We start from the raw sequence: 288,358 nt of genomic DNA, 5'->3' as shown, positions 1-288,358 counted from the left end.
TGAAGCACTGTAACTCCAAATCATATAGCTCCAGACCCGGTATCTAGACACTGCCGCTTAGCAGCCAGTGACCTTGGGCAAGTGCTTTGCCTTTCAGTGCCTCCGTTTCTTCATCTGAATGATGGGGGTGATAAAAATAGAACCTGCTTCAGAAGGTTGCTAGGAAGACTCATGCACAGTGGCATATTGAATACACTCCATGTATGCCCATTATTATTCTTTATAATGAATTTAATTATATAAATATGCATGTGATTACAATGGCACGTTTAGTTAGTTAAGTAGAGGAACCAAAGTGGTCCTCAAAGGTGAAGCAGCATGTGTGACCCTGGCTTCCATGGAAACCTTAAAAACAAAATGGGAGCAATTCCCAGGTCCCCAGATTCTGGAATGTGAGGATTGTGAAGAGGAGAACATGAGCTTTCTACTGCAGTTTCCTTAGGTGTCATGGCTGCTTCACTCCAAGGCAAGGCTGTGGAATGGAAGAGGGAATGAAGGAGGATTACTAGGAAGCACTTGAGCTAATACTGGCCAAGCACTTCTCCAGTGCCAAGTATGGGGCTGAGAGCCACACACATACAAGCTCATCCAATCTCCATGATTCCACAGTGAGGCAGGTATTATTAGGTTGGTGCATTTGCACACTGGAAAGGCAGTAGAGTCATGCCTTTCCAACAGTCCCCTAAAGTCTTAGCTCATTTCAGCATGAGCTAATTATTTTTTTCACCAACCTAATAATGTGATTTTTACATTGAAGTTTTTGCATTAAAAAAAAAAAGGCAAAAACCGCAATTACTTTTTTTTTTTTTTTTTTTTTTTTTTTTTTTTTTTTTTGAGACGGAGTCTCGCTCTGCCGCCCAGACTGGAGTGCAGTGGCCGGATCTCAGCTCACTGCAAGCTCCGCCTCCCGGGTTCACGCCATTCTCCTGCCTCAGCCTCCCAAGTAGCTGGGACTACAGGCGCCTGCCACCTCGCCCGGCTAGTTTTTTGTATTTTTTTAGTAGAGACGGGGTTTCACCGTGTTAGCCAGGATGGTCTCGATCTCCTGACCTCGTGATCCGCCCGTCTCGGCCTCCCAAAGTGCTGGGATTACAGGCTTGAGCCACCGCGCCCGGCCCGCAATTACTTTTGCACCAATTCATATTATCATTCCCATTTTCCAGGTGAGAAAATTGAGAGTTAGAGACATTCTGTGACTTGCTCAAGGTCATGTAGTCAGTAAGTGAAAGAACTGGGATTTTGATCCAAGCAGCTGTCACTACTACACTGCAGTGTCTTCTGATAACACACAGATATTTCCCTTCTCTGGGCCTCTGGGTTTTTTTCTACAAAATGGGGTTTGCACTAAAGGCCTTTGTAGCACTCACACATTCTATGGCTATAAATATTTTTAAGATGTCGTTCAGCCAGAATCACCATTTTCCAGCCAAGGGAAAGAGGAAATGGGCTGACATATGTTCCCTGTGCCTTTTTGCAATTTTGTTTCTTGTGCTAATTACAAGTGGAACTGAATGGAGGATGATTCTGTAGCCAGCGAAACACATGTGTCCCACAGGATGTCACATTGATGTCACACACCCACACTCAGCTTTATGAACAGGTGTGAAAGGCGAGAGTCTTGTCAGGAGGACTCACACTGGTATTCAGCACCTTGAGTCAGCAGGTGGACTCGGTTCTGTTGCTTTTGGTATCACACCTCCTGTCCCAGCAAAAGGGTTATGGCAGAGCAGGGGTGGCCTCGTCAGGCTGTGGTTCAAAGTACTAGCTTTGGAATCCACTGGCCTGAGGTCAGTTCTCTGTCCATTTGCTGACCAACTACACGACCTCAGACAAATCACTTCACCTGTCACAGCCTCAGCTTCACCACCTACAAAATGACAGTAGTGGTGCTTACTACACAGGTATGTGGAGGGCTGGATGTGATAATGCAGGTACATCAGTTAGCACAGGGCCTGACCCCAGGTCACCCTAAGTGAAAAGCAGCTCTCATTTTCAATGGCTGATGCAAGAGCATTTCAGCACAGGAAGGCATCAAGCCTATCACAGCCCCAAAACATCAAGAGCATAGGCTTAAAGATCAGTTGGAGATTAGAACCTACCCTCTCTTCACATAAAAAAAATGTCCAGGCCAGGCATGGTGGCTCATGCCTGTAATCCCAGCTCTTTGGGAGGCTGAGGCGGGCCGATCTCTTGAGCTCAGGAGTTCGAGGCCAGCCTAGGCAACATAGTGAAACCCCTTCTCTACAAAAAAATACAAAAAAATTAGCCAAACATAGTAGCACCCACCTGTAGTCCCTGCTACTCAGGAGGCTGAGGTGGGAGAATCACCTGAGCTGGTAGTGAGCCATGATTGTGCCACTGCACTCCAGCCTGGGCAACAGAGCGAGACTCTGTCAAAAATAAATAGTAATAAAAAAGTTCAGATGCTGAGGCTGGGGTGGAACAAAAGTGCTGATCCTAATGAACATAATACTCCCAACCATCAAAAGTGAATAACTTAGGCAAACATTTCTGGGTATTCATGAAATGAACTCAACAGAGTGCTGCTGAAAATTCTGGAGGAAAGACAGTTTATCAGAGTGCCTGCAAGTCTGCCAAAAGCCTTCTCCAACATCTTGACTCTCAACCGCACATCCTTAGTTGAAAACACACCATTTAAAAAGTCATCTGAAAGGGTCTGGCCAGGAAAGGAAAGTCACTTTCCATGGATCAGCAAAAAAGAATCTACTCCTGACAGCCAAAGCCTCCCCACTACTCCTCTCACCAATGAACAAAAACACAACCTTGATCTCTAAACCAAAATAAACTGCTTCCATTGTGTGGCTTTCACAAATGATTGAGCAAGATCAGCACCTGAAACCCCTTCAGGTATTGTATTAGTCTGTTCTCATGCTGCTAATAAAGATAAAGTCATGCCGGAGACTGGGTAATTTATAAAGGAAAGAGGTTTAATTGACTCACAGTTCAGCATGGCTGGGGAGGCCTAAGGAAACTTACAATCATGGTGGAAGGGGAAGCAAACATGTCCTTCTACACATGGCAGCAGGAAGGAGAAGAATGACAGCCCAGCAAAGGGGGAAAAGCCCCTTATGAAACCATCATATCTCCTGAGAACTCATTCACTATCACAAGAACAGCAGCATGGGAGTAACTGCCCCCATGATTCAATTACCTCCCACCAGGTCCCTCCCATGACATGTGGAGATTATGGGAACTACAATTCAAGATGAGATTTGGTGGGGACACAGCCAAACCATATCAGGTACGCCCTCGCAAGGGACTGACTCCAAGGCCACGTTTAACACTGCAAATTAAACTCCTTAGGCTGCATCTTGGGAAAAGAATGAACCAATATTAAAGAAGGATCTTTCCATCACTGAAACCTTCTCTGAAATAGCCAGTGGCAAAAAAAAAAAAAAAAAAAAAAAAAAAGAAGAATAGTGCTCAACAAATGCATAGAAATGTGCATCATGGAAAGAAATCAGTTGCATTGATACACATATGAAGGAAAAAGGGAGAAAGAACTCAGGAATTCAAACAAGAAAATAAGACAGTGTATTAATAATATTCATTGCAGCATAACAAATTAACCCAAAGTTTAGCAGCTTAAAACAACAAATATTTATTATCTCACACAATTTCTATGGGTCCAGAATTGTGGAGCACCTTAGCTGAGTAGTTCTAGCTCATTCTCTCATGAAGTTGCAGTGAAGATGTTGGCCAAGGATGCCTTTATCTGAAGGCTTGACTGGAACTGGTGGGTCTGCTTCCGGAAGGCTCATGCACATGTTGTTTGTTGTTTTCAGGAGGCCTCAGTTCCTCCTCAATGAGCTACTTGAGTGTCTTCACAACATAGCAACTACTTGCCCCAGAGAAAAAGGTCAAAGAGAGAGCAAGGTGGAGCCACGACATCTTTTCTGACTTAGCCTCTAGAGTAACTTGCTGTGATTTCTACAATATTCTACTGTTTGCACAGATCAGCCCCATTCAATGTTGTCACTGACACAAGAGATGCATATCAGGAGGCAAGGGTCATTGGGACCATCTGCTGGCTATCACAGAGAGCCAAATAGAAAAGAGGTTAGCTTACAAATAGATTTTAACTACTAAATTATGGCATAATTGTAAATGGCAATTCAGCCAGGGAAAGTAATGATTTCTTAGGCTAGTAACATCAGTCAAAGAGCACACATGGTACTTCTAAGAGGGGAAAGGTAACATAAATGATATGCTAGGTGTTAGAATGCAGATTTTATTTCTTACACTACCTTTGTACCTCCTGAAAGGACACATCAGGTGGAATAAGTGGGGACAGTTCCATGTGCTGCTAATTAGATTACTACAACTGGAATGAAGACTGTTGAGTTAAGGAAAACATGAGGTTGGCGAGCTTTGACTTCTTGCCAAGGCCAAGGCAGCCTTGGCTCAGTTTGGGGCATTTCCTATCCAAGGGTGGATCCTGAGAACTGCAGGTGTGGAGTTACCACAGAGCTCAGAGAATCCCTAACTGGAAAGGATAAAAATGCAATTCAGCAGGGACACTAATTGCAATAAGGTCCAGAAATTGCAATAGAGAACTTGGGGGTTTATTCAGAGCTCCTCTCCCGCCACCCCACAAAGATTCTTAACTATAGTCCTTGCTTCTTCCACGTCACAAGATTGCCAAACAATATACACTCTGTATTTCCAAGACTTTCTGCTTGCCTCCTGTCTTAAGCCATTTCAGAAATCTGCAAATATCTTGAGAGGGAAATGGACCTTGTGTGGGATCAGTTCACTGCCTCTCCCTTCTACCTGGGACCTTGGCGCCTCAACCTCCACATTGTGTCTTTCTAGCCCTGCGGGACAGTCAAAAATTCTGCCTCTTATTAGTAGCCCTTCTGTCCAGACCCTTTGCCTCAGTTCTCACCCCATACCCATAATGGGCAAATGCCTCGACGGGGAAAGTGGCTATAGAATGTCAGCTAACCTCTGTGATTCCCCCTTCTCTAGGATTTTGGCCCCTCAAGTCTTGGCTGCCTCTGAAGTTCTCTCATGCCTTTAAACAGATTTTTTTTTTCATATATCTTTACAGGTTTTCTAGTTGTTCTTGGGAGATAAGTAGTCTAATTTGAGCTACTTCATTACCCACAGGAGTATACTTTTACATTTCCAGATATATGAAGTTTTTTATTTCCCATTTTGTTAGTAATTTCTAACTTCATAACATTATGTTGTCAGAGATTTCCTTGCAATCTGTTAAGACTTGCTTATGGCCTAGTACAAGATTTTTTTTTAACGTAAATACCCAATGTGTGCTTGAAAAGAATGCATATTCTCTCATTGCTAAATGCAGAAGTCTGTATATACCCATTAGGCCAAGCTTTTTAAAATGTCTTTTTTCAAATCACTTAATTTACATAAGTTATTGCACACATAAAAGTTTGAATAGCTCATCTTTCAGTCTGGTATAAGAGAAAGGATCCAGCGGTCAGAAAACAGTAAGAATTTTTGGTCTAATAATGAATCACTAACAATTGCTTCCATTCCTAAATTAAAGTGTTGCCTTAGGGGAATTTAATGAACAAGGTTGGCAGCCAATTTAAATTTTAAAAAACACTTTTCAAATATATCTTGACACATCCAGCAACATTTTTAATTATTAGAAACCTCCATTTCTGTCTCCACTGGATATTCATAGAACACTTCTAAACCATCTAATTGATTTTGTTTTAAATGTTGAGTCCAAAATGTAGAGTTTCAATTACTTTCATGAAGCTTTAACTGCTCCTCTAGGCATGGTAATATAGTGAGCCCCACATTGCTATATTGAAACCATTCTGCTTACTAAAGTCAGAACTGTAACAACAACTTTAAATACAAAAATTGTCTATGACATTACATTGTCACAACTCACCATGTTTTATCTTCTGCTGTTACTATACAGCTGATCCATTAAGCAATGACAGAGCCTTACCTAGGCTGTGCTTGAGAATGGCCTGCACATATAAGAATGTATTCACTTGCACAGTTTTAGGCAAGTATATGAGTGCTAGCCTAAATTGTTTGAAATATTACTGGAACACCCCACTTGCATAAGTCAATGAGACTTCCACCAGAATTTTAAGTACATGCAGAGCTCTAGTCCAAAGTTGACATAAACCATGCAACATACCACAAAGTACCAACTGGTGGTGGTTTCCATTTGCTACATTTTGGTATATAATACCTTTGAATCTGTGTTGTTTATATAGTCTTTTTAATCAATTTTATTGAGGTTTAATTAAAATGCAATAAAATATACCCATTTCAAGAATATATTTTGATTAGTGTTCTAAATAATTAAAAATTAGGCCAGGTACGGTGGCTCATGCCTATAATCCCAACACTTTGGAAGACCAAGGTGGCTTGCTTGAGCCCAGGAGTTTGAGACCAGCCTAGGCAAAATGGTGAGATCTTGTCCCTACAAACAATTTAAAACTTAGCTAGACATAGTGGTGTGTACCTGCAGTTTCAGCTACTTGGAGGTTGAGGTGGGAGGATCACTTGAGCCTGGCAGGTGGAGGCTGCAGTGAACTGTGATGGCACCACTGCACCCCAGCCTGGGTGACAGAGCAAGACTGAGTCTCAAAAAAAATATATTTTAAAAATGATGGTTTAGATTATAATCTTCAGCACTTCCATTGAATCTAATCTTTTTCATCTTAAAAATATCCTCCTTGAGACTGGCATGACTAGGTGTTTTGAAATATTACAAATCTATAATTACACAGTTTGGTACTGGAGCATTGTATTCGTTTGCTAGCGCTCCCCTACTAGAGTACCACAAACTGGGAGAAATGTATTGTCTCACAGCCCTGGAGGCTGGAATTATGAAAGCAAGGTGTTGGTAGGGTCATGTACCCTGTGACGCCTTTAGGAAAAGGATCCTTCTTTGCCCCTTCCTAGCTTTTGGTGGTTGGGCAGCAATCTTTGGTGTCCCCAGGTTTATACAGGAATCACCCCAGTCCTCGGCTTCATATGACTGCCTTCCCTCTGTGCATGTCTGTCTCTGTGTCCAAATTTCCCCTTTTTATAAGGGCGCCAGCCATATTGGATTAGAGCCCACCCAATGACCTAATTTTAATGTGATTACCTCTAGAAAGACCCTATTTTCGAATAAGGTCAGTTCCTGCAGTATTGGGGGTCAAGACTTTAACATATGTCTTTTGGGAGACATATTTCAACCCATAACAACCACGAACGGCAGATGGGATAAAATCTTACCAGAAATTGACCCAAATACACACAAAAAAATAGAATCTTACGAATGTGGCATTTCAAACCAGTTAAGAAACAATTGATTACTTAATACACGATGTTTGAACAATCAGCTAGCCATCTGTTGTGTCGGCAATGGACTCTTGTACCAAGACTTGATGCCTTGCACCTTGTATGCTTTCCAGGTCCTGATTCTTGCCCCTAGGGCGGCCTCGCTGTCCTTAGGTTCTACGAATACTCCTGTGTCCTTCCAGATAAATTTACTTTTTTAAAAGGACTGGATTGAGTTGGGTTTTGTAGCTAGCAACTATTTTAAAGGCTGAGGCTTCTAACTGGACATTCTTTCTCCTAGTGAGAAGTGTATATGTTCTTCATAAAAAAGCTTTCCTCACCGTCAGCCTGCCTCCTTCCCAATTCCATCTGGTTTCTCACCTCTACCTGGAAGTAGGCTATTTGAAGTAAATTGGTTACTTCTGCATCTTCCATCATTCTGGGCCTCCCAGGAGAAGTGATCATTCAAAGCAGAAGCTGTCCTTTGAGGGCCACTAGGAAGTCTGTGAAGCCAGCTAAGATCGCTGCTATTTTAAAAGCCAGACATCAAAGTATTTGGATGGAATCCAGAGTTTCCTGCCTCACTGCAACCTCCTTCCAGAAGAGAATCAAAATGTGGGGAAGAGGGAAAACTGCTCTAATTGAACCCCTAATTCCCAAAACTGCTATTGGACTCCTTGCTACAGAAAGGGGACTCCTTGGAAGTGAGCTTATGAAAATATTTTTCTGAAAACCGATGAGACCAAGGGCAGTGCTAAAACCAGACAAAGTGTACATCAGGCCAGAGGCTCTAGTTCTCTTCCAGGCTTCCTCTCACATTGCTCAGTTTTGCTTTTCAAAGAGTAACAGTAGTTCCCATCTTTTATGCATCTTGCACATATACAAAAAGACTCCCATAATTACGTTATGTAATTCTTGCACCAGCCCCATAACTTAGTTCTATTATTATTCTTATTTTCCAGATAAGGAAACTGAGTCTCAAGGAGTTTAGCTAAGTTGCCCAATGCCACACATTTAGGAAGTGACATAGATCAGATTTGAACAGCAGGCTTGGCTGATTCTAGAGTCTGTGCTCTTGCTCTCTACTCTGTAAGCCCCAAACCAAAATGTCTACAGACACCGGGGCTCACAGGCATGAGTGGCGCAGACCTGGGTAAGCGGTAGGGAGTGGCAGGAGGTAGAAAGGGGTAGGAGAACGGCGAGCTGGAGAGCTTGGGCCCCATCTGCAGAAGGCAGCCTCTTTGCAGCAACAACCAGGCTGCCCTGTGGGAATGTGAGCCCAGCGTGGCCAGATTTTTTCATAGGAGAACCTTGAAATCTGGATTTTATATAAAATCCTCCAACTTTTAGGTGTTGACTACTGATTCTATTTAAATATATATTTTTATATTATATATTTATATAATTTATCTTTACCTATTATATAAACATATATAATATGTTTTATATATATATAAAATAAATATATACTGCAAGAAAAAAAAAAAAAATAGGCATCCACAGCCCACCATTAGATAGGAACTCTTACTTCCCACTCCCCATGCTTCCCATGGTAGGAACTTTAGCTAGACTACCCCCACTTCTCATCTTTTGCCTCTGATTGGTGAGCTTTGAAAAAAGAACTGGCCATGCTCAGTTTATCTCCTTCCTCCTGGAGAGGCAGCCTGCCCATGGAGGGTGCATGGTCTATGCTTCCCTGGAAGGGAAAGTCTGTCTATTTAGGGATGAGGCACCCACAAACCCACTTCCTTGCAAACAGAAAACCATGTTCTCCAAACTGCCTGGCGCATTACTTTTCTGTGGCTGCTGTAACAAAGTACCACAAAATGGGTGGCTTAAAACAACAGAAGTTCATTCTCCCACAGTTCTGGAGCCTAAAAGTCCAAAATTGAGGTGCCAGCAGGCTCATGCTCCCTCTGAAGGTGCTGGGGAAGATCCTTCTTCACCTCCTCCAGCTTCCGGTGACTGGCAATCCTTGACATCCCTAAGCTTGCAGCTGCATCACTCCAGTCTCTGCCTCTGTCTCAACAAGGTGTTCTCTCTGTGTGTCTCTGTGTCTGTCTTCTCTTCTTATAAAAACACTAGTCATTGCATTAGGGCCCACCCCAATCCAGAATGACCTCGTCTTAACTGATTACATCTGCAAAGACCCTATTTCCAAATAAGGTCACATTCTGAGGTTCCAGCAGACATGATTTGGGGGCTATTCAAACCCATAGAATTGTTTTCACTTTCCCTTCTTAAGATGTGCCATTTTAATCTCCACCTGTCTGATTGCCATATCTGTCTCTACACTGGTCCTAACTGGGAGAGTAAGAAAGGACCTTTGTTTCTTTATCTCCAAAAACCCCAGCAGCCACATTCGACATGAATGCCCCCAGTCTGCAGCCTCTCAACTGCACCATAATTAGCTCATTTCTCTCATCTCTCCTTTTTTCTCTTCTTCCCTCTCATTTCCTCTTCTCTCTCTTTCTTTGTATGATTAAGCACAGCTTTGCCAGTTAGATCTCTGCTGCATGCTGCCTTGCTATAGCGGAAAGGCTTTGAAGTTGTACAGACCTGGGTTCAAGACCCACTCCACCACCTACCAGTCCTTATGACCTGACTCTTTGTAGATGTTCAGTAAAGGTGTGGGCTGAACCTGCCAGTGGATGAGAGGCCTTGAGGCAAGTACATTGCTCTCCTGTATCTCAGTTTCCTCTTTTGAAACATGGCAGTGTTAATAAACATCAAAGGATATCTCTGTGCTTAATGAAAAAGACTGTGAAATAAATGGTTCTGTATGAGTGGGATCAGGGAGACAGGAGTGTCATATGGTGAAATTTTGCGGATGTTCAGAGAATTCACAGCAGCTCAGCATAGTAAACAGAGCAGCTCTAGAGGCCTTCCAAGCTGAGCTCCAATATCGGGAGCTACTCCTGCCTGTAGCATCTCAGCAGAGCCTGGCTTCCTTCCCTCTCCCTCTCCCTCTCTCCTCTGTCCCACCACTTTTTCATTGCCTAATTGCCCATCCCACAACCCCCACTCCCACACACAGGCCATAGCCTCATGGATTTCCAGCTCTAAAGATCTAAGTGCTTGATACAGTGCTTATCTCCTCCAAATTTCATGTTGAAGTGTAATGTCCAATGTTTGAGGTGGGGGCTGGTGGCAGGTCTTTGGGTTATGGCGGCAGATACCTCGTGAATGGCTTGGTGCCATCTCCTGGCAATAGTGAGTGAGCAAGCTCTGGCGAGATCTGGTACTTTAAAAGTGTGTGGCACCTGCCTACCCTCTCTCTTGCTTCTGCTCTCATCATGTGACCTGCTCCCACCTTGTCTTCCGCCATGGTTGTAAGCTTTCTGAGGTCACGCCAGAAGCAGGTACTGGAGCCATCCTGGTAGAGCCTGCAGAACCATCGGCCTATTAAACCTCTTTTCTTTATAAATTACCTAGTCTCAGCTACTTCTTTAGAGCAACACAAAGAACAGCCTAATACGGTGCTATTGTGCTAAGTACTTGATACACTCCTGAGAAACAATTTGACTCTTCACCAAAGCCTTTGAAGCTGGAACAGGTGTGTGTTGCTGTCACATAAAATTCCAGATTGTTTGTTATTGTTATTGTTTTTAGAGACAAGGTCAACTCTGTTGCCCAGGCTGGAGTGCAATAGCTAGATCATAGCTCACTGCAGCCTGGAACTCCCAGGCTTAAGCAATCCTCCCACCTCAGCCTCCTGAATAGCTGGGACCACAGGTGCACACCACAATGCCCAGCTAAGTTTTACATTTTTGTAGAGACAGGGTCTCACTATATTGCCACAAGGCTGGTCTCGAACTCTTGGGCCCACTTGATCCTTCTGCCTCAGTCTCCCAAAGTGCTGGGATTACAGGTGTGAGCCACTGCACTTGGCCTCTACGTTGTTTTAAAAAGGGATTTGTCTGGCTGGGCACCAGGGCTTGCACCTGTAATCCCAGCACTTTGAGAGGCCAAGGCAGAAGGATGACTTGAGCCCAGGAGTTTGAGACCAGCCTGGGCAACAGGGTGAGACCCTGTCTGCACAAAAGTTTAAAAATTAGCTGGGCATGGTGGTGCATGCCTGTGGTCCCAGCAACTCGGGAGGCTGAGGCGGGAGGATTGCTTGAGACTGGAAGTTCGAGGCTCCAGTGATCATGCCACTGCACTCCAGCTGGGCAACAGAATGAGACCCTGTCTCTAAATAAATAAACAAAAGTGATTCTTCTTCACTGAGGCATGAACAAGAAAAAATGGAAATAATAGCAACCAGCACCAGGGCCTGAAGGAAGAGCAAAAAAGAATGGGCAGGAGACCCACTGGGGAGTTCCTGCAGAGGGGTAGCACGTTGCTTCTGGGGCTCCATGAGAGTCCACGTGTGTCTCTGTGATGATTCCATCTTGGCTTCTGCGGGGCCAGGGAAGGCCTCCCGGAAAAGGTGGCAGCTGAGCCTGAGGATGCCTCCACCGTAGCGGGGTCAGCTGAGCATCCCAGGCAAAGAGAGAGGATTGTTTAAAGGCTTGGTGACAAGAAATTGCATGGCCTCCAAGTCACTCACAATGACTGAAGCATTGTGGAGGGAAAGGCCAAGTGGTTAGAAGTGGGATTTGGAAAGGGCAGTGGACGTGTGTCATGTTGCGACCATCCCTCTTATACTGGAGAAAGTACCGCGTTATGAGTCCCTCCCTCCTCCCCAGGGGAGGGGGTCAGAACTCCACCTGGCAGCCACCCTTGCAGCTGGAGTCAGCCATGTGACATAGACTCCATCAATTAGATGCATGTATTCCAAGCACACAAAGTGAGGATGGGGTGCTGGAAGGAGTGGGGTATTGGTGCAGATGGCACAGCCTCGGGTGTGCAATTCCAGAATCATGAGTAGGAAAAGCAGGGTCTGTGCTGAGCGCAGCAGCAGCAGCAGCAACAACAACAATGGGGTCTTCACTGGGGCACCCCTGCAGGATGGGTTGGGTCTTGCTTCTGGCTGCAATAGCCTCAGAGCCTGACACTCTCTGCCTTCCTTCTCCCTCACCCCCGAGATTCTTGTACTTTCTAATATCCTTTCATACATGCATTTTCTGCGAAAATTAGTTAAAGTGGATTCTGCTATTTCAACAAGAGCCCTGTTACAGTCATCAGTATCAGGAATGGTCTGAAGCAGCCAAACACTCAAGGAAACGAAAATCAAGGATGAATTTTCTGGCATGCTTGGATCTGAAGTCAAGAGAATACAGCTAAAAATAGAGAACCAGGCTCTGACAGTGCATGTTCTTAGGTGCGTAAATCCAACCTCTGCACTATCACTGTGCTCTCTGGAAACAAAATGTCCCTGGAAGGTAAAGCTTTGGGGAACCCCATAGCCATCATTCTCAACAGTGTGAAGAGCATGCAGAATTCAAGGAGCATGGGCGGTAGTGGTCAGAGGACGATGGTCTCCACTTCTTCATGCCTCTCCAAAAGGAGTATGCATCCTTGTCACAAAGGGATCACGCATGCCTCCTGAGCCTGCAGCTTCCCAGTAATTCCCAGTAGGGTAAACGACTTCATCACCTTTATCCCATTAATGGTCTGACTCAAACAAAACATTTAAAAACAGAAGGTGGGCCGGGCACAGTGGCTCACGCCTATAATCCCAGCACTTTAGGAAGCTGCAGCAGGCAGATCACGAGGTCAGGAGTTCAAGACCAGCCTGACTAACATGGTGAAACCCCGCCTCTACTAAAAATACAAAAGAATTAGCTGGGCTTGATGGTGCGCACCTGTAATCCCAGTTGCTCAGGAGGCTGAGGCAGGAGAATCGCTTGAACCCTGGAGGCAGAGGTTGCAGTGAACCAAGATGGCACCACTGCACCCCAGCCTGGGCAACAGAGAGAGACTCTGTCTCAAAAAAAGAAAAAAAAACAAACAAAAGACAGAAGGTGTAGACAACCTTTTGAGGAGTTTTGCTGTAAAGGGAAACAGAGCACAGAGCCCTGCCTGGAGGGGTCATTCTCATGGCCCTGGTCTTGAGAATCACCAAGAAAGATGTAACTTCACCTGGAGGAAGACGGTGGTGACGCTAACTCTTCTTCCCGGCTGCTGACATTCCTTCCATATGGAAGGAGCTCCACCCTTTTTCCATCCCTCTCATTCATTTTTTTGCTGGGGAAGAAGAAAGATCTCTGGTTGGAAATTTTGGCAGCAGTTAGTGGTGTGCTGGTAAATGTTCACCAGTTGGTTCTCTGGGGCCAAAGCTTTAATTTGCAGCATTTGATAACTTCTGTAGTATAAAGATACCCATTTCTGTAGTGTAAAGATACCATCCGCAGCGCTGATGCCCAGCTACCAGAAAGGACTCACCGAACCTGGAGCTGAGAAGAGATATGCACAAGCCGGTGCTAGCCAACTCTGCTGAGAGCAGGCACCGCACCAGGGTAGCCCAGCCCCTTTTCCTCCCTTTCTCCTTGGGAGCTGACTGCCTGCAGAAAATACACATTCTCCTCTCCACGCCCTAACACCACACACACACACTGAGGGTCTTCCGGGGATCGTCCTGTGTGTGCAGAGGCCCAGGGTGGCCCCACCCTGCTGGTGGCTGGGCATTTCTAACTCTGGGGCTCGGTAGTAGGAAATCTGCTTACCCACAGAAAAAAAAAAAAAGGCACAATCTCCAAAAATCAGCTTTATCAGCAACAAAGGTGATTATCTTGCTCTTCCATTTGCCTTACTCTTTTGTCCTATTTCTCAACTTGTTCAGAACTTGGCAAGGAAGAGTAATATTTTCTTGGGCCTCTTCACATTCCAACAGAAGGAAGAGAAAGGAAGGTATTCCTATAGGTGCAAGGGCATTAAAATCACTTTGTCTCCAAATTAAATTCTCTAGCAATAAACAGGCATACACGGAAAATCCCAAACCATTGCCTAGAAGGTTAACCTTGTTATTGTATAATAATCTCTATAGTTTTAATTTCTCTGTGGCTTTAAAGATTAAATGAGATGCTATATACGAAGGATCTAACACAGGCCTGGCCTAAATAGTAAGTGCTCTATAAATGTTTGCTGAATTTTCCTCTAAATCTTGCATGATGAATTTTCCTCTAAGTCAACATCTTGCACTGTTCTTTTTCAAGTTGTGGAGGAGAAATTAAGCAACTTGTTTTCTTTTTTTCAAGTTGACATTTCATGTTGTAGCCTTCACTGAATGAGTTACCATTCCTTGGGCCTTTGGGCATTGCTCTCAAAACCAACAAATAACTCAATTAAGCTACACGTGGTGACTCACGCCTATAATCCCAGCACTTTGGGAGGCTGAGACAGGAGGATCACTTGAGCCCAGGACTTTGAGACCAGCCTGGGCAACATGGTGAGAACTTGTCTCTACAAAAGAATAAAAATAGCCAGGTGTGGTTGCATGTGCCTGTAGTCCCAGCTACTTGGGAGCCTGAGACAGGAGGATTACTTGAACCCAGCAGTTGAATACTGCAGTGAGCTATGATCATGCCACTGCATTCCAGCCTGGGTGACAGAGTGAGTCCATGTCAGAAAGAAAGAAAAAGAAAAAAGGAAAGAAAAGAAGAGAAGAGAAGAGAAGAAGGAAGGAAGGAAGGAAGGAAGGAAGGAAGGAAGGAAGGAAGGAAGGAAGGAAGGAAGGAAGGAGGGAGGGAGGGAGGGAGGGAGGGAGAGAGGGAGGGAAGGGGAGAAAGAAGAAGAGAGAGAAAAAGAGAAAGAAAGAAGAAAGAAAGAAAGAAAAGAGAAAGAAAGAAAGGAAAGAGAAGGAAGGAAGGAAAGAGAGAAAGAAAGAAGAGAAAGTGAGAAGGAAGGAAGGAAGGGGAAGGAAAGGAAAGGAAAAGAAGGAAAGGAAGACAGAGAGAAAGAAAGAGAGAGGGAGGGAGGAAGGAAAGAAGGAAGGAAGGAAGGAAAGAAGAGAAAGTGAGAAGGAAGGAAGGGGAAGGAAAGGAAAGGAAAGGCACACAGAGAGAAAGAAAGAAAAAGAAAGAAAGAGAGAGAGAGGGAGGAAGGAAAGAAGGAAAGGAAGGAAGGAAGAGAGAGAGAGAGAGGGAGGGAGGAAGGAAGGAAGGAAGGGAGAGAGGAATGAAAGAAGGAAGGAAGGGAGGGAGAGAAAGAGAGAGAGGGAGGGAGGGAGGAAGGAAGGAAAGAAGGAAGGAAGGAAGGGAGGGAGGGAAAGAGAGAGAGAGGGAGGGAGGGAGGGATGGAGGAAGGAAGGAAGGAAAGAAGGAAGGAAGGGAGGGAGGGAGGGAGGGAAAGAGAGAGACAGGGAGGGAGGGAGGAAGGAAGGAAGGAAGGAAGGAAGGAAGGAAGGAAGGAAGGAAGGAAGGAAGGAAGGAAGGAGGGAAGGAAGTCAATCTGGGGCTTCTAATGTCATCAGTAAGTTAAATGGGCATGGATGAGATTCCATTCTATGCTCAGCAGAAAGGTGAATGGCAATGAATTACATGACAACCTCCACTGTGCCCTGTGTGCACCTCCACAGCATCAGTGTTAGAGAGAACTGGTACTTTTAGGTGAAGGACACGTGGGGGCAGCTGCCTGTTTTCCGTGAAGCAGCCTGTGCTGTCACTGCATTACTCATCTTCAAATTAGAATCAGCGCCAAGCTCGACTTCCCATGGAGCACCCCATGACCTGGCCATTCCTTGGAAGGTTATCTCATATTTCCTCGGCTTTCTATGCACTGGTTTCTAGGGCTCTATTTGTTTAAAAAAAAAAATCAATTCCCAAAATGTACTCCCTCTCACCCCCAGTAATTTCCATTCATATTGGACTTGATTATTCAAATTTAATTTGTTAGAAGTTCAATATTTAATTTTGCATGATTAGCCTTTTAATCAAGTTGTGAGAGTTCAAAAATATTCACACCATTGCATTTCTTTTTTTGTTGTTTTTTTTTTGTTTTTTGGGGGGGTTTTTTTGTTTTTTGTTTTGCTTTTTGGGGGTTTGTTTGTTTGTTTGAGAGAGGGTCTCCCTCTGTCACCCAGGCTGCAGTGCAATGGTTCAATCTTGGCTCATTAAGCCTCGACCTCCCAGACTCAGGTGATCCTTCCACTTCAGCCTCCCTGGTAGCTGGGACTACAGGTGCATACCACCACACCTGGCTAATTTTTCGCCATGTTGCCCAGGCTGGTCTTAAATTCCCTGGGCAACCCACCTGCCTCAGTTTCCCAGAGTGTTGAGATTACAGGCGTGAGCCACCACACCCAGCCTATTCCATTTCTTAACACAATACCTATATTTTATTTTTTTAAATGCAATGTTGTCCTACTCCTTTCAGGCTGCTGTAACACAGTATCATAGACTGGGTGGTTTATAAATAACAAAACAACTTATTTCTCACAGTCCTGGAGCCTGGTTCAAGATCAAGGCACTGGCAGATTCAATGTCTGGTGAGGGCCCCCTTCCGGGTTCACAGAGGACAATTTCTTGCTGTGTCCTCACTTGGTAGAAGGGATGATCAAGTTCCCTCAGGCCTCTTTCCTAAGGGACTGAATCCCTACGACCTAATTAATTCCCAAAGGCCCACCTCTGAATACCATCGAGTTGGTAGTTAGGATTTCAACACATGAATTGGGGTTGCAGGGAGCATACAAGCATTCAGACCATAGCAAATGTAAAGAATTTGTCTACAAGAAAATCCACACATTGGTCATGTTCTCATCTTCATCTGCGTCCCTGATTCTTTCATTTCTTTTGGCATCAGAAGCAGCATGATGGACTCTGTAAGGAAGCACTGAGCAAGAGGCCAGCACTTCAAACGGTGCAAGACACTTAGGGGCTCAGGCCATAGATGCACGAGGAAATGAGCAACTTAACAAGCTACATGGATAGCTGTGAGTGCCAGCCCAGTTCCTCCATCCCCACTGCTCATGCTCAGACCTGGGAAAATGTGGGGAAAATATATGGGGACCCCCTTTACTTCTAGACAGCTGCATCCTGATATACTTAATCTGCCCATTCACTCTTCCTTCCCTCTCCCAGAATCTCCCCAGTACACTCAAGAGTGAAATGGGCTGACCTTCTATTAGCCTCTGGAGAAATGAAGACTTATATCCTGACTTAAGAAGTGTCTAGAAAACTCTGAATATATAAGCATAGCTCATTGTTTGATATAGTGTATATTTTGTCATGTGAGTGATTGATGCGTGTTGAAAATGAGAGTAGCTCAAGTGTAAACAAGGATCCACATGGCCCATGGCAATGTCGTCATCACAGAACCAATCCTATAACACTAACACTGACGATGATGTCAGGGGACACGCGCTATGCGCCAGGCCCTCTCTAACCATCCTCCCTGTATTAATTCATGTGATTCTCACACTTCTCCAAGAAGTAGGAATGATTTTTCTCCAGTTCTTGATTCCCTTATTTGTAAAATGGAAAGAATGTTTGTTTCCATTTTATTTATTCATTTATTTATTTATTTTCTGAGACAGGGTCTCACTCTGTCCAGCAGGCTGGAGTGCAGTGGCACGATCACAGCTCACTGCAGCCTCGACCTCCTTGGACGCCCATCTCAGCCTCCCAAGTAGCTGGGACTACAGGCGTGCGCCGCCATGCCCGGCTAATGTTTTTGTATTTTTGGAAATGGGGTTTCACCATGTTGCTCAGGCTATTTGTTCCCATTTTATAGGACATTTTAAATCTTATGTAATAGGATTTTTGTAGAAATTTAATGAGTTAATACATGCCATGTAGTATTCGTTTTTAATATTTTATTATTGATACTGTCTCCATTTTACAGGTTAAGAAACCAAGACGCAGAGAAGTTAAGTAAATTGCCCAAGTTACACAGCTAGTAAGTGGGAAAGCCAGAACATAAACTTCCTGCTATTATGAAGGCACTGCTGAATCCTGCAATCCATGAATATCTGTATCAAGGAAATGAGAGATGGATTACTCCTGCCAATGATAAAGGGGGAAAAACCAAGCTGCTATTAGAAGATGAGTCCACCAGGGGGAAGTAGATGCATGCATTATTTAGGCATGACGCTAGCCTGGGGAATTTATTTTTAAGATGTTAAAAGTTTAATCACCAATTTTACGCCAATGGTGAAGGAAGAAATTGATTCAAATTATTTTCCTATTACCTGAAAGTGTAGAGGATTAAAAATGACCACACACGTAAAATTGACAGGTAAACTGTCAAGTAAATGAAAGGGCTTCCCCCCAACACTCCGGAGATAAATGGTGGTTGTTCACTCCCACGAGCCTGACCCTGTGCTAGTGCTGGGGATCAGGAAGACGGGTGTGAAGTTCACTGAACAGCGAGAGGCAAAGACCCACCACACCACTCCCCCACTCTCCACTCACCCTGATTTTGTGTTAAAAGGTGAACGAGATGGTCTGGACCAAAGAGGGTGCAGCCCAGTGCTGGCAACAGACAGCAAAAGAAGTCAGTGGGCTCAGCGCACATGTGAAGCAAATGAATGAAACTGAATTTGGAAAACAGAGTGACAAGTGTTATCGTGGGGTGGATATGCCACAAAGTATAGGAGCGCAGGAGAGAGAGGGAGCGGTCCTGCCTAGAGATGACATCAGAAACCAGCTTTTACAGATGCGGAACAGCTGGCCGAGCAGATGGAGGGAAGTGGAAAATAGTCCAGAAGAAATACTCTGGACAATGGTTTCGGAACATGGAAGGTCCTCGTGCCTTTGGAGAATAATAAGAAAAAGGACTGACTGTGGAATGAGTCAGAAAGGAGAGATTAGCCCTCCCTGTTCACGCCACCCACCCTGCCCCCAAGTAAGAATACAGTCAAGACAGGCAGTAGAATAATCATTTTCTTTAGGGGAAGGGGGCTTATATACTTCTGATTACAAAAGTCTCATTTTAAACATTTTGGAAAAATACATAAGGAATTTGCATTTCATCACGAACAGAAAGCCAGTATTTCCTGTCTCTCTTATACACTATTTGTGTGTATATATGTACACGTGTATACATATATACACACATTCATATATATCTGGGATAATTCTACACAAAATTTCATATCTTTGCTTTCTGAAATAGACAATGCACATTTTCCCATTAAATGACATATCCTTCAAAAGTATAATTTTGATGACTCTCTTGTATAGCTGATTCATGATTTTAAGCAGTCCTTTATTATTGGACACTATATGGCTTCCAACTCCCCTTTACTATAAGCAATTTTGGTGAACATTCCTTTTGTAAGTCTCTACATCTCATTATTTATTTATATATACATATATATACTTTTTTAGAGACAGGGTCACCCAGGCCGGAGTGCAGTGATGCGAGCATGGATCACTGCAGCCTTGACCTCGTGGGCTCAAGCAATCCTCCCACCTCAGCCTCCTGAGTAGCTGGAACTACAGATGAGAGCCACTACACCAGGCTACTTTTTGTATTTTTTTGTAGAGACCAGGTATTCCCGTGTTGCCCAGGCTGGTCTCAAATTCCTGGGCTCAAGTGATCCACCCGCCTCGGCCTCTCAAAGTGCTGGGATTACAGGCATGAGCCAACTCACCTGGCCTTAAATGTTCTTGATCAAATTGCCAAACTGCTCTCTACAAAGGTTTTAGTAATTGAACCTTCCAAGCAAAGATGAGAGTGACCATTTGGCCACATTCATGCCAAGGCTGAGAATTATCACATTTAATATCTTGTCACTCAAAAAAATAATTAGGCATTTACTAGGTGGCAGGCTCTGGGCTGGGTGCTGAGATACAGCAGTGAGCAAGACACATAAGGAATTCCTGCTTTCTGGAGCTTCCACTCTTGTGCAGGAGGCTGTCAGTTAAAATAAGGGAAATCAGTAAAGTATGCAGCATGTTCATTGTAAGTGCTAATGAGAAAAATAAATCCATCAATGACAACTGGAAGTCCTGGGTGAAAGGGACATGAATTTTAGATAGGGTGGGCAGAGAAGGGCTTACTGGGGAGATATTTGAGTTAAGTCCTAAATAGGGAGATGGCGTGCAAATATCTGGAGGACAAGATTGCAGACATGAAGGATCAGCAAGCAAGAAGGTGTGAGATGAGAGCCTGGTTGACAAGTTCAAGGTAAAGCAAAATCAGTGTGGCCGGAGAAAGGGAGAGAGAAGAGTAATGTGCATAGGTGAGGTCAAAGGAGTAACCAAAATCAGAAGGGGAGGAGGAGATAGATGTGTTGTGGAGGACCTTGTGGACTTCAACTTTCCCTGAAGAGAAGGGGAGCACTGGAGGGTTTGACCTGGGATTAACAAGATCCCTCTGGCTGCTGTGTCCAGAACAGTCTGTGGTGGGCTGAGGAACGAAGGAGGCTAGTGCCGTCATCTAGGATGGAGATGATGGTGGCAATGGAATAGATGTGATGGGGATGGTGAGAAGAGATTGAAATCTAGAGATGTGAAGGTGGCACATGCAACTACAGGATTTGCTGATTCAGGGATGGGGGAGCGCTAAGAAAGAGTCAGGGTGAGTCCCAGCTTTTTGCCCTGAGCAGCTGGGAGAATGATGTTGCTATTTATTAAGCTGGAGAAGTCTGCAAAGGAACGAAACAGAACAGGGGTGGAGAGTGGAGATCAAGACCTCAGATATGGGCTTATTAAATATGAGATATGGTTTAAGACATCCTAGTAGAGACACCAATGTGGGCAGCAGGCCACCCAGGTGCCGAGGCAAGAGACTGAAGCCCCAAGCTGTTCCAGTATAATAAAGAAAATACTTAAAATAAGAATAGTTATATTAGACATAGAATATAGACATGATTATGTATGAATATTATCAGTCATTAGTTTGTAGCATTACTCTTTATTCCAATATTATAATAATCTCTGCTCTACAATTGTAACCTAGGAAAAATCAGGCCATACAGAGATAGGAGCTGAAGGGACACGATGAGAAGTGACCAGAAGACAAGAGTGTGGGCCCCCTGTCATGCCCGGACAGGGCCACTAGAGGCTCCTTGGTCTAGCGGTAGCGCCAGTGCCTGGGAAGGCACCCGTTACTTAGCAGACCCGGAAAGGGAGTCTGCTCCACCACCTCTTGTGGAAGGCCTGACATCAGTCAAGCCTGCACGCAGCCATCCGGAGGCCTAAACATCTCCCTGTGATGCTATGCTTCAGCAGTCACGCTCCTGGTCCACTTTCATGTTCTGCCCTGTACACCTGGCTCTGCCTTCTAGATAGCAGTAGCAGGATTAGTGAAAGTATTAGTCTTTGATCTCTCCGAGAAATGCACAGAAGAAATAACGACGTAAGCTGTCCCCTCTCTCTCTCCGCCTTGGCTACCAAATAGGAAAGGGCCCCATGTCCAGTGGTCACGTGACTCGCGTGACCTTACCTATCACTGGAGATGACTCACACTCCCTACCCTGTCCCCTTGCCTTGTATACAATAAATAACAGCGCAGACAGGCATTTGAGGCCACTACTGGCCTCCACATCCTGGTGGTAGTAGCCCCCAGGCCCAGCTGTCTTTTCTTCTCTGTCTTGTGTCTTTATTTCTACGATCTCTCATCTCCGCACACGAAGAGAAAAACCCCCAGGCCCAGTAGGGCTGGTCCCTACACACCAAGTAGACTGTGGGATAGAGGACTGAAGCTTAGGGAGAGGTCAAGGCTGAGGGCACACAGGAATTAACAGCACATAGAATGGACAGAAAAGAGAATCTGTCCGAAGATGAAGGCTGTGGGCACACCTATGTTCAGAGGTTTGGATGCCAGAAGGAATCAGCGAAGGATACTGACGAGCAGAGAGGCAAGAAAACAATCAGGAGAATGCAGTGACCCAGAAGCCAAGTGGAGAAGTCTCAGGGAGGCTGGAGGGATCAGGATTAACATGAAGACTAAGAATTGACCATTAGATTAGCAACAAGGAGGCCACTGGTTCCCATGAGAACCAGTCTTAGTGGAGTGAGAGGAGCAAAGACCTGACTGGAGTAGGTTCAAGAGAGAAAGTGGAGACAGTGGATTATAGACTAATCTTATTAGGAGCTCCGACGCCAAGGGAAGGAGAGAAAGGGGCACTTGGTCGAGAGAGGGTCATTTTTTTAGGACGGGAGAAATAAAATAATGTTTGTATGATGATGGAAATAATCCTGTAGAGGGGGAAGAACTGATTTGAGAATTGCTGGAGAATTGTTGGGGCAAAGTGCTTGGCTGAGTGCAAGAGGATGGGATGCAATACATACGTATAGGGGTGTTCACACCATGTCCCGAGTAATGACGGGAAAGGGAGAGAAGTGGTACCCATCGTGGGGGAAGCTCAATTGTTTCTACATTGTTTTGTTTTGCTGTTAGTGAGATAGGAAGCAAGGGTGAAAGCTGAGAGCAAGGATGAGAGGACGTGTTGGAGTTCTGAGGAAAAGCTAGAAGATATGAAATAGTCATCTAAGGAAAGAAAGAACGAATGGGCTCAGGAAATAGAGGGTGGTGCCCTGGCAGCCTTATGGACCCGCTGGAAGTCCCTGTCCGTATGGTTGTCTATGCAGCCGTATCACCAGGGCACATGCATGCAGGGCTTCAAACAAGATTACAGTCAAGCAAGTCATTACAAGAAAAAGAGAGGGGGCAAGGGAGGGATGACACTGAGCGACCTTGGTGTTTAAGCTGAGGAAGGAGGAACAGGAAAAGCTAGCAGTGAAAACAGCAATAAGTGGCTCCCGAGGCCAAAAGATGTCTGGAGTGAGAGACGGAAAGAGAGGAGATCGCGGCCGGAGTGTGGGATCTTAGAAACTGCCCTTGAGAGAAGCTGTAGTTATAGTTAACAAAGCTGGGTGTCAGGATGGGAGCAGATGTCAGGGGCTGGGTGCAGAACAAGTTCACTGGAGAAGAGAAAGGTCAAAGAGCTGGGAGGCCAGGGCACTGCATGGTTCCTGCACGTGGGTGTGGAAATCATCAAGGAATCATGTCGGTCACAGTGACCAAGAACAGAAGTCCTCATGGACCAGCAGCCCCTGCGGTCCAGCTGACAGCCACAGGACGGTGGTGGGCAGCTTCATTTGATGGCTGAAAACTGTCTCTCGTTTTTTATTCCCAATCATTTGACTTTAATGAGGCTCAATTCCCTCCTATGACTCATGGCCATTTATATTCCTTTTACAAACTGTCTTTTTGGTTCCTTTGTTAGTAATTCTCTTAGGCCCTTCATCTAAGAGCTCTTTACAAAGCACATTACCTCTTTGTCTGTGACAAACGTTCCCTTGTTTCCCAGCCATTTGCCTTTCATATGTTTCCAGACTTTATACATATACAAATATATAAAGTCTGGAAACTTTATATATATACATGTATACGTATACATATATAACATATGTATATATGTATACCTATATGTGTGTGTATATATGTATACACATACGCACACACACACAGATATTCTCATTTTTTTCCATCATCAGGTCTAGCAATATTTTACTTTATAAATTCAGCCACACGTGCCACTCACATAAATCTATTTCCCAATCTCAGGTCAGATAGAACCATTCACCAATATTTTCTTCAGTTTTACGGTTTTATCATTTATGTTATGTTCAAATCCACTCAATTATATTTATAGGATCGTAGGTGATATGTGGCATTTCTCCATGTAACTAACTATTTCCAGCACCATTTAAAAAATAACTTTCTTTACATTCCAATATATGACATCATCATATGCAAAATTTATACTTAGAGTCTATGTATGTGTTTCCTCTTCTGTTCCATCCATTTATCTATTCCTGTCCCAGTCCTCCTGTGGCTATTGTGGGTATATCAAAGCTCTGATATCCAGTAAGGCATGTTCTGCTTGTCACCTCCACCCTCAACTGACATATTTTATGACTGTTACTGCACTAAAGCTCTTATATAGACAGACAATAATTTGCTCCTAAAGGATACAACCTCTTTATATCACTCCCTCACAACAAATACCACCTTTAGGGAGGGAATTAGGAAGCTCAAGTTACAGATTTCATTCTTTGCTCCAAACAGAACCTACATCAGTTATAAAAATATACCTAAGCCAACAATTGTAACAGACCTAAATGGGAGAGGGTTTCTGTTAATAGGCTATCTGCCTAATACAAAATTAATATCCCCAGACTGTCTTCTCTGCCCCATTGGCTCCATTTCTATGGGAACCTGTGTTTGTGTATGATTATTCTACCCATTTGCTAAATACCTCATTCAGCTCTCTTTGCGTGTGCTTTCGAGGAAACCAGACTCTCCTGGTTTACTCTTTCTGCCTCTCTTTTTCTGGCTACTTCAGCACTGACACTTCTTCATCTTCCAGACTCTAAACACTGAGTGGCCAGGACTAGCCCTTCAAACTCTACTCTATCTACTCACTCTGCTGGAGGTCCCAGCAGCCCTATGGCTGCAAATATTCTTTACCTAATTGATAGCCAAATACACACCCACGCATGCACACCAAAAAAACGCATACCTCAGCTCTGACTTCTCTTCTGATATCTTGCCTTCCTAATCTATGCTTCCCCTTTGAAGTCAAAGATGCATCTCAAACTTAACATGTCCAGATCACCTGATTACCCCCCATACCTATTCCTCCCACAGTCTTCACCATCTCAGCAAATAGCAACCCTGTTCTCCTAGCGGTTCAGCCAAAATCTTTGGATTACTTCTTAATTCTTCTTCCACTCTTGCACCCCATAGCTAACACATCAACAAATTCTATCCACTCGATCTTCAAAATCTATCCAGAATCTGACCACTTCCAATACTGTCACCCTGTTCCAAAGTCTTGTCCTCCTTCCTATTCTAACAGCATCCTAAGTGATCCCCCTGCTCCCATTCTCACCTGACACCTGACACAGCAGCCAGGAACTTGGTTTGAGCTTAGATCACATGACTCCTCTGCTCCAAACCATTCAAGGGCTGATTTCCCAAGGTGAAAGTCACCCAGGAAATACACATGATGGTCTACAAGAGATCAGATCTTCCTCCAAATCCCCCTCCCAGCAGCCCTTTGACCTCTCCTATTACTCTCCCATTTGCAATCTTTGCCCAGCCACACTGAATTCTTGGCTCTTTTGCAAATAAGCCAGACACACTCTTGTACAAGACATTTTAACATGTCCTTCTTGGAACATCTTCTGCTGGATAGCTGCAGGGGTGGCTACTTCTCCTTCAGGTCTTTGCCTTCACAGGTCATCTTTCCAGTGAGTAATTCCCTGAGAGTTCGGTGTAAGATGAAAATTGCAACGCCCGCCTTCCCAACTGGCCATTTCCTCTTCTCTGGTATAATTCTAACAATTACATATACATTATTTATTCACTTAATGTGCCTCCCCTCTGTAGAACACAACCCCAGGATGACAGGAACTTTTTTCTGATTTGTTCACTGCTGCATCTCAAATCCCTAAAACAATGCCAGGCATATAACAGATACTCAGGGAAAATTGTTGGTGAAAGAATCAATGAATAAATGAATTCTGCTAACCATCTTAGAATTAGAATTCATTTTATCCCATTGACTGAAAATTTCTGCAGTACGGAAAAGCCAAATAACTTTCCAAAGGCCCTAAAAATAATTCCAAAGACACTGCTGCTCTTAAGAGAGATGACACTGTAGATGCCCAAAAGGTCTGTGTCTAGGGAGAAAGTCACAAATTATTTCACTTTTACACAAATACAAGGCCTTTTCTTCATGGTGGGTCCCTGAGGCTTAAATATAAAAATAAAAAAGAATATACAAAGCCCCTGCCTTCTAAGGAGTCTGCAGTATTTTAATATTAAATATTATATAATTGAGTGCTACATTATCTAAGTGTTAGAGACTCCACTAATGGAGAAACAAATTTGTCTTTTTTTTTTTTTTTTTTTTTTGAGATGGAGTCTCACTCTGTCACCCAGGCTGGAGTGCAATGGCACAGTCTCAGCTTACTGCAACCCCCGCCTCCCGAGTTCAAGTGATTCTCCTGCCTCAGCCTCCCGAGTAGCTGGGACTACAGGCACATGCCACCACACCTGGCTAATTTTTGTATTTTTAGTAGAGACAGAGTTTCGCCATGTTAGCCAGGCTGGTCTCGAACTCCTGACCTCATGATATGCCCGCCTCAGCCTCCCAAAGTGCTGGGATTATAGCCATGAGCCATCGCACCCAGCCAGAAATTTGTCTTAATGGAATACTTCTGTGAAAAAAGACATAGGAAGCCAAGCATAATGGAGTACACCTGTGATCCCAGCTACTTGGGAAGCCGAGGTGGATGGATTGCTTGAAGTCAGGAGTTTGAGACCAGCCTGGCCAACATGGTGAAACCCCGTCTCTACTAAAAATAAAAATAAAAAAATTAGCTGGGCATAGTGGTGAACACCTGTAATCCTAGCTACTTGGGAAGCTGAGGTGGGAGGATTGCTTGAACCAGGGAGGTGGAGGTTGCAGTGAGCCGAGATCACGCCACTGCACTTCAGCCTGGGCAACAGAATAAGACTCTGTCTCAAAAAAAAAAAAAAAAAAAAAAGACACGGGAGAAATATGTGAAGCAACAGGATAACCCCAACATTGTCACAAACCTAAACTAAGCTGCTGGTGATTATACCTGGTGCTGGGATAGGCATGGCCCTGCCCTAATGGAATGTTCCTGACACATTCATTGCCTGGCTACATCTACCGGCCATGATGTACCTGAAAACTCCAAGTAGTTTGTATAATATTATAGATCAAATGGGAAAGCTTCACCTTCATAAAACACAGAAAGTACTGCAAGTACTTATCATGGCTACTACAGAGACAGACCCACAAACCAGGCACCGGAGGGGAAACTAAGACCAGTCAGGACGGCCCTTAAGCACCTGAGCTCCATGACAGCTTCATTCCCCAGTGGCTTCCCACAGGCTTCAGTTCAAAGGTAACCCTCCAGGCTCCACGCGAGCTCACCTTGCCTGCCTCTCCCATCCCATTACCATCACCTCCCACCCAGCCAGGCTCAACTCCTAGCAGTTCCCAGGTTATGCAAGGGCGTTCCAGGGGTGTCTGCACCTGCAGCTCTCAGCCTGAAGCTGCTTTCTTCCTTGACCTATGCTGGCAAACTCACACCCTCCCTATGGCTCTGCACCAGGGACTGCCCTCTGGGAAGTCTTCCTTCGTCCACCATTCTGACTTAGGTGTCCTGCTCTGTGGTCCCAAAGTAATCTACACCAGCCCCAGCCACTGCTCTAGATGTTCCTTACAGGCTACCCAAGGTATCCACCACTCATCTGAAGAGCCTTGAGTGCATGGATTGGGTCTTTCAGCTGTACCCCAGTAACCATTGCCCATCAGGCGCACAGCAAGAACTCAACGGGTGACGGTTGGGAAACAACTGAAAATCAGAATTAGGTACTGGGACATAACCTATGAAAAGCACCTCATCCTTCTGTACTGCTTGACTTGATCAGTTGCATTAAGAATATGTAAATAAGTAAATAAAATGCAAACTATCTTCCTGGGAATGAGTTCCTTACTTAACTTTTCCACACCAGAAATTCTTCCCACTCTTGGGCATGGATACAGTACAGATACACTAGCTCCCATTTGCAAGACTACACCTGTTTTCTCTCCCTCTTCAAACTCTTAACAATTCAAAAAACCAGAAAGGCAACTCCCCATTGTATTAACTTAGTGCCTTCTAGCATGTTGCCTCTCTCCCCGGAGCCTAGTCCAGATCACTTACCAACAGGCCAGCATTCTTCAATAGCACCCCAGAAGTCAGCCGCGCTTGTCAAAACCAGAGTTTTCCACATTCCAGAGTTCCAAGCAGTTTCTCCGAAACTAAATTACAGCTGTCTTCTTTAACTGAGTCTAGCAATGAGTGCCTTGCAGTTTAGAAGGTTTAAGAAAACCTTTTTTATTCAATCTTATTAATCAGAAAATCCAGAATCTTCATTGTATTTTTCAATAATAATCTTGCAAAGAAACCATATGCTGTTTGAAAAGGCGTTAACTCTAAATTTCAGGCATTTTTAAGGCTTTATCCATCTCACTTTTCTTCTGAAATGTTTTAATGTTATTTATTCTTCTCTGAGTTATTCACTCAAGTTTCTTGCAGTACTTAATAAAAATTATAGTCATTAGCTTTAAGATATAGGTTAAGTGGGTGGCAAGTGAGAATCACAAGGTTCTAAATTTAAAGAATGTCTAGTTGAAGGAAAATGCCAAGACTTATCACAATATGGAAATTACTATTCAGTTATGATGAAATGTGATGAAGTTTTAGGAATGTGTTTTAAACAAACTTTTGAATTGGATTTTTATTTTAGAGGCCTGCTTGTTACTAAAAATCAACCAAAGGTGGAACAGGTGGAGGTCGCGGGGGAGGATGGGGCATGTCAGAACCAACCTGAAAAAGCTCCCAGAGGCCAAAGCTGGAACAATTTGAGCAACAAAATAGCAAGAGTATTGGATTATAACCTAAAGGAGAAAATAAATATCCAAAAGCCCATACTGATGCAAATGAATTACTGAATAAGTAAGTAAAGGGGGGGGAAAGGGACAAATGTTCCTTAGAGAATAATTCCAAATAACACAGGTAGAGGAACGAGGGAAATAGAAAGTCACATTTTTATGCCACATAACAGATGCTGCTGACAAGACCCAAGGATGAACCTGAAAATTAGTGGCCAAAACTCTAAGGAGAAACAGGGTATTTGCAGGGTCTCAAACTATCTTCTCCAAATGACTTATTAATTACCACAGTGCCTTTAAAAGAGTCCAAAAATTCCTTGATACTCTTTTCTCCAGGCGGTGAAGCTTAATTCCCCTGTCCTTGAGTGTGGTCTCAACTTAGTGGTTCACTTATCACTTATAAGGAACAGGGGATGAAAACGGAAAACTAGAGGCCAGGTGTGGTGGCTCACGCCTGTAATCCCAGCACTTTGGGAGGCCAAGGCAGGAGGACTGCTTGAGGCCAGGAGTTCAAGAATAGCCTGGGTAACAGAGAGAAACCCCACCTCTACAAAAAAAAAAAAAAAAAAAAATTTAATTAGCTGGGCATGGTGGCATGCACCTCTAGTCCCAGCTACTCAGAAGGCTGAGGTCAGAGGATTGCCTGAGTCAAGGAGTTTGAGGCTGTAGTGAGCTGTGATCGTGCCACTGCACTCCAGCCTGGGCAACACAGCAAGCCCATCTCCAAAATTAAAAAAAAAAAAAAGAAAGAAAAAAACTTGAAACTTTATCAAAGAGAAAGCTGCCAGATGTCACCTAGTCAAGTGACGAAGGCTAATAACAGCAGTAATAAGTCATGTTGAGATCATGAGATATAATGATATGATCCAATGAGGGGGCCACTTTACCTCTGTGGTCCTCTTCCCAACAATCTTTGTTCCAGAGACAGGGTCTTGTTCTGTGGCCCAGGATGGAGTGCAGTGGTGCAATCATAGCTCACTGTAGCCTCAAACTCCTGGGCTCATGCAATCCTCCCACCTCAGCCTCCAGAGTAGCTGGGACTGTAGGTGTGTGCCACCACACCTGGCTAATACCTCTTCCTAAAAATCTACAACCCCAGTCCAATCATAAGAGAACAGACAAATTCAAATTAAATGCACTACAAAATATCTAATCAGCAGGCTAAAAAAGTGGCAAGGTCAGGAAAAACAAGGAAAGATGAAGAAAGTACCAGGAAGGGGAGACTAAGGAGACAAATGGAGAATAAGGAGACAGGATGATCAAGTGCAACAGAATGCAATGGAATCTTGGATTTGATCCTGAAACAAATGAAAAGGACATTAGTAGAAAAACTGATGGAATCCAATTAAAGGCTGTAGTTTACCATGTTGTACCTATGTTTAATTTCTTCTGACAAAGGTACTGTGGTCATGTAAGATTAGCATTAGAAGTAGCTGGGTTAAGCGCATACAGGAACTCTTCGTATAATCTTTACGTGCTTCTATGAATCTAAGATTATTTCAAAATTAAAAGTTTTTTAAAAGTCAATATGGCCAGGTGCAGTGATCACACCTATAATCCCGGCACTCTGGGAGGCCGAGGCAGGTGAATCACCTGAGGTCAGGAGTTCAAGACCAGCCTGGCCAACATGGTGAAACCCTGTGCCTACTAAAAATACAAAAAATTAGCCGGGCGTGGTGGTGCACACCTGTAGTCCCAGCTACTTGGGAGGCTAAGGCAGGAGAATCGCTTGAACCCAGGAGGCAGAGGTTGCAGACAGCCGAGATCACACCAAGGCACTCCAGCCTGGGCAACAGAGCAAGCCTCCATCTAAAAAAAAAAAAAAAAAAAAAAAGTCAATCTATCTGTTATCCCTAATATGTCAAACTGCTGATATTCCACCTAAATACCATTATGGACTTACAAACATGAGACAGGAATGTGTGTATCAGGACAATTTCTTACTAATTCTTAGCTTTGATATTTTTTATCAATTTGATGTCCCTGTGGTTGTCATATAGACCAAATATATAAGATAATGTCTTTCTTCCTGTGAAAAACTTGGTTTTTCATAGTAATCTGTTTATACATTATTATCCTTATATATTTATATAATGTATCTCTACATCACAATGCCATGTATGACTTCTAAGTGTTCTTTGAAAAATAATTAAGTAATGTAAGTGAAGAGGGATAAAAATGTTTTAATTGTTGAAATACATTGGGAAATTGAGTAATTTACATTGTAGTACTACGTAGATACACAAATCATTATCAAATTAATTTCCAGATATCCCACTAACCGTCCATCACCAAGTCCTTCAAAACAGCTAGAGAACTAATAATGAAGAGACACCGTGACATAGAATGAGCAACGCAATGGCTATGAAGTATTTGTAGTTGCACATGCCTTTCATGAAAGAAAATAAAAATGTAATCAAAATGTGCATATGGCATGCAAATTTGAGTTTATTTTTAAATATTGCAATGAAATACACATTGTTCCTAAAAAGGAAATTCTGACATTTAAATGAAATTTGAAAACCAAATAGTAAAAAACAGAAAGAGATAGTTGTAAGAATCCATTTACCAATTTTACAGCTAAAAATTAAAGTGAAGTAGAAATAGCGAAAGATAACAGACAAATATATTATTTTAGGTCATTCATTTATAGTGCCTTATCATCTTAAGTTATAAATAGAATAAGGATTTTGTTATATAAAAACTATCAAAAAGTATCAGTGAAAAGACATGACCTCCATGAAATGTGTTGAGTGGCCACGGTGGAAATGTCAAAATGCAGCAGCCCTGGCTAGGCAACAGCAGCCTCCATGACAGTTTGTTAACCTGTCTTTCGTAGGGGGCCACAGAAAGTTCCATAAAGTGTACTGTTTAACCAATTCCCTTCTATTACCACAACAATATGTACCCAGGGTTTTATGTATACACTTAAGATTTGGGGGAATGCAAGAGGGAAGGGTGACTGCTTAGAATTTCCTTGGAAATGTCTGTGCACATTACAATGTCCCACGGAGCCAAATTCCTTCCAAATTGATGAGCATGCTAAGGAGACAACAGAAGAGGAGAAAAGAGTGAGCAAACGGGTACAACTTAGGTTAAAAAATATATTAGCCTTAAGCCTACAAGTTATTTACTGACTTTCTTTTAAGTAAAGCACCTATTTAATATCCACCCAATATTAATTTAAGACTTATGTGGCCAGTGTAGAGCTAAGCACTGATGATAATTATATAAAGAAGCAAAGCTGGGTAGGAAAAGAGACTTACAAACTTACAATTAAAATACATCTTGATAAGCAATGCCCAAACCTAGCTGCATTATATTAACATCATCTGAATTAAAAATAGAGACTGTTCGGCCACAATTCCATCCCTTCCCTACTTGGTCCGAACCTCCTGGGAGAGCCTAGCCCTCCACATTACACGGCGCTCCCCGATGGGATTCTGATGCAGCCAGGCCACCCACTGTCACCTGAGAAGCATCACTTAAGCCCCTCTGTGCTGGAAGTACTCTGCACATCTAAGTGGGTATAACTTTCACCCTAGGGTCATCTGCACAAGAAACTACACATGTGCATCCTGACATAAGTAACGTTTTTTTTCTTTTCTTTTTTTTTTTTTGAGACGGAGTCTCGCTCTGTCGCCCAGGCTGGAGTCACCCAAGCTCCGCCTCCTGGGTTTACGCCATTCTCCTGCCTCAGCCTCCCAAGTAGCTGGGACTACAGACGCCCGCCACCTGGCCCAGCTAGTTTTTTGTATTTTTTAGTAGAGATGGGGTTTCACCGTGTTAGCCAGGATGGTCTCGATCTCCTGACCTCGTGATCTGCCCGTCTCGGCCTCCCAAAGTGCTGGGATTACAGGCTTGAGCCACCGTGCCCGGTCATAAGTAACTTTAAGAGATTCTGAAATCATTCCTCAATTTGTTTCAAAATCAACCAAACCAAATCAACTTTGATCACTGAGTGCATTTAGTTCAGAGAGAGTCCACATGTTAGGTAAAAAACAAACAAACAACAACAACAACAAAAGTGTCTCCAATTCTCTCCATGAAACATCTCTTTTCTGAAGTCTTCTCATCGGGGTTTCTGCCCAACAACTAAGGCCTAGAAAGCCATGAGTTCAGGCATGTCACAGATAAGGACCACAATGGATGCTTAGCATCTAAGGAAAATGGGCAGCTTATCAACTTAGAAAACTTTTCAGATAATACAAAGGAGGCTACAGAAAGACCAGGATCAAACTAATTGTTTAGAGACAGAGTTAAACACCACATTTCCTCACTCATAAGTGGGAGTTGAACAATGAGAACACACAGGGAGGGGAACATCACACACCTGGGCCTGTTGGGGGTGGGGGACAAGGGGAGGGACAGCATTAGGACAAACACCTAATGCATGCAGGGCTTGAAACCTAGATGACAGGTTGATAGGTACAGCAAACCACCACAGTACATGTATACCTATGTAACAAGCCTGCACGTTCAGCACATGTATCCCAGAACTTGAAGTAAAATAAAAATAAAAAATAAGTAAATAAATAAAATGTAAGGGTAATAGAAAAAAAAAAAGGAAGAGTTAAAGAACGGGGAAAATTGAGATAAGAGAGGGGTGGCAATAAAATACTATATATTTACAGCCATGAACAGGAAGAAATGTTTTAGCTAGCTGCCTAAAGTGATATGAGCTTGCTCACCAGGATTATTGCTGAAGTGTTACCAGCGAACTTCAGATCCACCCACGAGGGTGAGCAATCATCGTGTCTAACACTCCCATGAGAAAACTGTGGTTGAGACAAGCTGAGGGAAGTTAAGGGACTCATCTTAGGTCTGTGTTGGTAGCAGAGCTGCCCAGTCTCCTCATAGCTATCTAGGCAGCACCTCTTTCCTCTCTATTCCCTTGCTTTTTGAAACACATTCTGTTTCCAGGAGGGTAAACAGCAGTATATTCTTGGTTTCGACTTACCTTTTCTATTTGATACAAATAATAAAAGTACTTCTGCACAGGAGAAAATTAGCAGGGAACTCAGAAATCTATATGGAGGGCTAGAACTATGTTAAAAATACTAGAAATAGAAACTCTCCAGTGACTTCCCAAAAAGAAACCGAACACCCTGTGTTCATGGGTACGAGGGGATAAACCTCCATAATGTTGCCTTGATGAGAAAATCTTCAAAGATGTAGCTACCCAAAGATTGTTCTAAGTTCTTGTCAGGAAGAAACGGGTTACAGTTTCTATGTCTCCTTTCTCTAGCAGGAAAGCTTGTTTGTCTCCACCTGTGAAATTAGTCTGTAATCCCACCTCATCCCAAATAGCAAATCTAGTACTGGCCCTGGGCGAGAAGTTGGTTCAGTATCAAATCAGTCTTGCTTTTGGTCTGCCAATGGTTAGACTTTGGTTATTAAAAAAATTCATAGTATGGTGGTGATGACAATGATGATAGCAGACGCTACCATTTATTTCATATTTAATCCGATCAACAACTCTTCAGTTTAAGTATTGGCTCCATTTTTCAGATAAAAAAACTGAGGTCATAAAGGGGAAGGAACTTGCCCAGTTAGTCAATGAGAGCCTGAATTCAAAACCAAGGCTGCCTGACTTCCAGAAGAGAATGGGCTATCTCAGGAGATAGGACATTCCTAATCACTGGAGGCTTCAAAAGAGGTTGCGTGTCATTCAGCAAGAGTGAAATACAGTGGGGAGCCCAGCATGGAATGTGTTGTTGGACCCTTGTTGGACCCAGTGAACGAAGATTCTTTGTCTGTATGGAAATGCTGCTCCACGTCTTTTAGAGACTGGTATGCAGGGCAGTTAATAAATGAAAGCTATTTTTCTCTTGTCCTTATTCTTGTTTGTCTTATTATAATTCCAACTCCTAGCTCTTCGTCGTCTCCATACTGAATGTGTTTTGTAAAACCAATCTGTTAACTTATACTCTGATTCTTACTATTCCTTCCTGCATAATTACATCTCTGTTCAGTTAGATTAGAATCAGTATTAAGTGTTTGGGACTTAATTGATCGATTGCCCATCTCTACTGGAGTTTTGGTACTGACACATCTCCTCTCTGTGTATTAACCACTGGCTAATACCACTTAAAATCGATTCTAATCTAATTCCCAGTTCTAGCCTCTCTGGTCTCTCCCTGCCATTTCTCAAGTCCTAGGCCCTCAAAGATTTTTGCAGTGAAGAAGGGTGAGATCTGAACGTTTTAGGTAGACACTTAGCTTGCTCTTACTAAATAAATTAAGTTTCATTTTTAACAAAATGAAATGGAAAAAAAGTAGATGAAAGAAAATTGATCTGATTATTCACCTCTTTGCAATAAAACACACTCAATTCTATAGGATGAAACCCCTTCTTTAAATTGTGAGGTTCAGTTCAGGATTTCTTAGAAAGATAGAGCAAATAATATCTACAGTCCATTCATCAACAAGTCTAAATATATAGAATTATTTAGAAAAATACACACTACCTCTTGATTCTTGAGTCATGATGTTATTTTCTTCTAATCTTAAAGAGAAAATTAAGAAAAGTTGAATGTTCAGATTATAAATAACATATTCTAATTTTCTATAGAACTGTAAACAGTAATGACATATAAGTATTTGCTATTCTAAATCACAAAGTATGGGAAGAACAATGAGGAACAAATATAGTATGTTAAAAATAATGTAATATAGCCTTGAGTATAAAGCGAACATATTAATAGTCATTTAAAACTATATATCAGACAATACCTTGTACAGTGGTTTTGTAAATCAGCGTTGTTTACCATAAGCCTCACTTAAAAACTGCCTTGAGCAAGAAGCTATCTATCAATCAAAAGGTGCCTATCAAAAGGACTTCATTGGCCCCATAATTGCTATCTATTAAAACTCAGAAAATGGAGCCTCATTTCATTTAATTATGCAATAGGCAATTACTTTTCCTTTAAACAGCAGATTGCTTATCAGTCAGTCATCTTATATTACAGAAATTTACCTTTCTGTTCTATGAAAATGCCATAAACTTACATAAATATTAGCTTTCATTTTCACACTGATCATCACTAAAATTAACAAGAAATTAAAAATATGGAGCATAACCACAAATAAAAGCTAAATTATGCTCTGGAATTCTTCTTACCATGTGGGTAGCCATTTCAACCAATGACTGCAATGAACAGACAGTACTTATACATGGTTCACTATGGCCAATACATAGATTGAGTCAAGCAAGCCGAAATACAAATTTCATGCTTTTTCATAAAACACAAAAATAAATAAGAACGGAAAATCAGTAGCACATGATTTCACTTACTTTTCCGAACTGTCTTTGTTTGACTGGACACCATATTGACAGCTTCAGATGGTAGGCCAACATATACTCCTCCATAGTTTCTTGATAAAAAAGAAATCAAACCAATTTAAATGGTACTCTCTATTTACAGTAAGCAACAGAAGCATGGAGTACTCCAAACAATTACATAATTATTAAAATAGCTCATGGTTTTTCAAAAGTAGAATCTAGAATATTATGGCCCTTGGGAATATAATTGGTTTCCTAGGTTAAAAAGAAGCTATTTTAAAAAAAAAAAGAAAGATGTATTGCGTTAGAATTTTTAGATATTTTACTTGTAATGAGAAAGAAGAAAATAATTTGGGATGTTACAATTTAGTATAGTATTAAATATTATACAGTGACATGTTACAGTTAACATTTATCAAGAATTCAGAGTGGTCAACGTGGTATGACAATAGGCATTATGGATACACAAAGATATCTTACTAATAGGGAGATACAAAATGAGGGCAGAGAGAGCAAGAGAGAAATGAGGGTGGAGTGCAGTTAATCAGAGAAGTAGCAGGACAGGGAAGGCTGAGAGAATGAAGGGAAGCCGTCCAGTTAGGGAGAAGAGCACACCCAAACGTCGTAGGATGAAAATTAGCACATGCCACATGCATAGAACAAAAACCAAGTTTGCTTGGAAGGAGGAAAGATGATGAATCCTGGGCAAGTTCTTTTTCAGACCATATGCCCCTACCTGTATTCTCTGTGCCAATAGTTTTCCTGGAGGAATCTGTGTTATTGGGAATGTACTACAGTGTGTTAAATCCATGAGGTATGGCCAAAACCATTCAAACTAAAGCCAGCTGCAACACCAAACATACCTCCTCTTGTCATCTTCTGTTATGGATTCTTCTGTTCTAAAAGGTCAGAAACATTTGCTATGAGACAGTTGGTTACATAGTCGGGGACTTCATTTTTGGTTGTGAGAAAAAGGGACTACTGAGTTAAAGTCAATTTTATTTCAAGTGTTTCCATCAGACTTAAGCAGAGGAGCAAAACTATCCATCAAGTGTTTCTGTGACAATATTCTGCCTTCACCTCAATCGTTCATACATTAAAACTTGGTAATTTCCTACAAACCAAAATGTGTGAATACAGCAAATGCCAAAATGCACAACTGCCAAATGAAATGGAAAACTGAGGGCAGCTGAAATTGGAAAGAAGCCTGAGTTATCGTCGTGTGTGTACCACCTACTCCCTGTGTGACAGACACAGGCTGTGGGCGAGCTGCCAGCCTGTGTCTCATTTGTAAAATAAGCTGGTTGACCAGAGGACCCCTCAGGTCTCTTCCAGACCTAATACATGATTTTAGATCTCTTCTGACACTTCAGTGGCACAACTATAGGCACTGAAAGATTTCTTCAGTGCAAAAAGAGTTAATGCCTATTTGATTTATTTTTATCTAAAAACATGAGCCATTTCATACATGATATACTGCAAAGACAGGGAAAATGTTTAAAAGGACACATTTAGAGGGGATCACTACTTTAAAATGCACAGATTCTCTCCTTGCATTAAGATGAATGCAGGCCAGGTGTGGTGGCTCATGCCTGTAATCCCAGCACTTCGGGAGGCTGATACGGGTGGATCACTTGAGGTCAGGAGTTCGAGACCAGCTTGGCCAACATGGTGAAACCCCATCACTACTAAAAATACAAAAATTAGCCACGCATGGTGATGTCTGTAGTCCCAGCTACTCAGGAGGCTGAGGCACAGGAATCTTTGAACCTGGGAGGCGGAGGTTGCAGTGAGCAGAGATCACGCCATTACACTCCAGCTTGGGTAACAGAGGGATACCTGGTCTCAAAAAAAAAAAAAAAAAGAAAAAAGAAAAAAAAAAAGGAGTCCATATTCTACCAGAATTCCTTGGCATATTTCTAAGAGAATCAGGACACTTTCCTTGAAGCACTAGTTGGCACACATAAGTTGCTTTTCTGAAAGAAAAAAAATTCAACAAGACTCCAATGTATCTGGCTGAATTCAAATTGTAATGTTAAGGGGCTTCAGTTGAGAAAAAAGCAGACTGCAAACATCTAAACGTCATTGACTCTTCTGATTCAGAGACTGTCTTAACTCTGATTTTACCCACTTAAAAGTTGTGATATTTCAAATGTGACTATACATGTGCATGAGATTTTTGCTTTATTGGAACAACAAGTCCAAGTCTATAAAGAAGGAAAGTGCAGATTTAACAATTATCTGGTGAACGCTGGCCGTGAACAGCTAATACTGCAAGAGAGTACAAAATCCATCTTGAGACCGAATTCACCCAAACTGAGCATATAACCTAAATGCACCAGATGGTTATCAGCTTCATTCACCTCTTGTTCATGCTGGATCGTTTTTTAATTCGAAAGTGTCAAAGTTGTACTAATGGTGTTATGCTTATTGATGTGGTATAACAAAGTGTTGTTCACTACTTTTAATTAAAATGGATTTATAATCCTTTAGTATAGATAATGGAGAAATGATGAGGACAAACTTGTTCAAGATAAGTTCTGATAAGAACTGTTAACTTTGCTCCTGAGTGATTAACTTTCTCATGAGATCACATGAACCTGTGTGTAACTGGTCGTTTATGCCACACATTTCCTGCCACAACTATTCTTTTCACATCCATTTACAAATTTGTTTATTTTAATTCTTTCCCCTTTTGCTTAACTGTGCTTAAGGATATATTCAAGGTTTTAAAATATATTTTCACTTTCCCAAATGTAGGAAAATAGTCATTTACTTTCTCCTGTGAAATTATTCAATATCTTAAAACTCAATCTGTGTTCTCCGTTATAAAATTAATCAACAACCTTACACGTATAACTGGCAGGAAAGGATAATGTAGTTGCCATATTTATTTGAGAATAAATTAAGCTTCAGATATAGTGCCAAATCTTAAAAAATACCACCTATAAAGCCTTATAAGATATCCACTCTTTTTTTATTTTTATTTTTTTGAGATGGAGTCTTGCTCTGTCGCCAGGCTGGGAGTGCAGTGGTGCAATCTTGGCTCACTGCAACCTCTGACTCCCTGGTTCAAGCGATTTTCCTCCCTCAGCCTCCCAAGTAGCTGGAATTCCAGGCACGTGCCACCACACCCAGCTAATTTTTGTATTTTTAGTAGAGACAGGGTTTCACCATGTTGGCCAGGCTGGTCTTGACTCCTGACCTCGTGATCTGTGCAACTTGGCCTCCCAAAGTGCTGGGAATACCAGCATGAGCCACCGCGCCCGGCCAGACGTCTACTCTTTTAAACCTTCCACTGAGTTGTAAAGCCTGCCTTTGCATACACACTTCCATGTATAAGACTGTCACTTCATCCATTCCTTCCACAAACAGTTATTCTACAACACTAGGACTAGAGACCAGGACTCCATGGGTACAATGATGTCATTCATGAGTCCCTCCTGTGTGTCAGGCACAGTGCAGGGCACTGCACGTGCATCCATGCTATTCCTCACAACAGCTCTGAGAGCCTGGGCCTGAGGAACCAGGTACAGAAAGCCATGTAATTCATAAACATACAAGACTAACAAGTATGACCAACATCCATACCCCATCCACCTGGCACCAAAGCCATGCTCCATATTCTGATTCACCACTCTCCTTCTCAGGTAGAAAGACGGAAAAGTCAAAAACACTTCCTGTGAAAGACGAACATAGTGGCTTCTCCTAAAGTGGGCAATTCACCTCCATACTGCTTTTGCAAAAGCTTTGACCATCACTCCATCTCTCAACCTGATTGTGTAACTATACTTGGCACTTTGCTAATTCTATTATATTAGTTCATTTAATCCTCATACAATCTTGCAAGGCCAGTACTGCTCACATTTTAAAAATGAAAAACTGAGTAGCATGATCGAAGTTACGAAGCTAAGTCATAGAGCCAGAATTCAAACCCAGATTTGTGTGATCCTAATTCCTGCTTCATGCACTGTGGGCCCATGCTAATTTGCATTAGAGAAACATGCACCTTCCTGTAGCTGGAGCTCTCCAATTTGTATCATCCCACTCAAGAAAAGTCGGAAATGAGATGGTAGAAGACTCCTAGCCTGTTTCATCAGCATGAGAAACAACCTCTGACAGCTGCCAGGGACCATCAATCTTTGCAGATCTTGTCAAATTGCCACATAAGTCATTTTTATGCAGGTACAAAGGTTGTCCTGACGAGCAGTTACATTAGAATCTATTCAACTGGACAACCAGGTCCAGACTAAGGTTAAATCAGAAAGTGGTGGTTGGTCTAAACCAACTCTTCTTGTGGAAGGATAGGTCCAAGCCATTGTGTTGAGCTGCCTGGAGAGAGACCAAATGCTGTCCAGCCAGTGTTCAAGGGGACATGGGCATCCTACCTGCTGGGGTGGCGTGGTCCTGCCCCAACTGCACAAGCTTTAGCGTAAGGGAAAAAATGGGTCAATACACAGCAACAAAGACGCCGGGTAAAAGGAAAGCCCGGACATGTTAAGCCAAACTCCTGACAGGCCAATGCAATTGCCTCAGGTTATTAGGCTTTTAGGCTCCATAGTCCAAAAAGTCTAAAAAGCACACCTTCTGGTGTGGGGGACTCATTTCAATAAAGGTCATTTCTTGGTAAGAGAAGTGGACATTATCCTCTGGCCATTCAAAATTGGGATGCTAAATTTATTTTATCACTCAACACTTTTACAAGAAACTTAAAGTCTTTGGGATTTGAATCCTTGTTCTCAAGTTCTCAAGTTTTGAATAATGCCCTGGCTATCCAAACATAGGGGGTGCCCCATATGGAAACCATTTTAAGAAATCAACATACCTTTTTCCCCCCGACAAAACTCCTTATTTTGAAAGATTTTACCTGCCTTAATAATTTCAGCCTGGGCAACATGGCAAGACCTCGTCTCTACTAAGAACACAGAAAATAAAATAAAATTAGCCAGGTGTGGTGGTATGCGCCTGTGGTCCCAGCTATAGGAGGTGGCGGTGGAAGGATCACAAGAGCCTCCCTCTTGTGAGTGAAAAAGGTACATTGATTTCTTAAAATGATCTACAGGGCAGGTGCAGTGGCTCACACCTTTAATCCCAGCACTTTGGGAGGCTGAGGCGGGCGGATCACCTGAGGTCAGGAGTTCGAGACCAGCTTGGCCAACATGGTGAAACCCCGTCTCTACCAAAAATACAAAAATTAATTGGGCATGGTGACGTGTGCCTGTAATTTTAGCTACTCGGGAGGCTGAGACAGGAGAATCACTTGAACCTGGGAGCCAGAGGTTGCAGTGAGCCTAGATTGCGCCATTGCACTCCAGGCTGGGCGATAGAGAGAGACTCAGTCTCAAAATAAATAAATAAATAAATAAAGATCTATCTAAGATGAGGCAGCCCAGATATTCACCTGAGCATGGGAGACAGTGGTTGCAGTGAGCTGAGATCATGCTACTGCACTCCAGCCCGGGTGAAAGAACAAGGCCCCATCTCAAAAAATAGTAATTATAATAATTCACTTGTCAATATTTTCTTAGACACTTAAGTGCCAAAAGGAGCTTCTGATGGGCATGGGATAACTGAGGTGCCCACAGGTAGCTTATGTCATTCAAATCAAAGGCAAATACATTTTACATTTACAGGTACACATCACTGTAGGCACACGTAGATTTCTGTTAGGTTTCAGAAGTTATAAAAATAGTGTCTGCTCCTTCCTCAGCTCTGAGGATCCAGAATGTCTTGCTGGAAATGGTCACACTCAGGCCAGAACATCCACAGCCACGTAAGCTCCTGGATGAGCCGCTCCGTTCTTCACCAAGGATGCGATTATTTTCTTTTCTGGTCACTAAGTTGACCAGAAACTCCAGTTGTAGGGCAGTAACCACTGCATGGTCTACAGCTGTGATTGCTGATGGACTACAAAATTTGTCCCCCAAACCAGAGAAAGAAACGGGGAGGGAGAGCAGAACACAAAGCCACACCCTCCCCAGCCTTGTGAAAACAGCAGCCACGGATAGGGCCCAGAAGGTCCTCAGAAGGAGGCAGCAAGGCCCTAGTCTCTGCAGTCAGTCCTAATGCAGATCAGTAAGAGCAAGGAATGAGATGACTTCACCCTCTAGAATCTTCCCTCAGAGAGCAGGGCCTGGAGATTGAATTATTCTGTGCTGGAGGAGATAAGCAAAGTGAAGACGAGGCCAGTCCACGGTGGCTGAAACTAGAAAAGAGGTCAAGCTGTGCTGCTGCACTCGATCACACTCTTTGGGAGTTAATTGGTCCAAATATCTCTACAAACTCAGTTTAAACATAATCTTTCTCCCTCAGAAAAGGAGCAAGTGGACAAACAGCAACCAGGATAAATCGCTCATGGTATGATCGTAATTTTTTTTTTTCCTGGAGAAGGAGTCTAGCTCTGTTGCCCCAACAGGAGTGCAGTGGCGCGATCTTAGCTCACGGCAACCTCTGCCTCCCAGGTTCAAGTGATTCTCCTACCTCAGCCTCCCAAGTACCTGGGACTATTGGCACACACCACCACGCCCGACTGATTTTTGTATTTTTAGTAGAGATGGGGTCTCACCATGTTGGCCAGGCTGGTCTTGAACTCCTCACCCCAAGAGATCCACCCGCCTTGGCCTCCCAAAGTGCTGAGATTACAGGTGTGAGCCACTGCACCCAGTCAGTAGTAATCCACTTCTAAATAATAGCCTCCTGGGGTGGACGGCATAATTCAGGAAGCAATGCCCAGATACCCACAAGCCAATGCACTAAACACTGGAAAATGAGAGAGAGGCAACTTGGGGACAACAAGAGTACCCCTTAATCTGGTCAACTTAGTGACCAGAAATGGGGAAGAAACCTTGAAAATAAGGCTTATACCAAGAGAACCAAAATGCAGAATTAGAGGAGATAAGGGATCAGGTGCCATAAACCAAATCACCTAAAAACAAAAAGTAAAAGGTGAATTCTACCAGTTTCCCTCCCACTTCTTATGGCCTGGCCCCAAGAATTGAGGCTTCTCAGGACTTCTCCAATTTCACAACCATGGAGTCAAACGTTGGTGCCAATGCAGGGGAAGAGAAACTAGCCCAAAGTACCAAGGGATCAAGGGTAATCTGGAAACAAGCACATGACACATCAAGACAAATACTGCTCTTGCTAGGGGACCTGTGCTAGACATTAAGTCCATTAGAGAAGTGAAAGGGGAAGGAAGACCCAAGGGAAGGGACTGGAACCAAGGGCTGGGGTTTGGTCGAAACAACATCTGCTTTACATCTGTGCCCAGAGCCAATCTTAGAAGGAAGACTGACTTCTGGAGTCCAAAGAGTGCTGGAGGAAGCCAGTACTAAAGGATTTACATTAATTTACTGAGCAGTGATTCCATGTTCTAGTTACACACGAGCCACTACTCTGAAGAATAAACTTGTATAGTAAGCTCGTTTTTCCAGGGTAAGCATGACTGAAAACCTATTGGTAAATTGCTTTCTCTGGTATCAAGACAATGTTGTTTCTCATCATCTGTATCATTTGAAAAATTTGTGGAAAGCAATGCAACATTTGAAAAAACATAAGAGTGAAATATTTTTTAATCATAACCTCAAATACCATCTTATCAGGAAAACCCTGTATTTATTTATTTTTTATTATTGTTTTGTTCTTTTCTGAGACAGGGTCTTGCTCTGTAGCCTAGGCTGGATAGCAGTGGCACAATCACAGCTCACTGCAGCCTCAACCTCTCAGGCTCAAGCAATGCTCCCACCTCAGCCTCCCTAGTAGCTGGGACCACGGGCGCACACCCCGCACCTGGCTAACGTATATTTTCTTGTACTATGTTGCCTACACTGGTCTCGAATTCCTCAGCTCAAGTGATTCTCCCACCTTAGCCTCCTGAGTGGCCGGGACTACAAGCACGCGCCACCACGCCTAGCTATAAGACCTTTTAAACCATGAGAACGTTCCCTAAGAACCACAGAACCATGTATTCACCAATTTGGACCAGGTTTAATAAATTCACTGAGCCCAGCACAGTGGCTTACATCTGTAATCTCAGCACTTCAGGCAGCCGAGGCAGACAGATATCTTGAGCCCAGGAGTTCAAGATCAGCTGGGGCAAAAAAGGGAGACCCTGTCTCTTCAAAAAATACAAAATAAAGTAGCCAGGCATGCTGGCTTGCACCTGTAGTCCCAGCTACTCAGGAGGCTGAAATGGGAAGACTGCCTGAGCCCGGGAGGTCGAAGTTACAGTGAGTCATGATCGCACCACTGCACTCCAGCCTGGGCAACAGAGCAAGTCTCTCTCTCTTTCTCTCTCTCTCTCTCTCTTTCTCCCCTTTTCTCTCTCTCTCTCTCCCCTTTTCTCTCTCTCTCTCTCTCTCTTTCTCCCCTTTTCTCTCTCTCTCTCTCTCTCTCTTTCTCCCCTTTTCTCTCTCTCTCTCTCCCCTTTTCTCTCTCTCTCACACACACACACAGAAAATACATTGGGCATTCAATTAAAATCAGGTCTTTTGTTAGCAAAAAATGTAGCTTCTTTTATCAAAGAACAGGTGATCAAGGAGAAAGAATGAGTCGAGGATCAAGCCACCCGTTGAGTATCATAATCATCTCCTAGCCTAAGGTCACACACTTACAGGGCTCTGATTCAGACTTTCACCCACAGCGTTAATAAAATTGTTTGCAGAAACAAGTGTTATTCAAGGTGGACCCCGTAACTCATATTCTCCCCACTTTCAATGTCTTTTGGGATTGTTGAAAAGATAAATCCTCAGTTGATGGTTTAAATACGACTCACTCTTGTAGAGTAAGATACTGTTTAGTCATATGTACCTTAGCAAAGTTGGCTTGACACTTGGCATGCAAGAAAAAGAAAGAAGAAAAGAAATAAAAGCAACTGACCAAAGGCAAGCACTGCAACTCAGATTACAGATGGATAGCTTTGGGTTTCCTCTGTCTGACAGTTTCTATTAATTCCACTTCTAGCTCACTTACTGTGAACTTGCTAAAACCAGGCCGGTGCTCTTCTTACCCTTCTCAGGGTGAATAGCAGTGCTGATCCAGATTCTCTGGGTAGTTATGCACCCTTCTGTTTTACACTAAGGTCACAGACTTTTTCTGAACGAACCAGACACTGAATGTCTCTCTAATGATAAATAAGCTCCACCTTCCTGCAGGCCGGGGTTCTGGAAGGTGGGCTGCCTCCAAAACGACCGTGTCTCTGTGGCTGCTCTTTGGGGTGGGTGGGCTTTCACCTACCTGGCCTTTTTTTTTAATTAATGTATTTTTTGCAAGCCTATTTAAACCAAATATGTGTATGGAACACCCAAACCTTACAATCATTTTACATTACTATGATTTATCTTATCAATAACTATCACTTTCATTAAGGGAAACCTTATCCAAAGTTAATATATAAAATAGGAATCTCTATCTTTTTCTTAGTAATATGTGGCAGTCAAAATTTTTCATCATTATATTTACGTAGTTTCTGGGTTGTATAAAACAGCTATCCTAAGTGACCTAAAGATTTTAACAGTGAAATAATGGACCCATGTCATGATCAAGGACAAATACAGATGACAAATATTAGGTAGCAGCCAGCCACTCGAAACAGCATCTCCCAAGTCATCCTTGCTACAACTTGCCTGAAAATTCAGAAAGTTCTTACTTCCCTTAGGCTTCTGGAATTAACAAAGTCATGTGGCAAAGAAATGATTTATTTTTTACTTACTCATCAAGAAAAATGTTCTAAATATGTAGCTATTCTTATTAGAGCTGATCTAAAAAGCAAAAAGCAAAAAATAAAAGGCCTGTAGTCTTTTCTTTTTCCATATTTGCAGTGTCACTAAACAGGCTAAACTCATTTTGATTCGTAAACAGTAAAAATTGAATATGGAAACCCTGGAGACCATGGTTTTCCCAATCTGTTTCCAGTTACCATTCATGATAACCTTCTGGAAGAGGTTTATTAATTGATTGTGTTTACTTCCATCTACACTACAATTCTCCAGATAAAATAAAATTATTTAATTTTCTTTATAACATGTTTTTCATGCTGGTTCCTGCCCCTTGGGGTGGTTTCAATCCATTCTAGCAAACCCTTAATTACACAATGAATTCTGTTTTACCATTGGCTGTTTTGGCCTGTGTTTAATATCATTCATTTCTTCCCAATTTTAAAACTTCTTTGGACAGTTTTCTTTTGATCTCTCTCCCTGGATGAGCCCACTGGCCAATATTAGTCCCTTTCTTTCTTCCAGCGTGTATGGCTGGAGAACATGAGTAACATTCACTTCAAAGGAATGCTTTCAACTTCTCTTTGTCCAGAAGCAAGGGATCAAGAGCTGGACTGCAAATTCCCTGTCCTCTCCGGCTCTCCTCCTCGTTATTCTCTTACTAAGGGGCACACAGTGTTAGGAATTATTTCAGAATTGGTTGTAAAAGCATCATTTGCTATAAGGCAAGGGTGCACGCTTCATCTCCTTACATTAAGAAATTTTGCTTTTCCTTGCTGGCACCACTTTTCTCAAAACCTCAAGAATATGCATCTTGTTCTCACCTATCCCAGCTTCACCTAACAGGAGATGGAGCCAGCATGCTCCTCATCTCCCCACACAGCTCTTACAGGTGGGACCACTTCATTTTCACCCAGAACCTCTCCTCTCTGGAGCCTAAACCCTGCCACAACTGTCCCCAGTGCACCAAAGATTTTGACCCTGACCCAAAGATTTTCCTTCTGAGCACCATTATCTAGGTCAATTTTAAAATCCATGAAAACAGCCAGGCACAGTGGCTCACACGTGTAATCCCAGCACTTTGGGAGGCCGAGGTGGGCGGATCACAAGGTCAGGAGTTCGGGACCAGCCTGGCCAATATGGCAAAATCCTGTCTCTACTAAAAATACAAAAATTAGCCAGGCATGGTGGCACACGCCTGTAGTCCCAGCTACTTGGGAGGCTGAGGCAGGAGACTCACTTGAACCCAGGAGGCGGAGGTTGCAGTGAGCTGAGATAGTGCCACTGTACTCCAGCTTGGGCGACAGAGCAAGACTCTGCCTAAAAAAAAAAAAATTCATGAAAATCACCCATCCAACCTCTCACCTCACATTTTGCTGACTTCCTCTATCCCAACAGCTTCTGTGCTGCTCTGCTAACATACTCCCATGGCTGCTCCATGGAGCTTAGTTCTTCGAACTATTTTACCACATTTTAGAGTAGAAAATCCCACTCCCTAGGGAGAAAAAAAAAATCTTCCTTTCGACAGTCCCGTCATTCCCAAGAAGCCTGCTTTCTTATTGCATCATCAGTTCCAGTTCATCCATCCCTCCCCATCCTCCCCATTCATCAGCCCCTTGTGCTTCCCTTTTCCTCTCTCCCTAGCATGCGTCTTGCAGTCAAATATTTCTGCAGCACTTGCTGTTCACCACCTATTCCTCTCCATCCCTGGATGAATCTGTCCATCTGCTTTCTCTCTTCCTGCTCCTATTTCACAGAGTCCTACCTGGGGAAAATCTCATCATGGCTACCAATGGGAATATATGATTTCTAACCACAGCAAGGCCCTCAATATGCTGGGTCTTCTGCCATCAAGTATTTATGTCACAAGCCCTGCCAAATTTTTTCAACAACACTTTAAACTAATAATTCTAGCTGTCATTCACCAGGGGCAACAAGCATGATGCCAAGTATTTTCCTAGGATATTAAATATGCTGTATTTGTAATCTGTCCCTCGAGCAGTTACTTCAGCCCTCTGTGCTCCCCATCTCCTCACCTGTAAAATGAAACATCATTATTCTGTCCATCAGATGATCATGGGTATGGAAGGAGATAACGTACAGAAAATGCTGGAAATCAGTGTATGGTGCACAGTCCTCAGTAAAGATTAGCTACTACTGTAAGAATGATGATGATGAAGATGATTACCCTGCACAATTATTACATTATCCCAATTTCACAGATAATTATACTAAGGACACGATGTAACACACCTAGTAAATGGTGAAGGGAATTTTAAATACAGGTCTCTCTGCTTCCAAAATGCGGGCTTTTCCAATGCTACTTCAACTCCATCCTCTTCACCCTCAGAAGACAGCCTCCCCTCCTAGTACATGGATGAGAAAAGATCCCATCAGACACCCTCAGGTCTGTATCTATGAGGGGCAGAGAGGGCCCAGCTGACATGGGTGCATTAGACATGGGAAATTTATAAAGGATCCCAAGAAACTCAACATAAGAGACTCATCATTTCTTTTTTCCAAACGCAAAAACAAAAACAAATTGCCAATGGGTTTTATGTTATTTCATTCCAAAATATTTTTCTTTATATTTGCTACCTTCCATAAAAATAAAATAGCTTTGCCAAGGAAAGAATCTCAATAAAATTCACTGTACATGTTTTAAGTGAAAGAAGTATTTGAATTACATTGTTTACATTGAGTGGCTATAGTTTTTTATTTTCAACAGCAAATATTATATTTGAGTCAACTTATTTAATACTGTTTCTTATTTGAAACATAGTCATAATATTCTTATAAATATTGCTTAAACTTTAAATCAAGACTTTTTTAAGAACACGAAAATTGATCTACAAAGAAAAAATGTTTTCAATTAAATTCCAATTGTTTCTGCTGGCCCACTTACAATTTCTCCCCTTTTTTTGGTAACGGCATCCCAATTTTTCTGTAGGGAATTACCCCCGCTCTTTGGCCATCCGGTTAGGTGGGGGCTAATGATACTGATTGGCTCCAATGGTGAGCACATGACCGCAGCCTGGCCAATGAGAACCCCACATTCTCCTGGCCCACTGACTGATTCAGAGATAGAAACACGACCCCAACGGGCCAGGAAAGCCCAGCCCTAGGACTTTTCATCAAACTACAAGGAAAAAGAAGTTGTTTTTTCCACAGGAATTACTAAGCTGATAAGATATAAACTGGTCCTGTTTGTCACCACTTGAGGAAAGCTGCCTAAGAATGAAGACGAAAGCAGAGAAGAGAGTTTCTTCCTGTCGTTTGATCACCTGGATCCAGCTGTGACTACAGCCAAGTCCCTGGAGCTTTTCCACACCACATGCCAATAAATTCCTTTGTGTTTGTTTGTTTAGGCCAGTTTAAACTGGGCTTCTGCCATTTCCTACCAAAAATATCCCAACGCAGCCTATTGGTGCCAAATAGCTGAGAATCTGCCACACTAAAATAAGAACATGGTTGATGTTCGCAGGTTTGTGAAAGCAGCCGAATGTCATTACCTTGAATTCACTTCTTTTTTTGTTTTGTTCAGTGTGTTACTGCACTGTGATTTAATTTGAAAGAGACAGAAAGAGAGGAAAAGAAAGGCTTGTTTTCTGATACACATGTAGGCTTTTCTTATGATGATTAAGTTTCTAGACATTGTCAACCATGCTTTCAAGTTCTGAAGGTGAACCTAGCTAGGTTTTGAGTTCTCTAGCCTGTTGTAGGACCTATGTACATCGTTATTCTCTCCACCACCAGAGAAAAACCCACTCCCCAAACTACCATCAGTTTTTTCTTACTCTCCTGGTTCCTGCCTTTTAGCCTACAGCAATATCCATGCCTCCTCCATGCCAAAAAATAATTTTTAAAAAAAGACAAAAGGAAAAACAAACTTCAATACACAAAATCAACCACACTCACAATTGGGCAGAAACAAATAACCAAAAAACACTTGAAGAAAAGTGTAAAATGTTCATAATGATTGTCTCTGGTATTCTAACTGAATTTTTCTCTTAAAAAATACTTTCCTGTACTTTCCAAATTTCCTTGGTATTCTTTTTATAACACAGTATATTTTGAAAATTTGCCTCCTCTTAAAGCCACCAACATCCCTCCATTCCTTACTGTCAAGCAGCATAAAACCAAAGACCCACATCACTCCCTCCACTTCCTCGCACCTGGTTCACTTCCACTTCGACTTGGTTATCATTCACACTGCTCAACTGAAACTACAGTCCCCAGGGTGACCAATGTGGCCATCATGCCACACGCAATGACTTCCCTTCCTCCTTCAGCCCCCATGACCTCTTTGGACTATCAGCCATCTCTTCCCTTGGCTCAAGTTTGACTGCAGCATTATCCTCAGATATGGTAGTTTTTTTTTTTCCTTTCCTTCCCCATTAAGTCATTAAACAAATCTTATCAATTGCATTTTCTAATGCACCTTGTTTGCATCATCTCTTCTTTCCCTCTGCCATCTGACCCTCTTGTAGCCTCACTTCCATTATTCCTCTGTGCCTGCACCCTCCCTCATCCTATGTGTCACACTGCTTTGGGTGTTACTGCCCTAAAACTCAAACATAATCATTTAATTCCTCCACCTTAAAATCTCTATCAGCTCTTGAATGCATAAAAAAAACCAAGCACAATTATTGGCCTTGCACCCAAGGCCCTTCACAAGTCAGGCCTGCCCATCAACCTCATCTTTCACTTCTGCCCAGACTGTACCACAGGCTCCAGGGGATACCACCTGGTTGGCTGTTCTCAGACCTACTGTTTTCTTGCACTCCCATGCCTTTTCTCATGCTTGTCCTCTGCCCTGGGTTGCCATTTTTCCCCTTTTCTGCATGACTCTTGTTCATCCTTCAATTCCAAGACTAGCATTAAATTCTGAATATTGGAATAATTAGCACTTACCACACTGTATTTTGGTCCCTAGTAGACAGTGACCTACTTCAGGACAGATACATCATTTTATTTGTTATTATATACTGACTTCTCACCTATGGAAAGCAGCAAATAAATAAGAAAAAGGAGTAGTAGTAAAAATTGCAGACCTTTCCTAGAGAATTGATTTTTTTTTAATATATAGTATTTCTGGCTTCCAAAAATAACTACCATTTTCCCACAAAGACTTTTCTGTGGTCTGCATAATATTGTGTTTCCCCTTTTCAAAGTTCTTTACTCTCAATACTTATTCTATTACTTTGGCCAGTTCTTCTGGTTTGGGATCAGTCTGTTTAGATTTTTAAAAAATTTAATGTGCATAACAAAAAAATTAAGTCATCTTAATTTCTTAGCTTGTCATTCATTCATGGCATCACCTAATACTATAGTCAAGATTTATAAATCTATAGCTTCCAGTTAAAAAATTGAACATGTTTGAATATATCTTTTGTGTAAGGAAAAATAATATTATAATGTTCTTTAACTTTTTCCAGTTAAATTGACTGCATTTGTTTTTAAAAGGTCATTTATTTAATAAATTATTTTATTTTAAAGTTATAGGACATAGAATGAGGTACAGTCATAGAAAACCTAAATCTGAAGAATTTAGGATCTTAAATAGTGAAATAGTTAAGTAGTTACATGGCATCTCACATCCTGGAACAGTTAATTCTGTTGACAAAATCATCACTAAATTTTATTAGAAAAAGAAAGATGTCATGAAATCACTCCGTCCTTGAAGAGCAATGATGGAACTGATTCAACAACTATTTATTCAACACAAACTATGATCAAAGCATGACATGAATAACTCTAGAGCACAATAAAATAAGGCATTTCCCCACTCTCAATCCCCAAGGGAGAAAAGACAAGAATGTGAAGAACTACGATATAAACGCAACACAATGCCTCACAAGAAAGGTCCAAAATGCTGTGAAGGTTCTGAGGAGAAAGACATGCTATGCAGCTGAGAGAGCCAGGAAATACTTCTCACGAAGGATAACACACAATCCCTGCAGAACAGATGGCATTTCTATAAACAGAAAGGGAAAGGGCCATTCCAGGCAGTGGGCACGGTAAAACAAAACACAATGACAGGAGCAAGAAGCATGAGGTCGCAGGAGCCCCTGAGAACAGTGGCCTGGAGCAGCTCTGCACAGCCCTCCTGGCCCTGGGCTCTGCTCGCTCCCCACTGCAGGATCTCCTCCCACACCATGCGAGCCAGTCAGTTTGAGGCTAAAACATAAATGCTCTTCCTATTCCTAATAAATCCTGGGTTCAGTCCAGAGGACGATGGGAATAATTGAAAGGTTTTGAGCAGAGGTCCTACACAAGTGCAGGGCAGTGCTTGAGGAAAATTAATGTGGCCACACATATAGAAACTAAAGGGAGAGACTGAAGGAGAGACCGAAATATTGCAATAATAGGAATACGGTCAGGGTGCAGAACTCGCTGTTGCTAAATGTTTGGGTAATAAACTCCAACACGGCAACCAGGAGCTAGAAGCCATCGACTACTGCTTCCTTTGTATCTAAAGTCCTAATTTTAAAAATGCATATTCAAATATTTAATTCCCAGAAAGCTTTACAATCCCATTCTCATCTTCTCTAAATTCTTTGTAGTAAGAAATAAAGTCTGACTCTTTTTTTTTCTTTTTTCTGAGACAGAGTCTGGCTCTGTCACCCAGCCTGGAGTACAGTGGTGTGATCTCGGCTGATTGCAACCTCCACCTTCCCAGTTCAAGCAATTCTCCTGCCTCAGCCTCCCAAGTAGCTGGGATTACAGGGGCCCGCCACCCCGCCTGGCTAATTTTTTGTATTTTTAGTAGAGATAGTAGAGACAGGGTTTCACCATGTTGGCCAGGCTGGTCTTGAACTCCTGACCTCAAGTGATCCACCCACCTTGGCCTCCCAAAGTGCTCAGATTACAGGTGTGCACCACTGCACCTGGCCCTATCTTTGATATTTGACCATGGACAGCTTTTGAGCCCCACCACTCACCTTTTGCCCCACATCGATGTAAGCCAATAAGAAAGTGGGGGCAATTCTTCCCTGTGCCAGCAGGAAGATCAAACCTCTGCCCATTCATAAGTAGCCTCAGCCCAGCCCATTCTCCAACCAAAATAAAAACCAGACCCATTTGGATGGCTGCCCTGCTCTCCCCAGAAAGCCTCATGTGAATAATACACCTTTCTGTACCCTCCTGAGATGTGGTGAATCAGTCTTGACATCCAACCCAGTTTTGGGTGGAACCGTTGATCCCACCCTTCACTGGGTAACCAGAAATCGTCTTAAAGAGTGAACTGCTGCAGTGTCCTTGCTATAGCTAGATTAGAGACAGGAGGATGCAGAGAGAGGGGGCATGGAAATCCCGAATGCTCCTGACCTCCCGATCTCTCCACAGGGAGATGCCCATTATTAAATGTACGGTGCTCTAAAGATAGCTCAATGGTGACTATGTTGAACGGCCCTATATATTCATTTGAATATCTAGTTATCAACTTTAAAAAAATTCAATGTGTACTTGGTAACTGTTTGGCCCCAGTCTTTCCTCCCCAGCTAACTCTAAAACACTGCATAGTCATAGGAGCTACATGCTTGTTTCTCCTATAATCACTTGCTTTTAACTAAAAAAAAAAAAAAAAAAAAAAAAAAAAAAAAAAAAAAAAAAAAAACTCTACACAAGTTGGGATGGAAACACAATTCAACATTTCCCCTTCTTAAGATCCTGAGTTAAAGTGCCCGGCTATGAAAAGCATAAAGAATGTTCTCCAAATAGCACTTTAGTTACAACCAAATGATCATCCTGACATGTGCGTTATATACAAAGTATTTCCATGTCTTTTCAGCCATACTCACAAAGATCTAAATGTCATAATCATGAAAAACAGCAACTTCCTCAGAAAGACAGCTTATAAAATCATTAATATTCAATACTTACACATCTTTGGCTGCTCCTGCAGGGCCTAGAGAAAAAAGAAGATAGGTTTGTATTGGTGTGATAGTATTGCTACAAAAATGTTGTCTAGCCGGGCGCGGTGGCTCACGCCTGTAATCCCAGCACTTTGGGAGGCCGAGGCGGGCGGATCACAAGGTCAGGAGATCGAGACCACGGTGAAACCCCGTCTCTACTAAAAATACAAAAAATTAGCCGGGCGCGGTTGTGGGCGCCTGTAGTCCCAGCTACTCGGGAGGCTGAGGCAGGAGAATGGCGTGAACCCGGGAGGCGGAGCTTGCAGTGAGCCGAGATCGCGCCACTGCACTCCAGCCTGGGCGACAGAGCGAGACTCCGTCTCAAAAAAAAAAAAAAAAAAAAAATGTTGTCTAATACCTAACCAAAATACAGTAATATTCCTGAAGAGACAAGAAAATGGATTTAAAAATTTTTTCAAAAAGAGAGAAAGGAGGGCAGAAAATCATAAAATTCAAATCTTTTTTTTTTTTTTTTCCCAGACACAGTCTCACTTTGTTGCCCAGGCTGGAGTACAGTGATGTAATCTCGGCTCACTGCAACCTCTGCCTCCTGGGCTCAAGTGATCCTCGCACCTCAGCCTCCTGGGTAGCTCGGAATACAGGTGCATACCACCATGCCTGATTAATTTTTGTATTTTTTCTTGAGATGGGGTTTCACCATGTTGCCCAGGATGCTCTTCAACTCCTGGGCTCAAGCAATCCTCCCATCTTGATTGCCCAAAGTGCTAGGATTACAGGCATGAGCCACTGCACCCGGCCTCAAATTCCAATCTTAAATCTCAAATTTAGTTTAAGTTTCAAATCTTAGCTTTGGAATCTATTCCATCCATCTTTAAGAATTCCTGCAAATTACATGGTGCCAGTTCTCAAAAAGATTTTACAGATCATGTTAACCCAGCTTCCCATTTTATGAATTTCAAAACTGGCAGACTTCGAGAAACATTTTTTTTTCTAAGCCACACACCTTCTACGTTGATGTCTGCATGGCATGGTTAAGTCAAACTGCACCAATGCAAGCAATGAGCTAAATGAATTAGGAAGCCTCAAAGACACGAGCTTAGTTCCAAAAAGAGTCACATGTGTCTCTTAAGTCTGCTCCCATTGGCTTCCCACCTGTGATGGTTAATACTGAGTGTCTACTTGATTGAACTGAAGAATGCAAAGTATTGTTCCTGGGTGTGTCTGTGAGGATGTTGCCAAAAAAGATTAACATTTGAGTTAGTGGACTAGGAGAGGCAGACCCACTGTTAATCTGGGTGGGCACCATCTAATCAGCTGCCAGCACAGCTAGAATAAAGCAGGCAGGAGAAAGTGCAAAGAGCAGACTTGCTGAGTCTTAGAGCCTTCATCTGTTTCCCATACTGGCTGCCTCCTGCCCTCGAACATCGGACTCCCATGTCCTCCAGCTTTTGGACTCTTGGACTTAGACCAGTAGTTTGCCAGGGGCTCATGGGCCTTCAGCTATAGACTGAAGACTGCACTGGTGGCTTCCCTACTTTTGAGGTTCTGGGACTTGGACTGGCTTCCTTGCTCCTCAGCTTGCAGACGGCCTATTGTGGAACTTCACCTAATGATCATGCGAGTCAATACTCCTTAATAAACTCTCCTGCGTATATATATATCTATCTGTCCTATTAGTTCTGTCCCTCTGGAGAACCCTAATACACCACCCATGTGAAAAAGACAGCCCATCTCTTCCGGTGCCCATCCCCATTACTTCTCACAGATTCTCTGCCCACATTTACTCCTCTCAATATCTTTATCCGGGAGGCACAGTACTGGGTTCCAACTCTTACAAGATATACGGTATTTAACATCCTTTAACCTCTTAAGTCAAATGATAACCCTTATGTCAAATAACCCTTATGTCAAATGAGGGTAAGAGAGTATCTTTCTCAAAGGTTATTGTGAAGATTTAAAAAGACAATGTGTAAAAAGACAATGTAAACACTTAACACAAAGCTGGCACATAAAAATAGCACACTAAGTTATTAGACGTCACACTTAATATTTCAATTTTGATATATATTAAATAGAAATTAAAATAATTCCTGCACAGTCACAGAGGTATAAGAATAAAGGAAGATGCGCTACAAAGTAAGTAAATAAGTCTGTGGGGGAATTATTGCCAAATCGCAAAAATAATCCAACAGTGATATTCATTTTGCATCTGTAATACTGCAAATTAAAAGCTGATCCTAAAGATAATTGAGGCTATGTCTCAAACAAATTCTTTCAAGGCTTTGACTAAACCTAAACTTTGCAATAAATTCAGTTCCTTTCTTCAGGGAAAAACATTTCTGTGGCACCATTACTGTTAAAATTATATAAACTGCTTTAGAATCAGAGATTATTAAACCAAAAAATCCTAAACTTAAAAAAAAAGTCTTAACATAGGAAAAACTGCCAACATAGTGTTTTTGATAGAAAAAAAAATAAACAAAAGATTAGTGCCACCATAAACCCATGAAAATGAATGTTTTATTTCAGAGTCAAGCATGAGAATCTATAAGAAAATCTATGTAAATCAAAAAATATTGAGATAGGTCTCAATCAATTCAGTTTATTTTGCCAAGGTTTAGGAAAGCCTGTGACACAGCCTCAGAAGGTCTGGAGAACATGTGTTGAAGGTGCTCAGGCTACAGCTTGGTTTCATATGTTGTGGGGAGACACAAGACGCCAATCGATATCTAGACCATGTACACTGGTTTGGTCCAGGACAACTCAAAGGTGGTGGGGGCATGGGGGGAGGGTTGTTTCCGGGTCACAAGTGGATTCCAAGATTTCCTGGCTGGCAACTGGTTGCAAGAGTTTATTTAAAGATCTGGAATCAATTGATTCCTGGAATTGTCTGAATTTAGAGATTGTGGAGATCAAGGTTTTATTTTGCAATGAAGCTCCTTTAAATGTTTCTTATCAGACTTTAAAAGGTGCCAGGCTGGCACCATATGAAGCTCCTTTAAATGTTTCTTATCAGACTTTAAAAGGTGGCAGGCCAGCACCTTGGGTCATGCCTGTAATTCCAGCACTTTGGGAGGCTGAGGTAGGCAGATCACCTGAGGTCAGGAGTTCAAGACCAGCCTGGCCAACATGGTGAAACCCTGTCTCTACTAAAAAGAAAATACAAAAATTACCTAGGCATGGTGGTGGGCACCTATAATCCCAGCTACTTGGGAGGCTGAGGCAGGAGAATTGCTTGAACCCGGAAGGCAAAGGTTGCATTGAGTTGAGATTGCACCACTGCACTCCAGCCTGGGCAACAGAGCAAGTCTCTGTCTCAAAACAAAAACAAAACAAAACCAAAAAACCAAAAAACAAAAAAAAACTGCCAGACACTAATTCTCTCCTAGATCAGGAAAAAGACCTGGAAAGGAAAGAGAATTTCTCTACAGAATATAGATTTTCCTCTCAAGTGACAACTTTGCTTAGCCATTTCAAAATACGTCAAAGAAATATATTTTGGGATAAAATACTTTGATTTCTTTTTTTTTTTTCTTTTGTTTTTGGAGTCTCATGCTGTCACCCAGGCTGGAGTGTAGTGGTGCCATCTCGGCTCACTGCAACCTCCGCCTCTTGGGTTCAAGCTATTTTCTTGCCTCGGCCTCACGAGTAGCTGGGATTACAAGAGTGCACCACCACACCTGGCTTATCTTTGTATTTTTTAATAGAGACAGGGTTTCACCATGTTGCCCGGGCTGGTCTCAAACTCCTGAGCACAGGCAGTTCAATTGCCTCAGCTTCCCAAAGTGTTAGGATTACAGGCATGAGCCACCACACCCGGCCTGACTTCTTTTAGAGCCTGCTGTCATGTTGGTATCTTATTACCACAAAGAGTCTGCTTTGTCAATCTTATTAAGGTCTGTTTTAATGTTAAATGCTGATCGGTTGTGCCTGAATTTCAAAGGGAAGAGGGTATAATGAGGCATGTCCAATCCCCACTTCCATCAAGGCCTGAACTGGTTTTTCAGGTTAACTTAGGAATGACCTTGGCCAAGAGGAGGGGTCCATTTAATCAGTTGGGGGAGCTTAGAATTTTCAGTTTACATCTAAAAAGAAAATATTATCTTTTTAGCTTTTCTTTTTTATTTTTGTGGAAAAGGATAAAGAATGTGTTTGGGTTTTGCTGTAGTCAGGGGAACGGAGAGCCAGAGGTGAGCCTTTGATTCTGCAAGTCTTACAGAGGAAGAAAACAATGATCATAATGTGGACCATGAGGCCTCGATTTTTTTTTTTTTTTTTTTGAGACAGAGTCTTACTCTGTTGCCCAGGCTGGAGGGCAGTGGCACAATCTCGGCTCACCACAACCTCTGCTTCCTGGGTTCAAGCTATTCTCCTGCCTCAGCCTCCTGAGTAGCTGGGATTACAGGCACCTGTTACAACACCCAGCTAATTTTTTTTGTATTTTTAGTAGAGACAGGGTTTCTCCATGTTGGCTATGCTGGTCTTGAACTCCTGACCTCAAGTGATCCACCCGCCTTGGCCTCCCCAAGTGTTGGGATTACAGACATGAGCCACCACACCCGGCTGAGTCCTCAACATCTAAAGATGAGGGACGATCCAGTACAATCCACAGGAAGAAGAGAGTGGCCAAGGCTGCCCTGCTACATCTCAGGAATGGCAGCAGGGGGATGGGGTAAGAACAGCATGGAATCGGAAGGCAGATGACAGGAGTCGGGTCCCTGCTCCAATGTCTGTCTGACAGTCACTAAATCACTTTGTTTCAGCATCTAGTAAATGAGGACCTACTGGGTCAACAAATGCAGCTAGGAAGGCAAAGCACAGTAATGTGTGTGAAATGAGAAATGAGTTTACAAATGGCCACATGTTGTACATTCAGTGCTTATTTTAATCAGCATCAAGAACTCTCCATCCACTTCACCTTGATTACACCAAGCTATGGGCACCATCAAGGCCCTCTTCCCTGCTGGGCTCACCATTTAACATCCCAGCAGACCCAAGAGAGATGCGTGGTGTCACCATTTAAAACAAAGTCAACAGACCATTCCCTCTGTTCTAAAACAGCCCTCATTTGAAAGGGCATCATCAACAGAATAACTGCAATGGTAGGGGTGGGGCAAAGAAGTCAGAAACACTACATGAAGAGTGTGCGTGCGTGTGTGTGTGTGTGTGTGTGTATGATTGTAAAATGTGCTCCATTTTTTAATAGGGGAGAAAATGTGCATCTTAGAAGCAAGGTAACATGGTGGTTATTCAGAAGCCTGTAACCAGGGTAATGAGAATATGACTCCCTAACACACAACTTCCCAAAAGAAAAAAAAAAAAAAAAGGTTGCAAATGTTGGAAACCCTGAACAAAACTATCAGAGTACCTCAGTATGTAAAATGCAAAGCATAAGTTTATTTGTCCTGCAAAAGTATAAAATCATAGAATGATCAGAAATAAAATTACCCTCACTGCAACCTTTTAATCATACTTCACTTATATATTTATTGTAATTAACCAAATGGCAAACCCTAATCGAAGTAATTATGCAAAAAGTGCTTTGATCAAAATTAGATAGTGGCAAGATCCCATTTGCTTTAAACTGTATCTGTGGTTCGTGTGCTTTATCATTTATTAAACAAATATGTATAATGTTACATCTATTTTTTTCCAGACCACAAGGATACAGCATTCATCCTAATACCACTTCACGTCCTGCCAAACTGTCTCCTTACTGTTTAAACATAACCTTGGTGGGTTAATACAATGGGCCTAGGCCTCAGGAGAAGTAGAAATGAAAAAAAAAGGTAACAGTGTTTCTTGTGGGGAAAAAAACACACCAAAAAATAGAGAGAGACTATTATAATTTGGGGAGAGGGGGTCAAAAGATTTAATGACTATTTCCCAAAACTGTAGAAATGATAATCATAATTTTAAATATCTTCCTAAAAATGGAGAGGGGAAAGGTTTGTTCTCAGGAAAGTATTACATGCAGTTTCAGTAACAAAAAGTGATTGTAAATACAATGTAAGGAAGGACATTTCCATCACTGTTGGTTGTTTACAGTATCACTTCTCACCTTGGCTGTGTTTAGCTTTTACTTTCTACACTTTTGAAGATTTTAACATTTTATTCATGAGTCTCAATGACAGAAGTCTCAATTAATTAAAAATGCATAGCAAACCCAATCCATTCAAACATTCAAAAAACTTAATCTAGTATTGTGGTTTCATCATAAGATATTTGGTCTTTGTCCCTGGTTCCTGGCACAGAGCTCCTAAAACCCCTGGAATTTCCTGAATGATGAGTGACAGAAGCCTCTCTGTGAGGCTTCTAATGAGATGACTCTTGGCCAAGCCCTATATGGCTTCAGGATGGGGGCTGTTTGCTAGAAAGACCAAGCCTTGATTAGAAGCTTGGAACATTGAGCTCCACCCTGCCACCTGCAGAGAGAGAAGAGAGGCTGGAAATTGAGTTAATTACCAGTGGCCAAGGATTTAACCAGTCATGCTTGCGTCTTGGTCCTTTTTTGTGTTGCTGTTACAGAATACCACAGACCAGATAATTTATAAAGAAAATAAAATTTATTTATTATAGTCTATAGGCTGGGAAGTCCAAGATTGAGGGGCCCACATCTGGTGAGGACCTTTATGCTGCTTCATCCCACTTAGGAAGGCAGAAGGGCAAGACAGCAAGAGAGCAAGAAGGGCCAAACTTGCTTTTATAACAACCCACTCTCTCAGTAACCAACCTACTCTCTCAAACACCAACCCACTCTCAATAACCAACCCACTCCATTCGTCCCCCAGTTTACTGATGATTAAACACATTAATCCATTCATGAGAGCAGAGCCCTCAAGCCCTAATCACTTATTAGGCCCTATCTCCCAACACTACTGCATTGGGGATTAAATTTCCAGCACATGCTGGGGAACACATTCAAACCACAGCTCCTATGAAAACCTCAAAATAACTGGATGTATTAGTCTGTTCTCACGCTGCTAATAAAGACATACCCTAGACTGGGTAATTTATAAAGGAAACAGGTTTAATTGACTCACAGTTCCACATGGCTGCGGAGGCCTCACAGTCATGGTGGAAGACAAAGGAGGAGCAATGTCACATCTTACATGGCAGCAGGCAAGAGAGCTTGTGCAGGGCAACTCCCATTTATAAAACCATCAGATCTCATGAGACTTATTCACTACCATGAGAACAGAATGTGGGAACCACCCCCATGATTCAGTTATCTCCATCTGGCCCAGCCCTTGACATGTGGGGATTATTACAATTCAAGGTGAGATTTGGGTGGAGACACAGCCAAACCATATTACTGGATTCAGTGAGCTTCCAGGTTAGTGAAGATATCTATGCACCAGGACTGTGGCATAGCCCAACTCCACTGGGGTCAGAGGCTTCTGCACTTGGGATACTTCCAGACTTCCCCAAGTACCTCTTCCACTGGCTGTTCATTCAGACCCTTTATGATCAAACAGTAAACATGGGGAAAGTATCCTCCTGAGTCCTGTAAGCTATTCTAGCAAATCATTGAGCCTGAGATGATTTGTGAAGACAACCAGATCTATAGCCAAGTTGACAGAAGTGTGGCAACCTGGAAGCCCAATATTTGCAACTAGTGTCTGAAGGGAGGGCAGTCTTGTGGGACCGACCCATTAAACCTGTGGAGGCTGACGCTAACTCCAGGTAGTGTTAGAACTGAATTGAATTGCAGGACACTTGGTGTCGAAGAATTAGGTGTCAGGAAGGGAAAAAAAAAACTTCTCAGATATTCTTTACGTTTCATATAAAAATTGTATTTGTCCTAGTAGTGGCTAAGGTTCTGAACAGTCTTGAAGGGCTTTATGAATCACACCGAGATTGCATCATGCTGTATTTATTTCAGCAAAGAATTATTCATACTCCAGGTATAGAGTTTAATGCATTTTATTATATTCTAATTTTGTCTCATTCCTGAACTACTGAAGAAAAATACTGTCTTGGTTTCCCATGACTACTGTAACAAATTACCACAAACTGGGTGATTTAAACAACAGAAATCTATTCACTCATAGATCTGGAAGCCAGAAGTACAAAATCAAGGTGTCAGCAGATCCACACTCCTTCCAGAGGCCTTAGGGAAGCATCCATTCCATGCCTCTCCTGGCTTCTGGTGCAGCAAGCATTCCTTGCCATTCTTTGGCTTGTGGCCCCATCACTGTCTGCTCCACCTCCATTTTCACATCACCTTCCCTTCTATGTCTGTCTTCTCCTCGTGTCTCTCATAAACACCCTTCTCATTGGATTTAGAGCCTACTCAGATAATCTAGTATAATTTCCTCATCTCAAAATCCATTATTTATTACCTTTGCAAAGATCCTTTATCCAAGTAAGGTTGCATTCACTCACCGCAGAGATGAGAGCATGGACATTGAAGGGGTGGCCTGCCCCTCCACACCTGTGGGTGTTTCTTATTAGGTGGAACGAGGGACTTGAGAAAAGAAATGAGACACAGAGACAAAGTATAGAGAAAGAAAAAGTGGGCCCAGGGGACCGGCGCTCAGCATAGAGAGGACCCATGCCAGCACCGGTCTCTGAGTTCCCTTAGTATTTATTGATAATTATCTTTACCATCTAAGAAAAAAGGAAGTAGCGGGATAATAGGATCATCGTTATAGGATCATCGTTGGGAGAAGGTCAGCAGTAAGACATATGAATAAAGATCTCTGTGACATAAGTTTAAGGAAAAGTGCTGTGCCTTGATATGCATATGCAAACATCTCCATAAACCTTTTTGGTGCATAAAGAGCAGCATTGTGCTAGCAAGTCCCACCTTTCGCCCTAAGGCGGTTTTCTCCTTTCTCAGTAAACAGAACATACAATCGGGTTTTATACCGAGATGTTCCATTGCCCAGCGACAAGCAGGAGACAGATGCTTTTCTCTATCTCAACTGCCAAGAGGCCTTCTTTCCTCTTGTACTAGTCCTCCTCAGCACAGACCCTTCACGGGTGTCAGGCTGGGGGACGATCAGGTCTTTCCCTTCCCTCGAGGCCATATTTCAGACCATCACATGGGGAGAAACCTTGGACAATACCTGGCTTTCCTAGGCAGAGGTCCCTACGACCTTTGGCAGTGTATGTGCCCCTGGGTACTTGAGATTAAGAGAATGGTTATGACTTTTAACCAGCAAGCTGCCTTCAGGCACTTGTTTAACAAAGCACACTCTGCACAGCCCAAAATCCTTTAAACTTTGAGTCACCACAGCACATGTCTCTTGCAAGGACAAGGTTGGGGGTAGGGTCACAGATTAACAGCATCTCAAATACAGAACAAAATGGAGTCTCTTATGTCTACTTCTTTCTATACAGACACAGTAACAGTCTGATCTCTCTTTCTTTTCCCCACAGACATATCTTTTTGGGGGCTACCATTCAACCCACTACACTTTATCTTTGTCCTTCCCTGCCTCCAAAAAATATTATCTTTTAAAATACACAGCAAAATTAATATCTGGAGGGAAACTAAATTTAATATATATATATATCATGCACAACACAAACAGAATTTTATTCCTCGTCCACAAGCCAGCTACAAGATACTGCATCAAGTACATTTTTTTTTTTTTTTTTTTTTTTTTTTTTTGAGACGGAGTCTTGCTCTGCTGCCCAAGCTGGATTGCAGTGGCTCAATCTCGGCTCACTGCAACCTCCGCCTCCCAGGTTCAAGCGATTCTCCTGCCTCAGCCTCCCAAGTAGCTATGACTACAGGCGCATGCCACCACACCCAGCTAATTTTTCATATTTTTAGTAGAGACGGGGTTTCACCATGTTAGCCAAGATGGTCTCGATCTCCTGACCTCATGATCCACCCACCTCTGCCTCCCAAAGTGCTGGGATTACAGGCGTGAGCCACCACGCCCAGCCTGCATTGAGTAATTTTAAGTAGATGGATACAATATCTTGGTTCCTACAGACAGATGGTCCTTCGAAAGCTAATCAGCCTGTCATGTACATTAAAAACTGTGAGTCATACTGTCCAGCCCTTCAGTATTATACAGATTTAAACATCTATTGATGTGAGAGTCTCCTCCCACATGCCAAACTCTATTATGAAGAACATACTTCTATCTTTTAAAAGAAAGAAGGGCCGGGCATGGTGGCTTACACCTGTAATCCTAGCACTTTGGGAGGCCGAGGCGGGCAGATCACGAGGTCAGAAGATCGAGACCATCCTGGCTAACACAGTGGAACTCCGTCTCTACTAAAAATACAAAAACTTAGCCAGGCGAGGTGGTGGGTGCCTGTAGTTCCAGCTACTCGGGAGGCTGAGGCAGGAGAATGGCATGAACCCGGGAGGTGGAGCTTGCAGTGAGCCGAGATCTCACCACTGCGCCCACCTAGCCTGGGCAACAGAGCGAGACTCCATCTCAGGAAAAAAAAAAAAGAAAAGGTCATATACATTTTAGTCTATTAACACCTTTTATGATCACTACACTATATACTCTATAGACTTTATAAAATATACTAGAAATATTCACAAGTACGTGAATTGCTAAGTTACATATTAAGTTATATTCTTCAAACCAAGTGGTGATAATTCACACACACACACTCAAAATTATGTATGTGAAGAATTTATAAAAAAAAAAAAATACTGAAGATTTAAAAAGCACTCTTCTTTCAGCATAAATGATCAGAAACATAAATGCCTATGGCTCTTATGGGAAATAATAATAACATGCAGGAATGTTTTACTCCTTATTTGTTTTAGAAAAGAAACAGTCCCCCTGAGAACTATATAAATATAACTGCAGAAAAATAAACAAAATTCTCTTTAATTTTGACAGCTTGCTATGGCTCTTCTGACCCATAATAGTTATAAAACTATGTCATAGTCTTGGTTTGGCCAAAAGAAATGGAACAACTTCTCACTACTTCATCCAAAGCAATGCTTGTTTTTCAGAGTACAATACAAAAAATACAGATTCATAAGTGATTTCTTCAAATAATGGAGGAAAGAAATTCAGGTCAATGTGTCCTAGAAATACAAAATTATGTCAATGAAAATGGAAGCTCTTATAGAAAATCTCGTTTTTATAGGTCGCCCTTGTTGAGTAGTGCTAGAGTTTGGTTTATTTGTCCTCTCCAAATCTCATGGGGGTGGGGTCTAATGGGAGGTGTCTGGGCCATAGCAGCAGATCCTTCATGAATGGCTGGTGGTAAAGAGTGAGCTCTAACTGTATTCGTTTCCATGAGAGCTGGCTGGTCGTTAGCAAGAGCCTGGCACCTCCCTCTCTTCTCTCTACTGCTTCCACTCTTGCCATGTGATCTCTGCACACTATGGCTCCCTTTTACGTTCTGCTATGAATGATAGCAGCCTGAAGCCCTCAGCAGAAGCAGACGCTGGTGCCATGCTTCTTGTACAGGCTGCAGAACCATGAGTCAAATATACCTCTTTTCTTTATCAATTACCCTGTCTCAGGTATTCCTTTATAGCAACACAAAAATGAACTAAGACAAGTAGCTCTACTTGAGGCAAGTAAAAACCAAAAAATGGCCGGGTGCAGTGACCCACACCTGTAATCCCAGCACTCTGGGAGGCCAAGGCGGGTGGATCACCTGAGGTCAGGAATTTGTGACCAGTTTGGCCAACATAATGAAATCCCATCTCCACTAAAAATACAAAACTAGCCGGGTGTGGTGGTGCGTGCCTGTAATCCCAGCCACTCAGGAGGCCGAGGAAGGAAAATCTCTCGAACCTGGGAGGTGGAGGTTGCATTGAGCTGAGATCACACCACTGCACTCCATCCTGGGTGACATAGCAAGACTCTGTCTCAAAAATAAATAAACAAACCAAAAATAAATGCAGCCATATAAAAAGTACAGGCATAAGTTAGTGCACTGACATTTAGCTGATATACTAAAATTTAAGTCATGTCTATATGGAGCTGTAAAGGCTCATGGTAAACTGCCTTTGCTGAATTATAAATAATGAGAGAAATTTAATATAACTGATTCTATTTTGCTTTGCTTTTAAATAGGTTTTTTTCCTGTTCTGACATGGAAGCCAAGATAACTACAAGAGGAATTTAGTTTATAGTTACACTTTGAAGCAAGGAAAACTGACCCCCACCCCCCACGCCCCCATCCTTGTTCAAAGATCAAAGCTGCATTCATATGGCAAGGTTAAAATTATGGTAGGGGCTTAAGCTTTACTAAAAAATAGGCATAAACAATGACCCCGCTATTGTTTAGCACGCTTTCCTATAAGTTGCCTACTGCCCTAGAGTCATGTAACCAGGGGTTACAAGATTTCCAACTTCCCCAAATACTCCTATAGATAACATCAGTATCGTGAAACCTAAAGACCTGGTCTTTCAGATATTTTTCAGGTTTCACATTTTAGTAGATCAAGAGATGCCACCTGGTTCTGAGAACCAGCCTTTTCCTGGGAACTGACTTTACTGCCCAAAGATGTTGTAGATGCCCCTATAACCTCATCCCTAGCCAACCAGTTATTCCAATTCCCCAGTAACCCCCTGCCTATCAAAGTCCCCTTAAGAAACCCTAGCCTCCGAATTCTCAGGGAGACAGGTTTGAGAAATTTCTCACTGTTCTCCTCACTTGGTCAGCCCTGCAATTATTAAACTCTTTCTTTGCCACAAAAACTGCTGCTCTCATTGTTTATTTGTTTGTTTTTTGTTTGCTTGTTTCTTTTTTTTCTCTTGAGAAGGGATCTTGCTCTGTCACCCAAGCTGCTCACTGCAGCCTTGCTTGCAACCCTCCTGGGTTCAAGCATTTGTCCCACTTCAGCCTCCCAAGTAGCTGGGATTACAGGCGCGCGCCACCACACCTGGCTAATTTTTGTATTTATAGTAGAGATGGGGTTTCGCCATGTTGGCCAGGCTGATCTCAAACTCCTGACCTCAGGTGATCCGCCTGCCTCAGCCTCCCAAAGTGCTGGGATTACAGGTGTGAGCCACCACGCCCAGCCCTCATTGGTTTTGTTTGGGGCAGTGGGCAAAAAGAAGCTACTGGCTGTGACAATGGCAGAAACGAATGACTCACTTTGGATGCCTTTATGAACCATTCACATGGTTGTACCATCAATTCTGGGGAGACAGAGCAAGCGAATGATGCACAGAGCTTCTTGGTTCTGTCTCACCAGTGACGACTACCTGAGCAGAGGGGTCTCCAAACCCCTCTTTATTCATCATCACTTCAAACATGCTACAGTCAAGTATGCTGACCACCTGTCCCTTACTATCTTACTTGTAGAGTGAGTAGCAGCCTCCTTCCAGTTACCGAAGCTCTAACAGTTTAGTTTTTACTTCTCCCTCTTCCTTCATCCCACATCTGCAGGCTCTCTTTTTTTTTTTTTTTTTTTGAGACGGAGTCTCGCTCTGTCGCCCAGGCTGGAGTGCAGTGGCCGGGTCTCAGCTCACTGCAAGCTCCGCCTCCCGGGTTCCCGCCATTCTCCTGCCTCAGCCTCCGGAGTAGCTGGGACTACAGGCGCCGCCACCTCGCCCGGCTAGTTTTTTGTATTTTTAGTAGAGACGGGGTTTCACCGTGTTAGCCAGGATGGTCTCGATCTCCTGACCTTGTGATCCGCCCGTCTCGGCCTCCCAAAGTGCTGGGATTACAGGCTTGAGCCACCGCGCCCGGCCTATCTGCAGGCTCTCTTTAGCTCAACTGTCTTCCCCGTCTCTGTGACCTCAACGCTTCTGCCCCTCCAGGGCCCACAGTCATGATCCAGGCCCTCAGCACTTCTCTGAGCACAGACAGCAGCTGTGAATGATGCCACTTCTGTATGTACACGCCTTCAGTGGCTCACGCCTTCCTTCTACACCAGCTGTGTACTGGCACTTACACAGTACCAGTGTGAGTACTTACGATATACGAGTCACTGGTCTAAACACTTTACACACATTAACTCACTCAATCTACAGTAGGCTCTCTTATTACACCCCCATTTTATGGTCAAGGAACCTAAGGAACAGACAGCCTCGGCAAGTTGCCCAAGGTCATACAAATGATGAATGGCAAATGTAGTATTTGTACTTGGCCTTTTTGCCTGCAGAGCCCACTCTCAACTCTGTGGCCTCAGTGCCTCTCTGTCTTCCTCGTCCCGTATCCTAACCATTCCTTCTTCCCAATACCCTGCAACCAATGTGAACGACTACATCCAATCAGGCTTGACTTCTTATTACCCTGAAATGCGCCAAGCCCATTTCTGTCTCTAGGACTTCCTACAGCACTAAAAATGACGTGCCTTCCATTTTCTGCTATCCAAATCTTACCTATTCTTCAAAGCCAAATAAAGTTCCACTTCCTCCACGCAGGTTTCCCTGACTTCCTGAGGTTTTATTTTCTTCCCTCAATTGCTACATCAGTACAGTATGCCCACACCAACTCAGGACTTCATTTTGTATCTTTTTTGTTTCTCAAATATGGTCATTCATTCAACAAATGTATTTTAAGAAGGAAGAAATCCATTAAAAATGTAGACACTGGTCTAGAGGCTGAGGATACAGCTGTAAACAAAATGTATAGGCTTTCATGAGGCCTCCATTTGGGGGAGGGGAAAGGAGACAAGAAATAAACATAGTATCAGCTCTCCAGCAAAAAAAAGTGTTTCACACAGAGAAAACAAGAGTGAGTTCAGCATGTTTAAATAGAAAGAAGGATGGTACACAGTTGTGGGGAAAGGGGAGTAGTGCAAGATAAAAATGTTTGATGATATCAACAAAATTTTGTATTATTTTTATATTATTTCCCCCACAAATCTTGAACTAAAGGTAAACACAGTTGTATCATTTCAATACTACCAAACCATTTACAGATGTTAATTAAGGCTGGACCAATACAGCTACCTCAAAAGAATGCAATTATCTAGCTAATTGAGGACAAGGACATAACTAATCTAAATAATTGGACCCAAAAGGATTGTATTAACTCCCTGGGGTACACTGACAAAATAGGGTAAATAATTATCAAGCTCCTTCCCCTCTGACTATTGTTACATAAACAGCAGGAAAACTATTATGGAAACATTCTCACAATAAATTGCCTGCAAAGTTAAGATCAGTTGCCAGTTACATATCTCTGGCAGAAAAAACTCAACTAACCAATTTAACCAAATATCATGAGCTGAATATGTCTGAGATAACTCCCACTGCAAATAATATCTACAGCTTTTAGCCTGCATTAAAATAGGCTACTGTAGATATGGGGAACTATCAAACTTTTAAGGGATTTTCTGGTTTACATAAGAAGGAATTTCTGATTTATATTACAAAGACTTGCTTCATAGTCTGTATGTATGTGACCATATAAAAGGGAATGACTGACCTGCTGTGCATCATTAACTCAGAATGCAAGGTTGGTCATTTCTCTGCCTAGTCAGGAGATATGCTCGGGGGAAAAACAAGCAAGTAGAGAATCTGACTGCAGAGAAAGAGCGAGAGTGAGCGAGAGTGCAAAAGCTCCCTGCCTTATAACAAATGTGACTTTAAAATGAACTATTAAATCCAGATGTTTCTCTATAATTTGGGGTCTAGACTCCAGACTATGCAGAAAAAAACTGCTGCATTCTTTATGTAGTTGTACGTTGGGAAAAATCAAATTCCTACCTTGAGAGAGTGATCAAATCAAAATGTGAAAGTAGAGAGCTTTTGTGTACTCAAAATGCCTCTCACAATTCCATCTAGGTCGACAGCTCAACTCCTCTAGGAGGACTTCTCTGATTAAACTGTGTCATTCAACATCTCCTGAAAACTTGGAGGTCCAGATTATATTCTATTATCCACTGCTTTGCAGTGATTCTCAATTGCTTAATCTTCCTACCTAGACTACCAATTTCTCAAGAGCAACAAAGTTTGACTTCATTCTACAAACATCCACTGCTGACCACCCCAGCGTTGCCCTAGAAGTTCCCAGCAGAGGAGGTCCCACGTACGGGTGGACGATGTGTAAGCTTACAGTTATTAATAGAAACGTACTCTAGGGGCAAGTCTACCCAGAATTATCAAGGGGCCAATTCATCTCACTTCTCCTTATGGCCACTTGACCCTTTTACTCCATACCAGTTTCTCCACGCATCAGGCATACGGAACCCACTTTACTCAAGTACGTTACTGCATATCGATCTGTCATGTTAACCAAGTCCCTCAGACAAAAGCCAAGAGAGGCAGCTGTCCTGCTAGCTCAGGGAAAGGGGAAACAATTATCTGGTTTACCTGAATAACTCAAGAAGTAAAACAGGGCTTAGAATGGAGATTTCAGATTTAGGGGTATTTATAATAATATATTAATGCATGAAAAAAGATGTGCCATGTTCTCATAGAAAAATATTCAAGGAAAACCACTTTGCCTTCAAAATGGTGATAATAATAATATTATTACATAGTAATAATTACAGTTTACAGAGTGCTTTCACATTATTTTTGAGTTTCACATAACACTTATGAAACAAGATACACCCAATTATTCCCATTATATAAACAAAGAAACCAAAGTTTAAAAAAAGTAACCTGAAACACCCACAATAATGCAATCAGCCCAGCACCAAACCTAAGCTTAAGCTCACTGTCCAGACTCTTAAGTTCAGCACTCTTTCCACAATCTCTTTGGACATTTTTTTTTTCTGAAAAGTTGAAGTATGGCTACTGAATTCTAAGACTCCTAGGACATATCAGAAGTTGTGCACTGTAAATAGCTAGAAGAGAAGGACAACATCTCTTTAACATGTTTCGTATTGCTAAGGTTCAGGCCTCCAAGTGTGCAGCTTGGTCAACAGTGTAATTGACACGGATGCCCAAGCTCAGGACTGGAAGAGATTTTTAGTACCTTTGCATGGTGGTTTATTTTTCTTTACATCTCTCATCCTGATATATTTCCTCTCTGAACCTAAACTCCTACCACCAACTGACAACATTTCAAAATAACAATGACCAAATCCCAAAGTCGGCTAGGTGGACTCACAGGCAAGGAAATGTTTGGGAATGGCTTCTCCAAGACAATAGCAGATCCATCAAAGAGGTGATGCAATAACTCCCTGCTCATCATGTTGTCTCCTGCATGATTTGAGTCTGCATTCACTATCCTTCTCTCCTCTGAACAAAAAGTAATTTTTGGCCAAGAGCACGCTGGAGGAGAGAATAGCATGCTCTCACATGCACTGTCCCTCACAAACAAAAGTGAGACTGCTCCTCAAACTACTCTTTCAGTAGTTTTTTTTTTTTTCAATATGACTTCCCTTTAGGTGATAAGGGATGTGCTCCCAGGGGGAAACAAAAGTCAATCAAATATTCACAAAGAGAATCGTATTTCCCCAAGAAATCGTATTTTCCCCCCCAAATTTGATTTTCACATTAACATTTTAGAGCTAGCTCATCATACCTTACTATCTTTCTATTATTATTATTATTATTTTAGATGGAGCAGAGTTTCACTCTTGTTGCCCAGGCTGGAGTGCAATGGTGTGATCTGGGATCACTGCAACCTCCACCTCCCAGGTTCAAGCAATTCTCGTGCCTCAGCCTCCCAAGTAGCTGGGATTACAGGCAGGCGCCACCACACCCGGCTAATTTTGTATTTTTAGTAGAGACTGGGTTTCACCATGTTGGTCAGGCTGGTCTCGAATTCCTGACCTCAGGTGATCCACCCACCCTGGCCTCCCAAAGTGCTGGGATTACAGGCATGAGTCACTGTGCCTGGTCCATCATTCTGATTTTCATTTGGCAATGGTAGCCCCTCTCCATCCCTAAAACTGACAAGCAGTTCATTAATAAATCAAAATGTACATGCATGAAACTAGCCTCGTTTTAAGGGAAATCTGTTACAAATCCTTCCTACAATTTTTTTTAATGTGGATAATTTTTCTTAACCTTTTTTAAAGTAGGCTGTACATGCAGTGGATGGCATAGGGCCACAGTACCTAGTGGACTGAGACACAATTTGAGTGCAGGGTGTAGCCTTGACACTGTTTCATACACGCAGAGCTTTCTGGCCACAGGCAGGTTTGAAGCCAGTCTGCCCTCATTAGCATAAGGCGCTAAGCTAACCTTCCCCACTGTTACATGTATCTAAAAAATTCGCTCTCCTGTGGCTCTCTGCATTATCACCAGGACAGGATTTAATTCAAGATGGTAACGGTTAACTCTAAGTCATAAACTTTTCAACAAATCGCTACCTGGGTTCATTCATATCTCTAGGACTAGAATTGCACATATGGTTAGCCCTTTCTCTTGAAGCGGAATATTCCCGGTGTGTGGCAACAACGGCAGCCAAGGAGGAAACACAAACTTGGCCAAGTACTGAGCAGATTGCCACATCCGATTTCATTATGTGAAAGTCAAAATAAACTGTAAAATAAATAAATAAGTCTTGAGTCTAAAACTACATTTTTTACCGGCGTCTGGGTTAAGGGATGCGACAGGCCCAAGGTTACAAAGCCATTGCCAGGGCCTCCACAGCCGCCTAGGAAATACTGCAGCCTCCGACTGCTGTTTGCATTTGCTGGTTAGGCTAGGATGTGGCATCAGATTTATTTCAATTGGAGGAGATAGGAGCTCTTTATCCAAAAGGACACTGAAATAGGTCAGCAGCTATTACTCAAAACAGATCCAGGCTACCTTAAATCCGGAGACAAAAGCAGGGTGAAATAGAAGGGTGAGTTTTGGAAAAAGTCACTTGACACAAAGCCTCGCTGGCCCGGGGAAGCTAGAAGACCTTGCCTGCCAATCAACAAAATGAAGTGGTATAAAAAGAAGTTTCGATTTGTGTGTGTGTTTGTCTGTGAGTTTTTAATGAAAAGTATCTTTAATCTGTTAATAATAAAGCTCTGTCTCACATATGTAAAACATCCTTACTGCTGCAGCTTCTCAGAGGAATCCTAAGAGCAGCCCAGCCGGTCTTAGGCATCGCGGCAGACACGGATGCGTTTTTGCAGCTCTGTTTCCAGTTCTCCCTAACCCCACTCCCACTCCCCGCTTTCTGCCCCACCACCACTGCCCGAAAAGTCCTGTCTTGCTCTGCTGCACTTTTCCAGGTGCAGCGCCTGGGTTCCGAGGAGCTGGGGAGAGGCCTGGAGGAGCAAGTGTGGGAAGTGGGGGAGCGGCCGGGGGCCACGTCCGGGAATCCTCTCCCCCAGGAGGGCGCCGAGCCCCACCGGCTGCAGGGGAGCCCCGGCGGCTGCAAAGGAGCCCCCGACAGTCCTCCCCGCGCTCCCTCGGCAGAGATGCCCCGCAGGCTCGTCTGCTCTAGGCGCGACCGCCCCCGCGTGGGGGACTTGCCACGCTTTCGGTCTTTCCAGAAACGGGAGGTCTGCTCCTGTCCCGAAAATGGGGACGGGAACAGGGGGGCTGCGCGCCCCCCACCCAAGATCCCTGCACCCTTCCTTCCCGCCGCCTCTCCAGCCCGCCCCCGCCGGCCCCCGCTCCCGCCGTGCTCACCTCTGCCCGCGCCCGCGCTTGTGGCGGTGGAGTTCCCGCAGCCCATCGCGCAGCCGGCCGGGGAAGCCGCGCTCCCGGGCTTGCGGCCGCGGGTCTTGGGGGCGGAGACCCAGACGAAAGGCGGCGCGCCCCGAGCGGGAGGCTGACGGGGCAGGGAACCGAGTGGAGGCCGCCCCCTCCCACAGCCGAGGGACGCGGCCCGTGGCGCGGCGGGCTGCGGGCTGCAGGGCGGAAACCACCCGGCACCCCTCGCCCCCGCCCCGCCCCGCCAGGGGACCCGCCGGACCCACCCATCGCCCCGGCAACCTCGCACTGGCCAATCCCCAGCCTCCTGCTCGTTTCGCGGTCGGACATTGGTCGTCGTTACGAGGGGCGGGAGTTTAAAGTGGGTTCTGGGGCGAGGGCGCGGTAAGGGGCGTGGCCGGTGCGGCGGGGCGGGAGTGCCCACCTGCCCACCCTCAGCATCCTTCTTGCCTTGTTTTTGCTTTTCTTTCCTCACTTCCCCTCCCTGCCCCAGGATGTGGGGAGGAGAGGAAGTAGCAGGGGGCATCTGTTTTCCTCACAGTGGACGCCCAATAAATGCTATTGACTGAATGATGTTCAGGTCTGAAGCCAAAACCGAAATCCCCAGCTGCTTTAACAGAAGGCCAACGCAGCTCTGTTCCCCATACGCACCGCCTGGCAAAAGACGTAAGTTCTTTACCACATTGGTCATATTGACCTATTCCTCTTTAAAACAAATGTCTGCAACGATTTCGATAACTTGGATTCAGGACCTCCTCTCTGATAAATGAGAGAACTGTGGATGGGCACGGTGCTGTACGTTTCAACCTAGTAGTTGGGCCAGCGTTATTGGAGTCAGACTATCTGAATTACAGTCTTCGTTCTGCCCCGTGATAGCTGTGTGACCTCAGGAAAGTAACTTAACCCACTGGGTACATCCATTGTTTCACCTATAAAATGACAATAACTCAGGTACATACAAAGTACCTAACAAAGTTCCCTATCTTCAGTAAATATCAAATATTATCATTATTATTATTATTAACTCTAATAGAAGTGAATACAAATTCCTTAAAGGGAAAGATTATCTGATTTTTCATAGCGTCCTCCAGGCTCGTAATACAGACTCACTAAATGTTTTGTGAGGTGACTTCAAGCCAGGAATTAAAGCTCCATTTTAAATTCACTTAATATTTGTAAGGAGCCTAGCCTGTGCCAAGTCCTTTGTTAAGTTCCAGGGTTACAAACATGTGGGAGACAGTCTAACCAGGCAGATAGATTATAACAAATTAATTACGATATAGCAGGAATGTTAACAGAGGAATACAGCTGCCACAGAGTCCCAGAGGATGCTGAGATGCTGGTTAAAAGACTTGCCTAAGGCCAGGCACGGTGGCTTACACCTGTAAACCCAGCACTTTGGGAGGCCGAGGCAGGCAGATCATGAGGTCAGGAGTTCGAGACCAGCCTAACATGGTGAAACCCTGTCTCTACTAAAAATACAAAGATTAGCCAGGTGTGGTGGCACATGCCTGTAATCCCAGCTAATCAAGAGATTGAGGCAGGAGAGTCACTTGAACCTGGGAGGTGGAGGTTGCAGTGGGCCGAGATGGCGCCACTGCACTCCAGCCTGGGTGATAGAGCGAGACTCTGTCTCAAAAAAACAAGCAAACAAACAAACAAACAAACAGGCTTTCCTAAAACCATACTGTTGTGTTTACATAAAAATCTGAACCAGAATCAAGGACTTGGCAGATTTTTGAACATGACCTTTGAGGCAATGGTGGGTTCTATCATTCAGGATGCAAAATATACAGCATTCTCCATTTGAAAATTAACTATGTTAGCCATGTGCTGAGAGGTTAATTAATTCTTGGATAAATAAAGGCATTTTTAGTTGCCTTCTAGAAGTACTGCTTCTCTACCTTGGCCTGTGCTGTCTTGGTTCAGTGTCTATCCAATACAAATCCAGAATTGGGGAAAGGGGACTATCAAGTAGCCAAAAGATATACTCCTGCTTATTTCTGTGTTGACACTAGACTCCAGCCTTAGGACACTTGTAAGAGACAGAGAACGGACCTTGACACCTAGAAACTGGCCTAGAAGCTGTGATACTCAATAGCTGGACCTTTGCATTCTCCTGTTAAACACAGCTGTATAGAACACCAATATCGCACAAGGCCACTCTATGAATTATGAAATGAGACCAAAAACCAAGGCCATTCAGTAATCATGTCTAAGTGCTGACAAAAACAAGGTCATTGTGCAAACCCCCAAAACACCAAACATCTCCCCATCCTGCCTGATATGATTGTCTGCTGCTGCTTTACCAGTTATGGTTTTAGCCCTGTTCTAGTCTTCCTGCCTAGAGATGAGGTTCATTAAGAATCTCTAATCATAGAATTATCCCTGCTTTCTGACAATATCCAATGTAGAAAACAAACAAACAAAAAAAAGTCCTGCTTCCTTAAATCCCAACCAAAATTACCTATTATGAACCTAAATCCTATAAATTCTTTTCTAACACTCACTTACTGAGATACCTCATGGTTCCTCGTGGTGTGCATTCTGCGTTACAATGTTACAGATTATGTGATCTATCGATTATTTCAACAAGCACTATTGAGTATCACCTTAAGAGCTCCAGCCATGAGAAATTACCTGTTGGGTACCATGTACACTGTTTGGGTGACGGTTACACTAAAAGCCCAGACTTCACCACAACCCAATATACCTGTGTAGCAAAAATGCACTTGTACCCCCAATCTATTTATAAGTGCCAGCCACTCTTCTAAATGTTTGAGAGACAGCAGTGAACAAGACAGAGAGGAAAAATCAAGTGGGAGGAGATACATCAAAACAAATACAATGAGATAATTTTAGATACAAGTGCAACAGGAAAAAAATAAGTCACTGGAATAGGAGACTGGGGTAGAGGGAGAGGTGCTATTCTAGATACAAGGTTGGTGCAAATGTAATCACAATTTTTGCAATTACTTTTAATGGCAAAAACTGCAATTACTTTTGCACTAACCTAATAGGATGGTCACAGAAGGCCCTCTGAAGAAAGGATATTTTCGTGGAGGTCTGGTTGATGTAAAGAAATCAGATATTGGCCAGGCGCAGTGGCTCACACGTGTAATCCCAGCACTTTGGGAGGCCAAGAATGGCGGACTACAAGGTCAGGAGATCGAGACCATCCTGTCTAACATGGTGAAACCCTGTCTCTACTAAAAATACAAAAAAATTGCCAGGCGTGGTGGCAGGCGCCTGTAGTCCCAGCTACTGCAGAGGCTGAGGCAGGAGAATGGCATGAACCCTGAAGGCGGAGCTTGCAGTGAGCCGAGATTGCGCCACTGCACTCCAGCCTGGGTGAAGAGTGAGACTCTGTCTCAAAAAAAAAAAAAAAGAAAGAAAGAAAGAAAAAAAAGAAATCAGACATGAGAAGATCCAAGGAAAGAGGATTCCAGGCAAAGAGAATGACAAGAACAGGAGCCCTGAGACAGGAATGTGCTGGGTGTGTCTCATAAACAGGAGGAGAAAATAATAAAGCCAGAATTTAAAGGCCGATCTGTGGAGTAGAGATGGGGAGGGTGTGGATTTCAGAGAGGGAGGTCAGAACATACACCTTGGAAAGGAGTTAAAATTTTATTCAAAGGGCAAGCAAGGTCATTTGGTGAGACAGAGTATGAAAAGTTCCTAGTAAAATGTCAGGCATATAGTAAGTACACAATAAATGTTAGTCCTCTTCCTAATGTGGAATGAAATAGCAAGTCTATGCCCCCTTTTTCCTTTTTAGGAATTTTAGTTTATAGACAACAGTTAATTGCATGTCAATGTTTTTAAAAACAACTAGTCAAAAGAAAATCATTAATACATGCCTCATTTCCTGAGTGGTCAATTTTAGCTTCTTTCCCTGTGTCAGTTAGATCACACCACTTAGCTGTTGTTTTCATTCTTCCAACCAGAACTGATCTGGCGTGAAGGAGAGAGAAGAGGTGTATGAGTAATATTCTTCTGACAAGAAAAAGAAAGCAAGAGGTAGGAGAATATAAACCTGAGTAAGTCCAAGTTTTCATGATTTTTCTTCCTATAAAGGGCTCCCTACAGAAAGTTTGGCAGCCTAGATTTTCTTTTTGCTTTTCTCTTTTTCCTTGTTGACATGCTGCAGGATGGCTGCCTCAGCACCCAGTAGCAAGTTCATACATAACCATACCCACCAACAGAAAAGAGAAAAAAGGCTCTTCCCCACACTGTGTCACTTTAAAAAAAAAAACAAAAACGGAGTTTCACTCTTGCTACCCAGGCAGGCTGGAGTGCAGTGGCGGGATCTTGGCTTACTGCAACCTCTGCCTCCCGGTTTCAAGTGATTCTCCTGCCTCAGCCTCTCCAGTAGCTGGGATTACAGGTACGTGCCACGCCCGGCTAATGTTGTATTTTTAGTAGAGATGGGGTTTCACCATGTTGGCCAGGGTGGTCTTGAACTCCTGACCTCAGGTGATCCACTCGCCTCGGCCTCCCAAAGTGCTGGGATTACAGGCGTCAGCCATTGCGCCCGGCCTATGTCACTTTTAAATCCAGGTGGCACCCAGAACACTTCCTCTCCCATTGCATTAACCAAGATTTCATTGGCCTTTTCTTGATCCAATTACTGGAAATTGGTTTATAATTGGCTCTAGTAAGTTACAGTTTACCCCTGAGTCATGATAGAAGTACAGGATAGACACCTGAAAAAATTGGGGCTCTGCTGGTAAGAAAAGGAGGGTAACGAATAACTGTTTAATCATTAGTTGTGTATCCAAAGTTGTCAGAATCAAAATGGAATCACTTTATTAAAACCCTGACAAATAGAGGCTGGGAAGGCCATGAAGGAAATGTTCCCATGTACATATGGCTGATTACAAAAACAGCTAGAAAATAATGCAAAACTCACAATCTTTTTTTTTTTTTTTTCTGAGATAGAGTTTCATTCTTCTCGCCCAGGCTGGAGTACAATGGCGCGATCTCACCTCACTGCAACCTCTGCCTCCTGGGTTCAAGAGATTCTCCTGCCTCAGCCTCCCGAGTAGCTGGGATCACAGGCGTGTGCCACCATGCCCAGCTAATTTTTGTATTTTTAGCAGAGACGGGGTTTCGCCATGTTATTCAGGCTGGTCTCCAACTCCTGACCTCAGGTGATCTGCCCGCCTTAGCCTCCCAAAGTGCTGGGATTACAGGCGTGAGCCACTGCACCTGACCAAAACTCACAATCTTGCACAAAGGGTACTGCAGCCTTATACAAAAAAATATATATATATCTTTTTGCAAGGACATTTGCCCAGCAACTGCCTGTCGAACCTGACTGACATAACCCTTGTTATTGATCCTTGTAGCCAAGGATAATTATCTCAAAATAGTTATGTAATCCTCCTTGTTTATTCTTTAAAAACCATTACCTTCTTTTACTTCCCTGAATACACCCACCATATTCCATTGCAATGCTTACTCCCAAATAAATATTATTTTCTTTTAGAGAACCTCTCTTCCCGTTATTTAGGGTTTTTCGGTAGTGATAAAAATTACAAATGTGCCCGAATATCCAGTTCTCCTTTGGGTTAGACTGTCCTAACCCTTTGAAGATGGGCATGGACATGTGGCTAGTTTTGACCAGTGAAATGTGATTAAAGGTGAACCATGACTTCGAGATTCTGGACTGCTGGGAGTTAGGAGGTAGGAATGCAAGTGGTTTATTGGGGGCGATGCCTGAAAGATACAGGGAGTGTGGGGCGGAAGGGAATCAGGAGTAGGCAGGAAAAGCCTTCAGACTGCACTGCACATCTGACACCCTTCAGAGGGAAATCCAAAGATAGGTAAATTAGAAGGAGTGAGCAGAAAGAAGCTTAGACTGTGGTCCAGCTCTGAGAAAGTCTTGGCCAAGGCCAGTGGGAATCTCAAAGGCAGATTGCTTGGAGGGGAGTCCCCTGTTGGGCAGACATTACCAGGCCCTAGTAATTCCACCAGGCTTTGAGCTGCCCAGAGCTCAGCTTCAACACAGCAGCAGATTCCAAAGGTGCCAACAGCTGGAGGCTGTCAGCCAACTTCACTCCTCACAGCACAGCATCTTCAAGGGTGGTAGACAAGAAGTACTTGATTACAAGAGTAATAAAGATTCTCCAGGCCAGAGGCCGTGGCTCATGCCTATAATCCCAGCACTCTGGGAGACTGACGCTGGCAGACCACTTGAAGACAGGAGTTCGAAACCAGCCTGACCAACATGGTAAAACCCCATTTCTACTAAAAATACAAAAATTAGCCAGGCATGGTGGACATGCCTGTAGTCCCAGCTACTTGGGAGGCTGAGGCAGGAGAATCGTTTGAACCTGGGAGGTGTAGGTTGCAGTGAGCCGAGATCATGCCACTGCAGTCTAGCCTGAGCTACAGAGTAAGACTCTATACCCACACCCCAAAAAAAGATTCTACAGTAAGTAGATTCTAGATTCTCCAGCTGCAATGACCCCAGAAGCACATGTGGAGATGCTGGCTCCTCCATCAGACTGCACCCCTAAGTCACTGCATGGCGTGGGGCGGAGGACCTCACCCACACCCACACTGAACCTGCAACATGAATGAGAAAGAAACATTTGTGATCTGTAAGCCACCTGAGATGTTAGGGTTGTGTTATCAGTAACATACCATATTTTAGCATAGCACAGTATAGTACAGCATAGCACAGCATAGCATAGCATAGCATAGCACAGTATAGCATAGCACAGTATAGCATAGCATAGCATAGCATAGCATAGCATAGCATAGTATAGCATAGCATAGCACAGTATAGTATAGCATAGCACAGCATAGTATAGCATACTACAGTATAGCATAGCATAGCACAGTATAGCATAGCATAGCATAGCATAGCATAGCATAGCATACCATAGCACAGCACAGTTGCAGCAACTGTGTCTGCTACAGTATACGTTTCCAAATATATGGGCCTACAACTGATAATAGTGTTTTCTTGTGGCAATTGTACTCCCTTTCGTATCTGTAGATGTGCCCCTTTTGCCTTCCCATAGTGTTTATTTGCACTTTTTCCTTCTTGATTAGTCTTGCTATAGAGTTGTTCATTTTACTGGAGTTTTCAGAGTCCACTTTTTTTTTTTTTTTTTTACCATTTCCCTCTTTTTTCCTGTTTTGTTTTCAATTTCATTTATTTCCAGTCCTTCCTTTTTTTATTTTCTTCTTTCTGATTTCTTTGGGCTTACCCTGATATTATTTTTTACAGCTCCTTGAGTTAAATACCAAATTCATTTAAGCCTTTTTTTTCTTTGGAATATTGCTTAAATTGCATCCAGATAGTTTGGATACTTATTATTTTCATTGTCCTTCAGTTTTAAATTCCTTATAATTTTCATTGCCTATTAACCCATGAATTATCTAGAACTTTTAAATTTCCAAGTAAATTTATTTTTTAAATGTATTAATAGTTTTACTCTTGATTTTTAAGTTGTCTTGGAAAGAGTTATCATTATGAAAGGGATTCTTTGAAATGCATTGGGACTTCCATTGTCATTCTCCTTATGTTTAATATTTGAAGATGTTTCAAAACACTTTCTTATAGCATATGCTATTTATTCAGTCTATAAGTAACATATTTTTACAGACAGCATTGAATATATATATTTGTATCTGTCTGATTAGACTGTTAGTATCTTGATGATAGAGATAGTGTCCTGCAATTTCCTTACTGCACTAAATAGCACATAAAAGTTCTGTGTGTGAGGGTAAATGTGGAAAGGAAGACAAAGAGAGAAAAGGAGGGAGAAACAAAGGAAGAGAGAGAGAATCGTTGTAAAATACTTTTTTTTTGGTTTGTTTTACCCCAACTGCCATTATTAATCCTGGGGCTGGATTTCAAGACAATTCACATAATCTTTGTGAAAATAATAATAATGAAAATATTTTGAGTACTCACCATGGATCAGGTGCAATGCTAACTACTTTGCATGAATTATCTCATTTAATCCTCATGAAAACCCAAAGGGTAGGTTCTATCATTATAGTCACTTTACAGATAGAGAAGCGGAACCATGGGTTCATTCAGCTTCCTTTTCCTCTTCTGGTCAAGTGAAACTATGTCTTGTTGAGACCTAAATGTCCACTGTCACCCTTATGTCAGATATTTTTCTCATCATTCTGAAGACAGTAGAAAATGTCATTCTTCACTAGAGGCAGAAAATTCTTCCACATTTGTATGAATGAATGCTACATTCACCATTTAATATCATATTGTGGCTTGTTAGCGACATTGTAGGAGTATCTTACACACCATCTTAATACTTAGGAAGCACTATTTGTAAGGCAATGTGCTGGGTGCTACAGAATTTTTAAAGAAGAGTTAGATCGGATGAATGGCTTCAAGGAATCTCTAATCCAGTAAGGGAAAAATGACATGTATGACACAAGCAACCATAAAACAGTCAGTCTGTGATGAATGCATTAAGATGGTATTTTAGCTACTGTTACAATATTGCTAACAATCCATCCCAATATTCGGTAACTTACAACAACAAGCATTTATTCTCATGTTCACAGATCTGCAGGTGGATCAACTGGGGGTCAATTCATCTGGGCTGGGCTCAGCTGGGTGGCTCTGCTTTGGACTGAGGTTGGCTGGGCTTGGATCCTAGCTCTGAGTGGTTTGTTCTGGGGCTGAAGACACAGTGGCTACGCAGGGCATGTTCTTCTCGCCCTTGCATGATCTTGCATGTTCAGAATGCAAGATCCAAGCCAAACTGCGACAACATATTTAAGGCTCTTATTACACCTGCTAATGTTTCATTGACCAAAGCAAGTCACTTGGCCAAGCCTAACATCACCGGTTTAGGGAATTGTACTTTGTCCACAGTGGAAGAGGGAAAGGAGTAAATATTGGTTGAACAATAATTCGAATTATCACAGAGGAATACAAAGTGCTTTAAGTGCTTTAGGACAGAGATTAGCAAACTATGGCCTACAGGGAAATTTGACCCACCATTTGTTTTTGAAAACAATGTTTTATTGGAAACCAGCCACATCTGCTCGTTTACATACTATCTATTTCTGCTTCTATATTACAGCAGCAGAGTTGAGTAGCTACAACAGTTCCTATATGACCAACAAAACCAAAAATATTCACTATCTGGCCCTTTACAGAAAAGTTTGCTGATCCTGCTTAAGGAAATACAAGAAGGAAACAGTCTGACAACACAGAGGTTCCATATCCATACCCGTGCACATGCACCCTAAGGACAGCCTACCCCCTGCTACTCTCCAGACCCTCTTCCAACACATTTAGCAGGGGAAATAGACATACAAACATTTATTTTCCTGCTGACATGAACTATGTCATCCTATCTTAAAAGGCAAAAATGACTCTAGCTAGTTTGGGGTTTTAATAACATAAGTGTCCTCCATTATGTATCAGTCAGGATACTTGGGATGCAAACAACAGAAACTGACTCTGTCTGATGTAACCAGGAAAGGGAGTAACTGTAAGGCTGTTGGGTGGTCCACAGACTTGATAGGAAGGTTCGGGAACCAGACCTGGGATGCCATCAAGAAGCCAGGGAGGTTGGGCAAAAGGAACACACAGCTAGCATGCACTGTGCCTGTCCCCCAGTGCCACACTACTGCCACTGCCTCTACCCCACACTGCTGCTGTCACAAACCCAGCCACACCTTCACCTAACCATGCGCCTCTCTCTCGAGGTTCAAAGTCCCAGAAGGAAAGGTCCGAGGTCAAATGCTGTATGGGGTCAGACAGAGTTGCTGTCCTCTCTTTAGTTGAGAGAGGGATGGAGGAACTCTGCCTTCCATTGTGACCTAAACACTAACCCCAACCAATTTTTCCAGTAGTTGCAAGAAACTTCATTTTCTGAATAGTTTTAAAAGGTAGTTATCCAGTCCAATGTGTATAATATTTGATTTAAGAACATTGAATCCAGTGCTTTTACTTGCAAGTGAGGAAAACAGAGGCCCAAAGAGGTCTGGCTCACAGTTCTTTTATGAGTTCTTAGAGCAAGAACTTAAACTCATGGCTTATTGTTTCTTGTCCAGCTCTCTGGATAGTTCTGGCCCTTTCATCCTGAAAGAGAGAACAGAGCAATGTCACTCCCTGCCTATCCTCCTCCCTTGCAGATAGTATTCTTCCTTTGGAGGAATGAGAGGTTGAGGTTTGTGGGTGGATCTCTGGGCCTCAAGTAACCACCAGACTTGAGAGGCAGCTCTGGGCCTGGAAACCTAGAGAGCTGGCTGAGGGGTCCAGAGGAGCTGGCTGGGGAGGCAGGTACTTAGCAGGCAGCACCCACCGTAGGTAAGAACCAAGGACAATCATGGTTTTCTCCTGGCTCCTGGCTCCTGGCTGGAAGCACATCTCCCTGGAGCCGAAGCCTGTCCTCAGTGGCTGCCGTGTTCCCCACCGGCCCCCACACTGATCGTTGGCTTCCAGGGCATTGAGACCTCTCTGGTTCCCTAGTTCCCTCCCTTTCTCCCTCAGGTCAGCCGACAGCTTCTAAAAGAAACTTTACTAGGGAACTGGAAGACAATGGCACCCACAGTGCTAAGCCTTCAGCATAGAGCCTTCTAATTTACACGGCTACCAGCTGACTAGACCAGATTACCAGGTACCAAAGAATGCCGGTTCCCAGGCAGTGGCCGGTTTGCTCCTGCTCCTCCTCTGAAAGCCTCTCTGCTTGGCAGGAGTAGCTCAAACAGGAAGCCCAGCTCCTTCTGCAGCGCTGATCCAGCAGAGGGGCATGCCCAGGAGACTTATTCCATGTCCCCTTCCTGCCTGTGAACCCACTGACTCTTTGGATGAAATGTGGTGTAGGCAAAGCAGAAATGGGTTGGCTTATGTAACTGAAAAGTACAGAAGCAAGGATGCCTTCAGTTGTGCTTGGACAAGATATGAAAGCCATCGGGACTTGGTTTGGCTCCATTTCTAGGCTCAGCCTCACTCTCAGGTCCCACGTGGCACCTCCTGGTAGCATCAGGCTCTCCACCTTGCGGTGGTAAGACAGCCACAGCAGCTCCTCATGTGATCTTAAGTTCAAGGCCAACAGGAAAGACCATGCATCAGTTCCTGTCGTCCCTGCTAAATACCTGACAGGACTTCTGATTGAGCCTGATTTCCTTACATGCCTATCCCTGAACCAGTCACTGAGGACGAGAGGATGTGGCAATATGGCCAGGCTTGCTCCATCAGCCTTCCACCCAGACTTCCTGGACTAAGAGTGAGGCAGGGAAGAGCAGTATCCAAGCAAGCACCCTTTCCCTTTCCATGCCTTGCACTAAAGAGCAGCTTTCAGAAAGTAAACTGACCACATCACCACCCCTCCTTTTCCTTGGACTCTTCAATAGCTTCCCATTGCTCTTATGATAAAAATACAAGTCTTTCACTGAGCCTACAAACCCCTGCTTGGTCTGACTTCTGTCTGCCTCTCCTACTTCTACTTCTTTCAGCTCCTGCACTCCTTTCATCACCTTCTTTCAGCTCCTTGGACTGCTGGTCCCTCCCCACCACTGGGCCTTTGCAGAAGCTGTTCCCTCTACCTAGAACACCCTTCCCTCTCCTCTTTGCCTAATTAATTTCTGCTTAGCCTTCAGGCTTTACTCAAGTGTTGCTTCTTCACTGAGCCTTGTCTCAACCTCCCTGATGAGGTTAAATTTCCCTGTTAGAGAACCTGTTGATCCTCAAAGCAGTTGTCACAGTTGTACTTTCATGTTTGTATATGATTCTGAGATGTGCTTCTCTCTCTCCCTCTAGACTATCCCTCATTAGGGCAGAGATCAGGCCTGCTTTTGCTTCATTGTTGTTTGTCAACCTCAAATAATCAAAAGGGTCAGAATCTAGTTTCTTTGTTGGCCTTTTTATTTTTAGAGACAGGTTCTCACTCTGTCACCCAGGCTGGAGTGCAACGGCACAATCGTAACTCACTGCAGCCTCAAACTCCTGGGATCCTCCCGTGTCAGCCTCCCAAGTAGCTAAGACTGCAGGTGTATTCCTCCATGCCTGGGTAATTTTTTTTGGTTTTTTGGTGTTTTGGTTTTTTTTTTTTTTTTCCTTTTTTGTAGAGACGGAGGGCTCATTATGTTGTCCAGGTTGGTCTCGAATTCCTGGCCTCAAGTGATCCTCCCACCTCAGCCTCCTAAAGTGCTGGGACTGCAGGTATGAGCCACCATGCCCAGCCAGAAGCAAGTTTGAAGAGAGTTGAATTGAAGTGCAAAAGTTGAAGATGGCCACTTGGGAAGCACAGATTCCAAAGAATGGAAGTCAATGTTCTGAAGTGTAGAAGTTTGGGACTGTTTACATAGACAAGGTTTAGGGAAGCTTAGCAGAATTCCAACATTTTTCTATATAAGGCCGAATGCAGAATTGCAATGGTCTGATTAGTCAAGGTGGTCTTTTCCTTTCAGGAAAGGTACATTTAACATTCCACACTGAAGATGTAACAGTCATGGACTCTTTTGTACCATCTGGTCTGAGTTAGGTACAAGAGAAAAATGTAGGGACTTAATCTGCAACAAAGGTCAGTGATTAGAAGGGAAGGAGTTCTGGTCTCTGGTCTCTTCTAATCATTTACAGAACAAGAACAATGCAGAAGAGAATTTATCTATAATGTAAGAAGCGTAAGTTGCAAACATGCTACATGACTCAGTTTCCAGGGTTTAACTTCCCCCTTGGCAAAATACATTTAAAGGGTCCTGAAATTTTCTTTTCTTTTGTAATTACAGCACCTTCATTGTCCAAGTGTATTGGCAAATCATGGAGATCCGTCAAACCTTTATACTAGGATCTCAAAAATGTGGCTAACACAGCCAGAATGTCAATATCACGTCTAAGTTTAGTTGCTAATTGACCTGTCGAATGGCCTTGTTGCCATGACTAACTAAACAATACACATGAATGGTTAAGATTAAATTGCTTGGAAAAGAGGAAGGGAACTGGAAGGTGAAAAGGAGACATTTAATCATTATCTAAAGCAAAAGGAATTTGGACTCCTGCACCTGGAACCTGGACTCAAAAGGGATTTCTAAAGGAAGTGATTTTCAAATCCAGGCTCCTTTAGTAGAGAATAATGTTCCAGGATTCAGAGAGATAATGAGGACATCATTTTCTGATTTTAAATGCTACAACAGATTTTTAAAAAAAAGATTAATTAAACTACTACAGCGTTTTGTAGCTTGAAGATATTGTGGTGTGATTTCAGATAATGTCTCAGGCTGGAAATGTCCTAGATTGAGGCTGCATTCTGAATCACCATTTCTTGCAGACTCAATCCACCCACCTTGAGCTTCTCCACCTTCACCAACCGGCTGCTGCTAACCCCACCATGAATCAGACTTCTCCCTGTGTTTAATTCAGCAGAAATTTCATTTTCTAAATGCCTTAGTGATGACCCTGGTAAACACTCACATCATGTTTAAGATAGAACAGGGCAGGAAATTGAAGGCTTATGACTTTGGAGCCAGACAGACATGGAGTCAACTCCCTGCCCTGCCATTTATAGCTAAATAATCTAAAACCTCCTAACCTCTTTAAGCCCAGGGGATGGACATAGTCTATACAGCAGACAGAACACAGACTCTGCAGCTATAATGCCTGGGTCCAAATCCTAACTTCACTTAAGCCCAGGGGATGGAGAGTCTATACAGCAGACAGAACGCAGACTCCAGCCATGGTGCCTGGGTCCAAATCCTAACTTCACCACCACTTACAAGCAAGTTACTTTATCACTGTGTATCTGTTTCTGTCTTGTCTTTTCTTTTCTCTTTTCTTCTTTCTTTTTCTTTTTCTTTTCTTTTGTCTCTTTCTTTTTTTCTTCCTTCCTTCCCTCATTCCTTCCTTTCTCTTTCTTTCTCTTTCCCTTCCTCTCCTTCCTCCCTTCTTTCCTTCCTTCTTCCTTCCTTCCTCTCTTTCTTCTTCCTTCCTTTCTCTCTTTCTTCTTCCTTCCTTCCTCTCTTTCTTCTTCCTTCCTTTCTCTTTCCTTCCTTCTTTCTTTTCTTTTCTTTTCTTTTCCTCACAGGGTCTTCCTGTGTTGCCCAGGCTGCAGTGTGCTCAGCTCACTGGGCTCAAGCCATCCTCCCACCTCAGTTCTGAGGAGCAGAGACTACAGGCATGAACCACCACACCTAGCTAATTTTTGTGTTTTTAATGTAGATGGAGGTCTCACTATATTGCCCAGGCTGGTCTCAAACTCCTAGGCTCAAGTGATCCTCCCACTTCAACCTCCCAAAATGCCAGGATTACAGATGAAAGCCACTGCTCCCAGCCTCTCAGTTTCTTTATTTGTAAAAAAGGAAAATAATAATATGATCATCCCTCAGTATTTGCAAGGAATTGGTTGCAGGAACCACCCCTAGGCCTTCCCCATGTACCTAAATCCACACATACTCAAGTCCCACAGTCTGCCCTGCAGAATCTGCTTGTATGAGTTTTGCATCCCTTGAATACTGTATTTTCCGTTGGGGCTGGGTCGAAAACAATCCGCATATCAGAGGACCTGAGCAGTTCAAGCCTGTGTTGTTCAGGATCATAAAAGGGTTGATATGAGAATTAAATGGGTTAATATAAGCCAATCACTTCAGTGTCAAGCACGTTAGGCACCAGGCGACAGTTTTAGTATAGTAGTAGTCCTGTTATTGTCATTATCATCTAAGTTTTGTATGGGAATTAAATGAGATCATAAAGCACCTCACAAACAGTTAGGATTCAATCAATGGTAGTAATTATATATGCACAACTTCAGAAGACATGAAAGCAGAGGATGCTTATTCTCATTTATTTAACAATAAATATTTTTAGTGAGTCATTATAAAATGCTGGATTCTGTGCCAGCTGCCAGCCATAGGGAGATGCAGACAGGAGCCCAATCCTCAACAAACCCTCAGGCTGGCAGGGAAACAAATGTGCCCTAAGATGTTTCAGGCTCTGTGATCCAGGTTTATGTTGGATTCAATGGAGGCCCATGGGATGGGTAGGTGGCCAGGCCATGAGGATCATGGAGGGCTCCCTAAAGGAAGTGACGCTTGAGCTGAATCTTTAGATATGAGTAGTGCTAGTCAGATGGAGACAACAAGGAAGGCATTCAGGAGAGGAAGCAGCCATACCCCACGCTGATGCCAAGTGGTCTTTCTGCCTTAACAAGTCTGATCACATCATTCTACTTTATGTCCGATCTCGGCTTCCCAAGAAGATAAATGTGAGGCTTTCCAGCAGACGTTCAAAGCCTTGTCCCAACTCAACCCTAACCTCTGGCCTTGTCCCCACCTGACCCATCTCCGGCCACTCCTCATCATGAGTACTGTGTTCTAAGCTCACCACATGGGCTCCCACCACCATAGCTTTGCTCACGCAGGTGTTCCCGCCAAGCATGCTTTCCTCCCCAGCACCTTTATACTTTGCCTTCAAGGCCCATCAAGTGCTGCCTTTTAAACAAGGCTTCTATATGCCTAAGAATAATTAATTCTTCTTCCCTCCATACCTTAGGCACATTTCTTACCAGATATCATTATATCTTGTTTAGATCCCCCTGTACCCCACCAACTAAAATATAAACTCCACAAGATCAGGGTTTTACTTGACTTTGCATTCCCAGAGCTCAACCAAACACGTGGTAAGCATGGGTAACCTCCCATCGACTTGAGCTATTATTTCTCTGATGGATGCTGAGCAAATGTTCATTGAGTCAGGAAGTCAGTAGAACTTGTTTGAGGAAGGAGTCAATAAACCAGATCAGAAATTGTTCAAAGCAATTTTGTGCAGCATTTCCTGACTTCCACTCTCCTTAGTTTCCTGAATACAGGCTTTCAAAATGTACAGCCAATAAGAAAAAAGTAATTGGAACAAATTACTTTGTTCCAATTGGAGTCCCACATCCCCTTGAAACACATAGTCCTGGTATATGGGCTTCTCTTGCCATCCAGTGAGCACTCGTTGGCCATTAGAGATTGTGACCTAGATTTCCCTGCACAATAAATCAGAAGCAATTTCTACCTATTGGCACGGAATGAAATTCTTATTCTCCATAGCATAGCTCCCCACAGTGAATGGTGCTAAGAGCTTCTTCAGTGTCACTGGGAATGAACCACACCTACTAGGAGGCCTGTGACAGCAAAAGTAGGATAAGGCCAAGCAATAGCTCTACATTACAAAGCCCCAGGGGCACCATTCAGATTTTATTTTACATACATGCCACCCTGGGAGCATGTGGAGTACAATGAAAATGTACCCCTTGAACTTATGCAACACAGAAACACTGGTCTGGTGAAACTGGTTCAGTAGTTCTCAGCTTTTAAGAAGCATCAGAATTAGATGAGTTTCTTAATAAAAGTGCATTCCTAGGCCTCAGCCTCAGAGAGTCACATTTAGTAACTTTGATATGGGCCTACAAATCTGCATCTTAAATTAGGACACCCACAGGTGATACACATGCAAGTCTCCTTGGGATCATTTGCTGATCAACACTGACCTATCAAGTACATTGTTATAGGAATACTATGATATTGGAACCAGCCCCCAATAATTCAGCATAGGTTCTTTTCTATTCTCCCTAAGTGTCGGCCAATCTGAGAAATAAAGGGAAAGAATACAAAAAGGAGAAATTTTAAAGCTGGGTGTCTGGGGGAGACATCACATGGCAGCAGGTTCCGTGATGCCCCTCCAGCCGCAAACCCAGCAAGTTTTTATTAGTGATTTTCAAAGGGGAGGGAGTGTACGAATAGAGTGTGGGTCACAGAGATCACATGCTTCACAAGGCAATAAAATATCACAAGGCAAATGGGGGCAGAGTGAGATCACAGGACTGGGCCAAAATTAAAATTGCTAATGAAGTTTCGGGCACACATTGTCATTGATAACATCTTATCAGGAGACAGGGTTTGAGAGCAGACAACCAGTCTGACTACAATTTACTAGGCAGGAATTTCCTTGTCCTAATAGGCCTGGGAGTGCTGTGGGAGACTGGGGCTTATTTCATCCCTTATCTGCAACCATATAAGACAGACATTCCTACAGCAGCCATTTTAGAGACCTCCCCCTAGGAACACATTCTCTTTCTCAGGGCTGTTTCAGAAGAGAAATATGGCTCTGTTCCACCTGGCTCTCAGGCAGTCAGACCTGATGGTTATCTCCCTTGTTCCCTGAACATCGCTGTCATCCTGTTCTTTTTTCAACGTGCCCAGATTTCATATTGTTTAAACACACATGCTTTACAAACAATTTGTGCAGGTAACGCAATCATTACAGGGTCCTGAGGCTACATACATCCTCAGCTTATGAAGATGATGGGATTAAGAGGTTAAAGACAGACATAGGAAATCACAAGAGTATTGATTGGGGAAGTGATAAATGTCCATAAAGTCTTCATAACTTATGTTCAGAGATTGCAGTAAAGACAGGCGTAAGAAATTATAAAAGTATTAATTTGGGGAACTAATACATATCCATGAAATCTTCACAATTTATGTTCTTCTTCCAGTCCCTCCATTCGGGGTCCCTTCACAATTTATGGCTTCAGCCAATCCCTCCATTCGGGGTTCCTGACTTCCTGCAACATCTCTCCCTTTCTTTTTATATAAATGTGCCATGGAGATGAAGGCTTGTTCATTCTCTTGATTTTGACGCAGGATTCTTTGACTGGTCCAGCACACTAAAGACAAGCCAATTAGACAGAGAAACATAATTCCAAAATTTACTACAGTGGAGCCCCCAATAGACTTAATCCAAGTCATGGGGTTTAGTCCAGAAAGATTTTCTGCCACCTGATCTAACGCCTCAGCTCCAGGCACAATGGATAAATGAGCTTGAGAGGCTTCAAGAACTTGTTTCTTTAATTTAGTTACATCCAATGATAAATTATCTTCCCTACCTAGAAGGTGTCCTTTGACCATTTCCCATGAATGATCAGTTTCATTATAGGAATACGGCAGAAATCAGAGGTATTCCAGTCGCACTGCATTTGCATGCAATGTTCGAGACTCATTATCCAATCCCCAAGCCAAATAACAGACTGTCTTAAATCATTAATTTGATTAGCCAATTTTTGATCAATGCCTTGTTGAGAATTACACATTTGAGTGGAACTGGCTTGCCAATCACTACCAAAATGAGCCGTTTGAATAGATTGGTGTAACGCCATTCCAGCAGTGATGACCAGTGCAGTGACTGTAATTAGGCCCATGATCACAGCGATTAAAGTGAAAACAAATCTCTTAGATCTTTTTAGAATTCACTGTAACATTTCATTAATTAAATGTATTGAGGGGGAGGATTCCCAACGTCTGGGCAAAGTTACTGGAATCTGGATTCCTTCTCAAGCTTGAACCAACATTACACTTTTCCTGGAGTCAAAATGGGAGTTAATACAAGTGTATAAATGACAGTTAATGCATTAAACAGTTTGATTGTTCATCCAAATTTTGATATTTCCCACTAGCAGCATGTAAGGAGACTTAACACAACTCTGTATGGGAACAGTCAGGTTGGAGGTAAGCAAAGCAGAACGTCTGTGTTTACGTTGATACTGAGGGAGAGTGATGGTATCGGGGACAACAGACAGAATAGTTTCCCCTTCCCATACTCGCAGTCCAGACATGGCAATAGCCAATTTCCAAAGTTCTGGGTGTTCTGGGCTCAGAATGGGGAATATCATATGAGGTCTCAGGAGAGTAATGCCTTTATCTTCCCATTTTAAGGGAAAGAATAAGCTGAACCTCCTATGCAAAGTAGAATGATGATTCTCATTCTCCCGATAAGAAATAAAATAAGTAGCCTCAGGCATTCCCATCTGCCAGAGGAGCAATTGTTTTTTAAATAGCCCTTTGGTGCCCAGTCTATTACTAAAACATATGAGACATTTTTTAATATTACTACATGTGAGTTAACACAGTCTTCCCAAATTAAAGTTTTAGATGGGCCCTCAAAATTTTTAGGGCATGGTTTTCCTGCAGGGTTATATTGAAAATATGGGGTATTTTCAATTATTCCCATTACTCCCCCTTTCATTTGATTTAAAGGAAAAAGGGAGAGGCCAGCAGAGACTAAATGTCCCAGTTCCTCTGTAGTTGATCTCTCCGGAAGATAAGCAGTCTATACTTGAATTTGTAGATGGATACAACCAGGTGCACGTCCAAGGCACAGAGAGGGGTATTTATAACCCATGGTAACATTTAATGCAGTGCCTTCTTCTCCTGGTTGAGCGGGGCAACGGTCATCTGCAGCTCCAGGCATCCACACACTGTCATTAGTGCAGATTTCCACAGGAGCGTCCATCCAGGTGAGAGGTTGAATAAGTGGAGGAAAAGGCACATAAGCCCAGTAAGAATAATTTTGTATAGCAGGTAAATCAGTGTGAGAGGAAACTGGTGAGACAGAAAGTATAAGGAGGAGAATCATTAAATAAAACCTAGTGTAAGCGAGATTCAGTGCTGAAGGAGGAAGAGAAGAACAGAGGGATGTTATTTTCAGGCTAATAGAAATGGTGAGATTTTTAGGTTTGTAAGGAGAAAAAGAAAGGTAATCAGGAGAAGTGGGATTAGTTAGATGGGTCTCCATTGCCATCAGGGAGGACTGAATCAGACCCATTGTGATTTGGTGTGCCAGCTTCTAAGGAGTTGGCACAGATCTCACCACGTCTGAGGACGGTCTCTGACACGGACGTCTTTTCCCTGTGGTTTTTGTTGTCAATATTCATCCGAAGCTTGAGTCTCCTGGTGGGTACCCAGACAGGGGATTGATGATCTCCTGGTGAAACACAAGCATATCCTCTTCCCCACATTATAATTGTGCCAGGTTCCCCGGTATTGGTTTGGGAGTTTTTCCATAACACTAGTTTGCCTTCGTTTAGGGAGAATTTTTTGCCTGTATAATGGTGTTCAGCTGCAGTTAGATTATTATCTTTAGGAACATTTAAAAAATTTAAAGTAAACAATGTCAAATGTAATTGGGAGTGGGGTGTAGTTAAATTACGTTTTTGTTGTTCAGACTGTTTGGACAATTGGGTTTTAAAAGTGAGATTGGCCTGTTCCACCACAGCCTGTCCCTGAGGATTGTAAGGGATTCCAGTAATATGGGAAATTCCCCACTGTTGCATAAATAAATCAAAAGCTTACTAACATATCCAGGGGCATTGACTGTCTTTATTTGACATGGAAGCCACGTAACTGCAAAGCAACAATACAGATGTTTTTTAACATGGCCGTGCCTTCCCCTGTTTGGCAAGTAGTCCAGATAAAACCTGAGAAGGTATCTACAGGGACATGCACATATGACAGTCTGCCAAACGAGCTAACATGGGTCACATCCATTTGCCATAAAGCATTAGGAGTTAGGCCTCTGGGATTAACGCCAGGTTCTTGATTTGGAAGTAGAAAAACTTGGCACTGAGGGCAGCGGTGGATAATAAGCTTAGCCTGTTTCCAGGTAAGAGCAAATTTACCTTTTAATCCAGCAGCATTGACATGAGTGAGATTATGGAACTCCTGAGCTTCTTGGGTTGCAAAAGAGACCAAACAGTCGACTTCATGGTTACTGGCAGACATGGGTCCTGGTAAAGTGGTATGAGATCTAATATGTGTAATATAGAAAGGGTGTCCACGTTGGCGAACTGCCTGTTGTAACCTTGAAAATAAAGAAGCCAATTCAGAATTATCAATATGTTTAATAGTAGCAGTTTCTTTATTTTTAGTGGCATGTACAACATAAGCAGAATCAGAGACAATATTTAAAGGTTTGGGGAAATCCTGTAAGTCAGTAATCACAGCAATTAACTCTGCCTTTTAAGCAGAGGTGTAAGAGGTAGAAATAAGCTTGTCTGTAGGATCTACATAACCAGCATTGCTATTACTGGAGCCATCAGTGAACACGGTAACAGCCTCAGGAATGGGCTGATCTTTGGTTAATCGAGGGACCACCCAAGACGTCATTTTTATAAAATCAAACAATTTGTTCTTTGGATAATGATTGTCAATAACACCAGTGAAATCAGCCAAGTGAATTTGCCACAGTACGGAATGTTGAAAGGCGGCTTGAACTTCGAGCCGATTTAAAGGAACTACAATTAAATTCAGATCAAATCCAGAAATTTGAAGTATTCTACACCGAGCCTGTCCAGTTAGAGTAGCCATTTGATCTAGATAAACAGACAAAGTTTTTGACACAGGATGAGGAAAAAAACACCACTCCACTAAATCATTATGTTGAACTATTAGTCCAGTAGGGGAGTGTAATGAAGCGAAAACCAGAAGCTGAAAAGACTGAGATGGCTGTACTCTAGACAACTGGGCGGTCTGGATTGATTCTTTCCGCTACGAATTCCAGTTCTAGCGAAGCCTCAGGGGTCAAAGTCCTGGGACTGCGGAGATTGGAATCTCCCCGCAGTGTAGAAAACAAGTTAGACAGCGCATAGGTCGGAATGCCTAAAGTAGGTCTTAAATAATCAATGTTACCCAAAAGTTTTTGGAAGTCATTTAACGTTTTTAAAGAATCTCATCTAATTTGAACTTTTTGAGGTTGAATATATTGTTTATCGACCACCATTCCTAAATATTGAACAGGAGTGGTCTGTTGAATTTTATCCTGAGCGATGTGTAATCCAGCCTCTGTGACACGGCGGCTCATACTTTGATAACAGTCAATTAATTATTTATCAGTGGGGGCAGCAATTAAAATGTCATCAATATAATGAAGAATAGAAGCCTGGGGAAATTGGGCTCGAACTGGTGAAAGCACTTGTCCAACATAAAGCTGGCAGATGGTAGGGCTACTTAGCATTCCCCGAGGAAGTCCTTTCCATTGATAATGAGCTGCAGGCCCCTGATTATTGACAGATGGTACAGTAAAAGCAAATTTTTCACAATGCGATTTATGTAAAGCAATATGAAAAAAAATCTTTAAGATCAATAACTATGAGAGACCAGTTTTTAGGTATTAAAGCAGGGGCAGGCATGCCGGGTTGGATGGCCCCCATAGGTTTAATTACATGGTTAATGGCACTTAAATTGGTTACCATCCGCCACTTGCCTGATTTCTTTTTTACTAGAAACACAGGAGAATTCCAGGGGGGAAAGAGAAGGTTCCACATTTCCAAGATGTAACTGTTCAGAAACCAAGTGAGTTAAAGCCTCCAGTTTTTCCTTAGCAGCCACTGGTCAATCCACACAAATGTGTCAGATTTCCATTGTAAAGGTATACGATCAGGAGGCGTGGCAGCGGCCACCATTAGAAAGGATAACCTAAACTAGCCCTGTCTTCTTTTACAATAATTGGGAGGGGTTTAGTAATCCCTTCATGTTTTGGACCGAGACCGAGTCCAGGAACAAACCCCATGTTTTCCATTATATGCTGACTAGGAGCACCATGACAGTTATGTGGAATATTAATTTCAGCCCCCCATTGTGCCAATAAATCTCTATCCCAAAGATTAATGGGAATTGGCGTGATATAGGGCTGAATTGTACCCTTTTGACCATCAGGGCCAGTGCAAGGCAAGATAAATGTGCTCTCATAAACTTCCTCGGCTTTTCCAACACCTACTAGTCCCATATTAGCGGGATGTTTAAGCCAGGAGGAAGACCATAAACTAGAGGAAATAACAGAAACATCAGTGACCTTGTTTAACAATAGTAAAAGAAACAGGAGCTTGGCCTGGGGCACGTAATTTATCCGAAGCTCTGATACACACCTTTTTTATTTGTTCCGTGGTAAAAGCATCAAAGCCTAATTGGGTGTAAATATCAGGGAAACTATTGGAGCCTGTGAGCTGAGCCTGAGTAACTAGAATGCCATTAGTCCGATTTAGCTGAGCCTGCAAACAGGCCTCCTCTGCCCACCAGGTACGGAATTGTAAATGCTGAGATGGGGTTAGAACAGCTTTTGCCAAAAGGTCCCAGTCTAAAGGAAGAAAAATGACCTCCATATGAAAAGTTTGCAATACCATTTTAACATAAGGAGAAGTAGGACCATACTGAGTATAAGCATCCTTAAATTCTTTTAAAAAGGTAAGATTAAGAGGTACATAACGATGCATTTGTACCCCTTGGAAGTTAGGAGGGTCTAGCGTGACCAGATAAGCCCACGCATCTAATCCACTTGTTTCTTTGTTTTGGCATAATAAGCATTGCATTGAAGTTTCAAGAGAAGGTATTTGAGACGGAGTTGGCATAGAAGTGACAGAAAAAGCCTGTGTAGATAAGGGAAACTGAGAGTGAGGGGGTCAGACCGGAATGAGAGTATGTAAAAAGGGCATTGGGGGAGCAGAAGGAGAAGAACTATACTGATGATTACTGGCATCCATGTGTGAAGAAGGGTACAGAGAAGCAGGCTGAGTGGATGGCAAAGTGACCGGTTGAGGAACCAAAACAACAGGAGGGTGAGGGGCTGTAGTGGATGGGGGAGGGCCTGCAGAATTACAGGTAAATTGTAGTTACATGCTTCACAGTGTAATAAAATATCACAAGGCAAATGGAGGCAGGGCGAGATCACAGGACCGAGCGAAATTAAAATTGCTAATGAGGTTTTGGGCACCCATTGTCATTGATAACATCTTACCAGGAGACAGGGTTTGAGAGCAGACAATTGGTCTGACTAAAATTTACTAGGCAGGAATTTCCTCATCCTAATAGGCCTAGGAGCACTACAGGAGACCGGGGTTTATTTCATCCCTTATCTGCAACCGTATAAGACAGACATTCCTACAGTGGCCATTTTAGAGACCTCCCCCTAGGAACACATTCTCTTTCTCAGGGCTGTTTCTTGCTGAGAAAAAGAATTCAGCAATATTTCTCCTATTTGCTTTTGTAAGAAGAGCAATATGGCTCTGTTCCGCCTGGCTCTCAGGCAGTCAGACCTAATAGTTATCTCCCTTGTTCCCTGAACATTGCTGTCATCCTGTTCTTTTTTCAAGGTGCCCAGATTTCATATTGTTTAAACACACATGCTTTATGAACAATTTGTGCAGGTAATGCAATCATCACAGGGTCCTGAGGCTACATACATCCTCAGCTTATGAAGATGATGGGATTAAGAGATTAAAGTAAAGACAGGCATAGGAAATCACAAGGGTATTGACTGGGGAAGTGATAAATGTCCATGAAATCATCACAATTTATATTCAGAGATTACAGTAAAGACAGGCATAAGAAATTATAAAAGTATTAATTTGGGGAACTAATAAATGTCCATGAAACCTTCACAATTTATGTTCTTCTGCCATGGCTTCAGCCAGTCCCTCCGTTCGGGGTCCCTGACTTCCCACAACACCATGATAGGGTCTAATATTTTCTCCTTCCACACCCTCCCCAGTCTAACTTTAAATTGCTATGCATTTTAAACCAGCAAACTTTTCTTTTGTTTCATTTGCTACGTGGTATTAGTCCGTTTTCACGCTGCTAATAAACACATGCCCAAGACTGGGTAATTTACAGAAGAAACAGTTTTAATGGACTCACAGTTCCACGTGGCTGGGGAGGCCTCAAATCATAGCAGAAGGCGAAAGGCACATCTTACATGGTGACAGACAAGAGAAGAGAGCTTGTGCAGGTAAACTACCCTATAGAAAACCATCCGACCTTGTGAGACTTATTCACTGTTATGAGAATAGCATGGGAGGCCGGGCGCGGTGGCTCAAGCCTGTAATCCCAGCACTTTGGGAGGCCGAGACGGGCGGATCGCGAGGTCAGGAGATTGAGACCATCCTGGCTAACACGGTGAAACCCCGTCTCTACTGAAAAATATGAAAAACTAGCCGGGTGAGGTGGCGGGCGCCTGTAGTCCCAGCTACTCAGGAGGCTGAGGCAGGAGAATGGCGTGAACCCGGGAGGTGGAGCTTGCAGTGAGCTGAGATCCAGTCACTGCACTCCAGCCTGGGCGACAGAGCGAGACTCCGTCTCAAAAAAAAAAAAAAAAAAGAGAATAGCATGGGAAAGACCCACCACCATGATTAAATTATCTCCCAACGGGTCCTTCTCACAACACGTGGGAATTATGGGAGCTGCAATTAAAGATGAAATTTGGGTGGGGACACAGCAAAACCATATCACCACATCACCAGGCTTGGGCTGCTAGGATAGCCACATAATATGGCCATGCTGATAAAAAACTGAGATGGGCATTACCAACCCCATACCACATGTGAAAGCACCCATATATAATTTTTCTGCAAGTAGGTAACCCTCTACCTGCAACTCCACCCTCTGCTACCAAAATACCAACACTTTTACCACTTTCCTCTCCTGCAGGGAGCATCAGCGTTTCTCTCTTCTCTGGCTTTAGGGCTGTGAATATCTCCCATCATTACAGAAACAAATTCTGTCAGGTTCCCCTCCCCACTGCTCTTTCTGGCTGTCCTCACTTCCCCAGGGTATGGGTCACCTCTGGTCTCTCCACAGTCTTTCTAGGTGTATGCATCACGAGCGTTTGTTGAGCTTCTCCTGAGACCACCAGTCTCCGGACTCACCACCTCAAAGGTGGGGAGAGACAAGCACAATGTCTCCTGTTTGCAATAGTGTTGGGTATTGCTGCTCGATGAAATAATTGATATACTACGTGATGACAGTGGCCTGATCTGGTTTTTGCCTGCCCAGCATTTCTTCCCCTTTTCTCTTGTCACACGCACCCAACTTTTTTGCAGGGGTAACTGTCCATCTCCTATTCAATGTGGTTCTGCTGGGACTTTGAGCCGTGATAGCTCATCAAACAGAAGGAGTGGTTGAAGGGTATGCGGTCATCCAAACTAGGCCAATCCAACTCTCCCCCAAGAACCTGCACCTTGAACAGAGGGACACAAGGCTGGAAAGTGGTTGGAGCTGTCATCCTGATGACAGTGCCCAAAAGAGCCTGTTCATGGCATTTCCAGAGCTTTCCTGCTTGCTTCTTTCCAGAGGCATCCTTTGATTTTGTAAAGCTATGCAGTTTTCTTTCAATATATGCCATTTTCCTTAAGTTAACCTGAGTTGGTTTTTAACTCAGGTCTTTGGTATTTTACCTTGAACTTGGGTTCCAATGAATTGCCCTAACTATTTTTTAAGTTAAATAGTTCAACTCATTTCTTTGGTCTTTTAACCAAAGAAATGTAACTGATACAGTGACTAACAAACATATTAATTAATTTATGCTTCTTTAGAAACCAACCTAGAAGTACAAGCTAAACTATGCAGTTTTCCCAAAGTTATCATAATTATAATATGCATTCTCATGCAGTTTGACTTCTTAAAGTGATAGTTTCCAAAATGGGATAGTCCTATGGCTGATAAAAATCAAACTGAAATCTCTAAGGGTGTTCTTTCAAAGTACTCAGCTTCTATTCCAGTTGTTCCTGTATGTAGATGACAAAAAAGGATTGTGCTTAAAAGATCTTTTGAGTTTTGTTCAAATTTTTTTTATTTTAGAAAATATAATGCAGTTTTTAAAAAGCTTAATCTTCATGCCTTGGGAACATATCATTTCTGCTACTTGTCACATGCTGGGGAGATGTTCAGCTTGGAGGGGCAGGTGCCTCTCTAAGCTAAGGAATTTAAAAGATCCAATATTCTCATACCCCCTCCCCCATACTATTCATAATCCTTCCTAAGGGAGAAAATGGACTCTAGCTTATATTGCTTTAATTAGTGTTCTTGGCAAGTCTTAGTTTGACTGGCCAAGATTCATCCTGTAGAAAAACACGTTTCACTGCTGGTAGATGACAACCGCCTGGTGCAGGAGAGCCCAGAGAAGCTCCTTGGCAGGCTTATTGACTTGTAATTGTTTCCTAGAAAACTATTCAAAACCCCCACCAACGGCTTTAAATAGCTCTTTTCAAAAATGAAGTCTTTATACCTTCACAGAAAAAAAAATAGTTAAGGCAATTCACCGGAACCCAAGTTCAAGGTAAAGATTATTTTGGTAGAAAAACAGTTTCTGCTTAAAAAAAAGATTATTCAATTTTAACTACTTTGCCGTTATTTATCTATTTATCTATGAACATCAGGCATTATTCTGGGCTCTGCATGCAGACCTATGAGTGCCATGTTTACACTGCCTCACTCTGACATGCTCTCAATAGAACGCTGCGTTATTCTTATGATAAATTCCATCTATTATCTTCCATACTTGCCACCAGTTGCCAAGGAAACTTTTCTTCCTTGTGTGTACAGTAGAATTTTGTTGTGTCTTTAAAGGAACCTCTTTGGGAGCAATTGTGTCTTACATTTCTTGTTCTTATTAGGCAACAGGAAAGAAAACATAGTTTCTAATCTTCAGTGAGGAAAAGATTCAGCCAGACATGGAAATGGTTTATCTTAAAACATGTTTTGTCACATGAGCTAAGACAGTGGTTTTGAAATACTAGTTCATAGATTGACTTACATTCAAAATCATGGGGAAGCTTCTTCAAAAGCATAAATCTCTAGGTCTGGCCTAATCCACTAAATCAGAATCACTTGAATGAAAAACATGTGCCCACTTCAAAGAATAAAGTAGAGCTAGGTGTGCTACAGTAAAAAGTATCCAAGATACCATGATTTGGAAAAGCAAGTTATAGAACAGTAAATATGGGATAATCATATTTGTAGGAAAAAAAACAAATGAAAATGCATATTTGTAGAAAAAACAAATGAAATGTTGGTTGTATTGTACCAACATTTTTGGAAGGCAAGACACAATAATATATTAACAGTGGGGTTATTCTAGTAAGTGCAAAGTGGAGGAGAGGTCATTTATCTTCCACTTTTCACTCTTTGTACCATTTGAATTATTTTAACCAAAAGCATGTACTACTTTTATAATTGAAATTAATTAATCAACAGCAAAAAATATGTTACAAACTTCCCAAAGAATTCTGATAATCAGCCAGTTTCAGGGACCATTGCACCAGCCAAATGAGATAAAAGTCCATTAGTTTAATTTCTCAATTAAATGAATTGAGTTTCCTCTCAAGATACAAGTTCTTCCAATTACCCTGTAACTGCCACTCCTCAAGCAATGTTGACGCCTGCTAGCACTTGTCTACACAGCAAGTAATAAAGGAGAGAAGAAATGATGAAGGGAAAAAACTCATTTGAAATTTGGAGGTGAAACGTTCCAGGCTGGGAAGTGGGGGAACCCCTAAAACCTTCTTTACAGGGACAGCAGACAGGAAACCTAAATTCCTACCCACCGTCAAATACTTGCAATATGTAAAGTGCTTCGTCTTACTTCCTTAATGAAAAGACCCATAAATCAAGCTAAAATTTTACTCATTTAGTTCCTTCCTGGAAAGTTTAAATTTTGCTTGTCCAGTGGCCAAGATATTGAGTGTTATTATTTCAAACTGCAATCATCTATGTTTCAATGTAGGTCTTAATGAAATAGGATGACTCAACACCAACTGAAATATTCTTTAGTATTCCTCAGTGATAAAATTCCACTGCCACTAGACAAAGAAACTAGAATTTTCTGCTCTTTAGGTTATGGTTTTGAAACACCAGCTTTTACACTCTTGCTCTCCTTCATGTAGGACTCAGCCCAACACCCTGTTAGAGATGAAGGCAAGTTTACAAGCATGTAGAGAAACCTCAGGACAGAAATTCCTACGGGTAGGAATTTAGGAAGATACAAATGATTCTCAGCTCAGGCTCTTCATCAGAACAACATGCAGTGCCAATTCAATATTCAGATTCCTAATGGCCATATTTAATACGTTGGTGACTGGGCTCAAGAATCTAAATTTTAGCCAGTGCTCTAAGTGATTTCGGTGCTGCCTTTAGAGGAACCATTGGAGTGGAAATAGTTCTGAACTGAGAGTTAAAATACTTAGCTAGTAGGCTGAGACCTGGTGCTGTCTGGGTTATTCTGGGTAAGTCACATCACCTCACTATGCCTTAGTCTTCTTCCTGTTGAATGAAGGTTTAGATTATGATAATAATGTATTACAATAATCTCTAAGGTCTCTTCAACCTCTAAACTTTTATGGTGCTATAAATTAACAAGGGGTCAATCAAGTCTTTATGGAACCTCTCCATGTTGCTTCCTAATTCTGCCATTGTTTCCACAACCACTCAATGCAAGAACATTCTTTATGGGCTCTTCTGGAAAGCAAGGAATAGGTCCTTTTCATTAGATGTCTCTAAGTGTTATTTTCAAGGCCAGACCAGGCTAGACCACAGCATTGCTCTGAAGCACTTAATCATTTCAATAATTACTAATTCAGTAATTTCCAGTGGGTCTCCCAGCCATGGAATTTCTCTGTGTGAGTGTTTCTCTCCTGACCTGGACAGGTCACTTGGGTAAATTCCACTTGGGTAATTGGTTATCACCTTCCCCAACCGGGTGACTCTAATCATCTAGTCATGTTTTGACAGATGCTGGTTGCTGACTCAACACTTATCCCCACCCCTCCTCTTTGTCCCTATTAAGAGAAGCTCAATTTCTTTTCAAGGAAGCTGAAAATATCCAGTTTCCCAGGTTTTGTAGCTAGGGGTGGTCATGTCACACGGTTCTGTCCAGTGAAATATACGTAGAAGTCCCCAGAGAAGCTACCCCTTCTTGAATAAAAAGTCACATCCTTTTACTCCTTTGTTCTTTGTTCTCCCTGCCCACACACACACTTTCTTTTTGTGTGTGTGAACTTGGATGTGAGACCTGGAGGTGTAGCAAGCATATTGAAACCCCAAGGTAAGATGTATGAGGATGGAAGCCTATATGCTCAGGATAAGAAAATGGAAAGACAGACAATGCTGGGACTCTGGTGGTATTATTGAGCCATAATACCAGCCCTGGACTGCCTACCCCTACACATGAGACAAATAAACTTCTGTGTTTAAGCTGTCAAATGGGTTTTCTTGTTATGTGGCATCTGATGAAATGCACACCTCCTTAGTTGGCCAATGTAACTCCCTTACCCTCACGTAACTGCCATGCTTGCTGGCCATCAGCTTTTCTGAAACATTTCCTTTTCTTCTTTCTGCTCTTGTTCCCAATGACTCATTACATCTTTATATTTTTAACTTTGGGGACATCTCCCTACTCCCAAGAAGTTTGTCTTGCCTTTTCCTGTAATTAATATTTTCGAAATGTAAATATTCCTAAATACGAGAATCCTCCATATAGATTGATTTATTATAAAACAAGTTACAATATAATCTGCACAAATTGAAAAGGTTTACAGACAGCTTTGAAATTGTCAAGCTTCTAGCAGCCGTTAATTCATCCATTTATTCATTTATTAATCAAATACTTGTTGCACATGTATAATCTGCTTTCACCAAGTGATGCTCTAAGGACTGAAGGATGTTCAAAGGGAATAAGGTCCACCTTCTCCCCTGGAGTTGGTATATAAGAGATATACAAGCCTGAAACTGTTATGTAATAATGCAAAGACAGCAGATGATCAAGTGGTAAAAGAGAAGATTTTGCAAAAATAAATTATCATTCAGAGAGGATGGAAATTACACTGGTTGGAATAGTTTTCTAGACAATTTCTTTTTCTAAATAAGACATTTACTTCAGCAAATCAATCTCTTCGGACAAACTTTTTCAAGGGCAAATAGTAAGTCTATTTTGGAATAAAGAGGGTTATTTATAAAAAGAGAGAGAGAGTCAGAAACTCTTTGTAGAAGAAAGCAAATGTTTTCCTGTCCAGCCTTCAGTTCCAAATGTCTCTTTATTTTCCCTCAAAGACACATTAAACCCTAAGTAAATATGAAGCTGGATTCCAAACCTTTCCTGCCAACTAGAACTCCAAAGTGGTGATGCAATGATTTTCTTATTGTATCCTGTTTTTGTATGTACTGTGTACTCTTACCAACAAGGCTGCAATCACATGGAATGCAAGGACTGGCGCTTAGTCAGCTAAGTCCCCACAGTGCTAAGCACAATGCCTGAAATCTGGAGAGGAAGAAAACCTTTGAATTAAATCATAGAGATAATGTATGTGAAAACACATTAAAGGTAAATAAATTTCTGTGGAAATAAAACTGTGTAATTGTTGCCTGACAAATATGGCAATAGAACCCAATACAATTTTTCACACTTTTCAGTTTCATTTCATCATTTTATTTATGTTTTTTAAGAGACAGGGCCTCTCTCTGTCTCCCAGGCTGGGGTGCAGTGGTGCAATCATGGCTGCCTGCAGCCTCCAGCTCCTGGGCTTAAGTGATTCTCTCACCTCAGCCTCTCAAGTAGCTGGGACTACAAGTATGTGACACTGACACACAATTGTACATGTCTATGGGGTACAGTGTGATGCTTTAATACATGTGTATCAAATCCAGGTTGTTAGCATATCCATCACCTCAAATGCTTGTCATTTTTGTGGTGAGAACATTCAATATTCTCTCTTCTAGCTGTTTTGAAATATGCAATACATTATCGTTAACTGTAGTCACCCTACTATGCAATAGAACACCAGAACTTATCCTCCTATCTAATTGTAATTGTGTTCTTGTTGATCAACCTCTCCCCAGCCCCCTCCTCCCTACCCTCTGCGTCCTCTGGTGACCACTACTGTATTCTCTACTTCCATGAGATCAACATTTTTAGCTTTCACATATGGGTGACATTATGTGCTTGGTTTGTTTCACTTAAGATAATGTCCTCCAGGTTCATCTATTTGTCATAAATGACAGAAATTCATTCTTTTCTGTGGCTGAGTAGCATTCCATTGTGTATGTATATGGTATTTTTAAAAATCCAATCATCCACTGATGGACACTTCGGTTGATGCCAAATCTTGGCTATTGTGAATAGCGCTGCAGTAAACATGGGAGTGCAGACATGTCCTCAGTACACTGAGTTCCTTTCTTTTGGATATATACCCAGCTAAATCATAGATCGATCTATTTTTAGTTTTTTGAGGAACTTCCATCCTGTTTTCCATAGTGGCTGTCCTACTTCACATTCCCTCCAACAGTGTGCTGGCATTCCCCTTTCTCGGCATCATTGACAGCACCTGTTGGTTTTCATCTTTTTAATAATAGCCATTCTAACTGGAGTGATGTGGTATCTCATTGTGGTTTTGATCTGCAATTCCTTGATGATTAGAGATGTTGAGCATTTGTTTCATATACTCGTTGGCCATTTGTATTCTTTTGCCCAGTTTTTAATCAGGATAGTAAAAAAGAAAAAAGTAATCTAAATTTTTTCACACTTTTTGTTTCACTGTACACTCATGTATTCCCTTCAACATGTCACACAGAAAACCTAGATGCTATAGTTTCAGAATAACAGAAATGTGAACCAATTAGAAACGTAACAAAGAATGCTACTTTGCAAAAGGTCGCTTTCTCTGAGTACCAGAAAGTTTACTGTCTTTGTTAAAAGGCCAGATACGGTGGCTTATGCCTCTAAACCCAGCACTACAGGAGGCCAAGGTGGGAGGATCACTTGAACCCAGGAGTTTGAAACCATCCTGGGCAACATAGTGAGACCTTGTTTCTACAAAATATAAACAAAATTAGTTGGGCATGGTAGCATGTGCCTGTAGTCCCAGCTACTTGGGAAGCTGAGGTGGAAGATCACCTGATCCCAGGAGGTCAAGGCTGCAGTGAGCTGAGATCATGCCACTGCACTTCAACCTGGACAACTGAGTGAGATCCTGTGTCTAAATAAATACATTAATTAATTAAACAAATGAATATATATTTTCAAAAACCTGTTTGCTTTATCAAATGAATGGCATCATTTATCAGCCATACTTCTCCTATTATTTGGTTTGTTCCTGAAAAATAAGTTAAAATGTCAATTTCAGGATTGTAATTGACAGCTACTCTGTCACAAATACTAATAATAATCATCATGAAAAGCAGAAAGGAAAGGATGTAATACAGCTTTGTTTAAGGTATCCCCTGAACTTCCCAGAATAATCCTAATGTCAAATATTCTGCACCACTGTCTCTGTACATATCCTTGAACTGGTCAAACCAAGCATCTCTGTAACAGGCATCTATTGTTTTTTCTACTTAGCATCTCCTGCTTTGCAAGAACTGCTCCTACCCCGACTCCAGTCAGATGGTTTTGTTGGTGGCTCTAAATTAGAATATCAAGGGTAGGCACACGACCCTTAAAAACAGATGTGAATACTATGTTCTCTTGGTTAATTGGTCCCTTTATTATAATGAATTTACCTGTGGCACTTCTTTGGCCCTGGTAATATTCCTTGCTCACAAAGCTACTTGATGCATTATTCATAACAATAAACTTACACAAAGTTTTTCACATCAGGGTTTATATGAATTAGTGATTTCAGGATTTTGATGAAAATAATGCCAAGGAACAAATTTTAGATTCTTTTTCATATCCGAAAACTGTGGTCACTATGAAAAGGCATTTTCATGAAAAATCTCCATAGGTACTTTCACTGGCTCTCATTTTCCTTCACTGAGAAGTATAAGGTTTAAAAATTTTGGAGGATTATGAATTCTCAGCGGCTTACACTATATAGGCTTTAACTACTTTAAAGGCTTTTATCTGGATCTAGGCTACACTCCAATGGTGAATTGATTTCTGCCTCTTGAAACTTTAAAGAACCTCTTTACCTTTAAAAAAAAAAATCGTGTTTAAAAAAAAAATTGTGTTAAAATACACATAACATAAAATTATCATCTTAACCATTTTTAAGTGTACAGTTTAGTAGTGGTTTTTTTCATTTTGTTGTTGTTGTTTTTGAGAAAAGGGTCTGGCTCTGTTGCCCAGGCCAGACTACAGTGGCACGATCATAACGTACTGCAGCCTTGAACTCCTGGTCTCAAGTGTTCTTCTTGCCTCAGCCTCCTGGGACTGCACCTCACCTGGCTAATTTTTTTTTTTTTTTTTTTTGGAGAGATGGGACCTCACTATGTGGCACAGCCTGGTCTCCAACTCCCTGCCTCAAGTGGTTCTCCCACTTTGGCCTCCCAAAGCACTGGGATTACAGGCATGAGCCACACAGTGCCCAGCCTCAGTTGAGTAGTGCTAAGTATATTCATATTGCAACCAATCTTCAGAACTTTTTCATCTTGCACAAACTCTATACTCATTAAACAACTCCTCATTTCCCCCTCCCTGCATCCTCTGGCAACCACCATTCTACTTTCTGTCTCTATGAATTTGAGTTTCCTTTACCTTTTAAACTATATTACACTTCATCAATATCAAAGTATTTTTTGCATAAAATTCAGATAATTTGGAAATGTACAAAGTAGAACATTAAATCCTTCCTATTCCCAATCCCACAATCCAGAAATAGTGACTATTAAGGTTTATGGACATTCCACCATGCTTTTTTCCTACGCGTCTATTTGAGAAAAAGGGGAGGGATTGAATCATATCCTCTTCCCGTGGAGTCACCTGATCACCATGCCTGTAAATTTCATGGTTGTCCTGCTGTTATTCACTCACTGTGGTTCCATGCTCGTTTTGTACTGTTCACAGACCATAATTCATGGACTCCACCACCCATCACTCCCACCATGGGTAATTGGTAATTAATGGGTAATTAACACACTCTCCATGCAGGGACCAGGAAGCACAGGTAAACGTGGAGTTTCATGGAGTTTCAGTTTAGGACCCCATTATTTACTTCCATTTTCAATATCAACTCAGAAAAAGCAGCAGGCTTTACTAAGGGAGAGCATAAAATACTTCAAATAGCTGATAATAAATAAAATAGTTTATAATAAGCCATCTACTAAATAGTACTTTTCCCACCAACCAAAGGAAAAGCTCTTCACGTAAACTTTCCCCAGGGGCTCCCCCATGGATTCATCCTGGTCCTATTCTTGTTCCCTTGGCCTTGAGTTTGCCATTATTTCTAAGATACCTCCTTTTTCTAGGCTCTGTCAAGAAACTGTCACCCCATCTTTCTGGAAATCACACCCTCTACTGGCAAGGTTGTTTTCACCCAAGTTCTCTCACCTGCCTCAGCACTGCCTAAGTTATTCAGTTCAAAATAACACTCCAGGGACTCCCATAGAATGGTTCCCCAGGACTTCCCAATCCAGGTTTCCCCAACCCTGTGAGTTAAAAATATATTTCAACATACTTCCAAGTCTCCAGTTGGATCAGACACTCATAACACCACATGGTTATCCTCCATGCCTTGTTAACATCTGCATCATTTCAGGACTAAGTAATATAGCACTAGCTGCCATGACAAACCCCCAAATCTCAGTAGCTTGTTGTATGAAGCTTAATGAGGATGCTCTTGGTTGGTGGCAAATCTTCCACGTGGTCATTCAAGAGCCAGATCCCTTTCATCTGAGGCCCTGCCATGCCCTGGATCCTCAAAATTTTCCACAGGTGACCCTGTGAAATTCCCTACTTCAGTTAACAGACACAGGCAAAAGATGTGCATGCAGGAGTTCTGATGGGCCAGATCGGGAAGGGGAGTGCATCTCTTTTGTCCATGTTCCATTGGCCAGAACTCAGTCACAAGACCCCCAATCACCTGCAAGGGAGGGCAAGAAATTTAGTATAGCTACATCTCAGCATGTAAGGGAAATGGATTTTGTGAATATATAGCAATCTCTGCTACAACCTCCATAGTCTCAGTTTGAAGTACTCCACCCTCTCTTTGATGACCACCTCCTGTTTCTAACTCATTTCCTCAAGTACCTGTGTACAGCAATGCTTTATCTTCCCAGTAACTCCAGTGCATAGAGCCCATCATCCTTTCACTCTCTATTCCCCCACGTCCCATGTCATCACTTATATTTTTACGTGGTTTGGAGGCTCAGTTCCATTATTATTATCACCCTCTCTTGTGCACCGTTGACTTTCTTGTTTCTCTCTCCCTCTGTCTTAGTCTATTGGTTGTTTAAAATCATCTCAATGATGCTTGAGCCATGTAACTCTCTGCACATATACCAAGAGCACTAGTTTCAAACATTCTACCTCAATATCTAGTTCAAGTTATTGTGCTCCGCTTGTTGGTGTCGTAGCCTAATATGCCTATATGGATATATGATTTTTTTCCCCAATTCTCAGATATGCCAACTCTTAACTCTATGAACTTTTGGCTTGTAGTGTTTGCTTGCATCTCTAAAGCTAACATAACTCTGAGTCCTTATCATCCACTGTTCCCGAAATCTCCTTAACGAAAAGTTATTGCCTTGATCAACCCTACCTGCTCCTGTATCTACCTCTCTAGCTGCTACCTAAGGGAGATCTCTACCTAAGTCATGATCACAATCCAAACTGACAGTGGAATTTGGATAAGAAAAATAGACAGAGTGTTTCAAATAAAAGGAATAAAATGAGAAAAGACACAATGGTAAGGCTATGGATAACAGACTGGGGAGGCACTGCCTTGGGGACAAGCTATACAGAAACTATAGGAGTAGGTGCTTGCAAACAATTACAAGTTTCTGAGAAACATTAAAACATACTTATAAAGCTACAATAATTTTAAAATAGTGGGGTTTTCTTTACAGGTATTGATGTGTGAGGTGGGCATATTAATGAAATGCAATAGAAAGTCCATAAATTGACTTAAAACTGTATAAGAATTGAGTATGTGATGAAGGTGACATTTTAAGTCGATAAGAAGAAGATAGATTAATTATTAAGTCTGGGACAACTAGGTAGCCATCTCCAAAACAATAAAGTTGAAGTCATACCTCATACCTTACCCCAGATGAATTAAGGATTTAAGTGTAAAAAAAACTTTGCAGGTATTAGATACAAAGTTAGGAGAATAGTTTTATAAATGTTGAGTATGAAAGTCATTATAAGTATGAAAAAATTCCCAGAAGTCAAGAAACGATTATTACATTCCATTTTCCAAAAGACAGGCAACAAATTAGTGGAAAATGTTTGAAACTCTAGACTGAAGGTTAATTTTCCTAAAATCCTAAGATTTCCTCAAACCAATAAGAATAACCTCAAAAGCCAATAGAAGAACAGGCAAAAAGAATAGCCTATTGCAAAAAAAGAAAATACAAGTTGCCCTTAAACATATGACAGTATGCTCAACTTTATTCATAAGAAGAAAAATATGTAAAAATTACATCCACACTGAGATACCCTGTTTTCTCTGTCAGGTTAGTAAACTATGTTAGTGAGGGTTTGAGGAAATAAGAATTCTCTCACACAGAGACAGAGAAAATGTAAATTGATAAATCTTTCTGGAGGCTAATTTGGCTATATTAAAATTATATATCCACATAGCCTTTGATCCAGCCATCTTCTAAGGATTTTTCCTACAGATATGTGCAAAATAACTTATGTAGATAATTATTCATCATGGAATTATGGGTAATTGCAAAAGATTGGGAACAACTAAAAATCCCACCAACAGAAATCTGGTTAAATTGATTTTTCATACAGTAGTACCCTACGTAGACTTTTAAAAGACTGAAGAAGAGCTCTGTGTATTGATATGAGATGATTTCCAAGTTATGTTGTTAAAATTAGAAAAGCAGTAGGCAGCACAAGAGGTACAACATGCTATTATTTGGGGGGAAAATAGGATGGGTAGAAATAAGTGTATAGAATATGGTTTATATTTGAATTGGTAGCATACCAATATCATTTTTATTGACTATATGCCTATTGACTTTATGCTATGCTGATGCAAGATTACCATTTCTGTAACTTCTTGTGATGTTACAAAAAATTTTGAAATATTTGCTATAAACTACTTCAAACTATAAAGTTATCTTTAAGGAGGAATTGATATACCTATGCAGATGTATATGTATTTGCATGTGAATGCATAAACTACCTGGAGGGGGCAACCCATGACCAACTGAAAACATGGATTGTCTTTGGGAAGGGGAACTGGCTGGCTGGGGAGGTAACGGAGGATGTTTCTTTGTATACCTTTGTGTTCTTTGTAAATTTTAAATCAGGTTTAAAACCACAGCTTTTCAAATAAGGTTTTGAGCAGTGACAGAATATGATGAAAACGAAGGAAGAGAAGCAGAAGTCATAAATGAACATTTGGTTTCAACCCTGTGTTTCTCAGAATGTAATCACCAGCAGTAAGAATAAGTTTCTCCCTAAACCTCAGAAAGGAAGTACCCACCTTCTCCAGTGTTTTCTTTGTTCTTCCTCTGAAAATGATTTCCTGAAATGAGCATTTTTATAACAATGAGGTAAAAAGGAGTATCTAGCCAAGAATAAATGTTAAAGAAATTCACAATCATCAGCAAGATCTAAAACTAAATGTTCCTCCTTTCCAGGGATACTGATAATTTTTAAATGTTCTTTTTACAGTTTGTCACATTATTGCAGGAAAAGCATTATGATTCTTTTGAAATTGTTTTCCAGCTTTTAAAATATAAGATACTCATATTCATCTCTTTGATGAATATAACTTAAGTGTTTCAAAACAAGAAATCCATAGCAGTTAGAAGCAGGGAACTCTTGTAAAATTGGCAGAGTAATCTCAGGAATTGGAGGAGGGGTGGTCTTTATATATTTTTCAAATTAAAAATTATTAAAGAGGTTATTTTGTTCTTTTTGCTGGTGGAACTTAAAAAAGCCAACTTTTATTTTATGCCTTAACTATGTTTAATAACTTATTTAGAGTAAGTAATTCTGGAATAATTCCCAGTACTGAGTCTATAAATTGAGGCTAATTCATCTGAACAACTGAAAGCAGCATATGCTGATTGCTGATTTTTAAAGAAAATTGCTTGTGTTAGAGAGTATTCCTTAATAATTAAGAAGCGATTTCTCAATCTCAGAAGTAGTACAGCAGAGGGGATTTAAGAGCTCATGTTTGCCTTTTGCTGTTTTACATTTTTTAAATGCACCCGAATTAAAACCCATGTGTAAATTATTGGGCTCTTACATGTTTTTTTGGTGAAATTGATCTTTGTTAATTAATGACCATGTGCCTTAGCCCAGCAAGAAGGAAGGATGCCATCATTTCACAGAAATTCCAAAGAGCCCTGGGTAGATGTGGAGCTGAAGGCACCCATCCCTCTGAACTCCCCAGCCTCCCAGTATCCTGAACCAACAACCCAACAACCCAGCTTCTGTGACTGGCACCTCCAATCCACCCAGTTGCACAGACCAAAACTGTGGGAGAGATTTTTGGTCTCTCTCTCTGCTTCACCCTCCACATCCAATCAACCACAAAGTTCTTCTCAGCAAAGTTCCTATATAGACATGTCCATATTTGATATCCTCACTTCCCTACTTCCCCTTCTGTATTCAATTTAGTCCAGTTGGGTTATTATCTCTACCACTTCTCCATTATCAAGGTCACTATCAAGATGTAGATACTCTACATCTAGCCAAAGCCTAGTTCCTTTTTCATTTACCTTTTAGTCAACCTCTCAGCAACAGTTGACCATGCTGTCATTCTTGAAAGTCTTTTCTGAGCCTTTGTAAGATCACCCACCTGGACTTTCTCTTAACTCAGTGGCCACTCTTTCTCAGCCTTTTATTTTGTTCTTCCTTTCTGTCAGGCTTCTATCTTTTAGGTAGCTCAAATTTCTATCTTTGGCCCTGTCTCTTCTCTACATTCTCTCCCTTGACTTCAAATACCATCTCTAAATTTATGATACTCAATTCCCAAACCCCCAATTCCAGAATCATATATCAACTTGGAAGTCCAGTAGGCATCCCAGTTTTGCAGAACCAAAACAAAGCTATCTACTTTTCTACTCCTCTCTCTCCCCTACCAGTCAGCCCCCTTACCTGCTTCCTCACTAAACCTTCCTCTTTTTGGTAAATTGCACTGTCATATTCTCAATTGCTCAGGTACAAAACTTAGAGCTTATTCTGATTTTTCCCTCACCCTAAAATCTTGCATTGAGTCCAGCCATGTATGTTGCTGACTCTACCTCCAAAATATAACCACAACCCTACATCTCATCACCCAAGTTGAAACCATGATGTCCGGCCTCATTTTTGCAGCAACCTCCCAATGAGTCCCCCTGCCTCCACTCTTACCCTTACACAGTCCATTCTCCACACAGTAGCCAGAGCAGAGATTAGACTCCTTAACTTCTCCTTCTGGGTACTGCCAATGGTTTAGCATTAACCTGACAGTGGCATCCCATTGTGGTTTTGATTTGCATTTTCCTAAGGATTAGTGATGAATCTCTCTTTATGTGCTTATTGGCTATCTGTGCGTCTTCCTTGCAGAAATGTCTATTCAAGTCCTCCAATTAAGTAAATTAATTACAGTCCATTAAAGTAATTAAGGTCCATTTTTTAATTGAGTTGTTTGTTTGTGTTGTTGAGATGTAGGAGCTCTTTATATATTCTGGACTTTGACACCTCACCAGATACATGATTTGTGATTATTTTCTCCCACTCAATGGGCTGCCTTTTTCACTCTGTGATAATATCGTTTGCTGTTGTACAAGTTTTCTATTTTGATGAAAAACAATTTCTTTCTTATTTTGTTACCTGTGCTTTTGATGTAATATGCAAAAAATCATTACCCAATCCATGTCATGAGGTTTTTTGCCTATGTTTTCTCCTAGGAGTTTATTAGTTTGGGGTCCTACATTTAGGTCTTTAATTCATTTTGAGTTGATTTTTGTGTGTGATCTTAGATAAGGATTCAACTTCATTCTTTTGCACATGGATATCTGGTTTTCCCAGCACCATTTTTTGAAATCTGCTCTTTCCTCCATTGAATTATCTTAGGACCCTTGTCAAAAATTATTTGGTCATACACACAAGAAATTATTTCTAGACTTCCTATTCTATTTCACTGTCTTTATGTCAGTAACCTAGTATTGATTATTGTTGCCTTGTAGTAAGTTTTAAAATCAGGAAGTGGGAGCCCTCCATATTTGTTCTTTTTCAAGATTGTTTTGTCTGTTTGGGGTCCCTTCACATTCCATATGAATTTTAGGATGGGCTTTTCTATTTCTGCCGAAAGTATCACTGAAATTTTTATAGAAGCTGCAATGAATCTGTAGATTGCTTTTGATGGTACTGCCATCTTAACAATAATCAAGTCCTTTCATCCATGAACATGAATGACTTTCTATTTAGCCAAGCCTTCTTTAGTTTTTTTTGTTTGTTTGTTTTTTGTTTTTTTCCCCAGCAGTGTTTGGTACTTATGTACAAGTCTTTCTCCTCATTGGTTACGTTTATTCTTAAGTATTGTATTATTTTTTATGCTATTAGAAAGACAATTGTTTTCTTAATTTCACTGTTGGTATAAAGAAATTCAATTGATTTTTTTGTGCATTTACTTTGTATCCTGAAACTATGCTGAATTCATTTATTAGTTCAACAGTTTGGATTTCTTAAATGAAATCTTTAGGGTTTTCTAGATATAGGATTATGTCCTCTGTGAATGGGGTAATTTTACTTCCTTTCTAGTTGGTACTGTTTTTATCCTCACTTTATAAATTATAAACTGAGTATATCAGATAAGAATGCATTCAGGCTGTAAATAACAAAATTTACTGGGGCTTGACAAATGAATTGTTTATTTTTCTCACTGAATAAGGAGTCCAAAGTCCAGAGCTGATGCAGAACCTGCACTATACAATTAAACTACTGGACTCTAAAATGAACAGCAACAACAAACAACTACCAGGCTCCTTCTGTTTTCCCTCCCTGCCTTCTTAGCATGTTGACTTCCCTTTCAAAGCCACAAAGTGGTTGCTGCCCCTCCAGGATCATGTCTGCATCTAGGCAGAAGAACAAGGAAGGATTTTCTCCTCCTAAGGATCTGCCTTATATTTGGTATAGATTATGTTCCCAACTTAACTCAGCTGACTTGCCTTTCCATCTCTCTGGTCATAGCTGGGTTGCAAGCCCACCTTTAGACTAATCCCTGACCAAAAGCAGTAAGATTTCTATGAGTATTTTTAACCAATCATGATTCATATTCTGGGACTGGGATAGGGTATAGGAATACCAGAGGTCAAGGGACATCACACTAATATCTGAACAGATCTATGTTCTGTTAGCACCAAAGAGGGAAGAAATGGCTTTTGGCAGGTGATATCAGTGGAGCTGAGGCACAGAGAGGTCAAGTGATAGAGCCAAAATTCAAATTCAGATGGTTTAAAGCCTGCTCTCCTAACCAGCTCAATAGAGGAACAGAAGGTTCTGTGCTCAATAAGCCAAACTGAGTTAATGATTGAGTAGCACTTGTTATCTTAGGACACTAACGAGACTGGGGATACCAAAAGGCAGAGATATCAGAATCCCGTGGAGGCCTTCTTTTAAACTATGGCCTCTCCCCAGAAAGTTTGCCGTGATCCCCAAGTATATGTGTGGTTCACGGCCTACCCTCGTTGGAATCAATGTGGTCTGAGTCACTGTTAACAATGGCTTTGTTGAATTTGGCAGGAGGGAGGGGACTAAGAACCACTCTGATAAGAAATATTCAACCTACAAAGAATTCAGTTTTATGTCTTTTAACTGGTTTTGGGCGATTTGCTTTTTTCATTTTGTATTCTGATACTATTTCTTTAAAAAAAATTCTGGGCCGGGCACGGTGGCTCAAGCCTGTAATCCCAGCACTTTGGGAGGCCGAGGCGGGTGGATCACGAGGTCAGGAGATCGAGACTATCCTGGCTAACATGGTGAAACCCCGTCTCTACTAAAAATACAAAAAACTAGCCGGGCGTGGTGGCGGGCGCCTGTAGTCTCAGCTACTTGGGAGGCTGAGGCGGGAGAATGGCGTGAACCCGGGAGGCAGAGCTTGCAGTGAGCCGAGATCACGCCACTGCACTCTAGCCTGGGAGACACAGCGAGACTCCGTCTCAAAAAAAAAAAAAAAAAAAAAATTCTGAGTCTTTGTTAAATCAAGTGGAAAAGGAATTTGTCTCTACTGAGTCTCAATACTTACGAAGATGTTTTGAAGAAGCAAATATCTAAATATTAATCATTTTAAGTCCTTTTCTGGAGCAAGACAAATAACTAGTGTGCATGCGTGTGTGTGTGTGTGTGTGTGTGTGTGTGTGTAATTGTTTCTGCATTTAGGATTGCTGAATTGAGATTTAGTTCATGCAGTTCAATTCAACAAACATTTACTAAGTGCCACACTCTATACTGGTTACAAAAATGAGTAGTTTTGCAAAAAAGTTCAGGAAAATCTGTAAGTCCTTAAATTTGTTTGCAAAATTCCAGGATATTTGCTTAAATGATACATCTATCAGTAAAGAGGGTCTTCTTAACCTTCATCAGATTCTTAAGTGTGTCTGTGACACACAAAAGGTTGACCCACTGATCAGAATGGTCAGTCCCCATAGGTGGGATGTGGCCACAGTAGACCTTAGGCAGCAACGAGATGCATTACAAAGTGGGTGGCATTACTTTGCTTCCAGGAGAAACTTCCCCAGGGATGAAGGAAATTTCTAGTCACTGGACATAGAAAAGAACATAGTTCATCCCCCAGAGAGAAAAGGCTAGTGTGAGTTCAGCCACACGAGTCATGACTTACCTCTGCCAGTCAGACCAAACACGCAGGGTGGGTGAGGGTGGAAGGCTAGAGTTGGATAGTTCCAGTGGTGTCGAGGGAGTCACTCAGGCTTAACAAGTGTTCATTTGGGGAAACAACAGAAATTCTGTTCTCTACTTGCTGTGCAAATGGGAGCATTTTATGTGTTATCAGGCTTGGTGAGCACTGACTTAGGAGCTGAGGCCATGGTTTGGAAATCTTAGGTAGAGCACACCCTTGGATTGCTCTACCTATTTCCAACCCATGGATTTTTAGTGGTGGTTGGCTCGTAGTATGGGGATATGCACAGAAAAATCTAATAACTTAATTATGGATAAGGGTTGCTGTAATTTAGTTATTTGATTTTTCTATGCATCTCGCCATACTACATACTACATACTCCAAGGATTAAGAGTAAGGAAGAGACCAGCTGAGCATGCAGAGAAGTTTGGTGTAGAAGGGATAGGAGTTGATGAACTTAGCTTTGTGAGTGAAGTGAGACTTCCTGCACGCCCTGACCATGCAGGTTTATATAGCCATTTAATCACCAGAAGCAGCAGTGAAGACGGCTGTCAGCAGAGTACAATGGATAAGGCAGCACAGTGTGTTGATTACCCGCATGAACTCTGGCGCTGGATAGCATGGGTTCAAATTCTGACTCTGCCCCCTAGTGGCTGTTTAACATTAGGTAAGTTATTTAACAACTGTGCCCCGGTTTCCTTATTTGTAAAATGAGAGTGTAATGGGTACAGTCATGCATCACCTAACGATGGATATTCATTCTAATAAATGCACCACTGGGTAGTTTTATCATTGTGTGAACATAATAGAGTTCACTTACACAAACCTAGATGGTATAGTCTCCTACACACCTAGGCTGTATGGTAGAGCCTGTTGCTCCTAGACTACAAATCTGTACAGCATGTGACTGTACTGAATACTGTAGGCAATTGTAACACAGTGGTAAGTATTAGGTTGGTGCGAAAGTAATTGCGGTTTTTGCCATCGAAAGTGATGGCCAAAACCGCAATTACTTTTGCACCAACCTAATATCTGTGTATCTAAACATATCTAAACATAGAAAAGGTATAGTAAAAATACGATATCATAATATTATGAGACCACTGTCATACTTGCAGTTAGTTGTTGACAAAAACAATGTTATGCAGTACATAACTGAATTTAGCCCATAGGATGTGGGCTAAATAGGTTGTGATGATTAAACGGATTAATCTTCAAAAAGAGCCGGGAACGGTGTCTGACACAGGGTAAGCATTCTAAATCAAAATCATGATTAAGGCAGGGTTGAGAACTACCAGAAAGTCAAGGAGGTGAGGGGATTTAGGTAGATTTAGTGAATTCATTGATGCACCATATGAGCCAAGGTGGAAAAGGAAGAAGATAAAATGAAGCCAGAAGGGGTGACAGGCTTAGAAGATAAGGAGGAGTCAAGAAGGAGAAAGAAAGGGGAAGAATGATTTTAATGGACATAAGATCATGAAAAAGGTAGACTAATAAGACGCCTTTACTTTTTTTTTATTTTTTAATTTTTGTGGGTACATACTAGGCGCATGATATGATGCTCTGATACAAGAAGAAGTTCACAATTTTGACTTCCAGATGTGGCCCATTTGGAGAAATGGCAAAATGTGATCAGGCAAGTGGAGGCAGCCACATGGATAGGAGGGGAATGTTACTGGAGCAGAGAGCCGGGGTCAAGAACCTGGGAGGACAGCAGTGTTAGGTGACTGATCTAAGGAATGTTGAAGTCCCAGAGACAGTACAAGCAGGGGAACAAGCCAAGTGCCAAGGCCCTGTAGTCCAGCTTGCTTTCCCACACATGCATGCCCTCTGCCCTTTCCTTATCTCTAAGGCAGCTCAGGCTCAAACAGGTGGTAGTTTAATAGTATATGGACTTTGGGGTCAGTACTGTTAGTCCTGACAGCCTGCTGTTTACTCACTGCTAACATTAAGTTCTTCAGGACTCTATTTTATCACTTGTAAAATGGGACTCAATATCTGCCTAACAGAGTTTTCAGAATTAAATGAAATAATGTGTGTGAAGCACTTGGTGCATGCGCAGTCAGTGCTGAGAAAGCAGCCTTGAACATCCTGGCACTGGGCAGATGCTCACAGCCAGGTCGTGTTCTACTGGATAGAAACAATATTACAGGACCTCAGTGTCAGCCAAGGCCACTCTGAGATCATGATAAAGTGAGACAAAACATGGTCACTGTGCAGCCCATAAAATATTAAACATTCCCCTCTCTAGGCTGAAATGAGTGACTGCTACTTCTTTGCCAATTATAGTTTTTTCCCTGCTCCAGTCTGTCCTACCTAGAGAGAATATTTTTTGAGATGCCCAGTTGAAGGACTGCCCCCCACTTTGTAACAATACCCATTCTAGAGTGGGCCCCTGCTTCATTAGACTCACCCCTAAATTACGCAAGCATGCCCCAATCCTGTAATAAGTTCCTTCTGACAACCTCACACTGAGAAGTTCCATGGTTTTCTAAGGTATGAGTTCTCCCTCAATGAAGTGAGCAGGGAACCCAGCTTATTCAAGCACAGGTGTTTCCTGTTGGTCTTGGCTGAAGAACATCAAAATGCTCAGTTAGACATAATTATTATCTTGGGAGTTCATTTCTCTTCCTCTTCTGATGTTGAAACATGTTTACAAAACATGAACATTGAATTTCCCATTGGTGTTAAATTGGAAAATCCAGGCCGGGCGTGGTGGCTCACGCCTGTAATCCCGGCACTTTGGGAGGCTGAGGTGGACAGATCACAAGGTCAGGAGATGGAGACCATCCTGGCTAACATGGTGAAACCCCGCCTCTACTAAAAAATAAATAAATAAATAAATAGGAAAATCCAAAATTAGCCTATATTAAACTAATGACATTATGAGTTGGCTTCATGAAAAACAGAATAATCTTGGTAGTATTTTTTTTTCTTCTTTAGAGACAGAGTCTAGCTCTATCTCCCAAGCTGGAGTGCAATGGCATGATCATGGCCCACTGCAGCCTTGAACTCCTGGGCTCGAGTGGTCCTCCTGCCTCAAACTCCTGAATAGCTAGGATCACAGGTGCATGCCACCATACCCAGGGTTTTTTGTTTTTGTTTTTATTTTTTGTTTTGTAGAGATGAGGTCTCATTATGTTGTCCAGGCTGGTCTCAGACTCCTGACCTCAAGCAATCCTCCTGCCTCAGCCTCCCAAAGTGCTGTGATTACAGGTGTGAACCACTGCACCCAGCCCTTGGTGGTATGTTTAATCTCCTCTGGGATCACTGAGTGCTGGCTAAAAAGGAATATCAAGGTGTTACAGAATACCTTTTCCTTTATCTAGAATTTTCTGCAGAGTAAGTACAGTGTTGTTATTTGTCTCATAATCACTTGGCCCTTGTTAGCTCAGCATGTCCCAGATTTGATATGATACAAAGTTTTAGTCTTGTTTTTATAAACACTCACTCCTGATCCAAGTACAATGAAAGTCACATAGGGCTGTAGGGACATGTTGGTCCCTAGGAGTAGGAAGAGAGGCAGTGACTATGTGGTGTTATGAGGGGGCATCTGGAGCAACTATTTATGAACTGCTACCAGGCCCCCTTTTCCCTCTCATCATATCCACTAGAAGATTGTTAAGGGTTCTTTTTTATTCTAAAATTCCAGTAGCCTAATACTGTATTTTAAGACCCTTGCTCTAACAGGCTTCCATTCTATTTTTCTTTGCCCTACAACATGGAATAAATTCAGCAAATCTTTTCTGAGCACCTACTATACATGAGGGACAGTACTGGGCACTATGGAGACTATAATGATGAGTAAGACATGTCCTCGCCCTGAAAGAGCTGGAGAGTAGACAGATTAGGGTGACATCAGGATACAAATGAACAGGTTCATGCAGGATGTGGAAATGAGTTTGGGAGGGAGGTGCCTGGGTAGAGGGAACTTGAGGGAGGGAAGTTGCCATTTAAGGATTGCCAGCTGCTTCTCTATTTGGAAACAGTAAATCATCTTGCTGCAAATACTCTCTATTCTAGAAAGACTTATGTAGGTGGGTCCTCTTAGTGGTGTAAATAAAAGGAAAGGTGGCAGCTATTGTCCTGGGGAAGGGTGTAACAGAATTCTGTTCTGACAAAGGCTGCCCTTTGGAGGATCAGGAGTATGCAAAGCCGTTAAAGAATAATGCTTTAAATATATCACGTATATTTAAATATATCATGACCCTCATACAAATGTAAGACGCACATTTGTCAAAATTTTGTTTAACTGACTAATTAATGAGGGAACCAGTAAGATGTTGCGATCAGTTCAAAGGCAAATTCAAAGTACCACACTTATATAGGTCAACCATGAATGCTAAAATGAATTTACAAATAGATGCAAAACTGGCTTCTTTTATAAAGAAGGGGAATCAATTGTCCTTACACAGATTTTACATTTACATTCCTATCAGTTGTCTACAAATCAGAGTTATAAAATTGTTCAAAGGTAATGAAAGTCGCAGAGGTCCCATAGAATCAGATAATCCAGAAAGGTATGCTAGATAAAGATAAAGACAGTCAGTCATCTTTCGGTTCATTTTAAAGTCTTAAACAATTTTTCCTTGCAAATCTCTTTGGGACACTGATATTGTCCTAATAGAATTCTACTGAGAGAGAAAGGCATTAAGAGCCCCAAAAGGAAGTCTCCATGAGGGAAGAGGTGAGCCAGGCTCCGCACTAGCATCCAGAGGGCTGGTCCTGGCATGTGGCCAAAGCTGTCCCTCTACTCCTAAGCCTGGTAGCATGGTGGACATGCTGCAGGGACCATGACAGAGTATCTGAGTGCAAGCCCAGGACTTGGAATGTTGGAGACCAAACAAGAGGCCTGTGCACTTACCTTGGCTGGCAAGGGCATCACTACGGCAGTGGAAAAGAACCCAGTGACTGTACCACATGGATTTTCAGTGGTGGTGCCAGTAGTAGCTGAAAATTGAATCCCTAAAAGACCAGTTAGATCTTCTAGTTCTTCAGCTTTATGGGGTATTTGGAAATGGTCCCCTGGAGTTTGAACTTTCAGGGGAAGCAGAATTCTGAGAAACCTCATGTTTTAAAAAGCAGGTAGGGAATTGAGTTTGGCAATTTCTTATACAAGAGTTTTAAGAGAGTGGTGGTTATAGAAGCCAGACTGTAAATGGTTGAAGAATGAGTGGGAGGTTAAAAAATGATGGCAATGAGTGAAAGTAATAATAATGATACAGCGAATTCCATTTTCTATCTGTTTAAAACAATTAGAACTGGTTATTGTTTAGTTAATTGAAAAAATAGCTAGAGCATGGAATCGTAAGAAAATCTCATAAATAATTTTAGGCATATTTAGATTTAAAACACATAATTGTATGTACAGCCATCAGTCAATTGATATTCTACAGACAAAGCCTTTTGAGTATAAGTCTGTGATTAGAGTTCTGTGTTACGTTTCTTGAACAAACCACACTAATGAATTATTTTGTGTGAAGACTCTCCCTAGAGCTTTATAATTTTCCTCAATCATTTATAAAGTTTTGCCAATATCTAATTTTGTAGCAATTCTTTTTAGCAATTCACTTTTATCAAGTCTTTTGAAAACATTCACAAAGCATTCGAAAGAAGTTTCACAAAAAGCACTTTTGCAGTTACAGGTCATTGGTTTAGTATTATGTGATTATAACAACAAGCACAGCACAAATAAACAGGTTTTGAGCCAATTGCAATTCAAAGGGCGGGAACCGACATGTCCAGATACTTAGCATGCCATGGGCATGTCAAAAGTGGCTGTATATTTTAAGAGGGAATGGAGAATGGGGTTGAATTAGATGGATGGGTTAGGTAGAAGGTAGTTAAGAGAGCTTCTGTGCATCCGAAAACATTGATTGTATCCTTAATTGGTCTAACCATTCAAGTGTTGCTTTAGCCTAATCTCAATTCATCTTTTCAGCAACCAATGAAGTGAACACTATTATTATCTTCATTTTAGAAATGAGATGATGAAAGCAGAAAAAGGCTAAATCATTCATCCAGAGACACACCAAGCTAATAAGTACAAGTAACAGAATTTAAACACAAAGCTAGTGTCTTTAACAGCTTCTGCACAAAATTCTCTTTTGGGAATTTTGAGGGTGAACAGGAGCAGGTATGAAAGGGGATAGCCTCAGGAGTGTACTTTATACCAACCGTTTTGTCTCTTGGGAATAGCACTCTGATTTGCTTTGGGATAACACCCCTCTCTTGCTCTGGGGTCTACATTAAATAGAATTCATCACCCACCCAAGCTCCAGGAGAAAACACATGACCCAGAAATGGCCAATGAGAGCACTTTATTCCCCTAACCACGGTGACTGCCTGAGAGGTGAGCACATGGTTCAATTCTGGCCAATGAGGGCCAGGCCTAGGATTCTTCCTAGTAACCTTGGGAAAGAAAAGTCCTTTTGTATCCCTATTCTCCTACCCATCTCACCTCCCAGGATCACTAGCTAGGGACTATGAAATCCTGTCTGAACATAAAGCTAACAAAGGAAAGCAGGGACTAGAGGTGGAAAGAAGACCAGTAACATACCAGTTTTTCAGCTTCTGGTTCCAACCAGCTCCAGTTCCAGTCTGGAACTCTACCAGACCAGTTCCTCATAATGTACCAAACTGAGTTTAAAATCCAGTTTCTATTCTTAAGGTGCAGGTAGCTGAAGTCAGGTCTCATGTATATGTCAAACTCATAGCAAACAAACAAAAAAAATTTAATGTATTTTCTGGCCCAGCGCAGTGGCTCACGCCTGTAGTTCCGACACTTTGGAAAGCTGAGGCAGGTGGATCACTTGAGTCCAGGAGTTCGAGACCAGCCTGGGCAACATTAGCAAGACCCTGTCTTTACAAAAAATACAAAAATTATCAGGGCGTGGTGGTATGCACTTGTAGTACCAGCTGCTTGGGAGGCTGAGGCAGGAGGATCACTTGAGCCCAGGAAGTCGAGGCTGCAGTGAGCTGAGATCACACTGCTGACTTACTAGAACTGAATCAAAAGAAAAGCCCCACCTCTCCACACTCAAGTAACAAAAGGATCAGAGGCTACTCTCTTTACACTGCATGGTAGATGAAAAATGAAAAGTACCTCCAATTGGTCCCTTCCCACAACCAATCAGACTACCCAATTCTTCATGTGTAACTTTGTAATTTCACTTCAACCTCTGATTGGTCACCTCCCGTGACCAATCAGTTTGGTCATGGGCCACTCTTTCATTTACATAGGGTGTAACCAAGTAACCAATGGGAAACCTGTAGAGAATATTTAAACCCCAGAAAATTCTGTGACCAGCCTCTTCAGCCGCTTGCTGGAGCAGGCTCCCACTCCATGGAATGTACTTTTGTTTTAGTAAATCTGTGCTTCCATTGCTTCATTCTTTCATTGTGCTTTGTTTGTGTGTTTTGTCCAGTTCTTTGTTCCAAACACCAAGAACCTGGACAACTCGTAGTCAAGACCCTCCACCGATAACAACTGCACTCCCCCCAGGCAACAGATTGAGACCTTGTCAGGAAAAAATATATATATATATTTTTCTACTGCAATGTGCTGTGTCTATTTGTCTATACTTACCTCCCTTTTTTTATTAGACTTCTCATTGTTCCTCTTTTACTCCTCTGACCCACTACGAATGGCTAATTAAAATGTTTTTCCCAGTCTAGAAATAGACTTCCTGTCTAAGACTACAGAAAGACATGCATGTAGAAAAGCACAAGCATTTTAGCCGTGAACCCCTTTTCAGAATGAAATCTTACCTAGAATTCTAAGATACTAAATTGTGGTTTTTCAGGTTGAAGTTGGTGCAGAGGACCTGAGAAGCACAAACCAACTCCAGCTGTGGCAACTCTGTTTGTTATCTGACAAACTCTCAGATGTATAGTATAGGATGGTGGCTCTTGACAAAGCACAGAATAGAATTTTGACAAGCCTAATGATTTTTGAAAACTGTTTGTCAAATCTTGTCATATACTGTGAGGATCCATCAAAATGACAATCTGCACGCCCTACCAACATGACTAATTCCTTAAAACAATCAGAAAACTCATTACTTTGAAAGAAAGAGGAAAATGTAGAAAGATATGTTTAGCATCCTCTCTCTTTTAACAATTATGTGGCTTATAAAACAGACAATAAATATTGAACCAGTATTGCGATTTAATTAGGGCAATAGTTTCAAAATGACTCTATCAGAAACTAGAGAAGGGAATATCTTTGGAGAGCCTGAGCCTGTGTTTCAACCACTGCAGCAGCAGAGCAACTAAGAAAAGAATAATAAACAGCTGTGATATTTAAGGGTGGACACTTTTAAGCAGTAAAAAAACAAAAAGTATCATTATTACCATCATCATCATCATCATCAAATCTAACACTTTGAGCAAGGAGCCTGTGTTGGGCACTGTGCTAAATATGCTGTGTGCACCCCCTCATTTTATCCTGACAGCCCTCTGAGGGCGATACTGATATTATCTCTGAGAGATTAAGTGGCTTGCTCCGAGTCACATAGCTGATAAGTGGCAAAGCTGGGGCCAGACCTCAAGTCAATCTGTCTCCAAAGTTCTTTAATACAACTGAAGCTTATAAGTATCAGAATGTGTGGAGCCCAGATATCCCAAGCACAGATCCATAGCCAGGGGTTCCAGTACTCCCTGGAATTTGGTCTCCCCCTTCCCACTTCACTCACTGAAAAAGGATGACTACAGATGTGAACTTTCACAAGTCTGGGATTCATGACACCTTATGTGGAATTGATTAGTTCAAAGACCTCGAGCAGGGAGTCTCTCCTTTATCTTCTCAGTAGGTCTGTGAGTTAAGGAGAGGAAGGTTTTATTATTGCTGACGTCCATCCTAAATAAGAAAAAACAGGCACAGAAGATGGTGAAACTTTTCAGGGTCACACAGGGAATCCTTATGACAGCAAGTCTTTCTGTAATAAACTATTGGCTTGCATGCTAGAAAGGACTTGTGGCCCCAGAAGCAAAGCCTAGACCCTGGCCTTCCTCCTTCTCACCTTCCTGCTAAAGTCCGGGGCCTGAATGGGACCTTAAAAACAGGATCAAAATAGCTAATATTTATTAAGTTTTACTCTGTGCTTTATGTACGTTACATCATTCATACCTCTCTGAAACCTTCTGCAGTAGGAACTATATCCTCCAGGTAAGAAGAAAGGAAAATAGAGATTCAGCATGATTAAGAAACTTGCTCAGGATGACACAGCTAGTTGGAAACAGAGCTGGAATTTGAATTTGGCCAGTCTTGCTTCTAATTTATACTCTTAATCTGGCACAAATCAGCCATGTCCAATGTAGAAGAGGATTATATTTTAATTTGTTTGTTTACTTAGAATTGGAACATGTTTTCTCTTAGAAACAATTTTTAAGTGGTAGGACTCCCAGATCAGCCCACAGAGGCCTATTTATGCCTTGATGTTGTTCAAATTCACCTATTTGCAGAAAAAATAGCAGGAACAAGATGTTTCAATGATGATAATGAAAGTAAATACGAAAGCAAATACAATGAATAAGGAACATTTAAAAAGTCTTAAATATCTATGTTGGGAAAATCAAAATCACTAGAAGAGGTAAATGAAAATTTTGGGAAAGCTTCTGAACATTTCTCCCAACCAATTTCAAGTACTTTAGAGGTGATTACTACTGGCCATTTGTTATGAATTTCCTATTTTCTGATCCAGATGCAATAGCATTAGTCATACACTCATCAAAAATACAAAGGCTGTTGTCTTTCAGTTTTGCACCCAAAAAGAGAGGTGTGTGATATAAAGAAAATGCATGAACTTTGAAACCCAGCAGACAGGGATTAAAAACCAAAATTCTGACAAATAGAGAAGTAATTAGAAAATCTCAGTCCCACTTGAGCAGGTCTTAAGTGAGTCTGTAAGTGGAAAGCTGTAAGGTTTGGGTTGTCTGGTCATTCCTCTGAACAGAATAGGGCATAAGACCTCAGGTATCATATGTAGAGATAGTTTGAAGAATTGGGGTGACTAAGTCAAAAGGCTAAAATTATGAAAGATTAAAATGTATCATGAGAAACAAAACATTGAAATGTGTTAGGAGAAATTGCATGTACAAAAATCAACTCTGGTTCCAGGCTTGAAAGAAATCGTTCTACGAACAAAGTAGGTATACTAATGAATGCCCAGAGGAGACCCACTGAACTGGTAGCTTTTCAAGATATCCCTCGCTGCAATCAGGCCATAGGAGTGTAGGATAAGAAGAGACTGTAAAAAGTGAACCAGTACATTTCTTGGTTCTGGCTCAAACTGCCCTTACTTCAAACCAGAAACCAAACCTTGGTCCTTTACTTAAAAATACCCAGATGATATTGCAAAACCTTTCTCAAGAACAACTGTTAGAAAGTGACGTTCTTTTGAAAACTCAATAACCATCAACTTTGGTTAAATATTTTGCCTTCTCTTAGTTTATACTCTTGCCAATTGGACCTTTGGTAATGTTGACGGAAAGATTGATTGACTTTAAAATCCAAATCAAATTCTGAATCCTAACATTTTAGGGCCAACCAAATGCAGCTATTATCCATCCTTTTTTCATGCCAAAAAGTGTTTTTAATACAAGGTTTTTCTCAGTATCTCAATAATATCTCAGTAAAAAAAAAAAAAGAAAAACCTGTAAAATGTCAATATCTTTTGTATTAAAGGTCACTTTTTAAAAAAAAAAAAAAGTATTATTTTTCCATTTGAAAAATAAGCACACTGGTCAATCAACAGTTTATATCTGGTCCTTTTAGAGATTTTGCAATACAATGAAGATATTCTTTTGACAACATTTTTCTTTCCATGAAACAATTATTGTTCAGGGGCAGATTTCATTGTTTTAGCAGTGGAGTGAGCCACAGCCACATCTGAGAAGAGAACTTGAAGGTCCTTCAGGCATCTGAGATAAACAGTTCCCTTGGAAACCTACAGCACCTTCTGTTTCCTCATCTCCATTGCTAGGAGAGGAGAGTCACTCTCCCACTAGTGGAAAAGCTTGACTTGGGTCTTGCTTATAGGACCAAATCATAGCCTAAGAGCAGAGAGAGCCAGGAAGCCATCTGACAGCTATAGAAGTTCTCTCTTGTATTACTTTCTCGAAAGTTTCTTAAAGCCCTGGGAGTGCCAATCTATATCCTGTTGATATTGTGTATGCTCAATAACGGGGTGATGATCTGACATAAAAATCGGTCTTTTCCAGTGTGGTCGGTAATATGTGGCCCTCTTAGGTCTAAGTCAGCCTTGTTAAAGCTACATTCAATGAAAGCAGTCTCTTGTCTCACTACTCCAAGAACTATGTGTGTTGTGTCCTTGTGTGTACACACAAACACAGAAACACACACACAGACTTACACACATATATATAAATTGAAACTATGTGCCAGGGTTTACTTGACACACATTTTTTAGTTGATGTTCAGCCACCTCATAAGCTGGTGTTAATTCTTAAGCTTTAATACCGAGTCTTAAGAAAAGTTACAAATTTGCTGAAGATCTTACAGCTGGTAATGGTAGGGCTGGGATAGGAACCAGATACACCTAGATGATTGCAATGGTTAATGTAGCAACTGTTACCAGTGTCCTGCTTACAGCCTTCACCAACTAAGCTCCAGCTGACACAGCTCCCAGTGTGGGCCTTGAGGGCCTGGAGGCTCTTTTTGGAACCATGGGAAGCTAGTCTAACTGACATATGCTTGTGCAGAGAAGCACCAGGAAATGACCACAGCCTCTCTCCACTCCAATAGCCCTCTAAATCTATCTCTCCTAGCCACTTGCTACTTAGGAAGAATTATTCTGAGATATGTTTTTAATGCCATTTTTCAGAACATCCCTGTAAAATTACATTTCAATTGCCCACAGCAGTGGTTGGTTTAATAATGGAGCCTCGGCTAGGCACGGTGGCTCATGCCTGTAATCCCAGCACTTTGGAAGGCCGAAGCGGGTGGATCACCTGAGGTCAGGAGTTCAAGACCAGCCTGACCAACATGGTGAAACCCCGTCTCTACTAAAAAATACAAAAATTAGCTGGGCATGGTGGCAGGCGCCTGTAATCCCAGCTACTCATGAGGCTAAGGCAGGAGAATCGCTTGAACGTGGGAGGCAGAGGTTGCAGTGAGCTGAGATTGCACCATTGCACTCCAGGCTGGGGCGACAGAGCAAGACTCCATCTCAAAAATAATAATAATAATAATAATAATAATAAAATTTTTTTAAAAAATGGAGTCTTTACTAGCTTCCTTTCCTGTGTCACATCCCCCTTTCCTACCAGTATTCCCTGCACTTCCCAAATAAACGACTTATACTCAAATTTTTGTCTCAGGGTCTGGTTTGGGAAGAACGAAAACTGAGACAGTCACACAACCCAGTTGAGATATATAGATCCATAACTGTGGCTTTCCAAAGACTTCCTTTTGGGGTTTTACAAAGACCACAAAATGAAGAGTGCAATTGAACACAATAGAGAGGAGAACTATATACATTTTATTATTTAGTTAATACAATTCTGTCATAAACCACCACTTGGTGGGGTCTGACTATCATTTTCCCATTCCCTCCTCACAAAGGAAGTGCAACCCTAAGAAAAGAACCCTAAGGAAAGGATTGGTCAAGATAAGTCTTTTTCTTCTGATCTTTGGGCTGGAATGATTTGTTCTGCTGACGTTCTGTGTCTACCACTCTGATATGCTGGGACGGGACTTCCTGCATGGGGCTACTTATTCCAGATCTCTGCTCCATGGATTTTTCAAGCTTTAATCTATAGGGTTTTTTAAATAGAATTGATTTTTTAGAGTAGCTTTCGCTTCACAGCAAAATTGAATAGATAGTACAAAGAGCTCCCATATAGTCTCTGCCCCCCACAACACAGCCTCCCACACTGTCAACACCCCCACACGGGAGTGGCTGCATTTGTTACAATGGACGAGCCTACATTGTCATCTCATTATTGCCTAAAGTCCATAGTTGACACTCTTGGTGTTGTACATTCTGTGAGTATTGGCAAATGTATAACGACATGTACCTACCATTAGAGTATCTTACAGGACAGTTTGGATTCCCTAAAATTTCTCAGGGTTCTGCTCTTCATTCCTCCCTCCTCGCAACCCTTGGCAACCACTGGTACTTTCACTCTCTTCACAGTTCTGCCGTTTCTAGATGTCACATAGGTGGAACCATACAGTATGTAGCCTTTTTCACATGGGCTTTTTCACTTTATAATATTTTTTGAAGTTTCCTCCATATCTATTCATGGCTGGATGGTTCATTTCTTTCAAGCACTGAATTATAGTTCATTGTCTAAATGTACCCTAGTTTATCCGTTTGCCTACTGAAAGACACCTCAGTTGCTTCCAAGTTTTGTCAATTATTATTAAAGCTGCTATTAACATCCATGTGCAGGTTTTTGTGTGGATATAAGTTTTTAATTCATTTGGGTCAATACCAAGGAGCACAATTGCTGGATCATATGGTAAGAGTATACATAGTTTTGTAAGAAACAGCCAAACTGTCTTCAAAAGTGGCTGTACCATTTTGCATTCCCACCAGCAATGGATGAGAGTTCCTGTTGTTCTACATCCTTCCCACCATTTTGTGTTGTGCGCATTTTGGATTTTGGCCATTCTGATAGGTGTGTAGTGGTATCTTCTTGTTGTTCATATTTCGGCACCATTTTTTACATCACTTACATTGCTGAGGAAGGCTAGCCCTACAAAGTGTCAACGATGTACTACGTATCCCAGAGGGGGTTATCCAACATCTCTTTCTGTTTGCTTGAGGACACAGCTCTGGCAGTTCCCTTGTGGAGGGGAAGGGATCCAATTCTATTACTTTTGGGAAACAGTGTCACTTCCTGGTGGGACTCATGAAAAGTCCTTCTCTGGGAGCTGGTTCCGTAACACTTCCAGGTAACGTCACTGGCTACTGCCTGGGACCACAGGAGTTACTGTTCAGGGCTTTCTTACCCATTTCATTTTCAGTCCCTTTCTTGCTAAGCACACCATGAAGGCCAGTGGTTTTCAATCTCATTTGTCTTGGTCATTTGACAAATAATCAAGTTTTCTAATGATTTACACTTTATTCTTAAGTTTAAAAAGATGCAAGATTATCTTTATAATAACTTCATCTTTCACCTGTTTTCCAAAATGCTTTCTTTAGTAAGAGGGAAAGGGAGGGAGTAAAGCCAAATGGGAGGAACCTAGAAATTCCATAGCACATGGGTGTGTCATGGGGAGAATTCTGAGAACCTCTGAGGCAGGCTCTTGTCTTACTGGGCAATGCTCAACATTTGGAAAAGCTGATGATGAGGTAGGGGCAAGAGGTGGACATGAATGCAGAGGCTTAAAGTTTTACAAACAATGACCTAATAGCAATGATTTTTTTTTTTTTTTTTTTTTTTTTTTTTTTTTTTTTGAGACAGAGTCTCACTCTCTCCCCCAGGCTGAAGTGCAGTGGTGCAATCATGGCTCACCACAACTTCTATCTCCTAGTCTCAAGTCATCCTCCCACCTCAGCCTCCTGAGTAACTGGAACTACAAGCACACACCACCACACCCAGCTAATTTTTTGTATTTTGTGTACAGACAGGGTTTCATCATGTTGCCCAGGCTGATCTCCAACTCCTGGGCTCAAGCGATCCTCCCACCTCCGTCTCCCAAAGTGCTGGAATTACAGGCCTGAGCCACCATGCCCACCTGCTAGCCACTATTCTAAGAGCTTTGTATGTATGATTGCATTTAGTACTCAAAACAATAACAAGTACTTTTACTATCACCTCCATTTTGCAGACAGTTTAAAGAACTTACCCGTAGCTCCAATGGCACAATCAGTTAATATATGGTGCTCTTAGGAACTTACCAGACATCACAGAGCTATGGACTGAATCTAGCCAGACTGATCCAGGTTCTGTGTTCCTCAATGTGCTACATCACCTTGATGCTGAGACTCATCTGAGACTTTCTTAATGGAATTTCCTCACCCCACGCCGCCTCCTCTGTTAATAGCATGATATTATTGGGTTGGCGCAAAAGTAATTGAGACTTTTGCCATAAAAGCAATGTATCCATTCGCCTACTGAAAGACATCTTGGTTGCTTCCAAGTTTTGTTAATTATAATTAAAGCTGCTATTAACATCCATGCACAGGTTTTTGTGTGGACATAAGTTTTTAATTCATTTGGGTCAATACCAAGGAGCACAATTACTGGATCATATGCTAAAAGTACGTGTATTTTTGTAAGAAACAGCCAAACTGTCTTCCAAAGTGGCTGTACCATTTTGCATTCCCACCAGCAATGAATGAGAGTTCCTGTTGCTCTACATCCTTGCCAGCATTTGGTGTTGTCAGCAAACCTGCTCTCCCCTCCATTCTATTAGGTTGGTACAATTACTTTTGCAATTACTTTTGCACCAACCTAATAGGATGGAGAGGAGAGCAAGTTTCCCAATGACTGTCCTCACTCACCCATGTATTTATTCATTCATTTAACTGACAACTTCCGATTAAGCTCCAACTGTGTACTGGGTACTCTGCTCAACCTTGAGAATACAGCAAGGAATGGGACAAAGTCCCTCCTACTCTCATGAGAAGTATATCCTTCAAGTTGAAAACCAACAATAAACATATACATAAATGTGGGAACTGTGATGGTGACAAGTGGCGGGAATAGAAGAAACATACACAATAGAGAGTGTCTGAGAAGTACTTTAGATTCAGTGGGCTGAGACCTGAGTCACAAGAAAGACTTCATGAGAAGATCTAGGTTGAGAGAACCCCGAACAGAAAGAAAGGGAGCCTACTGCATGTGTTTGGAAACAGACAATAGGGTGGCATTGTTGGAGTGAAATAAGGAGGCCTGGAGCCCGACCAGGTACATCCCTGCAGGCCATGGAGAGGACCTTGGATTCTACAGCATGTATAATGGGAACATGGGAGGGTTTGAGCATGGGAGTTAGATTATCCACATACACCATATTTTTTAAGGTTTTCATTCCTTACAGGTGCAGTGGCTCATACTTGTAATCCCAGCACTTTGGGAGGCCACGGCAGGAGGATTACTTGAGGCCAGGAGTTTGAGACCAGCCTGGGCAACATAGTGAGATCCTGCCTCTACAAAAAGATTTAGAAATTAGCCAAGTGTGGTGTGCGTGCCTGTAGTCCCAGCTACTCAGGCGGCTGAGGTAGGAGGAGTGCTTGAGCCCAGCAGTTCGAGGCTGCAGTGAGCTATGACCATGCCACTACTCTCCAGCCTGGGTAACATAGCAAGACTTAGTCTTGCAAAAAGACAAAAAAAGTTTTCATTCCCTGGTTTCACCTGTAGCAGGAGTTGTCAACTGGTTGACAGAGACCTTTCTGCCTGTGTTAGTGTTTAGTGTCTTATTCAGTTGATCTTCAAATGGGTAGCTGCCACCATATTCCTTTTCCTACTGATTCCTGGGATTCCCAGCTAGGCAGAATCTGAGTGGCCCAACTCTCAATCTGTACACTGCTCTTAGGGCCCCAGAGAGCCGCAAATAGACTGCAAAGCTGTCAGCCAGCCCCTAGGTTGTGCCCAAATTCTGTCTGGCCTGTGTGTATATCAGCATGTGGAGAGGTTGCTCCGCATCCACCAGATACCCAAAGAGATCCCTAAGCCACAGAAACATTAAATCCACTGCTCATCTGCATGAGAAAAATGTGACACGGGAGAACCCCTGACAAACAACTCTACTAGAAAATACCTGGGATCATATTGAGTCCATATAAAATGCTTACAACAATCACATAGATTTTGGAGATGAATGTTAAGTGTCTGACAAATATTTGTTAAATGAATAAATGAGAAATTATCCAGTTCCCCATCCCCTGCACATTTCACGGTTGAGAAAACTGAAGCCCAGGCGGGTTCCATATTTCACCCAAAGCGACATATTTAGAATGTGGCAATGCTGAGTCTCAAACCAAGATCTTTCAACTTTGACAACTGAACTCTCCACTTCAGTACACATCATATTAAAGAACATATTAAGGAATATTTGCCACAAACATAAATATCTTCCTGGGATATTAGAATGCAATAATGATAATAGCTAATATATCCCTAGCACTCACAATGGGCTAGCCAACCATTGCATCCTCTCAATAACCTCATGAGGTAGGCACTATCATTATCCTCAATTTACAGCAAGGCCCCTGAGGCACAGAGTGGGTAAGTCAGTTATCCAACATCACACAGAGTGGCAGTGGCACTAGTCAAACCCAGGATCTGCATGCTCAAGGCCACACAGCCCCTCAGACTGAGTTTGTCACCTTGCAACTTCTTATACTGGAAACCTGGGCACAGCTCGGGTACAGGAAGACCCTGGCCAGGAGGTTGATGGGTTCTTAGCAGTCAAAAACAGAAGTTCCTAGGATGTGAAAATCCAAAACACTGAGAAAACCCTACCTGACTTGTGAAATGAAAACCCTTTCCTCAAAAATGTAAAAGCAGAGGGAATTAACAGTAAAAGGATAGAGAAAAAGCATTAAGCCCGCTAGAATACAAAATCAGTGGGCAACAAGACATTTTACAAAGTGAAGGTGGCAGTTATCTATGTCTGTGAGACTTTTATGGCATTTTCTTGACAGTCACATAATGAAATTATTTCAAAATGGGCCCTTCAAGTTTATTAGCATTAAAAAAAAAAACCCAGCATTTTATTTTGCCCTTATTTTTCCTGCTGAGTGTAGCATATTTTGTATACGGACCTTGTATTTTTCTTTTGGATGTACTCCACGTTTCTCTGAGGCTCCCAAAGCAACCCCTGGAAGGTATGTGTCATAGACTCAGCTGTACTACAGATGGCTGGATAGGTTTTCTCTTCTTCCCTGGATTCTGATGAACTAGAGTTACTTTGTTTTCTTTTAGGAAGCAATGCCTTCAGAATATGTTGAGTCCAGTTTTGACGTATTATGGCTTCCACATTTATAAATTTAGTTTTGTAACAGCACTGTCCCAGTTGTTTACATTGTTATCCAAAGGCATGAAGAAAGACATCAAGACTTGGCACAGTCAACTGTAAGTTTTTTCAGGTTGTACATGTGAACTTTTATGTACATTGGAGCAAAACAGAAAACAAAGTGTAATTTGGAACCTTATATGTATGCAGTGTAGGAAATAACTATATGTCCATATGCAAAAGAGGTTTAGTAACTGAGGGAACCAAACATTCATAGGAACGAGAAAATCTGAGCTCCTTCTGTAATAATGCCCCATGACTTTGCTAGGCTACATAACTTCATAGTTTCATTTCCCCATTTGTAATAATAAACTAGGTGAGATTGCTTTTATTGTCATTATTAGAGCTGTTTTTCAGGATCTCTGGTTACTCTCCTAATGAGATTTTTAGAGATATTTTAGCAGAAATTTCATATCATGCATACATCAGTGAATTCCACAGTACAATATGTTTAACCTGTTTCTAAAAATGGGGCCCTCTGCTCATTAACCTTATGCTAGATTTGTTCTTCAGCAGGAAAAGTATCCAATATTTCAGAGGAAAAACTTGGACTACAGCAATAAATGGCCTAGCCATGTCTTACTATTGAAATTAAAAAATAACCATTGTGTTCCATTCTTTCTTTCTGGTTCCTTGGTTGCACATAGGTGGGAGGAGGCAAAGGACTTTCCCTCTCCATTTTTTCCTAATTCTTTGCTTGAATTCACATATTTGAGCCAAGAATTTCTTGCCTATAGCTGGGAATGCACCCAGCAGTTGATTTTTGGCTTGTATCTGCTTATTTCTAAGAAAGTCCTCTTTATTCACCAAGGTCCCAAACAAAAGCTGTTCTCTGTGAGGCCTTCCAAGACCGTCCACTGTGACCCTCCAGAAACTCAATCATCCCTTCCTCCATATCCAGTAATACTTTGAAACTACCACTGGTACAGCACAGAAACCTTTATACCACTTTTATTTAGGGAAGAATTGTTCCTTATTTATCTTTGCATTCCCAATGCCCAGATTTATTGCATATGTATCAGTGTCAGGCATAATGCTGAGTCCTGTTATGATCGACTGAAAAGAATACAGTGAGGTTTTAGGGACCTCACTTCAATCCCTTGAATGTAATGAATATAATAAGGAGAAGTGGATGAGTTTGTGCGGCAGAGACTGATTTCAATATTCATTTTCCCTTTCCTCCATTGTAATAGAACTCCTGATTTCTGGCTGGGCACAGAGCAATGCCAAGATAAAGACTGAATTTCCCAACCTCCTTTGCAGCTAAGTATGGCCATGTGACTCAGTTCAGTCCAATGGGATATAAGTGAAAGTATCATATGGCAGCTTCTGAAATCTTCCATAAAAGAGCTAGCAAATACCATTTACTATTTCTTCCTTGCCCCTTTCTACATTCTGCCTTCAGTGTAGATTCAATGGCTGGAGCTGAGCAGCCTTCTTGGGCCATGATGTAACCTATGGAGGCTATATGCTGGAGTTTCAGGATAGAGGGAGCCTAGATCCCTGAGGATCTCATGAAGAAAAGCTACCACATTAGCCCTAGATTGACAATTCTGGACTTTTATGTGAGAAAGAAAATCTGTGTGTTTAAGCCATGGTTATTCAGGGAGTAGGGAACGGGGCTGTGCTACTAACAGTTGAACCTAATCTTGATACTGGATTGGGTTTTTCTGCTTCTTAGACGAAGTGTTTTGTAACAACCTCAAACAAACAAACAAACAAAAAACCTTCCCTCAAAGGTTTAGATGAGGCAACTGGAATCCTTCAGCTAGAAAATAAAATTTATTAATATCACCGATTGCCCTCCCCCAATCTTGGGCAAAAATTAGTAGCTTTTGTTATTGTATTCTTATTGTATGCCAGAAATGACAGTATGCTTCCCATGTATGATTTTATTTAATCCTTGTAAAAACCATATGAGGTAGGGACTTGTATCATCTTCACAGTAGAGATGCTAAGTAAACAGCTGTGAGTGATCAAAACAGGCCCAAATACAGGGCTGACTTCCCTCCTAGCGCGTGCATTAATCACTACTGGACCCTCGCTGCAGGGAGGGGCTAAGGAAAGACCCTTCCTCTGTCCACCAGGGAGCTTTACTTGCAAATTCAGTGAGCAACAATGCGGCAAACGCCAGATCATCAGGGAATGGAATTCTGCTATCAACAAGACGACCACTGTGTACACCCGCGGGAGAAGAACTGGTCTAGAAACTTGTCTGCTGACCTCTCTATAGAGAGTCAGAGGCTAGAGAAACTCACCTCTCATGAGGAAGTCAAGGAAGGGCGACGGGTGAGGAGAGAATATGGGATTTGGATCAAGTGGAGCCTTGCAGCACAGGCAGAGGTGGGGAGGTCTGCCCACAGCCTAAAATGACCTCAGCCATAGAACCAAAGTCATACATAATGACATAGGCACACAGAAACCATAGAGCCAGCTTCACATTTGAAGACTGGAGAGTGAAACACCAAAAATTCATATTTAATATGAAAAGCATTCAGGAAAAAAAGATTTATACATTTTGCTACTCTGACCTCAATGACAACCCCCAATTATAATGAAAAAGTAATTCACTCCCTTTTTGTCATCTATGGTATAAACACTCATTCATTCTGGAAATATGTATTGAGAGACCACTCCGTGCTTGGGCTGTACCAAGCAGGGACCGGGGCACACAAGGGAAGGATGTCCTCCAGCACAGTGCAGTCAGGTGCAGGTGGAAACACCTGCCTATAAAGAGATCCTTACAGTGCAAGGGGCCACGTGCCATATGGAAGTATGTAAGGGCTGGGTGAAGCTTGAATGAGAAGCATTCCACCTTGGGGTCAGAGAAGGTCTCCAAGGAAGATGATTAAATAGGGTATTGAGGGATGACTTTGACATCCCTCAAAACAAAAATTAAAAAAAGGGACTCATGTTGGTTAATATAGAGGAAACCCCCTCTCCCTCATAGACAGCCTTCCGTGGCTCCAGGGATAGCACTATTCATGTTAGAGAATCACAATTCATGCTCATAAAAATGGCCTTAACACACCAAGAATAGAATGTTACATTCTGTCTACTCTGTTTAATAAGGCTAAGAAGAACAAACGCACTTTTCTCCCAAGATTTTCTGATCCTCCTCAAAAGTATTTTTTAAATAACAAACTGACAATTCAATTATGTGGGGAAAAAAACATTGTGTTCCTAAAAATGCTACATCAAAGGAAACTTCCCACAAGAATACTCCTTCTCCATATATTTCCGTTGCTCCCATTTTTTAAAAAGAATTAAATATTTTTAATAATTACAGGTACATAATAGGTATATGTATTCATGACGTACATGTGATGTTCTGATTCAGGCATACAATGTGTAATAATCACATCAGGGTAATTGGGGTATCAAAGACTTTTCTTCAATGATATAGATTCACATTTTCAGGGCGGTTCAATGTGGTGGGCAAAGCACAGGCATCAGAGTCAGCTAGATCTAAGCCCAAATCCCAATACCACCTTCAAACCTGCTATATAAATCTCTGTTTCCTAATACACACAATAAGAATAATGATACATGCTTTGTGTGGTTGTCAACCTCAATTATATAAGCACCTAACACAACATCTAACATACATTAGGCCTCTATGTATGGCAGGTATCACAGTCTATGATGGTTGTTGCTGTTCTTGTTATTCTATCCCAAGCATTCCAAAATGTTGTAACAGATAGGCAAAGCTGCTACAGAACAATTTTCCAGCAGAGATGGACAATCCTATCTGCCTCATTTGAATCTTCAGTGACCTTCTGGGTGAGCAGAGTGACTCAGAGAGCTATGACTAAGAGCCGAGTCCTCCACAGTGTGTCAAAATCGTGATTTAACTTTATTCAGGAATGAGAATTCCATGAAAACTTATTTGTGGGTTGGGAATGATTTCAAGTGGTCATTGGATCCAACAACCCACTCTCACTTCCAGTATGTCAGAGCTCATTGGAGTCATTTAAATTAATGAAGTGCAGTGAGCGGCTGAGGCCGTAGACATGGCCAATCTAGCCTCTAACGTGCCCTGGAGGGACCCAAACTATTCAACAAAGGTATCTTCAGGGAGTCCAAGCTATTCCACAGTGCCTAGGACTTAACAGAGGCTTGCCGAAAGTAATTATGACCCTCATGAAACTTCTTCACCTAAAACACATCTACAACTTGCTTTTCTAAATCCTCAATGGTTTCTGAAGTGTGTTTGCTCAAAGTTTCTTCTTTTAGAAAGAAGAAACTTTCCAAAATATTTCTTCTTTTAGACATGATTAAGCCTGAAAGATTTCATCCTAGCTAGAAGAACATTAGTGAAAAATAAGCTATGTATGAGTAAGCGTACTTCTATAAAGGAGGTCTTCGTGACATTCTTCTGTACTGGAGAACACTTTGAAATTACATGAAGGGAGAAGGTTGGTGGACTGAGGGATGGGGAGAAAAAAGGGGGAGGATGGAAAATAGACCTATGTCATCAAGAATCTAAGCATCAAACAACGAATCTGTTCTCTCTGGTTACCCGGAGTTGAGCACTGTAACCAACTGCACTCCAAATGAGCCACGTGCAGTTTTGATGACCAGATACGGTATGTTTTGCAAATAAATAAACCTCAAATTTGTTAGAGAAGCTATTAACTGAGGGGGAGAGATGGAAAACAGTTGATATACTTTGGGTCTGTATCCCCACCCAAATCTCATCTTGAATTGTATTCCCCACGTGTCAAGGGAAGGAGGTGATCGAATTATGGGGACGGTTTCCCCGATGCTATTCTCATGACGGTGAGTGAGTTCTCACAAGATCTGACAGTTTCATAAGTGTCTGGTATTTCCCCCTGTTGCATTTCTCTCTTCTACCGCCATGTCGGGAAGGTCTTTGCTTCCTCTTTGCTTTCCACCATGATTGTAGGTTTCCTGAGGCCTCCTCAGCCATGTGGAACTGTGAGTCAGTTAAATCTCTTTTCTTTATAAATTACCCAGTCTCGGGCAGTTCTTTATAGCAGTGTGAGAACATACTAGTGCAACAGTATTCAACCTGTAGTGGCTTTCTCAAGTCTAAGGGGGGGGACCTCTGTGAGAATTTAGTGAGAAGTCTTGAGCCCTGGCCCAGGAGCTGGGGCAGCTCTTGCAGCAGCTAAGGGACTAATTTCATGTTCATTCTATGTTTTTTTTTTTTTTTTTTTTTTGAGACGGAGTCTCGCTGTGTCACCCAGGCTGGAGTGCAGTGGTGCAATCTGCACCAGGTTCACGCCATTCTCCTGCCTCAGCCTCCGAGTAGCTGGGACTACAGGCGCCCGCCACCACGCCCGGCTAGTTTTTTGTATTTTTAGTAGAGATGGGGTTTCACCATGTTAGCCAGGATGGTGTTCATTCTATGTTGATCTCTGCAGTGGTTGGAGAAAAAAAAAAAAGATAACTCTGGCAAGACCGAGCATCCATCTTTCGGTATCTGAGAATGGAGCAAAGAAAGAGAATCCTGAGCAGAAGGTGGAAGCAGATAAAGTCTTAAAATATGCATGACTTGATCCGGTTACTCGTGGGAGGCACAGTGAGAAGGAGAGGAAGTGAAATGACATTTACTGAGAGGCAACTAGAATGTAAGGTCGTGGAAGGAAGGTATTCTGCCTACCTTGTTCACCAATGTGTTCCCAGCTCTTAGCATAGATCCTGACATGCAGTAGACACTCAATAAATGCTTGCTAAAGGAAGGAAGGACTGACATGGCACAGGTCTCATTCCATAGTGGGCATTCAATTTTTTTTTTTTTTTTTTTTTGAGACCAAGTCTCACTCTATTGCCCAGACTGGAGTACAGTGGCACAATCATGGCTTACTGCAGCCTTGACCTCCCATGCTCAAGTGACCCTCCCACCTCAGCCTTTCAAGTAGCTGGGACTACTGGCATGTGCCACCACATCCAACTAATTTTTAAATATTTTGTAGAGACAGGTCTCCCTGTGTTGCCCAGGCTGGTCTAGAATTACTGGCCTCAAGCAATCCTCCCATTTTGGTCTCCCAAAGTGCTTGGATTACAGGTGTGAACCACCATGCCTGGCCTCAGTGAATATTTTTAAAAGACTCATTTAATTAATGAGTACCTACCATATGCCAGGCATTGCTTTATTGCTCCTTCCATTTACAAATATTTTATTGAGTGAACTCCTATCATTTGCTAGATACTATTGGACACTGTATTCAAAAAAGAAAAGAAACAGTTCCTGCCCTCAATGAGCTTATACTCTTGGGAAGAGACACACAAAAAATTACAATGAAATATCTAATGACCACAGGCTGCATCAAAGTGCAGGGAAACATAGAAGAGCATCCAGTCTTTCTGGGAGAGCTGGGGCAGTCTACAGAGGGGCAGCCTTCAAACAACTGAGACTTAGGATGAGCAGGGGCTTCCAGGCATTCCAGGCAATGAGAATGGTGACAGAGAACTGCAAATAGATCATATTTGCAGAAGCAGAGATTTCTGTGGGGCAAAGAAGGTAGGAGAAAGGAAAGAAATGAGGCTTAGGCCTAATCACAAAAAGCTTAGTCTTTTGTTTGTAGCTGTGTGATACAGAAAATAGGAAACAGGACCAACTTCGTGGGCATGTGGCCTGTGCACTTTACTGCACTAGGCCCCTGCACTCCGAAGGGCTCCATGGTTGGTTTAATGCTCTGCTGTCGACAGTCTTGAAATTCTTAATAATTTTATCTTAGAACTTGTGTTTCATTCGCTAGTCCTGGAGCATGAGCGGAGGAGATGTGTGCACTATGTATGTTCACTTTTTCTCGCCAATTCCTTTAAATATGTTCATGATGCCCCGTGGGCACAGAATTCCACTGCAGCTACTGTGTGTGGGAGTTTGGCAAGACTCAATGCAAGTACAAGGTACTTGTACAAGGTACTCATCAAGAAGTGAAATAGTGTAAAACAGGGGGTTAGTTTGTGCAGCATTTCCTCTGTCGTGGTAAGAATGAAATACAATGGGCTGAAAATACAAATTGCATAACTTCAGTGATTCCACATATGCATTAAATGCTCTTATATTTTCAGCAAAACTGGCATTGCACAATATAAAGATGAACAGTAAAGGTTATATTAATAATTTATAATTCAAATTTTTCTTTACTTAGAACACTAATAAATAAAAACACCATGACAAGTTGAGACAGAAACTATGAAAAAGCAAAAATCTTTCTATTTCAATCTAGCTAACGACACTTTTCCCTTGCGTTCTGAACATTTTACTCTGGGCCCCACAAACTATATAGCTGGCCTTCATGAGGCACCACTAAAAAATGTTGGGCAGGGAAGAGACAGGACCATCATTTTGGAAAAATAACTGTCACCAGAGTGTGGAAGTTACAGCAGGGGGAGAGAGATACGACCAGGAGCAAGAGGACCAGTCCTTGTGAGCAGCACAAGCTGGTGAGGTCTGTGCTGGAGCAGGGTCAGAGAGGTTGATGAACTGGACAGATGTGTGACGAATTAGTGGGCAGAGCCCTAGGCCTTGAGAATTTATGGCAAGTGGGCGATAAGCAAGAGGAAAGAATACAGCTTGGCTCCCAGATTTCTGGCTTCAGCCACTGGGTGATGCTTTTCACTGAGATATAGACTAGGAGGAAGGGAGTCGGGTATGTGAGGGAGGAAGGATGGGTTGACTGGGACTGGGACATGTGGTAGACATGTGTAGACATGGGGTAGACATGAGTCATGTTTGGGTGTGTGCAGTACCTCTCCCCATCCCCCTTCTTCTGGTAACAGACCCTGCCTCCTCTGGCCTCAGGGGTATGGCCCTGACCTAGGCCGGGCCCAGCAATGTACCTGGTGGTATGCACACACATATACACACACGGTCACAGCTAGGGGTCCAAGAAGTTGGCAGATAGGTGTCTGAAGTCAGGGTAATCAGAGTTCTTCTCTAGGATTTTTGAAGCCAAAGCTAGGAGATGTCCCTTTCCTCTCTCGGACCAGAAGGGAGCCTGCAGCTGCCAGCTGATACGGTTCTAACGACCCTAAGACTCAGGTTTTAAAGAATAAAGACAGCATGGAGAGATGTGTTTGCATGAGTGGTGAAGAGAGAGTCCAAGGGCTTTGCTTCTTAGTTCCAGGAAGTTTCTGCCATCACATCCGCCCTTCCTGGTTACACAATCCAAAAAATCCAGCTCCCCCTCACAACCCAACCACTACCATCACCACCACCACCACTAGCAGCTCCCACTCTTCCCGTTTTTTATGTTTTCCTTAAGCTAGTTGGAGTTAGGATCTGTCATTTGGAACTGGAAAAAATCCTGATTAATACAGACACATAGATAGGTGCCTACGGAAGCAGGATATACTGAGCATTATCATGCTCATATCATAGAGAAGTGAACTGAGGTTCAGATAGCTTAAATACATTTACTTTACTTGCACAAAGTCTCACGGCTAGCAAACTGCAATGCCAGGGCTTGAACACAGGGCTAACTCCAAAGCTGACGATCCTTCTATGATGTTACACTTTCCTCTTAATCTGTTCATTATTCTTAGTACTCTTTTCTATAAACCCAGGGTTTCAAATTTAGGAATATTCATGCTGCTACTCCCTTGAGCTTCTTGCTCAATGACCAGAAGTGATGAGGGCCAGACCAGGATTTCTCTGGAGTGTTTCCCAGGCTCTGACTAGTCCCACATTGAAAGTCATGGATAGCAAAGGACCAAGTTGCTAATTTTGCAGAAGTTTAAAGTCAGCGACCTTGTGGCTCGGACATTATTCTCCTAAACTTTATCTTGTTTTATGAGTTCGAATGGAAAGTCAAGGCTTAATCCCTACCAAGAGTCACAGGAGTGGTAACAAACTGAGCCAAAGGCTTCAGAACTTGAGAACATCTCTCTGTACCCTTTGCTTGAACTTGTTTCTCTGTGTATCATTGTGTTCTCTTCTTTTTTTTTTTTTTCCTTTCTATTTCATTTTTTCCCTTCTATTCCATTAACTCAAACCTATTCTAAAGATAATCTTTTCTGACTAACTCATTCTAGGGAACTGTGACAGAGACCATTGTCCCCAAAATGATATTTCCTCCTTTTTTATCCTCAACAATAGAATCCACTTTTAAAACTTTTATTTTTGAGACACAGTCTCGCTCTGTTGTCCAGGCACAATTATGGCTCACTGCAGCCTTGACCTCCTGGGCTCCTGAGGTCGGGAGTTCAAGACCAGCCTGGCCAAGATGCTGAAACCCCATCTCTACGAAAAATACAAAAACTAGCTGGGCATGGTGGGGGGCGCCTGTAATCCCAGCTATTTGGGAGGCTGAGGGAGGAGAATTGCTTGAACCCAGGCAGCAGAGGTTGCAGTGAGCTGAGATCACATGACTGCACTCCAGTCTGGGTGACAAAGCAAGACTCCATCTCAAAAAAAAAAAAAAGAAAGAAAGGAAAGAAAAGAAAGAAAAGCATTTGTTGTGAGTCAGACACTACGTAGGCACCTGGGAGGTAAAAGGATAGGAATCCTAGACTTAGGTATTCTGAAGCTTCCTACTGAGCAGACTTCCTTCTTCTCTTTGGGTGCAGTGGGCAGAGCCCTGGCATTTAGAATTTGGGCCCTGTCACATCATTTGTTTGAGCCTCGGTTGTAATATTTATAAAATGGGGATACTGATACTTATGCCTCACCTTCCTGTGCCCCAAGATGGCTATTATATGCCATCTCCTCTCTCCTCAAACCTTCAATACCATCTGACCATTATTGCATTGGCTGATGGCCTTGCTTCTTATTTCACTGAGAAAAATAAACGCAATCAGAACAGAACGTCTTCATTCCTCCCATTTAATCTACCAACCTACTGTTCTTGTATCACTATGAACGTACTGTCCTTGCTTGTTTCTATCTAAGGTCATCCCTATCCCTTGTGATTTGTTTTTTGCATTTTTTTTAAAAAACAGTCTCACTCTGTCACCCAAGCTGGAGTGCAGTGGTGCAATCTTGGCTCACTGCAACCTCTGCCTCCTGGGTTCAAGCGATTCTCATGCCTCATCCTCCTGAGTAGCTGGGACTACAGGTGCTCACCCGCATGCTCGGCTAATTCTTGTATTTTCAGGACAGACAGGGTTTCACCATGGTGGTCTTGAACTCCTGGCCTCCAGAGATCGACCTGCCTCAGCCTCCCGAACCTATCAGTTGTGATTTGGATTCTACTCCTTTTTGTCTAGTCAAGGACTTTGTTCTTGCAATTGTCACCTCTCTCTCATATCTTTAGTTTTCCCCCTACTCTACTGGATCATTCTCATCAGCATATAAGTGATCTAAGAAATCCAATCTCTTTCAGACTTTTATGTTTTCTTTAAGCCAATTGGAGTTAGGTTTCTGTGATTTGCCACTTAAAAAGTCTTGACTAATGCAGGACATAGAGACAGGTGTCTATGGAAACAACTTGTGATTAGTAATGCCATTCTCATAGCATAGGGAAGTAAACTGAGGCTCCTCAAAGAGGAGCAAACCTCAGGGCCCTCTCACTTGTTCTTTCCTTCCGGCTGGGCTTCCCTGATTCAATTCTCAGCTCAACAGTTGCCCACCTCAAAGAATCCTTTCCGCTTCCCATGATCCTCTATTCTTTTACTAAATGTTATCGTATGCTTACCAACTTGTATTTCTTATTATTTCCTCTATTAGAATATAAACTCCATTAGGGCAAGGGCTTCTTTTTGCTTCAGACTATATCCTCAGCTTCTAGAGAAGAGTCTAACACACAGTTGGTGCTACCCAGCGAATGATTAATGGCAAAAGCAGCATTGTGCTATCAAATGAAATGAGATTTATGAAAACTTTTTTAAACTCTGGAGTATCAATCATGTAAAAGTTATAATAACATATTATATTTTAATAAGTATTTATCAAGCAACTGCTTTTGTGCTAAGTAATGTACTAGGCACTCTAATTACAGAAATAAATAAGACCAAGTTCCCGCTCATTCTAACTGAAAGGTTGGAGGTAGAAATAAATAGAGGTAAGTGTGATTCTAGAATTATCTCGGCAAGTGCTACTGAAGCACACTCAAGGAAAGGAAAATGTATTCTGCTTGCAGGGACAGGAGTAAATGAAGACTTCATCAAAAAAGTCACATTAAACTGGGATTTGATGATTGTGGTTGGGTTTGTCAGACAAGAGGCAGGAGAAAGGGCTTGACTGGCAGAGGAAAGAATATCAATGTGTGTGCCCTACCATGCAGTTTGCTAAGCATCTTCCCAAAACGATGCCTTCTTCACTCCTACCTTTCTTACTCCTGAAGCCCTAGGCCTTCTCTGACCTGGCCATCCTGGGTCCTTTTTTTGTGTCTCACTGTGTCCTTTTCCCCACTGGCCGTTAATGGGTCACAGGTTACAGCTCCATAGAATTCATCCTCTCTCTCTCCAGACGTCACGACAACTCCAGACTGTCTATCTTTGTACTTCCTGTCACCAACTTCACAGCTGACCAGGGATTTCAGAGACAGTGGGGTGGCTTTCTAAAATCCACCTGCATAATAGTTTAATAGGAACAGATATACTCTTTAATGAAACATTTTTAAATGTTCATGTTGACATAAAAATTTCTCTTCTGTAGTTTCTCACAGATTATCAAAGAAGAGGATATTTGCCTTCAGAATTTAAATGAGAATCAAACAAGTGGCAGACAGTGCTTAACACTAAGCAGCCTATATTTAATATATGAATGAATGATTGGATGAATTAACAAATGAGATAAATTAAAACCATTTAGGCATGTGTTGTCTTTCCAGATCCAGTTTTGTAACTTAGTTGTTTTGAATTTGGGATACATTTTCCCATAGAAACAATGTTGTAAATAGTTCTTAAGTTCCAAGAAATCCCACTAAGGATGTTTAGCCCATAATGTAGCAATAAAATGCAGAAAAGTAATGGGATAGCTTAAACAATTTTTGAATGTTGAATACTAGTATTTGAAGAAAAGTAACTTTAATTAGAAGATGAGGCAGTACATGAAAAATGCTGTGATTCCCAAGGGGCTGTCTGAGCCCTTTCAAGGGTTCTGAGGGCACTAACTTCTTGTAGTGTATATTTTCAAATTAAAATAATACTATCCTTGTACTGTTCTCACAATCAGGATGAAGGAAGAGCATGAGTCTGGCCTTGAGGAAGACGATTTCAGTGAGAAGAGAGTCTGGGACACTGGCTGAGGTAAAATGAACTGAATGGCACTTAGTATAAAATAGAGGAAAGGGAAGAAATATGGTGTGAGCATGATTCCACCTATAGGGAAGACAGAGTGTGGTGGAGGCAAGAAAGAATAGGGAAGAAAGAAATCTGTGGAGGAAAAGATGGTAGATGGAGGCCACAAAATGGTTCAGGTCAGGTTGACGCTGGTCAGACCAAGGGAATAACGGTGTTGGAGTTTTCAAGTGATCAGGCAGCATGCTACTATACTAGACTGTCAGAGGTGTCAGCAATGCAGATTGGGTTGTGATATACCTAAGGGGTCTCTGCAGAATGTAGAATTTGTATATTACCATATCCCCTCTGTTGATTTGGTGATATACATACTGCCTGATTTCTTTTTTTTTTTTTTTTGAGACGGAGTCTTGCTCTGTTGCCCAGGCTGGAGGGCAGTGGTGCCATCTTGGCTCACTGCAACCTCTGCCACCCGGGTTCAAATGATTCTCCTGCCTCAGCCTCCTGAGTAGCTGAGATTACAGGCGCCCACCACCACGTCCGGCTATTTTTTGTATTTTTAGTAGAGACGGGGTTTCAGCATCTTGGCCAGACTGGTCTTGAACTCCTGACCTCCTGATCCACCCATCTCGGCCTCCCAAAGTGCTGGGATTACAGGCATGAGCCACCGCGCCCGGCCAGTCTTATTGACTTCTAAAGAAGGAACTTCAGAAACCCTTGCCTTCCGTATAAAAAGATGTCAAGTTCCATTTGCCAGTCTTCCTCCATCCCTTTCCCTTCCTTCTCCCTCTAGCGTTTACTAACTGACCCTGGGCAGATCACTTATTTCTCTGGGTCCCATTTTCTCATCTCTAAATGACAACACTGAAAACTAGATTATCTAGCCCTTCCAATTCTAAACATTTGATTATTAAATTCTCCAAAATGACAAAACATAAACCAGGAGGACGAGACCTAATCATACCCACATCAAATAGCTGCGGTTTCCATAGTGGTTTTTTCTGATTATCACAGACGAGACAGTTATCCAGCTTTTCTCCTCTTTTCTTGTTCCCACAGGAGAGGTGACCTCTTTGCTCTCAGAGCTGTTTCAGAGGCGTCGAAATTTATCTAGAAAAAGTGGTGTGGGAAGTGTGGGTTTTTCCTTCCATTAAAAGAAAAAAATCTGTTCGCTCCTTTAACTCAAAAGGCTTTCTGGGTAGCCACAAGGAGATAAAACCTTATCTTTCTACCCTCGAGTTCCTCTTTTGGACTTCATATGCACTGACTTGAAGGGCCTTCTGCACAGAGCACAAACACCCGAAGGGTTCCCTCTGCGGCATGAGTGACATCCAGAGCCCGCAGCTCCCCGCCAGCCGCCGAGCGCAGGCGGAAGCGCGAGAGCACATTTCCGGTGTCCCGACCCGAGCTCACCACACTTCCGCTTTCCCGGCCGTGCGCTCGCCACACTTCCTGTTGATCCGGCTCGGCTTGGGGCTGGGCCGGGAGGAGGGCCCGGAGGAGGGCCGGCCGGCAGGCGGCGGCGGCCACTGGCCAGGCGTGGACGCGCGGGGCCGCCGCGGGCAAGGAGTGTCCGCCGCGTCGCCCGAGCCCAGAGCCCGGGAGCACTCTCGGCCGCCGCATCTCCTGCCCTCTGTCCTTCCAACCCAGCCCTCGGCTGAGCCGCGCCGCACCATGCCCGCCGTGGACAAGCTCCTGCTAGAGGAGGCATTGCAGGACAGCCCCCAGGTACCTCCCGCCGCTCCGGTGCCCCTCGCCCGAAGGGGTAGGGCCGAGGAGGCCCCTCCAGCCCCGGGGTGGAGGCCGCGCCCCCGGCCGGGCCCTTTCGCGGCGCCTCCCCCCGGGTTCTCTCGGGTTAAGGAGGGGGGCGGGCCGGGCCCTGAGTCCTGAGCCGGGGCAGAGCTGGGGAACCGGGAGAGCGCCCCGCGGCCGGAGTCCTGATGTCGTGACCCGCCTCCAAACTCAGCTGCAACTGAGGCTGCGAGATCTAAACTTTGACTCCATTTAGTAACTGAGTGCCTCAGGAAAACCACCTTATTGTGCCTTAGTTTTGTCGTCTGTAAAATAGGAATAATAATTGTGCCTGCTTCATAGGGTTAAGAGAAGTCAATGAGAAATACCTGTAAAGTTGTCAGCAGACAATGTCCGGTACAGATAATGAGTCAGTCCTATTACTGCTACTCCTAATGATGTGATGAGACCTGTGCCAGCCAGAATGAGAGGCAGAGTTCCTGGATCTCTTTCCCGGCGGTACCAGGCCTCCTCTTGGCACCGTTTTCCCATTAGTGACGAGAAAAATACAATACCTGCCCCATTTGTCGCACAAGGGAACTTCATTAGCACACTCGAGATGAGAGTCAAGTCCTTTGAGCTCTGCCGATGAAAACTGGTGTGTAAATATAGCAAATGAGTGCAGAATGACATTAGTTCATAATTCAGCACACCTTTCCCCAGAGGTCTTTTGTTCTCCTTTAACATTTCCCCAGCTTCAGATCTACACTCCTGGTTCAGCATCCCGGGTTTATTTAAGTAAGTGCCTTTATTTCCTAGTGTCTCAACTCTTGAAAACTTAGAATGAGATTAACCTGTTTTCGTTTCACGCTTTCCACTCTCTTTTGGGGTTCCTTCCCTTTTTCTTCTGAGTGAATAATACCTCCCAGGATGATCCTTGTATGGATTTACCTACATCAACAGTTCAGAATAAGTCCAAAAGACTGTATGCATAGGTGTCTTTGTTCATTTCTTGTGATCCTCCTAGTATAGATAAGTAAGGAACTGGAAGCAAGCTGTGATTTATTTTTGTTTTTGGTAAGTTTGCATCCATTGGACTGACTTTTTCAAGGCCCCCTTTTTTATATAGCTGTAGTCTCCTGGCATTTTTATCAGACTAAAGCCCTTGATAGAAGGCATTTCGTCCATGCTCATACCTGTTGTGTGGAATCTGAAGATAGCAATGTGAGATCTTAAATGATCACTTTGAACAAGGATCTCTGTTTGCTTTGCACTTGTGGGAACTGAGATGCCCAGAAATATCCTGCTGTTCTAACCTACATGGTGATGCCTAAGCCAGGTTACAGAGGTTATACTGATTCTTGATGTTGTCCTCACAAACAGATCACATTCTTAATTTCCAGCTCTTACATGAAAGAATATACACCATTTCTGAGTGGCTTAAAGGATTTTCCCAGCTGTGAGGAAGTAGACAGGACTGTAGAGCAAGTCAGAAGACCTGGGTTCTAATTCTGGCTCTCACGCTCACTTAGGATATGATGTGGGTGAGTCTCTTCATCTCCGCCCTGTGGCTAGCTCAGTTTCCTAATCTGCAGAACATCTACAGAATGAGAGACGGGGGGCGGGGGGGAGCAGGTGATCTTCAAGGTACTTTAGAGTTAACATTGTGTCATATCTACATGGTGTGTAACTTTGAACTGGTATGTGGCAGAGGAGGGTTAGAGACATTATCATTCTTATTTAATATGTTCCTTTTAATATAGGAAGTTTATTTGTCATTGCTTTTGAGACTTGGCTGTCACCCTTGGGAGGGCTCTTGATGATGCTGTTGTACAGAATGGAAACTGACTTTAAGAAGGTATTTAATGATCATCAGAGCATATTTATGTACTATTCTCTTGTATGTGACCTGTGCCTAACGTAGCTTTACTCCCAAGGTGACTCATAGACTTGGAACTGGAAGGAATCTAATCCATTCCCTTCATTTTATGTGCAAAGCATAAAAACAATAGCAAATGCCGGTCTCAAGGATTTTATGTGCCAGGTACTCTTCTAAATGCTTTACATATATTAACTCACTTAATCCTCCCAATAGTGTTGAAGTATGTTCTCTATTTAAATAACTAAGAAGCAGAGAAGTAATTTACTTACAATTATACACCATGAAGTGACAAAGCCAGGACTGGAACCCAGGCAACTTGCCTGTACTGGGGATATGGTTCAAGTTAGCCCAGCTATCTAGCACCGGACTTTTCTGTCATTAGTGACCTAAAATGTTTCACTAAAAGGAAAAGACCTAATAAACCATCTATTGTGTGTTTCTTCTAGTTTTATGAAGAGTAATTTTGAGAGTTGCTTCAGTAATGTGATTGCACAGGATTAATTAAATGAACACCAAAGCTTCTGTAATTGAACTGAATGACCCAGGAAGAGCTGAATAGCAGTTAACTGACCTTAGACACATCTATTCATGGACTCCTTTTTAGTTTGCAGTGCTGCACGATGCATTGTAAAACTAGTCTGTGTGCATACACATGCATTATTTCTGCTTACCTCTCATATATGGGAAGCAGAACGTTTTAGGGATTAAGATATCTGTCTCCATTGCTGTGTAGAAGCCTCTGCTCCTTGCCTGGCACTACTGGCTGTTGGGAATGTGATGACAAATAAGAGTGCCTACCCTTGACTGGTTCACAGTTTGTTCCAGAGACAGATAATGAGGCAACAGTTCCAGTACAGTGTGAATCCTGCTGCGATAGGAACACAAATGCAGCTTTGAGCTCCTGCAGCTTATTCTTCAGGGGCTTATTCTCTTGTCCTGTAAGTAGTACACTTTTGAGATAAGGTGAAGACAACAGCACTGTTGCTTGCTCGCTTTGTGTTCTGTTTCTTTTGCGATTGGCATAACTGAAACAAAGAAATGAAAGATGTAATTCTGAGGTTATGCAGTTGAGTGGCCCAGCTGGGAACGGCACTCTCCAACCAAATCAGGCCTTTCTTTCCTCAAACAATATATCTCAAAATGTAACTTGGTGGTTTTGTATGTCTTCATTGTGGAAATGTTTTGTGCTGTTCCTCTTTTTGTTTATAACCTATTTTTCCTTTCAATAGACTTGGTTCTTTTTTTTTTTTTTTTTTTTTTTGAGACAGGGTCTTGCTCTGTTGCCCAGACTGGGGTGCAGTGGCATGATGGTGGCTCACTGCACCCTTAGCCTCCTGGGCTCAAGCGATCCTCCCACCTCAGCCTCCTGAGTAGCAAGGACTACAGGCATGCATCACCACACAAGGCTAATTTTAAATTTTTTTGTAGAGAAAGAGTCTTGCTATGTTGCCCAGGGTGGTCTTGAACTCCTGGGCTCAACCGATCTTCTGTCTTGGCCTCCCAAAGTCTTGGTTCTTTTCACTAGGACATTCTCTTCCTCCACCAAATTATGGAGATAAGAACTTTGTTTATAACCTTAAAATGTTCTTAGTAGTTAGTGGTGTTAAAATTGGGCCATTACACAATTACACACTATTCTTGAGAATGTCTAGGAGTGTTTTATTAAGTAATACCCGGTTTCTTTAAGGTAAAGGAGTGATAGGTAGCTGAGGCTGTATGCATAGGGTGCTTGGTTTTGTTTCTCTGGCCGAGTATACCCTTAAGAGTGTCGGGCAATAGAAAATGGATGGAATTCAACTCCTGAATCTGCTGTTACCTTTGGCAAGTTACTCAGTCTCTCTGAGGTTATGTTTGGAGGTATGTGAAATAAAAATAAAAATAGCTATTTAGTTGAGTTGTTAGGAAGAATAAACAACATTTGTAAAGTGTCTCCATGCTGGCATGCCATAGTAACCCCATAAGTGATTGCTGTTGTTATCTTTATAAGTGAGATATACCAGTGTCTTTCTGACCATACTGTGGGATTTTGAGCTACTAGTGTGCCTTTGCTTTATTCTTGGTCTCATTCCTTCTTTATGTCTCAGAATATGCCTGTTGTTCCAGACCAAAGTTTGAGCAGACATAGTGTAGTAAATGTGGATAGCCAGTGTCCAAGGTAGCTGGTTCTATTTATTATGTATAGAGGTGATCACTACCAAGTTAAATTAGAAAGGGAAGACCAGAGTTTTCCTGTCAGTTCTAATGGGCATCACAGTCGCATGTCCACGGTATAAGGACAAAGGACACTTGTGATGTACTCAGGTATTGTGGGCGGGGGCGTGGTAGTAGCATCCAGCTCCAGTCTGCCGCTGTCCTGCCTCGCGTCAGGGCTGTAGGCTGTGGACCAAAGAGTGCACTCGCTATGAGAGCCATCCTGCTGGTGACCTCAGTGCTGCTGACCTGGGTTTACATCCCAGCCCTGCCACATTCCTACAGTGGGAGGTTGAACACATTTCTTAACCTTGATGAGCCTCAGTTTCATCATCTGTAACATGAAGTTAATGGAACCATGGAATCTACCTCGCAGAGTTGCTAAAAGAATTAAATGAAGTCACAGATGTTTAGTGCCTAGCACAGCGTCTGGCACACAGGTGGTATAGAGTAAGTGGTAATTTTAGTTTTCTTTCTCCCTTCTTTGTGGAGGACATTCATGCAAGCCCTCTCTTTCCCTTTTTACCTCTTTTCTTCCAGTTTGTTTTTATCCCTAAGAGTATTAAAAGCAATAAACAGGATTTGGCTAAATGGGCATCAGTAGTATTTTTGAAAAAACTAGCCACAATCCAGTTATATCCCTTCTCATTCTCCTAAATCAGTGTCTCTAACCTACTGGTTGACATCCATTAGTAGATTATGAAATCCAGTGGGTCACAACCACAATTTTTGTTTACAAAAAGCAACAATCTGTATGCATATTATTGATAAATATTGTTTGAGAAAACCTTTGTTCGGGTCCTGATATATTTCGTACTGTGGTTATGAACTTTTACAAGTTCAAAGAGCTCTTCTAACAGATTATACACTGTACGAATTCTGTGTTGTTTTCCTTTCACTGAGAGCTTTTTTAAACATGATGATACAGTTTCCTTATTCATTATTGCACTGTAGCTCTTCTGTGGATAAGCATTGGTACTGAAGATAGTGCATTAGTCCTGGTGTTTTTAGCCTGGAAGACCTGGGCAAAGCGGGATAAGCATGCATTGCTACGAAGTGCATCCGAGTTTTGGAGCAGAGTCGGGGTAGATCATGTATGGTGGGAGGTAATGATCCCAATGCATAGATTCTTATTCTAGTTTTTTGAGGATGCTTTGGGGTCAGTTACTGTTCTCTTACCTGAAATAAGAAAAAGAAAAGGAGGAATTGCAGTTTATTTGCAGGGAGATAATGAGCCTTAGTGAGTTGTATTTGGTGAAGTGCTTTGATATCACCTCAAAGGCATTCCTGAAACTTTACTCTCCATTCTCTGCCTAATGGGTTATATTTTAAAGTTGTGATCCAATTATTGCTAACATAGTATTTTAAATTCCCACTGTGCTGGGCACATTAACGAAAATCCCTTGAGTAGATCTGCCTCTGCACACCTTGATTCTTGTTTGTTCACCATCCAGTATATAAATATTTCTCTAGTGCTTTTTGTGTCCTAAACACTGTGGATGAAAATGTTAGAAATACCTTTCAGCTTATGACTTTGCTCTGCTGCTTTCAGAGCACTGAGGAGTTTGTCTTCCTAAAAACGGTAAACTAGCATTCTTATTAAGTTGCTATTAGAGTTTTATGGCCAGTGCTGCTATTGGTGGGCCCAGGGGATGTGAAATTTCCTGGCCATGAGTTTGAAAATGGTAAAATCTAATTAAAAACAAGCAGGCCAGGCGTGGTGACTCACACCTGTAATCCCAGCATTTTGGGAGGCCATGGTGGGTGGATCACCTGAGATCAGGAGTTTGAGACCAGCCTGGCCAACATGGTGAAACCCTATCTCTACTAAAAATACAAAAAATTAGCCAGGTGTGGTGGTGGGCGCCTATAATCCCAGCTACTCAGGAGGCTGAGGCAGGAGAATCTCTTGAGCCTGGAAAGCAGAGGTTGCAGTGAGCCGAGATTGCACCATCGCACTCCAACCTGGGCAACAAGAGCTAAACTCCATCTAAAAAAAAAAAGAGAGAGAGAAAGAAGGAAAGAAAGAAAGAAAAAAAAAACCCAAGGAAATCGTAGTACCATAAGAGGAAAGAATGACATACTCCTACACTCCTGCAAGACATCCAGGATTACAGAAGACCAGACTGCCGGTTCCCGCTGGGATGATCACACTATAGCTGTGCTAGGGGACCACATCCCAGGTACACGAATAGGCCTGACCTGTGTTTGTCTTATGGACTTGAGAGGAGAGGCTGCCCTTTTGAACACCTTTTTTTATTGGATAGACTTTACTGGTGCTTAGGTAGGGGCTAAAGTCAGAATAGATAATAGCCCTTCAGTCATAATCTTTTAAAAACTGGCTTTTCTGGCTCCAATTCTGAAATTGCCCTGACACTGTAGTCTAAAGGATTAGAAAGCTAGTTCTAAACCAGAGCTCCAGGAATCACATGATACTGGTATGATCAATAGAAGAAGCCAGGGAACCAACAGGTACCTTTCTTTCCTCCCATTCTGGTTTCCGCACGTCTGGGTGTGTGGATCTTCCTCCTCTGTAACTTTTCCACTTAGAAATGAAACTGACCTTTTTTCTTCTTTTCTCCCAGACTCGCTCTTTACTGAGCGTGTTTGAAGAAGATGCTGGCACCCTCACAGACTACACCAACCAGCTGCTGCAGGCGATGCAGCGCGTCTATGGAGCCCAGGTATGCCGCCACCCCTCCCCTGAATACCGCAGAGTGAGCATCCTCTCCCCTCATCCTGAACTTCCCTCACAGGCTGAGAAATTGGAATCCGAAGAGTATCATTTAAGACTTTGAAACAAAATCAGAATTGTTTTCTCACTGCTTTTCACCTCAAAAAACTAAGGACAGTCTGTTCTCATTGCTTAAGAAAGAGTGATTTTTCTGTAATTAGAACCGTTAGAGACGGATCACATACATGCTTCTAATTTTTTTTTTAAATTCAACCCAATGGGAAACATTTGAGTCTCCTCTTCCTACTTGTGAATAAGTGGGTCCAGTATTTTGAGACATACTCTTTGTCTTTTTCATAAATGGGCAGTCTTAGATGACAGTGTGGGAGGGCAGAGATGTTCTTTCAACTGCTTCCTCTGAAAAGACTTGAGTCACAGTTCTGAAACTCGGGTGGCTTCTTTGTTTTCTGGAACAAATATCTCTGGCTTGCAAAACCATTCAAAAGAAATTGCTGAGTAGCAAAAGTGAATCTTTTTAACGTCAAGAAGTGCCCATGTATGTTGCTTTCTGAGACAAGATTTATGAGTTACTTAAAAATAAAATGCTTTATGTTACAAAACATTGAACACATCACAATATTATGGTGACGGATCATTTTCATTATTGATTCCTTGCTGTCTTAAATCTTATGTGTTGATGTTTTTCTCATTAATAATCTCTTAAGGAATGTAGGTTGGGCATCCCAAATTTGAAAATCCAAAATCCGAAATGCTGCAAAATCTGTAACACACAAACGAAACGCTCATTGGAGCATTTTGGAGTTTTGGATTTGGGATGCTCGACTGATACAGCAAATACTTCAAAATCTGAAAAAATCCTAAATCCTTCTGGTCCCAAGCATTTCAGATGCAGGATACTTCACCTATACCACATTCAGCAGTATATAGCTCTTACTAATCATATATAGTCATTTCTTGTTTATTACATAGCTCCACCACTCGTATTACTGCTCATTGTTTATTTATTTATTTATTTATTTTTTTTTTTTGAGACAGAGTCTCGCTCTGCCGCCCAGGCTGGAGTGCAGTGGCCGGATCTCAGCTCACTGCAAGCTCCGCCTCTGGGGTTTACGCCATTCTCCTGCCTCAGCCTCCCATGTAGCTGGGACTACAGGCGCCCACCACCGCGCCCGGTTAGTTTTTTGTATTTTTTAGTAGAGACGGGGTTTCACCGTGTTAGCCAGGATGGTCTCGATCTCCTGACGTTGTGATCCGCCCGTCTCGGCCTCCCAAAGTGCTGGGATTACAGGCTTGAGCCACCGCGCCTGGCCTGCTCATTGTTTTATTAGTCATTTCCCATCATATGGGAATAAGACTCAGTCCTTGCCATCGGGGAGCTGATAGTTGGTTTGGGAGGCAGACAAAGCAATCGTCAGAGAGCCTTAGAAGGGCCAGGAGAGGAGGGCCACCTAACCTAGTGGGGTTGTGCTGGGCACCCAACAGGAGGATGATTGTGAGGGTTGAGATTTCGTGAATACTCAATAGCATCCAGGAAGTTCTAGGGGGCTTTTATGTTGATTACTTTATTTACATTCCCCTAACAACTCTGAGGTGGGTATTGTTGTTACTATGCCTATGGTATTGGTCGGGAGACTTAAGGATGCTAATAGTGAGAAACTTGTCCAGGTGCACCCATTTAATTCATGGCAGAGCAAATCAGCTGGAGCCAAGCTGAGACTCTTCACTCCTAAGCATAGGGGAGGTGGCAGTAGACGTGGAAAGAAGCAGCTGTACTTGAGAGGTATTTAGGAGGCGGCTTGGTGATTGGGCGTGAAGGGGCCAGGTGGTAAAGGATGAATCAAGAATGATGTTCAGGTATTCATCTGGAACGGCAGGGTGAATAGATGGGAGAAGACAGGAAGAGGAGCAGGGTGCGTGTGAGTGTGTGTGCGTGCCTATGGGTGCATAACTGTTACGGGGATGCCCAACAGTAATTCTCTGTGGAAACACTGATTTTGAGGAGTCCATGGGACATCATAGTGGGTAAAGAGATCTTGTTGAAAGTTCGGATCCAGAGTACAGGGCTGGAGATATAGACAGGCAAACTATGCAGTAATGTATAAGTGTAACTTATTAATTAGAACTAGATTTGGGCTGGCCTGTAATCCCAGCACTTGGGAGGCCAAGATAGGAGGATTGCTTGAGGCCAGGAGTTCGAGACCAGCCTAGTTGATATAGTGAGGCCCTGTCTCTACACAAAATTTTTGTAAATATTAAAAAAAGAACTAGTTTCTTTTTTTTAATTTTTAATTTTCAGAGACAGGGTCTTACTCCATCACCTAGGATGGAGTACAGTGGCATGGTTATAGCTCACTGTAGCCTCCAACTCCTGGGCTCAAGTAATCCTCCTGCCTCAGCCTCCTAAGTAGCTAGGACTGCAGGTGCACACCACCACACCCAGCTAATTTTTTTTCTTTTTAATTTTTGGTAGAGATAGGGTCTTACTATGTTGTCCAGGCTGGTCTCAAACTCCTGGCCTTGAGTGATCTGCCTTAGCCTTCTGAGTAGCTAGAACTAGTTTTAATGACCAAAAGAATTATGTGCTCATCTATGATTTTATGTTTTGTTAAGACAGTCAGAATTTAGAGGTATGAAAACTGTCAATTTTTAATTTGTTTTTGTATTTTTCCCTAAATATTCTAAATTTAAGAAAACAGGAATGTTCTTACTGGGCTTATACCTGAAATTGCTTGCTATTCAGCAATTGTGTTTCGTCACTAAGTGATTTGTCTCTTATTTAAGGCTTAAAAGCCCCAAGACATAAGAGACTTTGTTCCTGCCACTCGGAGGAGTCTCTGTTCTGCCTTTCGGTGTCTGTCAGAATCATTTACTCGGGAATATCCAAACACTGTCTCATGCATTTTTTTCTTTTGAGGCAGAAAACGACATTTTGCCAGCATTGAGTGGGTCTTTCATTACTAGAGGCTGTAACCCAGCTTTTAATGTGCAGCATATGATCATCACGTGGGTCCTCCTACTGGCCAGAAACCCTTCCTCCTGCCTCAGCGTTTCCTGCAGCAGTGGCTGGTGAAAATGTCTGGTTAGTGCTACCAGATTCAAAGACAGAGTCAAGCAGTGATCGGCTGTGTTCGGATTGGCTGGGCCAGGGGCACTTAGTTTTTCAGGTTTATTTGAAAGCTTAGGGGTTTTGTTTTGTTTTTAATTGAAGAAAGAAATCTTTTCTGATTCCTTTTTTGATCTATTTTCATATATATATTTTAAGATAGTGTATTTCTCAGAGTTTTCATTCAAGTTTTTTCGCCTAAAGTTATGTTTTCTTGGTTTCATTGCACGTTATTCCATAAATATTTTACACCTAGGCATGTTGAATTTGATTGATACTGTTTTATTATTTCGTCTTTAAAAAGAGACTCTCCATAAGATACAGTTTTTCATTATATTTCCAAAGCAGGCGTATGCTGCTGATAAATGATAAGTGTTCATAAAACATATTTTAATCAGACTACACAGTAAATTTCTGGATGCTGATTTTGCGAATGCCCTTCAGAGACCTTAGTTTTAGAAAGAGGAAGAACAAGAAAATCTAGAGGAAAACGTCTATGAGCAGTTTTGCTGATTGTGGCTAGTTTGGGGAAATTTTAAATTTTGTTTGGCTTAACCTCTAGAATGAAACTATAGGCTCTAAGCTGTTTTGGGCATCTTGTAGTAGTCCCTGGAGTCACGTCTGGTAATAGTCCATTGTGGGTTCTTTGAATGAAAGAAGCAGTATACCTTTCCAGTGCATTAACAGAGGAGAGCCTGGTTACTTAGAACACTCTGTTTTTCAAACTATTGGCTAAATAAGTTAACAACTTCGGTTATATCTAAATAGATACATATGCATATATATTCAGTTAATTCTGCTCAAATTTTGCATTCAACACATTGGAATTTATTTTCATTCTTTATCTCAGCCTGTAGAGAGGTTTAAAGAGGTTTACAATTTTCTAATCTTTTAAAATGGATTTGTTAGGGGCTTACCGTGAAATTTATTTAGGTCATCTTGCTTCTCCTCTCAGCTGTTGTACTGAGAAAGTGGGGGCAGGGGTAATCGTGTTCCTGGCCCGCAGGACAGGAAGGCTGTCCCCAGCAGTATTCATGAAACCTGGCAACCCTCGTAACCTGGCGTTCTCTTCCACCAGATGACAAACCTATGTAGTTGCTAACCTCAGCCTGTATGAGATTTTTTATTTTGTTTTTGCTTTTTTTTAAAGTAAATTTGGGATAGAATTTTTTTGAAATGAGAACCGTGATTAAGATTCTCACGTTCCTTCAGCAAAGCAGGTTTGATTTAACACAGCTACATGTCTGCAGTTGTTCTTAACCAAAGCTTTCAGAACACAGAGCTACTGATCCTGAAAGCTGATCTGAAAACTCCTGATCTTTAAAAGCCTAAACTGGAGGTGGGACTAGTATTTTCTCAAATTAGGGTAAAGACAGTGGGAGGGAATAGGAGTAAAGTATGCATAATTTGGTGTTATAAAGAAGAAAATACTTTTCTTTAGAATGATGATATAGATACCTAGCTAAACAAGTGAATGTACTAACTGGGAAACCAAATGAGAGTAGTGAGCATCCAGGAGTGTGAGCTTGTCATGGGGGAAGGAGAAGCACATGGGAGGCAGATCAGGGTCAGAGCTGCGTGTTTTAGTGGTGAAAATAGTGGCCTTTCTTAGGCACATAAAAGTGCTACACGATAGGCTGGGCACTCAGCTTTCACAGCAGAGGAGAGGTCTTATATAGTATGTACTTACAGATGAGGAAGCTAAGACTCAGAGAGGTTAAGTAGCTTGCCTGAGGTCACACAGCTGATGAGTGGCAGAACCAGAATTTTAAACCCAGATCTTTGACTGCAAAGCCTACACTCACTCTTAACCACTATGCTTGCTCTCCTGACACGCTAGCCACCACTAATGGCAGCAGAGGCCAAAGAAGTGTAAGCTTTTAGAGGCTCCTCTTGTCATTATGGAAGAACCACCCCTGTTTATCAGCCCACCGCTTTGTAATATGTTAGAGGCAGGATCCAGTTCCTTTTTGTATCACAGAGTAACTTTCTTGGTTTCGTTAGTTTTTGTCCATAAATGTTCTAATCAGTGTGTTTTAGCAGCCCTGAAAACCAGTCACATTGAGGCTTATCTGACAGAGACTGACAGGAGGTGCATATGTAGCTGAAGGTCGGAGGGAGCCGAGGGCCTGAGTGGCTCTTGGAAACGACTTCATAGACCTGGGTCCTGCACTTGGTCTGCACGTGGGATCTGCAGCTTTCCCTCATGCCGGCATTGGTAGCTTTCAGATAGCAATCTAAAAGCTATTGCGTTTAGATTATTCTGGGCTAGGATCATTCATTCAGATACAGGAGTTAAGTGTGTGACCTTGGACTTCACAGATCTGAGTTCCAGTCTTGGCTCAGCCGCTTGCTGTGTAACCTTGGGCAGGTCAAGCCATCAGTTGATTGCCTGAGTTTCCTTATCAGCTAAACAGAGGCCATAAGAATACCCACCTCGGAGGTTCTTGTGAGTGAATCGTGTTAATACCTGTAAAATGCTAAGATCAATCTCTGCTCAGAGAGTGCTCTCGGTGTGAACAGAACTGTCTTCTGTTTTATGATGATAATAGTTACGATGGCACTATTCACTGGCACTGTTATTTGGGTTAAATAGAAGTTTAGTCATCTCATCCTTTCTTGAAGGAACAGTAGTATCTGCCGTCTTTGCCTCCTCGCCAGACATTTGATATTTGTTCCTCAAGCCTCCTCAGTCTGGGCTTGGCCTCACCTTGCATGGGAGGCTGCTTAGTGCCTGGCTCACAGCCTGTCTCCACTCTGCCCGTGGGCAGCATCTGATTCTGCTAACAACACCCCCCTTGAGACTGTCTTCCATCGGTTCCTCTGACAGGCTGTCTCCTGGCCCCCTCCTGGGCTCTGCCCCTTGTTCTTGGTGGTTCTATGGTGGTTGCTATGTATCCCTGAAGTCTTGGTGTCCTGCACAATTCCTTTGGAATCCTTCTCTGGTGAGTCTCTGTTCACTCCCTGGGTAAGATCACTTTAGCAACTGCCTGGCCATTTCTGAAGCCTTTTCTAGCCCTTGCCACTTTCCGAACTCTGGGTCTTTATTCAAAACAGCGTTTGCCTGTTGTCACTGTGCAGTTAGCTGTAGCTCTTCCCTGGGCGATTGCAGTTCCTGTCATCAGGAAGACATCTCCCCCTTTAATTCTTCTCCACACCACAGCTGGATTACTTCAAACCTCCCTGTCACCTCCTCATCTTCAGACGCCTCCGTGGCTCTCTCTAACCACAAGGAAAAGCGTAAAGTCCTCAGCACGGCACGCTAAATCCTTCATGAGCTGCCTATCAGCCTGCTCCTCTCATTTTGTTTCTGGCTGTTCCAGAACATGCCAGACGCTTTGCACACCTTCCGCTCTGCTGTGCCACTCCTGCTGCCTGTTTCTTTATCAACCCCTTGCCCTGGCAGATGTCCTTCCTGGCCTCTGAGACTGACTGCAAGCCTGACAAAGTTTCTCTGACACCTTTTCTTCCTTCCTTCTCTCCCTTCCTGGCCGCAGTGCCCTTGCCCTTCACCGCTGTGCCCAAATGCCTCATACACTTGTTGGTCAGAGCATGTAAGACATAGTAACGGGGTTTCCTGGTCCCTTCATGGACTTAGATGTTGCCAGTGCCCTACACCATGTCTGGCCCCAATCAGTGTTTGGTGGGTAGCAGTCTGGCCTCATAGGTGTTGAATGAAGGACTGAATTTGGGACAGCCCCATCTAAAAGCAAGGACATCTCACAGCACTTTTTTGTCATTTCCAAATCCATATCCCCTCCTCAGTTCCTTGGCTGAAGGCACCATTCTCCATCTGGCCTTCCATGTGGGCAGCACAGTTCTCTCTGCCTCCCCCGCCCTCCTCACTCGCCGCACCCTGCTGTTTCTGCCTCAGGAACACCTCCGTGCCCTGCTCTGCACTGTGTGCCTCAGGCCCAGACCCTTGTTTATCTCAGCTTCTCCAAGTGGCCTCCTGATCAGTCCCACTCATCTGTTCTCTCTCCCCCGTCAGTGTTTTCTGCCCACCACCACCACTCTTGGTTTCCTTCCACCCGTGCCTGAGCTTCTCATGCTCCTGCCCGAGTTCCTCAGTGCTTCCCCACTGCCCCTGGAATAAAGTCCAGGTCCAGCAGGCATCCCCTGTGGCCTGCCTCGCATGAAACGCTCCGGACGCGTTCTTGCCACACCCCTTACTCCTCCCTGTGTGCATCCTGCCTCAAGGGCTCCTGAACTAGTGCGACCCGTGACCTCCAGCTTGGTGCAGACACTGGGTGCTGAATGTGACTTTGAACCTCTTAGCTCTAGGCAACATTTCCAGCCAAGTAGTTGGTATAGATTGATGTGGATTTCCTCCACCCAACTCTCTAGCCTCTCTGTTCATAGTCACATGGATGCTGCTGCGCACCGAGGCCCCCGGGGGTTTCAGGTGACAGCTGCAGTTAGTTCGCTTTCTGTGCCACAGAAAGATAAACATTCCTTTGCCAAATGCCCAGTTTTCCTTTCGGGCTTGCTAGCCACTTGACTTTCTGCCTTGGCAACAGCCCTGGGAGGTTGTGTTGAGCGTGGGAGATGCCGTCAGCAAATCCTCCTCAGGGTGTCCTTTAGAGGCTTCTCACAAAGCGGTGCATAGTATAAATGGCAGCCAGAGCGGCCCAGAGTGCCCAAAACAGTGCTGCTCATGGAACTCCATTGAGAATTCCCATTGTAGGCCACCTCTTTCGCTCTTCTACCCCTAGAAAAGTGTGGGACTTAGCTTCGTATCTCTGGACCCTTCAGGTCCTGCCCACCTGAGAATTGAGTAGGTACAATTTTGGGCTTTAGATTGGAATAGCGTAATAGTCAGAATATGGGCTTTTGATTTCGAGTCCTGCATTGAGTTGTTACCTGCCAGTCACTAGTCACTGGCTTTAGAAAGTTACTTATCCTTTCTGAAGCGTAGTCTCCTCATTTACAAAATGGAAATGATAATAGTGTCTACTTCATGGTGCACTGTGAGGATTAAATGTGATGATACATGAAAAACATTTAACAGCAACATCAAGTACTCAGGACAGACTCAGGGTTAGCAGCTATCTTTATTGATGTTATTGCTAATATTTACTCCTCACTCGGGCTCCAGCTTTGCAAGTCCTGTTGCAGAGATATTTTTGCAGGCTTACCTCACAGGTCACAGGGCGTGGATTAATTAGCTGATGTTGGTAAAGCATTTCCTACAGCCTTTGCGTACAGTAGAGTCAGTATGAGTAAGATTCAAGTTGATCTCGTTTGAAAGACGTTTCACACAGTGTGCTCTGTTCAGGGCAGGTGGCAGGCTGGGTTGTAAGTATGTTGGTTTTCGATGAACTCATACTGGCTGCACAGAATCGTAGCTGGCCTTGCAGCCTGAAATACCACACTAGGAAAACGCGCAGCATTTTCAAATGGTATTTCTAGGAGAGACCCGGAGAGTCTCGTTGTTCGAAGTCGTTTTGGAAGGCAGCTGTTGTGTGTTGCACGCTGTGCCCCTTCTTCCCTGAGCAGAGGTAGAGCTGTGTGGCTGTGTGGGTGGCACATATGTGCCCTCCCCTTGAGCTTTGGGTACAGCCTGATGCTGGCAGTTCCCTGGCAAGTCCTTCCATTACATTCGGAGCACTTGCCACTAAGCTCTGAGGAAGAATTCTAGCGGCCCGTGGTCCGTGCTTGTTTGGAAGGCCTGGAGGGTGGGTATATGTGTTGACCAGTCTCTGAAGGAGGCATATATGGGGAAGTGACATATTAGAGTTGACTAAAATAAAGAAAAGAATGAATTAGAAGAGTAGAAGCTCCTGGGATCTGAAATGTGTAGCTTAAGAGAGCCTCATGCAGAGGGTGTGGCAAAAGAATGGGTCTTTGAGACATCTGATGACAAAGCAGGATCAGTAATCCATGGCTCTTGGGCCAGCATCTTATTTTTGTAAATAAAGTTATATCAGAATGAAGCAACATTTACTTGTTAACGTGTTATTTCTGGCTTCTTTTGTGCTATAAAGCAGAGTTGAATCGTTGTGGCAAAGACCATATGGCCCACAAGCCAAAAACATTTACTCTCTGGCTCCTTACAGAAAAAGTTTGCCCGCTCCAGTGTAAAGCAGAGGCCTCTCCTCTCCTGCCTTGTAGTAGAACTTGGGATCTTAGTAGCATTTGGGAGTGTGGATTTTAGAATCGGACAGCTCCAGGTTCACATCCCAGCCCTGCCACTCATCAGCCGTGTAGCCGTGCACAGGTGGCGCAACCTCTCGGCGCTTCAGTTTCCTCATCTATAAAATTGAGTTGTTAATTAGAACCTGCTTTACAGGGTCATTGGAATTAGATGAGGTAGTGCATAGAATGCATTTAACATAGGGTCTGGCATGAATTAAGCCCCCTGTGAATGTTGGCTGCTGTTATAATTCTAGGGGTCTGCAAATCATGTTCCACGTGGTGCTGCTCTCAGGCAGATGCCAAGGTAGCTTGAATGAATCCATCTGCTGCTAACTCAGGAAGGAGGAGCACGAGATTTTCAGTCATTGCCGATTATCAGCCCAGTGAGTGAGATAAGACCTTTGTTCCCATGCACTCTGATCTTCAAAACAACACTGCTAAAGATGGTTGACAGGTAGTAGGCCCTGGCCAGTTGCTTCGTATTTTGTTTCATTTGTGATGTTTCCTTGTATGGTTAGGAAGGATTTTTCCCCTCACCCCATGATTTCAGGTATTGTTTTAAACTCGGAATTTAGATGAATCTTCTAACCTTGTTCATTCATTCATTCATTCATTCATTCATCAAACATTTGCTGAGAGCTTGCTGTGTGCTAAGAACTGTTGGACGTTCCTGTCTCAGTGAAGGACATTGTGCTTGTGGCTTTGTCCGCTTGCTGGATTCTTGACTATGTGGCTAGAAGTCACATTTCTGGTTAGTTTTGAAAGGGGTCGAACACCAGTAGGATGTCAGAGCCAGGCACTTTTGTTGTATTTGTCTGACTTTTTTCTGAGGAAAAGAGCCAGATTTCCTATTCTATTAATGTCTGTTCCTTAGAGCAGAGCAGGAAGTCAGGGAACAGGTTGGCCAGTCGTCCGCAAAGAGGGCCAAAAAAAGGTAGGATTTGGCTCTGCTGTATTCTGCCAAATAGGACTGGGAAAAATAAAATAAGCTCCCGCAGAGCTCGGGACTTAGCCTTAAAGGAACAACAACCCCAGGAGAAATAGCCAGTGGAGGCCGAGGCCAAGAAGGTAGGCCAGTGTCCTCCCATCATCTGTGCCACGTCAGACCCAGTGGCTCTGCTCCTTAGGAATAAACCCTGAATCTTAAGCTTTAACTGAGCTTTAGAAATGTAACACAAATTTTCTAGGTTGCCCACATCAGCGGTAGGAGGATAGTGGTAGAAAACCGCGGTGTAGCCAGAGATTAGAGGAATAAACAAGAGGAGAGGAAAATGAGCAGTATGGGCCTGTGAAAATGGCACAAAACAGGCCTCCTAGGGCATCGCAGCCCTTGAAGAGTAGGGCTTCCTTGGGTTTTCTGGGACAGTAGATTTAGCTGTGCTTCTGTTACCATCCATCATTGCCAGCGAGTGTTCTAAGCCTGGTGGAATCTGACCTTGTCATATGTTGCTTCGGTCCCCGCTGTGCTTCCGGTATGTGTGAGCGTGGGCCCCGGGGGCCTGCACACCTTCCCACTGCCTCACTCCCAGCCTGATCTCACCTCCAAGCGCACAGCTCTTGCTCCAGCCGCGCTCCACTTCAGAGCCGTTCAGGCAGGCAGTGCACTTCTTCCACGTGTTGGCGCCTCCTAGAAAGCTCGTCCCCATGGCTGACTCCTAGTCTGTCTTCAGGAGCCTGCTTAAAACATCTCTTCCCTGGAGACTGTCTGTCAGAGCCTCCCAACACAGCCAGTATTTTTCTTTTGCAGTTCTCATCACACTTGTAACTATTTTTTTGATGCCTGCTTCCGTAAAAAGCCCCATGAGGACAGGGACTGTGCCCTTGTTGAATGTCCAGCACATTATAATTGCTCACTACATTTCTTTATGGACTGAATGACCAAAAGGAGCAGTCATTTGTAAAGGGTTAAAAAATAAAATAGCAAACTTTAACCTTCTGATTTGTTTTGATCTTGTTTTCCGAATGTCTGAACAAAACATTTTATTATTTGACAGGCACACACATATTCTTTCTTTTTTCTTTTTTTTTAGCTACATCTGCTGGAAAGGGATTTTTTTTTTCTTTTGTAATTTTTTTTTTTTTTGGAGACAAGATCTCACTCTATCACCCAGGCTAGAATACAGTGGCACAATGATGGGTTACTGCAGCCTCAACCTCCTGGGCTTAAGGGGTCTTCCTGCCTCAGCCTCTTGAGTAGCTGGGACTACAGGTGCATGTCATCCTGCCTGGATAATTAATTTTTTTTTTTATTTTGCAGAGATGGAGTTTTACTGTGTTGCCTAGTCTGGTCTCAAACTCCTGATCTCAAGTGGTCTTCCTGCCTCAATCTCCCAAAGTACTAGGATTGTAGGTGTGCACCACTGGACCCAGCCAATATTACTTTTTAAGGGATTCTCGGAGATGGCATTTTTCGTGACTTTGTATACATTAGACTAATCTTACTTGCTTTTTCTCTTCTCTCCACAGAATGAGATGTGTCTGGCCACACAACAGCTTTCTAAGCAACTGCTGGCATATGAAAAACAGGTAACTTGGTGTTTATGTGGCCTATGATGCTGCTGTGTTCAGGACTTTCTTAAGTGGAACTATCCAGAGGCATCCTTAGAGACTTAAATTATTTGTTTCATTTTCTTCATAGTTTTTTTGTCTTTTCTTTCCCTTCCATTGGTGTATTGAAACCAGTGATTATCCCACAGTGTTTATGAGGTATTCTAATTAGCCTCTAGAAGTAATTAACTGCCATTGAGGGTTCCGAATCTTCAAGGGACTACAAGTGAATCAACATTAGCAATTCCAGGAAATAAACACTCAAAGTAAAAACAATATGTTTGGCAGAAAGGAATGGCCAGGGAGGGTCAGATGAGTGCACCCTGGGGGCGGGACGAAGAGGGATAGCTGTGACTCCCTCTTCAGGTAGACACTTCTGACAGGACGTGCTCTTGGAGAAGAGAGGACGTCGGTGTGGAGGGTAGTGTTCTGCAGGTGATGCTTCGTGCTGAATTCCCTGGCACTCACTTAACACCTGCTCCTTTATTCTTTGGTCTTAGAACTTTGCTCTTGGCAAAGGTGATGAAGAAGTAATTTCAACACTCCACTATTTTTCCAAAGTGGTGGATGAGGTAAGATAGCAACATAGAAAATTTGTATTTGATTCTTTCTTGAACTTTGTTTTGTTGTTATTTTGGCCCACTTTCCATTTTTAAATATCTACTTAAATATCTGAGAAGGTATCTCAACTTGTTGATCTTCCAAGGCTCCTTTCATAGAAGAGGTTGCACACTATTACATTTGTTTCTGGTTTGAGGGGAAAGGCTGCAATATATATGAAGAATAGACCAAAAGAAAGATTTCTGAGAATTCAGTTTCCAAAGGAGAATATATTAGTTTCTCAGATTACCATAACAAATTACCATGAATAGGTAGCTTCAAACAACAGAACTTTATCCCCTCCCAGTGTGCTGGAGGCCAGAAGGTTGAAGTCAAGGTGCTAGCAGGACCACACTCCCTCCATTGGCTCCAGGGAGAATCCTCATGCATCTTTTGGTGGCTCCAGGTGTTCCTTGGCTGTGGCAGCATCACTCCAGTCTGGCTTTACATCCCCCCTACCCCTCATGTTTTTCCTCTTCCATGTCTTCTCTTCTTATATAGACACTTGGCATTGGATTTAGTGACAGTCCAGGATGATCTCATTTCCGGATCCTTCATTACATCTGCAAAGACTCTTTTTTTCAAATATTCACATATTCTGGGTGGTCATATCTTTTAGGGGAGGGGCACAGTTCAACCCACTACAAAGAGTTTATTTTTATGGGTTTTTTATTATTTTTTTAATTTTGTAGAGATGGCCTTTTGCTTTATTGCCCAGGCTGGCCTCGAACTGTGGCCTCAAAGGATCCTCCTGTCTAAGCCTCCCAAAGTGCTGGGGTTACAGACATGGGCCATCATGCCTAGCTTACTACAAAGGGTTTAATACAACTGTTCTTACAGCTATATTGTACAGTACATTTGGAATATTTGTAAAAAAAAAACAAAAACCAGGTATTATAGGAAAAGTGCATAAATTCTAATTGTAAAAAACATAAGAACTCAGATGCTACTAGTGCTGGACAGAACTCTGCAAAATTAGGTAGATATAAATAGTTCCATCTTTTAAGGAGTTTCGAATACTCAGAAAATCATGATAAAGAATAAATATAGGCCGGGCGCGGTGGCTCAAGCCTGTAATCCCAGCACTTTGGGAGGCCGAGACGGGCGGATCATGAGGTCAGGAGATCGAGACCATCCTGGCTAACACGGTGAAACCCTGTCTCTACTAAAAAAAAAAATACAAAAAAATTGCTGGGCGAGGTGGCGGGCGCCTGTAGTCCCAGCTACTCGGGAGGCTGAGGCAGGAGAATGGCGTGAACCCGGGGGGCGGAGCTTGCAGTGAGCTGAGATCCGGCCACTGCACTCCAGCCCGGGCGACAAAGCGAGACTCCGTCTCAAAAAAAAAAAAAGAATAAATATAAAGGAATGTGCAGATGCCATTTAATTGACCAGTTATTGATCTGCAGTAGATACCGTCTTCAGTTTACAAAGTGAGAAACTAACATTCATATAAAACTGTACTGATTGCATTTTCATTTATTCAACAAACCAGTTCAACAAGCCATTATTTATTCAACAAACATTTATTGATGACCTCCTATTTAGCAGATGCTGATCCAGGCACTGGGGATATAAAAGTGAACACGTCATATGGTTTTTATTGGACGTTGTCCTCTACCCTACTAAACAGTAGGAGAAAGACAAACTTATTCTCTTTCTATACTTTTAGCACTCAGCACACTTCGGTCACCAAAAAGTGTGGGTTTTCCCCACATCAAGCAATTCTGTGACACTAGCTGACTGTCCTACAGTTTAACTCAATTCTGACATATCTACCTGGAGATAGCCTCAGATCCCACAAGTTAAGGGCATGATCCCACCAGACTACCCCCTCCCCCACACTTCAGATGCCAATTGCAAGTCCAGGCCTCTGGTACTTCTGACAAACCAGCTATAAACTGGAGGTTCCTGCAACGTCCCCCCAGGCTTTGATTATTTGCTAGAATGACTCACAAATCAGGGAAACACTTAAATTTACCAGTTTATTTTAAAGGATATTACAGAGGACACAGATGAACAGCCAGATGAAGTGATACATAGGGCAAGGTACAGGGGAGGCGGCGTGGAACTTCCATGCCCTCTCTGGAGACGTCACCCTTCTGGACACTGCCAGGTATTTAGCGACCTGGAAGCTCTGCAAAGCCTGCAGTTCAGGCATTTTTATTGGCAGCTTCATCACATAGATGTGATCAACCTCTGGCTCTCTCCCGTTCCTAGAAGACGGGGTGGGGCTGAAAGCTCCAAGCTTGTAATCATGGTTTGGTGTTTCTGGTGACCAGCCCCTATCCTGGAGGCCACCAGGAGTTGCCTCATCAGAACAAAAGACACTCTCATCACCCAGGAAATTCCAAAGGATTAGGAGCTGTGTGTCAGAAACTGGGGTCAAAGACCAAATATTATAACAAAATAGGTTCCTAGCACCTCTATTGCTCAGGAAATTACAAGGGTTTTAAGAGCTCTGTGCCAAGAACTGGGGGCAAAGACCAAATACATATTTTTTATTATATCATGAGCTCACATGCACTGCCGTGGCTCTCTCTCAAATGTGTTGAAATGGATAAAAGGTACATAGAAGATGTAATTATAGAGGAGCAAAAGTGATTTTTGGAAGGTGGGAGAAGAGTGTTTCTTGATTAACAGTGGAAAGATAAGCCAGGGCGGGAAGCAATGGACTGCACCCCGAAGTCACATGTGTCCTTGAGAAGAGAGCTGCTAAGGAAATGCTGTTAGTTGTCGAAACCCCAGAAGCAAGATTTCCAGTTTAAAATATTTACTGAGAACCACATTGTCATGGGCAGGAATGATGATTGTTTTAGTAGGGAGTGAATAGTTCCCAAAGGATGGAAGTGTGGTTTTTATTTTTTTATTTTTTAAGACAGAGTTTTGCTCTTGTTGCCCAGGCTGGAGTGCAATGGCACGATCTTGGCTCACCGCAACTTCTGCCTCCCGGGTTCAAGCGACTCTCCTGCCTCAGCCTTCCCAAGCAGCTGGGATTACAGGCGTGCACCACCACGCCCAGCTAATTTTGTATTTTTAGTAGAGATGGGGTTTCTCCATGTTGGTCAGGCTCATCTTGAACTCCTGACCTCAGGTGATCTGCCTGCCTCAGCCTCCCAAAGTGCTGGGGTTACAGATGTGAGCCACCGCGCCCGACCAGAAGTGTGGTTGCTACAGGTAGTATCATGGCGCCCTAGAAGGTTAGCTCTGCAAGGAGTTTCCAAACAAACCTTTTGATGTAAAGACTCAGAGAGTGAAAGCAGTTAGCCCAGGTGGGGCCTAGATCTGGGAAGAGGAGAGTAACTTTTGGGGCTGTTTTCTCTACCTGGGCCTAAACCAGGCTGAAAAAATTTTAAGGCAAGTTATTTGACTCAGAAATTAAAGGAGAGTTCAACAAAAACTAGAGATTTATGTGGCTTATATCTAATAGAATGCATTAGAATGAGATCTTCCATGTTATAAGTCACACAGAGATTTCCATGCATGGTGATTTCCCTAAAAGCAGAGTTTCTAGACCACTTGCTATGAGTGCACCTGAGACAGGATGTCATTGTCATTAGAGTCCACTGATTGAAGACCGAGCACATATGCCAGGCACACTGCTCTGAGTATGTCCTGTTCATGTCACTGTCTTGTCCTCACATGTCTTAGCCATGCAAGGGAGATGCTGTTGTCCCCATTTTCTATATGGCGATGCTAAATTGGTGAGAGGTGGTGCGTGTCCCCTCCGTTCTCCTCAGTGAAGGTGCTCTAGTCAGTAGTGATTATCCTGTACAACTCACAGCTCAAAAGCCCCACGTTAAAAGCTGATGACATAACCCCCTTCATTCTTGGGGAGGAAATGAGTGGCTGGGAAATGTACCATTTCTGAAGTGCATAACCATTGGAAAGCCGCTTAATCTTTCTGAGTCTGGTTTCTCCATCTTATATGGCATCAGAAAGGCCCACTTAATTGGGCCGTGATATTGATTGAATTAAATAATGTCTATCAAAGCGTCCAGCACAGAGCCTGTTAACTGTTAATGAAACACAATAGCTTTCTTATAGAAGTTATTCTGGAAAAGTAGTCAGCACATTCTGTTCTGAAGGCAATTACTGGCATGGCTGTCTTCCCGTGTTACCCCCAAAATATAGCTGTCATGCTTTGACTTGGTTGAGCGATAGGGAAAGTGTTAGCAGCTTCCTGGCCTGGCAAATGGATGACCTTAGGCAGGTCTTTAAGCTTATAAGAGTGGCCTTGGAAGCCACAGCCTCGAAGGACCAGATCTGTTGGGAGATGCATGTGCAGCAGGTTGATGCATATGCATGCCTGCCAGCACTGCTAACGGGAAACTTTGCCACATGTTGAATCCAAAAATGATTGCTGGGTGATTTCCCCTTAGTCACCCAGCAGGAATCCCAAAATATCTGGAAGTCTGTGGTCTAGTGAGAAAATCCCTTCCACTGTATTCATTGTTGACGTCCAGATTCCCAAACATGTGAGCATAAAGGACACATTCTGTATCCCAGGCTAGGTAGTGGAAAGTAAACGAATGTTAGATCCCAGCAGCCCCAGATTAAAAGCCCCCTAGGCTATTTATTTGCCCTCTGGATTTGGAGAGCTATTTGCATGTCTGTAAAGTGGTGATGATAAATAATACCTAACTCACAGAATGGGTGAGAACTCCTTAGTATTGAGCATATAAAGCTGGCATACAAAAAAGTACTCAAAGATGCACTGATAGGGATGATTTTTATTTCTCCTAGATAATTTACAAAGTTAGAATTTACTGAGTTCTTGAAGTAGAAGGGGAAAAAGAGTCAAGAGCTGTTAAAATCATCTGGTGAGGAGCATCACATCCTAATGCAGTCATCTTATTCTCAGAAAGGCCCTTTTCTAGACTATACGTCTGAAATCTGGCAGATTTTTTTTTTTTTTTTTTTAGATGGAGTCTCAGTCTGTCGCCTGGGCTGGAGTGCAGTGGTGTGATCTCGGCTCACTGCAAGCTTGACCTCCCGGGTTCACACCACTCTCCTGCCTCAGCCTCCCGCCTAGCTGGGACTACAGGCGCCCACCACCACGCCAGCTAATTTTTTGTATTTTTAGTAGAGACAGGGTTTTACTGTGCTAGCCAGGATGGTCTCGATCTCCTGACCTCGTGATCCCCCCGCCTCGGCCTCCCAAAGTGCTGGGATTACAGGCGTGAGCTGCCGTGCCCGGCTGGTAGGGAATATTCTTTCTCCAAAGTCACTTCCAGGCCCATAGCTGGCCATGGTTTTCAGGCGAGCAGGTTTCCAGCAGGCCTTTCAGGCGTGGCTTCAGCCTCCCTGGAGAGCGAGAGAGCCGAGCAGCCTGGCGAGGTCCTGAGCCATGACCAGCCCTGACAGCTGGCTGTGTTCTCTGCAGGCACATCCAGGCACTCCGATTCTCCAGTGGGGTGGGGCCCAGAGTGGGAACACAGAAGAAGCAGAGTCCGCCCGGTGAACAGGGTAACGATGGGCCCAGGCACTCTGTTAGCAAGCTTCATTGGTGCCCTGGTCAGTCAGAACCTTGCATTTCATTGTTCATGCTTCTAGGCCAATATCATTTACTGCTTTGTGAAGGGTACTTGTTTGCTAAGGAAGTTTGAGCTGTGTGACCACACGGAAGTGTTCAGTGTGATTCCTTGGTGAAATGAGACTATGTCAATAATAATAATGTATTTAATTTACTTGAATACCATTCTCTTTCTTTCAGCTTAATGTTCTCCATACAGAGCTGGCTAAACAGTTGGCAGACACAATGGTTCTACCTATTATACAATTCCGAGAAAAGGATCTCACAGGTAAAGTAGCTGAGTTCAATGCCAGTTACCTTCAAAATATTATGTAATGCACTTAATAATTCTTACTGCATTACTTTCTTTAAATGTGTGGATCGCTGAGAAATGCCTTTCTTTTTGAGCAGTTCAATGTAGCGAACTTTTACTGACTTCCCACTATGTTCCTGGCTCACCTAAAGGAGGTCACAGGCCAACGAGAAGACAGGTGTGGAAACAGATGGTTGCAATGTCACGCGATGAGGGCAGCAGGACAGAGATGCACAGGCGTAGAAACAGCACACACAAAGGCGTGCTAGGGAAGGCCTCCTAGAGAAGGTGATCTCTGAGCTGGGTTTTGAAAAATGACATTAAGGTCGTGTTCCAGGTTAGGGGACATTTGTGAAGTCATGCTGTTCTTGGGGGAACCGTGAATGCTTTGGAATGGAAGGTGAGGGCTTGAAGAGGGGAAGACGGGATAGGAACCTTGCTTTCCTTGTGCTAGACTCTGGTGCTGCTCTTACGGAACTCCCAGTTAGTGAGTAAGGGAATCTGAGAGTAAGAAAACGTAGTTGTCCTTTTGGACTAATTTTGGTTCTTCAATTAAAATAAAGCATTAGGACAATTTTATATTTCTTAGAAATCAGGGTAGTCACAAAATGCACGTAAAAAATAATGAATAATCTTGAAAAAACTTAGCTGATGTTAGAAAAGGGACTCCACATTTTCTAGTCCTATTCTCTCTTCATTGAAAGTATTTATTACTTAGAGTTTAAGAATTACATTTTCTAGAACACTGATATAAACAAGTCGCTGGCTCCCAAAAAGCCTAAACTAGAATGCTAAAACATCTGTTCAGTATAGTACTTACTCTTTAAAAATATATCACCTTGAACTTCCTTTGCAGCAGGGTTAGAGGCGGAGAAAGGTTGCAGTAAATATAAAGACAAGTCTTAAAGGTGAAGATCGGCCGGGCGTGGTGGCTCACGCCTGTTATCCCAGCACTCTGGGAGGCTGAGGCGGGCGGATCACGAGGTCAGGAAATCAAGACCATTCTGGCTAACACGGTGAAACCCCGTCTCTATTAAAAATACAAAAAATTAGCCGGGCGTGGTAGCACGTGCCTATAGTCCCAGCTACTTGGGAGACTGAGGCAGGAGAATGGCCTGAACCTGGGAGGCAGAGGTTGCAATGAGCCGAGATTGCGCCACTGCACTCCAGCCCGGGCGACAGAGCGAGACTCCACCTCAAAAAAAAAAAAAAAAAAAAAAGGTGAAGCTTCTCCCCGCTTGCTTTGAGATCCCCTGTGTTCATGTCACTTGAGGCTAAGGAACAATGATAGAACTGGCATAAACTCTACTTAAGATCAGTTTGTCAGCACTAAAACTCAATGAATAAAAAATAACAAGTAATATATCCATTTGCTTGCATAAAGGGAAACCTTGATTAAACAAAGCAGGAATTTTAGTGCTTTTTAGTGTTGCTCATCTATCATTGCATAGGAAGCTAAAACATGCTTGCTGCAGTCATCTGCTAATTATTCAGTTCTCACTGAATGCCTTAGCATTTTTTTTGAAGAGTTTTCTCTAAATAAAATCATTAGAAGTGAGCGCGATGTCATTTGAAAAACAAACTCCAAGTCTGTTTGAAAGAAGATAATCATCTCCTAAGACCTGTGTTGTCAGATTTATGTCTTTCAGGTTTGCTTGTGGGAGGCAGAACTAGAATTGAGAGTGCCCAGCAGCATTAATGACAGTGGCCTCTGCTAATGCAGAGTGACCCCAAATGTGGATGAGTAGTATTTGCCCAGGATGGTGATTTTTTTAAGTGGAATAAAACTGCTCATTAGTAGTAAGAAGGAGTCTTCTTAGTATCTTGAAAAAAGTTAAACATCCTTTTCTGATGCCACCAGGACATCCCTTTGAAGTATTTGGCCCCAGGTCATACCTGAGTCAACATCAGACCAAATTAGAATCTGACCTCCCCTCTGCTCCCACCATCTGCCTAGACAGTGGTGGTTTAGCTTACATTTCTCAGCCTTTATTTACTCACCAGCACAAGTACGTAATCTGAATGAAGAGAACACAAGAGATATTAAGGAAACTACTTAACATTGATAAGTAAAGAAACCTAAAACTTGACTCCAACGAGAAGTAAAAGATGGGAGAGAGAAAAAAATGCAAGCGGGAAAGGGCAGAAAGCAGCCTGATACCGACAGAGAATGAATGACGCGAAGAGAATTGAAAAGCTGGAGGCAGTTTGGAGGCAAATTGAAAACCAGTATAACCAATATAGATGTGAATGGCTTGGCTTTGTTTGATAAAATGAAAATGGATTGTTTCAGAATTGTAGAAAGTGTCACTTTCTTTTAGGTATCGATTGTTGTGTTTTTAAGTTTCTAACCTTGGACAGTCACTGCTCTCAATGATCTTTTTGGATTTTTGGTCTTGGGCTTGGTTCAGCCATCTCTGTGCATGGTGGGCGTGGCACTCACTTGCAGTAATAGTTATTGGTGTTGGCTTGTCGCAAGTACAGTATGCTAGATTGTGTCACATTTTTCATTAATACAAGCACCCCATATTCCTTTGGCCAGTGGTGACTCCAGTAAGTCTGATATTAAAATGGCAACACAGGAAGCTTCTGGGTTCTGGCTGTAGAAAGACGTATTAAGACACTCTATTTGGGGGCTGAGGCATCAGAACTTAAGTTTATACTCCAGGTCTCCATGAAAAGTACCTGTCCACCGCACTGTCCAGCCCACCTCCCCGGCGTGCGCTCTCCCTCACAGACCCTGAGCACTATGTGGAGATTCAGGACTGCTCGGGCCGTGAGCGTCACTGGGTGTGGGGCATGGTTGAAGCCCATATGTTCCAGTGAGCCCAGCTCCCAGCCTCTGGGCCAGGCCTGTGAGAGCTGGGGACTGAGGGTGCAGGGGCTTCTCTTGCACGCATATTCTCTTATTTTGGGGGGAAAGTGCAGAGCTCTGGGTAGGCATGTTTTATTTTTCATTGCTCTAAGACGGTCCCTTTTCTCCTTTTCAGAAGTAAGCACTTTAAAGGATCTATTTGGACTCGCTAGCCATGGTAGGCACCTTCTCCATTCCTGGTGTGTGGGTGTGTGGGTGTGTGGGCTTCCTGTGGCGGGGAGGAGACCCCCAATGAATGTTCTTCCCTTTCGACCCTGACCCTCCTGGGTGCTCAGATGTCTGTTTATTTTTAGAGCATGACCTCTCAATGGCCAAATACAGCAGGCTGCCTAAGAAAAAGGAGAATGAGAAGGTAAGAGCACTTTACATGTCGTTTTTCACTCCATTTACATAAAGGCCTTTCACGCCTTCCTCTTGTGAATTTATGGCATAAAAATTCACAAGTGTCTTTTTTTTTTTTTTAAATATACATGGACTTTTAAAATTATTCATTCCTAATCTCATGAGTAGGCCTCCACTTCTCTATTCTGTCTTTTCAAACTGGTTTATTAAACACCAGCTTAGAGCCATTGTAAGATTGTGATCATACAGGGGTTTTAACTTCAGCTTGCTGCCTCGTCTGACTCATTTATCACCCAGGTCACGTGAACTCCTTGCCCCAGGTGTTGACTCTGATTCTTTAACCCATGCTTTCCAGGACCTTCGCTACTCTGGATAATATTGACTACTTTCATGCATATAACTTTTTACTTCTGTTACATGATTTCCTTGGGCTAAATTATTTCCTTGGCATACATTCTCATGAGTGAACTAGAATGTCTGTGGCCTTCTTCAGTACGTGCTGCCATATTGTTATCCTGAAGGACTGCAGGACTGACATTGCACTGTTCCGGGAGAATACTGGCTTCACCTCACTGCGGCCTCAGAGCACTGAAATGCTGTTTCTTGCATATTTTTAATTTGGATTTTTTAGAAAGTTGAGGTCTAGCCTTATCGGTGTTTTATTATATTTGTCACAAAAATGGTTATTTGTCACAAAAAAGGTTATAATGCCTAAACACACACGTTTTGAAGAGTACGCTTTTACAGAATTGTCATGTACAGTAGACAACTTGAAGTTTTCCTTTCACCTTTTCACCAGGTGAAGACTGAAGTTGGAAAAGAGGTGGCCGCAGCCCGGCGGAAGCAGCACCTCTCCTCCCTTCAGTACTACTGTGCCCTCAACGCGCTGCAGTACAGAAAGCGGATGGCCATGATGGAGCCCATGATAGGATTTGCCCACGGACAGGTAGGGGAGTCCCTTCCTGGCTGAAACCTAAGCCAGCTGTGGCGTTCTGCTGAGAGAGCACTTAGGAGAAACTGAAGCATCATCCATCATAGAAAGAAATATAAATGCACAATCTCCCTGGCAACTTTGTGGGATTCAGCACTGGGACAGCTTCCAGTTGAGCTGGGTCATCTTCAACTGGACATGCACTGGCCTCGAGTTAGGCCATATATTCGGGAAATGAGGCCTGGGTCCCAAGCCTCTCTTGGGAAGGAGCCTATGTGGCCTTTTTTTCTAATCCAAATGAAAGCCAGCTGGGTGCAGCTCTCCTAGAAGCAGCTCCCGCCGGGGTTGGGATAGCTCACCTGTCACCCAGGACTCCTGGCACTCCTTGCTGCTCTGTAGTAAGGCCCCCGTCTGCTGGCTTCTCAGGCGGCACCTCTCCTAGGTGATCCCCAGCACCTAAACATCTGGGCATGGGGAGACGTTGCCAGTGCTTTATGAGGTCTTCTGTATTCATTGGGTTTCTATCCTCCTATTTAATGGCTGACTGAATATTTATCTTGAGAGGCTGTACTCTAAGGATGGGGACTTGACTACAGGGGCACCAGTGCGGCAGGGACAAGAGTGAGTGTGAGTGTGAGGCTGATGGCACCAGCCCCTCACTTTCCACCCCGTCCTGCATTTGCCTCACTTGCCTTGTCTCCAGAGCCATCCTTTGGCCCGTGAGAAAGGCACCCAGGAATCTTCTCTCAGCTGACAATCTAGGAACAGAAGGGGATGTGAGGAAGCAAAATGTTGTTAAGAAAGTCACCAACTTAAAAATACCTGATATATGAACATCTAATACTTCTATAATACATTTTTAAGGCACGTATATTAAAAAACAAAAACCTCACGTCAGTGTCATTCAACAAAAAGGGGAATGAGAGAAGAGCTTTAACCCATTTCCTGTTCAGAGAAAAAAAGTGCCGCTCACTGCCAGCACAGTACCCTCAGGGCAAATGGGAAAGGGGTTCGGAAAATACCCAAGCTCAGTTGTCTTCCTTTTTAGTCTAGTTGTTAGATTGTTGAATGGTGAGTTCACTAGAGTCAGCCTATGCGTTTGGAAGTGATATTTAAATAGAGCAATAGAGTCTTTCTGTGTCATCTGAGTGAAGTAGCACCACCCAGCTGTGGGCGTCAGTCTTCAGCAGATCTTGGGAGCTGTCCAGGTGCTTATGGTGGGCACTTGTGCACACAGGTGTGCAGTAACTCATACTGTTGCCCTCCTCTCCCCTGCAGGCCGTATCGCAGCTAGCAGATGGCCTCGCCATGTTAGAGAATGCCAGGGCTCTCTTTGTTCTCTTTAGTTAACCCCTCCTGGATTGACGCCATCCCCCTGGGACCGTAACCTTGCTCAGTCAGAGCCCTAGGGTCAGGAAGGGTCTCAGATCTAGCGTCTCAGAAGGATGAGCAGCTCCAGTCCTGAGCGGTCAGTGCTGTAGAACTTGCTTGATAAGAGGGTGTCCTGCAAGGCCTACAGGACAAGCTTGACACCAGCTGGTTTCATTCTTGTTCATGGCCAAGGACTACCTCACTGCTCCCTGCCTGGATTCTCTAAGTGAGTGCTCTGGCCACAGAGGGAGAAGAGGAGCTGTGGGTACCGTAGCACACATGTAGCCCCAGTCCTGGGGGAACAGCAGAGCACACCACCATTATTGAGTGGCAGGAGCATCATTGTTGAGAGCTGAGAATGGCATCTTTTGTTTTTCATATCCAGATATCAAGGCACAAGACCAAGCAGGCCCTTTCCCTATGGATTATTTTAAAATGCAGATGAAAACAATAGCTCCTTCTCCTAGACAAGTTTGTCGCCTGGCACTGTGGGGTCATCTTCTGGATGATTCAGAAGCATTAGCTCTCCTCCTGCCTCATCCGACCTTGGCAATCAGGGTTTATTGAGCCCCGGCATCTGTGGTTCTGTGAACATAGCACTTCCTGCTGCTCACGAAGGCACATGTGGTGGAGACTCACCAGGCTTCTCGGCACCACCCACCTTTGTGGAGGTGTGGGGACTCCATTCCTGCCTTCTCCAGCCCTTGAAGTCATGTTGGGTCCTCATGCCTGCAAACTGAGGCTCTGTAATCGGTGCGCAGGTTTTTGAGAACAGAACAGTGACCTCCAGTGCCATTCTGATGGGACAGGCCGTGATGTGGCTGTAGAGCCGGCGTCTTCCCTGGCCTTCCGTTCATCCATTCGCCCACTTTCCTTAGGGATTATGTGAGCCCCTGCTCTAAGGAGCTTGCAGAATAGTAGAGGAGCTAAGACATGGCCTAGGAGTCTAAATGCCAAAGCAGTTCAGGGAGGGGAAGGGGAGAGAGGCCACCACGACATCGTGCCATTGGAAATGCAGAGTGCTGATTTAACCGATTAATGATATTCAATGATTAATATTCATTTTGATATTTAACATTTCAGGGGTTCCAAATGGCATTTCCAGTGGTGATCTCTGTATGATTCAAAGATCATGGGGCCAGAAGAGCCCCGTGCATGTATCACCTGGTTAGGATGACCACAGTCATCCGTTTTTAACCTGTGATAACTAAGTACATTAAAATACATGCTTTCCCAGGGTGTCTGAGGAGTCGATGCAAAGCCGTCAGAACTATGCTGAGAATACCTGCTAGCCTCTTCAGGGTCAGAGGTCGATGCTGGTGCCCGCCATGCCAGGAAAGAGAGGCTTCCAGGTCAGACAGATGAGCTGGGTTAATGTGTGAGAGAATACCCTTGCTCACATGGAACGTTTTCTCTCTTTTCTATCATCCAGGCTTGCACCTGTTACTGTTACCTCTCAACCAGCAGACATAGAAAATGGAGCAGTTCCTACCTAATGGGCAGATTTGTAAAAGTCATGGCTGTAGAAGAATGGAAACTGGAGCTGCTCAGGGTGGGATGATGCAGATGCCACTAATACGCAGAGATGTTCTTCTTCCCTCTCCCGTACCCCTGCCCTCCAGGGTTTGTCAGGGGACCCAGACTTTCTGGGAAGTGAATATTAGACAGGAGTCACAGGAAGTAAGGAATCCCTTCCCTGGGCACCCAAAGCCAGCAACCGTGGTTTCAGTTTCAAAGTGCATAGTGTTCAGGTGTAGACTCAGTAGAGATGCTGCCAGTGCCGCGTGCGAGGCGGGCCAGCCGGCTGTGATGGCTGCCCTCACACTGCCTGTCTCACCTTCAGTGAGTTCAGTGATCACTTCCCTGGATGATTTTCAGAATATTTTATATCTTTCAGATTAACTTTTTTAAGAAGGGAGCAGAGATGTTTTCCAAGCATATGGACAGCTTTTTATCCTCCGTTGCAGACATGGTTCAAAGGTAATGCTGCACTCCGGCCGGCTCTTGTGTGCCCCTTGCCTTTCCTGCTGCTCTGACATCTCTGGGAGGTCGGGGGAGGGTTCTAACTGTGGAGGGTCGCACAGAGCCTCTGTCCACCCCAGAAATGCTCAGTAACAGTGCCCTCACCTTAGCTGCCAATATTCATAAATACCTGGGGCACCCTGGCGGAGTTTTCTCCGGATCTCTTGTTGTGAATGTTGGAGTTTCACATGTTACATGCCTGGGAGTCCAGCTTAGCTTTGCTGTGGTTTTAGAAGAGCTCTTGGCTTTCTTTGAGAGTACGTGGGAGTAGCAGGTGGAAGTGCTGTCACTTTTCAGGAAACTCTGACCAGCGCATTAATTTATAATAGACAAAGGAGGGATAGAGCCTTTTTGGAATTAATTTTTAAAACTGCATGTGCGTATTTTAAGAAATACAACGTCACTCTCTTCAGTAGCTGAGTAACTGCCACACTTACCGGAGGCTGTGGCCGCCCTGCCGCCCGCCCTCCCCAGCTTCCATGACGGGGAGCTCTGCGGGGGGCCCTGGCCCCTGCAGCCTCAGGCTTGGTCCATCCAGAGCACGGCGTGGGCTTCCCAAGTGCTTGCCACGAGTTCTGGAGTGTAGAAATAGGTCCGTGTGTGTGTGTGTGTGTGTGTGTGTGTGTGTGTGTGTGTGTAATTGACAAATAGACAAAATGGAAGTAATAGGAATTTTATTTCATGTGGATACATGAAAAGAAAGTTGCTCATTTTCTTGAAGATGTTGCGTTTCACCACACCTCATGAAGGCTAACCAAGGGAACTGATCTAGGTAGAAGTCTATCTGAAATGCTCCAAAAATAATCAGTCCCAAGAAAAACCAGTGCTGAGCATTGAGACAGACGCAAAGGGAGTCGAGAGCATGTACCCCTTCCTGAAGGTCCCTGAGCTGTTTTGCTCTGAATAATTGGCAGCAGTGAGTGATGTAGCTTTTATTTATAATTATGCTAGAAACCAACTTGTAAAATCTGATTGCAGTTTCTTGCCTTTTAATTTCTTTGGTTCTTAGCCCCTGGGAATGTCAGGAGGAGGTAGAAGATGAGAGGCTATTAAATGGTCACTTTGTAAAACTATCCTCTCTCCCTCATCTTTCTTTTTTTTTTTTTTTTTTTTTTTTTTTACTTTTTTTTTTTAAATTTATTTATTATTATTATACTTTAAGTTATAGGGTGCATGTGCATAACGTGCAGGTTTGTTACATATGTATACTTGTGCCATGTTGGTGTGCTGCACCCATCAACTCGTCATTTACATCAGGTATAACTCCCAATGCAATCCCTCCCCCCTCCCCCCTCCCCGTGATAGGCCCCGGTGTGTGATGTTCCCCTTCCTGAGTCCAAGTGATCTCATTGTTCAGTTCCCACCTATGAGTGAGAACATGCGGTGTTTGGTTTTCTGTTCTTGTGATAGTTTGCTAAGAATGATGGTTTCCAGCTGCATCCATGTCCCTACAAAGGACACAAACTCATCCTTTTTGATGGCTGCATAGTATTCCATGGTGTATATGTGCCACATTTTCTTAATCCAATCTGTCACTGATGGACATTTGGGTTGATTCCAAGTCTTTGCTATTGTGAATAGTGCTGCAGTAAACATACGTGTGCATGTGTCTTTATAGCAGCATAATTTATAATCCTTTGGGTATATACCCAGTAATGGGATGGCTGGGTCATATGGTACATCTAGTTCTAGATCCTTGAGGAATCGCCATACTGTTTTCCATAATGGTTGAACTAGTTTACAATCCCACCAACAGTGTAAAAGTGTTCCTATTTCTCCACATCCTCTCCAGCACCTGTTGTTTCCTGACTTTTTAATGATGGCCATTCTAACTGGTGTGAGATGGTATCTCATTGTGGTTTTGATTTGCATTTCTGTGATGGCCAGTGATGATGAGCATTTTTTCATGTGTCTGTTGGCTGTCTGAATGTCTTCTTTTGAGAAATGTCTGTTCATATCCTTTGCCCACTTTTTGATGGGGTTGTTTGTTTTTTTCTTGTAAATTTGTTTGAGTTCTTTGTAGGTTCTGGATATTAGCCCTTTGTCAGATGAGTAGATAGCAAAAATTTTCTCCCATTCTCTCCCTCATCTTTCACTGTCTCTTCCTCATCCTGCTTTAACTCTCAGAATTCCTCGGCCTTCTATGTTTCTGGAAGAACCATCATCTATGCCTCAATTTTTTTCACACACCTGATTATTTTCTGAATGGGTAGGAGGACATCTGTGCCCATGCGTGTGAGATGTCGTGGTTTCCTCTTTCTGCAGATCTTAGAGCCTGTGTCTTCCCTTCTTGTCAGCATTTCCATGAACCATTATTAGGCCAACCCAAGTATAGCACCAGCCATCCTGAGAGAACCACAACCCGGGCATTAACGTCAGAGGCTGCGCCTGGGCTACATGGCCTTCTCTGTGCCGGCTGGGGCTGGCTCTGCGAGTCACCCCCTCTGTCTGACAAGCTGTATTTAGCTATGGGGTGACAGGCAGCTGGTGGGGTTTCCAAACTGAACCTTGCAGTACTTGATTTGAATAACTAAAGTACTGTTTTGAGTGCTACTTTTCCTATAAGTTTTCATTTCATGTTGGTGAGTAAATATGACCGCTCTTCTCCAAACCAAGGGGTGGTTTTGCTGCTGCATTGCCATGCATGAGCGGCCAGCCCACCCAGGGAGGCCTCAGAGCAGGATCTGGTGGTGGCCTTGAAGCTGTGCAGCCCTTCCCCGGGGGATGATGCCACAGGTGCTCTGTGCTTTCACGGTGGGGGTGGATTCAGAACCCAGTGGTGGGACTCCAGATAGCACGGCATGGTTTCCAGCCACCCCGCAGAGCTTTATCCCCTAACCCTATAGTGATACAGTTCTACCTTTCTGCAGCTCATATCTATAGATGAACAGATACATAATTGTGTGTGTGTGTGTGTATATACATGCTTTTTTTTTAAATATCTGTGAAGAGAACCAGTTGAAAGCAATTAATTTTAACCATGTTCCTTTGGTTCCCGGGAACCTTGGATGAGCTCCCAGTGTTTGAGCCTGAGTCTGTGTGGGGCAGGGGAGAAGGGGAAGGCAGGTCAGCTACTAAAAATCTCCTGGGGTTGTACGCAAGATGCCACGTTGGTGCCCGTGTCCTTCTGGGGACGGGGTCCTTCTTTTGTATCACATCTTCAAAGAGGTTTCTCACCCATAAAAGCTGACCCTGAGCTCTTGACAGGCTCTTGGTCCCTCCTCCCCATTCTCCCCTCCCCCTTTCTCCTCCCCTGTCCTATGTGCTGAGCTTGGTCTTCCACGTTCCATTCTCTCAGCCAGGGTAGTGACAAGCAGGCGAAGCTAATCAAGTTTGTCCTCCAGCTTACCTGTCCTAAGGCCACCAATGGTAGAGTCCCCCATCATCCCAGTCAAATGTCAGAAAAGCCAAAATTGAGCTGCATTAAAGATGAGGAGCTGACCAGGAGCGGAGGCTCACGGCCATAATCCTAACACTTTGGGAGGCCGAGGTGGGTGGGTCACTTGAGGCCAGGAGTTCAAAACCAGCCTGGCCAACATAGTGAAACCCCTTCTCTACTAAAAATACAAAAATTAGCTGGGTATGGTGGTGCATGCTTGTAATCCCAGCTGTTTGGGAGACTGAGGCATGGGAATCGCTTGAACCCAGGAGGCGGAGGTTGTAGCGAGCCAAAGCAGGAGTCTAGACAGACAGACAGACAGACAGACAGACAGACAGATAGATAGATAGGGAGTGGGGAAATATGGAATGCCCAAGCCAACATTCCTTAATTACAGAAGAGAGAGAATCCTGAGGTGCTCACGTGGAGAAACACTGGCCCCCCGTTTGCTTCTGATTTTAACCCTGTGATTGCCGTGTCTCCTGTGACACAGTGCAGAGGAAGCCTCCTCTAAAGTGTGATTTCTCAGATGGATGGGCCCTGTTGGGCAGACTGTCACAACTGGGTGGGGTGGCCTGGTGAGGTCTAGCTTAGTAGGGGTAAAGGGCAGCCACCATTTCCACACGTCAGCACACACCTCCATGAAAACCAGGGGCTAATGTCCCAGAGCCAGGCCATCTGTCCACTTACCCCTGTGTGGGCAGCCCTCGGCCTGCTAGCCCACGCAGCCTCGGGGCAGATCTGTGGCTGTTAGAAAAGGAAAAGCATTGCCTTTGGCTTTGTGGTTGCACCTTAGTACCACTTCCTGGTCATTTTCCTGTCAGCACCGCTCCTGCCTGAACCAAGAGCAGGGGAGGCCTGACTACCATTTCATTCCTTCCTTCTTGGAACTTGCTTAGGCTGCCTGTGTGAGCAGCCCTGGAGGAGGGGCTTCTCAAAGCTTTTCTCCAAAAATGTGCATCAGCGGTGCTAAGCATGGATACCTCTGTCAGCAGCAAAACTGTTCAGCTGGGTTCAAGCATAGGTCAGTGGCATTCCTTAGGTTCTGTTTTAAAACAGCAGTCATATAGACACATTTACTACTGCAAAATTGAGTCCCTGTGATTCATAGTTTTCAGGGCCTAAGGGTAGAGGGTTGTGGCCTTGTAGGAGGCTGGCAGCTCCATCTGTAAGGCCGGAAGCTTGGCGGGGGTGGAGTGATGGCTGCCAGTGGCTTCTTAGTAGTGCTGGGTTGGCCAGCAGTGAGTAACTGACCCAACACCTTCTGTCTTAAGCATTCAGGTAGAACTGGAAGCCGAGGCGGAAAAGATGCGGGTGTCCCAGCAAGAATTCCTCTCTGTTGATGAATCTGTTTACACTCCAGACTCTGATGTGGCCGCACCACAGATCAACAGGAACCTCATCCAGAAGGCTGGTTACCTTAATCTCAGAAAGTGAGAACGCCACCGTCTGCCTCTTTTTCTGAAATCAGTTTTCCCTAAGAAGTGGCTGAAAAGCAATCTTACATGCCCCATTAAAGTCGGAGGGAGGTGGGCGGGTGAGACTGGGAAGAACTCCCATCACAGCAGCCCTCCCACTTGCAACATAGGAAACCTCTGGGGCCCTAAGAGATGGGGCTGGAATGAGTCCTCTAAGAGCCCGGTGCTGTAGACTCCAGGACACTGTGGCCCACCCTTGTCTCTGGTCACTGTGGCCATGTGCAAACAGACCACTCTTAACTGTTACCATCCTGGACCACTGACATTTTTTATCCCGTCATGCCACTTCCCCCACACCAGCTGGCGGGTGAGAGCCATGTGCTGGAGACCTACCCGCGAGCCAGAGGCAGCGTCAGAAGGCTTTTAGAGTCAGTTCGATTCATACTGATTGGGTCACACATTTACCACTCGGGTCTTTAAGTGTCCATTTTGAATGGAAGGGATGATCAGGTTTAAGTGCTTCTGTGAGCGCAGAGGATATTGTCATGGTGTGGTGTGAAAAGCACTGACTTTGGAATCAGACAGCCCAGCTGGGCTGAGCCTTGATCTCTTCATGTGTAAAATGCAGCTGATAACCGCACCTGCTTTATGAAGTTAGATTGAATGTGTTCATCCCTCCCAGGCAGTGAGCACTCAGATGTCAGCCGCTGCCATTTGGGGAAATTACTGGGACAGGAAAACCAGTGCCTTTGGACATAGTTGCTACTCTGTAAATACTGAGCCAAGTAAAGTATTTGAAAACCCCCAGTGGAGGGTCCATGGAGAGGAACTGCCAGCTGTTAGCAGGCTGGAGCACCTCTAAGGTCTGGGAACTTGCAGCGATCACAAGCTAAATGTCCCCTGGAGTTCTGCAGGCGTAGAAAACCCACTGGGTTCTGTTGTTACTTGCCAGGAACTAGATTTTCCTTTTGTAAGCAGCCCACAAAACAAGAATGACCTTCAGTTAAAGCAAATCTGTTGAGAGCCTCCTAGGACCGGTGGGTGCTGTGGGCGAAGGCAACCGTGAGTAGATTCAGAGCAGCTCAGCTCCAGGTCTCAGAGAAATGATTCTCCAGGTGTTCAGTTCTTCATGGTGGTGGACTCATTCTAGTTCCATCTCCTGGTTTAGTAGTCAGCGTGTGGCTGCAGTGCGGGGTCGGCCCTGGGACTGGTATCTCCCTTGGAAGCAGAGCCCGTGATCTCCCAGATCATTCTAGCTAAATTGTACCCTTCTGCTGCTCTTTCTACTTGAATGGGCAGTTTTGCTTTAACGATATAAAGAAACACATTATTTCTAAAATGCCACCAGTACCCATAACGAGGCAGCAAGACTTAGAGGTGCGGCTGGTGCTTTCTGGTACTAATGGGCTTTTTAAAACACAACCCACAGCAAAACAGGGCTGGTCACTACCACCTGGGAGAGGCTTTATTTCTTCACCCAAGGCGGGAATCTGATGTGTCAGCCCAGGGGAGCCGTGGCTGGAGGTTTGATCCAGGACCTGGACAACTGCTCAGTAATGGCCGTGGATTGCGAAGACCGGCGCTACTGCTTCCAGATCACCACACCCAATGGAAAATCGTATGTCTCACGCGTTTTATTTGGGAGGAGAACGAGTATAGTGGTTTCACCCGTGCCAGGGGCCTCCTAGTTCATTCCTACGTGCCAGCCCTCTGTGGGAGAGGCCCCAGTCTGGGTATTGTTTACCTTTCAGGAGGATGATTTTCTGCTCTCTTTAAACAAGCCCACGTGACCCATAAGGGATCCAGCCTGTCTTATCCCATATGGAGATAAGTGAGGGTTTGTCTGTAGCTTTGGAGATGACCTACATGTGTGAGACAGCAACAGAAGTCGTGCGTGTTAGCACAGATTCTGAGAGAGAGAGAAGGCTGTAGCGACTCCTAGCCTGTTGTAAAGAAGCATTTGTGTTTGGATTGTGGCAGGGGAGGGTAACTGCATTTTGGTAAGGACGACCTTCCTGAGAAGGCCATTTTTCCAGCAGAAGCGGGAGTTGTGAGAAGTACACTCCGCTGCAGCAGTATTGGCGGCTGCCATGCTGTTCCCACACGCCCTGTGTACCTGAGGGGCCCCAAAGAGGTGGTACTTTAACGATCCACAGCCTGTGGTCGTTCACAGTAGATCCCGTCCCAGTGGGATCCCCTCTCAGAGCAGTGGTTTTTAAACTGCCCCAAGGAGTTCAGAGTCCCATGGAGGGGCTTCAGGGTTCACCTGCCTGGGGAGAGGAGTGGCCCTGCCCGTCATCAGAGCTGCTCTTCTGGCATTGCATTCTATTAAGATTTGACGTGAACCGCAGGGGGGCGCGGTGGGGACGGCGTTGGGATGATGTCTGTCCTCCCAGCTTGGCAGAGCAGCTTTAGACCCCGTCCTTCCTGCTTTGGTGATGGGAATGGAGATTCCTGGATGCTCATCATGGTCCTTTGCAGTTACCTCCTCTGGGCCTCACTTTCCTCAGATAGAAAATAGAAGTAAGATCTATGTTGCCCCATCTGCCACAGATGAGAGGAACAAGGGAACCGGCAGATGTGGAGTCTCTTTAAAGAGGTAAAGCCTCGGCCGGGCGCGGTGGCTCACGCCTGAAATCCCAGCACTTTGGAAGGCTGAGGCGGGGGGATCACCTGAGCTCGGGAGTTTGAGATCAGCATGACCAGATGTGGAGAAACCCTGTCTCTACTGGAAATACAAAATTGGCCGGGCGCGTTAGTGGTGGTGGGCGCCTGTAATCTCAGCTACTTGGGAGGCTGAGGCAGGAGAATCGCTTGAACCCAGGAGGCGGAGGTTGTGGTGAGCCGAGATGACACCATTGCACTCCAGCCTGGGCAACAAGAGCGAAACTCCGTCTCAAAAAAAAAAATAGAGTTAAAGCCTCCACAAAGGTAGGGCAGTATTACTGTTACCTTATTCCCAGGCCTCCATATGCAGACTTTTCAGTTCTGGGAAAGGAGTGAATGGGCTGCCAAGTCCTTCTTTGGGCATGGTGGAGGAGTGGCTGGGCTTGGAGTCCTGGTCATCTTGGATCATTAGAGGAGGTCGACAGATGAATCTCACTGTAGAATCAAAGACTTGGGCTAGAAGATCTGAGTCCCACCTTCTGATTTCATAGAAGAATATGCTGAGGCCCAGGGAAAGGGCGTGTTTGTCCAAGATCACACAGTGAATCAGGGAGAGCCAGATCTACAAGCCCGTTTTCTTTTTTTTCTTTTTTTTTTTTTGAGATAGGGTCTTGCCCTGTCACCCAGGCTGGGGTGCAGTGGCACAATCACCACTCACTGCAGCCTCAACCTCCTGGGCTCAATCAGTCCTCCCACTTCAGCCTGCCTAGTAGCTAGGACTATAGGCACACGCCACCACGCCCAGCTAATTTTTGTATTTTTTGTAGAGAGGGGGTTTCGCCATGTTGCCCAGGCTGGTCTCGAATTCCTTGGCTCAAGCCATCCTCCTGCCTCGCCCTCCCAAAGTGCTAGGACTGCAGGCGTGAGCCACTATACCTGGCCCTGGAACCCCATTTTCTTTCCCTCTCATCATGCTGCCTTCGTGGCCCGTTTCCTCCCACACCCCAGCTAAGTTCAGTTTATGTAGAATAATCCCCAGTCACTGAGATCGGGGAAGTACTTAATTACTCAGATGCTTTTGTTTCAGGGGAATAATCCTCCAGGCTGAGAGCAGAAAGGAAAATGAAGAGGTAAAGATTTTGTTTGTCATCCTTCTTTCCTAGTGTGGTGGGTGACTTTGGGATTCAGTATTCTTTTTTAATGTCCTCTACAGTGGATATGTGCAATAAACAACATCTCCAGACAGATCTACCTGACCGACAACCCTGAGGTAATTAACAGTCGCCTGCATCTCAGCCCTTTTCTCAACCTGGAAGGTAAGCATCCACCTCCTGGGACTGAGTGTGTCTTCCTGTGGATTTTTAGGCAGTCGCGATCAAGTTGAATCAGACCGCCCTGCAAGCAGTGACTCCCATTACAAGTTTTGGAAAAAAACAAGAAAGCTCATGCCCCAGGTAACTAAAAGACAAAGGAAAACTTGCTTTTGTGGAGCCAAATTATGGATTAGGAATATGAAATGAGTTGTTGCTTAATCCACACAAACCAAGGCATGTTTTTCAGCCTGTTTAACAGAAGCAGTAACGCTGGCTGGGAAAGTTAAACATCTGCCCATGTTCACACCATGTTGTGAGTGGTAGAGCTAGGAGTCAAGCCTGTCTGATGTCAGCAGCCCTGTCCCTTCCACTGGGCCGTGCTGCTGCAGTCCAAGCAAACAGGACATGCATGGAGGGGCCTGCTAGTCAGGAGTTCTCCCCACATTTTCTGTCAGCTTCAACAAAGTAACTGAACGAAAGCAAAATTTTTTTTTTAAAATAAGGAAAAAAAATCACCTTTTATATATCCATATTAATGCCCATAAGTCTGCACATACGGTGATCATTTTATACATACATTTATTTTGTATTCGCACATACTTTAACTATTTCTACATTTTTCAGAATTGTTCCTTTTAGTAACTACACCCTATTCCATCATTTATTTATTTACTTATTTATTTATTTTTAATTTTTTTTGAGATGGAGTCTCACTCTGTCACCTAGGCTGGAGTGCAGTGGCGTAATCCCGGCTCACTGCAACCTCCACTTCCCGGGTTCAGGTGATTCTCCTGCCTCATCCTCCCGAGTAGCTGGGATTACAGGTGCCCACGACCACACCTGACTAATTTTTGTCTTTTTAGTAGAGATGAGGTTTCACTGTGTTAGCCATGCTGGTCTTGAACTCCTCACCTCAAGTGATCCACCCGCCTCGGCCTCCCAAAGTGCTGGGATTATAGGCATGAGCCACTGTGCCTGGCCCATTCCACCATTTATTAACCATTGATTATTTAGGTTATCTCCCCGGCGTTTACTGTTATCATTTAGAGCAAACATTTTCATGCATACAGCTTTCCTCATTTTGAATTCTGCTTTAGGATTTATTCCAGGAATCCTACCCTTTGTCTTAATGGGAGTTTCCATCTGGTTAAATGGTAGAGGGCTGTATTTTCATACTAATGAAAGCCTGGCATTAAAGGGTAAATTACAATTATGACTATATTTGGTGTTCGTCTTTTAGTGGCATGGTAGAAAGAACCCCATTACATTTTTTACAAATATCTAATGACCCCAGAAGGAAGTCATTAAAAACTCAGGGTTAAGTAACTTCCCAGGATCTGTGCAGTGTGGAGCCAGTGTTCACACGCTGGGCACTGGGTGCCTGAGAAGGAATGGGAGAAGGTAAGGCCAGAAAATAGGTTTGAGTCTAACTGGAAAGACCTGGGTGCCCTGCTTAGGAGTTACAGGCAGTGGAACAAAACGGAAGGTTTTGGGAAAATGGGCAATGGTCAGAACTAGGGTTAGGAAGACTGTTCTGCACCTGAGGAGGATAAATTGGATACAGGTTGTGGGAAGAAGGGGAGAGTGCAAGACCCAGTAGGATGTTGATGTAGTAGTAGCTGTGAAGCAGAACATGAGAACTTAAACAAGTGTTTTAAAAAAAGAGGAGGAAGAGGCAACAAGTCCGAGAAATATTTCAGCACCGTAACTTAAGGATTTAACAGTTTATACAAGTAGCATGCTTTATGAAATGGAACTCTAAGGTAGATACTACATGAAAGGAAGTGGAACTAAAGTCCATCCAGTCAGTGAGGGTTAATCCTGTAGCCTTCTCCTGGGTAAATGTATGTCTTCGCTTTGTAAAGTTACAAAAATGTTTGATACGCACAGTGGAGGGAATACCAGACCTGCAGTTGAGAGACATGGGTTCTAAGGATAGCTCTGCCTTGTGTTATACACAGCTAGGTGTCCCTGAGTAAGTCAGTAAATGCTCTGGGCCTTCGTCTTCTCAGCCTTGTAACATACAAGGAACTAGCTGACCTCCTAGGACCCTTCTAGCTCTGATATGCCATCTCTCAAGGGTGCTGATGGATAGTTTAGGAGGGTTCGGAATTAGAAGGTGTGATAGGTTTCCTAAAAAGACAATTTGCAGCCCATATTTAATTATTCAGTAACTGATTTTTTTCTCCCCTATTCTAGAATAAGCAAATCCCATTCTTAGACCAAAAGGATCCCACAGAAGGGACACAGAACACTCCCTGGGGGAGAAAAATGACTCTAGCCAGCTGGCTGAATTAGCCCAGTGATTGGATGGGGGACAGATGTGGCTGCCAGATGGCCCTAGAGCTGTGGGGAGAGGGCTACTCTCTCTGTTAGGGTCATCCCACTAAGAATAAAGCAATGTTTTGATGACAGTGGGGGGAAAGAAGCAGAGAAATTGTGTTCTTGGGAACAAACTGCCATTTACTTCTAAGCAAGTATCATATGTGGACTTCCCTCATTCTGCAGTTACTATATATCTACTGTTCATTCATTTATCCAGCTACTCAACAAATATTTGAATATCTACTATTTGCCCAGGGCTGGCCTAGGTAAGGAAACATAGAGATTACTGGGGAGAACAGGCAAAAGGTAAGCACAGACTGAGTTAAAACGAGGGAAGCACTTCGACGTTAAGGAGATGAGGTGCTGTCATGGAGGGTGAAGAGGAGACCTGTGCAGGGCCTGGCTGTGAAGATAATATTCAAGCTGCAAAGTAAAAGACAAGATGCGGCTACTCTTGCAAAGAGCCAGAGGTAGTGTATTCTTGGTAGCAATTGTGGAGGTAACAGGATAGAGAAGAGCTTAGTATATCTGAGGAACTGAAAGGAGGCAGTGTAACGGGACAGTGCAGGCAGAGGGAGATCATGGGGCATGATGGGGTGGTGGGGAGGGTGGCAGGGACTGATGATGAAGGAAGCATGCAGGGAGCTGTGGAAGGGCTCTGAGAGCTGTGTGTTTGTGATGGAGATGGAGATACCCACTCTCCATTTTCCAAAGTTAGCTCTGGCTGCTCTGGAGAACACAGAACAGAGCAAGTCAGGAGCCAGTGAGGAGGCATCCCAGCAGCCCAGGATTAGATGGTAGTGGTTTAGACCAGGATCATGGCAGAGATGAAAAGTAGATGGGTGTGGACTTACTCTGGAGGTAAAGCCTATGGGACTGGACTTGACGGATAAGCGTAAACAGAAAAGGACAGATCAAAGGATGACTCCAGTTGGAGCTGAACACCTGGGCAGATGGTGTTTCTTTAAGAGACGAAGAGTTCAGTTTTGGACATGTTAAGCATGAGAGGCCTATGAAACATCCCATATGAGTTGTCAAGCAGTCAACGGATGATACAGGTGTGGAGTGCAAAGAAAACGTCTGGGCTGGGTGTATGAATCGGGGACTCCCAGCACTGAACAGCAGTGGATGAGGTCCTCTATGGGAGAGAGGAGAGGGAGGGGAAAGCAGAGCCTGCAACCGAATCCTAAAGAACTCCAGCAGTTAGGGTAGAAAAGGAGCCTGCAAAAGACATTGAAAAGGAACATCAAGAAAGGTAGGAGGAAACTCTATAAATTAATGTGGCACCAGCAGAAACCAAGAGAGAAGAGTTCAAGGAGAGATCAGCTGTGTTAGATGCCTTAAGTCAATTATGATGACTGCAAAGTGTCCATTAGAGCTGGTGACATGGAGATCACAGGTGAAAATTAACATCATGTCACTCCTATGTTCAGAGTCTTTGGTGGCTCCCTATACTGTTGTGTCAAGTTTAGACCCCACCTGATGGTATAAGGGCCCTCTACAACCTGGCCCCACCCTATCTTGATTGTTATCTCCCCACTTTGACTCTCTGGGGAGCCAAAATCTTGGACTCACTTTCTCCCCTTGAAGCTTCTACTCATAGCTTTCTCCAGTGCTTACTACTTATTATATTACAGCCCTCTCTTAAAGACAGGATCAAACAGCAGATGTGACTCTCCCATTTAGGGTTATTGAGGCAGTATGACATCCTGGGGATGCACTCCCCCTGGCAGTAAGGAGACCCTGTTTTTAATCTGGCTTGCCTACCAGGTAACTGAGTGCCTTCAAAACTGCTTAATTTCTCCAGAGGCCTCAGTTTCCTTTTCTGTTAACAATGGAGGTCAGACCAAGTGGTCTCCAAGGGCTTGCCTTGCAGTGACCGTCTACAAGCCTATGTACAGTGTTTCAATCCACATTCCAGTAAGTATGATCATTTGTCAAATACCTGTTGTAAAGTAGTTTGATACACTACATTCAGTTATTGACATGTTTGAGAAATAGGAAAATATTGACATATCCAGTGAACAGAAAGATCACTGAGAGCTTTCTATGGTCCATGCAATGAAAGAAATCAAAATACGTTGATATTCTTTGCCCTTTAAAGGAGTTTATAGTCTGGCTGGGGAGAAAAGATTTTTTAAATGTTGAAAAGTTAAATTACAGTATTCTGAGACTAGAGGAGAACATGTTGGTGCCTGATTAATCTCTCTGCAGAGAGCACGGTATTTGATGGGCCACGATGTCAGCAATGAGTGTGGGCACAGTGTGAAGCTCAGGAGGCACACAGGGCTGCAAGACTGTGCCTGTGACTTAGAAGAATCAGAGGAGGGAGGAGGGGTGCAGGCTGGCCTAGTGGATGAGGAAGAATTTGAGCTGGGTTGGGAGAGTTGGGTGAGCAGCAGAATTGAGATGAAGATGGAAATAAGGAAAAGCATATGGTATGTGTGGTACAGCTCTCATAGAGGGTGCATTAAAGGAGTGGAAATGGAGGCTTTTGGGAAATTAGAGCCAGATTGTGATTAAATGCCAAGCCAGGACCTTTAGTCCATTCAGCTAACATTTTTGAGTGCCTACTATGTGGCAAGAATACATATTACTTAGTTATAGCATAGGCCCTCCAAAACCTGCCTCACAGAGAAGGATACAAACAGAAAATTAGTAGCACAGTGCAGGATGCTGTGCAGCAGAGAGAACTGCAGGAAATGGGGCAGTCTGAGGGTTTTTAGCCAAGGATATGAATGAAGTTTGAAGAAGGTTTATTTGTAGAATGGATTAAGGGATTGAGTTAAATCTTTTCCCCTTGTATTTTCATTCATAAAAGTTACCTCAGCCTTCAACAAGTATTCACTTGATTATAAAAGCATAAGGTTAAGGGAACTGATTTTGTCCCCTTCAGCCAGAACCTGAAAAATTCAGAGATGGAAAATGAAAATGACAAGATTGTTCCCAATGCAACAGCCAGTCTACCTGAAGCAGAGGAGCTGATAGCGCCTGGAACGCCGATTCAATTCGATATTGTGCTTCCTGCTACAGAATTCCTTGATCAGAACAGAGGGAGCAGGTATGGACTGAGAGAGGTTATATCTGGGAGAACTGAAAGTAAATTTGAGGTCTCTTGTGTCCCCCTCCACCACCAAAGACTGTTGCCATTCTGACTTCCAGTTCAAGTGATAAGTGCCCTTCTAGCTGCTGCTGTCGTGTTTGTTCAACTCTGGCTATTCCCCTAGGCGTACCAACCCTTTTGGTGAAACTGAGGATGAGTCATTTCCAGAAGCAGAAGGTAAGTGACTAGTTTGGTGTTCTTATTCCTTCCCCTGCACAAAATGACAAAGGCCATCGAAATAAGATGTGAAATCATGTTTTAGAGAGCTACGATTAGGAATATGAATTGAAGATTTGTTCTTTCTGAAAGTTTAGTAAGATATCTGCAATGGAGGCAAGTCTTCGATAAAAACTGAAGGGTAGCTGAAAGATCATTTACAGCTATTTCACTGTTAGCCATAGCCTTTTTGTAGCATAGCATAGAAATGTGAAATGTGAATCTGTTATCACATTCAAATGCAGGCTTGGTGAATTGGAAATATGCTATTTCATTTTAGAAAACCAAAAGCACAAATAACTTGTTCTTGAATTTGAAGATGACACAAATGAATGATATTTAGGTCTTTCAAATTCAAATGTTTGGTTTTTTTACATTCTTACAATGTACTTAAGAACATATCTGATGGCTGGCATGCTGGCTCACGCCTGTAATCCCAGCACTTTTGGAGGCCGAGGCGGGTGGATCACCTGAGCTTAGGAGTTCAAGACCAGCATGGGCAACACAGTGAGACCCCGTCTCTACAAAAAAAAAACAAAAAACAAAAATTAGCCAGGTGTGGTGATGGGCGCCTGTAATCCTATCTACTCAGGAGGGTGAGATGTCCGAATCACTTGAACCCAGGAGGCGGAGGTTGCAGTGAGCTGAAATCACACCATTGCACTCCAGCCTGGGCTACAGAGTGAGACCGTCTCAAAAAAGAAAAGAAAAACCTTCTTTGATCTTCTAGTTATGGTTGCTGGGAGTCAGTTTTGTCAAGTTATGCGCCACTGTCAGCAGCCAGTGCTACTTCCATTAGGCTAAACATCGTCACTGCCTTTCAGTAATACGCATGAAGTATGAATTGCATGAGACCCAACATGAGATCTTATATCCTGCAAATGACTTTTCCTTTCTAAGAGGGCTTTATCAGTGGGCCAAAGTAATGAATCTTCTATTGTCTAGTCAACACACTCTTTCAGAGAAAAGGTACACTGTAGTCACCTAGAGTTTCAGCATTAGAAGGATGTTCATCTGGTACCACCATCATCTCATTTTATAGATGAAGAAAAGCCTTTTTAGTCTAATGAACTGACAAACAAACTGACAAAATGTAGACAATGGAAGAGGCAGAGCTTTGGCAATATTGGGCTTATAAAAGCGATACTGAGAAATTTTGGTAGAAGCTCCTCCACAGAAAGCAGGCAAAACCAGCACATCTGACACTGGTGTGCAGATCAACAGCAGCAGGAAGTAAATGAGATCCTGAGTGGAAAATGCTGTCTTGCAGATTCTCTTTTGCAGCAGATGTTTATAGTTCGGTTTTTGGGATCAATGGCAGTTAAAACAGACAGCACTACCGAAGTGATTTATGAAGCGATGAGACAAGTATTGGCTGCTCGGGCTATTCATAACATCTTCCGCATGACAGAATCCCATCTGATGGTCACCAGTCAATCTTTGAGGTACATTCAGTTTTATTTTCAGACTTTCTTATGGCTTCAGCTAACCCTTTTAAGGCTAATTCACCCATCTGAAATGTTAGTGTTGGAATGAAGAGACTGCTGTTGCTTTTGCCCCTGCTGTGTCTTTTACATAAGACAGATAGCCTAGAAAGTGCTCCCTTAGAGACAAGAACTGGTATCTTCAAAAATTCAGTGGTGAGTGAATACTGTTGTTCAACAAGATGCTATCACACTAGACTTATTCTCTGTATGTCAGAGCTTGAAAATGGAAGGTTTTTTTTCTGAGAGTACTATTTATAAAAATAATGGGGAAAAAAACTAAAAAATCTGCCAAATCTGCCTAAATAACTTGGCCTTCACAGAGAGAGCAGGCCATATTAACTACATGATTTAGGGTTTCAGGTAATATGATCTGGGTTTCAGATATGACCAAAGTCCTGGTTATGAACCTGGGCGTATGATACAGTAGCCACAGGTAGCATCTGCATCATAACTAGCCTGAACTGAGATGTGTTTTCAGTGTTAAATACATACCAAATTTCTAAGATTTAGAATGTAAAACATCTCACTAATTTTTTAGGTTAATCACGTGTCTGGTAATATTTTATATATACTAGATTAAGTAAAATTAATTTCATGTGTTACTTTTCACTTAATGTGGCTGCTGGGAAAGCTTCAATGACGTATAAGGCTTCCATTACATTTCTCAGGGACAGCACTGCTTTAGAGCCAGAATGTCTCAGTTTACTCCTGGCTTCAGCATTTCTTAGTTATGTGACCTTAAGCAAGTTTTGGAGGCTCTGTACCTCAGTTTTTTCAGCTGTAAAATGAAAATAACTATTCACACCCTCCACTGTTGTCATGAGAAATAAATGTCATGAGGAATAAATGTGCTAATATATGTAAAACATTTACAGTTCAGTGGCCCATTAAAAGTGCTCAATGAACGTTAGCTTCAAAAAAGGTAACTAGGACTATAGCAAAAATCAGGATATAGCTGCTTCCATTCATTAAGCCCATTCTTTTCATTTATTATGAACGTCATCTGAGAATTAAGTTCTTATTAATAAAACCTTATATTTACTTAAAGCTTTTCTTTCAGTATGTCCTGGACCTTTTACAGAAATGGGCTCATGGTTCTTATAATCCTAATGGTCCTGGAATAATTTCCACCAAAAAGATCAAAGGAAAATATATGTAAAAGTACTGTGAAAAACCACAGCACATCAAAATGAAAAGACAACCTACAGAATGGGAAAAAAGTATTCACAAATTCTATCTAATATGGATGTAGTACACAAAATACACAAAGAACTCTTATAAAACTCAACAGAAAGACAACCCAATTAAAAAATTGACCAAGGACTTGAAATAGACATTTCTCCAAAGATCATATACAAATGGCCAATGAGCACATGAAAAGATGCTATGTGTTATTAAGGAAATGCAAAGCAAATCCACAATGAGATATGTCACTCCATATCAAGATGGCACATGCACACTCTGTCTCATAGATGTGTATATATTTATATATCTCATATATATATTTATATATCTCATATATATTTAATGGAAAATAAGCGTTTACAAGGATGTGAAGAAACTGGAACCCATTGCTGGTGGGAATATAAAATGGTTCAGCTGCTGTGAAAAAATAGTTTGGTGGGCTCCTGGGTAGTTACCCAAAAGAATTAAATACAGGTGTTCAAACAAATACGCAAATGCTCATAGCAGTCCTTTTCATGATATCCAAATGGTGGAAATAATACAAATGCCCAACAGCAAATGAATGGATCAACAAAATATGGTAGAGTTGAGCATTCCAAATGGGGAAATCTCAAATGTTCCAAAATCTGAAACTTTTTGAGTGCCAACTTGATGCTCAAAGGAGATGCTCATTGGAGCATTTTGGATTTTGAGATGCTCATCCTGGTAAATATAATGCAAGTATTCTAAAATCTGAAAAAGAAGCTGAAATCCAAAACAATTTCAGATACAGGATACTCCACCTGTATATACGTATGATGGAATATTATTTGGCCTTAAAAAGGAACAAAGGACCGATATGTGCTACAACATGGATGAATGATGAAAACATTGTGCTAAGTGAAGGAAGCCAGATACAAAAGGCAACATACTGTAGGGTTCTGTTTATATGAAATATCCAGAATAGGCAAATCCATAGAGACAGAAGACAGACTGGAGATTGCCAGAGGGTGGGAGGAGGAATGAGTAACTTCTTAATGGAGATGAAGTTTCCTCTGGGATGATAAAAATGTCCTAGGACTAGATAGTGGTAATGGCTGCACAAAGTTATGAAGACACTAAACATCATTAATGATAAATCTGACGCTATGCATATGTCACCACGGTAAACATACCCCTGCAGTGGAATCACAGAAAATCAGAAGATTGAAAAAGAAAAATCAATTCTCAGACAAGATGCCTGAATAGGAACAGCTCCAGTCTGCAGCTCCCAGCGAGACCAACGCAGAAGGCAGGTGATTTCTGCATTTCCAACTGAGGTACCTAGCTCATCTCATTGGGACTGGTTAGACAGTGGGTACAGCCTATGGATGGAGATTAAAAACACAGCACGAGAACTGTGTGAAGCATACACAAGTATCAGTAGCCAAACTGATCAGGTGGAAGAAAGGATACCAGAGATTGAAGATTAACTTAATGAAATAAAAGTGTGAAGACAAGATTAGAGAAAAAAGAATGAAAATGAATGAACAAAGCCTCTAAGAAATACGGGACTATGTGAAAAGACCAAACCTACTTTTGATTGGTGTACCTGAAAGTGACAGGGAGAATGGAACCAAGTTAGGAAACACTCTTCAGGATATTCTCCAGGAGAACTTCCCCAACCTAGCAAAACAGGCCAACATTCAAATTCAGGAAATACAGAAGACACCACAAAGATACTCCTCGAGAAGAGCAACTGCAAGACACATAATCGTCAGATTCACCAAGGTTGAGATGAAGAAAAAAATGTTAAGGGCAGCCAGAGAGAAAGGTCAGGTTACCCACAAAGGGAAACCCATCAGACTAACAGCAGATTTCTCTGCAGAAACCCTACAACCCAGAAAAGAGTGGGGGCACACATTTAACATTCTTAAAGAATTTTTAACCCAGAATTTCATATCCAGCCAAACTAAGCTTCATAAGCGAAGGAGAAATAAAATCCTTTACAGACAAGCAAATGCTGAAGGATGATGTCACCACCACACCTGCCTTACAAGAGCTCCTGAAGGAAGCACTAAATATGGAAAGGAAAAGCCAGTACCAGCCACTGTGAAAACATACCAAAATGTAAAAACCGTCAGCACTATGAAGAAACTGCATCAACTAATAGGCAAAATAACCAGCTACCATCATAATGACCGGGTCACATTCACACATAACAATATTAACCTTAAATGTAAACAGGCTAAATGTCCCAATTAAAAGACACAGACTGGCACATTGGATAAAGAGGCAAGACCCATCAGTGTGCTGTATTCAGGAGACCCATCTCATGTGCAAAGACACACATAGGCTCAAAATAAAGGGAAGGAGGAAGATTTACCAAGCAAATGGAAAGCAAAAAAACAAAAGAAAAAAAAGCAGGGGCTGAAATCCTAGTCTCTGATAAACAGACTTGAAACCAACAAAGATCAAAAAAGACAAGGGCATTACATATGGTAAGGGGATCAGTGCAACAAGAAGAGCTAACTATACTAAATATATATATACCTAATACAGGAGCACCCAGATTCATAAAGCAAGTTCTTAGAGACCGACAAAGAAACGTAGACTCCCACACAATAATATTGGGAGACTTTAACATCCCACTGTCAATATTAGATAAACAAGACAGAAAATTAACAAGGATATTCAGGACTTAAACTCAGCTCTGGACCAAATACAGAACGCTCCATCCCAAATCAACAGAATATACATTCTTCTCAGCACCACATCGCACTTATTCTAAAATTGACCACATAATTGGAAGTAAAATACTACTCAGTAAATGCAAAAGAACAGAAATCACAACAAACTGTCTCTCAGACCACAGTGCAATCAAATTAGAACTCTGGAGTAAGAAAGTCATTCAAAACTGCACAACTACATGGAAACTGAACAACCTGCTCCTGAATGACTACTGAGTAAATAAATAATGAAATTCAGGCAAAAATAAATAAATTCTTTGAAACCAATGAGAACAAGGACACAACGTACCAGAATCTCTGGGACACAGCTGAAGCAGTGTTTAGAGGGAAATTTATAGCACTAAATGCCCACAGGATAAAGTGGGAAGGATCTAAAGTCGACACCCTAACATTACAATTAAAAGAACTAGGTTGGGCACCGTGGCCCATGCCTGTAATCCCAACACTTTGGGAGGCCGAGGCAGGTGGATCACCTGAAGTCAGGAGTTCGAGACCAGCCTGGCCAACATGATGAAACCCTGTCTCTACTAAAAATACAAAAAATTTGCTAGGTGTGGTGACAGGCGCCTGTAATCCCAGCTATTGGAGAGACTGAAGCAGGAGAATCGCTTGAACCCAGGGAGGTGGAGGTTGCAGGAAGCTGAGATCATGCCATTGCACTCCAGCCTGGGCAACAAGAGCAAAACTCCACCTCAAAAAAACTAGAGAAGCAAGAGCAAACAAATTCAAAAGCTAGCAGAAGACAAGAAATAACTAAGATCAGAGCAGAACTGAAGGAGATAGAGACACGAAAATCTCTTCAAAAATCAATGAATCCAGGAGCTGGTTTTTTTAAAAGATTAACAAAATTGATAGACCACTAACCAGACTAATAAAGAAGAAAAGAGAGAATCAAATAGACACAATAAAAAATGCTAAAGGGGATATCACCACTGATCCCAGAGAAATCAAACTACCAACAGAGAATACTATAAACACCTCTACACAAATAAACTAGAAAATCTAGAAGAAATGGATAAATTCCTGGACACATACACCCTCCCAAGATTAAACCAGGAAGAAGTCAAATCCCTGAATAGACCGATAACAAGTTCTGAAATTGAGGCATTAATTAATAGCCTGCCAACCAAAAAAAGCCCAGGGCCAGACGGATTCACAGCCAAATTCTACCACAGTTACAAAGAGGAGCTGGTACCATTCCTTCTAAAAGTATTCCTAACAATAGAAAAAGAGGGACTCCTCCCTAACTCATTTTATGAAGCCAGCGTCATCCTGATACCAAAACCTGGCAGAGACACAACAAAAAAAGAAAATTTCAGGGCAGTATCCCTGATGAACATCAATGCGAAAATCCTCAATAAAATACCAGCAAACTGAATCCAGCAGCACATTAAAAAGCTTATCCACCATGATCAAGTCAGCTTCATCCCTGGGATGCAAGGCCAGTCAACATGCGCAAAACAATAAATGTAATCCATCACATAAACAGAACCAATGACAAAAACCACGATTATCTCAATAGATGCTGAAAAGGCCTTTGATAAAATTCAGCACCCCTTCATGCTAAATACACTGAATAAACTAGGTATTGATGGAACATATCTCAAAATATTAAGAGCTGTTTATGACAAACCCACAGCCAATATCATGCTGAATAGGCAAAAACTGGAAGTACTCCCTTTGAAAATTGGCATAAGACAAGGATGCCCTCTCTCAGCACTCCCTATTCAACATAATATTGGAAGTTCTGGCCAGGGCAGTCAGGCAAGAGAAAGCAATAAAGGATATTCAAATTGGAAGAGAAAAAGTAAATTATCTCTGTTTACAGATGACATGATTGTATATTTAGAAAACCCCATCATCTCAGCCCCAAAACTCCTTAAGCTGATAAGCAACTTCAGCAGTCTCAGGATACAAAATCACTGTGCAAAAATCACACGCATTCCTAGACACCAATGATACACAAACAGCCCAAATCATGAATGAACTCCCATTCACAATTGTTAACTAAGAGTATAAAATACCTGGGAATACAACTTACAACAGAAGTGAAGGACCTTTTCAAGGAGAACTACAAACCACTGCTCAACGAAATAAGAGAGGACACAAATGGAAAAACATGCCATGCTCATGGATAGGAAGAATCAATATTGTGAAAATGGCCATGCTGCCCAAAGTAACAGTGCTATTCCCATCAAGCTACCATTGACTTTCTTAACAATTAGAAGAAAACTACTTTAAATTTCATATGGAACCAAAAAAGAGCCCACATAGCCAAGACAATCCTAAGCAAAAAAACAAAGCTGGAGGCATCATGCGGCCTGACTTCAAACTATACTACAAGGCTACAGTAACCAAAACAGCATGGTACTGGTACCAAAACAGAGATATAGACCAATGGAACAGAACAGAGCCCTCAGAAATAACAACACACATCTACGACCATCTGATCTTGGAAAAACCTGACAAAAACAAGCAATGGGGAAAGGACTCCCTATTTAATAAATGATGTTGGGAAAATTGGCTAGCCATATGCAGAAAACTGAAACTGGACCCCTTCTTTAACACCTTATACAAAAATTAAGTCAAGATGGATTAAAGATTTAAATGTAAGACCTAAAACTATAAAATCCCTAGAAGAAAACCTAGGCAATACCATTCAGGACATAGGTATGGGCAAAGAGTTCATGACTAAAACACCAAAAGCAATGGCAACAAAAGCCAAAATTGATAAATGGGGTCTAATTAAACTAAAGAGCTTCTGCACAGCAAAAGAAACTATCATCAGAGTGAACAGGCAACATACAGACTGGGAGAAAATTTTTGCTATCCATCTGACAGAGGGCTAATATCCATAATCTATAAAGAACTTAAACACATTTACAAGAATAAACCCATCAAAAAGTGGGTGAAGGATATGAACAGACACTTTTCCAAAGAATACATTTATGTGGACAACAAATGTGAAAAAAAGCTCATCATCACTGGTCATTAGGGAAATGCAAATCAAAACCACAATGAGATACCATCTCACACTAGTTAGAATGGCAATCACTAAAAAGTCAGGAAACAACAGATGCTGGAGAGGATGTGGAGAAATAGGAACGCTTTTACACTGTTGGTGAGAGTGTAAATTAGTTCAACCATTGTTGAAGACAGTGTGGCGATTCCTCAAGGATCTAGAACTAGAAATACCATTTGACCCAGCAATCCCATTACTGGGTATATACCTGAAGGACTATAAATCATTCTATAAAGACACATGCACATTATGTTTATTGCACCACTATTCACAATAGCAGACTTGGAACCAACCCAAATGCCCATCAATGATAGACTGGATAAAGAAAGTGTGGCACATATACACCATGGAATACTATGCAGCCATAAAAAAGAATGACTTCATGTCCTTTGCAGGGACATGGATGAAGCTGGAAACCATCATTCTCAGCAAATTAACACAGGAACAGAAAATCAACGACAACATGTTCTCACTCACAAGTAGGAGCTGAACAATGAGAACATATAGGCACAGGGAGGGGAACATCACACACTGGGGCCTGTTGGTGGGTGGGGTCAAGAGGAGTGATAGCATTAGGAGAAATACCTAATGTAGATGATGGGTTGATGGGTGCAGCAAACCACCATGGCACATATATACCTATGAAATAAACCTGCACGTTCTGCACATGTATCTCAGAACCTAAAGTATAATAATAAAAAAAGAGAAATCTAGGTTACCTGATTTAAACAGCAAACTTCTAAAAGTGACCCACAAAATATGCATGTATTAAGTTTTCACTTATAAGGGAATTTTACAAAATACCTATGAAAGTTATTCCAACTTGAGGGAAATTGTTTATGATCTATATTCAAAAAATTAAATTCATACCCATTAATAGGGACATAAAAGTAACATTTCTTAAGCTTTGTCTACTTAAATTCCCATACACATTTCTCATTAACTGTATAACCACCTCTTGGAAGTGGGGATTCTTACCACAGTTTTACAGATGAACCAGTTTTAAGAAGTCCCGGTGACTTGCATAAGATCAGGTGAGGGGCCAGGATAGAACACTCAATCTCGAGTTCTCTAAGTCTTACGGTTTAATAAGTATAACTGCATGTATTTCAAACTGTAGCCTTTTGGTCGGGGGGAGGTAACAGTTTTCCTGAGATATAATTCACGTATCATACAATTTAAATGTACAATTCAATGGTTTCTAGTATATTCAGAGTTGTACAACCATCACCACAATCAATTTTAGAACATTTTCATCACCTCAGAAAGAATATCCATTATCCCCTGGCAACCCACCCAGCCCTAGGAAACCACTAACCACTAAAATTGCCATCTCTATAGATCTGAGCATTTAACAGATAAATGGAATCATAACCATTTTTTCCACAAACTATATTTTTGCTTTGACCTATAAAACGTATAGTAATAATTTATAATACCATGTTAATTATTCCAACACGAGTACAATACAGTAGAAATTTATACCTACTTATCTAAGATAGGAATAAATTCTCATATAGTTTATTTTCTAGGATATGTCAACCTGATTATTAGATGATGCTTAAAATACTGTTAAAGAAATATATTCTGAAGGCCCGGCGTGGTGGTTCATGCCTGTAATCCCAGCACTTTGGGAGACTGAGGCAGGCAGATCCCCTGAGGTCAGGAGTTCACCAGCCTGGCCAACATGGTGAAACCCCATTTCTACTAAAAATACAAAAATTAGCCGGGCATGGTGGCTGACACCTGTAATCCCAGCTACTCGGGAGGCTGAAGCAGGACAATCACTTGAACCCGGGGGACAGAGGTTGCAGTGAGCCAAGATTGCACTGCTGCACTCCAGCCTGTGTGACAGCAAGACTCTGTCTCAGAATAAATAAATAGTAAATACAAAAAAAAAAAAGGAAATATATTCTGGAATACCTTGTTAAACATTATTCCTCTTTTACCCAAACTGAAGAGTCAAAAGCCCTTCAGTATTCTCTCACCCCTACCCCATCTTTTTCAAGAATGTTAAATTTAGACTAAGTTGATCTAGTACTCCAGGGACATTAAAGTTGCCAATGGATGTTTGCTGAGAGGGAGGCTGTACAGAATATAATCCATCCATATTATATAGCAGATCTATTGAGAATTATAATGCTGTCTTTTTGGGTAAGTTGCAGAATCCTGTGAAGTTAAATGTTCTACTTGCTGTATAATCTTCCATGATAGATACCCTGAGCTTTAGCTACACAGGTTCCGTAAAGGCAGAAAGCAGGACGTGGTCACACAGAGCTATCTTGCCTCATCCTCAAACAGGCTTTCTCTCTCTCTCTATTTGGGGGAATTTGTTTTATTTTATTCTGGACTTCTACAAACTCTTCTAGGAATATTCAGTTTATCCAACATTTGTGATATAATGTATCTTTTAAAATTTCAGGTTGATAGATCCACAGACTCAAGTATCAAGGGCCAATGTAAGTACCTCATACAGGTTCATTAGTGATTACTCCTTAATTCACCTTTGTATCTACCTTAAACACAGCCTAGGCACTTAATAAAGATCTGCCACTAATAGGACACTTTTTCTCATGACTTTTCCAGAGAGTAACCTTGTCAGTTTTTAATTCTAGTAGTTGTATGATCTGTTTCCTTTTTTTTTCCCCCAGTTTGAACTTACCAGTGTCACACAATTTGCTGCTCATCAAGAAAACAAGAGACTGGTTGGTTTTGTCATCCGCATTCCTGAATCCACTGGAGAAGAATCTCTGAGTACATACATTTTTGAAAGCAACTCAGAAGGCGAAAAGGTCTCTTTTTCATGTGAAGATCTCATAATATAAATATCTCAGTCCAAACAAGTCCATTTTAAAAGAGTTTTCTGGCATTACCTCATTGGATATTTAGTTGATTATTCTGCATGTCTCCATCCAGGAGTTCAGTTAATACCTCCTAAGAAGGCCTCACTGAAAGAAAACTCGATTTAAATTTCTCTGTGGAAAATACCTACCAACCAGAATAGGGTGAATGAGGAAGAACTCTGATGGCAAGACATATTATTTAGTCAGGATATAAGGAAATGTTGAAAGCAGTTCCCCTCGAATTTGTTCTTTAAAAAAAATTAAGGCAAATGCTACAGTAGAGAATAATTTAGTCTCAGAGAGCAAACCAAGGAAGATATTAGAAAAGTACACACAAGCCGGGCGCGGTGGCTCAAGCCTGTAATCCCAGCACTTTGGGAGGCCGAGACGGGCGGATCACGAGGTCAGGAGATCAAGACCATCCTGGCTAACCCGGTGAAACCCCGTCTCTACTAAAAAATACAAAAAACTAGCCGGGCGAGGTGGCGGGCGCCTGTAGTCCCAGCTACTCGGGAGGCTGAGGCAGGAGAATGGCGTAAACCCGGGAGGCGGAGCTTGCAGTGAGCTGAGATCCGGCCACTGCACTCCAGCCTGGGCGACAGAGCAAGACTCCGTCTCAAAAAAAAAAAAAGAAAAGTACACACAAGCTGTTGGTTTAGTATGAAAAACTTTTGACTATATCTGCGAGTTAGAATTTATCATAATTAACCAATTCTTCTTTCAGTAAATTATGTTTGCCATTGTGTATATGAACATGTCATGGCTAAATACATTTAAGAGAGAAAAAAAATTCCTATTAAAAACTTTAAACATTGGAATTAACCTGAGTTTCACTTACCTGGAATATTTTTTGTATGGCATAAATTGGCAACAGAGGTCAGGACAGTTGGATGCAAATGCCCCCAGCCCTATGTGATGCTCTGCAGCCAGGTCCTGTGTTCCCAAGTGGGAACAGTGAGCACAGTGACCTCACTGTACTTCAAAATCACATTTGTTCTAAAATTTTATCCTTCTCTACCTTTGCCAATCACTACTTTTCCTGTCTTTTGCAGATATGTTATGCTATTAATTTGGGAAAAGAAATTATTGCGGTTCAGAAGGTAAGATGCATTCTAGTGCTGGTTTAGTAGCTACTCAAAACACATCTGTGTACACATACTAAGAGTCTTTTCAAAAAGAAAAGTGATGTTCACTGGAAAGTGTGGCCAAGTTTGGGATTTCCTTTTAAGTATTCTAACCACCAGACATTTTTGATCAGCTGGTTCCATGTTCACTGTTAACACATGAGGACTTCTTATAACTGCTGGAGCTCTTGCTTATCTGTTTTCTTGCTTGCATACTAGTTGGCTAGATTTCCTTTCTTTCAGATTAAGATGATAGATAAGGACCCACCATGTGCTCTGAGGCCTTGCTTCTCAGAGTATGATCACATGCCCCATGGCATTGACAGACATCACCTGGGAGCTTTTAAGAAATGAGGACTCTGAGACCTCCCTGTCTTTCAGCAGCTTCTAATCTTTTGTTCATTCAGCAAATTTTTGAGAGCCTAGTTTGTATAAGAAAAGCTCCAGAATTATAGTAGTGAAGAAGACAGATACAGTCCCAGTCCCTGCCCCCAGGGGGCTTCTAGTTCAGCAATGTACAGAACTTTCTGCAGTAATGGAAATGATTTATATCTGCACAATTTAATATGCCAATTGAATATGGTTAGTGTAACTGAGGAACTGGATTTTTAAATTTAACTCAAATTTACATAGTAACATGTAGCTAGTGGCTACCATATTAGTGCAGTTCAGTCTGTTGGAGAGGTAAGGAAGACCAAGGACTAAGTCCACATACATGAAATAATGGCAAGCACTGCAAACTAGTATTTAATGGCATTGGTCAAAAGTTGGCAAACTTTTTCTATAAAGGGCCTTTTGTTTTTGGCTATCTCCCTTGCAACAAATTCAACTCTGCTATTATAAGACAAAAGCAGGCCAGACGTGGTGGCTCATGCCTGTAATCCCAGCACTTTGGGAGGCAGAAGCAGGAGGATCACCTGAGGTCAGGAGTTCAAGACCAGCCTGGCCAACATGGTGAAACCCCATCTCTACTAAAAATACAAAAATTAGCCGGGTGTGGTGGCGCACACCTGTAGTCCCAGCTACTCGGGAGACTGAGGCACGAGAATCGTTTGAACCCGGGAGGCAAAGGTTGCAGTGAGCTGAGATCACACCACTGCACTCCAGCCTGGGCAACAGAGCGAGACTCTTGTCTCCCCTCCCCCCAAAAAAAAACATTAAAAAAAAGCAGCAGCATGGACAGTATGTAAATAAATGGGCACAGCTGTTTTCCAATAAAAATCAAGTGGTTAGCCAAATGACCATTGTTTGCCAACTTCTGGTATAGATTAAATGTGAGAAAAGAAAGGAGTTTAAAGATATAGAAGATAAAAGTTATGTGAAGGAAGTTCCTCTATGGAATCTTTGGAAAGATGATATGAATTGACTATGTAAACAATATTTTGGCTCAGAGGAAAACAGTCTAGATTTTAGAAGTGACATGCCTGAGTTTGAGAAGCAAGGAGACTCAGCTGAAGGCACACATACAAAAGAGTCAGGAGAAATAAGACTAGATTACACAACATATTGAAAGCCAGGCCAAAGGGGTTTAAATGCATCTTAAGCCTTTTCTTTTTTCCCTCTTAAACTCTCCTAACTTCAGGATCCAGAAGCACTGGCTCAATTAATGCTGTCCATACCACTAACCAATGATGGAAAATATGTACTGTTAAACGATCAACCAGATGACAATGATGGAAATTCAAGTGAACATAGAGGCGCAGAATCTGAAGCGTAACTCACTTGCGCCTGTAGGGGAAGAGCAAACAGGAAGGAGAGCTACCTCCTAAGGGTTTTCAACTTCTCTGACATACAGGCACACTGACCTGATTTCCGAAGGCTGACAATCGTTTGTGGAATGTAATCTTGATGCCTTGATACTGAGACTTGGGAGGGAAACTAAGAAATGGTTGACAGCGTTCCCACCCATCTACAAATGTTATTTTAGGTGCTTTGTGGTAAGTCTTTTTTCTTAGATCGCGCTAAGATTTCTTAAGATTGTTCAGCGCTCAGAACAAAAGTTTGAAAAATGCATTGTTCATATGAATGTCATCTCTTTTCAGTTGCCAGTATCCTTTTTAAAAAATGGCAAAAGCCTAGATTTACAATTTGATGAACACTAAATATTTCCTATTAATATAATCTATTTTTGTATTTTACTTAATGAGCTTTAAGTGCCTGTCGTTCTGAAAATTGTGTATTTATAATTCAGCTTATCTCATAATTGGACCTAATAGCATTTCTTTGTGCAGTTAGGTGATGAGCACTGCTTTGAGGCCCAAGCACTAGTAGAGATGCGTGATGCAGGTCTAGTTCCAATAACTGTTCCAGACATCAAGCAATAAAAAAATGAATACCACAAAAGATGTTTGATTTTATAATGGAGGTTACTGAACCAGCATTCAGAAGTTTAAGGTCCTCCTAGGTATGAGTACTTTTAGTAGTGGATCACTGTGGACAGGGTGCAGCTCTACCAGTTCCTGTTTCTTCTGAGCCAGACCCTCCTCAAGGAAGGGACCAATTAATTTTAAAACTCACTTGAAGCACAGCTGGTCATGGGGCTTGGTATAAAGTTCCTATTTCCACCCTGATACTTCCAATTCCTGGAACCCCAGCCCACTCCCCCATCCCTCCTCTCTATGAAACTAGTATAATGATTTTGAATTGGTACAGTGTGTTTAACTGTAACTAAGTTCAACAGACTATTATTATCTTTGTAATGAATTAACCTAGCAATAAAAATTATTCTGTTTCTTTCGTTTGTTGTTATTTTCTGGAACATCCCTGGAAGAAAACTAAAGTCAGCTCCATAGCTTTAACATTTAATTTCCCAAAAACTAGGGCATAATGAAATCACAGAGGGGATATAGTATCAAAAAATACTTCCAGTCAACATGAGTAGAATATGTGATCCCATTGCTAAAATTTTTAAAGGTGTTGCTTTTAAAATGGTGGATTAATAAAATAACTTTTGTAATCCAAAATTAGGTTAACATCATAGGATCCATTTGAAATGTATACACCATAAAAGACATAGTGAGTCAGTCTAAGCCAGTATGAAATTATGCACCATAAAATTATTAATTCATTGTTCACTAATGCATTACAAATTTGTATGACATACCTGCTTTAGATCAACTGGTTCTCTGACAGACTGCAAGAGCCACAGTCCCCTGAACGTTGTTTTTTTTTTTTTCTTGCTTAGACTTTTTTGGGAGAGGGGTATAATCTCACTCAAGTCCTAAACAATTATTAGTTTGAAAACTGAAACACGATACATTTCTGTATACATTTCAAATGGATCCTATGATGTTAACCTAATTTTGGAGTATAAAAGTTGTTTTATTAATCCACCATTTTAAAAGACTGCACGGCTTAAATAAAACACAAAGCATGCGCATCATTAGGGAAAAATAAAAAGACTGAAATTCAGTCCACTAAAACTAACTTCATCAAAAACCACCACAGAGAATGAAAACACACAACTAAACCAAAGCTACTAGCAAGCACACAAGACCAACAAAAAATTAGCATCCAGAATATATAAAATACTCCTACAGGTAGAAAGATAAATTGAAAAAAAGTCATGAAGGCATTTCATACATTAAAAAAGACAAAGTGCTCATAAACAGAAACAGACTCCTTATAGTAATCAGGAAAATGCAAATTAAAACCACAGAAACATTTTATATTCAGCAGACTGCAAAAATTCAGCTGTTGGCAGAAATGGAGCAAAGGGGAATCTCCTCTGCTGCTGGGATGAAACAACAGTATGGCATTCTGTCCAATACATTGAAAGGGCACCTGCCCTACTACCTAGCAGTTTTACTTGCAGGTACACAGCCCAGAGAAACTCGAAACACCTGGACCCAGGGACACGTTCAATAATGATTACAGCATCGTTGTTTACAATATCCCAAAAGTGAAAACCACCCAGATGTCATCGACAGAAGATAGCTGTATTCACGTAATGAAATGCTCAACTACAGCTATATGCATCAACGTGGATGAATTTTTAAAATAATACTGAAAAAGTTACAGAAGCATATAATATCCCATTTATATTTAGTTTAAAAACTGAAACATAGCAATATTATCAATAGTTAGGAATATACAATCAGTTGTAAAACAAGGGAAGAGCAAGAGAATGGTTAACACCAAACCCTCACATGGTTTCCTCAGGCAGAAACTGTAGGAGTGAGGTGTTCTTAAAGGATATGGTAGCTTCTTTCCAAGTGCTTTATTTTCATTCTTCAAATAGTATAATACATATTATATACCTTGTATGCATTGAGTATTTTTAAATAATTTTAAAACTTAGAACTAGTGGATGATTTGCCCCTTTTCTCCACTTACTGAAATTGTATTAATACACATTAAAGTGCTCTGAAAGATTAACAAGTGCCATGGTAAATGAAAGGCGGGAAGAGAGGAAATGGGACCTTTTTAGAAGCCAGCTATTCTTACCAATTCCCACTTCCCAGGCTGATTTAGCCTCACATACTCATCAGACTACTTTCTTTAGGGAAGAACAGGGCCTTCCTTACCTTGTCTACATCTGCCTGAGCCACTTAACAAGGAATAGTTCTTTAGACACCCACTTAAAGTCAAATACAGACTTTAGTTTCAATCGTTCCACCTAAAATAGTAGTAACACCTAATGCTTATTTATATGCCAAGTTTATTTCTACCTATAAGAGTACAAATAAGTTATATAGTAAGAGCTAACGTTTATAGTATATACAAATAGTAGCTAATATTTACTGTTTCCTAATATATAAAGTGTTTTATGCAAATTTAATCCTCAACCTATAAGCTACATACTGTCATTATCATCCCATCTTTTGCACAAGGAAATGAAGCACAGAGGTATTAAGGAATTTGTTCCTAAGCAGGAAATCGGGATTCAAATTGTTCTGGCTCCAGAGTCGATGCTTCTAAACACTCTGTGCTATATACAGAAGACCTCAAGAGAGAACCAGATACAAAGCAATCCAAATATTTCTCAATACATTAAGCTCTTGACAATTCAGTAGCAGTATCAACCTAAAGCATAATATCCTTAATACTTTGCTACCTTTTGTACAGATTCTGAAAAGATTAAATACTTTAATACTAATTTGATAAAGACAAGTGCTTCTAGGTATAAAAGTTAACTCCTTCCCCCATTAAATGAGGGCATTATTAAAGAATGGTTGACTACATGTAGCTCTTACCTACAGAATGTATTTATAGTCCGCAGAGATGATCCAAGAATTATGGTATCAGATCTGCATCGACTGAATAAATTTCATCTACATTCCTGAGTATATCTCCACTAATGGGAAATGGAGGTATCAGGTAAACTGAGTGGTAAAGAGGAGCCAAACTACTGAAAAGAAAATACTTACTTGCCCAACTTTTCTTATACATTATATATATATGCTGACCTGTGTTATAAGCTGAACTCTTAACTTTGCCATCACCATCTCGAGTTCACTGCCTTTGCTTAATCTCTACAGATTTCCACTTATTCTGGATTCCCTTTTTAAACTTCACATCTTTGACAGCCTATTAAAAGTATTCCGAACATCTAAAAGCCTTTGTTAAAAAAAATATATATGTGGCATTAAAACTTCCCTTAAAAAAGGAATGTCATCTTCTGAAACGTCTGCAATGTGAAGCTGGAAAGAAAACCCTGTTACAATTATTAAAATCAATTAAAGTCTACCTTTTACATTTAGCAGACTCAGCATAAAAGAGCAACATGAAGTATCCAATATTTTCTCATCTTTCCCACAATCTTACAAATTTACTGCCTCAGATGAAAAAAGGAACAGCAACCAGACTTAACTTTACCAAGAATGATTTCTGCAGGGTAGTATTTAACAGGATTGTATCTCATCTCCAGTGTAATATTTTGAAGGCTCTGTTGTTATTACTGTAGTCCCTGCTTATCTGAGAGGGATACACCAAGACCCCCAGTGCATGCCTGAAACTGCAGATGGTATCTAACCATATATATACTGTGTTTTTTCCTATACACACATACCTATGATAAAGTTTAATTTATAAGTTAGGCGCAGTAAGAGATGCAGTAACAATAACTAATGATGAAACAGAACAACTAACAAATACTGTCACCAATGCCACTGATAGAAGATTCATTCTTACCACAGATCTTAGCCACCCCACATATGATTTCTTTCCCGAGAACTTTCATGTTTTCACTTAAAGTATGCAATTTCAGGCTTCTCTTATAGCATATCTGAATTGCCAGCATCACTACTCTTGCACGTTGGGGCCATTATTAAGTAAAATAAGGCTTACTGGAAGACAAACACTAATAATTTGACAACCTAGCTACCAAGTGATTCATGGGCAGGTAGCACATACAGCATGAAGATGCTGGGCAAAGGGGTGACTTACGTCCCAGGCGGGATGGAGTAGGACAGCACAAGATTTCATCATGCTACCCAGAATAATACACAAGTTGAAACTTATTGTTTCTGGAATTTTCCATTTAATATTTTCAGACCACAGCTGACCACAGGTAACTGAAACTGGAAAGTAAAACACGGGTAAGGGGAGACTACTGTGTTGTTTTAGTTCAACTAAGGTTTGCAAATAGCACTATAGTTATTACTCACATTAAACACTGCATACTGATAATCCCTTTCCAGGATTAGGATTTAAAGAACTTCATATTGGTTCTTTTTATTGGAAAAAAGCTCTGGAAAGATCAAAAATGTATAAAGGAAAGGAAAATACCTTTCTTTCACCTGGAATACATTGACAGAAGCCAATTTTATACTTCAAATTTTTTACCTATGTGCATGCATTTTTTAAAAAAATATTCCATAGATTTCATTTCATTCAATTAAGTGGGACCCCAAAAAGGTTAATATTAAGAACTACTGGTTTATGACATTCAATTTTGAACATAAACATCCAGGGGAAGGAAATTTTCAAAATTATGTTTATTAATGTTTTAGTATACACATTATATTCTCTTAGAATTGGGGGAAGAGGGAAACCCCACTCAAGTGAGGTAACAAACTTGCCATCTTTTACAAAATGTAATTAGAACTGACAATGTTATGGTTAGTCCTTAATTCCTGAGAATCTGAATTATCATTAAGTTTTCTGTGAACTTAAAACAAACGCTCACATTTATTTTTAAATTACAGTATGTCTGAAAAAATAAAATCAATGTTAATATGTTATCAAGAAAAACCATCATCGAAATGTACATATGAACGTATTAGGTGTGAATATACTGAAGCCCTGTTGCTCTGCAGTTTGACACCATTTAAATGCTTGTTTCCAAGATCTTATTTCAAATACATTAACTTATAATTTATCCAGATTGCAGTGACATTATTTTAACCTAAAGGAAAAATAGTTGTCTGTCATTTTCTTCTTAATTGTAGGTATCCAGAGAGTCAGCATGTGAACTCTATCGTATTGATAAAATAATTTACACGTGTAGGGATAATGACCAGAGAACATGTGATTCTCTTCTAGTAACAATTTCTATCCCTTAATAGGAGATGATTTCAGAGAAGTTAGAGAAGAAAAACAGAGAAAACAATACTGTTGCTATAAAATGATGACGAATTTGATATAATCAAATGCAAGATCATTCATATAAACATAATGAAAATATAAATTATTAATTATGCAGCATGCTTTAGGGCCATTTCTACAGTTATTATGGATTACAAATATTAAATGCCTTTAATCTATCCACTGTTCATAATTCTGTAAGCCATGTTTACATAATAAACAAAAAACATTTCCTACATATTCTGTCTCTTCTGACTTTTAACAATTAAAGTATTTATCCTGGGCTGGCAAGTTACCCTGACCCTAACCAGTAAGTACAAACAGGGCATTGTACATCCATTCTAAAAGCTGGAATCAAAGAATAACGTTAGAAGCATTTGCAGGATTTATCCAAAGAAATGTTTTGCAGACAAATGCAATAGAAAAAAATCAAGCATTTCCCAAAATGATGTTTGTATTAGAAAGTTTTAAATTTTGTCTTCATTGTAAAGGTATCACTTTATTATATTTTTAAAAGGCCATGATTAACCATTTAACTAATAACTTACATACCTTTACAAAAATAAAACTAACACTTGCGGGGTACGAAATTTACTCAAATCTTTCTGTACTTTTAAAATCAGTAAGTGATGTATCTTACTGGCTGTTTATTCTCACAGTGGTATTTTTTTTTAAAGCCTGAACAGTGTAATTATTAATCTGTTGTCTTAAATTATACTTGATATAAAAAAAAAAAGTCTACCCAAACCATCACCAAAATTTCAATTCAATCTAATGTAGAAGAAACCTGAGTTTGGATGTAGAAATAATTCATTCAATTTTTTTTCTGACATCATACATCATGCCTTCAACCAAAATAGAAGTGAAACTTCAAACAGGACTCTATGGCTTTATCTGAATTTTCTGAGTACTAAGTAAATCTTAAATTTAAAGCAGCTGTTGGAGGTTAAATGTTCTCAAAGCAATGTAAACTAGTTATAAAATGTCTCATCAAAGACATCAGCAGCTCTTGTGAGTCACATGAAATTAACAATGAAAGAATGATCATCAGTTATACTGTACAGTGAGAGTACATAAAACACTTGTGCCTCACCTCTAGTATCAAAGCCATCTTCATATATTCCTTTTATGAGAATATTGATATGTATTCTTCATGAATTTCAGGCTCATTCCTTTTGTTAAGCATGTATTTACTGGCTGTATATAGTATATGCATTGAATTTCCCATGACTTGAAATAACTATAGATCAAAGATCTATGCAAATACAAATTACAAACATGGAGATTACAAGAAATCCGAGGTGATAGTTTATGAATCTGGATTTGCCCTTTTATAACTTCACATCAAATAGAAACATCTTCTACCCTCAAGTCCAGGCAAAAATCCAATTTTAAAATCTCATTCTCAACCTTTGAAAGTAGAGCCTTTGGAAACAGAAAGGACTTCACTTTAAAGCACTGCCTTTAAGAGTTGTAACATCTATTTTCCATAGATATGACCCAGGAAACAATTCATCAATAGTTTATCCATTCCACTGTTTTAACAATTCTGACGATTTCATCATATGTGCAGTGAATACCATCGGTATCATTTCACAACAGGATCAGCAGACACAGCGCTGTCGGACAGGTCTCCGTTGCTTGTTTTAGTTTCTTCTGAAAGCATGAGTGAAGATAATAATGGGTATTTATGTTCACTTTTAAACAATAAATTAAGAAGTAAAAAAAATTTGGGAAGAGCTATATTGCCAAACTTCAAATTACAGTTGCATCCATCAAATGTTTCTCTAACATCACAAATTATACCTTGTTTATATTTAAAAATTTTTTTAAATCTAGGCTAAACACTGCAATTGTTTCCACTGGTTTTTAATGAAGGTGGAGTTGAGGGAGTTCAGAACTGCATTGGGGTGGGGTTTCAAACCACATGGGCTCTTTTGTCCTGAGGAATCTTGACATTGCTGGTCTAAGAAAGGCCTGCTGCCCTCACGCCAGTTCCTCTAGCTGGGCCAAGAAAGGACCATTATAGTATGTTGTCATTCCTGGTAGGAATATGGCTGCAAACTCACATATCAAAACTATCCAGAATGAATAACTTTCCATTTGTATTTATAACTTATTATAATAAATTATATATAATACATATTATTTCTTAAAATAATTTTAAATGAAGCAGCTTTTCACTGTTTTTGACAGAATGAATTCCTGGCTTTTTGTGCAAAATGTCATGTGTTCATATTTCATTAACAGACAAAGACTGTTTGACTAATGTATTCAGAAACTCTGACTATATCTCTGAGCAAGCTGAAATAGTCTTAGAACAGTGATGTGAGTGATATGTAACAACTGCAACCCCGGAGAGTTCCTTAAGAGGAACAGGCCAAAGCAAGAAATCCCACTGCCATAAGACTGAAGGGCTGTTTGTTTTGTTTTAATGCTTTAGCCTGAAAGCAAATGTCCAATCGACTCACAGTTTTCCCAGTCACATGGGCTGGGGAAAAGGTCTGGCATCATGAAACACATGGGTAGAACTGAGGCAATCACTGAGTTTCTTCATAATTTATATTGATTCAAATTCTTTCAAATGGCTTTGCTAATTTATCCTTGAAAATGAACACAAATGTAGTATGTATAAATTTTCATTTAATACTGAATATCTTCCGGATTAATAAGCTGAAACAATTTTTTCAAGCATGTTTATTTAGTCTGGATTCAAAAAAATGCCTGGATACGCACCTAATAAGTAATATTAGTAAGTAATATTTAATTTATGCAACAATGTCAAGAAATAAGGTAGTTCATCTAAGTGGTCTATCCAAATGAGTCACCTCTATATATATAAAGAAAAAAGGTATATTTTAAAAATTAACATAAGATTAACAAAAACATCTTGTTTTATGAAGAGCTTTTTATCTTGATTTATGAAAACTTCATGAAACACGACAAAAAGGAGACTAGTAAACATGAAAATTATAACGGTCAACTAGTTACTGTATCTACTATTGATCCTCCTAGCAAAGAGAAATGTACGCTATACGATTTCCATGACAGAAAAGGGAAACATCTGTTCCTCAGAGAAGATGATTATTCCTAAATTTCAAATTAGAGAGAAATATAACATGGGGACGTTATATATGAAACACTGAGCAATGCTCTTATGCCTTAAAAAGTATAGATTCCTTTCCACCATCCTACACAGAATACAATGGACAGAATCCTTTCCTTAATGACTGAAGTTCACTGAAATCACTATCAGTTATTATGGTTATACTGCCTGAGTCTCCAGGGCCTGACTATGAAAGAAGGCAGAATGCTATTTACTACAACTAAATAGCCCCTATGATTTTATACTTCTTTAATCATCTGTCCCATCTCATTCAGTCAACATCAGTCAGCAGCAGCTCTGCCTTCAGCAACATTTAGCTGTCCTCCTCTAATTTGTTCCTTCAAATCTAATACAGTTTGGGCCATGAAAGAAAAACCAAACTTGTGAAAAGTATATTTAAACTAAAAGCAGATGATCCTGAACAAGGGCTTAAAGGGTTACCAAGCGTGACATGCATAAACTATATAAATTCCTTTTCAATTTCACACAAGATCTATATAGGCTTTACTTTTTTAAAAAGACTTCTTGCTAGGTCTGTGTTATTTTCCAAAAGGACAAAGAAGCTGGATGTCTGACCAAATAAAATGGTACATTACTATCTATTACTCAAGACATTTATTGGTCTTTCCAAATTTAAACCACTCACTGACCTTCCTTCTCTTTCTTTTCTTGGTTTTCTTCAGCCGCAGTCTTGTCTGCTCTGAAGAAAATTCTTGCACTGCTCAGTGAGAAATATAGCAATTCAAATTCCTAAGGTAAATTTAAAAAATTTGAAATAAAAACCAAAAATACTTATTATGGCAAAACACCAAAAATATATGCATTTTTATGCCTCTTATTATTTTTAAAAGCTCTAGTGGAAATCACAAATACAGAAACTGAAATAAGTAACCCGCCCGTTTTTAAGATCTGAGTCAAATGGCTTCCAAATAGCATTCATTTTAAAATATAATCTTTTTGCCACTATTCATTTCACTTGTGAAAATGGGGGTTTCTATATGGCTTCTGCTTTTCAGACATTAAGAAGTCATGGATATCAAACAGTAAGTCAAAGCAGATGTGACTCTTAGGCTCCTCTACCTGTAGATAGACATCCAGTCGCTTTTGAGTGAGATTCATGGTTTGTAAGAGTTTTTCATCTTGACTGGCCGACTGCACATTCTGTTGCTTAGCAACTGCTCTGATCTCCTTCAGGTATTTCTCTCTAACAGACTGGAACCAGTGAAGTGAGTCAAACTCCCGGTACTGATCCAAAAGCTTTAGAATGTAAGCCACACCTGCAGGCATCAGCAAAACTAAGGTTAAATTACAGTGAGTACAGAAGTCATATTCTACTCCTTCACCAATAATTCCTAACACTAAACATTTTGAGTAGTAATTCCTAGCATTTTAAGTTTGTCCCCTTTCAAGTTACATTCTACAGCATAAATGAACGACAGGTTTAACAAAATGGCTTAATTCCTCCTTAAAACCAATGTAGACGTATAACAAACTAAAGACAACTCAATTAAGAAGAAAACAAATAACTACCATGGCCATATAAATCACCTGGAGAAACGATATAGCTGTAAGGGTAAAGAATAAAAATTTCCATGACTTGTGCCTATAATCCCAATACTTTGGGAGGCTGAGGCTAGAGGACTTCTTGAGCCCAGGAGTTCAAGACCAACCTGGGCAACATAGTGAGACTCCTGTCTCTTAAAAAAAAAAAATTTTTTTTTTAATTAGCCAGATGTGGCGATGCGTGCCTATAGTCCCAGATACTTGGGAGGCTGAGGTGGGAGGATCGCTTGGGTCCAGGAGGTCAAGCCTGCAGTGAACCATGACTGCACCACTGTACTCCAGTCAGGCTGACAGAGCAAGACCCTGCCTCAAAAAGAAAGGAAAAAAACAAAAACAATTCGACTGCTAAAAAGATGGCAATTGAGGAAGCTACAAGGAAACCAGAGAAACTAAATATAAGATGTTAAAACTGTACAACCCCAACAAAAACAAAGCCTAAATATTAGGCCAAAGTAGACAAGTGATTAGCAATACTAAGAAGGCATTAAATAAGTTATAAACTATAGAAAACAAGTATTGTCAATCACATATTCCAGCTAAAAAACATAGTAAAAAATGCTCATGAAAAATAAATCTATAAAGAACATATAGACCTATTCTCAAGCAAATGTTTCTAAGAATCCATTACAAGGTCAACATAAAATTAATGGAAAAACAATTCCATTAAACTTACCCATGGCAAAGCCATCATCAGTAAAGGCAGCTCCAATTTTATTTTTTTTATTTAGTTTTTCCTTGCAACTAATGGAATGTTCTACAAAGTTCAGGGTCTAAAAAGATGTAACAAGATGTCAGAAAAACAATTTTACTAAGAAAATCTTCAGAATTCCTAAAAAAGACATTTCAAAAATTATAAATAGAATCACTATAAATAGAATAGAATAGAATAGAATCTAGGTTCCAGTCCTTTTCATCTGAAACATTTGCCTTAGGTGCTCTCTTGGTGAAGATACAATCTATACAAGTGTATCTTCATGGCTCTCCTTTCCAAGTCCTTTAAATATGGGCACTCACTCAATCACTACTTAACCCAAGAACAGTGCCTTGTATATTTCATTATAAAATATTATGCACATTTTACAGAGAAGGACACTGAGCTTTGGGAGATCTATTATCTCACCCAAAGTCATATATTAAGTGAACCTGGAGTTATTAAAGTAGGCCTGCTTTACTTCAAAGCACAAATACTCTTAAAAACACAGGCAAGACAGTCCTTACTTACATCTACCTAATTCATTCGAAAATACTATTTCTTTTCATGTTCTTAGGTGTGAAGTTCTCAAAACAGTACGTCTCTTGAAAATTCAGCTCTTCCAAAATGCCTTATCTAATCTTATCTTTTATTCAACAAAGATTTACTGAAGCTTACAATATACCAGCGTTATTAAGTATTTATGATTAAACAAATGATTACTATCTAGAGTCCAGAGTCTAGAGCAACACTGTTGGCAGGGACAGAAATGTGTATCTGCACCATCCGGTACATACAGTAAGCCACTAATCACAAGCGGCCACAGAACACTTGAAATGAGGCTAGTGTGACTGACAAGCTGAATTTTTAATTTTTAAAAAAGTATTTTTATTTTTTTCGCCCTGCCTTATGATTTTATGAAATTTTAATTAAAGTAGCCACATATGACTACACATGGATAGCACAGCTCTAGAAGAGTAAATGCAGAAGTGTTTAAAAACTAATTATGATATACAGTGTGCTAAGCCTACACTGGAAACAAAACCAAGTTTCATTTTTTTGACTGTGGAACTTATTCAGCAATTAATCACCTACTTGTGAATTTTTCATCAATCATTAATTCAATCTTTTTTAGAAATCTCATTTATGCTTGTCTTTTTTCTGGAACTACACTACAAACTCAAGTACAAGGACAGGATTCTATACTTCTTTGTAGTGCTCTTAATCCACTTTGTTTTCTCCATCACTAAGCGACTTCTAACAACTGCCTTGTAAAACTCTAGACTTTTCCCTAAGCTTACCAATGGGTTCACTGCTGTCTACAATGGTTTGAGTACACTGCCCTTCAAATTTAAAAAATATGGTGAGAACTCACTCCAAGTTAACTCTAGTATTACCAAATAAGACACTCTCCCCTCCAGTTTGACACCATCTTGAGATGAAAAGATTCTTATCAGATGAATATGAACATTTTTTGCTATATCACAGTTAAAATACAATTATGATAGAAAATTAACAAATGTATAAAAGAAACAAAATTCATGGAAAAAAGCTGTTTACAGGCTATTAGTTACTTTCAATAGGTAATAATGGTTTTAATATGTAAGAAGATATGTTAACAACTTGAGCAGTAATATGAAAAGTCATTATTCTTGATCAAATTTAAATTTAATAAAGAGCTTCAACTGCTGGGTGATATTCAGTTTTTTTTTTGTTTGTTTTTTTTTGAGACGGAGTCTTGTTCTGTCGCCCAGGCTGGAGTGCAGTGGCCGGATCTCAGCTCACTGCAAGCTCTGCCTCCCGGGTTCACGCCATTCTCCTGCCTCAGCCTCCCGAGTAGCTGGGACTACAGGCGCCCGCCACCTCGCCCGGCTAGTTTTTTGTATTTTTTAGTACAGACGGGGTTTCACCGTGTTAGCCAGGATGGTCTCGATCTCCTGACCTCGTGATCTGCCCGTCTCGGCCTCCCAAAGTGCTGGGATTACAGGCTTGAGCCACCACGCCCGGCCGATATTTAGATTTTTAAAGTTATCTACTGACAATTTTTTTTTAAACCTTATAGGAACCTTTAAGCGAAAACCACTCTTTATTACTAATATATACCTCTTAAACTCTTAACTCCATTTTCCCTAATCGAACAGCTGTTTTGTTTTTTTTTTTTTTTTTTTTGAGACGGAGTCTCCTTCTGTAGCCCAGGCTGGAGTGCAGTGGCCAGATCTCAGCTCACTGCAAGCTCCACCTCCCGGGTCCACGCCATTCCCCTGCCTCAGCCTCCCAAGTAGCTGGGACTACAGGCGCCCGCCACCTCGCTCAGCTAGTTTTGTGTGTGTGTGTGTATTTTTTAGTAGAGACGCGGTTTCACCATGTTAGCCAGGATGGTCTCGATCTCCTGACCTCATGATCCACCCGTCTCGGCCTCCCAAAGTGCTGGGATTACAGGCTTGAGCCACCGCACCCGGCCAGCAGCTGTTTTTATAATGCAATTTTTGATAACTTGAACTACTTTTAGATAGCAACTACAGAGTTAGAGCAAGAACACATTAAGAAGCATTAAAAATTTAGTCTACATGTTAGTATTTACTACTGAATAGAGAGAAGTTATCTTTAAACAATATGCTTTAAGAAATGTGTTAGAGGCCGGGCGCGGTGGCTCAAGCCTGTAATCCCAGCACTTTGGGAGGCCGAGACGGGCGGATCACGACGTCAGGAGTTCGAGACCATCCTGGCTAACACGGTGAAACCCCGTCTCTACTAAAAAATACAAAAAACTAGCCGGGCGAGGTGGTGGGCGCCTGTAGTCCCAGCTACTTGGGAGGCTGAGGCAGGAGAATGGCGTAAAAACCCGGGAGGCGGAGCTTGCAATGAGCTGAGATCCGGCCACTGCACTCCAGCCTGGGCGACACAGCAAGACTCCGTCTCAAAAAAAAAAAAAAAAAAAAAAGAAATGTGTTAGAAAAAACTATAATAACAGCTAGTCTACATTAAGCACTTAAAATGATTATATATTAATAATTCTGCCCAAAGATTCTATGGCATATACTCATATAACTTAAAAAACACTCAAATTTCTCCAGTAATTATTTTAAAAAATAAGAATCTATCTTAGGCCACACGTGGTGGCTCATGCCTGTAATCTAGCACTTTGGGAGGCCGAGGCAAGAGGACTCCTTGAGTCCAGGAGTTCAAGACCAGCTTGGGTAACAGTGAGACCCTGTATCTTAAAAAGAAAAAAAAATTACAAAAATTAGGCATGGTGGTGCACACCTGTAGTCCCAGCTACTAGGGAGGCTGAGGCAGGAGGCTGGCTTGAGCCCAGGAGGTCAAGCCTGAGTAAGCCATGATCACACCACCGCACTCCAACCTGGATGACAGGGCAAGACCCCATCTCAGAAAAAAAAAAAAAAATCTAACGATAAGTAAGTGTCCTTCAGCACAGCTAACAAGTAAAAATTCTATGTCACATTCACTGAGATCACATTTAGTTTTATATACAAGGAAATTAATAGTGTAGTCTGTATGCATTTCATGTTACAAAGAAACCAGATCTATTTGTTCCTATTTTTTTTTTTAATTCATTTTAGGTTCTGGAAATACTCACCAGAGGGGGAACAATTATATAGAAATTTCGGAGATGTATATTCTTTGGCCTTCGAAATTCTGGAGCAAAAACATCTACAAGCATTTTGAAATATTCTGTGCCTTCAGCAGAATTTCGTGTGTGATCACTGAGGACTGAATCCAAATGCCTAAAAAGCAAAAAATTATTTGCTTCTATTCTAGAGCAAAAGAAGCGTGGCTTTGAAAAAAAAATCCATGTCTCAATAATTTACATAAGAACATTCAAAAAGCAGGAAACACTATAAGACACTTCTAAACAAATTTTCTTGGAGTTCAGAATAAACTCATTTTCTTACGGACAGAAAACTGATCAATATTAGTAAATTTAGTCCCAAAAATAGACTATTAGAACATCTTGGGACTTAAAATAATAGTTCCGTATTTCTTCTTCCCACAGTAAGGCCTGTAGAACTCCTCTTCATTGTAAATAATTTCCTCTTCCCCTTAAATCTCTAACGTTTCTCCTACATTCCCTTACCTCAACTTAAACTTGGCTCTCTTTTCAAGAACTCAGTTTCCCTCTCAATCTTCAAAAACATCAGCTGCTTTTTCTCCTGCATCCCTCAGGTACAGCTACTACCACTTTCAATTATTCCTCCACCACTGTAAGGAAGAAATCTTCCTTTATGACTCACATAATCCAGCTATATCTAACTACCCAAATACTCAACTACTTCTTCCTAACAGCAGACATCTACTAACCTTTTAACCACTATCCTACAATTACGCAGGATTAGGATGCCTGCTCCAGGTCTCCACTGTCTATGCAGATAATCTATTCATTATCGTGACCCTACATTTCCTTGACTTCAATCAACCACTCCCTTGCACCAGTCTGGATCTTGCAATTAGCAATCAGCTTTACCCTAGAGATCTTATAAGACAATATCCTACTCTCTGATTTCCTCACATTGCTTCAAAATATTTTTCAAATAGTCAACAGTTTTGGAGTGAATGGCATCATTTAACATAAGGTAAAGGTCTGATCCTTTCCTTTGAGATACACATCACAAACTATTTAAACAATTTTCAGGCACATGACTTCAAACAGCTTAACTTTGCACATGGCTTATGTAATTTGGCAAAGAGCTAAGCTATCTAACAGACTATTCTAGAGCAAAGCTTTTGTGCTGGGGCCTTATTCTCATAGAAATGCATGCATTTTCCCATATACTTCCTTTTTAAAAAAAATTACAAGTCTATCAAAAAGTTAAAATTTAGTATAATGAACATCTGTATACCCTTCAACTAGATTCACCACCTGTTAACATTTTGACACAACTGTTTTCTCTATTTTTCTGAAACACTTGAAAGTTGTGGACCTTTTATCACTTAGTCCATTAATGCTTTGGCATGAATCTATTAAGAATGAAAACATTTTTCTACAAAGCCACAGAACACTGTTATACCCAAGAATAAAATACAGTATTAATACAATGCATGTTCAAATTTCCCCCAGTTATTCCTCAAATGTCCTTTACAGCTATTTCTTTCCTTATCTAGGATACAATTAAGTATCACCCATTACATATGATTATCAGGTCTCTTTATTCTCCTAATCCAGAACAATTTCCTTGTACTTTTTGTCCATGCCAAATGTTTCATAAAATGCTCACATTCTAAATTTCTCAGGACATTTCCTCCTAATAAATTCAGGATAAACACTTCTGGCAAGAATACAAAGTAGGTACTTGCCATTACACTGCATCAAGAGGCCACATAACATCTGTCTGCCCCATTACTGGTGATGCTAAGTTTGATCACTTGGCCAAGGTAGAATATATTTCTCCACTGTAAAGATAGTTTTCTCCTTTGTAATTAATAAACAATTTCATGAGATGAATTACTGAATGAATCCTGTTCTCTAAAAACTTTTCACCTCATGTTTTAGAAACCACTGGGGATTCTTGCTTGATTTAAAGTATTACAGTGATGGTTATAATTCCCCCCCTAAATTTAACATGCATTCTTCCATAAAGAAAAGACTTTCATTCTCTTATCATTATGATCTTCTGATAATCCTTCTTATCATTATGACTCATTGATTCTTTTTTATTCAACAGATTTTTATCTATCATTATTCTTTTTTATCAAATTGTCTCCCCTTTGCCCAGGGGTGCCCCTTCATGCCTGATTCAATAACCTGCTGTAAGTATGAATGAAACATACAGTTTTCTAAACATATTCTTAGCAATTGCGCATGCCTCCTGTTTTATGTTACAATATCACAACTGACTCAAGTCCTGCACTGTTCAATAAGATAGACATTAGCTATTTAAATTTAAATTAAGATAAAATGTATACTTCAATTCCCCAGTCACATTTGCCATATTTTAAGTGTTTACCAGCCATATATGGTAGTGGCTACAGTGCTGCTATAGATTACATACACGAAGGGACCAGCATTCTAGAATACTGTTGGTGAAGAGAAATATTTTAAAAAGTAAAAAAAAACAGGTGAAATGAATTTTATGATTGAGGTATTTGGCGTTCCTCCTTTTATATTAAATCTTCAAGATTAGTTATGTACTTTATACTGGAGCACATCTCAATTTGGATCAGCCAAATTTTAGGTGCTCAAGAGCCATGTGTGGCTAGTGGCTGAAATACTGGACAGCATGTTCTAGAAGCTGGAAAGGTCTTAGACTACTGAAGTCTTAAAAATTATACTTCATAAACTGAGACCATAATTTTGTATAATAAAAACAGTGGCATATAAATTACATATTACCCTCTAGTCTTCTGTTCAGAATGTTTTTTATAAACACACTTTTTTATATCTCCAAATTTAGATTACCTTGCTGCTTTTAACGTTTCTTCTGCAAGACCTTCTTCTTTTACCAGTTCTTCAAAATTTACAATATCTTCAAGATCAGGAACAAATCTACATGAGAATTTGGGAAGGCATTTATTAGGTCAAGTAAAATATGTACAATTGACACAGATATGAAAGTGGTACTGCAGGACACTAAAATTTTCAACTATGTATTTGGAAACAACTGTGCATTTCAGTTACTATTCATATCACCACTTTAGGTCCAAATTGAATTTTAGATATGAATATTTTAATCCTTAAAATCATGTAATCTTTACATGCATTCATAAACCATATTGATAAATTAACTATAATTTTCAGAAGTCTGCTGCAGTCTTAAAATTTGAGAAAAATCTAGAATAGTTTTCTTCCATATTTTATCTCAAAATATATCAAGAACAAACACCTTATCTACAATATCATTTGTAACAAATATTTAATGGACATAATTTTTAAAATGGCATAAACAAGGCAAAAATGATGTTTGCATCCATACCTAATGGCATTGCTGCTACAATGAAGACCACCAGATCTTATCATTCGTACATAGCCCATAGCATTACCTTAAAAACCACACAAAAAAATCAGATATTTATATAAATAACTCTAAATTCTAATAGGAATATAGTTATATACAGTAGTAAATTACAAGGTTTCTACTCCTAAGTACCAAAATATTTTGCTATATTTTACTTCAGTTCTTGTTCCATAAAAAGTAAAACTGTCACATATTCCTACACTCAAAATACATACTTATATACAACTATATTAAATATTTAAAAATAAACATTACTTTCATTTGATAAACTAAAATCATTAAATGCTGACTACATTAAAATGGTCAAACTTAAAATTATAATATCAATAATTTCTCCACTCTCACAATGAGATTCAATCTCCCCCACACACACAATTGGAAGTGATATCAAGAAATCTTTATTTGATGCCTCCCAAATTTATATGTCTGGCCTGGACTCCTCCTCTAAACTCTAGGTTTTTTCATCCAATGCCTACACCTTTATGTCTAATAGAATTTTATATTTAATATGTCCAGTGCAAGCTCAGGATCTTTATCCCCAATTCTGCCTATCTCAGAAACTGGCAATTCTATCCTTTCAGTTGCTCAAGCCAAATGTCTTGAAGTCATCCCTGGCTCCTTTCTCTCACACTTTATAATCCAATTACCGGGCAAATTATGTTGACTTTGCCTTGAAAATGTAGCCAGAATCCACCCACTTTTCATTCACCCCCTCCACAGATATCCTCCTATCCAGTCAATCCATCACCATCTCTTGGCTGGAGCACTGCAATATGTACTGGCCTCCTGATTTCCCTACTTTCACCTTTAGCATCCTGCCACATTCCCCATTGTTGTATAACATCTATAGAGCCGCTAGTGAATTTTTAAAAACTAAGTTGGAACGTATAGTGCTTTTTCTTTTCTTTTCTTTTTTTTTGAGACAAGAGTCTCCCTCTGTTACCCAGGATGGAGTACAGTGGTGTGATCTCAGCTCACTGCAACCTCCGCCTCCAGGGTTCATGCGATTCTCCTGCCTCAGCCTCCCAAGTAGCTGGGATCACAGGCATCCGCCCCCATGCCTGGCTAATTTTTGTTTTTTTTTAAGTAGAGATGGGGTTTCACCATGTTGGCCAGGCTGGTCTCGAACTCCTGACCTGAGGTGATCCACCCACCTCGGCCTCCCAAAGTGCTGGGATTACAGGTGTGAGCCACCATGCCAGGCCCCTTATCATGCTTTTTCTGAAAATGCTGTAATGGCTTTCCACCTCAGAATAAAACCCAATTTCTTTATGTGGTCAAAACAGCCCTGCATGATCTTGCCCTTTGCTACTGTTCAGATAGCATGCCCTGCCACTTAGACCTCTGCTTACTCCATTCCAGCCCCTGACTATTTCAATATTGTGAAACGAATATTTCAAAAATGTGAAACGAATCAGGGCTTTTGCACTTACTGTTGCCTCTGTCTGGTAGACTCTTTCCCCAGATGCACGTGGCTTACTCCCCGACCTTATTTAGGTCCCTGCTCAAAAGTCACCTCCTGCTTTCCCTGAACATTACTGACTAGCACTGCCCAGCCCCCTTATATCTCCTTACCCAGCACTTATCACTGACATACTATGTATTTTTCTGTCTGCATCTTCCCCCACCTAGAGTGCAAGATCCATGAGTACAGCCTTTGTCTTCTTCACTGCTCCATCCCTAGAGCCAACATGTCCTGGCAAATAGCAGGAATTCAATTTATAATTAAACTTTATTGAAATGACTTGAAAGAAAGAACAGACGAAAATGTAAAAAGGAGTTAACATTTCATAATAGTAATATACATTTTACATACATTATCTTATCTGATGTTTTCAACAACCCTACATAAAAGTTAACATTGAATCTATTTTAAGGCCTATCCCAATATGAGAGATGACATTAAAATTTTTTTAATGTCCATCTTTAAAAAGTCAAATGTCTAGTTTCATTGTTTTCCTCCAAACCATCAGACCAAAGTCTGATGAAGCAAAACAGGAATGCCTAGTATAGAGCGGCAATTAAGAGTAAAAGCTCTGAAGCCAGGCCACCTGGGATCAAATCTGGTCTCCCACATGTTAGCTAAGAGACCTACAAATTATGTTATGTTACCTCTCTGTATCTCAGTCTTCTCATCTGGTAAATTAAGCTCAATAAGGACAGAGACTTTGTTTACTGTCATAAATATCATCAGCACCTAGAAACATTTGTTGTACTGAATGAATACTCGTGCAGTGAATGAAGGAAAGTAATATTTCATAAATGTTGTGGTAAGATTCACATGAGTTAAGACATATAAAGCACTAAGAATAGCCATGGCACACAGTAAATGCTCAATAAATGTTAATTATTATTATTTCAGCAGGCAAGTTATTAGTCAAAAAGGCTTTCCATTTTGCTCCCAGATTCTTTACACCTTTTCTCAAGGTATTTATCAGACTCAAAAGCACATTACACAGTGTTTTTTTTTTTTTGTTTTTTTTTTTTGAGATAGAGGCTCGCTCTGTCGCCCAGGCTGGAGTGCAGTGGCGCGATCTCAGCTCACCGCAAAGCTCCGCCTCCCAGGTTCGCGCCATTCTCCTGCCTCAGCCTCCGCAACAGCTGGGACTACAGGCACACGCTGCCGCATCCAGCTAATTTTTGTATTCTTAGTAGAGACGGGGTTTCACCGTGTTAGCCAGGATGGTCTCGATCTCCTGACCTTGTGATCCGCCCGCCTCAGCATCCCAAAGTGCTGTGGTTACAGGCGTGAGCCACCGCGCCCGGCCCATTACAGTGTTTTATAAGCAGAGGTAAAGTATTTGTATTGGCCAGGAACAGTGGCTCACACCTGTAATCCCAGCACTTTGGGAGGCAGAAGCGGATGGATCACGAGGTCAGGAGATCAAGACCATCCTGGCCAACATGGTGAAACCCTGTCTCTACTAAACATTCAAAACTTGGCAGGGTGTGGTGGCGGGCACCTGAAGTCCCAGATACTAAGGAGGCTGAGGCAGGAGAATTGCTTGGACCCGGGAGGCAGAGGTTGCAGTGAGCTGAGATCGTGCCACTGCACTCCAGCCCGAGTGACAGAGCAAGACTCTCTCACAAAAAAAAAAAAAAGAATTTATATTTTCTAAGAAGAGAATAAAGAGTAAAATGATGGAATAAAATAAAAAGGATAATATTCCCCAGCTGTGGACTGCAACTTAGTGGTAATCAAGGTGACATTAGATGGCACACCAAAGAACACTTAGTGATTATGTATTTAGGGCAAAAATGACTAGCATTTTAAGGACTATGATTTAACAACTGTTATTTCTACGGAAAAATTACACTTTCAAAAAATATAAAAACATGAAACAAATAATAGTGAAGACAGTATTAACAGGATGCAAAAATTCTGCTTATGTGAATAAATAAAACTTAAGTAACACTGCTCTAGAAGGATAGCTCTTAATCTGAGGTCTACAGACCCAAGCTTTAAGCACATGGACTCTAGCATATTATATACAAAATTGTGCCCATATGTCATATAGGCATTAGTTCTGGAAGAATCATCCCGGAGTTTTCCTCAGATTCTCAAAAAAGGTTAAGAACTACTGCTCCGTAAGTTTGCCGCCTAATATTAAATGTCCTCTTGAAGAAAACAGTACTTATTTGACAATACTTCATATTGAATGGTTTATAAAACATTTACAAAGGTAAAATTCTCCAAGTTCTTGCACTAAAACATAATAGAAATGCCTAATATGCAAATCGATTAACTGATAAAACTTTACTCCACAATGAAATGCTTATAACATATTACCCACTGGTAAACCTAAAGTCTCCTGAAAGCAAAGGGGTTGGTATTCCCAGCACCTAACAGAAAATGTGGCAAAACAGATGCTTAGTAAATGCTTGATAAATGAATAAATCAATCTCACAAGGCATAATTTTCCCAAAATATAGTCAGTAAGATTTTACTGTTTGGTGTTAATATAAACTGTCAAGAATATAAAATCCATTTGGACTTATAGCTAAATAACCCTGGTTTAAGTCCCAGAAACATGACTTACTTCTTTCTCTAAGTTTCTCTTTTTTCATCTTTAAAACAATTACATGCCTATCTCACAGGGTTATTGTGAACATAAAGATAATGTATGTGAAAAGCTCAAATAAATATAAAGTTTTGTTAAGCTATGATTATTATGAAATGTAGTTCTTTTAAATATAAAGTACTATATATCAGAAGACAAGTTCCACTTGTAAGGGCAGAAGGACAATACATTATGTGCACAAGTAAGATGGTGTAACATAGAACTTAATAACTTTTCATATAAATACTTTATACCTTCACATTTAGACTGGAACTTGTGTGAACCTTTTAGAAGCCCAAAACAGTGCCTTGAACAGAGCGGGTATTCGATAAGTACTTACCAGTTTACAATTATTAATATGACCTTGGAGATTCTGTTATTAAATAACTTTTATTATAATTGAAGAGGTTTTATTTAAATGATCAGTCTATAGTCTGTCAATTATTTCTGCAGCAACAGTCTAATCATACTTACAAATTTTGGGGGTAAAAAAATTAGATGAGTGGAGTAAAGTTGAGCTCAGACTTTCACATGAGCTGCTTATTAGTGTGAAACAGTTAATATATGAGATAGACTGTAGGGATCTGTACTTGATTTCCTAACACTTTTATCATAACTTACCAATTTGGCTGATGAGTTGTCTGAATTGATCAAGGTAGCTCTGTCCCTCAGGTGTTATTCCAAGTTTTCTGATGCCTCGATTGAATTTTTCTGCTCTATCAAAAGGATACTACACAGAAAATTTTAAGGCTACTTTTAATAAAGATTTCTAAAGCACAAAATGCTTCCCAAATAAACCATGCCAATACCACTCTCCTTTTAATTTTGTATTTCAATGTGCTTAAAAATTAATTAAATTAACATTAATAAAAAATTCACAGACTACCAATGTTCAAGGTCAATATAATTTTCTTTTTGACATTAGCTAAAGTGACTAATAATCAATGCCACTAACCTAATTTCCCTACCACAATTAGTCTCCTAACCCCCAACAACTCTAACAGAGAAAAGAAACCAATTCCTCCCAGAAACACTTGTTCACAGATATGTGACCAAGTTTCTGTGGACTGAATAGGTATTAGGGACTTAGAAACATACTCCTTCTCAATAAACACACGTCAGCTGGGTTAAAATTTCTAGTAACCATCACCAATAAAAAAACTACTTTTTGGTCTTGGTTGATTAGGAGATTTAGGAAATTATTCATTTTGTAATAATAAAGCAATTCTTACATAATAGCATGAATATTTATCTCTAAATACTAGGAATTTCTGCTCTAATAAAATGGGCTGGGCGCAGTGGCTCACGCCTGTAATCCCAGCACTTTGGGAGGCAGAGGCAGGCGGATCACTAGGTCAGGAGTTCAAGACCAGCCTGGCCAACATGGTGAAACCTTGTTTCTACTAAAAATAAAAAACTTAGCTGGGTGTGGTGGCATGCACCTTTAATCCCAGCTACTCGGGGGGCTGAGGCAAGAGAATCTCTTGAACCCAGGAGGCGGAGGCTGCAGTGAGACGATATTGTGTCACTGCCCTCCAGCCTCGGTGACAGAGCAAGACACAGTCTCAAAAAAAAAAAGAGTTAATACAATCCTCTACTGACAAACGTAATCTGTAAGTTTATCAGATTATCCTAGAAAGTAATATTTTGCTACTATGGCACTAAAGAGAACTGCCATTATACAAGAGAGCTGGAACTACTAGGTGAATCTTAAGAAAAGTAATTAAAATAGTTCCATATATGGCAAATCAAATATAGGTCCCATCTAAGCCTATTGGTTCTCCAACCACATGGCTACATGCGCCTGCTGCCACTTAATCCAACAGACTCTTCACTTCACTATGGGAAAACAGCCTGGAAGGTGAAAGGACAATAGCATTCTTTTTTTTTTTTTGAGACAGAATCTTGCTCTGTCACCCAGGCTGGAGAGCAGTGGCATGATCTCAACTCACTGCAACTTCCACCTCCTAGGTTCAAGTGATTCTTGTGCCTCAGTGATACAGCTTGCCTTTGTCCCCACCCAAATCTCATCTTGAATTGTAGTTCCCATAATCCCCACATGTCCTGAGAGGGATGAGATGGAGATAACTGAATCGTGGGGGCAGTTTCCCCTACCCTGTTCTCATGATAGTGAGTCAGTTCTCACAAGATCTTATGGTTGTCATAAGGGGCTTCCTGCTTCACTGGACACTCATTCTTTCCCGTCACCCTGTGAAGAGGTGCCTTCCTCCATGATTGTAAGTTTCCTGAGGTCTCCCCAGCCATGCAGAACTGTGAGTCAATTAAACCTCTTTCCTTTATAAATTACCCAGTCACAGATATTTCTTTATAGCAGCATGAGAACAGATTAATACACTCAGCCTCCTAAGCATCTGGGACTTCAGGCATGTGCCACCATGCCCGGCTAATTTTGGTATTATTAGTAGAAATGAGGTTTCGCCATGTTGCCCAGGTTGGTCTCAAATGCTTTGCTCAAGTGATCCACCTACCTTGGCCTCTCAAAGTGCTGGATTACAGGAATGAGCCACTGCACCCGGCTAACAGCAGCATTTGTATGAACTATCAGCGAGAATATCAATAGTGAATTGTTTTTGGAGTGCTAGGCAATATGTACCAGAATTTTAAATGTTCATATTCTTTGTCCTAGAAATTTCTCCTTAAGGAAGTTTTCAGAAAGTCTGTATTTACAGAGATAGATGTGTAAAGATGTCACTGTAACATTCTAAGAAGGAAAAATTAGAAAAACCTAAATATTGGTCAACAGAAGAGGGTTAAATAAGTTATGATATACATGGATGTATCCCTATCAACTCTTGGGATGAAGCAGATCTGTATGTAGTGGCATGTGATGAGCACAGTGCAAAATGCTATGTATACTATTACTCCATTTTTACTACCAAAAAGCAATATATGTGTGTAAATATACATGTTTATATACAAAGATATCTGAAAGCCTTAACACTACATTGTTAGCGACTGCCTCCAGAAAATGGAATGGAAAGAAAAATGAAGGTGGATATTCAGTTTATTCACTCTGTATTGCTTAAATGTTTCAAAATAAGCATGTCCTGCTTTTATATTATTTTAAAATAAAGAAAAGTATCACCTGGCTACATTTATGATTTAATTTTTTCCTTACCTTAAGCCTACAGATAATGCAGAGTAAGAAATTATACGAAAAATGAAACTAAAACCCCAATAGAGATCTAAGTAATGAATTTTAGCATACACATTTGCCATAGACTCAACAGCTGAATCAAACACCTTAAAAAGAATAGGTAGCCTACCTTATGATCATTTTGGTCCTTAATTTCCCTGAAAAATCGAATATCTTTAATCAATCTGGATTTGATGTGTTCATCATACATAAATTGGCTAAATATATAGAACTTCTTTTTCAAAAACTGGTAGGTGAAATTAACCTATGAAATTAAAATTCAGAAAGTTGAAAAAAGTTAATATAAAAATTAATTCAAATCAATTTAAATCAATTTTACTATATAACAATTATCTATTTGTACTACCTATAAAGTACTATTTATAAGTCTATTTCATATAGGACCTGAAAATATTTCAATAATGTTTTTTATTGCTCAAAGTCACAAAAATTTCTATAAGTTCCTCTTACATATTTTTACTAAAAAAGAAAAAAGAAAAGAAAAAAGTGGAAAATATTCTCATGATAGGACTAAAGGCTGTAGTGAGAATCACAAACCAGACTCAAGACCCTAGTTTTTAAGCCATGGTCCAGTGAGAAGTTTCTATGCTCCTCCAGCAATAAGATTACTTACTGCTCATCTACAGGTCTAGAATGACACTAAAGTAAGAAACATGGTGTTCTCTGAACCTTCCTGAAGATACCACACATTCAATTATCTATCCATAAATATTTCTGATCACTTCTTACATGCAAGGCAACGTGCCTTCTCCCATGCTAGACATGGTCCTTGTCTTCACGAAGTTTATATTCTAGAACAGGTGACAAACATTTTAAACAAGTATTGTTACATAAATTATTAAATCTCTACTGCAATTATTTCTCAAAATGTTAAGTATGTGTGTACTTTGACAATAAATAACAAAAAGCCCTGACCTTGACTCAGAAAATCCTAAGAAAGTGAGGTATGAGCTGAGATTAAAGTCAAAATAGCACAATAAAATTAATTCTAATCTACAAATGGAAATAGTATAAGATTAATTCCAACCTTCAGGCAGAAATAGCATAAGATTAATTCCAACCTACAAATGAAAACCCTAAATTCATTTCCAACCCCCACCAACTCTCAAGTATTACTAATGATTTTGACAAATTTGTGCCCTTTTTACTCAGTATTCATTTACTCAATTATGGAAACGAATGATTTTCAAGAACTTATCTTGCAGCTTAAACATTCTATTCTCCTTGTTCTTTCTGTTCCTTTGCATTTTTTAAAAAAATCTCTTCAACAGTCTTTTTTTTTTAATCCTTTCCACTCTTAATAGTGGGTAACTATTCTGCCATCCTCTGATTTCTATCCTTCTATGCTCATTTCATCAACAGACATCAGTAATCTACATTCATTAGTGTAATTAACTGATGAACGTCTATATCCCCGTGATTACTGTGAAAGCAGGAAGTGTCTTTTTCTCACACTAGTGCCCAGCACAATCCCTGACACATAAAATACATTCTTATCTGTTACATGAATATTTGATAGATGACAAAACTCAAGGAAGAGCTTACGCTCAAAAGTTCAGTTTTATTTATCCTCAAAGGAAAAAAAACATGATCATTACATGGATGACTCCTTATTTGGAATTTAAAATTGTATGTTTCATTTCTATATTGATAACCACTGTAATGGAGGTCCAATCATATCACTCATTGGCTCAAAATCTTCAATGCCTTCCCACCATATACTAAAATGATCCCAACTTTTTTTCTCCCAATTCCCTACTCCAAATGTGTTTAATAATACTGTACTACTTAAGCATTCACAGTCTTCTGCCCTAAAGGAGAAATTAATTGTGCTCTGAAAACCAGGTAAATTGAAAGACGTTTTTCCACAGACAGAAAAATAGCATACGAGTTCAAAGGATTCCTTCAAGTGAATGCCCTTTTCGTGGTTTTTTTTTTTTTTTGAGATGGAGTTTCGCTCTTGCTGCCCAGGCTGGAATGCAATGGCCCTATCTCGGCTCACTGCAACCTCCACCTCCGAGGTTCAAGCAATTCTCCTGCCTCAGCCTCCTGAGTAGCTGGGATTACAGGTGCCCGCCACCACGCCTGGTTGATTTTGTATTTTTAGTAGAGACAGGGTTTCTCCATGTTGGTCAGGCTCGTCTCGAACTCCCGACCTCAGGTGATCCTCCATGCCTCAGCCTCCCAAAGTGTTGGGATTACAGGCGTGAGTCACCACACCAGGCCGTGAATGCCCATTTCTAAGAAGATTCAATATATTTTTAGTAAGTTCCTATTTATATGGACATCAAATAATTAGTAACCCCTGCCCCAAAAAGGGCATAAGTAACATTAAATAAATTACTATCAACTGCTCACTTTCAAAAGTAAACTTTCAGAGATCACAGAATCAACACAGATAAACATATATATATGTGTGCACACACATATATTAATGTGCTGATGTCCTCAAATATCTAGTGCTCTTTATAATGATGGCTCTGAGATGGTTATCTACCCTAAAGTGTCTTTGTATCACAGCTCTCATCACATCCAACACAATTTTAGGACCAGACATTTTAATTACTAACCAGAAAAAAATGGAAATTCACGTAAAATATAAACTAGTTGTGTATGTTTGCCGGAATATTCTATGAGAAAACCACGTTCCAAGCTATTAAACAGGGGTCTATTACCCACCCAACCCCCAAAGAAAAGTTCTTACGGTTGTATTCATAATTCCCGTGCCATGTGTTCGAATTGAATTAGCAATATGCCGAATATTAATAGTATTCAAATGCTTGTTATTGCTTGTTCGTTCAATAAAAATCTGCAATGAAACAAATTTATGCTCAGTAACACAACCCATAGCAAACACTGGTCAGAAAGATATCCAAAGAAAATTTTAGAATCTATTTCATTAAAGACAATTTCATTGAAAATGCATTCAAGAAGATAGTACAGGTGAATATCCTTAATCCGAAAATCTGAAATCCAAAATGTTCCAATGAGCGATCCTTTGAGCGTCATGTTGGTGGTCAGAAGTTTACGATTCTGGAGGATTTCAGATTATGGATTTTCAGATTAGGGATGCTGAACTGGTGTATGATACAAATATTCCAAAATCCAAAAAAAAAATCTGAAATCCAAACACTTCTTGTCCTAAACATTTAGAATAAAGGATACTCAACTTGTACAATCAAAGCAAAAAAAATAAATAAGGCCTCGAAAACAATTACTTTTTGTTTCATTTAATTTCACCCATGAGAATCAATTCCTTGCCCCCTCAGCCTTCCCACTATATCTCCACCCACATTAAAAAAAAAAAAAATTTATAAACCCTACTCACCTGATTGTTGAGATTATAGAGGTATCGGGACACAAATATATGAATGTTTCTCATAATTTCTAAAACATCAAGGCCCTACAACATAATAGACACGCAAGTTTTATTATAATTCATTAAAATAATCAGTTAAACTTGTATCAGCATAGTGACTTATTGATTATATTGTTTCCTAATATTTTTAAGTTATTTTAAAGAACTATATAAAAGGTATGACCAAAGGTTAAAAGACAAACAAGACTATCTCCTTAGGGAAACCTGGCTGCTTATTACTTTATCTTTTGTGCAGATAGAAATAGTTAAGTTTGAATATTCAAAGATCCATGACCCACAGTCATCTCCCCACCAGCCTTGAGAATATTTGTCTCTTCAACAATCTTCTCTATATTTTTTCTACAAAGTAAACTAATGGCCAGATTCTAAAAGGTAGTCAGAATATGCTGTGACATTTATAAAATATATACTACTTTTCAGGTACTTTGCAAGGTTCCTTAGATGTAATTCTAAAATATGAGGTATCATTCTTCTAAATTCCACAGGTGACAAAAATGAAGCTAAGGAAGTTGTTCTCTGAGGCAAAATAGCTAGGAAGCAGCAGGACCTTGGGACTTTAGAAAGTCTAATTCCAAACTGTTATGCTTCTTTTGATCACACCAGATAACTTTCAAATAGTACAAGTTATCTATTAAGAATCCTTCATTATTTAGATATTACTCTAACACCCAATGGTATCATATAAACCGTTCCATAGTTTTTTCTAATTAGAGCTCAAAGGAGCATCACAATACCTTTTTAAGTTTTCATTATAACTTTTATCGTATTTAATTTGTTTACACATTTTTTCTCCCAGAGGCTATTACATGAGCTAGGACTATTTCTATTTATCTTTGTATTCCTAAACATAGTTCAGTGCCTAGCATGTTCTCAATAAATATTAGCTATATAAATGAATGAACGAAAGGATATACAGACTGATCCTAGAAATAATCCCTACATGCAGCAAGATAAAGGGAAAACTAGAATTCTCAAATTTTAGAACTGAATAAATATTTTTTGGTAAATATTATCTGGATCATCTTAGAAAGAACTCCATGCAAATTATCTGATAACATAAATTATTATATTCATGAGATAATGCCATACTGTACATTAACTAATTGAATTAGCAAAGCTAAATGTTTTCCTATACTCCTCATTTTAAGAACAAACACATTTATAATCATGTAAATAACCATTTTTCCTAAGATATTAAATTTTATATACTATAAGCAGGCTTAAAATCCTTAACTGTGACTTTGAACTTCTTAAAATTCTACAGAAGTCACCTCACTATCCTAATGGTTTCTGAAAAGCTGTATATAAATCTATATATATATGTATATCTCAAATGCTCAGAAGACTGAATATAAGTAGGATGCCTGTGGTAAATTCCTTTATAAAGCAATCTAGCAGCACCTAATTTTTTACTGTTGTCATGTATAAGATTTTATACAGCAAATAATTTCTTAAAAAATAAACACATACTAACTAAAGCAAAAAGAAAATAGACTTCCTTAAAAAGGACTGTTATGGCCAACAGTCAAGAGTATGCTAAAAAAAAAAAAAAAAGAATTTTATACTATACCTGTTCCAAAGTCTGACTGGGAAGATGTGCCTCTGTCATAACCAGTCCATAACGCTGAGTAGCTAAGTTTCTCATCTCACTATAAGTGGCCCAGTCATGAAGGGCTACTGTTGTTAGATTGTAGAAAGTCTTGTCTAGGTAGTGAGTTACATAAGCTACAAAAAAAAAAAATTTCAACTTATGAAACAGTAGAAAAGGAAATGAAACTAAAAAGGAAAAAAATCAACTTATCCTTGAACATCAGATTTGTTCCTTTAAAATATGGTATTAATAAAAATGAGAAAAGAAACAAAATGTAATTAAAGAATAACAACACAAAATTTAAATATACCCTCAAAGTTTTGTTATTTAACGGTAGGTTAAAAAAATAGAGAATATGACTCTAAGAAGGAAAGCAAAACACTCACCCCGAATGTCAATGAAACGATTGAAAAACCGAATTGGATTCAGAGAGAAAAAAAGAGCCAGGTCTTTCATGCCAACTTTGAAAGGGTTTCGGTCATCCAGCTTTAAATGAGTATGCACAGAAAGTCGCAGATCTTTCTCTATTTCTTTGCATAATTTGTCCAGCAAATGCTATTCACAAAAGATTTGATACTTTAATTTTTCAAAATGATATTGCAATTGTATTGTTTCCCTACATGTCTATGCTCCTTTTTAAACCAACAGTTTTTTGGTCAGAAGCAGTTACATAAATTCTAAGTCTTTATTTTCACTAATACCTTAAGGTTAATACTCTTGAAAAGAAAATATAAAACTAATGATTGATGGTATCATTATAAGGAACATGAATATGCAACTTAAAGCATAAAATTTATGGAAACCAGCAACAAAGGAGGAAATGTCATGAGAACATGCAAGAGAGAAAAGAAAAAAAGCTTTCTTGTAATAACCATTAAAAAAAAAAATCACAAAATTCATTGTGCTAAAGGTAATAAAATTAATCATCTTTTCTAGTCTACCAAGGAGTTCTAAATTACTAGCCAGGCATGTATTTTATTTCCTAAATAAGAATATTTAATACAAGAAATTATAAAAAGTTTTTCACAATTTCACCAAACCCAGGTAGGATTATATTGTGAAATTTCCTCATTTTTAATTCCTCCCTCCAAATAAAACTATCGCTAGATGGAAATTTAATTTCAAAGATATCAGTATTTATAATATATATTTCCTTAAAGCAAGGAGGGGCACACATATTGGATTCAAATTACTTTTGTTACACGCTAAATCTCTTAAATATACAATTTCCTTCTCTTAGGAGCTCTGCAAATAAAATTCAGTAAAATATTAATAGTTAAGTTGCTTTAACTGGACCATTAGCAGCTTTCAACATTCAAACCCATTTCACATTTGCATTCTTCTAATAAACAACTTTAAATTAAAATATCTATTAACAAAAGTAAATTTAAAATTTCCTAATTCCTAGTCTGATTTCTAAATAAATGAATTACAGACCAATTAGCATAACAGTGATATTGTAACTAAAAATAGTTCGTTGTTCTACCCAGCAATTTATAAAAAATTTAACTCAGTGACAGTCTGCTTCAATCGAACATTTTTTTCCAAACACTACATTCCGAACATGTTTTAAGCTTTTCAATCTCAAATATGATGTTACCTCATTTAAAATTTCCATAATTTCCTTGTCATAGCAATCCAGAAGTATCTCATAGGACTCTAAATGCCTTGCATGCATCATAGCAGGTACACAGTCGCGCAAAGCACTGAACATGTACTAAGAAGAAAATTAAAATGTACATGAATTTAGAAAAACCAGGTCTCTAATCTAAACAATACTGCAAAAGTTAATTATCTTAAAAGACAAAACCTCAATCTGAAGGAAAAATGATTTTCCACAACTGTCTTAACTTTCCTAAAGAAAAAGAACCTAAAGCATATACTTCAACTAAATATACCCCAAAAAATCACATTCACTACTCTTTTCCTATCTTGTGCATTCAAACACTTATTTCCATAAAGAAAAAGAAAAATTTGAATATTTTTTAAAAATATTTTTTCTTTTTCATTATAATTTGCTGATGAGTAAATGTCAGACTACTATGACATAAATTAAAATTAAAATCATGAAAATGATTAGGAACATGAAGGAAGAAATTAAATAAATTAACTTCATCAACAGTAACATAAAATTTAACTACAGACTATAAACACTTAATGAATATGCAGTTTACAAAACAGTCAATTTTAAAATAGTTTACTAAGTCAAAAGATCTATTTTAAACTAAAACGGTTTATACAGTGCCTTTTAAAATGATGGAATTATTTTTAAAATTGTTCTTTACTTACATGTAATCTGGCTGCATCAACAGCATTTTCATACACATCATCTAAATAAATTGGGAAGACAGCTCGATGCCAGTATAAAAAACAACAGTCACATTGTGTTTGGACTCTACAATGTAAAGTAGTAATCAGTCACACCAAAACTGAAAAATCCCAAAACAATATGAAAGGAATGACAACTACTACAGAGGGAAGAGTTCCATCTTACACAGTTTGCATTCCCTACATCACTTAACCCAACGTAGTATAGAAAAGTCACAAAAGAAATACTATCAAAATGAAACAAAGGTAACAAACACTCCAATGCCTGACATTGTCAGAATTCTGCACATACGCTTTAGTTGTAGACCATACGTGAAAAATGATATGCATAATATTCAAGCATCAGTTTAAAATAAACATTTATCGACCATTTTTGGTTTTGGTAAATAAAAATAAACTCATTTTCAATATTATTTGCTATGACTAGACTTAAATACTTGCATCACATGCTCCATTTTTCCTGACTCTAAGTTGGAAAGAAAAATCTTTAAAAAAAAATTGCGACCAAAAAAAATACCCCACACTTAACATGTCTACAGTCTTTGCCAAGTGACTATTTCACACCTTAAAGGGCAATAGAATGATCATTAACTATGTTATAATGAAAAAGGTTCAATATTTCTTCCCAAGAGTGGAAAATTAAATGCCAATAACAAGAAAAACGTCAGTTTCTCCAGAACAACAACAACAAAATAAGTTATAAGTATGAATACTAAATGGAAATTGTGCTGTGACCTTAATTCAGCTGGAAATCAAAATATTCTAATTTCCCTTCAAGAAACTTACTGCTTACTCAACAAAAAGAAAACAAGAAAGCCAGAAGTAGCTACAAAAATAAGCCTTCCAAAAACTAATTCAACAATGTTAATTCAAATTCGTGTCTTAAAATTATAGAACACTATGTATCATGGATCGCTAAGTCCCACACAAACAGAGGAAGCCCTGTTATATAATGCAGCAATCTAGGTCCAATAGAGATACCCAACATAATAATCATGATATGCATCAGAGTCTGCCAGATGCTCTGAGGTTGCACTGTTTTTTCTCGTGTGAGTTTTTCTAGGGGCTACCTGCTTCCTGTAGAAGCAAAGCTAAATAAATATGATCCCTAGTCACAATCTCATTTTGGTCATGCTAAAGAAGTTACAGAAAGGAACTAATGTTCTATCTGAATTTTATTTCTTCTCTTGCTATGCTAAAAAGAAAATCAATGTTTCTATTAACCCTGTCTTTAGAGTACCACAGCATATCCCAGTCCTACTTACCGTTCTCTAAGTTCACTAATAAGATCCAGTTTTTTCATGACTACTTGAAGCGGAAAGAGTTCTTCGTCTTTAAATGTTTTCTATCAGGGACAGGAAAAAAGGCAGAGAAGTTGCAGTCAAAAGTTTCTAGGGTCAGTAACAAGGGAACTGTGAAATCTCAGATCTCATTTCTGTTCCATAAGTAATAGCAGTACGCTTACCATTTGTGTGCCAACACTTAGTGCCAAAGAAACAATAAGTCGCCGTTGCTTTGTGCTTGGTCCATTTAGAGTGTTTTCAGCCAAAACTAGAGCAGAGAGCACATCAAGACGCTGTTCGCTGTATTTTTTGTCAGAAATCACTCTTTTCTTAAAAATAAAACAGGAAAACGATTTGTTTCTGAGGCAATAACAAAAGACTCAGAAAACTTCTTGATTATCTTTTCCATGATTTAAGAGAGCATATACAAATACTTTCCCCATTAAGCTTCAGATAATATTTTATTTATACTTTACTTCTGTAACATTATCTCTTAGTACTACCAGAAACAACAAATTAGGCATACTTTAAAATTTCCATATTAATTTAATAAGTCATTTTTTAAATGATGCATCAATTTCAAAAGTGCAAACAATGTCCTTTTTCAGAAGTGTATTAAAGTATTACGTGCTACAATTTCACAGTAAAGATAATGCCAATAACTTGAAGTAAAAATTGTAAAATACTATGGAGATAAACAACCAAGCATATTATGCTTGAAGGAAAGGAATAAACAGGGTAAACCAGAAAACACATATAAAACAATGGAAGAACAAAAAAGATAACATGCTAAATACATATTAATTTCCATACCTTGGCTACAGAAATAGAATGAAGAGCCTGATGTTGAAGGTGCTGTGTTATATGTGAAACTGAATCAGCCACAACCATGCTTCTCCTGTAGAACATATGCTCTATTGCCTAAAAAGAATCAGAAATAATTTTGTGACAATCAACTTTAAAACTTCAGGCAAAATTATAGAAGATCTTTATGACCTTAGGCTAGGGAAGTGATCTGTAAATGAGATACAAAAAAACCTTACAGGCCTGGCGCAGTGGCTCACACCTGTAATCCCAGCACTTTGGGAGGTCGAGGCAGGTGGATCATGAGGTCAGGAGTTCAAGACCAGCCTAGCCAACATAGTGAAACCCTGTCTCTACTAAAAAATACAAAAATTAGCCAGGCATGGTGGCACATGCCTGTAGTTCCAGCTACTTAGGAAGCTGAGGCAGAATTGCTTGAATCTGGGAGGCGGAGGTTGAGGTGAGCCGAGACCGTGCCACTGCACTCCAGCCTGAGCAACAGAGCGAGACTCTGTCTCAAAAACAAAACAAAACAAAAACTTAGTATACAAAGTATAGAACTGATAAATTCAACTATACTAAAATTAAGCACTTCCATTTATCAAAAGTCTCTATAAAGAAAATAAAAAAGCAAGCCGATGTATCACAAAATATCTACCAGGTACAAGCGATTAATGTTCAGGATATAAGAAGACCCAAAATGAATGAAAGACTTTGTTTTTTAAAGGCACACAATCAAATTTTAAAAAATGAAAAGACATGAACAGATTTTTCACAAAAAAAAGAAACACAGTTAATAAATAATTGAAATGATATTTACCATCACTAACAATCAGGGGTTAAATATTAAAAATCATAATCAAAACCAATTATACCCACTAATTTATATTAAAAAAAAAAAATGAAGCTCCATAATACCAGAGTTGGCCAATTGGAAATACAATTTTATTTCTAATGTAATTTTCTAATGTATTGTGGGAGGTGTATATATATATATAGTCTGTATATAGAGACAATGTGACATCATCTCGAAAAGCTGAACATATATGCAACATATAATCCAGTAATCAACTTTTAGGTATACAATTTCTTAGAAAAACTCCTGCACAAGTACACCAAGAAACACATACAAGGATGGCAACATTCTTTATGATACAAAAACTGGAAACAACCCAAAGTCTATCCACAGGAAAGCTACACAACAATGAAAATAGATGGGCTACTCATCCCAACATGGATACACTCAAATACAAAATGCTGAGTAAAAAACAAAATGTTGAATAAAAAAGCAGACCAAAAAATACATAAAGTACTACTCCACTAATATAAACTTCAAAAACATATATAAGGATTAATGTTTTATTGATTCATCCATATTTGGTAAGCTAAAAAGAAAAACAAGGGAATGATAAACATAAAATTCAGGACAGTAGTCTCCTCTGAGGTGGACAGGTTGAGATACAATTAGGAAGAAACACAGTATTTGAAAATATTGGTAACATTCTATTTCTTAAGTGGGACAGTGGGTATTTAGATGTTTATTATTAATTTTAAAACCATACTTATGTATTACAATTTATACATATTCTAACAGACATATACTCATCTGTATTTATAGTTCATAAAAAATAAAACATAAAATATCTATAAACAAATAGTATAAAGAAAAAAAGGCTGAAAATCCAAAGGCAGAATCTCCAAAAGAAAAATCTTTATTTCCTGAACAAATCTAGTCAATTATTAGGAGAAAATTCACCAGTCAATTGTAATTTCAATTTTTACAAAAGGTTAACTGGGCTTTCCTACCTACAGCTTTTTTCTTTAATACAGAAGTAAGCTAAGAAACACGTTACCATACTTGCATAGGTGTACTAATTCTTAATTCATTTGACCACCTCTATAAGTAGTCTATTGTTCAAATCACAAGATTACAGCACTTAACCTAAATTACAAAATAAATAGCCTTATGTTAACTAACCTCATATGCATGTAAACACTGTAATGGATAACGGTAGACAAGTTTTTTTTTAAACTCATACAACCTTTTTAAAACTTCCATGAGTAAAACTTTACTAATTAAATTAAAGTTAACTTTTCCATTTTCTTTCTTTTCCCTCTCACTACCTTAACTTTTTTTTTCCTGTGTGAACTGGATATATTAACTTTATTTAGTAAAGTTTAAATATAATGACCAGTCGTAAGTAGTTACTCAGAAATTTATTTAAATGGCTGGTTCCTTTATTCAATTGACAGAGAAGTACTTTCTCATAACTTTCTGTTCTCATATAATCATGTAGTCAAATCTTACAAGATTATCCTAATTTAAGCCTGGGTCACTTCTCAATTATGATGGCAAAGTAAAATAATCTAAAACCTACCTTGAGAAGTTCAACAAGCCTGCATAATGCCTTAACTGAGGTTTTGGTCATTGGCTTTTGCATGGACATGTAGAGATTCATTGTGGTTTTAATAATGGTACTAATACTATAAGCATACAAGAAGCCCTGTAAAGGAAAACACTGATTATAATCACAAGGAAAGACTTCTTCAAGATTTCATTATCTATGTAACATCAGTTATTCCTCAACTTACCAATAACTATATGCTTCTAAAGTTCATTTTAAAGCCAGCTCTTAAGATTTGGAGATACTCTTCCTCACAGAGACAATAATACATGGTGGTTAAGTTTCAAAGCAGCCCTAACCATTTATTTATCCTGTCACATACCAGAAGTTTAGTACTGTCAAAATAACAGTGTATAATCACAGCTTAAGAATCTTTTCCTTGGCCAGGCGTGGTGGCTCACTTTGGGAGGCCGAGGTGGGTGGATCACAAGGTCAGGAGATCAAAACCATCCTAGTTAACATGGTGAAACCCCATCTCTACTAAAAATACAAAAAAGATTAGCCGGGCATGGTGGCAGGCGCCTGTAGTCCCAGCTACTCGGGAGACTTAGGCAGGAGAATGGCATGAAACCGGGAGGCAGAGATTGCAGTGAGCCGAGATCGCGCCACTGCACTCCAGCCTTGGTGACTGATCTAGAAAAAAAAAAAAAGACTCTTTCCCTTAGAAAAGCTTTGAGTGAAACAATTTGGATGTTAGAAAGGTATCTATTCATCCTTATCTTACCTGCCAGGGAAGAGAATAAAGACTCCTATCTGTTGCCACTTAAGGCAAGAGCTGAGGACTCTAAGGAGTTAAAAATGGAAAAATGAGAAAGAGAGCTGTTCAGTCAATACAGATAGGCACGGCAATTTCTGAGTTCCAAGCCAAGTCCCCCTTTCCTATTCACCTAGACCAATCACCACAATCCATCTGCTATCTTGTCCTTGCCTAGTTTGGTGCTAATTAGGCTTTCTCTCCTTCCAGCCCAATGAGAACAGATTCTCCCCTCCCCTTCTATTCATGAAGGAAGCCAGGTCTTGTGAGGTGTTAAAATTCTTTTAATGGTATTAAACTCAGTGAAACGGTGGAATAAGAAAACAGGAAAAAAGGGATATTATTTCTCAAATAGTTTTTCATTTAAACCCAAAAGGGAAACACAGAAAAACACAAAGATAATGACGGAGATTCTTTGGGTCTATAAAGTTCCCAAAAGAGATACATGTACAGTTTAGCAACGAACCTTAACTATGTTATTGTAGATACATGAAGGAGGTGGGGCAGAAGCTATATGCCAGTGTTCCTCAACCTTTTACTCCTGTCCCACCACATGTGAGAGAATGTATTCTCCCATCAAAAACAGCGGCTCACTAAAGGAATGATACTCAGCACAAAGTAGGAGTTCCTCTGAACCACACACAAAGTTTCTCTGTGGCAAAGAGGCATGTGCTAAATTAACAAAATGAAAAAATCAAAGAGAGGATAGGGCCGGGCGCGGTGGCTCAAGCCTGTAATCCCAGCACTTTGGGAGGCCGAGACGGGCGGATCACGAGGTCAGGAGATCGAGACCATCCTGGCTAACACGGTGAAACCCCGTCTCTACTAAAAAAAATACAAAAAACTAGCCGGGCGAGGTGGCGGGCGCCTGTAGTCCCAGCTACTCGGGAGGCTGAGGCAGGAGAATGGCATAAACCCGGGAGGCGGAGCTTGCAGTGAGCTGAGATCAGGCCACTGCACTCCAGCCTGGGCGACAGAGCGAGACTCCGTCTCAAAAAAAAAAAAAAAAAAAAAAAAAAGGATAGCATCCTAGGAAAGGTGACAGTAAGACCAAAGCTTGCCACAAACATGCAGAAAGAGCCACAAAGTCTTACCTTGTAGGCTACAGGACTATTACATCAGACCCTACCCTAGTGCAGCCCTGGGAAAAATTAAAAAGCACAAAACAAGGAACAGCAAAAACCTAACTCTAAGTCAGGCAGAAAAAGAAGGATTCCCTTTTTTAGGGGTACTTGAAGTACAGAACTCCAGGGCCCATATTAGCTCATTCCCAGATAACCATTAATTTGTGAAGGGATGTATTTTGAAATCTAAATTGTAAGGGAGAGGGTAGTCTGGAGTCTGTACTAGTTAATGATAGAATAAACAATTGAGACCAGCCTTCCCACTGAGAACAACTAGAAAATCTGAGCAAAAATGGTTTAAAAATGCCTCCTAAGGCATCAAAGAGGATTCAAAAAAATAAGGAAATATAAGGCTAAGATCTGGAAGACAACAGAAACTCAGAGAAGTGAGCCTGGCATTCAGGGTTGCTTTCTCTTAAAGCATCTGCCCTAAAGACAAAAGCCAAACATATCTTTCAACAACATCTCACAGGGAAGGGAGATAAAAATAGGAGCTCGGGGCTCATCAGAGCTGGTTTTCATAAACCACCTAAGCTTTGAGTTGGGGTCCTAAAGGATAACCCCCCAAAAAGTAAGGGTGAATTAAACAACCATCACAGGATCACAATCCTGCTTCAAATCATCTCAATCAACCTACTAGATTGATATAACCTGGGTTGCTAACTGTCCTAGACTAGCTGTGTACAAAAGCAAATACAAATACAAATCCCTTCTGGAGGAAGAAAAGATCCAGATCCTCAAATTACATCTACAGCTTTTCATAAACAATGTGTGGCACTCTATAAAAAATAACTAGGTATATAAAGAGGTAAGAGATGTACAAAAACAAGAGAAACAACAGATAAGAGAAATAGCCAAATAATGAAATTATTAGACATGTGCTTCAAAATAAGCTGAATATGTTGAAGAAAATAAAACACAAAATCAAACATCTCAGAAGAGAACTGTAAACTATAAAAAAGAAGCCAACTGAAAAGTAAAATTATTAAAATTTAAAACTCAGTAGATGAATTTAACAGCAGATTAGAGATAGATGAAGAATTAGAACAGAGAAAATAGAAAAGAAGTAATGCTTGAAGAATCAATGGTAAAGAATATTCCATGAATTCAAGAAGTTCTACTGACCCCAAAGTAGCACAAACACACAAAGAAAACCACACCTAGGGGCACTGTAGGAAAACTACTAAAAGCCAAAAAGTAAAGAAAGATACATATTTTAAAAGCAACAAACCTACAGCTGACTTCTTAACAAAACAAAGGAAACCAGAAGACAATAAAATGACACCTTTAAAAGCTAGAAGAAAAAAAAACCCAACCAACCTAGAATTCTAACACAGCAAAATGATTGAAATGAAGACATATGCAGACCAAAAACTGTTACAATTCATCAACAGAGACTTGTATTAATGAAATACTAGCAGGTATTCCCCAAGTAGGAAGATGAAAATTAAGAGATGTAGGAAGAATAAAAAGCGACAGAACAGGTAAATATGAGTAAATCTAAATAAACACTGACTATAAAAACAACAATAGCAATAATAATGCCTTGTGAGGTTTAAAATACAGAGGAACTCAAGTACACAACAACAGCACAAAAGGTGAGAGGCAGATAAACAGAATTAAAGCTGTTTAAGATCCTTACACTGTCAGGAAAGTGGTAAAACTAATTTATATGAGAGCTAAATGAGTAAACGATACATTTTAAATGTCTAGAGTAACCACTAAAAGAACAGTAAAATAATATAGAATTAAACTAATAGGAGGAGAAATAAAATTTAAAATACTCCAAAAAAGAACGAGAGAGGAAAAGAAAAGGGACACAGAACAAATGAGACAAATACAAAGCAACTAGTCAGGTGGCAGTTTAAAACCAAATATATCAACAAGGACATACAGAAAAAATAGTACTATGAAAAAAAAAAAAAAAAGATTATCAGACAGGAGAAAAAATGTATGCTACTTACAGAAGACACACACTAAATATAAGGAGCCAGAAAGGCCACAAGTGAAAGGATCAAAAAAGAAAATACCATGCAGACATTAATTAAAACAGTTACAGTTAATATCACACACAAGAGACCTACGACAAAAAGCATTACAAGAGATAACAAGGAATATTTCTTAACAAGAAAAGGTCCAATTTACTAGAAAGACAGAACAATTCTAAACATTATATACTTAGCTTCAAAATACACAAAATAAAAACTACAGAACAAGGATAAACAGACAAATCCACAATAGTGGGAAATTCTAACACAACTCTCAGTATCTGAAATACACAGACAAAATCATTAATAAATATGATCCTCTTGTCATATACAAAATGCTACAACTGACAAATACAAATTATGCATTCTTTTCAAGTGGATGTGAAATGTTTACCCAAGTTGACCATAAGCTAGATCATAAAGCAAATTTCAAAATACTAAAATTATTTAATTATTCCTAAAACTCAATAATAAAATAACTAGAAAATCCTCATATAGTTCAAAATAAGGAAATCTTTCAAAAAGCCCACAAAGTTTATTGTAATTTTAAAATAGTTTGAAATAAATAATAAAAATACAACATATCAAAACTTCTAGGGTACAGCTAAATAGTCAAGTTTTGAAGGAATGTAGAGCTTTGAATGGGTTGTTAGAAAATTTAAATTAATAAGTCACACAGATCCCAACATAACCAAATCAATTTGTTTCAATAAACAAAAACAGACTCTACTCTTTGTTCAGTTTTATCCAAGTTTAATTTCTGTAAGATTAACAAAAAAACGATTCCCCGAAATATTATAAGATGCAACTACCTGTATAAAAACATTACATCTGTTGGTAAGATCTTCAGCAAATTTATCCATTCTCTGCTCTTTAGATAAAATAGATTCCATTTTCATCATCCACGAGCTCACAAAGACGTAGTAAGACTGTACATCTCTAACAAAGGAAAATACTGGGGTTACTCGGCAAAGAAAATTTACTTCCATTTCTTGATATTGATTGGAGTACATTATTTCTCTGCAGCAGTCACTTCATCTTTCTGGTTTTCAAAAGATAAATATTATATAGACATACATAATTTACTCATTCAACAAACATGCCAGGCACTGTTTCTTAGTACAGGTACTGAGAATACAACAGTGAAATCAGCAGTAAATAAAATGAATACAAATCCCTGCTCCCATGATGATTACATTCTAGAAAGGAGAGTTGTATAATAATGAAATCAATAAGTAAAATTTTAAATTAATTAAAAGATACATACTACAGAAGAAATATAAGCAGGGGAAAAAGGATAGGGACTGGGGTGGAGGTGCAATTTTACATAGAGTGATCAAAGTAGGCTCACTGAGTAGGTGATTTTGAGCCAAAGTTTAAAGTAGATGAATGAGTAATTCATGCAAATATACAAGAAGTGTAGAAAAGTGAACGACAAATGCAAAATCCTAAGACACCTGGAAATGTGTCTGGCTTGTTCAGGTAATAACAAGTCAGTATACCTGAAGCACAGTGAGCAGGGATTAGATCAGCGAGACACACAGGGAGGGAATGGGGGACTAGAAAAGTAAGATGGGGAAGGGATTTGTGGAAGGACTTGCAAGGAGTAGGGATTTTGACTTTGAGACAGAAGGCCACTACAGGATCCAAGCAAAGTAACTTGATCTAACTTTAGTTTTAAGAGGATCTGATGAGTTGAAAATAAACTACAGAGGGGGCAATGGTAAAAGCGGGAAAACCACCTAGAAAGCTACTGTAATAATGCAGAAGAAAGAAGATGACAACTTGAACCAGAATAGGAACAGTGGAAGTGGTCAGAATCTGAATATAAAAGCTAATAGCTATTGAATGCTTACTATATGACAGCTACTGTTCCAAGAACTTTACACACACACACACACACACACACACACACACACACACACCACCTCTTTCAATCCTCACATTAACCTTACGAGGCAGGCACTACAACCTCCACACAGAACAAGAAACTGCTACACAGAGAAGGTAAGTAGGCAGCAAGATCGTAAGTTCAGTCAAGATTCAAGCTCACATCCAGGAAGTTTTTTCATCCCAGAAAGACTAGGGCAATAAAAATGTAATTCTCTCTACTATTCAGGATGATTACAAATACTAAATCACTCCATCAATGTTTCCCAACTCAATCTCATTCAAGATAGGAACCTCTTTGTATTCACAAGCTGTTTAAGCTATACTTTTCTTTAAAAAACTTAGTATGTGGCCGGGCACGGTGGTTCACACCCGTTATTCCAGCACTTCAGAGGCCGAGGCAGGCAGATTGCCTGAGGTCAGGCGTCCGTGACCAGCCTGGCCAACATGGTGAAACTCCGTCTCTACTAAAAATACAAAAATCAGCCAGGCATGGTGGCGCACATTTGTAGTCCCAGCTACTCTGGAGGCTGAGGCAAGAGAATTGCTTAAATCTGAGAGGCGGAAGAGGTTGCAGTGAGCCAACATCGCGCCACTGCACTCCAGCCTGGGTAACAGAGTGAGACTCCATCTCCAAAACAAACAAACAAAAACTTAGTATGCAAAATGGACAATTTTTCTTTATCGAATCAGACATAACCAACTCAAATCTTCCTTAGCTACACAGGGTAAAGAAATGTCCCATTCTTACAGGTCAGAATCAGCTAGAGGATAGCTCTTCAGGGCAAGGAACTAAAGACACTCAATTACATTTAGAATCCCACACTGAGGTCAGTGGCTAGCCATATTGCCGGGCAATCTGTCAATCTCAAGAGTTCAATCTAAAGAGGTATCCTGCCAAAGTCTCTAATAAATGTGACTCACGGAGGTAAAACCCTAGCACAAAATCTGAGAAAAATGGTTTCTACAGAGCCATAATTCCATCAGACGAAAAACACAAATAGTCATACTTTGTGGCTTTGCTTAGAATGGTGCTGAAACATTGTTTGACTTATGAATGATTCCTTTTTTAAGGAATCATTTTTTAAAAGCCTGGTCCTTTTTTAAAAACAGAGAGCATGGTCCTAGAGCAACACCTTCACTTTTGAGGAGGAGGCTGTGATCAAGACTCAGCAGGAATACCGTGTACAGGAGAGAACAGAAAAAAATCATAAGCAAGGACCAGAGAAAGAGACCTAGGCAAGACTATGGAATTCTCCCTGATGAGCAACTACGTCAATAACACTATGAAGAAGGCAATAATACATAGTGAACGGCATTCAGCCAGTTTTAGGTAAGACTATACGATAATGCAGAGGTTTATATGTCACTTCTGCCCATCACTCTGTGATCACATTCAGATGACAGATGATCTTTACCTCTTACAAATACATAAAAATGAAATTGCTTCAAGTTTCAAAAAGCAAGTTAACTGACAAAGAGTACAAAAATCGCCAAGTGACCTATTGGATTGTCAGGTGCATTTCAAAGTACAAACAGGAAAAATATCAAGGTAAAAATACAAATCTCCTGCCCCTAACATAAAGTACTAAACAGTGTCAACACCTATATGTCAACATGGGAGGTTGAAACGAAGATTCAGACCTCTGTTCTCTAAAAGCAGTATTTTCCAGTGTTAAAGTGGTTGTGAATCAAAAGCAAAATGCAAAAATCCACAAACCCTGGACCCCAGTCAAGGAGGCAGCTGGGACACTGGCCACTTGGGATCTGGTGTATAGTGTGGGGGCAGGAAAACTGTTGCTTATTGCTCTCCATTGCTCCCTACTCATGTAAACTCTGAAGCAAGACCTCGGGACACCTCTTAGACACTCCCTCAACTTTCTCTAAAATGTCAGGACAAAGCCCATGCTGATCACATCATCACTCTCCTGAGTTTCACTTTAGTGAATTTTAGGTTTCCTCGACATAACTGCGAAGAGACTGAAAAAGGTAACTGTGCCCTTCATCTTTATGGAGCTCTGTAGTAAATAATTTAGAAACAAAATTTCATCATGTGATAAGTCTTTGAAAGTCAAGTTATTCAACTGTCCACTTAATAAGACTCACTTCCCACAGATTTTGGACTGACAGTCGTCTATATTCTGCCTACACAGCTTTAGTGAAGGAGAATACAGAGCAGCCTACATAACGCTACCTGCTGCACAGGCACTAGAACAGGACTGGCACTGGTCTGAATGCCCTCTCTGACATGTACTTAGCTGTGTGACCTGGCAAAGTTCATTTTTCTAAGCCTCATTTTCTTTATCTAAAAATGGGATAAAAATAGTTTATGGTAGTAGTTAACAGCCTGGGCTGTAGAGTTGAACTGCCTGCATCTGCCATCTACTAGTTATTTAAACTTGGGCAAGTTTAATCTCTGTAGGGTTTTCTCATCTATAAAACGGCAACAACAGTATCTACCTCATACAATTTTCTGATCATTAAAGGAGACATGTGTGAAGTTCCTGGAATAGCTACTGGCATATACTAAGCACTCCATAAACATTAGTTGTTACATTTATTATTTTATGCCAGAAAACTGTTACATGCTTTATGGAACATGATATGTTTAAAGCTATTAGCATAATGTCTGCCACAGAGTTGAGAGCTTCATGATGTTGGCAATTATTATCATTACTATCTGTCATCTTCACCTTTTGGTTTTAGTTTAGCCTACTGGAGCCACAGAGATCAAATCTGTTCCCTCTTCATTCTGAACGCCCCTCAAATATTTAAAGAAACCCACCGCATCATTCCACAGATTTCTCTTTTAAAAGCCAAACTATACAGACACTAACAAAGAGAAGATAAACAAGAAGGCATGGTTCTCAGACCTTCTGACATCCTGATCAGCTTCATCTAGGGATACTGCAGTTTGTGACCCTCTCAAAACATGGCACCACCAAACACCAGCTATGATCTGACCAATAAAAATTCCATGGAATATACCTGGGTTATGAAGTAACCTGCACAACAAACCCCCATGACACGTTTACCTGTGTAACAAACCTGCACTTGTACCCTGAACTTAAAAGTTTAAAAACAAACAAGCAAAAAATTTTTAAAAGGCCGGGTGTGGTGGCTCATGCGTATAATCCCAGCACTTTGGAAGGCCAAGGTGGGTGGATCACCGGAGGTCAGGAGTTCAAGACCAGCCTGGCCAACATAGTGAAATCCCATCTCTACCAAAAATATAAAAATTAGCCGGGCGTGTGAGCGGTGGCTCACGCCTGTAACCCCAGCAGTTTGGGAGGCCGAGGTAGGCGGATCACAAGGTCAGGAGTTCAAGACCAGCCTGACCAACATGGTGAAACCCCGTCTCTACTAAAAATACAAAAATTAGCCGGGAATGGCTGCATGTGCCTGTAATCCCAGCTACTCAGGAGGCTGAGGCAGGAGAATCACTTGAACCCAGGAGGCCGAGGTTGCAGTGAGCTGAGATCACACCACTGCACTCCAGCCTGGGTGACAGAGGAAGACTCCGTCTAAAAAAAAAAAAATTTAGCCAGGCGTGGTGGTAGGCACCTATAGTCCCAGCTACTCGGGAGGCTGAGGCAGGAGAATCACTTGAATCTGGGAGGCAGAGGTTACAGTGAGCCAAGATAACGCCATCGCACTCCAGCCTGGGCAACAGAGCAAGACTTGGTCTCAAAAAAAAAAAGGAAAAAGAAAAAACAGAATTTAATGAAACTATCAAGTCCCATGACCTAGATACATGATGAGTACCCCTCATCCAAAATGGTTGGGGCCAGAAGTGTTTCAGATCTTGGAATATTTGTATTATATACTTACTAGTTCAGCATCCCTAATCTGAAATCCAAAATGCTCCAATGAGCGTTTCCGTTGGGCATTACAATGGCACTCAAAAAATTTCCAGTATTGGATCATTTCAGTTAGGGATACTCAACCTGTACTGTAACTAGTTTCTACAACCTGGGTATTACAGTTATTAATGTAAGCTAAGTATGTATTGGCATTTTGAGTAACTGCATCACACTGTTACAAAATATCAACATTCCAAGAACTAAAATACACACATTTTTCCCTACTTACTGCTACTCAAATGGAAAGATAAATCTCTCTAAATCTTATATTACTTAATTCAGCTCTCTAATCTAAATCTAAACGTTGTTTTTATCCCTCTTCAAACCTGATTTAGGATATCTACTAGAGTTCTGAAATGAGTAGACCTGCCTAAATTGGTGGTAGTTTTCCACTTTAATCAGAGGACATGGCAGTACTAAAAATGACATGCTCTTCCTTCCCCCAATGTACACTAGTGACCCATCTTCCCTTTGATAGTCAAAATCAACAGAAAGTGGATAAGTATCCCCATTACATCCAGCCATATCACAAACAAAAATCTGTCACCAGCATGGGGCCAGCAGCAGAGTCCTGTGTCATTTCACTCAACAGCTTTATCCAAGTTAACATGTGATTTTAGCTGTGTACTCAAGAAAGAATGTGCAATAAATTAATTGTTGAAGCTGAGTGATGGGAATGTAGGGGCTCTTTCTACTATTTTCTCTATTTTGTGTATATTTGAAAATTTATACAATAAGAGACAAACAAAAAATAAGGATGTAAATATCAGAAGAAACAAAGAATTAAGTGTTCCTTTGGAGAGCAAGACTGAAATACAGGAAGGAATTGGGAAGAATTATCTTTCCCTTTAAGCGTTAGCACTTTTTGATGTTTTATACATATGCATATATTATTTTCATAAAAATAAAAATAAAGGGGGAAAAAGAAAGCAAATCAAGAAAAACTCAGCCTCTCCCAAAATCACCATGGACATACAATGTTTTTAATGTTATCAAACGATAGCCACTGCAACAAAATCTGAGACTTCACTTCATTTAGACAAAAAATATTTAACACAGATGATAAAAACTATGTATGTACGCATTTGTATCCATAAAGTATAATCTGTCCACATCTTAAATTGACTTTAAGTGTAAAATATTTTTTACAAAAAACCTCTAGAAAACAAATCTCCTGGAGATTGCCTGACCCTTAATTATCAAGTACATTTAATAACTCAAATGGTATTATACATTTAGAGTTAGTATAATATTTGAAAATAAATAATATCTAAATATTTTCATTATACTTGTTTATAAAACCTACTTGGTAAGTGATTGAGCTTTCTGTTGTAGAAAACTATCCCTGTGTATTTTAATGGCTTGAAGACTTTTTCTGTCTAGAAGTTTGGCAGCTGCTGGTATTTTCTGGATCAGAAAACTGTCAGGAAACCAAATAATATTAGCAGTTAGAGTGATGGCTGGTACCTGAAATAGAAAAGGGAAAAGGGGAAAAATCATTAAATGCAGGCTAAACAATAAGCTTTTTAAAAGTTCTATAATACACATGGAAGACAATTCATTTCAAGAAAAAATAACCACAAAAATACTTATTAATATATTATGAGACAAATATCTTTCACTGTGGCAGAGTTAAGGCATTTCTACATCTGGTGTTGAGCATGACAGTTTTATTCCCCTAAGTATTAAATAACACACACACAAAACACCCTGTCATGGATTGTCAGATAAAAAAATACAACAAGTAAATAGAAACTTGAATCTTCATGTCCTTTAGTTTCATTTTATATAACTTTTTAAAAAATTGGCTGGGTTATCATAGTCACTATCACTCGATGTTACACATAAACTAATCTTTCAGTTTTGAAATCAGGTGCCACATTATGAAAATAACAAAGACACAGAAAGAAATATATTTTAAATTTCTTCATCTTCAGTAATGAAAATCAGTGGCAAAGAAAACGAAAGGAAAAAAGTAGTATTAGTACCACTAAAAGAAAGTTAATGTACAGAACAAACCTGAACACCATCTACCAATACGTAGTAATATGATGTAGAAATATGATGTATTTTCATTCACTAAGTTACTTATTTCTGGAATACTTGAATTTTACAAGTGAATATTTTTAAATTATTTTTGTAAACAGGAATAAAATGCATTTTAAAATACTTAGTTTTATCTGCAATCTTTTTAATCTACTCAAATTGAAAAATAAGTTTCAAGTTCTTACCTTCTTACAAATGTCCAATAAAGACTTATAAAACTTTTTATCAATAGTTCGAAAAATCTGAAAGTGCAATACAAAGAGTCCACAAATTCCAACATATTTGTCTCTCTGGTCAATTTCAGAAGGTTCTCCTTACAAATCAATAACATAAGAGAAAGCAGAACAATTACACTTCAATTATGCTTTAAGGAAATGCAAATTTTATAAACAAAAACCAAAAAATGAGATTTACATTACCAAGCTTGGCTTCTACATTTGCAAAAATTGACCGAATACTATGTGCAAATTCCTCAGCAAAAGTGCTATTTTTTGACACAGATACTCCTCCATTGAGAGAATCAAATTGTTGTTCTATACAGGCCTAGATAGGAAACATTTAAAGAGAAATTCAGACTCTCAATAATTAATGATTAAACATTTAAATATCATACACTAAATGTAGTGTATGATAAATTTCTATATTCATCATTTAAATTTTACTAAAACTAAAGCTCAGGTTCTTAATGAAATCTAATATTTAGATCTTTGTGAATGAAAAATTTGTATGTATTTATATTTTTGGGTACTAGTTATGTGAAAGTAATAAAACTGAATCCAAATCTATAATCCTGTATAAAGAAATACACACGATGTTCAGAGATGTATAGAAGATAAAGCATAATTTTTATTTTACTTTGCACTTTTATGAGTAGAATTTATGTTAACTGTTTACAATTACTTTCCTAGAACTTTATTACAGCATGTATAGAAATGTCTCCTAGAAAAAGAATCAGTAACAAAAAAATTATCTTCTTAACCTAATGAACTAACATTTAAATGAGGCCGGGCGCGGTGGCTCAAGCCTGTAATCCCAGCACTTTGGGAGGCCGAGACGGGCAGATCACAAGGTCAGCAGATCGAGACCATCCTGGCTAACACGGTGAAACCCCGTCCCTACTAAAAAATACAAAAAAAAAAACCTAGCCGGGCGAGGTGGCAGGTGCCTGTAGTCCCAGCTACTCGGGAGGCTGAGGCAGGAGAATGGCGTAAACCTAGGAGGCGGAGCTTGCAGTGAGCCGAGATCGCGCCACTGCACTCCAGCCTGGGCGACAGAGCAAGACTCCGTCTCAAAAAATAAAATAAAATAAAGTAAAATAAAATAATAACATTTAAATTGATATACAGTTGACTCTTCAACAACATAAAATTAGGGCCACTGACCCTCGTGCAGTAAAAAATCTTCATATAACTTTTGCCTACCCAAAAACTTAACTAGTAATAGCATACTGTTGACCAAAAGCCTTATGGATAACATAAGTCAATTAACACATAAATAGATTAGTATCTGCATATATCTTATGCATTCATGACATACCTAACTTTTCCTCAGGTTTTTAAAATATTTCTAGGCTAAGCCATTTGTGTTCAAGTTTTTTTCAAAATGTTGCTAATGTTCAAAAAATTTTCTAATACATTTCTTGAAAAACAATCTGTATGACCCGTGCGCACTTCAAACCCATGTTGTTCAAAGGGTCGGGTCAACTGTAAACAAGAGTTGAGATTAATCGGTTAAAAACTGTGATCATGTAAAATACAAACTAAAGGTAACCTTGAAATATACTATAAATGGAATATAATGCAATTTCTGGTGGAACCTGCTCAAAGCAGCACTGTCCAACAGAACTTTCTGTGATGATGGAAACATTCTACATCTGTGCTGTCTGATATGATAACTAGCCGTGAACTATATGTGGCTATTAAGTACTTGAAATGTGGCTAGCGTGAGCAAGAAAGTGAATTTTGTATTTCATTTTAATGTATTTACATTTAAATAGCCACATGTAGTTAGAAGCTACCATACTGGACTGTGCAAACCCAAATTATATTCCCTGGGCCTAGGAAGAATTAAACAGACTTGTTAAGGGTTGTCTTAAAAACCTAAACCTGACGGGGCATGGCGGCTCACACCTGTAATCCCAGCACTTTGGGAGGCTGAGGTGGGCGAATCACAAGGTCAGGAGTTCGAGACCAGCCTGGCAAACATGGTGAAACCTCGTCTCTACTAAAAATACAAAAATTAGCTGGGTGCAGTGGCAGGCGCCTGTAATCCCAGCTACTCGGGAGACTGAGGCAGTAGGAGAATCATTAGAACCCGGGAGGCGGAGGTTGCAGTGAGCAAAGATCGCACCACTGCACTCCAGCCTGGGTGACAGGGCGAGACTCAAAAACAAAAACAAAAAAAAACCCCTAAACCTAGAGGTTAACAGCAAACACAATATAGGCACACCTCACAGAAACCATAGGCTCAGTTCCCAACCAGCACAATAACGTGAGTGACACAAATTTCTGAGGCGGGTGGATCACCTGAGGTCAGGAGTTTGAGACCAGCCTGACCAACATGGAGAAACCCCATCTCTACTAAAACTACAAAACTAACTGGGCATGGTGGCACAGGCCTGTAATCCCAGCTACTTGGGGGGCTGAGGCAGGAGAATTGCTTGAACCCGGGAGGCAGAGGTTGTGGTGAGCTGAGATTGCACTACTGCACTCTGGCCTGGGCAACAAGGGTGAAACTCCGTCTCAAAAAAAAAAAGTTATATTTACACTATACTATAGTCTATTAAGTATGCAATAGCATTATGTCTAAGTATATTAATTTAAAAATACTTTATTGCTAAAAATGCTAACATCTGAGCCTTCAGTGAGCTATCATCTTTTTGCTGGCTGAGGGTCTTGCCTCAATGTTGATATGCTGTCATCAGGCTTCGTTGTTTCACTTACAGAGAATAGGCAGAGTAGAGTAATATAATTTTTAAGGGTCCTAAGATTTTCAGAATGGCAAATGGGCATTGGCTTTCCCTCTATGAAAGATGTAGATGGCATCTTCCAATAGAAGGCTGTTACATCTACACTGAAAAATCTGTTGCTGAGTGTGGCCACTTCTATCAGTGATTTTAGCTAGACCTTCTGGATAACTTACTGGCTTCTACATGAGCACTTGCTGCTTCTGCACTTTCATGTTATGGAGACAGCTTCTTTCCTCAAACCTCATAAACCGACCTGTGCTAGCTTCAAATTTTTCTTCTGCAGCTTCCTCACCTCTCTCAGCCTTCAGAGAATTAAAGAGAGTTAGGGCCTTGCTCTGGATTAGGCTTTGGCTTAAACTAATGTTGTGGTTGGCTTGATTTTCAATTCAGTGCAACAAAACTGCTCATTCTCCGTATGAGCAGTAATGCTGTTTCGCTTTCTTATCATCTCTGTGTTTACAGCACTTTTGATTTCCTTCAAAACTTTTCCTTTGCATTCACACGTTGGCTAACTATTCTCAGCAAGAGGCCTAACTTTCGGCCTATCTCTGCTTTTTTTGTCCCCGCCCCGCCCGCAAGACAGAGTCTCCCTCTTGATGCTCAGGCTGGAGTACAACGGCGTGATCTTGGCTCACTGCAACCTCTGACTCCCAGGTTCAAGCGATTCTTCTGCCTCAGCTTCCCGAGTAGCTGGCATTACAAGTGCCTGCCATCACACCTTACTAATTTTTGTATTTTTAGTAGAGAGAGGGTTTCACCATCTTGGCCAGGCTGGTCTCAAACTCCTGACCTCACATGATCTGCCGGCTCAGGCTCCCAAAGTGCTGGGATTACAGGCGTGAGCCACCGCGCCCGGCCCTATCTCTGCTTTTGATATGACTTCCTTGCTAAGCTTAATCATGTCTAGCTTTTGATTAAGAGACATGAAACTCTTCATTTGAACACTGAGAAACCACTGTAGGGCTATTAATTGGCTTAATTTCAATATGGTTGTGTCTCAGAGAATAAAAAGGCTTGAAGAGAGGGAGAAAGACGGGTCAACAGCCAGCCAGTTGATAAAGCAGTCAGAACACACACAACATTTATTGATTAAGTTCATCATCTTACAGGGCACTATTTGTAGCACCCCAGAACATTACAATAGTAACATCAGAAACCACTGATCACCATAACAGCTATGATAATAATGAAAAACTTTAAAATATTGCAAGAATTACCAAAATGTGATAGAGACAAAGTGAACACAATGCTGTTGGAAAAATGATGATCAAAGACTTGCTTGATGCAGGGTTGCCACAAACCTTTAATATATAGAAAATGCAATTACCTGGGAAATGCAATAAAGCGAAATGCAATAAAACAAGATATGCCTATACCTAACTACTCAGATTAGATGTTAATCCTCAAATATTGGTATCCATTTACATAATTTTTCTAAAACTCTTACTCTAGACACAACTAATACACTATTAATTTTGTTGGCTACTAGATATAGAAATATTTTAGTACTCTAACAATAATTTTAAGCCAAAGTACTTTTTAAAGAAAAATATATTTAACAGTGCATTATAAAAGTGGCCTACTGTAATTCTGAGCTTTGTCGTCTAATATGAGCCCAATTGTTACAGTCTGATACAGACCTACTTACCTGGAATATCATTCCATCCAGTAATTGCCCTTCTAGCTTCAGCAAGAACTTTTCAAATGGCTTTAGTTTTTCTTCCTGAATTCCAAATTTTGAAGGATTGTGATGGACGGATTTCAGTAACCTTGTGGAAATTAAGAGAAACATCTTAAATCCACCGAATAAATTCTTAAATTAAAAATTAAAAATGTTCCTGAAGTCAAAATTTTATCTTTGTATTTCTTGTTTGGCTCTACATATTTGAAAATTTGTTGGCCGGGCGCGGTGGCTCAAGCCTGTAATCCCAGCACTTTGGGAGGCCGAGACGGGCGGACCACGAGGTCAGGAGATGGAGACCATCCTGGCTAACACGGTGAAACCCCCTCTCTACTAAAAAATACAAAAAACTAGCCGGGCAAGGTGGTGGGCGCCTGTAGTCCCAGCTACTCGGGAGGCTGAGGCAGGAGAATGGCGTAAACCCGGGAGGCGCAGCTTGCAGTGAGCTGAGATCTGGCCACTGCACTCCAGCCTGGGCGACAGAGCGAGACTCCGTCTCAAAAAAAAAAAAAAAAAAAAAAAAAGAAAATTTGTTTTTCAATAATCCTAATAGATTTTCTTATGCTTTTTAATATCATCTTAAATTAAAATGCCTCATACTCTATACATACCAGATATTTAATAAGTACTTATAACATGAATAAAATAAACCATGATCTAAAAAAATTCGGGGTATATAAAATAAAACCAAGCTCAGGAAAGAAAAACTGTCGGGTTGGGCATGGTGGCTCACGCCTGTAATCCCAGCACTTTGGGAGGCCAAGGCAGGCAGATCACGAGATCAAGAAATGGAGACCATCCTGGCCAACATGGTGAAACACCGTCTCTACTAAAAATACAAAAATTAGCTGGGCATGGTGGCGCACACCTGTAGTCCCAGCTACTTGGGAGGCTGAGGTAGGAGAATCACTTGAACCTGGGAAGCAGAGGTTGCAGTGAGCCAGTATCACGCCACTGCACTCCAGCCTGGTGACATAGTGAGACTCCGTCTCAAAAAAGAAAAAGAAAGAAAAACTGTCACCTGAATAGAACCCAAGCAAAAAAATAAATCTGAGTCCTAAGCTAGGCAAATTAACTTTCTACTACTATTAAGAATTAGGATGCTTTATACAGATGTATACTTGTCCCAACAAACTCACATGAAATTAAAGAATGGTTACTGTATTCATAAAAATATTTGATATGAGCTTCTTCTAAATATCAATCCCCAGCTCTTTTAGAAAATCTGTATTATTTATATTTGTTTACTTTTTACTAACACAAATACATTAACCAAAGTAAGAGAACATTTTAAAATATTTTAATTGGTGTACCTTTTGTACATAGTCCAGTGGTCTTTCAGTGTGATATGATTATCAATAATTTCATCCAGGGTGAGCAAAACTGTTAGCAGTTCTCCCAAGTGCTCATACATAGTCTGTCAAAAAACCTTTAATGATTATCATTTAGTCACTAGTTAGAAGTTAAGCCTCATGTAGACGTTTAAAGTAAAATCATTTGGGCTAATTACTGAATTAGTAAAAGCAGTGGGTAAATCAGTTTATTCAGCTACAGGTTGGATCCTCAGAAAGGACTATTAGTCTTTTAGTCTTAAACAGAGAACACTTTTCTCTTTTTAAGATGAACAAAATTTCATCCTTAATTGCAATACTGCAGATTCATTTCATTGTCCAAAGAGATCATTTAGGGAATCTGCATTAAGGCACTACTGGGGAAAACAAAGTTACACTGATAATGGTTAATAATGACTCATCAACTTCACAGATGAAAGAGAACAAATGCAAACACACACACACACACACGTACACCCCTTTAAGAGAGTTGCTATGAGTGTCATACTCTCCAACCATACAAACTCCAAAGTAAAATATAGTAAAAATTACAGTTTTACAAGTCAAGTTAAATGTCTTTTACCTGAAAATGAACTCCAGTTGTCTCTATAATTTTGGGTGCAATCCTATAATAAAATAACAATCAAGTTAAAAAAAAAAACTTTCCTTTTTGTCACAGTTTATTCTTATTTCAAATACTCACAGGAGCAGATGATCTTGGAATTTTAATATTTATCTTTATTAACGCTCTAGTCATTTAAAATTTAAGAGCGTCAAGTCCACTTTCCCAAGAAGAGAACTACCTTGTGCATACTATTAGGGTGGTGCAAAAGTAACTGTGATTAAAAAACAGCAATAATTTTTGCACCACCCTAACAGTATTCTTGCCTATATCCCACTCATGGGTAGGGCTATGATGATAGGTGACCTATGAATAACCTTACCCATTTAAACCCAAATGATGTATCTTGGGATGGAGGTAGAGAAATATTAAAAGTGGTATTCATATCTTTCTAAACTATTAGAATTTCTCAATTACCAACTATAATTTTTGTTATTCTATCCAAACTGGCCTTTACGAATCAGTCCTCTCTTCAGTTGGGTTTGTTTGAGTCCTCATCCCTACTGAAAAACAGTGTATACTACTAGAATTATACCAAAGTCAAAAGTCAAAGAAAAATTCACTTCTACCTCTTACTCATTTTGCTCAACAAGTTTTAAACAGTACTTATAATATTAAAGCACATACAGATATTCCACAAGATAGAATGCATATTTTAAATTTAAACACAAAATTCAAATAAATTTCATCCTTCTAGGGCAGGGGTAGGATGAGGGGGAGTCTTCCTAGAACTATCCATCAGGTACTGCAAGGGGTGGGGGAGCTATACTCTCATTCTCTCCTGCCATGAGAGCTTCAGTGAAAAGACAGAACATAAATACCTAACTGAGGTGGAAAATGGGAGAATAAGAAACAGTTAACACTCCAGTATAAAGAGTTACTATGCAGCATGGTACAGTAAGAAAAATGAATGTGCTGGTGACCAAAAGAACAGTGCCAAAATTGCTAGGGACTCTTGCTGTCTCTTCCAGGTCTCAGTTATCTCTTCTCATCATTAATAATCCCTAGACATAGAGCTAAACAAAGTTACTGTATTAATTAAATTGTAAGTATGGAAAAAAATTTTAAGTATAAAGAACCAATCAAATGTGAGATATTATTTTGCAGTAAAGCTACAAGGGCTCTATGAAAATGTGATCATTTTTCTTGATTTAGGGTAATGGTCCAATAGCAGCCAGGCGGTACTACCTCCTCAGTGGCATTAGCACCAATTCCATGAGGCTTCTTCTCCAAGCTCCCAGATTCTGGTAACCTCAATCTTTTCCCTTCTGTTTTCTGGATGGAGAGGTGGCATCTGTTTCCTCTGGATGACTTCACTGTTCTCTTTGTCCTTTCAGCCCTCCGACTCCCGTGTAACCAATTCTCCATATTAAATCCCCTCTTTTTTAATTTAAATAAATTTTACTGTGTATATTTAAGGTATATTTTACTGGGTATATTTAAAATCATTAGAACTACTCACAAAATTTCTTCAATGTAGATTCCCTAGCTCCAACCCTCAAGATTCTGTAGTCTAAGAAAAGTCTCAAGTGACTCCATTAGAGTCAGGCAACCATTCGTGTAAAGAGGAAAGGAATAAAGAGACAGAACACAGAACATGTATTAATTCCATGTTAGCCTTCCTCTATATGGTCAAATTTCTTTAAGATTATTCTGCAGACACTGTCATTCAGACAGATAATGGGTTCATTCACCATGGTGGAAATTGTGTCTTACTAACCTATGCATTATACACATCAAGTACTGTTTGAAATACCATAAGTGTTCAAAGAATGCTGAATGAAAGAAAAACTACTTCAAGTCATTAATTTTAGAAAGAACATTTTCTGCATCTCTATTATAAAAGCAAAAATATTTCTAAAATTCATTACTTGTTACTGATATAGAGGGCAGCCAACTGGTGGACTACGTTCATCACCACTTCATAGCACCTCGTAACAAAACAAGACAGTTCCTGAAATGACAAGGTGGGTATATATTACAAAGTTGTTTTTTAAATCTCACCATTTTTTACTGAAATTTATGGTAACAACTCTAATAAAAACAAAACAGTTTTCCAATAAAGCCTCCAGTTAACCAAAACCCAGACGAGTTCAAGCATCCCTCAAGCAATCAACACTTAACTCACCTCCTGCATTCCAAGGTCATTCCTATCTCTTTATTCCCACTGCATTTCATTCATACTACTATCTCAAGTCTAATATTGTAGTTACTCATATAACTCCTAAATAATAGGTGCTGTCTCATTCCTTCTTTGAATATCCACTGCCTAGCACAGTGACTAACACTCACCTGCTTCTCAATAAATTTCTATCCTATTACATGAATAAACATCTGAGTGAATGAAGGAGCTCAAAAGCCACCAGTATAGAAAGTACAACGATGGCAGGAAGGGGTTTCCAGAAGTCACTGTAAAATAACTTCAAACACTGATCACCTGTAATCGTATGTATAAGCAGGCTTGGCACACAGCAAGTGAAATGTCATATCACTTATCCTAGGGATACGTTTGTCATTAAATAATTAGTTCATATCTAACATACCCTAGACTTTCGAAAATCCATTTCAGAAGCTCTCGACTTTTAAACCTACAGAAACAGTGTGTATCTGAAGTATTTAAAACCTAATTAAAACTATGCTGATCTAAATTTTAAGCTCTATGAGAACAGGAATTTCTGTTGGTGTTGTGCACTGCTATATCACCCGCACCAACAACAGTTTCTAGCATATACTAGGCTCACAAAACATATTTGTTGAATATTTAAAAATGGAATTTTTATGCAGCTGTGAGATCTAAAAATGATGTAAAGCATTTTTAAAAATTCAAACAAATAATGCATTTTATTCTTAAATAGTTTTACATGTCCTATTAAACTTCTAAAACTTTAATAAAAGCAAAGAACAGAAAATGCAGGACAAATAGGAAGAACAAAGTAAAAAGGCAGACACAAGCCCAGATATATATACAGACTATATACGATAGACCTACAAATAGAATAAATTAAGCAATTAAAAAACAGGTATTGTCAGACTGCATTAAAAAAGCAAAATTCAGATATATGTAGTTTTAAATAAACCCAACTAAATTAACATGACACTGAAGGGCTGCCAGAATGGAAAAAGATAAATCAAGAAAACGTTAACTAAAACAGAGCCAGGGCAGCATTATTATTATACTATCAGACAAAATAGACTTGATTAGCATCAGTATAGTAAATTGCTATGTATGTAAAATACATATACATAATCATATACACGTAATCATGAACATAGCTAAGGAAGGTCACAAATGATGATAATAGATTCAATTTACCAGGAATGATTAACAATTCTAAACTTGTACACACTGAATAAAATATCCTAAAAATGAAAAATGCAAAGTTTCCACATTTTCTGGGACCTTACCAACTACATTTTTTAGACACCTTGTTAGAAAAGAAGCCAGCAGCAGCTAGGCAGTGCCACCTTCTCAGAGGCATGGGCATCAGTTTTATGGGGCTTCTTCTCCAAGCTCCCAGATCCTGGCAATCCCAATCTTTTTCCTTTTTGTTCCCTGGATGTAAAGGAGGTATCCATTTCCTTTGGACTACCTCACTATTTTCTTTGTCCTCCAGCAACTGGGTAACCAATTCTCTATATTGAACCCCCTCTTTTCTTATTTAAATAAATTTTATTGTGTATATTTAAGGTATACAACATGTTATGGGATGCATACCGATAATAAAAAGGTTACTATAGTGAAGTGCATGAACAAATCCATCATCTCACATAGCTAACCCATTTTTTTTGTGGCAAAAGCAGCTAAAATCTACTCAGCATGAATGTCACATATGGTACTTTTATTACCTGTAATCCTCATGTTGTACATTAGATCTCTAGACTTATTCATCTTACATATCTGCTACTTTGTATCCTCCAAACTATATCTTTTGAAATACTTTGCATGGAGTTTTCTAGACAGGACCCTGAATAACACATATCATAATATGAACAAAACCCTCTCAATTAGATCAATTAGATAAAAAAAAGTAGTAAAGATATAAAAGATTTGAACAGTATGTTAGCATGCCTAATTTGATGAAATATATCAAATCTTGTACTCAACAACCAGAAGGCAGGTAGGACTATGAGTATTTTTTCTTTAGCTTCAATTTTTGCTTTTTCACATTGTACATGCATTATTTTTATCATAAAGAGAGGAGGAAATAGAAGCTATTTTATTATTTTGATAAGAGTAAACCAAAGGACCTACAATCATTAAAACCTGGCAGCGATGAAAAGCTACCTAAACTGAAACAAGCTGTGAGAAGCATCCAGGGCTACCGCTCTAAACAACTTCATCATTGCTCATGTAACAGCTTAATTCTCTCCTCTCCATTAACAACTTTTCCGGATACAATTTGTCTTTTCCAGTGGGTACAAAGTTTAAATTATTTTAAAAGGCATGGTGGCAAGTTGTCCATAAACGAATATATACAAAGAAACTTATTTTGATAGCTTCTTCCTCTAAAAATATTTGGAAATCTTTTAGGAGTTATGATCTCCTAAACTATAATCCAATGCTAATTAAGTGTCTTATCCTCAGAGTACACATTTTTAGTATTTGAAGGTTTCAGAACTTTTTACATGTTGTGTAATTTACTCAAACTTTTCAAAGTAAAAGCTCAGTAGAAAATAAAAATCAGTTACCTGTAAGAATGAAATAAATCTCCCCATTTGAATTTGGCAATCACCTTCCACCATGCTGGCATTTGTAGCTGTAAAAGGCAACATGGGTAAGTATATTTCATTTTTTAAATTTAAACTCAATCAATACCAAAAAAGGGGGAAAAGCGTTTTTTTTTCCATCAGAACATCTTTTACTAACAGAAAAATGAGACAATCATTAATCAAATAATTAGAAGTATCTGCTTCACTATTTAATGAATTCAAGGAAAATTCTCATCTAGCTATAATACTTCATAAAGTACAAAGATACCACAAATTTGATGCTGCTTCATCAGATTTTTTACCTGTTTACCAAAATACCAACAAAAAATATGACACTATTTTCTCACATTATATAATCATAGTAGTCCTAAAATTGTGTGTTAACTTTTTGTTCATTTCAATATCAAAAAGGCATCACATTACAATTTTGAATTTTAAACTTACCTCCTTCTCCATAAAACAAGAGACCATTGTAAAATTTAGTTTCAGCCTGTTTTTAAGAAAAAATTAAAACAATTTTAAAGGTTGTTTTGTTTCCAAATTCCTATGTTCTCTTAGATCTGTATATTTAGTAATAAACAGAGGGCTACATCGTTTAAATTCAAATTCATTTAAATTCAATTTAAATTCAAATTCATTTAAATTCAAATTCATTTAAATTCAAAACCTGCTTATAAAGCAATTCAATTTATCTTTAGAGTAACAAAAATATTACTGATACTCAAAGCAATATCCTGATTCCTTTAGCCTTTACTTCATCTTACCTGACCACCCTCACTGTCCCACATCCTCCCATTAGTTCATGGGAAATAAAGAGCAACCACATGGTATCAAAAAGCAAGAGAATAAAATACGAAGTCTGACAGCTTCTACCAGACTTTTAATGGTTCTTGGGTAAGGAAACACAAAACTAAATGCGTCTTAAGAAAAAAAAAAAAAATCCGGCCAGGCGCGGTGGCTCAAGCCTGTAATCCCAGCACTTTGGGAGGCCGAGGCGGGTGGATCACGAGGTCAGGAGATCGAGACTATCCTGGCTAACATGGTGAAACCCCGTCTCTACTAAAAATACGAAAAACTAGCCGGGCGTGGTGGCGGGCGCCTGTAGTCCCAGCTACTTGGGAGGCTCCCCGCCTGTAGTCCCAGCTACTTGGGAGGCTGAGGTGGGAGAATGGCGTGAACCCGGGAGGCGGAGCTTGCAGTGAGCCGAGATCACGCCACTGCACTCCAGCCTGGGAGACACAGCGAGACTCCGCCTCAAAAAAAAAAAAAAAAAAGAAAAAAAAAATCCGTTTTCTCTAGATAGCCAGTATATATGGCAGGTAACACAAACTTTGGAGGTTTGTAAACCTAGATTCAAACTGTTGACTACCAGTAAGATGTTATGCAAGTAACCCTCTCTTTAAGCCTCAGTTTCCTCATCAATGTCTCACCTACCTCCTGGGGTTACTATAAGGGTTATAGTGTTAGCCTGGCGTTTTGTACATACTAAGTACTCAATGAATGGTAGTCAGTATTACTATTATGTGAAATAAATAATTCATTCAACATTCAATATTTATTGCACACTGTACATATATAAACACATACTTGCTTCTAAATGATGTGTTTTTAAAGTTTTAAGACAATAATTCAAACAATTACCTCATATTTTAATTTCTTGATTTCACAACAAAGTGCAGCATAAACAGTGATGACTTTGTTTAAGACCTAGTTTCATGAGTAAAAACAAAATAAAAAGTAAATTGTAACAGATAGCTAAAACATTTTTTAAATAATTTTTTAGATTTAGGATTCTGTACCTTGTTTTCAGTCTTTATGAGTTCCAAAAGAGAAGACTGTTCATAAGGCAAAAGCTACAGAAACAAAGGAAAAGAACATTTCTTTTTAATTTGAAAAATAACCGAAATTTTAAATACACAAATTGAGACTAGCTTTATTCCAATGAAATTGTGTTAGATCCTGTACTCAACATTAGCACCATACCAACTACTTCATCCAAAACAATCTCATTAGACAATACATAAGAAATGGCCCAACATGACACAATCATGCTGCGACAACTCTAGTTGTCCTATGGAGCACAAGGTGGCTGCTTATGAGTGTAGTACAAGAAAATGCAAGGTAATAAGGTTAACAGTAATATCATTAAACTCTATTAGTTATGATCATGGGGAAAAACCTCTCATCATTTTTGAATTGTCTATGCAGCCACAAATTTAATAAGATACTGTAACTAAAGCATCAAAATAAATTGAGAATGAAACAAGACAGAAAAAATGTATTTTCTTGTATAAATCCACGCTCAGAAACACTGAAAATATTGTGTGGAGTTCACTCCTAAAGCCCATTCAATTTCCACCTCTTCCTGATCATCGACTATATGTGATCTCTTTATTAAGTGAAATCTTAGATCTCCCTTCCGGTTACATACTAACAATTAACTATTTATGCAAGTAAGTTATTACATACCTTTTCTCATTAGGTTGTAATTTTTGTTTACAGATATTTTATCAGAGTTTGTGGCTTTTCCCAAAATACTAAGAACCTTGTATAGTAAAAACAATAAAACAACTGCCCAATAATAGAACTTAAACAGAGGTTCCAAAGAAAGCAACTAGGGAGATGGAGTCTGTCAGATAATTGTAAAGATTAGAATGCTTCTGTAGGAGAAAGATAAAAACTAAGAGATGATTTCACCCTTTTATAAAATCTGAGAGTTGAGACAAAAAACAGATTTTATAATCCTATCTAGAAGAGGCCCTTAAAGCCCAAGAGCAAGTCTTTAAAAAATCAACAAGTATTACTTAATGGCGAGAAAGCCCAACAGCATCTCTTTAAAAAATCAACAAGTGTTACTTAATGGCAAGTGACAGAGGTATGAAACTTATTACCCTCAGAGATAGTACAGGTAGAGAATGAGCTTCCTCATAGAGTTCCTATAACTTACACATACAAGGATTCTCATAGAAGTGTTGAAGAACAAAAAGAGACAATTACAAATTTGAGGGAAAGATTTTTAAAGTAAGACTAGGTCTATCCAGCCTGCAGGAAAGAAGTCAAAGGAAAGTAATTTCAGTTTACAAATATATAAAGTATTTGTGAGGCAGTTTAGGCTACTGGATAAGGGCACAGGCTCTGGAGCCAAGCTGCCTGATATTCATCATTTAACTAAATGTGTCACTTACTCGACTAAGTTACTTAAGTTTTCTATGCCTGAGTTTTCTCATTTACAAATGGAGATGACATTGTATCTACGTTATAGGACTGTTGTGGGAATTAAAAGTCAATGCTTGTCCTATAATGCAATACTAAAAAGATAACCCAATTTAAAAATGGGCAAAGGATGTGAACACACATTTCTCCAAAGAAAACAGACACATGGCCATATAAGCACATGAAAAGATGTTCAACATTATTAGCCATCAGAAATGCAAATCAAAACCACAATGAGCTATCACATTCACAAGGAAGAATATAATCAAGACAATAAAAGCTGGCAAGGATATAGAAAAATTGGAACCTTCATGCAGTGCTGGTAGTAATGTAAAATGGTATAGCCATATTGGAAACATTCTGGCAGCTCCTCAAAAAGTTAAACATAGTTACCACATAATCCAGGATTTCCACTCCCATATATACATATGTATAAAATATACACATAATGTATATATACATTTTATATATAATGCACATATATATGTCTACATAAAACCATGTACCCAAATGCTCATAGCAGCATTATTCATAATAGCCAAATAGTAGAAAACTCCAACGTCTATCAACTGATGAATGGATAAATAAAATGTGGTTATCCATTCCTTACAATGGAATATTATTCAGCAACAGCAAAAAGAGAAAGTACTAAAAACATGTGACAACATAGATGAGCCTTGAAAACATTAAGTTAAAGAAGCCAGCAACAAAGGAGTACATATTGTATGATTTCATTTATATGAAGTATACAGAGAAGACAAACACATAGAGATAAAAAGCAGATTGGTGGTTGCCTAGGGCAGGTATGCCATGGCATGAACTAGGGGGTTGACTACCAAAGTACACGATTTCTTTTCGGGGGGGAGGTGAGAATGTTCTAACATTGACTGTTGTGATGGTTGCACAATTCTGTGAATATACTAAAAATAATGGAATTATACAATTTAAATGAGTGAATTGTATGATATATGAATTATATCTCAAGAAAGTTGTTATAAAAAGTCAGTGTGCGACTTAGGACAGTGTCTAATACGTAAGTGCTCAATAAAATGTACATTATTATTCAAGTGGTAACAAACTAAAGATAAAAGAAATATTTCAAAATGGAGTGACATATTTTATACATTAAAAAATTACTGGCTGGGCGCGGTGGCTCAAGCCTGTAATCCCAGCACTTTGGGAGGCCGAAACGGGCGGATCACTAGGTCAGGAGATCGAGACCATCCTGGCTAACACGGTGAAACCCCGTCTCTACTAAAAAATACAAAAAACTAGCCAGGAGAGGCGGCGGGCGCCTGCAGTCCCGGCTACTCGGGAGGCTGAGGCAGGAGAATGGCGTAAACCCGGGAGGCGGAGCTTGCAGTGAGCTGAGATCCAGCCACTGCACTCCAGCCCGGGCGACAGAGCCAGACTCCGTCTCAAAAAAAAAAAAAAAAAAAAAAAAAAATTACTCACACATTAACATCTCCAATATAGCATGAGAGAACTTTTCAGAAATGGTGAAAATATTCTGTCTTAATTGGGATATGAGTTACATGTGTTTGGCAAAATTAAGAGTATCGGTGCATTTCACTCTATGTAAAATAGCCTCAATTAAGAAAAACCAAAGGCTGAATATTCTATCCAGCCCTCATCATTATCTTAATAATGAAAATCAAAGGCAAGCTCAAAGACGTGGAGTTTGTGTCATTCTTTGACACTAAAGGCTTTGTGTTTGTGTCATTCTTAAACAAAAAAACACACACACATTTAAAAACCAACTGCACGGCTTAGAGAAAAGGAAATCAACAATTTTCTCCAACTTTCATTTTGTTCTTAGATTTCAAATACTTTTTCCATTTTAAAAAATTATGTTTTCAGGATATACTATGTCCAGAAAATACATACATATATTTTAAAAAATCAAATCAAACCTTTAATGCTATAGGATCAAGATTGAAATCCCAAACATCTCCAATTGAGTCATCCAGAGCATCCTCAATTCTTCTCAGTTGAGATGTATACTCCTCAAGAAATTTCCCATAATTCTTAAGTTGGACTTCGGCATGAATTTCTAAGTTTAAATTTTAAAACAGTATGTGATAAGTACAGGTAATGAATTACAGGACATTTACTTCAAATAACCTCGAAAGTCACGCAAAGCATTGTTAATAATTACTCCGGAATGTCTGGACTTCCTGAAAATAAAGTTTCAAAGTTAAACAATAATTCAGCTTTCAATCTTCTCTATACGTGAAATAACTTTAAAAGCAGTAAATGTTACCATATATAAAGATACTACCTTAAAACCCTAACATATTATGAAAAAGTCACCAGCCCATCTACCCCATAATAGAGGGCTTTGAAACAATTTGAAAAGTGCCCTAAACAACTCAATGTCCTGATTCTTTTAGTCACAAAAAACCCTTCTGCAAAAACAAATATTCATGACCTGAAGCAGGTGAAAAAAAAATTCTGACACAGAAGTAACATTTAAAAATGTAGTTTTTAATTCTATATGCACTAATGTTTAATAATACACCTAAATATTTTTAAATTGAGGTTTTAGATCTGCTTGAGCATATTATTTCCATACTGTCTAAAATTTAACCAAGATATCTGCTAACTTATTTAACTGTCATAATCAAGTTGGAAAAACCAGCAAAGAACACTGCTTAACTGCAGAATACTATGCTGTTCTTCACAGAATTAACACATTCATAGGTAACTTTAAGGAATCACTGGAACAAGCTGGATGTTAAAATATGCCTATTCGTCAAAATGCATGAAAGTATTTCACGTTACACATAAAAATTCATTACTTGTTCCCAAAGGTAACAAATTCAACTCCAACTCAGTTTCTTTTATTGATATAACTTCATTCAACCTTTGTCTTCTAAAAAAGGTAAAAATTTGCTCTCCTCAAATTAGCAATATGAAGCAAGTAAGATAAAGTGTGTTCTGACTCACACTGTATTAAAGTATAAAGACCTAACCCCCATTCTCCCTTATTCTTCAACCACGTAAAGCTCTAAATCCGGTGAATCCATTTAGTTCATTAAAGTTTCTGTCTTATTATAGCATTAATCTAGGCAATTTTGCAAAACAATTAGTCTAGATATGATTCACAGAACAAAAATTAATGAAAACCAAGCACAAGGAGGTGTTCTCTTCCCTACAGCTTACATATAAAACTGCCTAGATTTTCAGAACCCCAAATGGTTGTCTTATTCTCAACTACAGGGGAAATGACCAGTCAAAGCTGCATTTGACCAGCAAATGAGTTCTTAAAGACAATGCTAGACCGGGCATGGTGGCTCACCCTAACACTTTGGGAGGCCAAGGCGGGTGGGTCGCTTGAGCCCAGGAATTCAAGAACAGCCTGGGAAACATGGCGAAACCTTGTCTCTACCCCAATTAAAAAAGAAAAAAACAGCCAGCTACTAGGGAGGCTGAGGTAGGAAGATCACGTGAGCCCAGCAGGTTGAGGCTGCAGTGAGCCATGACGATGCCACTGCACTAGGCTACAGAGTGAGACCTTCTCTTAAAAAAAAAAAAAAAAAAAAAAAAAAAAAAAGACAATGCTAGAAAAACACCACGCCAATAAATAACTCTTTAATATGTTTAGGGATTCACAAACAGGCAACAGAAAACCTAAAATAACATTAAAAGTTCCTTGCTGATAATAAACGGTTGTAAAATTGGTGAAAGTTAAAGTAACAAAACTTAATAACTACCTGGTAATTTTTTAAGAGTAAAAGTTCCAAAAACCTACTTAACATGCTCATCTTTGTCAATAGACTGCATTCCTTGTTTTATCTTTGTATCCCTAATATCTAGCACAGTCACTGGTTGTAGAAAGTATCTGTTGAGTGATTCAGATCATTCTACTCCAGGCTGAACCATTTTCAAACCCAATTAACATAACTCTATTCCAATTTTTTTTGAAGATGCCAGTTCGTCACCTTTGTCCATAAAACTTCATATATGATAAGGTACAGTTCAATTTATAACAATAAATACAGAATCCGCTCCACAAAAAAAAAAAAGATTTTGTCATTACCTGCAAGATTAATTTTTATGCTGCATAGGAGCTAGTATCTTACTGTCACCCAGACTGGAGTGCAATGGCGCGATCTCGGCTCACTGCAACCTCCGCCTCCCGGGTTCAAGTGATTCCGCTGCCTCAGCCTCCCAAGTAGCTGGAATTACAGGCGCCCGCCAGCACGCCCGGCTATTGTATTTTTAGTAGAGACGGGAACCCCGTTAGCCAGGATCGTCTTGAACTCCTGACCTCAAGAATGTTTTGTGAAAAACTGCAACCCATCCTGGTGTAGCTCACTCTCCTCTGAGAGACTTGTAAAACCTAATTCATCTAACTTTGCAGGCATTAGTCTCTCTTTGTAAAATCAAGCAAAATTCATCTGTAATCTTTAAAAGCGACGTTCCACCTTTTGGAAAAACTATGAGAAAAAAAAATCACAAACAGCATGCTCTGGTATCTTAAATCACTTACACAGATTACTATCACCAAAGATAAAAAGCAGATTGCCAACTTGTATTTACTTCAAGCAGAGTTTCACTACAATTAATGTGGCCTCAATATTTTACTGAAAGAAAACAGAATTTATTTCGGGACGGACTTCTAAGTTAAAATCAGACAATTTGATCTTGTGAAACAAAATGTGAAGATTTGCTGTAATTTTTGAAGCCTTTATAGCTGTGATGGAAACTACAGAACATCACTGAAAAATACCACTTAGCATAATATAAAAGGCCTGGAAAAGGATAAAATGATATTCACGTGTTTATTTTCGCGGGGTGAAAAGTTCTTTTTTCGCTCTCTTCTACGGTTATAACAACGCAATGGGAAAGACACCTAAACTTGCAAAAGTTGATTTGGGAGGAAAAGAAGAAAAACAGGAAACCGAAACAGGAACCCAGACATCAGCGTCCTCCAGAGCTGAACGCTGAGAATCTGGCGAAATCCCCAAGAGGCCAGAGACAGAAGCAGCCTGGCCGGGGCCGCTGGGCCTCCCTGGCGCGCCCCGCCCAAGCCCCGGGGCAGCTGAAGGCGGACGCCGTTTCCCGCGGGGCACCGCAGGCTCCCCAAGAGAGCCCCCGCCTCATACACCGAGCCCTGAGCGGGCAGCCTGACCCGTGGTTGGGACCCCAACCCCGAAAGTAACGCTGGAGCGCGTTCCTCGCACACCCCAAGGGCTCTGAAGTGTCCCGCACCAGACGGCTGTGCAGCCGTCCCTCTCGCAGAGCGCTGCCCAGGACAGCGGCGGGCCGGAGGAGCGTCCACCCGCAGCCCTCGCCCTGCCGCTCCCTTACTCTGCGAGCCGTCGTCAACGCGGTCAAACTCCCAGTCCGGGGACAGAGTCTCCACCGCCATCACCCCGGCGCCTCCCACAGACACAGCCCCAAAACGCCCGTGCGGCGACGACGGCCTCACCCCAGCTACTGTCACAGCACGTGACTTCCGGCCCCGGCCCCGCCTCCGCTCGCGAGGGCCGGTCGGGCTCGTTGCCCCTGCGACCGCGGGGGCCGCTGGGAAAGCGAGTCCTCCGCCGTGGCCGAAGGCGGCCGCCATGGCGCCGGCAGTGCCCGCGGGCGTACTACGACCGGGCTTGGGCTTCGCCACCGTTCACTGTGCTTCTCAAGCCACTTCGGCGCTCTAATTTCGCCCTGCTCTCTCTAGACGATTTTTAATACCTGGGAAACTTACTCCTCAGTCTAACCTAAAAAGGGTAGAATTGATGGGGTGGGGAATTAACATGAAGGCATGATCCTCGAGGATAACGCTGACCAGGCGCTTCTTCCAACAAGCCTGTTTCCCTCCCTTTCGCTACCGTAGAAGTTCCTACAGCTCTCCCGCACATTCTGTGCGGATTGCTTTTTCAAGACGGCTGTGCGAGAGGAGTTACTTTACGAACACCCTAACAGGGGATCTTACGACCTCTCCCCCGCTCTCCTCTCAGTCCTTTTAAAAACGCGAGGAAGGTTGAAGAACGCTATTGAAGTGCATTCTAAAATGATCCCACCTGCTACTTGGATTTTTGGAGAATCGGGATCGGTGTAAAATTCTACATGCACACATGTATTTGCACAAGAATGTTTAAAGCAACGTGGTTTTTAATAGGAAACTATCTAAATGTCCATTACAAGTGAATAACATAAAGCTTAATACATCCATACTACAAATCACTGAAGAGCTGCTAAAATAAATGAAATATATTTATAATGGCATGAAAAACCGACACAAGACAAGACAGTTGCAGAGCAATGTGTATTTGTGATTACATTTATGTGTTTAAGTCATACAAACGCGAATGTGCATATATGTATACAAATTCATTGGAAGACAAATCACAAGACGGTGGTTACCTGGGGAAAAGTATGTGTTGGTGAGTAACAGGATTTTCAAGTTTTGCTATGTCTACGTATATGTTTTGAATCCTTAACAATGAGAATTTATTAAGGTTTTACTCGTGTCATCTTAAAAAGTACCGAAAAGAACTAATCAGTGTAGGCAAAAGGTCTATTGACGAGCATTCTTCTGAGGTCATTGGATCTGCCCTGGGTTAAATGTTTATTGAGTGCCCACTGGGTACCAGGCACCAGACTAGATGCAGAAACTATGAAACAGGTAAGAAAATTGATTTCTGACCCTCTGGCAGACGTAGTGGGCATTTCAGAAAGAAAGAAAGAAAGAGAGAGAGAGAGAGGGAGGGAGGGAGGGAGGGAGGGAGGGAGGGAGGGAGGGAGGGAGGAAAGAAAGAAAGAAAGAAAGAAAGAAAGAAAGAAAGAAAGAAAGAAAGAAAGAAAGAAAGAAAGAAAGAAAGAAAAAGAAATCTTGAGAATAACAAGCATCCTTAGGGTCTAATGGCTGACAAACTTTTTTCCTGTACTTTCTGTGTGACCATGAGTTTGACTTTCCTGGATTCTTAACATTTGCATTAAATCACTGTAATTAATCTCCCAGCAGCTCATTGTGATAAATTGAACTTACAAGTCAGAATAATTTGAATCTATAAATACACTAATCTATTAAAGTTAATAGATTAGTAGCAAGAGGCAGTGTCATGTAATAATTAAAAGCACAGTTTTGACTGCCAAATTGCCAAGGTGCAAATCCTGGCTCTGCCACTTACTAACCATGTGATCTGGGGTCATGTAATTTAACCTCTGTCTCAATTTCCCCATCTATAAAATGAAAATAAAATAAAACTAGTAAACACCTTGTGGGATTCTTAAGAGGACTAAATTAGTTATTACATGTAAGGTACATAGAGCAATACCAACCACATACTGTACCAGGTTGCTATTATGAATCAATATAGATATATCTTTAAAAGATCTCAGAAGGCCCAGTGTGGTGGCTCACACCTGTAATCCCAATACTTTGGGAGGCCGAGGTGGGTGGATCACTTGAGGTCAGGAGTTCAAGACCAGCCTGGGCAACGTGGTGAAACCCTGTCCCTACTAAAAATACAAAAATTAGCTGGGCATGGTGGTGCCTGCCTGTAGTCCCAGCTACTCTGGAGGCTGAGGCAGTAGAATCATCTGAGCCACTGCACTCCAGCCTGGGCAACAGAGCAAGACTGCATCTCAAAAAAAAAAGACTCAGGGATTGTCTGTCTTGATCTTAAATATGTTTACATTAATTTCCACAGCCTATAATTTCAAATTTTGTTAGAGAATTACAAATTAGATACCAAATAGAAAAGCACATTCACTAAATGAAAAGTGCTATCTGAAAATTATTTATAAAAATTAATATCCCATATTTCTTAGACCTAGTCTGCAGGAGGCAAATCATTATTTTAAGTGGTCACATATTCTTCATTCTACTACTCTTCATTCACACAGTACTTTCTGAAAAGCAAGCTTGGAAATAGAAGGAGAAACTTTTCATATGGTCAATATTGTGCTATTCTGAAAGCTTCTGTGAACTTTAGAACAGCTGCCTGCAGAAGGTGTCTGTCTGCCAGTTCCTAGGAATCCCTGCCTTTAACATATAGCCCCATGTACCCACACCTTAAATGCCAGTTTATTCCATACCAAAATATTTTACGTATATGTTATATAGCTAAGTTCTTGGTGAATTTGTTTCTTAATTTACATTTAAAGTCTTCTTCCAACTGCTATTCACCCCAGCAATCCCATTACTGGATTTTTACCCAGAAGAATGTAAATCATTCTACCACGAAGATACATGCATGGGAATGTATCTTCCCATTGCAGCACTATTCACAATAGCAAAGACATGGAGTCAACCTAAATGCCCATGAATGACAGACTGGGTTTTTAAAATGTGGTACACATACACCATGGAAATAGTATGCAGCCATAAAAAAGAATGAGATCCTATCTTTTGCAGGAACATGGATGGAGCTGGGGCTGTTATCCTTGGCAAACTTGACACAGGAACAGTAAACCAAATACCACATGTTCTCATTTATAAGTGGGAGCTAAATGATGAAAGCTCATTAACACAAAGAAGGAAACAACAGACACTGGAGGTTAACTGAGGGTGGAGGGTGGGAATGGAGAGAGGAGCAGAAAAGATAACTATTGGGTACAGGGCTTAATACCTGGGTGATGAAATAATCTGTACCATAAACCCCCATGACATGAGTTTACCTATGTAACAAACCTTTACGTGTACCCCTGAACCTACAATAAAAGTTTAAAATAAATAAATAAAATATAAAATAAATAAAATCTTCTTCCTGCAATAGAAATTCTATGGCAATAACTCACTAGACATATTTCACTTAGTAATTTGTCCCAGAAGATAATTTGACATTATTATCTTCCCTATTAAGTTATGTATTAGTTTCCTATTGCTGCTGTAGCAAATTGTCACTAACTTAGTGGTTAAAAGAGTACAAATTTATTATCTTCTAGTTCTAGAGGTCAGAACGCCAAAATCAGTCTCATTGGGATAAAGTAAGGGTGTTAGTAGGGCTGGTTCCTCTTGGACACTCAGAATCTGTTTCTTTGCTTTTCTCAGCTTCCGTGCATTACTTGAACTTCTTGTTTCTGCCATCACATTTCCCACTATTGACTGATTCACCTGCCTTCCTCTTATAATGACCCTTGTGATTACATCAAGCTCACACAGATAATCCAGGATAATCTCCCTATCTCAAAATTCTTACCTTAATCATATCTGCAAAGTCATTTTAAACATGTAAGGTAACATATTCATAGGGTCTAGGGATTAGGACATGGACATCTTTGGGCACCTGTTATTCAGCCTAATACAGACCATCCACTCTTTGGTATCAGGGACCATGATTTATTCCCACATTGCACAGTCCCTGACACATTTTAATTATGTCAATAGATAACTTCGAAGTGGTAAACACCATGGAAGCACAGGGCTTGAGCACTCAGTCCAACCAGAATTCAGGGAATTAGATATAACGGTAATCTAGGCTGGGCACAGTGGCTCGCTCCTGTAATCCCAGCATTTGGGGTGGCCAAGATGGGCGGATCACCTGAGATCAGGAGTTCAAGACCAGCCTGACCAACATGGCAAAATAATTACAGTAAATATAGGATGTCAAGAAGCCTGATGTAACTCCAATATCTGGATTTCCTGTGGGTTTCTTTTCTGTTGTCTGGTGATGTTTTGTTTTGTTATGTTATGTTTCTTTTTCTCTTGGTTTTCCATCATTTGGCCTTATTTCCTGGTATAGCTGATAATTTTTTTAGTGCATCCTGACCTTTATGCATGAAAAATTGTAAAGATAAGTTAAGGCTCTGAATGATGTCATCTTTCTTCAGAGGGGATTACTATTTGTTCTGGAAAGCGCTTAGTGTAGGGGCAGATTACTTTAACCCAGTCTAGGACTATTCTGATTTGAAACGGGGTTTCTGTCTTTGTGAGAGCTCATCTATTTCTGTTATCACCTCAGTCCTAGAGTATAGCTTTGCAGGGGTGCTCGGCAGGGCCTGCCAAACCTGATGGGTTTTTCCACCTCTCAGCTACTGCTTTCTGCTCCCCAGCCTCATCAACTCTCAGCTTCCACATTACAAATCAGCCGATGTCGTGAGGTGAAATGTGGTACCAAATGTCAAGCTCAACTTTTTGGATCATCTCTCCTGAATTTCAGTTCCTCGAATCCTCACTGTCCTGGGTTTCCAATGCCTTCAAAAAGGATTTTAGCAAAAAAAGCAAAAATGGAAAAATTGGATAACATCAAACTTAAAAACTTCTGCATGTTAAAGGAATTAATCAACACAGTGAAAAAGCAACCTATGGAATGGGAGAAAACGATTGCAAATCATATGTCTGATAAGGGATTGATTTCCACAATATGTAAGAGAACTCTTACAACTCAACAACAACAAAATAATTTAAAAATTGGGCAAAGGATCTGAATAGACATTTCTCCAAAGAAGCATATGAAAAGATGTTCAACATCACTATTAGAGAAATGCAAATAAAAACCACAATGAGATATTACCTCACACCCATTAGGATGACCACTATCATCAATAAATGAACAATAACAAGTATTGGCAAGGATGTGGAGAAATTGGAATGCTCGTGCACTGCTGGTGGGACTGTGAGATGATGCAGTTGGTATGAAAAACAGTATGGAGGCGGGGCGCGGTGGCTCAAGCCTGTAATCCCAGCACTTTGGGAGGCCGAGACGGGCAGATCACGAGGTCAGGAGATCGAGACCATCCTGGCTAACACGGTGAAACCCTGTCTCTACTAAAAAATACAAAAAACTAGCCGGGCGAGGTGGCGGGTGCCTGTAGTCCCAGCTACTCAGGAAGCTGAGGCAGGAGAATGGCATACACCCAGGAGGTGGAGCTTGCAGTGAGCTGAGATCCGGCCACTGCACTCCAGCCTGGGCCACAAAGCGAGACTCCGTCTCAAAGAAAAAAAAAAAGAAAAACAGTATGGAAGTTGATGGGTGCTGATGAGTTGATGGCTGCAGCACACCAACATGGCACAAGTATACATATGTAACAAACCTGCACATTATGCACATGTACCCTAGAACTCAAAGTATAATTAAAAAAAAAAAAAAAAACGGAAAAAAAAAAATAAAAAAAAAAGAAAAACAGTATGGAGGGTCCTTAAAAACCAAAAATAGAATTACAGTATGATCCAACAATCCCTCTCCTGGGTATATATCCAAAAACAGGCCAGGCATGGTGGCTCATGCCTGTCATCCCAGCACTTTAGGAGGCCAAGGTAGGTGGATCACTTGAGGTCAGGAGTTTGAGACCAGCCTGGCCAACATGGTGAAATCTCGTCTCTACTAAAAATACAAAAATTAGCCGGGCATGGTGGTATGCACCTGTAATTCCAGCTACTCAGGAGGCTGAGGCAGGAAAATTGCTTGAACCTGGGAGGCAGAAGTTCCAGTGAGCAGAGACTGCACCGTTGCACTCCAGCCTGGGCAACAAGAGCTAAACTCTGTCTCAAAAAAACAGACAAGAAACATGGAAAGCAGGATCTCAAGAAGATATTTGCACACTCATATTCACTGCAGCATTAATCACAATAGCCAAGAGGCAGAAGCAGTCCAAATGTCCATAGAGGAATGAATGGATTTTTAAAAATGTAATATATATTTATATGATGGGGTGTAGGAAATACTACTACTACCCCAGCAGCTTCCAATTGTGCTTACAATAATATAGTCTCCCACTTGTCTGTAAGCTCTATAAGCATCTAAACCTTATCTCTTTGATACAGTTCAGTGCCAAGTATAATGCTAGGTACATAGATGGTAAATATGTATTTGTTGAATGAGTGAACCAATAATTGTCATTTTTTTCAAGTGCTCTGTAATAAATACTCAGTATACAGGAAAAGTATTTCCTCTTGGTTCTTCAATAGATGGCACTGTTTGTTAAAGAATCTGTAAGGAATAAAAGAAATCGTGAAATAATATGGCTTTTTTAGTTATTCATTTCTTCAACCAGTATTTATTAATCAAGACTTTCTCTGTCTGGTATGCCACAGTGACAAAACTCTTCAAAGAGCCCACTTATCTGATAAGTGAAATTTTTCAGATATTTTAACTTAGGGGTCAGCAAAGTACAGACAGCAGATCAGTAAATAAAGTAAAACTTTACTTACTTTTCTAAATAAAATATCAGACTACAGCCATGCCCATTAACTTACATATTTTATATTAAACATAATTTACATTTGTGCTTCGTCTATGGCTGCTTCACACTAAAATGGCAGTTGGGTAGTTATAGCAGCAATCATATGGCCCACAAGCCTAAAATATTTATTACTTGGCCCTTTAAGAAAAAGTTTGTCAGCTGGGCATAGTGATTCACTCCTGTAATCCTAGCAGTTTGGGAAGCTAAAGTGAAAGGGTAGCTTGAGCCCCGAAGTTCAAGACCAATCTGGGCAACATAATGAGACTTGGTCTCTAAAAAAATTGTTTTAATTAGCTGGGTATGGTGGCATGCACCTATAGCCCCTGCTACTTAGGAGGCTGAGGTGGAAGGATTGCTTGAGCTTAGGAGTTCGAGGATGCAATGAGCTGTGATTGCACCAGTGCACTCTACCCTGGGCAACCGAATGAGATCCTATCAAAAAAAAAAAAAAAAGAGAGAAAGAGCAAAAGAAAAGAAAGAAAGAAAGAAAGAAAGAAAGAAAGAAAGAAAGAAAGAAAGAAAGAAAGGAAGGAAGAAAGAAAGAAAGAAAGAAAAAGAAAGAGAAAAAAGAGAGAAAGAGAAAGAAAAAGAAAAGAAAGGAAAGGAAAGAAAAAGAAAGAAAGAAAAGGTAGGAAGGAAGAGAGAGGAAGGAAGGGACGGAAGTTAGTTTGCTGACTTATCTGAACTCTAAAAGAGCAAAATAATATAAAAAAAGTTTTGCTGGCTGGACGCGGTGACTCACACCTACAATCCCAGCACGTTGGGAGTCCAAGGCCGGTGGATCATTAGGTCAAGAGTTTGAGACCATCCTGGCCAACATGGTGAAACCCCGTCTCTACTAAAAATACAAAAATTAGCTGGGTGTGGTGGTGCGTGCCTGTAGTCCCAGCTACTCAGGAAGCTGAAGCAGGAGAATCACTTGAACCTGGGAGACGGAGGTTGCAGTGAGCCGAGATTGCACCATTGCACTCCAGCCTGGGGACAGAGCGAGACTCTGTCTCAAAAAAAAAAAAAAAAAAAAAAAAAAGTTTTGCTATATAAGTTATGTAAAGTAGTTTGAAATAATCTACTTGTAAAAGCATAGACATTTTTTAAAGTCTTCATATCAGAATAATTAATAGGACACTTCTAATAACGGAGGCAGCATAAAGTGGTCAAGTGAACCCATCTACAGTTAATAACTAAGAAAAGTAGCCAGAATATCAAAAAGTGACTTTTTAAAGATCTAAAACAATAGAAGCAGGTAAAAACCACAGGAGACTTTGTTCAGCAACTGATAAGAATTATGAGTTTGTGGCTTTTTGTCTGATGGTGTCCCTCACCCACTGAAGCTCAGCACTGCAGGCTTACTGGCTCAAACTGTCAGTAAACTGAGTACAGGGTTTGTTAGAAGAGAAGTCATCAGTTTGGGGAGTGACCTCCAAAATGTGTGAGATCCAAAATCTGGGTGTAAACTCTGCCCAAATCCCTGGCTGACTGCTAAACTACAGAGGGCCTGGTGAAATAACAAGAGTCCCTGAAAAACAGAACTGCACTCAGTGAAGTGTGTGAGTTTGCTGCTCTTTTGAATGCATATATTTCCCAACAGAGGTACACCTTGGGTAGCAGAAAACTGAAGACTTATTTGAGATAACAGAGAATAGAAGTAGAGCTGGTAAAGCAGTTTAGAATTTAAAAAGAAAGACTGATCATTAGGGCAACTGTAGATGGGTGTAACCCCCCACAATCTAAGTGTAAACACTGGCCAAATCCTTCACTAAACTAAGAACTAAGCAGAATATAAACTGCTTCACTCTACTAAGGAGACAGGGAGTCTAGGCAAGTTTACTTGATTTAAAAACAAATAAACAGGCAAGGTGGCTCACACCAGTAATCTCAGCACTGTGGGAGGCAGAGGTGGGAGGATCACTTGAGCCCAGGAGTTAAAGACCAGACTGGGCAACAAAGTGAGACCCCATCTCTACAAAAAAATTTTTTTTAATTAGCCAGGTAGCCAGGTGTGGTGATATGCACCTGTGGTCCCAGCTACATAGAAGACTGAGGCAGAAGAATTGCTCCAATCCAGGAGGTCAAAGCTCCAGTGAGCCGTGCTCCTGCAACTGTACTCTAGCCTGGGTGACAGAGCAAGAACTTGTCTCAAAGAAACAAACAAACAAAAAAAATACTAGTCAAATAATTATCTGAAGAACAAAATAGAATCCAGAGTGGCCACAATATATTATATACAATGTACAATTTTAACCAAAAGCTTTATAAGAAGATAACAAAATCTAGGCACGCAACAGTATAAGATTCAAATATCCAATTAAATATTATGAGACATATTAAGAAGCAAGAAAATGTGATCTATAACCAAGTGGAAAATCATGTAATAGACATAGAAAGGATAGAAATGGCCTACGCATGGTCGCTTACTCCTGTAATCCCAGCACTTTGAGAGGCCAAGGTGGGCAGATTGCTCGAGCTCAGGTGTTCAAACCAGCCAGGGCAACATGGCAAAATGCTGTCCCTACAAAAAATACAAAAATTAGCCGGGCATGGTGGCATGTACCTGTAGTCTCAGCTACTCAGGAGACAGACATGGGAACTTGAGCCCAGGAGATCGAGGCTCCAGTGAGCCAAGACGGCACCACTGCACTCCAGCCTGGATGACAGAGTAAGACCCTGTCTCAGAGGAGGGAAGGAAGGAAGGAAGGGAGGGAGGGAGGGAGGGAGGGAGGAGCGAGGGAGGGAGCGAGGGAGGAAGGAAGGAGAAATAATGGGAATGGTGAAATTTGCAGATGAAAACATGAAAACAGCATTAAGGCCGGGCGCGGTGGCTCAAGCCTGTAATCCCAGCACTTTGGGAGGCCGAGACGGGCGGATCACGAGGTCAGGAGTTCGAGACCATCCTGGCTAACACGGTGAAACCCCGTCTCTACTAAAAAATACAAAAAACTAGCCAGGAGAGGTGGCGGGCGCCTGTAGTCCCGGCTACTCGGGAGGCTGAGGCAGGAGAGTGGCGTAAAAACCCGGGAGGCAGAGCTTGCAGTGAGCTGAGATCCGGCCACTGCACTCCAGCTTGGGCAACACAGTGAGACTCCGTCTCAAAAAAAAAAAAAAAAAAAAAAAAAAGAAAACAGCATTAAAATTATGTTTACAGATAATCTACCAAATGGGAAAAAATATTTGCAAACTATGCGTCTGACAAAGGACTAATATCCAGAATCTACAAGGAACTCAAACAGAGCAGCAAGAAAAAGCAAATAACCCTATCAAAAAATGGGAAAGTGACATGAACAGACATTTCTCAAAAGAAGATATATGAATGGCCAACAAACATATGAAACATCACCTATTAGGGAAATGCAAATTAAAACTACAACAAGATACCACCTTACTCCTACAAGAATGGCCAGTATTAAAAAGTCAAAAAAACAACAGATGGTGGTGTGGATGTGGAGAAAAGGGAATGCTTATACACTGCTGGTGGGAATGTAAATTAGTACAACTTCTATGGAAAACAGTATGGAGATTTCCTAAAGAACTAAAAGTAGATCTACCATTTGATCCAGCAATCCCACTCTTGGGTATCTGCCCAAAGGAAAACAAGTTGTTATATCAAAAAGTCATCTGCACACATGTGTTTGTTGTAGCACAATTCACAATTGCAAAGACATGGAACCAACCTAAGTGCCCATCAACCAATGAGTGGATAAAGAAAATGTGATATACATGCACCATGGAATATGACTCAGCCATAGAAAAGAACTAAATATGTGT

The 288,358-nt window shown here is 40.9% G+C and overlaps 3 protein-coding genes and 1 long non-coding RNA gene across 13 annotated transcripts; 2 read left to right on the top strand and 2 right to left on the bottom strand.

Moving 5' to 3' along the window:
- Positions 1-31,590: 31,590 nt before the first annotated feature.
- Positions 31,591-73,479, bottom strand: C11H12orf75 (chromosome 11 C12orf75 homolog). 3 transcript variants are annotated; one of them, XM_015152666.3, is made up of 6 exons: positions 72,915-73,139; positions 53,489-53,513; positions 36,755-36,790; positions 35,904-35,983; positions 35,077-35,114; positions 31,591-31,648 (listed from the first exon to the last, which is right to left on the bottom strand). In XM_015152666.3, exons 1-5 carry the CDS (start codon positions 72,958-72,960, stop codon positions 35,110-35,112), a joined length of 192 nt encoding a protein of 63 aa, XP_015008152.1. In that variant the 5' UTR covers positions 72,961-73,139; the 3' UTR covers positions 31,591-31,648; positions 35,077-35,109. The 3 variants fall into 3 exon arrangements, with proteins under 3 accessions (XP_015008152.1, XP_077810970.1, XP_077810969.1); XM_077954844.1 differs by lacking the exon at positions 72,915-73,139 and adding an exon at positions 60,525-60,549; XM_077954843.1 differs by lacking the exons at positions 31,591-31,648; positions 35,077-35,114; positions 53,489-53,513 and having other exon boundaries at positions 72,915-73,479.
- On the top strand, positions 73,453-77,199 carry LOC144333008 (uncharacterized). The gene is made up of 2 exons (XR_013401302.1): positions 73,453-73,604; positions 76,886-77,199. It is a non-coding gene; the product is annotated as an uncharacterized LOC144333008 (long non-coding RNA).
- Positions 77,200-139,130: 61,931 nt separating this feature from the next.
- APPL2 (adaptor protein, phosphotyrosine interacting with PH domain and leucine zipper 2) lies at positions 139,131-210,120 on the top strand. Of its 7 annotated transcripts, XM_077954840.1 has the most exons (22): positions 139,131-139,190; positions 146,341-146,414; positions 154,794-154,892; positions 166,611-166,670; positions 167,192-167,263; positions 173,005-173,092; positions 176,107-176,148; positions 176,285-176,343; positions 177,133-177,279; positions 180,533-180,615; positions 185,311-185,469; positions 186,884-187,072; positions 189,149-189,191; positions 189,275-189,331; positions 189,427-189,515; positions 194,596-194,760; positions 194,927-194,979; positions 196,289-196,463; positions 205,843-205,879; positions 206,072-206,212; positions 207,316-207,363; positions 208,970-210,120. In XM_077954840.1, the coding sequence occupies exons 2-22, from the start codon at positions 146,355-146,357 to the stop codon at positions 209,102-209,104; spliced, it is 2,001 nt and encodes a 666-aa protein (XP_077810966.1). In that variant the 5' UTR covers positions 139,131-139,190; positions 146,341-146,354; the 3' UTR covers positions 209,105-210,120. The 7 variants fall into 7 exon arrangements, with proteins under 7 accessions (XP_077810966.1, XP_028685655.1, XP_028685654.1 ...); XM_028829822.2 differs by lacking the exons at positions 139,131-139,190; positions 146,341-146,414 and adding an exon at positions 147,851-148,133 and having other exon boundaries at positions 209,183-210,120; XM_028829821.2 differs by lacking the exons at positions 139,131-139,190; positions 146,341-146,414 and adding an exon at positions 147,851-148,133.
- Positions 210,121-214,310: 4,190 nt separating this feature from the next.
- WASHC4 (WASH complex subunit 4) lies at positions 214,311-277,911 on the bottom strand. Of its 2 annotated transcripts, XM_015152660.3 has the most exons (33): positions 277,781-277,911; positions 274,378-274,517; positions 271,051-271,104; positions 270,893-270,958; positions 269,696-269,741; positions 269,231-269,298; positions 266,413-266,495; positions 264,503-264,545; positions 263,902-264,005; positions 262,556-262,676; positions 258,359-258,482; positions 258,125-258,252; positions 257,200-257,360; positions 250,953-251,079; positions 246,248-246,373; positions 243,879-243,986; positions 243,248-243,394; positions 243,048-243,127; positions 241,744-241,849; positions 241,055-241,171; positions 239,841-240,009; positions 239,434-239,588; positions 237,813-237,887; positions 237,189-237,293; positions 234,594-234,728; positions 231,928-232,036; positions 227,204-227,270; positions 226,690-226,776; positions 223,873-224,020; positions 220,257-220,353; positions 219,101-219,297; positions 218,671-218,770; positions 214,311-216,570 (listed from the first exon to the last, which is right to left on the bottom strand). In XM_015152660.3, exons 1-33 carry the CDS (start codon positions 277,839-277,841, stop codon positions 216,503-216,505), a joined length of 3,522 nt encoding a protein of 1,173 aa, XP_015008146.1. In that variant the 5' UTR covers positions 277,842-277,911; the 3' UTR covers positions 214,311-216,502. The 2 variants fall into 2 exon arrangements, with proteins under 2 accessions (XP_015008146.1, XP_077810963.1); XM_077954837.1 differs by lacking the exons at positions 269,231-269,298; positions 269,696-269,741; positions 270,893-270,958; ... (1 more) ...; positions 274,378-274,517; positions 277,781-277,911 and having other exon boundaries at positions 263,902-264,017.
- Between the last annotated feature and the right edge of the window lie 10,447 nt (positions 277,912-288,358).

The sequence above is a fragment of the Macaca mulatta genome, chromosome 11 (genome assembly GCF_049350105.2).
Source record: "Macaca mulatta isolate MMU2019108-1 chromosome 11, T2T-MMU8v2.0, whole genome shotgun sequence".
In the NCBI taxonomy this organism is placed as follows: domain Eukaryota; kingdom Metazoa; phylum Chordata; class Mammalia; order Primates; family Cercopithecidae; genus Macaca; species Macaca mulatta.
This window is presented reverse-complemented; position numbering and strand designations above follow the sequence as displayed.

Coding starts and splice junctions, on each gene's coding strand:
- C11H12orf75 (XM_077954843.1), bottom strand. CDS start 73,464: ATGCCCCCTGCTACTTCCTCTCCTCCCCACATCCTGGGGCAGGGAGGG.
- APPL2 (XM_077954840.1), top strand. CDS start 146,355: ATGAGTCTGGCCTTGAGGAAGACGATTTCAGTGAGAAGAGAGTCTGGG. Junction 167,264..173,004: donor TTTCCAAAGTGGTGGATGAG/GTAAGATAGCAA, acceptor TCTTTCTTTCAG/CTTAATGTTCTCCATACAGA. Junction 180,616..185,310: donor GTTGCAGACATGGTTCAAAG/GTAATGCTGCAC, acceptor TTCTGTCTTAAG/CATTCAGGTAGAACTGGAAG.
- WASHC4 (XM_015152660.3), bottom strand. CDS start 277,841: ATGGCGGTGGAGACTCTGTCCCCGGACTGGGAGTTTGACCGCGTTGAC. Junction 246,374..250,952: donor GATGTAATGTTTTTATACAG/GTAGTTGCATCT, acceptor TTTCCTTTACAG/GGCTTCTTGTATGCTTATAG. Junction 218,771..219,100: donor GACTGGATGTCTATCTACAG/GTAGAGGAGCCT, acceptor AATTTACCTTAG/GAATTTGAATTGCTATATTT.